This window comes from Cimex lectularius, unplaced genomic scaffold (genome assembly GCF_000648675.2).
Source record: "Cimex lectularius strain Harlan isolate CLEC.00 unplaced genomic scaffold, Clec_2.1 scaffold143, whole genome shotgun sequence".
NCBI classification, from domain to species: Eukaryota; Metazoa; Arthropoda; class Insecta; order Hemiptera; family Cimicidae; genus Cimex; species Cimex lectularius.
This window is the reverse complement of record NW_019392714.1, coordinates 1-277,013: the sequence shown is the minus strand read 5'-3', so window position 1 is coordinate 277,013 and position 277,013 is coordinate 1. Positions and strand designations below refer to the sequence as shown.

The 277,013-nt window shown below is 32.6% G+C and overlaps 20 protein-coding genes, 2 long non-coding RNA genes and 1 pseudogene across 36 annotated transcripts in view; 10 read left to right on the top strand and 13 right to left on the bottom strand.

Moving 5' to 3' along the window:
• LOC106672807 (basic salivary proline-rich protein 2) overlaps positions 1-6,508 on the bottom strand; it is an 8,824-nt gene extending 2,316 nt beyond the window's left edge. Inside the window, exons 1-5 of the mRNA XM_014404519.2 lie at positions 6,402-6,508; positions 5,439-5,675; positions 5,301-5,377; positions 5,137-5,218; positions 2,061-2,262 (exon numbers count right to left, since the gene is read on the bottom strand). Coding sequence (XP_014260005.1) covers positions 2,061-2,262; positions 5,137-5,218; positions 5,301-5,377; positions 5,439-5,501 — 424 coding nt within the window. The 5' untranslated portion in view covers positions 5,502-5,675; positions 6,402-6,508. The remainder of the gene's footprint in view (positions 1-2,060; positions 2,263-5,136; positions 5,219-5,300; positions 5,378-5,438; positions 5,676-6,401) is intronic.
• On the top strand, positions 5,840-12,880 carry LOC106672806 (phosphorylated CTD-interacting factor 1). Its single transcript, XM_014404518.2, has 12 exons — positions 5,840-6,076; positions 9,470-9,684; positions 9,740-9,892; positions 9,977-10,101; positions 10,167-10,321; positions 10,397-10,628; positions 10,703-10,823; positions 10,904-11,045; positions 11,106-11,284; positions 11,353-11,612; positions 11,674-11,943; positions 12,011-12,880. Exons 2-12 carry the CDS (start codon positions 9,481-9,483, stop codon positions 12,231-12,233), a joined length of 2,064 nt encoding a protein of 687 aa, XP_014260004.1. The 5' UTR covers positions 5,840-6,076; positions 9,470-9,480; the 3' UTR covers positions 12,234-12,880.
• Positions 12,881-18,204: 5,324 nt separating this feature from the next.
• On the bottom strand, positions 18,205-24,529 carry LOC106672794 (cyclin-Y). 2 transcript variants are annotated; one of them, XM_014404499.2, is made up of 7 exons: positions 23,998-24,529; positions 23,693-23,922; positions 23,590-23,621; positions 20,841-21,035; positions 20,650-20,783; positions 19,318-19,470; positions 18,205-19,247 (listed from the first exon to the last, which is right to left on the bottom strand). In XM_014404499.2, exons 1-7 carry the CDS (start codon positions 24,087-24,089, stop codon positions 18,950-18,952), a joined length of 1,134 nt encoding a protein of 377 aa, XP_014259985.1. In that variant the 5' UTR covers positions 24,090-24,529; the 3' UTR covers positions 18,205-18,949. The 2 variants fall into 2 exon arrangements, with proteins under 2 accessions (XP_014259985.1, XP_014259986.1); XM_014404500.2 differs by having other exon boundaries at positions 24,009-24,526.
• Positions 24,530-24,855: 326 nt separating this feature from the next.
• Positions 24,856-34,969, top strand: LOC106672793 (dnaJ homolog subfamily C member 7). Of its 2 annotated transcripts, XM_014404496.2 has the most exons (12): positions 24,856-25,230; positions 25,899-26,140; positions 30,619-30,707; positions 30,783-30,907; positions 30,971-31,159; positions 31,223-31,495; positions 31,574-31,738; positions 31,805-31,970; positions 32,028-32,174; positions 32,260-32,415; positions 32,490-32,561; positions 34,568-34,898. In XM_014404496.2, exons 2-12 carry the CDS (start codon positions 26,064-26,066, stop codon positions 34,672-34,674), a joined length of 1,566 nt encoding a protein of 521 aa, XP_014259982.1. In that variant the 5' UTR covers positions 24,856-25,230; positions 25,899-26,063; the 3' UTR covers positions 34,675-34,898. The 2 variants fall into 2 exon arrangements, with proteins under 2 accessions (XP_014259982.1, XP_014259984.1); XM_014404498.1 differs by lacking the exon at positions 24,856-25,230 and having other exon boundaries at positions 25,905-26,140; positions 32,490-32,528; positions 34,568-34,969.
• A 1,630-nt stretch (positions 34,970-36,599) lies between these two features.
• Positions 36,600-38,937, bottom strand: LOC106672763 (mitochondrial assembly of ribosomal large subunit protein 1). Its single transcript, XM_014404429.2, has 3 exons — positions 38,526-38,937; positions 36,924-37,181; positions 36,600-36,854 (listed from the first exon to the last, which is right to left on the bottom strand). The coding sequence occupies exons 1-3, from the start codon at positions 38,815-38,817 to the stop codon at positions 36,673-36,675; spliced, it is 732 nt and encodes a 243-aa protein (XP_014259915.1). The 5' UTR covers positions 38,818-38,937; the 3' UTR covers positions 36,600-36,672.
• A 129-nt stretch (positions 38,938-39,066) lies between these two features.
• On the top strand, positions 39,067-45,698 carry LOC106672828 (SNW domain-containing protein 1). The gene is made up of 13 exons (XM_014404564.2): positions 39,067-39,339; positions 41,435-41,582; positions 41,659-41,826; positions 41,886-42,068; positions 42,143-42,267; positions 42,334-42,403; positions 42,482-42,547; positions 42,618-42,734; positions 42,869-43,007; positions 43,073-43,172; positions 43,232-43,513; positions 43,584-43,791; positions 45,360-45,698. The coding sequence occupies exons 1-12, from the start codon at positions 39,326-39,328 to the stop codon at positions 43,789-43,791; spliced, it is 1,620 nt and encodes a 539-aa protein (XP_014260050.1). The 5' UTR covers positions 39,067-39,325; the 3' UTR covers positions 45,360-45,698.
• An 892-nt stretch (positions 45,699-46,590) lies between these two features.
• On the top strand, positions 46,591-47,852 carry LOC106672762 (tRNA (guanine-N(7)-)-methyltransferase non-catalytic subunit wdr4; the record flags this gene model as incomplete). Its single annotated transcript, XM_014404428.2, has 2 exons — positions 46,591-46,659; positions 46,724-47,852. A coding segment is annotated over exon 2 (1,128 nt), but the record flags the coding sequence as incomplete, so codon positions are not given.
• A 1,648-nt stretch (positions 47,853-49,500) lies between these two features.
• Positions 49,501-53,081, bottom strand: LOC106672814 (26S proteasome regulatory subunit 10B). Its single transcript, XM_014404535.2, has 9 exons — positions 52,858-53,081; positions 51,038-51,117; positions 50,944-50,983; positions 50,628-50,863; positions 50,413-50,562; positions 50,235-50,358; positions 50,073-50,173; positions 49,842-50,004; positions 49,501-49,769 (listed from the first exon to the last, which is right to left on the bottom strand). The coding sequence occupies exons 1-9, from the start codon at positions 52,958-52,960 to the stop codon at positions 49,579-49,581; spliced, it is 1,188 nt and encodes a 395-aa protein (XP_014260021.1). The 5' UTR covers positions 52,961-53,081; the 3' UTR covers positions 49,501-49,578.
• A 1,816-nt stretch (positions 53,082-54,897) lies between these two features.
• Positions 54,898-58,405, top strand: LOC106672813 (probable cysteine desulfurase, mitochondrial). The gene is made up of 11 exons (XM_014404533.2): positions 54,898-55,062; positions 55,122-55,204; positions 56,622-56,738; positions 56,827-56,964; positions 57,035-57,227; positions 57,285-57,419; positions 57,479-57,636; positions 57,695-57,833; positions 57,897-58,029; positions 58,098-58,187; positions 58,251-58,405. Exons 1-11 carry the CDS (start codon positions 54,966-54,968, stop codon positions 58,312-58,314), a joined length of 1,347 nt encoding a protein of 448 aa, XP_014260019.1. The 5' UTR covers positions 54,898-54,965; the 3' UTR covers positions 58,315-58,405.
• A 1,119-nt stretch (positions 58,406-59,524) lies between these two features.
• On the top strand, positions 59,525-67,342 carry LOC106672810 (sorting nexin-6). The gene is made up of 12 exons (XM_014404530.2): positions 59,525-59,742; positions 59,835-59,885; positions 59,968-60,072; positions 64,437-64,547; positions 64,622-64,743; positions 64,810-64,972; positions 65,038-65,203; positions 65,262-65,377; positions 65,443-65,625; positions 66,644-66,707; positions 66,779-66,864; positions 66,956-67,342. The coding sequence occupies exons 1-12, from the start codon at positions 59,737-59,739 to the stop codon at positions 67,007-67,009; spliced, it is 1,227 nt and encodes a 408-aa protein (XP_014260016.1). The 5' UTR covers positions 59,525-59,736; the 3' UTR covers positions 67,010-67,342.
• A 235-nt stretch (positions 67,343-67,577) lies between these two features.
• On the bottom strand, positions 67,578-69,876 carry LOC106672811 (arginine-hydroxylase NDUFAF5, mitochondrial). Its single transcript, XM_014404531.2, has 3 exons — positions 69,270-69,876; positions 67,966-68,150; positions 67,578-67,905 (listed from the first exon to the last, which is right to left on the bottom strand). The coding sequence occupies exons 1-3, from the start codon at positions 69,836-69,838 to the stop codon at positions 67,652-67,654; spliced, it is 1,008 nt and encodes a 335-aa protein (XP_014260017.1). The 5' UTR covers positions 69,839-69,876; the 3' UTR covers positions 67,578-67,651.
• Positions 69,877-69,908: 32 nt separating this feature from the next.
• Positions 69,909-71,892, bottom strand: LOC106672812 (probable tRNA(His) guanylyltransferase). The gene is made up of 2 exons (XM_014404532.2): positions 71,281-71,892; positions 69,909-70,258 (listed from the first exon to the last, which is right to left on the bottom strand). Exons 1-2 carry the CDS (start codon positions 71,800-71,802, stop codon positions 69,974-69,976), a joined length of 807 nt encoding a protein of 268 aa, XP_014260018.1. The 5' UTR covers positions 71,803-71,892; the 3' UTR covers positions 69,909-69,973.
• A 504-nt stretch (positions 71,893-72,396) lies between these two features.
• Positions 72,397-93,595, top strand: LOC106672805 (putative ATP-dependent RNA helicase TDRD12). 3 transcript variants are annotated; one of them, XM_024226473.1, is made up of 28 exons: positions 72,397-72,560; positions 79,064-79,257; positions 80,094-80,338; positions 80,419-80,624; positions 81,771-81,850; positions 81,923-83,913; positions 83,981-84,104; positions 84,185-84,355; positions 84,434-84,580; positions 84,904-85,053; positions 85,127-85,370; positions 85,817-85,960; positions 86,796-86,986; positions 87,046-87,174; positions 87,235-87,380; positions 87,453-87,638; positions 87,704-87,872; positions 87,928-88,116; positions 88,194-88,395; positions 88,456-88,597; positions 88,656-88,766; positions 89,718-89,859; positions 89,974-90,096; positions 90,405-90,863; positions 92,308-92,648; positions 92,711-92,835; positions 92,895-93,017; positions 93,118-93,595. In XM_024226473.1, the coding sequence occupies exons 2-28, from the start codon at positions 79,072-79,074 to the stop codon at positions 93,285-93,287; spliced, it is 6,636 nt and encodes a 2,211-aa protein (XP_024082241.1). In that variant the 5' UTR covers positions 72,397-72,560; positions 79,064-79,071; the 3' UTR covers positions 93,288-93,595. The 3 variants fall into 3 exon arrangements, with proteins under 3 accessions (XP_024082241.1, XP_014260003.2, XP_024082240.1); XM_014404517.2 differs by lacking the exon at positions 72,397-72,560 and adding an exon at positions 75,241-75,359; XM_024226472.1 differs by lacking the exon at positions 72,397-72,560 and adding an exon at positions 75,323-75,478.
• On the bottom strand, positions 91,062-91,670 carry LOC112126750. Its single transcript, XR_002910197.1, has 2 exons — positions 91,522-91,670; positions 91,062-91,386 (listed from the first exon to the last, which is right to left on the bottom strand). It is a non-coding gene; the product is annotated as an uncharacterized LOC112126750 (long non-coding RNA).
• A 2,539-nt stretch (positions 93,596-96,134) lies between the features above and the next one.
• On the bottom strand, positions 96,135-111,622 carry LOC106672797 (glycerophosphocholine phosphodiesterase GPCPD1-like). Of its 2 annotated transcripts, none has more exons than XM_014404504.2 (15): positions 111,388-111,622; positions 106,935-107,206; positions 106,700-106,869; positions 106,470-106,633; positions 106,271-106,408; positions 106,096-106,206; positions 104,239-104,404; positions 103,901-104,042; positions 103,605-103,833; positions 101,872-102,027; positions 99,238-99,368; positions 97,737-97,872; positions 97,351-97,511; positions 97,148-97,289; positions 96,135-97,075 (listed from the first exon to the last, which is right to left on the bottom strand). In XM_014404504.2, exons 2-15 carry the CDS (start codon positions 107,189-107,191, stop codon positions 96,911-96,913), a joined length of 2,268 nt encoding a protein of 755 aa, XP_014259990.1. In that variant the 5' UTR covers positions 107,192-107,206; positions 111,388-111,622; the 3' UTR covers positions 96,135-96,910. The 2 variants fall into 2 exon arrangements, with proteins under 2 accessions (XP_014259990.1, XP_014259991.1); XM_014404505.2 differs by having other exon boundaries at positions 97,148-97,244.
• A 3,148-nt stretch (positions 111,623-114,770) lies between these two features.
• LOC106672796 (serine/threonine-protein phosphatase 1 regulatory subunit 10-like) lies at positions 114,771-133,097 on the bottom strand. 2 transcript variants are annotated; one of them, XM_014404502.2, is made up of 12 exons: positions 132,563-133,097; positions 129,071-129,168; positions 128,517-128,603; positions 128,258-128,448; positions 127,097-128,185; positions 117,140-117,312; positions 116,964-117,063; positions 116,647-116,883; positions 116,491-116,568; positions 116,254-116,413; positions 115,487-116,166; positions 114,771-115,379 (listed from the first exon to the last, which is right to left on the bottom strand). In XM_014404502.2, exons 1-12 carry the CDS (start codon positions 132,563-132,565, stop codon positions 115,273-115,275), a joined length of 3,003 nt encoding a protein of 1,000 aa, XP_014259988.1. In that variant the 5' UTR covers positions 132,566-133,097; the 3' UTR covers positions 114,771-115,272. The 2 variants fall into 2 exon arrangements, with proteins under 2 accessions (XP_014259988.1, XP_014259989.1); XM_014404503.2 differs by lacking the exon at positions 132,563-133,097 and adding an exon at positions 130,216-130,438 and having other exon boundaries at positions 114,989-115,379.
• Positions 133,098-134,009: 912 nt separating this feature from the next.
• Positions 134,010-143,299, bottom strand: LOC106672821 (cleavage and polyadenylation specificity factor subunit 1). Of its 3 annotated transcripts, XM_014404554.2 has the most exons (28): positions 143,191-143,299; positions 143,016-143,119; positions 142,719-142,937; positions 142,443-142,657; positions 141,348-141,664; positions 140,491-140,741; positions 140,248-140,429; positions 140,007-140,172; positions 139,365-139,471; positions 139,120-139,293; positions 138,919-139,050; positions 138,742-138,849; positions 137,745-137,948; positions 137,555-137,679; positions 137,365-137,484; positions 137,101-137,294; positions 136,854-137,043; positions 136,708-136,786; positions 136,141-136,293; positions 135,895-136,080; positions 135,738-135,827; positions 135,497-135,655; positions 135,282-135,434; positions 135,042-135,218; positions 134,848-134,980; positions 134,543-134,683; positions 134,343-134,472; positions 134,010-134,259 (listed from the first exon to the last, which is right to left on the bottom strand). In XM_014404554.2, the coding sequence occupies exons 3-28, from the start codon at positions 142,885-142,887 to the stop codon at positions 134,073-134,075; spliced, it is 4,242 nt and encodes a 1,413-aa protein (XP_014260040.1). In that variant the 5' UTR covers positions 142,888-142,937; positions 143,016-143,119; positions 143,191-143,299; the 3' UTR covers positions 134,010-134,072. The 3 variants fall into 3 exon arrangements, with proteins under 3 accessions (XP_014260040.1, XP_014260039.1, XP_014260041.1); XM_014404553.2 differs by having other exon boundaries at positions 142,719-143,119; XM_014404555.2 differs by lacking the exon at positions 143,016-143,119.
• Positions 139,447-140,340, top strand: LOC106672822. Its single transcript, XR_001341308.2, has 4 exons — positions 139,447-139,614; positions 139,687-139,947; positions 140,037-140,189; positions 140,250-140,340. It is a non-coding gene; the product is annotated as an uncharacterized LOC106672822 (long non-coding RNA).
• A 1,655-nt stretch (positions 143,300-144,954) lies between the features above and the next one.
• LOC106672832 (eukaryotic translation initiation factor 6) lies at positions 144,955-148,929 on the top strand. The gene is made up of 6 exons (XM_014404569.2): positions 144,955-145,247; positions 147,799-147,884; positions 147,962-148,137; positions 148,197-148,373; positions 148,447-148,628; positions 148,688-148,929. The coding sequence occupies exons 1-6, from the start codon at positions 145,141-145,143 to the stop codon at positions 148,695-148,697; spliced, it is 738 nt and encodes a 245-aa protein (XP_014260055.1). The 5' UTR covers positions 144,955-145,140; the 3' UTR covers positions 148,698-148,929.
• Positions 148,930-152,389: 3,460 nt separating this feature from the next.
• LOC106672823 (zinc finger protein 341-like) lies at positions 152,390-158,652 on the bottom strand. The gene is made up of 13 exons (XM_014404556.2): positions 158,389-158,652; positions 156,356-156,462; positions 156,194-156,283; positions 156,031-156,129; positions 155,782-155,930; positions 154,088-154,216; positions 153,853-154,017; positions 153,536-153,772; positions 153,355-153,474; positions 153,106-153,293; positions 152,787-153,039; positions 152,597-152,720; positions 152,390-152,537 (listed from the first exon to the last, which is right to left on the bottom strand). The coding sequence occupies exons 2-13, from the start codon at positions 156,384-156,386 to the stop codon at positions 152,455-152,457; spliced, it is 1,668 nt and encodes a 555-aa protein (XP_014260042.1). The 5' UTR covers positions 156,387-156,462; positions 158,389-158,652; the 3' UTR covers positions 152,390-152,454.
• A 3,215-nt stretch (positions 158,653-161,867) lies between these two features.
• On the bottom strand, positions 161,868-170,859 carry LOC106672820 (piwi-like protein Siwi). Of its 7 annotated transcripts, none has more exons than XM_014404546.2 (19): positions 170,582-170,859; positions 168,289-168,351; positions 167,267-167,447; positions 167,098-167,209; positions 166,931-167,026; positions 166,661-166,872; positions 166,390-166,587; positions 166,150-166,317; positions 165,917-166,069; positions 165,592-165,737; positions 165,393-165,501; positions 165,037-165,332; positions 163,899-164,053; positions 163,713-163,840; positions 163,472-163,643; positions 163,269-163,390; positions 163,033-163,178; positions 162,822-162,969; positions 161,868-162,727 (listed from the first exon to the last, which is right to left on the bottom strand). In XM_014404546.2, the coding sequence occupies exons 3-19, from the start codon at positions 167,438-167,440 to the stop codon at positions 162,611-162,613; spliced, it is 2,652 nt and encodes an 883-aa protein (XP_014260032.1). In that variant the 5' UTR covers positions 167,441-167,447; positions 168,289-168,351; positions 170,582-170,859; the 3' UTR covers positions 161,868-162,610. The 7 variants fall into 7 exon arrangements, with proteins under 7 accessions (XP_014260032.1, XP_014260037.1, XP_014260035.1 ...); XM_014404551.2 differs by having other exon boundaries at positions 170,688-170,859; XM_014404549.2 differs by lacking the exon at positions 170,582-170,859 and adding an exon at positions 169,774-169,868.
• An 11,237-nt stretch (positions 170,860-182,096) lies between these two features.
• On the top strand, positions 182,097-183,533 carry LOC106672834 (annotated as a pseudogene).
• Positions 183,534-186,295: 2,762 nt separating this feature from the next.
• Positions 186,296-274,815, bottom strand: LOC106672758. The gene is made up of 8 exons (XM_014404422.2): positions 274,716-274,815; positions 265,636-265,733; positions 217,459-217,633; positions 202,838-203,025; positions 194,210-194,408; positions 193,244-193,288; positions 193,078-193,185; positions 186,296-186,714 (listed from the first exon to the last, which is right to left on the bottom strand). Exons 1-7 carry the CDS (start codon positions 274,813-274,815, stop codon positions 193,088-193,090), a joined length of 903 nt encoding a protein of 300 aa, XP_014259908.1. The 3' UTR covers positions 186,296-186,714; positions 193,078-193,087.
• Between the last annotated feature and the right edge of the window lie 2,198 nt (positions 274,816-277,013).

Here is a 277,013-nt window from a genome sequence, read left to right as displayed (position 1 = left end):
TATATATATATATATGAATTAATGAATATTTTATGAATATAAATAGAGGGAAAATTGAAAAGGTTGTAGGTTGAGATGGGGAGTTGCTTTCCAAATGGATCAAAGTCACAATAGTTCAAGTGGTTAGAGCAGCGGCATATTGAGCCGAAGGTCGTGGGTTCGAATCTCACTCGTTACCCTAATTTTTTTCATTTCAACCAAAACCTTACATAAAAAGATTAATTAAAACTTGAAACATTAAATATTTCAAGATTTTCTGTATAGCAAACAACATTACAAAATATTGCACCAGCTTGCATCAGTTATAAAGTTACAAAACGTTTTACAGCCCAATTATTAGATTTGTATCAACACACACAGTTATGAACCACTTTCCAACAAATCTGTGATTTATGACTGTGCATACCTAACTGTTCAAAGATTCTTACTCTGGTACTCTTTTTTTCCAATCTTGGACTCTTAACAGTTTTTATGCGTCGCCAGACATTTTGAAATGGCCAACCAAGGAAGAAAAAAACCAGTAACCTATTTTTGGTCCAAAAAGGTTTTCAAATGTAATTGGGGCAACAGATGGTAGCCACATTAAAATAGGTAAACCTGAGAACGAGTCTGACATACATAAACAGAAAATGGTATTATATATCATATTATTCCATTATGTTTGGTGATCTAATTCACCAAATTACTTCTTTCAATTAATTATTCTTTTTATGTAAGATCTTGGTTGATATGAAAAAGTCAGTGTCATGATCCCGCTCATGACACTAACTTTTTCATCACCAAGGCCATAAAAAGAATATTTAATTGAAAGAGATATTATTTAATTCTATATTTCTACACAACATATATAATTTTAATAAATCTATAGTTGTGGTATTTTTCAATTTTTCCAGTTGCAAGTAGTCTGTAACCATAAACATAAACTTATATTTTTTCATTCTTTATCTTTTACAAATCATAGATGTTTTTGTGGACTTCCTTGCTCCGTTCATTCAGTATTTAGAAACTCTCCTCTTTTTCAAAATATCGAACAAAAGCTCATAGTTTTTTACTTGGGGATAGTGGCACCAATTATTAAAAAAATTATAAACCCCAGTCAGAGAATATTTAACGTGGTGTGAAGTAATTTAAAACTAAGCCAAAATTGGTACGTTATTGATATACTCAAACAAAAGTTTTGTCAATTTAAAATTGTATGTAAAATTTAAAAGAAGAAATGTATTATTATTTATGAAAATTTAAAAATTTACATTATTTCAAATTAATTTGAAATTGAAAATTTTATACATTTGTGTATATATATTATTGTATATTTGTTAAAAAATAAACACACACACACACACACACACACACACACACACCTCACATAAATCAAAACCTTAGTTAAGAGCCAAAGCGTTGGGAAACTTCTGCACATATCTCTGACTGCCAGCTCCTAATCAAATCAAACTGTTTTGATGGTCAAAAAACCAGTCACAGATCTGGCCTGAGAATATTGGAATGACCAACTGACCATTAACTCAATTGCACATTCGCACACCAGTTTGCTGATGGTTTGGATGTGTGATGGAACAAAACTATTTCTTAATCCAATAATACACGCTAAACATTTTTTAAATTAATTAATTGATTAAAAAATAAACCTTATAGTTAAGTACAAAGTTGCCAACTCAATACCTTTAGACATATTTAAAATCATGCAGAAAATATTACTTTTTGTAAATGACAACAAACATTGGATGTAAACAACAAATCTGTGAGAAGAACCATCATTTACAAAACGCAAATTTACATACTAAACCAACCAAACATTTCTATGAAAGATGAACATATAAAAAAAATTATGTCGTCACAAATTGAAACATAATTTTTTCATATATTTGCACAGGATGAAAGAATGATGCATTAGTTTAAATACTTAATTTTAACTGAGTATGCAATATTCAAAAAGTTAATTCCCAAAGCAAAATTACTCACATATATTACTAGTGAAATGTGGCGTTACTCACTCCAGCAGTTTAAAGACTCAGGAGTTGCTAAAATTGCAAAAATGTACTTACGTTGCTGAGGAGGCATGCCCTGTTGGTTTGGTGGAATCGGTGGTCGATAATTGGGCTGCTGTTGAAAAGCTGGATTTGGTGGAGCTCCCTGTTGATTTGGTGGCATCTCGTTGCCACTCTGGGGTGGCATACCTGGCCCACCAGGATGTAAACCTTGGTGATGTCCTCCCGGAGGACCCTGCGGGACTACGCCTTGTGGTGGCTAAAAATTAACAAAAACTAATTGATGCATCTATATTTAGAAAATGAAAAATGGTTCAGTTGTTCCTATATGGATTTAATAAATAATGGATAATTTGAGCAAGTGTACTTCCAGCTAAATAAATTTTTGTTGCATTTTTTTACTTACATGTGCATTCCTATAATAGGATCATGTCTGGATATTAAGGCTTATAATACACACATCAAATGCTACTTTTTTTTTACATTTTTAACTTTTGATAAAATCTCAGTGTCACATTTGATTATGCGTAGACCTGTATGTGTGGTATGGTATGGTATGGTAGAAAAGGATACTAGGAAGCGGGGTTTGCACTCCCCGGGCACTGCAGCCTTCTGGCTTATTGTACCTTCCCAGTTCCCTAGTTTAGTCAATAGACTCAATCCTTCTTCTCAGAAGCATCAAGTCATTGACTGTTATTGCTGCAATTTGGTTCCCTGTGTCTTTTTCGTACGCTAGGTTAAACCTCCATTGAGCTGTTGCTTCGCATTCGAAGATGATATGAGTGGCTGTTTCCTCCTCCTCATTACATAATCTGCAAATGGGGTCATCGCTGTATATACCCATGTTGTGTAGATGTTTTCTCAGATACCAGTGACCGGTTAGTAGTCCCACCACTCCTCTGAGTTTTGCCCTCTCCAATTGCAGCAGTGTTTTTGCCAATTTTGGTGAGGGTTGTTTCAGCATAAGTTTACTATGTCTAGCACCGCTAGAGTTTATCCACTTCTCTCTTTGTTTTGTTTGGATCCATTCTGCGATGGAGGAATCTATGTTTGTTTTTGTTATCCCAAGGATAGGTTCGGGGCCTATGTATGGTCTTGCAGATCCTCTTCTGGCCAGTTTGTCCGCCTCTTCGTTACCCAGAATTCCCCTGTGCCCTGGCACCCAAGATATCATCAGGTTGTTGTGTTCTCCCAGGTTTTGGAGATTTTGGATACATTCACTGACTAGTTTTGATGTAATTCTTTTACATGCCAGTGCTTTAATAGCTGCTTGACTGTCTGATCTTATGAGGATTTTTTTGTCAGTGTAACCTCTTTTGAGATTTTCCAGGACACAAGCATTGATGGCATGTATTTCTGCTTGAAAGACCGAAGTATACTTCCCTAATGAGTTTGATTGCTCATATTTTGGGCTTGTACAGAAAACGCCTGATCCGGTTCCTTCGTTTGTTTTGGAGCCATCCGTATACCATGTCAATGTATCTGGTGCTTTCCTGTGTTCTTCCTCTCCTTTATAGTCTGTTGAGACTTTATAGGAAGTTGTGAAGATTGTTTCCGGGATCATGTAGTCAGTCCCCATTTCTAACAATGGGTGTCTGATTTTATTGATTATGGTTGTATGCCCGAATTGTTTGGTTCCTTTCCAATTTAATTGTTTTTGGAGCCTAAATGAGCTTTTCCTAGCCTCTCCTTGTATGAATATTTCAAGTGGAGGTAGGTTTAGCAAGGTTTCTAATGCGTTTGTAGGGGTTGTTCTCATCGCCCCTGTGATACATAGGTTTGCTAATCTTTGTAAGCTGCCTAATGTTTGGGTAGCTACTTTTTGTTGAGCTTTGTTCCACCAGATTAGTGATCCGTAGGTTATTCTGGGTCTTATTACTGCCGTATATAGCCAATAGGCCATTTTCGGTTTTAGTCCCCAGGATTTGCCTAGGGTCCTTCTTGTGGTCATTAGCGATATTTTACTTTTTGCTACTGTATGTTGCAAGTGAGGATTCCAGGTTAGTTTCTTGTCAAAGATTATTCCTAGATATTTGACCTCGTTTTTTAAAAGCAGCATTTCATTATAGAAGCGTAATCCTTGTATTTCTATATTTCTTTTCTTGGTGAACGCAATTAAGGTAGTTTTTGAAGGGTTTACTTTAAGTCCCCGCTTTAAGCACCATTGTTCCACCAGGTTTAGTGCTCTTTGGGTGAGCTCTTTTAATGTTGAGTTGAATTTTCCCCTGACTAGTATGACAATGTCATCTGCATAGCCTTGGGTATAAATTCCTCTTTCATTTAGTTCACATATGAGGCTGTCCACTACCACATTCCACAGCAGAGGCGAGAGTATTCCTCCCTGCGGACACCCCCTCGCCACCACTGCTTCTACTTTTTCGTGGAACATGGAGACCTGCACTTTCCTGCTTTTTAGCATTGATTCTATCCATCTACAGCAGGTTTCGTCTGTTCCTCGCTGTTTGAGTGATGTAACCATTGCTTCGAAAGGAGTGTTGTCAAATGCTCAACGGTGTGTGTGTGACACTGTGATGTTTGATCATAGGTGAAAATTCACAGGTAAAGGAATAAATAAGTAAAATCCAGCTGAAAAAAGGGCAGTCTTGAGAGAGGCAATATCACCTCATCTGAGACTAATTGCTTCTTTTCTGTTTCTGGAACCGGTTCCCTTCTGTAAAGGCTAAAAGTGCATCTTTTTTACAGTAGATGTGATTAAAAACCAGAAACCAGTCAGCAACTGAGAAAACTGTACAATAAACTGTGCAGTTTATCATTAAAAAGATGGTCCAAATGCAGTTTTGATCTGCATGAAAACCAGTGTAAACTGCAGTTTTCACAGTTTATAGCTCAGACATGATATCACACATAACCGCATAGATAAATGGAAAGTATACAGCCTCAATAACAGTTTAGGCCTACTGCACTTGCAGCCCAACCAGACTACACAAGTAAGCCGATGGTTTAGCCTATAGTGTGCAGTGGTCCTAAACATGTAGTTATACTAAAAATTATTCGGAGACCCCCTGAAGAATTTTTTTTAAAGAAATGACTCATGAAAACATTCGTTTTCTTGACACAGCATCATCATATTTTAAGATTTTATTCTAAGAATTCGAGAAGAATGGAAACTTACGGGAAGGAGTGCTTGGATGTTTTGGTTCGCGTCTGCTATCGAAGCCAAATAAACCAAGTTTCTGTGTAAAATCTGTTGATACCTGAAAGAGTTTGATTACAGAAAGTGTGAAATAAGCTTGTGGAGTTGATTTTTTTTGTCGGTAAAGCAAGATCTCTACTCACTGCATGCATTCCTGCGCCTTCCCCTTGTTCTGGTAGTCCTGAATCGTTTGGATGAGCTGACTGTTTTCGTCGAGCATCTGTAAACGGACAACACGCTTGTCATTATCTGGAGAAGGATTTTATCAAATAAATGCGTACTTTTTGTATTTGAGCCGGGGTGGGCGGCTGCCTGGGGCCCCTCTGAACAAACGAGACGGACATTTTTGTTGATTAAACTCTATTAAAACTCTTATTGTTCGATAAAAACCATCCCTGGGTTTAAAAAGCTCACCCCAGAGAAGCGACACTCAAGTCTCAGATCGACGTTTGAGATTCATAAAGCGTTGCCAGTGCCGAACGCCTCATTTGACAACTACTAATCCAATATGAACAGAACTGCAAACAGATACCAATCGGACAATATATCAAAATAATAGATGTACATTTAAAAAATGAAGAATTCGATTTTCCCTTTAGGCAGATTCGTATTGAACATTGTATTTTGAAAATGTTCCCGTTTAAGATCATCGTGGCTTTGGCAGCCAAGTAGAGGGCCGAGTCACAAGTGTTCGTCGTTCGAGTCAAAATAGAATTAGTTGCAAATGGCGTCTCAAAGGGTTTGGGTCACTCCTTTTTTACTCTGACGTTTACTATGAATTCACGTAATTTTTTTGCATTTGACTTTTGGGTTCCGGGCAAAATCAACAACCTGAACATCCTCCGTGCAATTGCACAAAGCATTTCAACAGGTTTAAAATTGGATTTTTAATTCAATTCAACCACAAACCCACACAATTGTAAGTAAAAAAAACCGTCGTTTCGTTCAATAAACTTATTTTCAATACACCTTGAACGTTTTATTTGTTATATTCTATTTTATTTGAAAGGGAAATATGTGTTTGACCGTGTCCGATAGCATTTTTCCTTTAAAAAAGCTGACAGACTGCAACTTTTAAATGTTAATGGTTAAGGGGCATCTCCCATATTCCCATAAATTGATAATAAACTATGAGATAAACGTCTTACACGATTAATTTTTCAACATTTTTTACCGAAGTTGATACTAGTTTATAGAAAAAAAAATGTCATTACCGCCCAGTAATTCCATTTAAAAGTCTTTACCTAAAAGTAACACTTATGCTGAAAATTTTCTCCCGCTATTTTCTTCCACAATTAGAATGCGGCCGGCGTAAAAAAAAGAAGAAGATGGTCGGTTCTAAAGAATTGAACCGCCTTAGCAAGTTTTATCTCAAGAACTGAAAAGTCTGGCGTTGGCCGTGATTCATGCATTCTGAGTTCCACCACCCTTCGACCTCCCCACCCCTCTTTTCGCTTCTGTTAATCCCCCGTTGGATCCTTAACTTACTTTAAGTTTTATTTATCCATTCAATTTTAAATCCATCGAGCAATATTACATAAAATGTTAAAATTAAAAAATGTTACAATAGAAATATATATATATTTTTTTTTTAATCAGTTAATTTATTATTTACTTAGAAATTTAGTTTTACATATATACACTAACAATTTACTAGTTATTTTATAAATTATGCACTTATACATTTTTTTTAAGGCATTATCTTTTATTTATCTGATGTATAGTAAAACAATTTACAACATTCTGATGATTGGCTGCAATTAGAGTTATCATACATTTTTATATTAATGTGAAGACACTTTGTTGGGAACTCCACTGGATATACAATAATAAATTAACACTGAAGAGGACTCATGCCTTGAGATCGTAAACTTTTTGTTAAAAAAATAAAATTCCAGGCTCCAGTATATAATAACCTACAATACAAATAGTACAGTTCAAAAAATAGAAAAAAGTAAATTTTTTTTGTTATTAAAAATATAATGTAACTAGATGTCCATTGATTATAAATGTGATGTTATACCGATATTCCCCAAAATTAAATATATATATATTGCATCGTCATTATGCCTGGAGTCAACTTGATAAATGCTGATGTAAACTATCGAGCTAAGCTTCAAGACCCCTCTTCAACTTCAAATTGTAAATTTATATTAAATAAATGATTTTTTTTTAACAGTTTCACTCGTTGAACTATAACTTATATAAATAAATATGAATTAACTTTAAACAAACAAAAAAAAAAAAACAGCAAGGGGACTGCGGTGACCAAGGTATATGGATTATAGAGGGTTCTTTAAAAAAAATCATACATATGTACAAAAAAAGTCATTTCAACACAACTCTATATTGCATACACAAAAATTAAGCCGATTAAAATATTCATTTTTTTATTTATTTAAAATTTTATTCATTACTTCTTCCTATTTTTCACTCATTTTAAGCGTAGGTATATTTTATAAGAAAAATGTAGACCGACCTAACATTTCATTTTTAGTAGCAAAGGGAGGTTAGGGATTTGCTGAACAAAAAGAATAATTGAAAATTTGTGTAGTATATGTTTTTGTATGACTTTCCCTCTCACACACTCACTTACTCTCTCTCACACTCATTCACTCCACTCTGTCTATCTAATCTACCTCTCCCTTCCTCCCCTCCCCTAAAATAATGTTTCATTTCTTTTTCTTTTTTTAAACTTATTGAACTTTTGTTCAGAATACCAAAGTTTAGATTAGGTAGTTTTGAATTGAGTATTCACTATAGTTTGAAAGAAAATAATGTAAAGTAGTCTTAACTTTCTCTGAAAACTTAGAATGGGAAGTTGAACATCATGCACTGTCAGAAATTACTTATATTGTATGACTTTATAAAATACATCACCTTTTCTTTTTACACTTTCTGTTTTACTGAAAAATAGATATCATTCGAAAGGTAATTTTTTTTACATAGAATCTGCCGGTGCTATTAGAATTTTAATAATGTGTATTAAGCCGACCTGGTATCAAATCTTTTCTCACACATTTTGAGTCCTTCCATTACAAAAAAACCAAAAATTCTATCTGTGATTGATTGTAGTTAGAATAGGAAAGACTTTCAAAATGTTTGAAAAAAAGAGAACTACATTTTAAAGAAGAAAAAAAATTGTCCACCAGGTTAGCTTAACACCCCAACTTATTAAATTTCTAATAGCACCGACAGATTCTAGGTGAAAAATTACCTTTGGGACATACTTAGTTTTTACAATAGCATAGACAGTAAAAATAAAAGGTCATGTCTTTTATGAAAACAGGCATGGTTTATGGACCAAAAACCGTGAAGGCGTCTGATATGTAGAGAAAGGTTGCTCGGTGTGTCCCAGCAATTTCTTGGCTTAATTTAGAAAATGAGTAGGAATGCCACGTGTCGATAATTGTGATTGTTTACAACTACAAGTCTCTGGGTCCCCAATTCATATTGTGTGGTAACATAAGTGCTCTTCTGTATCTAATTTTTTATTTGATCATGCATTTCGTGTTAAATGTGTCACTATATTGAGTGTATTGCTTTTGTGTGTGTAGAGTGAGAGGGTTGAGGCGAATATTGAGTACTCGTATCACCCTACTTGAGTGAATGATATGTTTGTAGGAAATAATGAATTTAAGAGTAAGTGAATGTGCTTAGGGTTATTGCATGCATGGGACAATGACATAGCTGTTGAATAGTCCCATGAAAATAACTTCAGTGGGCAGCATGGACAAAACTGAATTCTGCCCCATAAAGCAGTAGGCAACTCTCATGTCTTAGTTTAGATACTACTTTACTCTTCTAGTTACTTTGTAGCAATTCAGCTAACTCTTAGGCCACAAATAGTGTTCAATATAGTTGCTATATTGATTAATATGGTACATCATTGAAAAGCAAAAGTGTATCTTTTATTTAAGGGTATATTTAGCTATACATGTAAATAGAAAAATATGTTATATTTATTTAAAAATTCCTTCCTGATTTTCATTAACGAAGAAAGAATGTTATTCATTTGTGTGATTTTACATTTTTTACGTTGGCCAAACGTATTACAACCTGATTTGTTTAATCATGCAGGAATATGTTAACATTTTCTATTTTATTTATTATGAGTTATATTGTTGATGTTAGCAAGATAAAGAAGTTTTGTTGATTACAATTTTAGTTTGGTTAGATTTCCTACTTTTCATTAAAATGTCAATTATATTTTAAAAATTGTTTATTGCAATAACTTTTTCTAAGATATCAAGTCCTCCATTTATTTTAGCTTTATTTTCCTTAATAAATTTAGTGTATCTTTGTTTTTCAGATAACGTTAAAATGAGCTGGAATAGAGTTAATGTTGGGGAGACAAATGGATTAAAAGAAGATATCCCAAGCACATCATGGGAGGTGCCTCTGACTCAACAGCACATGGTCCACGAGGCGATGCCAATCCTGGTTCCAACACCCATCAAAATACCACCTCCTGTCCCATTAGATCATGGTCAGATTGTCAACCCTCATCTCGCTCAGCCTCCACATGTAAATTTTTATTTCCCTCCAATGACAATGGCTTGTTTTAAATTTTTTTTTCCAGGGTCTTATTGCTAATTACATTGATGGTGAATTAACACCTGAACTCATCCAGCAAGGATGGAGGAAACACTGGAGTAAAAGGGAAAATAGACCTTACTTCTGGAATAAACTCACAGGCGAATCTTTTTGGGAAGTCCCAAGTATGAAGCCACAGGTTAGCGAAAGAACGTTTTTTCCAAAGTATTGTGCCAAATTTTTTTTTCATAATGTGTTATTTACGACGTATAATTTATTACAGTTTGACCCTGTGACTGATCCTTTAGGGATTGCACCGACTCCTATGCCAGCATTGCAGCAGGCTGTAAAACGAAGGTCATCTGATGAAGGTCTTGGTAGTCCTTTACCAAAAAAATTTGCTTTAGCGTATGTTTTGATTTTTCATTATAAATATTTTTCAAAAGGGTTAAATTATATTCTTGTGTTTTTAGTGGGCCATGGGATTTAGATGTACATACCAATGCAATTATTTATGAAAGAACACCTATAAACATTCCTCACCCACATCCTGTAGTAGAAATGTACCGGTGCACTCTTGCCACTAAGCTCAGAAATTGTTATCAAGAACTCTGTCATGCAAGAGAAAGTATGGGATATATTCCTATAATATTGTATAAATCATTACATTTCTAAATTAAATAATGTATTTTACTACATACAGATATAGATGCACCTAAGGATTCTTTTAACAGATGGCTTGTTGAGAGAAAAATTGTTGATACTGGCACAGATCCTCTTCTTCCAAGCCAATGCTACCCTGAAATATCCATGTCTATGTATAGGGAGATAATGAACGATATTCCAATGAAGCTTATACGACCAAAATTTACTGGTGATGCTAGAAAACAGCTTTCAAGATATGCAGAATCTGCAAAAAAACTTATTGAATCTAGGTTGGAAGTTATGAGTTTTGTCTTTCTTTCTAATTTACATAAATGACAAACTTCACTCTGTTTCTTGATAACAGGAATGCATTGCCGGAAAGTAGAAAAGTTGTTATGTGGAATGTCGAGGACACTTTTAACTGGTTGAGAAGGACTGTCGGAGGCTCATTTGATGACTTCCAAGACAGGCTTGCACATTTGAGGGTAAAATCCATTACCAAACATTTATATTTATTTTTATTGTTTAATTGCTGTATGTTTTTTGTTTTTGTTTTTTTATACAGGAACAATGCCAACCTCATCTAACAGAGACTTGTAAGGAATCAATTGAAGGCATTTGCCTTAAAATTTATCATCTTGCTTCAGACTATGCCAAGAAGGTTAAAGAAAAGCACTTAGACCTTTTGAAAGAACAAGGAATTCCAGGTATATTAACAAAATTTTATTTTATGTTGCAACATAATCAGTGGTCTATTTAATTTTTAGAGCCTAACTATCATCAAATTGAGCACTGTTCAAGGAAAGTGTGGTGTTATCCAGTTCAGTTTAGTACTCCTTGCCCGAGATTACCACAGGTTGATTTCTTTAGTGAAAGGGATCAAACAGCTCTCAGATTTCAAACAGACACTCCACTTTGTTTAAACGCTCAACACTTGCAAAAACTGGTATTTTTTCTTTACTTCTGGTGTTATTAAAAAATAATACTAATTTAATTTTTCTTAATTAAATATAGGAATTTTTGTATAAAATGAGCTGCTTTGATGACAAAAAAATGGAACTGTTCCTTCCGAGGGTCTGGATGGTCCTGAAGCGTTATAACACCTATTTAGGTGGCTCGCATTCAACTCAAACGGCTCTTCCTGTCTCAGTTTTTGAATGTTTAAATAAAGTGTTTGGGGTGACATTTGAATGCTTTGCATCCCCTCTTAATTGTTATTTTAAACAGTATTGTTCAGCTTTTCCTGATACCGACTCTTATTTTGGTTCACGAGGGTAAATATTTTTTGCTATTATGAATTTATTCAATATTGTTAATTTTATTTAATTTTTTAAGACCAATTTTGGACTTAAAAGCCGTGTCTGGTTCATTTGCTGCTAACCCTCCTTATTGTGAAGAATTGATGGAGGCAACAGTAACACATTTCGAACGTTTATTGAGCGATTCTACTGAAGCTCTATCATTCATCTTTTTTATTCCTGAATGGAGGGATCCGACATCACAAGCTCTGCTGAAGCTGGAAGCCTCGGTATTTAAAAGAAAGCAGGTTGTAGTCCCCAGCTATGAACACGAATACAGGCATGGTTTTCAACACATGTTACCGAAGTACGTTTTCTATTTGTTAATTTTAACATAAGAAATTTGTGGATGTTTAACAGCATGAATTTTATAGAACTGAGGTGAACGTGAAATCTGCCCATGGTACTGTTGTCATTTGGCTGCAAAACAATGCTGGATTCCAGTTGTGGGGGCCTGTAGAAGACAGGGTGGAATTGTTGTTAGAATCGTTTAGACCAGGACGAGAAAGGGAAAGGGACAGGATGGATCTGCGAAGTCCACAAAGAGTGGGAGGTGAAATAGTGCCTCAAACTCCAACACAAGAAAAACCAATTTAAGTAATTTAAAGTAAATTACATTCTTGTACAAAAAATATTAACGCTTGAATTTAGAAAATTTGAGGATTGTTAAGTTTTTTGATGCCAAAGTTCATTTTATCGTTAAAAGAATTTTATTTTTTGAATGAATTATCTTTGAATTTATAACATACAAATTAAGAACAACTTGCATGTTTCATTTATTCGGTGTTAATCTCATTTGAAAATCATATTAAGTTTTAAAACAAACATAAACGGCAATCTAATTCTAATTAATACTTTTTTTAATAAATTGAAACATCACTTCATTTTTTTATAGGAGTGAAGTTTAACAAAATATATACCACATATACTAATATTAATCACTTACATGCACATATCTACTGGGAGAAAAAAAATTGTGTGTGTTGTTTTGCAGTGTGAAAGAATGAAAACAATCATTGTCATAATGTTACATAAAATTTTAAAAAATAGTAAGAAGGTAAAGTTAAGTGCATGGCCTTTAAATAGTAGGAATAATAACTTAGAAGACATTCCTAACCCGTTACAAGAATATATTATTAGGGTATGATTATGGGTCCAGAATAATTTTTATTGCCTTTCAAGACTGAAAAAAAATTGTTTTTGAACCACAGATATAAAAGGTTTACATTGTACGAGGTGGGAAAGCATTCAAAATATGTACTTAAAAATTTAAAGTAGTAATTATTTTCATTAACAGTGATCTCCCAATACATATGTAATTGAATTGTTTATGTTTAATTTATTATTGAAACAGTGTTCCTAAGTTATCAGAATGTAGCAGATTTGGCAAATTTTTTATGGTTGACATTGAAATTACACATGTTATTTATGCTCTTGAACACCAAATTTTTCATAGTAGTAATTTTAGTAGGTTCTAATATATTTTATATTAAGTGTAAATATAGTTTTTATTAGTCACCATTTTTTTCTAATATATACAGTTTAAAAACGAGTGTTGTAAATATAAAATTGATTGTATATAAATAATATATTTGTTGAATATTTAATATAAACATGAAGAAAAGAAAAGTCAAAAAACAAAAAGTGCACACACAAATGAGCGTACAAAATTATATACACTTTTTTTTAAATATATTCTTCATTTAAACATTATAAAACAAAATTCCATAAAATTTTATATTCATTATAAGTTGATGCTATTGGTCTGTGCAATTGTACTTGAGAATAAAGAAGTTATTTTCAATGAATGGAACCATATTGGATGTAGATTATATATTTTTTGAAATTTTTAATACTATTTCCCAGGTGCAATTTATGTTTATTTGTTATTATTTAATTATTAGAGAGGTTTATTATTTTTATAAGTGAAACCCCGGTATATGAAACTAGATGATGTTTGGAATTTAAAATGTTGGCAATTAGATTATGCTAACTAATGTCCTCTATAGATGTAATAATAAAAATATAATAGTCATGTGTATACAACTTTTTTCTTTGTTTTTTCTTTCTAATTTTTTTACTCATCCAGCATTAAGTTATGTGAGATATTAGCTCATATTAGGTACGTGAAATATTTATTTATTATGAAAGATTTTCAAATTTCTTGTTGAATTATGTGCTTATGAAGTCTGGTTAAGTCATATGTCAGATCATTCCACCATTTTCAGTTGTGGGTTTTTATATGCATATAAAAAAGTAAAGTTACACAATTTCCAACTTAAATTTAGTTGAAAAATGGCAAAAAGGAGGGAAAATTCAAAAGGTGGGGTTGAGATGGGAAGTTAGTGTCCGAGTGGATCGAGGTCACGATAGCTCAAGTGGTAGAGCAGCGGCGTATCTAGCTGAAGATCGTGGGTTCAAATCCCACTAGTGCCATTGACTTTTTTATCTCAACTAAAAATCTTAATTAATTGTAATGATGGGGTACGGGCCTACTTAGGCTTTTAACGCCTCGGGTCCTGGTCGCCCGCCCTGCGTAATATATATAATTAATTGTAATAACTTAAATTTAGTTTTAAAATATTTAAAAGAGACAGGAAAGAATGTTTAAAAAATGGTTATGATGGAGTGAGTATATCAATTTAATAGTCGAAAAGCATAGTTCTACTCCACAAACTGTTTTTGAGTAGAACTATCCTTTTCAAATGTAGGAAAACTTACAATTAATTAAGATTTTTAGTTGAGATAAAAAAGTCAATGGCAAGAGTGGGATTTGAACCCACGATCTTCGGCTAGATACGCTGCTGCTCTACCACTTCGGCTATCATGACCCCGATGAAAAATGGCAAAAAGGAGGGAAAATTCAAAAGGTGAGGTTGAGATGGGACGTTGGTGTCCGAGTGGATCAGGGTCACGATAGCTCAAGTGGTAGAGCAGCGGCGTATCTAGCTGAAGATCGTGGGTTCGAATCCCGCTCGTGCCATTGACTTTTTTATCTCAACTAAAAACCTTAATTAATTGTAATATATTAATTGGTCAAGCGGACCATGAAATTAGTGAATGTAGGAAAAGTATTTGCTCAACTTAGTAAACTAAAGATGGAGCAGCAGACTCAAAAATTTTTAATTTTCAATTATGCCTTAAACTATTTGTAGATACTTTTGAATTGACATGATTTTGATCACTAATAAATTCTTTTATTAAGTCTCAGCACCTATATTCACATGTTCAGCATGTCTCATCATATAAACTGAGATATTTTCAATTTACATAGGGATTTACTTGGCTTAAGTAGTTTATTTTAAGTACAGAATAATACTTGTTGGTTAGTACACTCACTGAAAAAATGGCATGTCTGTCTATAGCCAAACTGCTGATTTTCTTTAAAGCCAGTCCCCAACATGCCAGGTAAAGATTTTGAAAAACCATTTCAATGCAGGGAAAAAAGTTTCAATTTGATTTAAATAAATAATTAATTAATTATGAATTTTGCCCCTATGTTTACAATAAAGTGACCAAACTACACTATCTGTTTCGAATGTAACATTTTTCTTTTGTTTTCTCGTACTTGCAATGTTTCCCAAAATGCTGATTCAAATTTCAGTGACCAATTTAAATTCATAAGGCCATTTAAAAAAAATTACCTCTGAACAACATGTTTCATAATTATATATATAATTCACTAGTTTTTGTGTAATATCTTTCAATTAATTAAGGTTTTTAGTTGAGATAAAAAAGTCCTTGAAAATTGGCAAAAAGGAGGGAAAATTCAAAAGGTGGGGTTGAGATAGGAAGATAGTGTCCGAGTGGATCAAGTGGTAGAGCGTATCTAGCTGGGGTTCGAATCCCGCTTGTGACATTGACTTTTTTATCTCAACTAAAAACCTTAATTAATTGAGATATACATATAATTTTAATTACTTCTTTTACTTCGATACATTTTTCTTTTCGTATTAAATAAAACTATTTTAAGTGTGTGGTGATTAGTGACTGTTAATCGATAATTATTCAGAAATTGTGAGATGCGGTCTGGTAGACGATTTCTGAATAACTATTTTAAGTATACTATTACTAGTGATGTATATTTATTTTTATAAAGTTCATTATGTATTAATATAAATACAATAATGTACATAAATATAATAAATGAAATGTTATCTAGCCAACTTGATGCAAGTACAATTTTGCCCAGTTGTATTTTTATGTACCTCTGGAAATATCATCATTGAGCATCTAGTATTCTGAAAGTGTTTTCTACTAAACACCTTGCTCTTGACAATATTAATAGTCAATTAAATTCACATAACAAATGAGTTCTCCAATTTCTATCAGCGTCATAGTTTCTAGTACATTGCCATGTTTTTTACTTATTTCTGGTTTTAAAAAAAGCCTCCATCGCTATTTCTTCCCTAAGTGGGGGGGGGGGAATTTGAAATTGGTATGAACTAATGCTAGGATTACTTTTGAACTGCACCCTTTATAGTTGAAATAATTAATTAAAAAATCCAGTATTAACAGATGGCAAAAAAAAAAAAAAAAAGGCACATTCAGGTATTTTAAAAAATGACACAAGTATCTAAGTCCATTTCAAACAATGTATTTTGATGCATGATGCCATTAAAACAATTATATTTATCATTCTGAAGAAGGTTCTATGAAAAGCTGAAAACTTGGCAAAAAAATACACCTACTTCATTTTTGATCTCATCCCTGATCTCAACTATCAATTTTATAATACAATCAACCAGTATTAAACCAGAGCAAAATCAAAGTTTGAATTCTTAACTTTGTAGACCAAATGACTAAATGTAACTATCTTTTGACTAAATAATTGCATTTGTACTTATTTTAGCATGAAAGAACATTAAAGATTTTATGGTGCGTTTTAGTAAAATAAAAGTTGTAGAGCACCCATAAGTTAATGTAAAACAATTTTATCAACTGTTGAGACGACTATACAACATTGTTTTAATTAATTTCAATACCAATTGAAAGTATAATAAAAATTGGTGCGTGTTCAAAACAAAGGACTAAAGGAGATAACATTTCAAACTGCATTTCAAGCAGAAGCACCTTTGTAATAATCACTCAAGGGGAAGCCCTCTGGGGTTACACTTCTCTAGTGTAATATGTTAAAATAAATTGAAACCGGTACTGCACACCCCATTCACTCACCGATTCCTGACCAGTTGAACTTGAATATAGACAATGATACAGGCATCAATTCAAGAGATATTATTTTAGGTCCCTTGTATTAAATCTGAGTTATACATTACTTTGAGCTTTGATTTTTATAATTTTACTTATACATTGCACATTTATTCAAATTTAACAAGATTACACCAATTTTCTATAAAAAGCTTGAACAGTTTATGGTAAATAAACTAATTAAAATTAAGAGCTAATAGGCTGCAAAAATGCAATCAAATTTTTTAAATATATTTTTTTTATAAATACATTTTTTCTATGGTATTGTATGTTCATTATAGATTTTATATAAAAACCTTTTAATAATTGACAATATTATTTTTGCTAATGAATATTATATTTTGATACAAGGACTACATAGAGTCTAACCCTATTTGTTTTAATTTAATATAAAAAAAATTATTTTAATACAATATTAACATTTTTCTAACACTTCCCATCTTAACGAAACAAGTGTTTACAATTTGACAAACATCAGTTACAACTAATTCATTTCATTTTGTGTGCGGCATAAAAATATTGTAATTTATTTAAGTAATGACATGTTTTACAAGCAACAAAACTTTAATTAAATTTTATACCACTAAAAAAATAATAAAATTTGAAATATGCTGAGGTAAAAGTTTATATTAAATTAATACTGGTAAATTACAACAAATTAAAATTGTAAAATCTGGCAAACTCAGCAGTAACTGAGCAATGGCAGGTGAGAATCTCGTAATTTCATATGGACATTTCCCCTTCTTCAGCAAGCAAATAATCAACATTGCTTCTATTAAGTCTTATTTTTACATTATTTAATGAGCAAGCACATTCCTTTTATTAATTACAAAAAGAGCTAATAAAACTGTGTTATCAAAAAATTAAAGAAAAATGTGTGCAATGTATAGAAATATAAATTGTCTAATCGCGTTTCACCAAGCTCGAACTTAATATGACTCATCAATAAAAAAATATGTTCAACCCAAATACTCATACATATTATATATTTTACAAGTACGAATAAGTTAATAGAGAATCAGTAGAATGTTATAAAATATTTCCAAATTTTAATAGCTGTTAAAAACTAAATTGTGAGGCAAATATTTGAGCAAATACTAGATTTGTTGGTTTGATTTGATAAATTTATTCTATTAAAAGAAGAGCATATTTATATATTTTTTACAATCTACAAATGTGGATATTTCAGGGTTTTTTCCTTCAAAAATTAGGAAGCATAGTTAGTAAGTAAGTAAAAAATAATTACAAACATTTTTTATCAACTCATTAAGAATTTTAAAACTTATATAACTTAATTAGCTTGCTATAATAAAGATTTATTTCTTGTTTTCCTATTTATATAATCACAGAGTAACTTCTACTAGGATAACATTTCACATGATTGATTTTATTTTTCAGTTCAAACAAATAGATAATGCAGAGTATTTTTTTTTTTTTTTTTTTTATTCATCTGCAAATATATGTACATTAAAACAAACAAATGATGATAAGAATCAGACTTTTTTAGTATTAGTAATGGATATTACATAAGAAATAAATAAATTATGGCAGAATATTTTGACTGAAAATGTGTAAAAGGAAATGCATATTGCATTAAATATTCAATGCATTAATTTAATACTGCATTAAACTCTCAAAATCCAAAAGAAAAAAATGTAATCAGGCAGGCCAGTTTCCTACTTTTCATATATAAATGTAAATTTGGCCCCTATTTATAGGTTTAAACCTGTATCTAGAAATAATTTCATTTTCTTCTTTGTCCAGTCTAAAAAAGTCACCTATTAATTAATAATTCTAGAAAATTAGGTTAGGTCCTTCCACTTACAACCTTGTTTTGATAAAAGTATTAAAAAGAATTTTAAAAATGAGATAAAATAAGAATTGGTATGCCAATGCGAATATTGAAAATTCTAGAAGACTCTTCTAATTCAAATAGCCTTATTGTCAAGAACAACAAAGTTTGATATATCACATAATATTTACCTCGTACTTCACTCTTTCCTTTCTTTTTAACATTATTTACATTTAATTAATCAGTATCACTAAATTGTTACATTTCTAAACAGAAAAAAAATATTGTGAAATTAATAAAAATATTGACAAACTCATGAAAGGATAGCAACACTCCGTCTCGGAGCTAAGTTGCCTATTGTGTTAACGTTATCTAAACTACTCCATTTTTTAAGTCCGTTTTTCAAGGCCTCAGCAGTGACCCGGTCTTCACAAATTCTGGACATCGCTTCAAGTTTTTGAGCCCTCTCCTTGCTCAAAGGCTCACCTGGAAAAGCTAGATCATTCGATTCAGCCAATGTACGAAGGTCAAAATAATACTTGGCGTATACACTTGACGGTACGTTAATATTGAATTGGAGCATTTCCAAAAACTGTCTTTCCAATTCATTCCTAGAAAGTTAAGGAACGGTTATATTAATGTAATTATATGTTATAAATGTCACTATCATTCGCCACTTACATATCTTCTACTGTTATATCTTTAAGAATCTGGCAGTAGTCGACATTCCAAACTGCTTGATCGTCCCAAACTTTTGATGCGAGTAAAATAGCTCCTAACACAATTCGTTTCCAATTACCCGGTGTAATATCAACATCAGCATACGTTAGCAACCTAGAAAGATTCTTTATATATTTTAAAGAAAAAGAAATGGGCTAATTACATGTATTTATTATTCTCAAGTCATTAAAATTTCTCTTCTGAGTATTTATAATTAGTATTTACAATGAATACTTACTTTCTTCAAAAATTATGACTCATTTCATTAATGTGATAATTAAACATAACTGAATGATAATAACAGAAATATAACTTCCAATTATATCATCAATTATTTATGTTTACTTATAATGCACATTACTCAATCGATAAAATAAACCTATTCACCTATTATCTTGTTAAAGGTGTAGATTATGTATAAAGTTTAAAATTTGTTTTTAACCAAACTATCAATTATTAAAGAAACTGGTATAATTCAACAATTTAAATCACACAAATGGCCTAATAAACTCATCTATAATAATCCTGAAAGGCTAACAAGACCAAATGACAAACCATTGTCCCCTTTTTTCCATTGTTGGTCTCTTTCGCCTCAAAGAAGCCAACTCAGAAAAATGAATTTCTTTCCCTACTTCCTTCCGCACTCCTTCAAAATCAACATATATAAACAAAAAACATTAATATCTTACTAACACTCTCAACAGACACAACAGTGATACATCTATACGGAAAACACACTTGAGTGAGTACAAATACTATGATTAAATCTAAAATCTCTATATTGTGTACATCATTGTAAAATTCATAGTCATATCTTATATTTATTTGTACAATTTAAACAATGTTTATGAATCCCAGGCCCAGAAGATTTTCTCAACAAAGATCAAACGTTCTCAAATAAAGATAAAGTAAACGTTTTTCTAAACCTACATCACACCAGATTGCGACTCACAATCTCTAAATAATCATTATTTAATGGTCATTAAATATTAAATAAATGATACTTTTAACTAAATATACTTCAAATTATAATCTTGTTTGAATTTTTCAACAGACAGGGGACCGCGGTAGCTGAGTGGTTAGCATGAGACTCTCACACCGCGGTCGTGGGTTCGATTCCCACCATCGCCTCTAGCCCTTTTTTCACGATAACCCCCCCAATTTGAACGCACATAAAAGAATTGTCACCATGGCTAATATGCATAGATCATAACGGAAAAAAAAAAAATTTCAACAGAAAAAATTGACAATGATCATCATGAAGAAAAGTTATTGAAACAAAATGATAAATACCTTTCAAGGTAGACTAGAGTTATGATGGCACATTCGGCAGTAAGCTGAGCTGAATTAAATAACGTCCTTATAAATTTATAAATCTGGCGATGTTCAGGATTGTGCTGGTCATAATCATCATGTACGCTGTCTCTCTATTATGATCACATATTATTTAAAAAATTATTGTTAAATAATTAAACAATAGCTACCGTTAGGGGATGTCGTTTTTCATCAAATATTTCCAAATATCGTTCCGATGTTCTGCTCTTGATGTGGTAGTATATCGCAAGAGAAACACATTTGACTGTGTTTTTAAGATTTGGTTGCGAAACTGTGCTGTCATCTAAATATATCGTTGAACAGGAACTACTCTTTTTCAGTCCTGAACTCCTCAATTCTGAAATCTGTTGTATTAACAAAATTAAATTAAAATATTATGTTTAATCAGTGAAATTACTTCATTGTGGTTCAGATTGATATTATTTTACTATATGTTACAACCGAAGTTAACACAAATGAGAGCTAAGTTCAATTCAATCTGGATAAATGATCCAAAATAATGGGAAAAATAAAAATATTTGAGCACTATCAGAGACTGCGGTAGCCGAGTGGTAAGGCATCAGACTATCGGTTAGTAGAATGGGTTCAATTTACACCGTTGCCTCTGGCCTTTTTTTTCTGAACAATTTTTCCAAAGGGGACCAGTGGTCATGATGAAAATTGATCTGGCAGACATCAATGGAAGGTCTAGGGTAGGATCGGATCTCAGCGACCCTAAATTTGGTCTTGACCAACCTGGTCGAAAATGGGTTTCTTTGATGGAAAAACATGGCACACCAGAGGCTCAATTCTTCCAACTATTGCAAGCCCCCAAAATGGAGCCAAGAGAAGAGTACAATAAGTCCTACGGAGCTGCAGTGCTCCAGGACCTTCTCCAGTTCCTGGTATCCACCACAGTATTTATTTTTTTTAAACATGCAAAGCTACTCTCCTTCACCAGAGAAAATCCTTGAGTACCAACCACACATGAGACCAACAAAGCTAAGTACAACAAGACAAACTTTCTGGATATCCCTGAAGTCTCAAAACAATGACAACACTTGTGCCATGATTGTCACTAAATTGTGCCTTAAAGAACAAGCAATGACATCAACCACACTAGTTCACTCATTATGTACTTTGAGAGATTTATATATTTATCAAAACTTCATTGTATAGTATCACCACAACCTTCAAGGAGATCAATAGTAATCCTGACAGCAGTATGCCTCAATCACACAAAGCATAGTTACAATGTATCCTTGGGTGTCAATCAACAAGCTTGACAATCCTGAAAGATAAGCTCGCCTAAAGTGTGATATTAACTTAATCCATGTTTTACCATATTAATTATTTTAATTAATTGTACTTTTTATCTGTCTTGCTTGAAATGAATCTGGTATTAATGAATTCATCTGATACTAACCTAATTTGTTTAAACTGAGAGAATAAATATAAAAAATAATATTTTATTCAACACATCCATTATGGGCGTTTTTCTGGATCGACATACTAAACCCTCCCCTTGTAAGGACCTCATCCCAGAACAACACCCCTTCTAAAGAAACCCCATTTCAAAGCTAGTTGTAGAGTGTTGGAGTTATTTTTGGAGTGGAATCGGTGTCACAGGACTTTAGTATTGCTTTGGCAACGTTACTGTGAAGAATGTTATTTCAATTTGTCATTTTGGATTTTTTTTACGATTAAAAAAACTTAATCAAAATCTTTACTGTATATCAGGAGAGCTTTACAAATCATTACCGTAAGTAACGTGTTATGGTGTGAGTTGTACAGCTTGTTACAGAGTAGACTTGATTAAAGAATTACCACCAAACCCTTCACCAAGAAAAATTCGATGAGAACACCTATTGACCCTGAACTTTTTTGTAGCATACTAAACAGCCATGCAGTTCTATTATATAAAGAATTACAAGTAAGTCCATGTTCACTGGGAATATAGCCCTGGACTGAGGCATGCGAAAAATTTCATTAAAGGACTATTAATTAAACTAACAAGTGATCTACTAAATCTAGGAGAAGAATAATAATAGGACTACTAACTGGACTCTGAGGGGAAGAAACAAGCCTGTACTGACATTGCCAAGACAGTGGAATGTCTTCTGTTGATGATGATGAGGAGGAGAAGGAGCTCTAGACAATAATGGAGATGTTCAATAAGATATGCACTGTGCCTATTTTGTTGAAGATAGTATTTTCTACCACAAAATCAGGATGGATACCATGAAAAAAGATGCTCAATAAACCAATTTTAAGGTTGTAGAGACTTACTCCTATTCTTAAATGAAAAATGTTTTTGAACTGTTGAATAAATAACAGTCATTTTCAATTGGGCAAATAATAAAATTGATAGATGAATTAAGATTCACCTGCTGTGAGTATAGATAATAGCTCTTGTAGGGTGTAGTAAAAAAACACCCTGAATTCATTTAAGTTTTTACGTCATTTTTAATATATATTGTTTTTCCTAACAAATAGGCAAAGTAAACAAAGCATCAAATTGATTGTTTTTCTTCATTACAACCTGGCAGAATGGAACATACATATGTGCAATATTAATGAAGCATTTGGTTATAAGAAATTTGCCAAAATTTCGATTTTGAAATCGTATAAACACCAATAATAGTGAATGATAAGCACAGCTATGTGTGAACACGCAGGAGAAACAATGTTAGAGGATTATTATATTTCAAGTACAAGAGTAAAAACATAAAGGTACATCACTATGATGAAAAGGGATCAAAGCATTTGACCAAATAGCAGGTAAGGTGTGTCAATCCACACTTGCCTGATATTTGATCATGAAATTTTACCTTGGAAAAAAAAAATAAAGAAAAAATAAATTAACAAACAGCGATTCCGGTCAAATGTTTATCTTCTATAATGATTACTAGGACTTACGTGATTTTGACTTTTCTTCCGTGATAAACCATCTAAAAACATAAATTTCATCACATTATGAGTCAACAGAGTAATGCTTGCTACTTGAATTATAATGACTGACTTTCGACTTTCGACCGTTCTAAAAAGAGAGTGCCCGCTTTGGGATGGAGCGAAGGATCCGTATCCCAATTTTCAAACTCCCTTTCGCTAATGTGTTGCAAGTTGCCGTTGCTCTCTTCGCCCTCCGGCAGGTACTCTTCAAAATGCGGCCTGTCTTTTCTTCTCGTAGGAGGTGTCGTGTAAGCACAACAGCTATTTCTATTCCCCATTACACCCGTTTTACAAGAACACCTACGAAATCGTTAAGAAAAAAGTTTTTTATTTACAAAATTGACGATTAAATAAATTTTCTAAATGTTCACGTACAATTGACTTACTAGCTTGTAAAATTTTCTTCTATTCGAATGAAGATCCACAATTTTTCGCATAGTTGGGTTTTTATTAATTAGCTCGAACATCACTCGGGTCAAATCGACTGATAAGAGGTTCAAAAATATAGGTTATAGAAACATTTCAGGTATTTCCTCTGTATTTGAGCAGGGCGAACGTTATTCGGAATCGAGGAAAACTACTTGTTGAGATCGAAAGATAAAAAACCGGCTTCACTTATGAAAAAAAAGTTCAAATAAAACGGGAACCTTTGATTTATCGTTGACAGAAAAATCACCCCAAGACCCAAGTATAACTACATAGTACATATCCCAACTAGAGTAAGATTCATCTCGGACGGCCAGGTTAGACATTTCTCACCCGGTTGATTTTTTAAATTTTTATTTTTTTAATTTAATGAAATTCTACAAACTGCATTCGTCGTTATTTCTAATTTACACGTTAAAACAAATCGGAATAGAAGCCGTTTGTCATGAACTCAAGAAAAAACGGAAGTATTATTTTCCAGTTTTACTTTTAGATCAACTGGTCAGATTCGGAAGGGGGATACAATAGCCATGGCATTCCCTTATTAATATTTATCATTCATTTCAAGTACTTAAAAAAAAAGACTGAATAATTTACTTAACATATAACTTCCGCTGAATTTAAAATACTTTAATTCATTAAAAATATAATATTTTTGGATAAAGCGGGGAAATAATTTTCAAAATAAATACTATATTCTATAATAATCATATAATCGCCATTAAAATGCAAATCTATCAGCATATATATTTCATGTACATATGTATATGTCGAATCAATCAAATCACACAGCTGTTTTTTTTTTCTTGTTATTTCATGTCCAAGAATTTCAAATATACTTACGATTAATAAACAAACGAGAAAATTAAACGTTTTGATATTACAACGCGTTTAAATTTTAGTCAAACATCTTTTTTTCCTCGATAAGTTCCCACCATTTTTGCGGGTAGAACAGCTCTGGCTGTGTAGTTTTTTTTCTTGATCTAAGTTTTTGGGGTTTAATTCTTTCAGTTTAAAATTTTCAAACAATAATCTAGACGGAAACACCTGAAACACTATTAAACAACTTTAACAATGGCACATGACGTATTTTTTTTTACTTGTAATAAATTTAAATAGAAAAACGTAAAAGATAAAAATAGACAACAACAACAACTAAAATATGGATATTGTTTACATTTGGTGAGTGGATTTATTATTGACTTGTGAACAATTCGAAAATGAGTGATCGGTGGTTTAGATTAGTGCTTTTATGTTTTAATGGAAAATGGAATTTTGAGTAAATCATGTCAATGGACTTAAGACAGGAGGCGAAGAGTTAAGTACTAAAACCTTCAATTCGCAAAAAAATGTTTTATATCTTACATTTCATTGTTTGCTGATAACGCGAAAAATTGTTTTCAATAAGCGAAGTACAGTTAATTAGACTAATACAAAACATTAACAAATGTATTTGCATATTTTTGGCCAAGAATCACTAAACTTTTCATTGCTCCGAATCCAAAATCACACAGATAATCACAATAAATGTCAAATCGATAATATTTCAGTCTTAGAATGCCTTGGTGTTAACAATATTGATCCGTTAAGAACACTGAACACTTTTTTTATGAGTGTATTGTGTTTAATTTATTTTTTCGTATAAATGACTTTTGTTTCAATTTCGAAATTGCCTCCTTTTTATTCCGGAGTAGATTGAATTTTTCTTGTTATTTTATGACATATTTAATACTTGGTAGTACAATGTGTTTAGCTTTATATATTATGACAAAAAATTATCCTCTAAAATAGAAAACGTTTTAAAATTTTTTCTCTCTTTCTTTTAATGTTGACCAGATTTTGTTTTACAGGCCTAGCACTTATTGTGGGTAACCAGTTACGCCTGCGTACCTCGGCCCCTTCTCTTTTGTCCGACACCTTCTTTAGGCCATTATCAGAAACATACAGAAGAAATCTAAGTTTTCTCTCAGTAACACAATTCAAATCAAATCAAATCAAAACTTTAGAAGTGAATAATGGCCGTCACAATCGAAAACGTTGATTTGGAACTGAACGAAGACAAAGATGAAGTCATGCCGCCAGTCAGCGAAAAGTAAGAATTATATTTTTACAGTTTTCTGATGGTTTTCTAACAATCTCTGTAGTATTATTTATTTTAAAAGTCCTAATAGCTAACGGGACTGGGCCGCCCAAATTCATACCAAGCCATTCTAACTAGTCCTAAAGTCGCCATGATTACATGTCTCATGATGTTTTGTGAAAAAAGACAATAATTGATTTTTTAAAGTGTTTAGTTTATTCCGTTATTATACGTAAGAACGAAATGCAAAGTTAGACCTAAGTTTTTGTTTTTATTTGATAACTTCACAATCAATTAAATATGACTCGTCAATACATGGTGGTTTTGTATAATTACGCCACCCAGTCCATTAACTGTCATTTATGCTCTAGAAACTTAGGCTGCTTTTTTTCTGCCTTCATAATGATATTTTAATTTTTTGTATGAATAAATGAAAAACTTTTATTTACAAAATTCAGTAGAGAGAAGAAAAACATACCAATAGTAGACATTGGATCGAAAAATCCGTCTGCTGGTCACCATGTTAAAACAACGAAAATTCTATATGCATTAAAAAAAAAGAGAAAATAAATTACTTCAGTAATAAAATCAAAAATTAAATTCTTTTGTCAGCTCGTATCTGAAGTTCCGAGCCTGCCTCACAAACCCAATTAAAGGCCTAGATCTGAACCCTCCAAAAACGCAGAAATTCACCCCTTGACAGAGTGAAGCAACCTAGATGAAGCAAGTGAATCTCTCCCAGAATTGAACACTGCCAATTGCAAAGTGAAAAGATGCCCTTCTCACCCCTATTCCTCACAGCTGAGTTCAGGTGAAGAGCCTCGCAGTGCATTTTAAAAAACCAATGCAGTTCAACCAAAGAGTAACCATTAAAATTGGGCTTCTTCAGATCGAACAATGCTGGAGGACCCCTTAATTCTTTATGTAATGAAAAGTGCACCAGGCTCGTGGCACGATAATCACCTTCACTGCGGTGTTGGTAAATCCAAGTCAAGAGAGCCGAAAATTCAGTGCTCCAGTTAGCGATATTTTCCAATAACTGGGAGAAGCCAATGTCTTATTTCGCAAACAGTGATTTCCAGATGGAGAACCAAGAAATCTCCAATCGAACTATTTCAAGTGAGGTAATTTTTGAATCTTGAATCTGGAGAACCTAGCATCTCTAGGATAAACGAAAAATTGCAGCTTGAGAGTGAACACAAACAGTAGATCAGTGGCATTTTCTAAATAGATGAGGTAATTTGTTGAGAAAAAAGTTTTCTGATGAAATATTGCTAGACCTTTTCCACAGCTTTGAATCTCTGAAAGCCCCCACATCTGACACCCATAGCAAAAAATCGTTCAAGACACAATTAAATATATTAAACATAACATTGATTGAAATAACTCAAGTGGAAGAAGCACCATGATATTAATCTGGAGGGCTTAGGTTCAAACCATGCTCATAACTGTACTTTTTCAATTCGACTGCACTTTGCAATGAATCAATTTAAATAATTACTTGGTTAATAGTAAAAAACATACATAAGTTAGTAAAAGTTGCAGTTGAATTGTAGTTAAATTTTAAACTTAAATACATACCTATTTGACAGTAACAGTTTCTTTCATACCTCTAAGAAGAGGTTTATAATAATTAATAAAATGATAAATTGATCATAGAATGTAGATTTGGTTGATTTCAGGCTGAGATAATTCTGTGCTATTCGTCTCCTATTGCATCACAAGTTCTGTACAAACAGTACTCTAGTTATCAACCCCGATTCGTTTATTTATTTTACTATATTATTATTGTAGAATAATTTCGCACCAGTCCAATTTTAGGGCACTCTCAACAAGACATACATTAATGACATCTACCCAGAAAACAAACACTTTGAGCCCTGAAGATGACCTCAATTAAGATCGAAACGTTGGCACAATACAGAAAATGTTTTTCTAAACCTATGTCACACCAGACCATATCACACGATCTCCAAATAATCATTAATTAACAGTCACTAAATGCCACAAAAAAAAAAAATGTTTAAAAGGTTATTTCAATATTGTTTTAATCTTTTATTAATTTATCTGTTAAACGATTTTCCAGTGGCTGAAATAATATATAATCTGATGAAGAAAAAGAAGAAACTTTATTTACATTTGAGAATTTACATAATTGTGTTATCATGTAATTAATTTAACAAAAGCAAGCTTTTATTCAGCTTAAGTCTTCAAAAATACTCAAAGTATTACAACCCAATAGCCACTAGTTCTGCTGAGTGTATGGTCATTTTTGAGGGGTTTGAATTTTTCTCAAAATTTTAATTGAGGGTCTAACATTGTGCAGCCTACCATACCATTGAACAAAATTCCTTCTCCATCATATTCTTTATCGCACCTGATGAACTGGAAATCACGGAATCTAACATTTTGATTTGGTAATAACCATTTTTCGGACAGGATGTACAATGCTCTCCAGATATCCTTTTTTAGGCAGTAGGGATTGAAAGTTCCACGAAATAATTCTTAAGTTTGATTAGTCATGTTGGATTGGTATATGGTTGTGCACTTATTAGATTTTGATAATGGACAGCAATAGTATTTATTGGTCTTAGTTCATATATGTGTTTTGATACTTATTATAATGTATGTTTGATTTTCCTTTATAAGTAATGTTAAAAATTAAGCCTATTTTGTGAAAAATTTCAGTATTCTCAATTAATTATACACAATTTTTTCGAATTGAAAAATTATCACAGGCAGGATCTAACCCATGACCTTCAGCTCAATAAGCCACAACTCTAACCACTTGAGCTACTGTGACTTTGATCACCCTTGCCACAAACATCTCATTTTGACTCCCCATTTATTCCAGTTGTATTATTTCATTTCAGTACGGTGTGTTCTCTAATGTCAGAAGCTAGTTTGGACAATTTCTCAGCAGTTAAAGTTGTTAAGGGATTGAATTCAAATGGTTTATGGGCATTGGAAAAGGATTGGAGCATTCTGGGTTTTTCTTTGAGGTCATTTTCAGAAGTGACCATTTTTGTTGCCATGTTGGGCCTTCTAAAAACTCTACGTACTAAATGTGATAGTTTCTAGAGGATATTTTACATGCATCTCCCGATTTTTCGTACCATGCATTCTACAAGCAAAGGTTGTACAGGTGATTGCATTTAGCGAACATTTCTACAACTTAAATCTGAATCTACATTATGTAAGCGTTTTTTTTTTTTTTTTTTGTCAGCAAATCTGAGATGTAACTGAATGTTTTTCTTTCTTTTGATTTTCTGACTCTACCAAATAATTTGCTGTTTCTTTCGAAGAAGTGGCTAGCTTAATTCTATTTTTACCAGTCACTCAAATCTCGTTGATACTTTTTGTAATTTAATGCCTGGTTCAACCACTTACTATAGAGCATGGGGTGGGCTTTGCCCTACCTATATTACCTTCATTGCTCTCATTAAAAACAAAGTATGGGCCTGCGCCATCTTACTGAACCTATTTTGATATGTGTTTAAAATTGTGAACGTCTGGTTTATTTTTGTATTTGCATATTGCAGATTGTCATTTTGGAGTAAGATTTTTATTTTCTCCAATCTCCTGTCTATTATTTTTATCACTATTTGGAGATCATGAGATGCGGTCTGGTGTGACGTAGGTTTAGAAAAACATTTTCTTTATCGTACCAACGTTTCGATCTTTATTGAGATGATCTTCAGGGCTCAGTGTTTGTTTTCTGCGTAGTTGTGTCATTGTTGTGTGTCGTGGCACACAATAATGACACATCTACACAGGAAACAAACGCTTTGAGCCCTGAAGATGATCTCAATAAAGATCGAAACGAAATGTTGACAGACAAAGAAAATGTTTTTCTAAAACTTGTCACACCAGACCGCATCTCACGATCTCCAAATAATCTTACATAAAAATATTAATTAATTGAAAGAAGTAATTTGGTTAATAGACTACTAAATATAAATAATGGATTGAAAATAAAGTCAAAATTGGTTTATCAATATATACCTATATAAAACTTTAATTTTTTCTGATCTTATCTTTATATGCATATATAGGTCCATATGTAAGTTAAAAATAGGATAACGTTCCTTAAGTAATTTATTGTTTATACAATAATGATATTGTTTATACGATAAAAAAAAGTCTACGTCACACCAGACTGCATCTCATGATCTCCAAATAATCATTAACTACCAGTCACAAAATACCACACATTTTTATCACTTTTTCTTCTTTCGTTTTTTAAAATTTGATTCCTTCATTACCACATTCTTAGAGAAATCAGCTTTGGGGGAGTCTCTCCTCCACTCTCTTCTCCCTTGGCTGGTTTAATTGAATGGTGAATTAAAAGTCAGCTTTTTCCCTAAAAGATTTTTATATTTATTGCACTAAAAGCAAAAACAAAGGCAAGCAAAAAAACAAAAAAAATTTATACATTTATGTATTCATTAGTAGTTACTAAATTACATTAATATTGGCATTTTTCGTAGGGTGGCAGAAACTAAGAAGGAAATGGGAAATCACCTGTACAAGATCAAACAGTATGGCAAGGCCTTGAGTTACTACACAGAAGCAATTAGTAATTTTTTTCTATAGTTTGTATAAATGTAATTTGAATTTTACTTGAAGCTTTCTAAACATTTTATTGTTTTAGACCTTTGTCCTGAGAATGCAGCCTACTATGGAAACAGGTCGGCATGTTATATGATGCAAGGTCATTATAATTTGGCTTTATCTGATGCACATCAGGCAGTTGCCTTAGATCCTAAATTTGTTAAAGTAAGATAGTATGTATAAAGATTACTTTCATAGAGTTCTTATGGGAATGTTTGATTTGATTAGGCTTGGATTCGGATTGCTAAATGTAACCTAGCTATTGGAGACACCGCAGCAACTGAAAATGCTATTGCAAAAGTTAAGGAACTTGATGAAAAAAACACTTCGCTGGCAGTGGATGTAAAAAATTTAGAAATGTTTAAACTTTACAGCAATGATGCTCACAAGGCTTACAACTCTAAAGACTTCAGAAAAGTATAATCAAGTTAAATCTGATTATTTCTCAAAATAGGTCAGTGGATACAGTTTACATTTTAGGTAGTATTCTGCCTGGATAGAGCTTTAGAAATTGGGGTTGCATGCACAAGATTTAAAGTTCTTAAAGCTGAGTGCTTAGCGCTGCTGGGGCGGCTTCAGGAGGCTCAAGAATTGGTCAATGACGTTCTCACCAAAGACAAACAAAATGCAGATGCAATTCTTGTCCGAGGAATGTGCTTTTATTATCTAGACAATGTCAGTCGAGCATTTGATCATTTCCAACGGGTTTTAAAATTGGCTCCTGATCATACTAAAGCAATGGATATTTATAAGGTTTGCTGCTACTTTGTCCATTTGGATTTTTTTTTTCTTGTGTATAAAATATATTAAAACGTTTTATTCTTTTAACAGAAAGCAAAAGCTTTAAAGCAAAAGAAAGAAGAAGGAAATGAAGCCTTCAATGCTGGGAAAAACAAAGAAGCTTATGATCTATACAGCGAAGCATTGCTTATAGACCCAAATAACAACCTAACAAATGCCAAACTATATTTCAATAGAGCAACAGTGTCGTCAAAAGTATGATTCAAAAATTATTTACTGTTATAATACAATGTTTACACCCCTCAAAAATCTAATTTTTAGCTTGGGCGGTTGAATGAAGCTATAGCTGATTGTACAGCAGCTCTTGCTCTTGACCCTGATTATTTAAAAGCCCTACTAAGAAGAGCTAAGTGCTACATGGATCTGCAACAGTTTGAAGAAGCCGTGCAGGATTACAAAAAGGCAACAACAATGGACAAATCCAGAGGTAAATACTATTGGACATTTAAAAGTGCATGTGAGTAACCTTCTGTTTACATCTTAGCTACAAAACTTCTATTGAATGAGGCTGAAATGGAATTAAAAAAATCTCAAAGAAAAGACTATTATAAAATATTGGGAGTTGATAAAAATGCCACAACAGAAGATATAAAGAAAGCATATAGGAAACGGGCACTTGTTCACCACCCTGGTATATTTAATAAATATTTAATGCCTTATTTTTAATATATACTTGAATGTATTTTATCATTGAATTATTTTACATTTTTAAATAGATCGTCATGCAAATGCATCAGAAGGTGAAAAGAAAGAACAAGAAAAGAAATTCAAAGAAGTTGGAGAAGCATATGGAATCCTTTCAGATCCTCAGAAAAGAACCAAATACGATAATGGTAGCTTGGTTTATGACGATTGCTTTGGAGGAATGTCAGGTTGTTAATGTTTCAATTCTTTTTTTTAACTTTTGGCTAGAAATTGTTTGTAATTATTTTATTTATTTCAACAGGGGCTGCTGATGTGTTTCAGAATTTATTCACCAATGCAGGTCCTCATATATTCACTCATACCTTCCCCGGTGGCACGTTTGCATTCCACACTGAATAAATTAGTTATAGTTTATTGAAACCCTTACCTGATTCAGTTTGTTTCAAACTCAATTGAAATATCTGGATTACTTTTTTTATTGACTGAATTTTTATAGACATTTGTGTGTTCAATTTATGGGAAAGCTTAGCCTGTACATAACTTTTTTTCCATTTATCTCTTGGTTGGTTAAGAATACTTTGTGATCATTTTTTATGTTTAATTTATTTTTCTTTTATATATTATTTTTTAACAATAATGCACAACAAAGAAAGTTGGAGAATTGAAGTAACAATTCAAAATATAAATTGTAAACTTATCAACTGATTTTGCTCATATCCGTAAATAATTTTCTTTATTTAGAAATTGTTCATTCAGTAGCTTATAGTTTTTTATACTGTTCATATAAAAGTTTACATGTCCGTCCCTGTATTTTAAGTTATTTACTTTAAAGAGCTGATTGATCCTTGTTGCAAGTGAATGCTTGTGCTTGATTTTGTATGACTTTTCAACATTCATTGGATGGAATGAAGAATTTTTATTCAATTTTTTTTTTTTTTTTTTTGTCGCAGTATGCAATCTTTGCCTATAAATATATATGTATAAATATATCGTTTGCACCATTATAAAAAAAACAAAAACATTTTGACGTTCAAAAAGTTGGTGTAGGTTTTGGTGGAATACAATTGTGAAAAAGCTTTAAGACATATTTTATAACATTTTTTGGCACAGAAAATAAAAATGCGAATTGACAAATGAGCTGAATGAGTAGCCTGAAGAATGAATGAATGGGAATGTCTAAACAATAGGTTAAACATAATTTACATTTCTGTCCAAAATTTTCATATCTGTCACTATTTTGCCAACATTGGACTGATGTCCTGGGGATTTTTCCCATTTTGTCACAAAATAGTTGCAGTTGCTTTTTAATTGTCACTATAATGTCAGGATTTGTCAAAATGAAATTCTTTTCAAAACAAACCCTATTAATTTAATCTATAAATTGATGTAAAACAATTTTAAAATTTCTTACGCCATTTGCAAATCTTATTATCTTTTTTAAATTAACAAGTTTAAACAATAATAAAATCTCAGGAAATTGTTTCATTTCATTTTTTCTTTTCACAGGAAATTTTGTATTCCCTTCCAGTGCAGATTCATATTATTGTTTAAAATAATAACTTTAATAGTGCATAAACACTGCACTGCACATTTATGTATTAAGAAAACATACACAACTGTTTTATGAGATTTATTTAGTTTTTTTTGCTCTCTCTAAAAGTATGTGAAGAGTGTAAACGTGCCGTTTTTAATTTTTTAAATATTTTATACTTTAGTATGTACTTACTACTGCTTTGAAAACATTGTTTTAAAATGGTGTTAATATAATGACATAAATTGTTTAAAATATTAATAATTACTATAATTTTAATAAATACAACTGCAGATACAGATATGTTTTTGACAACAGTTTTGTATTTCATGTATTTTGTAGTAATGAGAGAACAAAATTAGGAATAATTTATAAGTTTGATGTTATGCAGGTGTTATTTTATTAATAATTCTTTGTTGAGAACAATTGGTCATTAAAAAATACAAATAAGGAATAAGAACATCAAGGCATTTTAAAGAAACAAGTCTTTCATGCAGTGGAAATACACAAAAAATTAATTACAAATAATTTTTTTACAATAAAATTTGTAAAATAAAATCAGCTTAGAATAAGTCATATTTTCATTTAAGAAATTGTCAAGGATTTATTTGGTATGAGCATGAAGATAAGTTTGTGTGTTAAGTATGAAGACGAAAGTGTCTTTGGAAGGAGAACTTTGAAATCTCGCTCTCGAAATATTTTTTCAAACATTTTCTTCTGTATAAACATACCTGCAAACATTAAATTTACTTTTTTGTATAAACTAGTGTATGATTCACATATCCACTAATTAAAAAAACAAAAAACCCATGGTAGTTTATTAATCAAGTTTTTATTATTTTTAACAGGTGAAGCTGCATTTCAGGAACGGATGTTCCAAAGTTTCTTCAATACTGGTCCTCATATGTCCACTCATGAATTCCCTGGTGCCACATTTACATTCCAAACCTCATAAACTGAATTACCTAGTTACATTGAAGTATAGAAAGTTGTTTGTTTTTCTGTAAATTATACATTGTTTATTTGTTCCTATATTGATTTCATGGCATCAGTTTGGTAATAAAAAAAAAATTATGTTTGAAAATACAAAAGTATAATAATTTTCAATTGTAAATACATCAAAACTGTATATATGTGTGCGACTTATTATAAAGATATGTTTTTTGTTTGTTTTTCTAATTTGTCATTTCAATCAGCCGACATTTTTGTTTGTACAAATTTTCTGAAAATGCACTTGCCCTACATTGTTACTTCTTGTTTATTTCTCAACTACCTTCTCCCTATAAAATAAATTAAAATATTTAGGATATACCTTATACTATTCTGCTTTTATACAGGGTGTCCTTTTTAGAAGGCCTTGCAGAATTTCTCTTAACAGATAAGGCTTATTGATAAACAAAAAAATATGTATTTAGTATTTTTTAGTGGCTTTAATTTATTTTTTTATATTTGCTGTATGATAATACAGGAACTTCAGAGCCAGTACAACTTTGAAATTTTCATTTTTGAAAATGGAAACGTACATGTTTTTAAGCATTTTTTCACTGAAAACAATGGTGCAATCAGATTATCATTATTAAATTATCAGATAATTATTATTTTCAGCAAGTAATTTATAAATTTTAATAATTCTGTTTGTTTTTAAGTAAGTCATTGTTAACAATAATGCCAGGTGAAAAACGTAAAAATAAAATAAAACGTTCTAATGGAATGATAAGTGATTGAACTGAATTTCTTGGGATGATATTGATGGTTCTGCTAGCAGTGGGTGCATACATTTTTACTTAACGATCTAGGATTTTTAAAAAAAAGGTACTCTTCATGTTTCAAATAACAATCAGGAAGACGTAGACATTCGAAAGACACCCCACCCTAATATTTGTTGTTCTTGTTTCTTGTTTAATTGTTATCACCCTAAGAAATTCAGAAAACTGTCTAGAACCAAATTAAAATAACAATAAAAATAATTTGTTGAAGTAATAAGGAGATCAGAAATGAAGTATGTAGAAAAACACATTTTTCAATTTTTTGCCAATGTTGCGACCTTTATTCAGATCATCGTCATGGCCTGGGCAAATAAACCATCATTAACAACACATTATTTAATGTCGCTAAATAACATAGAAATAAATATGAAATTAAAGTATTTCTTTTGACAATCTGTTCTATAAATTTGTTATTCTTAACAAATTTAAATTCTGATTGTGCCTTCGTTTTCAATTAAAACACGGGATAAAAAGTATATTTTCTCATTTAAAATTTCAAAGTTGTACTGTCTCTGATGACAACTTACTGTATACTGACAACAAATATTTAAAAAAGCTGTAAAAGTATTAAATACATATCTCTGGTTTTTCAATAACGTTACCTGTTCAAGAGAAATTCTACTGGGTCATCTAAAAAGGATTCTGTATACACATGTGTATTTCTCTCTGGAGAGTGTGTATCACACATCTATGAATATGTATGTAAATGTTGGTTTTGTTGAGTCCTTTTATCATGGACAAACGTGTTTAGGTTTTTGTAAAAATAAAATTAGAGATGTATTCTGGATTTACAATTTTAAGGCACATCGCTCTCTTCTTGTTCAGGGACTTCGGGACTCTGACTACACTAAAAAATATTAAACATATCTTTCTTTTTTTTTTTTTTAATAGCTTCATTGGTTCAAGAGAAATTCAGGCGGGCCATCTTCAAAGGACACCTGGTGTATGCAGTTACTACTATACATGCACTTGTCACATATACAGTAAAAAACAGAATCACTAATTTTGCAAGATGTTTCTTGTGTTTCTTTTTATAATAAATTCTGGATGTTCTATTTACTTGTAACATAACTAAGGCAAAAACAAATAAGGTAAAAATTAAGGTACATACAACTAATAAAAAAAACCTTTAAATATATTTTTTTAAACTTTTCAACAGTTTACTTTTATACATGATGAACAATAAATCATCCTTCCGAAAGCTTTGGAACGAAATCGTCTAAAGTCATCGAATGTAATTTGAGTAATTCAGATATCTCATCATCTGTATCAATACATTTTTCATCGTATTTTGATCCAAGTCCCCACAAGGATTCCAAATCGTACAACTCTCTGCATGCATTCGACATTATGTGTAAAATTATGTTACCTGAAACATTTATACATTGCTTAGTATTTGATTCAATAAAATTTATATATAAATATATGCATTAGTTACCTAAGTCTAAAGCTACCCAGTCTGAATTCTCTCCTTCTAATTTTGGTATTATGTCACTTGAATTTCGTTTTTTCTTAAATGTCCTTCTAACAACTTCACCGACCCCCATCAGATGCCTTCTAGATTTGGCAGATACAATTACTATATAATCGACGTAATTTAATTCCTTTGGAAGTCTGGCTACGAAAACATTTGTTGCCTTGTTCTCATTTAGAAGCTGAATTAAATCTTCTATGTCAAAAACTCCTGTTTTTCCTCCTGCAATTGGTCAAATAATTTTTTTTTTTCAAAATTACAAATATAAAACATTTTCAAATACTAAATATTAAAAAAAAAAAATCCCTTCACAGTGCATCATAATTAAGTTTTTTAAATTGTATTATTGGGGGAAGGGACATGAAAAAAGGCCAGGGGCTAATGGTGCGAATTAAACCTAAGACCCGAGATTCTATGGCGCTGACCACTCTGTTACCATGTTCCTTATAATCAAGTTAAAATGCATAAAATAAAAAATACTCTGAGTTTTAAAGTTTGGATATTTTTTAAATAGGCAAATTAATATTTGAACATTGCCAGGTTCAGGAAAACAATTATTCTGATGCCATTAAGTTCAGAGTGTTTTTTAAAAAATTGTTTAAGTTTCCCAATTACATCAGCTGCATAAAATAACTGATAAAATATTGCATGCTTTTGAAAGAAAAGAAGTGGGTTTGAACTATTCCTTTGACTGGGTATGACATCAGGGAGTGCTTGCAAAAATAAAAACTGAACTTTCTGACACACTAGACTAGGGGTCGGCAACTTACGGCCCTTTGCAACTTTTTGTGCGGCCTGCCAAAGCCCAATATAATTTTAGGAAAAATCAACAAACTTAGAGTGTGAGCGTGCCGAAATGTGGCCAGTGACAAAAATGCGCGGTGGGATGTGGGAAATGGGAAACCTATTTTACTGCGCAAGTTTAATTCCCACTCCCCATAATAATATTTATACTCATATATGATGTAAAAAGCACTATTTAAGTTACATTTGAATGTGCGGCCCGCATAAAAAATTTTATTTTGAAAATGGCCCGCCGTCCGAAAAAGGTTGCTGACCCCTGCACTAGACAGAACTGTCCAATCATACCAACAAATCCCACTTTTGTGGTGAAGTGTGATATCCAGTTTCAGTAATGTAAGTGCTGGAGTATCAAAGGGTAAAGAATATAAATTCTTAAGAATCAGAATAATTACAATGAAGGAAAGATTAACTGAAAGCAATCATTAGGCGTAGCAGAATGAAAGGGCATAAGTCTACATTTTGTACAAAAAGGGTTAATCAGTACAAAAGTTAAGAAAGGAAGTAAACAAAGGATTATTTACCGTTTATATTGACTTTGAATAGCTCCTAATTACCTGTAACTAATGTAGAAGGATAATTGATTTAATTTTAAACTATATAAATTGAGTGGTGCGTTAAATTTGTTTTGCAAGTGCAACTTCATTAAATAAATGATCATAGGCAAGCAAGTTCCTCTGAATCAGTAAACTATCCACGATTTCCAGTTACTATCCACCATTGCAGAAATTTTCACATAATTGACAATAAGAACAGATTACTCACTGATGTAACATTTCTCTGGTTGGTCTTCATCGATCATTTCGTCGTGATAATCTGTTGATTCGACTTTCAAGGGCTCGTTTTGAATTTTCCACCTTTCCTCTTCAACATCGAGGATCGTCAACGAGTCTTCGTCGCGAAATTGTTTGAACTTTTTGTCTTCGGCGAGTTTTTGAATCGTCTGCTTCTGGACATCTATTTCCCTAATTTTTGAGGAAAATCTAATGCCTATATTGCAAGCAGAACTTGTGCGTAATAAATTATTGAATTTAAAGCACGTTCGAATTGAATTCATCCTAATCAATTAACATAATTCAAAATAATTCGAATAACAGACTTGAGTGTAAAACTAAAAACTATAAATATATTCAAATTGAAAATTTGTAGATAATATAACCTTCCTCAATTATTTAGGATTATAATTCAACGCTATATTATAATTTCTTAATTTTTAAATAATTTATTTTTAGACCATAATTTCAGATATATATCATAAATTAAAAATAAGAAAGAAATAATAATTATTCGTTTTATTACAATAAATGACACGTACTGCTCGTCATGGCGCAGTAGGCGAACTGTTATACGAACATGTATATAATTGAGTTCTTGTTTTCTGTTGTGATACAATAATGAGTTTGTTCTACAATATTTAGCTGATAGTTTCTCGGTTTGATAATTGAAACAGTACTTGTTTTTTTTTAAGAAAAGTCCGTTTTATTTTAAACCAGTCAGTTTACAGTGGTCGGATTGTAATAAACGTTGTTCAGACGCGCTTCGAGAGTGAGCAAATTTGAGTAAAAATGTCACTGTCAACGTAAGTTTTGTTTTTATTATTACTGTTCCATGGTATTTTCCGTTTTCTAATATAAGTTCTAGCTATGAGTATTTTGGTTAAAAGTTTAAAAATTTCAATAATTGAACTTATGAAATAGGTTATATTTCTGACCATGTTTACGATGGATTATTATTGTTTATTACCTTAACTATTGTTTCTCTTTATGTTATAAAATGATTTCTACTGTTCTTTTAACTCTTAATACACATTTTTGATTACCAGCGGCTTATTTTAATACAATTATGTGTGGTATGAAATATGTGTATTTAGCAATCGTTAATTCCCGTTCTAATCATTTTAATTAATTGTACTTTTAATCTAAGGTAGGTTGAGACGAAAAAGTGAGTGTCATGAGCGGGATTCAAACCCACGACCTTTAGCTCATTTCGAATTCGAATTCAGCGTTTTCTGATGTTACATCGCAAAAAACGCTAGACCTTTAGCTCAACACACTGCTGCTCTAACCAATTGAGCTATCATGACTTCATGAGGAGTTGGTCCGACTGGAATGAAATCGCGATAGCTCAATTGGTTAGTGCATCAGTGTGTTGAGCCGAAGGTCATGGGTTCGAATTCTGCTCATAACACTAACTTTTTTCTCAACCAAGAAAAAACAGTTCAAATACACAGTTTTATTATACCACCAACTTGGGAAGTCGGAGCTTCGGAACCAATTGAGGAATATACGGTTCGGTTTGTAAGAACGCAGAGGTGCGTCACAAACAATAATCCCTAGTCCCTTGTGTCATCTTCTAGCTTCAGTTAACCCACATTATTAAATATAGTGAACGCTACACTACTCCCAATTTAATTACAAGATAATCATTCAATTAAACCTCATAAATTATGAAATAGTATACTGAATAACACAATAAACAAATATACAAAAGTTATACAATAATCACTTAATCTAAGTAAAAATACAGTGCATTTTAATTAACAACTCTTAAAACAACTACAACTGGCTGTCGGTAAAATTACCAACTCTTGCTTTGAGACAGCCAACCAATGATGAAATGACCCGAGGCATAGTAAGCAAATGTCCTGCTGCATGTTGTAGGTCATTCCCTAGAATATCAAGACCAAGAGGACAATCTAGTTTTTTTGACTGATCTACCAGTTTCAAGGTCGGAATCAAGTACCAGCCACCCACTGTCGTCCCTGGTGGTGATGTCTAAGGTACAACATGTGGTATTTATGTTGCTGTATACCACTGCCATTGCCAAGGTTTCGGCAAGGCTTAGCTAAAAATTTGACTTGATGTATGCCAAGTGTGCTTTCGTCCACTGGTATGTTGACAAGGGTATAGAAGATGTCAGTTTCTGAAGACAGAGAAGATTTAGCTTAGATTACAAAAAAGTTGGTGGATCTTGAGAAATTGAATTAGTTTTTACATTTTGTATTTTTTATTTGCCTCCCTTACTAATTCTGTTATTGCCCAAGGTACTCTTTCATGGCAATTTTTAATTAAGTTGAATTGAAACAGTTTTAACATTATTTCATATAATACACTAAAATACTACACTTATATTATGAAGCCCTCCCCTAAAAACCAAATGTAGCTTTCTAAATTTATTGACATTACAAAGTAACAGGACCTAATTGATTCTCTGCAGTTGGTTTTTCCCCAATTGGATCTGTTGTTTCTGTAACACTTCAACCCTATTACTTACTATCTCCCTCAGACCAAATTGTTTTTTATAAAGATCTTGAAGAAATTCACAAAATTCAACCTTTTTCTGAAAGCGGTAACAAAATGTCTTTTTATCATTTTAATTTGTGAAAAGTTCAAAGGCTTACTAATAAACTTGTTGCTTCATAGTTCAGTTATTATTAGTGATATTCAAATTTTTTAAATATTTTTTTATTATTTATTAAATTTATTAAATTATTTTTTCTATTGTTCTATTATTGTTTTAATTATTGCAAGTTTTTGCTAGTATTATTGCAATTAATTTTGCAATTTGACGCTAAATATCATTCATAAAAGTTAAGTTTACTTATTACAGTTTTTTTCTTAATTAATTTATTTAAACAAGAATTCTAAGCTGCAAAAATTTTATGACTTGTTAAGGTTGTTACCTGCACCTACCCAGCCTATCTGGGATATCGAAGATGAAGCCAAAACAACTTGGCAGGCTACATCAACTGCTCTTGTTTCCACAAGTCCTGCTGCCCCGCCATATGGCCAAAGGAGAGGATGGGTGCCTAGAACTCTTGAAGTAAGTTTATCTTTATTTTCCCAACTTTTTAACTATCTGTTTTGAAATAAAGACTAAGTGATAGTTGTTATTTTAGGATTATGGAGATGGAGGAGCATTCCCTGAGATCCCAATGGCCCAGTACCCTCTCAACATGGGCCTGGAGAAAAAGGAAAGCTCTTCTAACGCTCTTGCAGTACAACTTGATGCACAGGGCAAAATAAAGTATGATGTTATTGCAAGACAAGGGCACTCGAAGGACAAGGTAAAATCTGTCTGAATTATTTTAAATGAAAAAATCTATGTTAAATTTTCTTTGACCAGATCATTTATTCCAAACTCACTGATCTTCTCCCGTCTGAGATCAAAGGTGAAAATGATCCCAGTTTGGCAAAACCAGACGAAGAGACTATACAGGAAACAACAGAAAGGACACGATTAGCTTTGGAAAAAATAACAAGTAGCAAAATCGCCTCAGCCATGCCTGTCCGTTGTGCTGAGAAAGCAGTAAGTTTTGTTTTACATTGGAAATTACTTTAAATAATTCTGATCTGTTATTATTATAATTTTGTTTTAATCAGCCACCAGCCCAGTTTATTCGATACACACCAGCTCAACAGGGATCTTCATTTAATTCTGGTGCAAAACAACGTGTTATTAGGATGGTTGAAGCTCAAAAAGATCCACTTGAACCTCCTAAATTCAAGTAAGTCATTTATTTTCCATAAACACAAATTTTATCGTAAAGTCATATTATTTAATTTCATTTTAGGATTAATAAAAAAATCCCGAGAGGACCACCTTCTCCACCAGCTCCTGTACTTCATTCACCGACTAGAAAAGTAATAATTTTATTTAAATATATTTCACATTAAAATAAATTTTGCAATTACTAAAACTTAGTTAAATTTTCATTTTAGGTAACAGTTAAAGAGCAAAAAGAGTGGAAAATACCTCCTTGTATATCTAACTGGAAAAATGCCAAGGTATTCCTTTATCTAACATAAATAAATTTTTTTTACAAGTAGTAAATGTATTTTGCATTTAATATTTCAGGGTTACACTATTCCGCTTGATAAAAGGTTAGCTGCTGATGGCCGAGGTTTGCAGCAAGTGCATATAAACGAAAACTTCTCAAAGCTTGCTGAAGCCTTATATATCGCAGACAGAAAAGTAAGTGTGGCTTGATGACTTAAATATTAAAAATTGAAAGAAATTTGAAAAACAAGTTTTTATTGATCTAAAGTAAAATTATAGTACACAGTGTGCATTTATTTGATTTTTCTTCTATAATCTGTATTTTAAAGGCACGAGAAGCTGTTGAAATGAGGGCACAATTAGAAAAGAAATTGGCTCAGAAAGAGAAGGAAAAGAAGGAAGAGCATTTAAGACAGTTGGCCCAAAAGGCTAGAGAGGAGAGAGCGGGAATAAGAACTCTTGGCCATGGTTAGCGCGATAATTATTTATATTTAAAAAAATCTTTTCTAATGGTAGGTTGTGTCCTGTTTTAGAAAAAGATGAAGAAGCAAGGGAAAGAGATCAGTTGCGATTTGAGAGGCATAAGGATAGGGCTAGGGAAAGGAATCTGGCAAGAGCTGCACCAGAAAAAAGGCAATTTTTATATTAATTATATTTTACTTAATGTTATTGTTAATATAATAAAAACACAGGTCCAAGCTTGAAAGAGATAGGGAAAGGGATATAAGTGAACAGATTGCCCTCGGCATGCCAGCGAAATCACAGCCATTAACAGGCGAAGCTGCTTTTGATCAACGTCTTTTCAATACGACCAAGGGCATGGACTCAGGATTCGGTGATGATGAGTCATATAATGTCTATGATAAACCTTGGAGGGACGGCAACTCTTTAGCCAACCATCTATACAGGCCTGGTAAAAATGTGGATAAGGAGATTTATGGCGATGATCTGGAAAAAATAATGAAAACAAACCGGTACGATAGAGTTGTTTCAAACAATTTAAAAATAAACAAATAAAATACTATGCTTGTATTATTGTTACAGGTTTGTGCCGGATAAAGAATTCAGCGGTACAGATAGAGCAGGAGGTGGAAGATCTTCGGGTCCTGTACAGTTTGAAAAAGATGAAGAAGATCCTTTTGGTTTGGATCAGTTCTTGACGCAAGCTAAGAGAGGAGGAAATCAAGGTTCTTCTAAAAGGATGGCACCCAAAGAAGACAAAAGAGATGATAAAAGAAGACGACGTGATTAAGTAAGTTATTTATTTATTTTATTTTGTCACGCGTAAACCCGATGATAGATCTTAAATACTGGGGTAGTTTGGTCTTCACGGCGGGAAAGTGCTCTCTTCCACGGCTGTGCTGACTGGACCTCAGATCAGTTGAGAATGGGACTTCAATGGCAACAAAAATATATTGAAGTCAGGATGCTCGGACATAGAAACTAGGGAAAATGGGTAAAACGACCAATAGAAAGACGTGAAAAATGGAAAAGTGACTGTCGCTGTTATAAAGGCAAGTTATAGAATTAACCAAATAATCACACTAGATAGAGTAGTGTGAACAGAGAAATATTAGCTCAAAACATAACGATCTCGGTCATGTTAGAGGAGATACAGGCTGCACTGGCAAAACTAGCATTGATTAATATGGGGGGTAAACAAGCTTCACAAGCAAATACTCAAGTCGAGGCAGAATTGTTTTGCTACAATCCCACTTTAAAAGAACAAGACTAAGAAGAAAAATCTCCTATCCAGGAATGTTCAGAACACAACCTTGGAGTGAAAGACCCGATTTTGGAAAAAAAAAAACTAATGAAGCCATTACACTTTGTGGTCCGATTGACCAATTAACATTTTTCAATTAATTAATATTTATGAAAGATCATTTGAACCCATGACCTTCGGCTAAATACGCCGCTACTCTAGTTGAGGTGGGAAGTTAGTGTCCGAGTGGATCGAAGTTTAAGTGGTAGAGCAGCGGCGTATTTAGCCGGGTTTTAGGGTTCAAATCCCGCTCATGACACTGACTTTTTTATCTTAACCACTACCTTTCATAAATATTAATTAATTAAAAAATCTAATGAAGGTTTTGGTTTTAATGGTAAGCCGAATTTACCAGGACTTATCCTCATGGATATTAACACGGACATTAAAAAAAAAAAAAAAATTATATTACCCTGATATCTGGAGGAAATGGTCATTAATGTACCATCCGTAGAAAAAAACAACCCATGGTCAATCCTAGAAGTCATTGGAAAACTAGATAGATATCAACTATGTATCGGGTTGTCCGGAAAATAATGCAGGATTTTAAGTTTTCATTAAAAAAAAATCTATATAAAATATTCTGTTTACGTTTACAGGATTACTCATTTGTATGAATGTCAACACTTATTAATCCTCTTCCAAATGATATTGTTNTGGGAAATTATTTTGATTAAAGAACATTGCTTTAAAGTAACTAGTTTCTTTTTTTTTGTTTAATACCAAAATCCTGCATTATTTTCCGGACAACCCAATAGCTTGGAATAGTTTCCACAAGTCTTCAAAACGATTTAATTAAAGTAAGAAAACCCGGAAAAGTTGGACCTACCTGGTCTCAAGAATAGTTTTGAGTAGTACTATTTTAAGTACACAGAATTTAAATGAAAATTAAAAACAAAAATACACCACCATTATTTGAAGAATTTTATTTTATTTTTTTATATATTCTTAAAATTTCTTATCATGGATAATTTTCATTTTATTTGCAATTTGAATAGTAAATAGAATTTTATTTTAATGAGTTGTACTAATTCTACATCTTCAATTTTTTTCAGGGTTCCAACTTGTCAGCCAAACATACTGATGTCTCCAGTGTTTTCTGTAAACTATTTTAAGTTTAGTATTCCAATGAATTAAAGTCAGTAATACACAGTAGTGTTGTAATTGTTGTCAGCTGTAATATAATTTTTTTGTCCCATTCATAAAGAGAAGTTCTCTTTGCTAAATACATTTTTCTTCTTTTTTTTTTTTTTTTAATCAAAACTGCCTTCATTTATTTTACTTTTTATACATTCATATTAAATGAAAATGACAACACGCAAAATGTAGAAGAGTGCATGAACATATTCAGTACTAAACCCAGGGTTTTTACAAATAAAATTATTTGCATCCTACAAAACAGTTTTTTATTTGTAAAAGACAATTTGTATGTCACCTTGTACCATCAAATAATTATAAAATTTAGTCAGTGTAAGGTTTTCAGATTTAATATTATCACTGTAAATGTATTATAAATAAATAATTGTTGGAGATTTTGTTTTAAAGTTTCTTATTCACATGGACTTTTTATCTTTGGCGATTTTAATACTCTGTTTTGCAATCAAATGCTTCAAAAATAATGTAGTGGTTGACACACTAAATAAATTTTCTGGTAGTTACACAATCGCATGCACCCTAGCATCGGATCTACTGTCAAACTAGTGGCTGCTAAAAATATCTGGCCATCACTAAGGAGAAGCGTACTTCTATGACTGAAGGGTTGTATATTTGGCCAGTGTAACAAGAATATGTGGCACTTCAGGAAATTTATAATTTCAGAAACCACCCCGAATGATGGGTTTACACATAAACCATAGTGATATTGCTGGACCTTTCAGTGTCATTTCCCAGCTAGATGAGAATGTTATGTTAAATCTGTTACCACCACGCGATTCCTAACCAAAATTAAATTGCTTGTAAGAGACCACTTGCTAAAGTTAATTATTTTCGAATTAAATAGGTGGACTATAAAAGTTATACACCCTATATAATGCATAACTTTACTGGAGGAAAAATTATATTGCCCAAAAGTTGGGATGAAATACTACGTGCATGGATAAATTGTACACTTTTTCTTTTTTACGGCATTCAACTTCTAAGGGTTATTTAAGTAAAAATAGCAAATATAGGTTTTATCAATTTATTATTATTATTATTATTACAAAAATAATATTTTATTAAGTAAATAAAATATCGTAAATCGATGTTACAATTACATGTTACAAAGCGGAGTGTTCAGATTTGTAGTTCGTACCATGCTTTGTAGTATGTAGGTTACAGCTTTGTTATTGCAGTAACGATCTGTACACATTTAATGTTGTTAAGATTTAAAACGTGTTTGGTGTACAAATGGTTCTTATTGTTGTATATTTGTTTTCAGAATGACTTCGTTATCTGTTAATGGTAATTTGTTTGCGTTGTCCGTTGAACGAGGGACTGTGGCGGTCGATTTTAGCAATGAACTTTTCAACGAAAGACTTTTCGTTTCGAGTACCAAGCTGGAAAAAGGTAATGTCGAGGTTCAGGACGGCAACATCAGTTTGGCATGTTGTGCCTTTTCTCCAGGGCCAAAATACCTGGCATTTTGTTTTCACAAAGAACTCTGCGTTCACGAAATCAACAGTTGGCAGTTGGTATGTAAAAAAGAGCTGAAACGAGCCGCGAGCAGCGTACTGTTTTCGCCGAAAACTGACAAATTAGTCGTGGCGGATAAATCCGGGGACGTTTATTTATTTAACTTTGAAAAAATTCAGGAAGAGGAAGGCCACTTGTTGTTGGGCCACGTTTCCATGATACTTGACGTTTTGATAACCCAAGACGAACGTTTTATTTTGACGTGTGACAGAGACGAAAAGATCAGAGTCTCAAGATTTCCTGACAGCTATATCATCCAAAGTTTTTGTTTGGGCCACAAAGAATTCGTCATGACGATGACTCTACTGAGCCATAACGAAAAACTACTCGTTTCGGGCAGTGGCGACGGTACAATTAGAATCTGGGACTTCATCGACGGGAGACAATCGCTCGTCCATGATTGTTCAGAAGTTATAATTGATGGAAATGACAACAGTCAATCACCGGCTGTCCTTAAAATTGCTTCCCTCAAATTGGACGAGAACTCTTCTTTATTGTGTGCAACGTTTAGAAACTTCAGTGGAATGCTTGTTTATAAAATACTCTCTGAACATGGCAACATACTTTCTGTCGCTCATCAGGTTGTTAAACTCGTTTCAGAACCCATAACGATGTGTTTGAACAAAAGTAGAGACGATGTTTGGATCATTGAACAAGGGTTCATAGCATCATTATACAAAATTGATAATAAAGAGCTAGTTGCATTTTCAACTAGCGAAGTGGACAAAGTGAATTCTGTGCTTAAGAAGTATCCGAACGTTTTCTGCAAACAGTTCAGCCCTAGTAAAATGATAGAAAGTTTTTACAAGAAAAACTTTGATAATATGGAAGACTATTTAAAAAGAAAAATGGACAGACTTGAACAAAATAATAAAAAGTTTAAAACAGATTATAAATGTTAATTTATACGCTTATTATTAAACAAAAATTACTTAATATTCATCTTCCTTCATTTTATTTACACCCCAATATCTTAAATAATATTACAATAAAATGCAATGTTACATATAATAGCTTAATACTAATACAGAATAATTTAGTATGAATTGCAGAAAGACATATTTTAATTTTTTTTTCTTGCAAATTCTGAAACTATGCTGGCTAATTATAGGAACATTGGAACAAAATTAATTTTATTTATTCTAACCTAATTGCACAGAGAAAGGGTCTGCGGTAGCTGAGTGGTTAGCATGATTGTCTCTTGGCTCCTAGACCCATGTTCATAGGTTCAAAATCAAATACAACCGTTGGCCCTGGCCCTTTTTCCAAGCTACCCTTCCCCCCATAAAAAACCTTAAAACAGACAAAAGTACCCCAAACTTAATCTCCATACTGAATAGTTCGGGTTGAACTTACAAAAAGAAAGAGAATTCTTTCTTTCCACTCAAGTTTATAAAATAGAAATTTAAATGTGGAATTTTTATCAATAAAAAGTACAACCTTTGGCAAGTAGGCAACCATGTAATGCCAAGTTTTTTATAACTAAATTTACGTTAAATTAAGACAAAAGAACATGATTAGAGCACAGGTTGCCTACACATGACACAAAGAATTTAAACAATAATCTATACTGACCTTCTAAAAAATGGCCTAGTAAAAATGAAAATAATTTAAATATCTATAATGGAATGAAGGACAATATCAAAATAAAATATGCAAGTACCCGGATAATTTCAATTTTGTTGATCATATACATTGCATGTACATATACGGTTGACTCTCAATAACTAGAAACCAAGAGATCTCAATTTTTTTTATGAGGGTTCGCAACAGCAGAGGTTATATCAACCCTCAGGATGCTGGTGTTTTTGAAAAAAAAAAAGCCCATTTGTAAGAATGTTGGGTTCGAATGCAGGACCGCTGGACCTTTACCTTACAGTGACGAGTGCCGTATCAATGCCTAAACCGTTGCGGCCACCGACACCCAATTACAATACAAATCATCTAGAGGAAAGAAAAAATTAAGTTATTAATAGTTTTTTTTTAAATTCTCACTTAAATTGTACATATCACATTGTAAAAATAGTGAAAAAGTAGAAATAGACCAACTGTAAAATTGTAGTTATACATTATTTAAAAAAAAAATTTGTGAAGCAGGTTTTTGTTTCAATGGCAGCCTGACATACTAAACGACTTTGCAAAGTGACAAGTGCTGACTGCTGAAAACATATTTTCAAAACACTGACTACCAAATATAACAAACAAGAGAAAAGTTGAGTCTCAAGAAAGTAAACTATACATGAAAAATTAAAGAAACGTTACAAGGAAAAAGTTTGAACCGGGGGAGTCACTTTATTTTGTTTCTTAGATTGTTCTCTCATCCACTGTTATGAAATTTTTTTATTAATGAGTGTACCAAAATAGACAGAAATTTTTTTATTCACCAAAGTGACCAGCTTAAGAGTTCATATTATCAAGTAATTTGAATTAACAAGTTTCAAAATAGCAATTGCTGAGTATATATAAATCTTTAAAATTAAAAAAAAAATCTATAGGAAAAAAAATTGAACTTTAACTAAAATGTAATGATACAAATTTTATTGCAAATAAGCGAACAATTAAATTCACACAACTTGTAAATAAAAATATATAATAATAAATTTAAACGGGTTTATAATCAAGCTTGGATTCGAGTTTCTTGTTGTCTGCAACCTTTCTGACCGCTTTCATAAAATCTTCTTGCATTACGTACTCCCTTTCGGACCTAATTGCAAAAAGGCCAGCTTCTGTACAAACATTTCTGAGATCAGCGCCATTGAAACTGTCTGAGAGTTTTACAACAGCCTCATAATCTGGTGAAATTAAATTTGGATTAAAATTAAGTCAATGAGAGAAAAAAAGAAAAGAAGGTAAAAGTGCTATACCTATTTCGCCATGTTTTGCTATTGATGCAGCATGAATTTTCAATATTTCAAGCCTGGCCTGTTCATTGGGAAGTGGTATTTCAATTTTTCTGTCAAGCCTTCCAGGACGTAAAAGTGCAGGGTCTAAAGTATCAGGACGATTTGTGGCCATTATCATTTTGACCTGGAAACAATTCATAAATTGTATTATAATACCATAATTGTATTTCACAATTAAAACCCAAAATTCACCTGTCCCAATGAATCAAACCCATCCATTTGGTTTAAAAGCTCCATTAACGTTCTCTGAATTTCTCTATCAGCTGACGTACCTTCAGAAAACCGTCTACCACCTAAAACCCAAAATACAAATTTTTCATTGCTCTATTAACCAATTCGGTAAATTTAACTAACCTATAGCATCAATTTCATCCATGAAAATGATGCAGGGTTGGTGATCTCTTGCATAATTAAACATTTCTCTTATAAGCCTTGCACTTTCACCAATATATTTATCAACAATAGCACTTGATACAACCTAAAAACAAATTAATCAGTTTAACATTTTATTAGACAAAATTTACAAACATACCTTTAAAAAATTGGCATCTAACTGGCTGGCAACAGCTCTGGCAAGTAATGTTTTACCTGTTCCAGGAGGTCCATACAGAAGGCAACCTTTTGGAGGTGTTATACCAACCCTTTGAAACAACTCCGGATTCAACAAAGGAAGCTCAATGACCTTATTAAAAATAAATAAGTAAAAATAATAAAATCTAGTCTTTAAAAGTTGATATTATAAATTACTTCTCTCAATTCACGAATTTGTTCTGCCAAGCCACCAATAGCAGAATATGTAACTTCTCCTGGATCTTCATGAGACATGTTGTACACAAGTGGATCTACTTCTCTTGGAAGGTGTCTCATTATAGTCAAAGTAGTCATATCCAAAGCTACTCTAGTGCCTGGTTTCAATTTTGACTTATCTAATTGCCTCCTGCATCCGACAACATAACGTGGTCCATTTGTGGCTTTCACGATGACTGTAATGACATACAATATCAGTTTGTACAGAATATTATTTAGTATATTATTGTTATTTATTACGAAAAGAAAAGCTTACATTTCTCTTCAGTCAGTTGTTTCAAAACTTCTCCTACAATCTGAACAAGTAAATTAATACTTAACAATAAATTTTAAATCAATGAAAGACTTACCTGACCAACACTTTGCAAAGCTTTAAGGTCGTTTTCAGACTTATCATATTGTTTCGTTAATTCTTTTAACTGTTCTCGCACTGTAAAAATTAAAAAAAGGTGAAAATACATGAAATTTATGAAGAAACAGAACAATGCCAAATGTTATGTCATTTACTGTATTCATATATTGATAGATAAGGCAGCACAAGAAGCCACACGCTTCCCAAAATGTACACCCAGCAGATTTACAACTACTAGTTTCAAATACTGTAAAAGAAGAGTGGAGAAACCACTGGGCTTGTAAAAGAAGAAATAACCACGCCAAACTGTGGCAGTTTAAGTAGGACGTCAGTCCATGGTTAATGGATAATTAAGGATAATTAGTAAAAAGGGAACAGGCCACACTGACAAGACTTATGCATAAGGTATACAAAAATAACTCACAAATTCATTTTGGCTAGAAAATGACCAATAATAGGTGCAAGAATAACAGTATTTATAGGAAATATTTTGATATATCATCAGATCTGTACTCTTGGGGCTTGTCGGCGGGCATAGATTACTATTCTGCTACTTCAAGGTGGTAAGGATTTTTAAATGTACATAGTGTGTGTGTTAATTTATTGGAACTAATTTAATTTATTAGGATGAAAGGAGAGGGTAACATTTTAGGATATTGATGTAGTGTACATACAAAACCAGAGTTAATAAAATAAATAGGTGTGTTGGTGTCTTCTCTGCTTCTTTTCAGAATTTGCATATGCCTTGTTGTATTATACCAATCTTCTTCGATGCCTATTCAGACCGCAGTGTTCCTGTTTAGAAAACTGTTCAGGTGTTGGTGGCCACAGCGGTTAAAGTATTGACACAGTGCTCATCCCTGTAAGGCAAAGGTCCTGGGTTCAAACCCCACAGCCTTGCGTTTAAACGAAAGGTTTAACAGGCTTTTTGTTTTATAAAACACCGGCGGTTAATACCCTCTGCTGTTGCGAACCCCCATAAAAATACAAAAGAAACAAAAGATTCCTGTTAGGATTATAAATTTTTTCCTGCTTCCTTTGAAGCATTTTGTTCTTTCTTTCGTTCCAAAATTTGGTACTAGGTTCTTGGATTGTTCACATCCTATGAGTTTCCACATTTTCATTTTGTACTTTTGTCTAAGGTATTGATCATCAAGGTTCCCTATGGCAAACAGGTAAAATTAGAGGTTTATTTATTCAGTGATAAACCTGATTAATCATCGATTGTCCTGGTTTGTTTTGTCTGTCAGACCATGATGATCATAGACGACCAAACGGCTGTTTTGCCTTCACCAGAAACAATTCAATTTCATAACACCATGCATTGTTCTAACCAGTTTTGGAACAAGCATTCTGTTATCATATAATCAGAGAAAGAAAGATGTTTTTCTCGATTGTACAGCATTAATAATTTAAAAAAAGAAAATATGCTGACGATCTATTTTTATTTTTTATTTTTTTGATATAAAGCCAACCAGAGACAAAACAAAATGGTTTAAGAAGAAGTTGGTTGTTATGAATGAACTAACAGTTCCAACAACTTTATAACATGGATTGTGCCCATGAATTACAGATATCTGCAATTATTATAGTTAATGCTTGTATTTATAATAACATTATTATAAGCCTAACATTTTAATCTTCAAAATTTATAAACTATAAAAATAGGATAACTGAAATACATGTGTCGGCATACATGAGTGTTTCTTTTTACAAATGATCAAATTCACCGAAAATCTAAACAATTCAATGATTAAAATTAATTCAACGATAACCTCAATATTGTCTAGGAATTGCGAGTGTAGACGACGAGCTTACTTTCTTTGAGGCGGACCTCGACTTCTTTGTGCTCGAGGAGCTTTTTCCTGAAGTCCTGGAGGACTTTTTCCCTGTTGGGGTCTGGAAGCTGGGTCGCCGTCATAATTGTACTAGCCTCAGTTTAATGCTGTATCACTTAGAGTTTGATGAGCCTCCTCGAACGCATAAACTGACCAGCTTCCTGTATTTCACGATGAATCGATTACCATCAATTTCATTCCTAACAAATATATTGTTATATAAATAAACGATATCATAAAATTTATAAATGTGAAAACTCATTTTTTTTTTAAAGAAACATGTGAATTCTGCAAATTTATTTTTGAATATTGTCCTATATCACCTATTTAGACTGGAGCATACATTTTCTTCCTAGAATGTATCGATTCACCTTATGAAAGTTATAAAGATGGTTCTACTTTTAAAATATCAAATTAATTATTTTTGCGGGTCAAATTGGATGTTGAGATTAAAACGTGGTGTTAATGGTCTGCTGAAATATTGTTTGAATTAGTATGAAATCAGCTCATTTGGTGTCAAACTATCAGGAGCTTGGATAACTTAACTCTTAAGATTAACCAGGCGATATGGAAGGGAAGTTTATTTATTTAAGAAGCATATAACTGGGCATGTACATATACAATATACGTATATAAATAACTAAACAATAAGAGGAAGCAGGAAAGACAGAGAGAGAATGAATGAGTGAGAGAAAGGTGAGAAAGAGAGTATAAGAAAAGAAATCTAAACAAGAAGAGGAGAAAATGTGTTGTTTCAAATTTTTATGCAGACGCTTGTGTCTCGAGCGGGTTTCGAACCAATGACTTTATGCAGCTGAAGGTTGTTGGATTGAATCCTGCTCTGGACACTAATTTTTATTGTCAACTGTCTTTGCATAAAAATTGGAAATAATAATTCAGTAATAACTAAATAAATAATTATTGGTTGAGTGCAAAGTATTCTTTGCAGCACCCATGGATAACCCAACTGTTTCCCCACATCTGATGGAACAGAATTCTAGACTCACCCTTGGTAGGAAAGATTAAATTATTGTGGCTGATTAGAAATGAGACTCAGTTTACAAAGTAGTTTTGTGTTGCTTCATGAAAGTAATGAATGCAAATAAGAAGCAGAGGAATTGACTAGAATTTTAAAAATAAGTGAAAAAATAGCATTGTCAATATATATCATCAAAGAATGTGATGTATATATATTGATATGAGTTAAATAAGTTAGTTATATTAAGCTGGTGATTTGCTACTGTATCGAGCAACTGACTGAAAAGTAAGCTGGAAGGAGGAAATGTAGGAAAATGAATGGAAATGATAGTCTAGCGTGTATTTCACGAGGGGTAAAATAACTTTGTTTTTAAAAGAGTAAAGATTTCCTTAAAAAAGTAAACTTTTTAAGCGCAGAAACCTGAGGCAGCCAGGAAAGTCGAATTAAACAGTGAATAGTTGCAGAATATGGAATAGTTAACAGACAACAGGGCTATAGGCACAACCATTTTAAGCTGAAACAGAGAAAATAATTGCATGGTTCTTGGATGGGTTTAAAGAAAAGCAATCTGCTATTTACCGTGTAAAGTGAACTTTTGAATATTTCAATGTGAAAACTGGCCAACCTTAATCAACTATGAGAGCGTTGCTTATAAGTACGATGGTCTTGCTATCCTGCCCAACACAATACTTATATGTGCTTAGTCTTTTCTATAATTTTTTTCTCTCCTACAAAGAACAATTTAATTTTTTAAATACAATTTTTAATTCAAATTTAATCATAAAACTTTTTTTCTTTTCATTATTATGCCTAAGTGTAGCCTTTTAAATTACACCCTTGCACACATTATGAAATTAAAACATTATTATTATGCAAGGTCCCAATATTCAAAATGTGTAATGTTTCATTGCTTTTTCATAGGGTTTCTATTCTATTTTTATAAGGTTGATTCCGATTAATTTCTCGCGTTACGAAAATTATAATTCAGGATTAAATCTTCTCCAATGACAGTGGTGCCGTCACGTTCGACATTGGAAGGTTAAACATTAATTTGGCCGGTTTCACTACTGTTACCCGCTAATGTTGTGCAACTTACGAATACCCCAAAAATGCAAAATTTCCGAAATATATTCAGTGTCATTGGGGGGAAAGGGTTAAAATTCCCTGGGAACACCATTTCACGACCGTTGTCGAACGCGCAAGAAGGTAAAGGACTTTACGATGTTTCAAATATGTTGTATTTCATGATAAATTATCTTTCATAGTGAGTACCAATTCTAAAGAGAATCTAATTGCAAGCATCAATGGAAGGCCTCTCTACCTGGATGCTCAGGCGACGACACCACTGGTAATGACCAAATAACAATTACTTCTATTCCAGTTAAACCATTATAATATCACCTTATTAAATTTTCAACCTAAATCTCAGAACTACTCTATGTATAGCAAATTAAAAAAAAAGCCTGTCAAACATGAAGTTTTATAAAACAGGAACTAAAAATATGTGTCAATGGGTCAAAAATTCAAAATGAAAAACGTACACCAAGATGTTTTCTGCAGAAGCCCCAATGTTGGGAAATACTTCCCTCTGGCAACAACACCATTCTATGAACAGAATTGTAACGCTCGTAATGTCTATTTTAAGTTCAAATCTCGCACATTTTCAAATAATTTAACCAAATTAAATGTATACCCAATAATAATGAAATCATTTCAACCTCTGTGCCCTGCAATAAAATAATTAGTATCGTAAGGCTGGACTAATTAGACTTGCAGAACAAGGAAAATTTAAAAAATTGTAAGTTGAATTGCTTCAAATACCTCGAAATACAATTGTTTATCAACCATAAGAATACATTGTAGTTTTATATTAAAACTCAGGATTAAGACCAATTTAAAAGAAAATAATACGCTCAGTTCTTTTTTCAACTTTCAAGGAAAATATTTTGTAAAGTTAATAATTTCAAAATCTTGCACAATCTAATCATAAGCCCTCAATATAAGTCTTGTTAACATTAAAGCACCTTGTAAGAGGACATGACATGCCATCCTTTTTAAAAAGATAGTCCTACTCTCAGTAAGTTGTTTTGTAACGATCTGGATTTTGAGTTTTGAGCTCATTAGCAGGTTGAAGGAGTTCTAAAACCAGGTCTCTTGGCATGAATTGCAAAAGGATCCCATCATTTCTATGACATACCATCTTGTTCCGTAAAGTATTATCTGCTGTGAATGCTGTTAAAATACACTGATGGATAAATGAATGCATCTCTCAATTAATTTAATTTAAAATGAGATCTATTATCTTTCCACGTTAATTACAGATTATTATGAAATCATAGTCAAAATAAACAGTAAATAATGCGTCGTTTACCTCCTTTATTTACTTTTGTACTGCTTATTCCCATTTGCATAAAAAGTAGCATTATGCCCTTCCATTCTGTGACTCCTGATATGATTATGATATTATATAATCTTTTTCCTTCGTAGATTTCATTTATTGTTCTTATTCTTAAACCTTGGTTCTTTGGCGCTTCAGAGAAACATGACTTCACACAGAGTCGACCTAGGTCTAGGCCATTTGATTTATTACATTATGACAAATTTATTGTTGGGTAGTTAGGTATTAGCCCTCCTGTATGATGTTTATTGTAGAATATGCCAAATGTTTATGAACAAGAGGAATCTGTAGGTAAAATAGCCTAAATGATTGTTTTTCCAGGGTTATCTATCAAATATACATATATTTTTTAAATTAAAATTTTTAGGATCCTAGAGTTTTGGATGCAATGCTACCATATTTGACATCTTTTTATGGTAATCCACATTCAAGAACTCATGCTTATGGCTGGGAAAGTGAAAAAGCTGTGGAGAATGCTCGTTGTGTAAGTGCTTGACTTATTTCTCACAAGCTAAATTTTGTTAATACCTTTTTCACTATTTTTTAAATTTTATTTTGTAATGATTATATAGCATATTGCTGACCTTATTGGGGCTGATCCTAAAGAAATTATCTTCACCTCTGGTGCAACCGAATCTAACAATATCGCAATCAAAGGTGTTGCTAGGTTTTATTCTTCAAAAAAGAAACATGTTATAACAACACAAACAGTAATCTCTTTGATTTGTTTTATTTTTTATATAACTGTTTAGAAAGACTTTCTGACATTGTGTATTTTAGGAACATAAATGTGTACTTGATTCCTGCAGGGCTTTGGAAAATGAAGGATTTAAAGTTACTTATTTACCAGTACAGTCAAATGGGATAATCAAAATGATAGATCTTGAAGCTGCTATAACTCCAGAAACTTGTCTTGTTTCGATAATGACCGTTAATAATGAAATTGGTGTTAAACAACCAATTAAGGATATCGGTATGTTTAATAAGAATGTGTAAGTTTTTTGGTTTTTGAGTATAAAATTGTTTCCAGGTTTACTGTGCAGGCATAATAAAGTATTTTTCCATACTGATGCAGCACAAGCAATTGGAAAAGTTCCTGTTAATGTGGATGAAAACAATATAGACCTTATGTCCATAAGTGGACATAAAATCTATGGTCCTAAAGGTATGTAGTAACATTTATTTATCATCTTGTAATGTCTGAATAATCCATAACGACATTAGGTGTTGGTGTCTTGTATGTTCGAAGAAGGCCTAGAGTAAGACTGGAACCACTTCAGAGTGGTGGAGGCCAAGAGAGAGGGATGAGAAGTGGCACAGTACCGACTCCACTTGTCGTCGGCATCGGTGAAGCTTGTAGAATTGCCAAATGTGAAATGGAGGTGAAAAAACAAATCTCTTTTACAAAGTAATAAATTCTAATTTATCAACAATTTTCAGTATGACCATGCTTGGATGGAAAAGCTGTCAAATCATTTGATTCAAAAAATAAGTGGCAGTCTAACTCATGTTGTTAGAAATGGTGATCCTGTACATACATATCCAGGCTGTGTCAATTTATCATTCGCGTTTGTTGAAGGTTTTAATCATTCTTAATATACCATAATTGTTCTTGATATTAGTATATCACATTTTATTTCAGGTGAATCACTTTTAATGGCTTTAAAAGATGTTGCATTGTCTAGTGGCAGCGCTTGCACTTCAGCATCATTAGAACCATCGTACGTCTTAAGAGCTATAGGAGCAGATGAAGACCTTGCTCATTCTTCTATCAGGTATTAATTGATTTTAAATCTCAACTTTAAATTCTTGCTGTCATTGTCATTATGATTGTGCTTAAAAGATTTGGACTTGGGCGGTTTACAACAATCGAAGAAGTTGATTACACAGCAGATAAGTGTATACACCATGTTAAAAGATTAAGAGAAATGAGGTATATATATTTTTATTTATTTATTTTTTAAATAATATAAATTTCCAATTTTTATTTTTTTAGCCCTCTGTGGGAAATGGTTCAAGAAGGGATCGACTTGAAGACAATAAAATGGTCTCAGCATTAAAAAAAGGAACAAAATACACACAAACACTATTTACTAGTGAGCTTTCCCTATTAAGATTGCTTTTGTTGATAAATTAAAAAAAAAAAATCCACATAGAAAGACATGTTTTTAAATTTACAGTAATGTTAATTACTGTTATTGTAGCATAAGGCAGTGATAGAAGTTTAACTTCAGTTTTGAAGTTTTAATTAAATTAGATTTTACTCTGTCTATTTTTTATTAATGTTGCTACTATGTTGCTACTTTCAAAATTTATTTTTTTTACAACTTAGAATATTTTTCTTTTTGAAATTTGACAATGAGGTAAACGTTCTTTTGTGAATACGTTAGTGTTGTATATATTGTACCATAGAAATAAAATTGGAAATTATGTATATTCTCATTATATTAAATTATGTATTGTTAGTATAATTTTGGTAATTAATCAAAATACCATAATTTTATCGTGTACTAATATTTTATTCATGATTTAGATTTTTTATTTATTTATTTTATTTTTTTATTATTATTTCATTGTATTGGCCATTAAAAATATATTGTGTAGAAAAATTAATAATAGTAGAATGGATAAATTAGCCAAAGCAATTACAAGATCCTCTCTTGTCATTGATTGGAATTTTTATCAGGAATGTTTGTTTTGCAGGTAAATGAAAACATTCTTGCTCTAAAGGTGTAGTAGGGATTTAAGAAAACTGAAATAAGTTTTTTTTTGCAACATTGCATATTAGCCAATATATTATACATGTGTACGATTTTTTTTGAGGGGGGGAGGTTTGCGTGAAAAAAAGGGCCAGGGATTGTGAGGGTCTGTGAACAGAGATTCTATTATGCTAACCACTGAACTACCAAGGTCCCTGATACAAACAATCCCAAGGTCCCTGATCAACACAAAGAAACAAATTTGCTAAGCCTGGATGTGGTATGGTATGGTACATAATGTTAAGAACATTGGTGTTTTTTCAAGCAGCATTTAGAAACAAAATTTTCAAAACTATAGACAATATTTCTAACTCCATCTATTTAGTTTTTGATAATTTTTTACCATTTTAATTTTAAGCCTTTGGTTTGCCGGCGAGTAGGCAAATTAAAACATGTTTTGTAGGTTGTTAATTCAACATTTTTGTTCTGTTTTAATCCTATAATGTGTTAATTCCAATAAACGGTTGACAAGCTGCGCTAGTTGAGAGACTATCAGCGCCTCCCAAAGGCAATTTTTAAAGTTGGAACTTGGAAGTTAAGAGACGAGTGGAACACTGCAGGTTTTATCTGTATCACAACTTACAAATCCGGTGAATTTGTGTTTAGCGATTATTCAGATTTCCTCTCGAAGTGGAAAAACTCTCGACTCGATTCATTCTCTCCGTTGGATTTTGTCCAGGCCCGGCTATTTGAAAACAATCAGGACTGAATTTATCAACCAGGATGATGGTATAATTACTCACTATCTACAATTTATCAGCAATTCTCCGCCCCTTGCATACTTTTTTTTTTAAATATGGGCAATTACAATATTATTTCAGGACGGCGTGGATGATGAGAGTGAATCTCTCTTGAACTCTGCTAATCAGAGAGTAAGCATTGATCTGCAAAACATTGTTTTTATTACTATAATTTAATATTAAATAAATTGGTAATGGATGTTTTTAAATGTAGGATGGCAGGTCTGAAACTGTAGATCTAAACGATAATGCCTTATTTGTTGATATATCCGATGCCCTGAGTGAAAAAGAAAAAGTCAAATTTACTGTACACACAAAAGTAAGTACTTTTTTGGTCGAATGGTTAAAACTTCAAATCAAAATTCTGCCTATGATGATTATTAAAAAATCTACTTGAATTAAAATTATTAGTTTTAAAATGATGTAGTTCATAAGGTCAGAGGAATTTAAGTTTGCTTTTTGTTATCACATTTAAAATACCTTAAGAGATAACAATTGCAAAGTGCGAAGTGGTAACTTTAAATGTGCTAAAAAAAGTAAAACCAAAAAGGTAAAGTAATTTGTCATGCTAAATAGCTTTACATTCAATTACTGGTTAGATGTTGCACATAATGAGCCAGATCACTTTATCTATACTAATATAAAGAGAAAAAGTTGGTTTTCACGTAACAGGTAATCTACTAGTCAGATTTTTATGAAAAAAAAGAAAGAAAAAAAAGAATAAAGGGGGAAAAGCAGATAACCAAAAATAAAACTTTTGTTCCCTTTAGTACCAAGTATTTCCAACTTTGGCACAAATCATGTCTGTTAAACGTTGTCATTCCTTCAAAAAGATTTTTGATAAAATCCTGAGGAATTCTTTCCCATTCATCAAGAACAGCAGTTTCCAACTCTTCTAGGGCGTTAGTGGGTTTTGCCATTGTTCTCATTGCTTAAGGTGGTCCAAAATGTGTTCTATTGGGTTCAAATCTAGACTTTGAGCTGGCCACACCCAGCGCTCTAATCTGTCCTCGTTCAAGTAGTTATCAACTATACGTGCTCTATGAGGCCTGGGGTTATCGTACATTAGCAAGATTCTCTCACAGATGTGGAGGGCGAATGGCACTACATGTTCTACGATTATGTGTTGTAAGTACCTCTGTGGTACATACTCGGAGATCTTCCTCACAGAACAACCAACTCGGTGTGGGCATCCAAGGAAACACCACCCCAGAACATCAAAACCCACTGTGGAATGCTATCTGATTAACCATACAGCATGTACCTTTCTCTTGAGCGTCTCCATATGAAATTTCGTCCATCTGAAGATTGGAGGCTAACTCTCACCTCATCTAAAAAGAGAAATCGTCCCCAATCTTCCAATTCAATTCACATGTTCCCGTACGAATTGAAGTCTGACTATTCTCTGAGGTGTGGTAAGAAGAGGTTCACAAGCTGGGTGCCGGGCCCTGACAATATTTTCATTGAGCCTTCTTCTTACAGTCCTGGAGGAAATTGAAACATTTCCTGTTGTATTGTCATCAGATATCTTATTTCCTGTAATTATGTGGTTTTGTAGAGCCTTATGACGGATGAATCTATCGTCTCTCTTGTCTGTAGACCTAGGTTTTCTAATGTGAACCTAAAAACCGTTCCTTTTGTAGAGTGATTTAAACTCAGTCTTCTGATGACTTCTTTGCTGGTTGTATCCACTCTCTAATAATGTTATGACCCTGATGCTGCCATATTCACTAACTCCTGACTGGAGCCATTGAAAATTCGTTGAGTGAAATACTCTCCATATTTGATGTCAAATAGTGAGGTGGTTGTGAGGTAGGCTCCTATGAGGATTATTAGGTAACATGGTAGATGACAGGGAGAGGTCCGAAGCGTCCTATCATACCAGTGTGAAAAGCTAAGCGAAGAAAAACAAACGAAAAACAAAGCTATAATACAAATAACAGGTTTTTGACGAAAGCGTTCAGATGATGGAATAGTTTGGAATGTAATTGATTTTGTTTATGTAATAGTGATGACTTCCCGAAAACATTATCATTAAGTACCACAATACAATATCCAGGCGAATAACTTATTTTCCCAAAGGAAGTGGGACAGGTGGATGGATATCCCAACATAAAGACAGGAATAGTATATAATTTACCCAAATCTCAGAATCCTCTTACGGCATATTTGTTGGCCTACTTCTTTTCAGTAATTGCACATAATAAATGGTGAAGTAAAAGAAACTTCACTAGAGATTCCATGGTTTTGCTATAACAATTTGGGACAAACCTATAAATATGTGGGATCAGATTTGAGGGAAGATTGTTTCTCACATGGACAATTATATGTCTGTTAATCAAAAATGAAATCAATAAATAAAGTTTCTATGCAAATAGCAAATTTAAATAATTATTCATATTTATTGGTCAAGTGGACCACAAAACCTAATAAAATGTAATAAGGAAAATGAAGAATACTTCACTAAAGCTCTCCGTGGCCATTTCATTTGTCGGCGAGAATCAAATAGATTACACAACATTTGAAAAATGGCAAAAAGGAGGGAAAATTCAAAGGGTGGGGTTGAGGTGGGAAGTTAGTGTCCGAGTGGATTGAAGTCACGATAGCTCAAGTGGTAGAGCAGCGGCGTATTTAGCCGAAGGTCGTGGGTTCGAATCACGCTTGTGACACTGTCTTTTTTATCTCAACCAAAACCTTAATTAATTGAAAAGAATTTATTTGGTCAAGCGGACCACGAAACCTAATAAAATTATTCATATACTTTTTCATACTACTGTATGTATCTGCTCTATGGTTTACCCCAGTAAAGCCTGCAATGTTTATTGGGGCTTTCTTTTATATCCTGTTCAATTGGTGTTCCTGGAGTTTTTGTTAGTTTTTTTTTCCATGAGAGAGTGAGTGTTCAACTCAAATCTGATATGCCTACGATCAAAATTTGATGATTCCCAAGATATATATTCCAGTATAAAATGTTATCATCAGCCCCTTGGGAAGTAATTGTCAAGTCTTGTCCATATATTCTGTGTCTATATTAGCATAATAGACACCTTGAAGATATCGACAAGCCTTTCTGGGCCCATCTGTTTTGTGGGCAGCCTTTTTCTACCATAGCTATTTTTACTTTTGTCATGGTTCCCTTATTTCCTTCTTGGTGGGTCTTGACTTTTTAGCACCTGCTTTTGAGGTGTGTTATCTTCCGACCTTGGCTTCTTGCTTTCAGCATTTGAAGCAAGTTTTATCACATGGGCTGATTTGTGTTCCTGCTTCTTATCATTTGTTGGTGTTAAGGTTGCCTTTATAAAGTCGTCCGGGATTATCATCCTTCAAAATGTTGATGTGAGTAGGCGGAAGGCTGGACATCTCTGATTATCATACAGTGTTAAGCACCTGATACTTCTTCCTGACAAAAACAAGGTAGTTGAGTAATGGTTCAATATGAGCACAAAAATAACTTAAGCTTGGACTACAAGCATTGTTGTCTTCCATTAGACAAAGATACTGGCCTCTGAATGGGCGAAACTTAGCCAGAAAAACATTCCATCAGAGCATAATTTGCTTGAAAGTAAAACCAAGGACCTTCACGCCATTAATGGGTTCCTTACCTGGAGGTTTTTAAAATTCGTTCTTTAAAAAACAATCTACTTTAGTTATTTAAATCTCAGAATCAAATCCAGGCCTTTAAATATTCTACCCCCTCCTTTAATAGGGTTGATAGCCTATTTCTTGAGGCTCCTGGCAAGCAGACATTGATAATCTCATCTACCGAGAGTTGTTTGATCTCCATCGGTTTGTTGCCTTCAAGGTGACTTATTTACTTGGTTTAGCACTGTTGCCTAGTTGGGCATCTCAGGGCCTGTCCCAGGTGTACCTTGCTTTTTGGTTGGTAGGTTCCATAAAGTTCCCATAAGTAGCTAGGGAAATAAGATGTACACCCAGCAAAGCTCCGCATGCTAGGGTAATCCTAGATCCAGAAGAGTGTCAGCAGGTTCCCTGAGGGCTCCGTTTACTACAGTATTTTTTGAAACCCCAGTGCCCATCCTTCATCACAGTTCACTTTACAACTTGGATTAGGGTAACCATGGCCCCTTTTAGCCTACTTCAATGCACTGGCCACCCATTACTTGAGGGGAGTGAGCCAATGGCAATATTGAGGCATTTCCAGGGGGCACTACGTGGAAGTCAGGATGATCCTGTACCCACTTGGTTGATGATAGGTACATGCACAGGAGAATAAAGAATGCTGTCTAATAACTTGGTATGTAGCTGGGGTTTTAATCTATATTTCACCCCTATTGAAAATAATGTGATGTAATTAATAATAACTTTGCTAAGTTATTAAGTAAGCTGGAGGTATGTGTCGCTAGAATGGTCTGCCTATTCTCACAGGTTTTGTCTGTCATAAGTGTGTTGCAACATCTCACCATATCTACCAACAAATCACTGAATACAATGAAATGATGCAATACTTCTGATGGATAAAATCAGCGTATTGATAATAAATCATCCAGGGTGATTGGTAAATAAATAAGCTATTGAAAGAACTTTCTTTTATGAATGTATGATATAAGAATGTACAGTATGTAGTTATTTTTAAAGATTGTATTAACATAGATTATGGACTATAAATCTCATGTTAAAAGTTGTTTATTTTAAAATTTATATTGATTTTGTTTTAAATTGTAGACGACACTTCGTGAATTTCAAAAGACCGATTTCACTGTAGTTAGGCAACATGAAGAATTTGTTTGGCTCTATGACAGGTTTGAGGAAAACCCTGAGTATTCTGGGTACATTGTAAGAGCGTTGTAACTAGAGTGAGCATTGAAAAAAATAAAACTTTATTAATTTCCCAATCACATGCTACTTAGATCCCTCCAGCACCACCACGGCCAGATTTCGATGCGTCAAGGGAAAAGTTGCAAAAATTGGGTGAGGGCGAGGGCACAATTACAAAAGAAGAATATGCAAAAATGAAACAGGAACTCGAAGCGTAAATATATAACTACAGTCTGTTTATTTTATTGGTGGAATGTTGACAATTTTTTTCTTATTTCAGGGAATACTTAGCTACGTTTAAAAAGACAGTAGCAATGCATGAAGTTTTCCTATGCAGATTAGCCGCTCATCCTGTCTTTCGGACTGACCACAAATTCAGAGTATTTCTGGAATATGAACATGATTTGGCTGTTAAGTCGAAAAATAAAATGGATATGATTGAGGTAATTTGAATGTCTTAGTTTATTTTAAAATGTAATTTTATATTTGTTTATTTTTTTTTTTGCAGGGATTTATGAAATCATTAACTAAATCAACTGATGAAATGCTTTTATCTGCAACTGTAAAAGATGTAAATGAGTTTTTTGAACATGAAAAGAACTTTTTAGTTCAATACCACAATCACTTGAAAGATGCAACTGCAAAAGCAGATAGAATGACAGCCAAGCATAAAGGTTAACAGTCAAATAGAGTTAAAAATCTTTAAAATTATTAATTAATTTCTTCATACAGATGTTGCTGACATTTTCATAAAGATATCAATGGCTCTTATGCAAATTGCGACTACTGAGCATTCTGATCTAGAAAAATTCTTAACAAAAGTAGCTGAAACCTTTGAAAAATTAAGGGTACAAATATTAAATTTATTTTATTATTTTATTTGTTTACAATTATATTTGGTCAATTCTTGTAGAAAACAGAGGCAAGAGTTGCTTCTGATGAAGATCTCAAACTATCAGATACTCTACGCTACTACATGAGAGATACTTTTGCGGCAAAACGCCTCTTATACAAAAGATTGAGATGCTTGGCTGATTATGAAGCTGCAAATAGAAATTTAGAAAAAGCGAGAGCAAAAAACAAAGACATTTTGGCAGTGAGTATTCAATTAATTTTGATAAAAATCCATCTGTATAACTTAAAGTTAATCTCTTCGGGACTAGTAATGAGATATTCGAGCTTGCACGCTCCCTAAGACCTGTGACGAGTTATCTTTTGTGGCTTGTATACTCTCAAGGCCCAGTGATTTATTATCTCATCCTCGTCGTGTTTTGCGTTTTATCTGGACGTTCATGGCATCTATTGGGCTGAGGTGTACCCAATGTGTAGCAGACACCTTGGTAGTGAATGTCAACCTCCCACACCCTTCCTTCCCATCATCATTATTAACGAGTCACTTTTCCCCTTCTGTTCACAGTCTGGTCTCACTCAAACTTTTGTGTAATTGCAACACATTCATTTTTCTGGAAAACCATTCGGCCACAATCTACATCTCATTGGACATGCTCTACTTTTCTTTACCTGCCCTCCCCAACGCTCATTGTCTTTCTGATTTTCCGTTTCTTGTCTTCTAAGTGGCCTGTTTTAATTTTACATCATTTACAGTAATTTTTGGAATATATTTTTTGTCCTTATTTTTTTTTCCAACTACAGTCGTGTGTATGTATGTACATATTTACGTGTGAAGAGTTGAGGTAAATAAATCTGTAATAAAAATTTATTTATTTTTTTATATTTGCTTTAAAACTTTTTGGAGTCAAATAAATTTTCAATTAAATACAATTTTTTCTCCTTATATTTAATTATTTTAATTGTAAAGTATAATAACTGGGGAATGAATTGTCTAATTTTGAACGAATTAATGCAATAAAAAAGGAATAAGAGGAAATCAAGTGAACACTTTGAAATCCGATGCATAATACAAAATAAATTGGGTTGGAGGTCACACAGAGATCGTCGCTCTAGGCAGGGTTTTGCATCTGAAAATCAATCCCAAAAAGTTTGATAGTTTCAAATTCCTTTATGTTACCAGATATTTTCAATCATTTTGAGCATAATAAATATTAATAAACATTTAAAAAATAAAGTTGATACTTTTGATTTATTGTTTTTAGGCTGAAGCTGCACAGCAAGAAGCATGTGAACTTTTTGAACAGATGTCTGATAAAGGGAAAGAAGGTGATATGCAGTTTTTTTTCCCCCAACACTTTTATTAAGTTATTTTAACTGTTTGTGTTTTTTTTCTCCAGAACTTGTTGATTTTAAATCACGCCGAGTTGCGTTTTTCCGGAAAAATCTTATAGATCTGGCAGAGCTTGAAATCAAACATGCGAAGGTATAACCAAAATATATTACTTTAAGATTTTAATTCTCAATTTTCATTTTGTTTTTCTTCTTTATTTTGACTTGGTTTTTTTCTTATCTAGTCTCAAGTTCAAATACTGAAAACGTGCATATCGTCACTCAAAGCAGAGGAGTGACAACAGATCGGTTCTTATGATTGAGCAATATGACAATAAACATCTCAACGATCGTTGTGAGGGATCCTGCTGTCCTATAACAAGCAGATTTGGTACATTCCATTATATTCATTCTCATAATTGATTATAAATCTAAAAATCCTATTATTGTGATTGTAATTGTAATTATTGAACAGTTATAAAATATTTACTATTCTTTATAATCATACTCTCTGTGTATATGGATTGTATTTAAAATTATTATTATTATTATGAATGTATCCATAATCAGGAAAAGTAATATGGAGTTTATTTAATGGCTCGCTCATGCAATACAAATTAATTTTCATTTTTGTTTTATATATTATTATTTGAATCTATATAAAATTTATATTATTTTGTTATTAATAAATGCTTATCATTATGATACTCTTATAATTTTAGTGCAGTCACAGCTCCTGCCTCATATTCCTTTCTGTCCTTAATAAATTCATTTCAAATCTTTGCTGTAATTTAACTATATTATACCTCAAAAATTGAATGATAACTATTATTATAAAAAGTAGTGTGGCAGAATACATAAAATGAATAACATACAAATTAAATTAATTTATTTCATTAACAAAAAATTAAAAATAAGGTATCTATACATGAAACAATTGTCTATGAAGAAGTAGGCTTTGACTTTGTATTTATAACATGTTCTAATTGTTTCAAAGAATGTGTTGCAGATCCCCTCTGGGCTGGCTGAGGCTGTGATGGATCGGGTTTCCAGCCGAGAAAATACAAGATTTGAAATGTCGCAGGAACTTTTTCATCCGAGCCGTACAACTGTCTGTAAATTGCTGAAGCGGCCACCATGACATCTCGGTTAAGGTGTTGACTTCTTGACCATGAACAATTATTTTCCCCCATGCCTAAATGTACAAGGATAATATTGAGTCATGGTAAAAAAGGTATTATATTCGGTCGAGTACCTTTTAAATCCCACATGAGTTCAAACATCGACGGATATGAGACTACGATTTCATCCGCGTCTATAGTGAGCATTGTGAACCCGGCTTGACTCAACAGTCCACCGATATCTCTTACATCTGTGAAAGGGGAAATATGTGGCGATATACCACCCAATCTTTCAACTTCTGCCAATTGAAGGGAAGATCTGAAATAAAAACAGATACAAGTTGAGACTTTTGATAGCATTTAATTTGTAAGAAATAAATTTTAATTATGAATGTGGCATATAATTATGCTATCAATGGAAACATTGAGCGACATAGTTTAGATATATCAGTTTTAAGATATATCAAATTGTTTTAATAAAATAAATGCTTTTAAATAATAAAAATATGGTTCATAAGATGTTATTTTTGTTTAAATAGGTTGTTATTAATTTTTTTATCTTATTACCCACTCTTCCACAGAGTTGGATGTTTCCATCTGCATTGTCTAATTGACCATATTAATTTTTTTCATCAACCCATTGATTAATGATTATTCAGAAATTGTGAGATGCAGTCTGGTGTGATGTAGGTTTCAGAAAAACATTTTCTTTATCGTGCCACGTTTCAACTTTATTGAGATCATCTTCAGGGCTCAAAGAGTTGTGTTTTCTACGTAATTGTGCCATTGCTGCGTGTTGTGTTGAGAGTGCCGATTAATTGACCATTGATTAATATAATAAGTAAAGCAGTAATCACTTCACTAACAGATCGTCGTGGCCATTTTCATAAGTTCCTAAAAATTGAATTCTGATTGCACAACATTTGAAAAATGACAGTGGTAAAATGCGAAAGGGGAGTTGGTGTCCGAGTAGATAGAAGTCATGATAGCTCAAATGATAGAGCAACGGTGTAATGAGCCGAAAGTCATGGGTTTGAATCTAGCATAATTAATATGGTCAAATATGATCACTAAACATATATGTACTACATTTTATGTTGTGTAATAATTTGAATTGATATTTTTTATTATCATTGTTGACGGTATTTGTTTATTATACCATGTTGAAGTTTGAATTGATGTTTCCAATAATAACTTATATATAAGTATGCTCCAAAATCAATAAATTGTTTAAATAAAATAATTTATTAGTTATTAACCCAACTCTGCAGATGGGCACAACCCATGCTATTTGAGATTTAAGTTATTGTGCATTTAGGATTTTTTTTTTTTAATAAGAAAATGTTTCTTTTGTAATGTAATAATAGTCAACACTTTTCTATTCTATTCTAGTTATACTTGTGCTGTACAAACAATTCATGTAAACTAAGTTTGATACCTCAATTCGTATAATGTGTCTCCGCCAAAAACACAACCAATGAAAGCTCCATCGGGCTTCAAGCATTTCATGATTTGGCTGAAAGTACCAGGGAGATTGTTGACCCAATGGAGAGAGAGGCTGCTGAGGAACATGTCTACGGAGTCCGCCTCGAAAGGCAGACGCTCCTCGTCGACGACGAGCTTCTCGACGTTGACACCCTCTTCTGGAAGTGCAGCCTCGTCCAAAATGGGCTCGCATCTATCGCACATGACCAACGTCTCGACGCAATCGGCCAAAATATTCTTGGACACGCTTCCACGACCGCATCCCAAGTCCACGACCTTGCCGAACTTTCGTTTGATGTCGAAGACCCTGTCCGCCAGGCGGTATCCGACCTCGTCTTTTAAGTACTGGTATATTTGAGGATTTTCGAGTTTAGACGCACGCCACTTCTGGAGAAGCTTGGCGTCCCGGTCGAACACGTTCATTATCACATTTTGACAGCACCCTTGTGAAAAAGTTAACGTCCGTTTAAATGTAATCGTTAAATGTTTAAATTTATTTACACATAAACAAGAATTCAACATAACGATGTAAGGATTTAAAATAAGAATCCGAGGTTACAGTATTGTTACCGTCATAATCATAACTGGAAGGTTAAGAAAGGTAAATCGTTTTATTGTTCTTCCAGTTGAACAAATGCACTTCTTTCTCATAACGTTTTACTTAGAAAAACACAACAAATCGTCTTTATACTCAATCAAGGGGATGGCGTTTGAATTTAAAATTTCATCGTTTTCTTGCCAGAATTTATCTTTAATTATATCACAGTGGAGTGGAACTATCACCGCTTTGGGTTTCGTCTCGTTGGGAAAAACTACGGATTTCCTGACGAGTGTGGTCCCTTTACGAAACATTTCCGGTTCCTTGTTGTAGTTGAGATTGAATTCCTGAAAGAGCAGCTCGTTCTTTTCGCTCGACACAGTACCACTTAATTTGTTCTGCGCCTGTAGACAAAAAAAAAAAAAACTTTATACTATTGATTTTAAATTTAAATCAGTTATTATAAGTTGTTTTAAAGAAAATATTAAATTTTAAAATCAATTAAAGCCCAGAACGTTGTTCTGACAGAATAAATTCGCAGCCCTAATAGTTATTGTTTGCTTTTTCTAAGAAAATTAAACGCACCCTTACTTTGATTACCATCCTATTAGTACTCTTCCACCTCTGTGTAAATATTTGAGAAGATTTTATCTAAACAAATATCCTTATTGACTCCCATGCCTTTATATCCTATTTCAATCTGGCTTCAGAAAATTTTGTAGTTTTGAGACAGTCCTCAAATTCTCAGATGAAATACGCCTAGGCATTGATGATAACAAGTGGACTACTATTGTTATATTTGAATTTTTTAATGTATTCAGCCCGTAAATCATAATTTTCTTATATGAAAACTGACAAAACTGTTTGGCTTTTTTTCTACTGCTACTAATTTAATTTCCACTTATCTGTCTGCAAAAATTAAAGAGAGTTAAAGCTTCAAATTGTATATCTTCTCTCTCAATTTTAGTTGGTGTACCGAAAGGTGCTATTCTTGAACCTTTCCTCTTTTCCATGTTTCTAAATAATCTTCCATTTCTCACAATTTTCTTTTTATGCTGATGATTCTCAACTTGAATTATACATCTAACTTTCGAATATCTCTGAAAGTTCGACAAAAATGATTACTTCAACTGACAAGTACCATTTTCAATAACTTGATCCGCTGCGGTATGCTGGATTGGTGACATTCAAACCTTGAAAAATTTGATGGTTTAAATAATCAAAAATTGGCAATGCTGGCCCAAGGAATTTACGAGGTAAAATTACTGAACCGTAGAAAGTTTACCACATTTCACGTGTGTCCCAAATGGATTACTATCTGTAGAGGCTCTTGACAAAAGAATAAGGCAAATTTTTCACTCATACACAAAAAGAATCAAAAAGGCAAGGGTAGGGTAATCGAATATTTTAAGGGCATAGTATATACCTCTTCACGAGAAAGTCCTTTTATTAGGACAAGAGACCAAAAGCAGGTATTGTACAAGTTGTTCACGTGCACGTCCGCTTGCCTCCAGCTCATGTAATCTCTGAGATTTTCGACAGTCGGATAAAGTACGATCCTTGCGTCGAAGGAAGGCGCGTATAGAAGTTTTTTTTCCGGGAACTCCAGAGGCCAGAAGAAGACGTAAGACGAGGAGAAGAGGCTGGTGACCAGGGACAGAATTTTCTCGCTCCTTCTACTGTATATGTCGGTGTTTTTCTTGAAAACGAAACTGTACTCGTCGCTGTGCCCGAACGCGACGACGACGTCCCTGAACTCGTTCATGACTCTCGCCGCCGCTCGCGACATCAGCGTCAGACCTCGGGCGTCGTTCGGCTTCCTGAATCCGTGTTTGTCCGTGAATTTGTGAAAGCCCTTTCCGTCAATTCGGACGACGATCCAACAATTTTGCAAACATTTCGTTTCGACTTCGAAATCGCGCACGTACTCAAATTTGCTTTTGGCCATCTCTTCTACCTTTTATAACACTAACGCTTTACTTATCTTTTAAAATGAACTATTAAATACTCGAATGAAACAAAATTAGTACTCCTACCACGCGTCAAATAAGGAACATCCAGTCCTTATATAACATAAATGAAATTTTCATAATATATAACAGTTGACACGTGAATCATCACAGCCGTAACCTACTCAGTACTTAGTTCTTGTCACCAGTAAAGTTTAAATTTAAAAACAATCGATATAGATATCGATTTCTATCGATTGTTGTCTACTACCAGATTTAATATATTTTTTAATTAGAAATCTTACGAATTATATATTTATTTTAATTAATAATACTGATTTAATTGACATGATGTTATACACATAGTGCAAGTTTTGAGTGTTGAAAAAAATTCTGGAGTTTATCACATCATATAACAAAAAAGTACAATATAAATAAATTAATTAACTCTGTATTAAAGTTATATCATTTTCATTTTAATAAAATATTTTCTGTATACCGATATTACATTATTTTACCCGTTATTTAAAACATTCAAGAAACGAATAATAAATATCCGGCCGTGGAAGACATCGGAGATCGTCACGGTTAAATGTATGAAGTGTGGGCCCGTTATTGCCTTTAAATTATGGTTCTGTTTTTTAATTTTCTTTGACAAGTCTGATTAAACGTAATAAATATTGTAGATTTCTTAACTACATGAACGATGGATTGGTAACTCCTTGTGAACGAAACCCAACACTATTTGGACGTTAAGGTATTTCGGTCGACTATTTTTTGTTTTTAATTTCTGTGGTGCCTGGTAATTTAAAGACATCTGGTTAAATAAACCCAATCAGATCTACTGTGAATGGACCCCAGTTTTATGAACTTACCATTGAAAGTCTTTCCTAAGTGCTTCTTGGCTAATTTCTTTATAAGTTAACTTTCCAAAATGGCGGTACTGTTTTCACAGATATTGGTTTGGTAAAAAAGTACTGTCGTTTTTCAATTATAGCATTAATTAGCTCAATATTTACATTTTTGTCTAAATTGTTTTCGTTTACAACGCTTTTTTAATCCCTGTATTGAAAGGTTGGGATTACAGCTGATTTAAATGGCCCCTGTAATCTCTAATCAAATTTGTTTTTCTCTGTACCACTTCACTAATTTAATTAGGCGTCGCTTTCCAAAGTTGTAGTAATGTTTCCATTACCTACTTGTTAACTACATTTTGTCAACGGTCTCTTCAATATGAAATTTCGACTATACTACTTCAGCCTATTCATCGCCATTATTAAAAATGGTTCTGGTAGAACATTGCAAGTTTGACAGCTATAGTATTTCCTTAAATCTCATCCTGTCCTGGCACATTGACAACGTTTATGTTAGGTTCACATTATATTGGGTTGTCCGGAAAATAATGCAGGATTTTAAGTTTTCATTAAAAAAAATCTATATAAAATATTCTGTTTACGTTTACAGGATTACNAATTATTTTGATTAAAGAACATTGCTTTAAAGTAACTAGTTTCTTTTTTTTTGTTTAATACCAAAATCCTGCATTATTTTCCGGACAACCCAATAACATTTCCCAGGTTGTTGAAGATGAAATGTATATTAATTCATCAGGGTATGTGATTTTTGCTCACTTCTTCACGTTCAAGAATAATCTACCAAGCATATAAACATTAGTTTTTAGCAAAAAATACGTTTGAAACCATGTATTAAAAACATAATTATGCCAATTTGAAGGTATATTACGATTGTTTTGCCGTGATGATGATCTCAGTCGATACCTTGGTTGTAACAATTGAATTTGTTTTTTCATTCGGGCAATACTGAGATCCAGATTATTCGAGAGCAAAAAATTGGTTACATCTAACACTTCAAACCGAAATTTCCTGTTCACCGTGCTCATTTACAAGAGTTCATTTGAAGTTCAAGGGGATGTATTATAAGTTTTTGTTCTATGTATATACTGTATACAGGGTCATTTTAACTTCTGTCCCCTCTTATATTTTTTTATTAAGGTGTTTTTGTGAAAAACCCTAAAACAAGCAAATTTTTACTTTTTGTCTAGTATCTTACAAACGAAAAAGTTTTATTCTATCCTCCCAACCTTCATAATGGGATACGGATAGGAACTTAATATTTTAAATAGCAAGATTCATCAGTATAAATTTTTTGAAAGGTTTTTTGACGCTGAATTCAACGGTGCAATCAGTTTTTAATTTGGTGCAACCATTCACAAGTTATTCACAAAAACCTTTTTCTGAACACGATTTTTTTGAACAAAATATTCTTTAAACAAGAGCCAATTTATTTATTTATCATTTTAATTGATAGTAAATTACTTGTGGTACTGAAAAAAAATAAAAAAAATAAAAAATTGGCACTCTTAATCTAGCTCATTAAAAGGCTCTTCAGCCTGATGCAGACTTTGGTTCCACAAATACATACAAACTTAAAGAAATTCATGTTTGTCAAATTCATGGTTATCAAGCAAATAGTTTGAGTTTTTATATAATAATATGTATAAAAAATTGTTTCTCTGCCTGTCAGTCCATCTGTCTATCTGTTTGTTGTCTGTTCGTCTATCTATCTACTTACCTCCCTTTCTATCTATCTATATGTCTATATATCTACCTATCTATACATCTTGCTATCTATCTATTCACCTACCTACCCACCTCTTTATCTATCTATCTGCCTACTTGACTTCTATCTGTCTATCAACCTACCTACCTACATACCTATCTACACCAACATTCATGAAGAAAAGCAGCAAGGGTAGGCTTGCTTTTAAGTTTTTTACTAAAATTGAAAAATGCGCTAAAGCTAAATGTTTGCTTCCTGCTCACTACTCATTCCAAATGCTCATGGGACATGGAAATTTCAAAGTTTCGAATTTTTTATCACTGAATTATTTATATGATTTGTCTTGTACATTCTATTTTATTATTTATTTATTGTATATGCACAGAACACAAGCACAAATAGTTTTAATGCGGGGCTATCGTCCTTTACATTGTAAAGGGAACACGAGCAAAGAGGGTACCTATTTTGGATTTAATAGTTTTAAAGAAGGAAAAACCCTAAATGTCCTCTAGCCTCCCCTTTAACTAGGTGAGGCATGAGGAAAGAGTTAGGCTAATTACCAACTATTGTCTTGATAACTAAATTTTTGTAAATAATACCCTATGTTAAAGTTGGTTGGTGGATGGGAAGGAAAAAATCGAAACTACAAAAACCATTAAAACAGAGGAAAAGCTTAAACACACCACATACAATGTCTATCTTAAAGATTTGAACACTATATAATGCCTTTTAATTATAAAAGTATTAATAATTAATTTATAATGCATTTTAATTATAAAAAAGATTTAAATAATGTTTAAAAGCGAAATAAGTTGTTCTTTTGCTTTAGCTGTTGTAAAAAAGAGGCAAGCTGTGTATTAAAGTTTGCGTCAGGTTAAAATGAGTTATATCTATGACCTCATGAGTCCCCCTCTTTGTTTATCAACCCGCCGGTTTCTCTTCAAACAATTCTATGTAGCTGCATGGGTTTATTTTGGTAATATTTGTCAATAACTTAAATATAATATATTGTAAAGTTAGTTACCTCAGTTTAAATGTTTCAACGTGTGACTTAAATATAGTTGATATATTAGAGTTTAAAACTGTCATTCGTAGGTAAGCCTAAACAAAAATCTACCCTTTTTACTTGGTAAACAAGTCTTTTTTGTTGTTGATTAGCGATTTATTTAAAAATACGACAGTATACGTTAAACCGTAAATGGATACACATTTTGATTTTATCTCAGTACTAAATTGGTATTTTCATTGATGACCAAAACACTTGTTATTTCAACACAAACGCCAGACTTAAAAATGTTTCCTCACTTTATCACTATGCATATATAATTTCTCTTATTAGCAAGTAAGTTAAAAGGTATGTCGACTATTTGATATTGATGTACATAGTGAAATCATCCATCCAAGGCCAACATTTTACAGATTGTATATAAGGGAACCTTAACCCTCAAATGATACGGTACAGGTCGGATCTGACCCAGCGGTTCATTTTACCTGTTCCCTACCATTCCCTTTCATTGGTGGTGGTCAAGTCAGCCAGAAACCCTACCTTCCAGGGGTGTGACATCTAGTGTAGTGATGATGTCGGATAAGTGAATATATCTTCCTAATTCCAGTTTTCCCTTGAGGTATTTTTATTTTAGGCCGCTTCCGACCTGAGCATACCAATGTTCCTAACATCGCTAATGACTTCTTTTTCGCGTCATGAACAGTGTATTGAAGGTGTTTTGACTGTGATGAGGAGGATGAATGCTCCAAGTCTGATGTAGAAGGAACAGATGATAGTTTCGATTAGGGAAGGATGAGGAAACAGTCTGGACAGATAAGTTTTCCGCTCAATATATTCACAAACCTCTTCTTAAAATGTGATTACTCACCTGTTGAACCTAAAGAGAATGCACGGGACAAAAAGAAACATTATTTTTCACTTTTTGTCACTAATGAAATGATAGGAAACATTGTTTGTCATACTCATAAAGAAATAGAGAACTCAATGCTCAAGTACAATAAACCACTTTATTTATTACCTACATTGTTGGCATCCCTATATGGTATATCAAGACAACAAAATATTTTCTAAAAATAATTAAAAGGTTTTATTTTTGTAAGATATTATCAGTAAATGCTATTTTACAATAAAAATGAACTTATATCTACCAAAAACCTCATCAAAAAGAGGTAGGGTCGGATCTGACCTGACCGTACGATGTATTCATCTCAAACCACTAAACCATTTGAGCATTAACATTTTCATCACCTTATAATTTTTTTTAGCATTTCAGCATTATTACATATAAAAATTTGAAAGAGGGCAAGGTTTCATTTAACCGCTCTCTATTTTTTTAAGGCATGAAGCCTGAAAATTATGACAATTTTAAGCATTCATAGAATAGTTAAGGCTTGGTTTTGATGTTCAATCGAGTATAAAAAAAACATTTGTTTAAGCATATGAAAATTATTTAAGTGAATTAAGTTAGGAATAAAAGGAATTAAAAGAAAATTTTAATTCATAGGTTGTTACAAAAGTCTTTGTTTAGAAAAGCAATTATATCCAATCATTAATCCTCCTTTGATAGTTAAAAGGATATTTTTTATTTATTTATTTTTTTTTTTTCAGTTATCCGGATGTTCATCGTCAGACATAAAATCTGCAAGTACATTTTTCAATGTAAATTGTAGACTTCACTTATTAATGTTAACTTAAAAAAAAAAATTATGTTGGAAAACCTTTTGTAATTTTATTGTACTTGACAAGCATTTAAAAGCTCAAAATCTGGATAACTGGAGGTCAAAAAATAAATAAAAAAAGTATAACTATCATTTTTGACTGTTAAGTTGATATACTATCCACCTGTATATTTGTATCTATTTGCATTAATTTGTAGTTTTAAACTAGTGGTAATCACATGTCAGTAGTACTTCAATGATTGTGATATTGCCATTGTGCAAGGTATGACGTAAAATATGCAATAAAAACAGTTCCGTGAGAGAAGCTTTTATATTTCAAGAGCACTGTTGATAGGTGGCCCTCGACCCATAGAAGAAGGGTCATCTTCACTCGATTAAGAATAAGGCATGATAGGTTGGAATTTATTTGTTACTTTTGGGCTGAAATTCGAGTATATGTAAAAAAGCATGTAGAGAAAGGTCGTTTGATTCCCCCCTCCTGTAGCAGTTCCTTGGCTCTGTATAGAGTTTGGGGTGGTTAGGGATGTAGGAATGCAATCCAATATGAAAATTGTTCAAAGCGATTAACTGGGTCCCTTATTCTTACTCTTGGAGGAAGAAGGGAAGTTATATAGTAGTGATATTGTTGTGTGTTGGGAGTGAATGTATTTATTAGCATAATTTGAAATGGTCAGTGGTAGAATATTCCTATATTGCAAATGAATATACCTCATTTAGGGTAGTTACATATTATGTGAAAAAGAATGATGGAGGAATATCGAGTATAACACCACCTTAACTGAGTCAGTGATATTTAAATTAGAAAGAATGTGTTTAAGTGTGAGGGTGAATGGGTCTGGATTTAGGAACTGGTTAGGTTGGGGATTGGGTTGATAGCCCCTGTACCCCAACAGAAATGACTGAAGTCTAACCCCTGGACTGCCTACACCCAGGGTGGGTGATTCTCGAGGCCTACCAGTAATGTTTTGTGAAATACAAAAGCTAGAATTGCTGGTGAACTGCAAGAAGTGTATCAGTAATCAGCAATCCTTATTTATGTAATTGTGTTCGTTGAGACATCATTGTTAATGAAACTCCATTTTTCTCAGTTGATATAACCAGAATTCGTTAATGGAAGTATCAATTTCTTGACTAACTCTCTAATTAACCCTGGAATCGTACTGGTAATTTTGAGTTTCTAAAAAATATATCCGAAACACTAGTCAGTGGGTCTGCTAATGTAGCTAATTTGATCTTGTTCCAAATGGCTTAAAAAATCTAAAATAATATATTTTTGATAGTATGTGTTGGTTTGTGAGTTGATAAACCGGCACTTACTGACTACTCTCTACTAACTCGTTTCTTGTGTTTAAGCATCAACAAAAATGGCTCCTAGCGAGTGGCCTGGTGCTGGTTTAATATGTAACAAATTACTATTGAGTTTTAAATGACAAATTGTCTACTTTTGTAACCTGGTTTCTATAGTGCTTCACATCGTTAACATTTGACACAGGCAGATTTCATAGAAGTTTCTTGTCCCACCCTGCTTATTCCCCAACATTGTGCAATCTGGCTGTGCTGTTTTTAATAATTGGCATATTTTGTTAAAGGATAGCAAAACTCATGGTTTTAAACCTTTGATATGAAGTTTTAAAAGAAAAATAATCTGTTTTGATCAATTAGGTACAGCTGAGTAAAACTCCTGTACATCATTCGTATTTGAGACAAGGAAAATTGTAGAATGTAAGAAGTCTGTATCTAGCCATACCTCGCTTACATATTTGACATTTTTTCAATTTGTAGTACTGTTTTTTGATCATGGCTGAGGATCATGTCTTAATTCAAACCAAAAGTTTTAATTTTTTTTTTTCAAAATCAGCAGAACCCCAGAGGTTTATATAATAACTAATTACCAATTTTGTGTTATGATGAAGGGCTTTAATGATAATTAATTAACTAATATCTGATTTAAAAAATTGATCAATCACTCTTTAATTTCTGCAAACTCTCTTGTAGTTATTAAAATGGACTCTCATGAACTACAAGATGGTAAAGTTGAAATTCTTGATGTAGTCAACCCAGGTTTATATTGGATTAAATGTCCTTATTGTTTACCAATAAGCACAATAAGCAGTTTTTTAAACGAACACATTAATAAAGAAGTCTTAAAAGGAGTGTCTAGGACATGTTTCTCACCTAAAGTGAACGAAGTAAGTCTTTCTTAGAAATGGTGGTTTTTTTATTTTTTTCTCCCTCTTGACGTTTGTGTTATGCAAATGCTTTTTATTTTTATTATTCTTTAAGCTGAATAACTGCTTTTTGCTTCTTTAACAGTAAAAATTATTTTTTTATTGCTAAAACCATTTTAATTATTCTTTATTTTCATTTTTAAAAAAAGGCGTTTCAGTTTATTTTTTATGGTTTGGGGCTTTTATTTTTTTAATTATATTTTTATTTCTTTGTGTGGTGTTTAGTGACCATTAATTAATGATTATTTGGAAATTGTGAAATGTGGTCTGGTGTGACATAGGTTTTAGAAAACATTTTCTCTATCGTGCCAATGTTTCAATCTTTTTGAGATTATCTTCAGAGCTCAAAGTGTTTTTTTCCTGTGTAGATGTGTCATTCTTCACTCTCAACACTACACACAAGAATGATAAAGAAAATGCTTTTCTAAAACCTACATCACACCAGACCGCTTTTCTGATTTCCAAATAATTTTTATTTATTTATTTATATTTTTTGACCAGAGAAACTTCCATTGTGGTGGTTGCTAAAACATGCTTGAATGTTAATGCTTGTGACTCAACATGTGTAGCCAATGCATGATAAAATAGAAAAAATGCAATATTTGAACCAATTTTTTGTGATTTGCATAATTAAAGAACTCTTACTACTGCAATATTGTTTGTTTACATTTCAATAAGGATTGCTTTACCATGCTTGGACTCACTTGGTCTGTAATATTTAAGCATTATTATTGGAATAATAATTTATGACATTTGCTGCATAAGTTGTAATTCTATTTATACTTATATTATTTTAGAGGGTCATTTTTGAAGACTTAGATGGAACGTTGTACAGAGGCATTATAAGGAAACACGAATCTCCCAAATATTATGTTAGGTTGATTGATGCATGTAAAGAAGTAAAAGTACAAAACACATTGTTATACCCAAGTACAATCATAACATACAATAGTTTAGAAAAACAAGCGCATTTAGTGGGTGTTTTTGGTTTAATTCCTTTTGAAATTTCCGATCAACATTGTATAACATATTCCTTCATTGAGTAAGTACTGTTATTTTTATTTAAAAAAACATCCTCATTGTATGTTGTTATTCCATTATTATGTTTCTTCTCTTTTCAAGGAATTTAAGAAGATGGAACAGTTTCAATCCTGAGATAAACGATATATTGGATAGTTATAAAAACGTGACGGTATTTAAAATAAAATGCTATATTGATGATATTCCTTATGGAAAATTTAAACTTTTTGATGGAACAAAAGTTTACAGTTTGTCTAAAGTGATCGTAGACAAAAATATCGGCGTAGAGTCAACAGATTTTCCCAAAGGTAATTTCCCAATGGTGAAACATTTTGTTTAGATCTAAGAAGTGAGGACCTGTAGTTTGCTCACATACGATCACTGTCTGTCAGATGTGTTGCCGCATTTTACTGTCTTCAATGTTGATCAGTTATTTAATCATCTGTGTTTTCAATTTGGGGTGAAATAGACTTAATTATGGTGTTTTTAATGTTGTTCTGGTATGTAGTGCTTATCAATATTTGTATGTTCATACTTTTTCAGACAGAAAAAATTCAAAACACATCTGATAGAAAATAAGTCAACCAAGGTGATTCAAGATGAAAAACAAATTAACAGTCAACAGGCGACTGTGGTTAGTGTGCTTGACCCCGAGGTTGTGGATTGATTCCCCCCCCAATTTTCTTTAATACTCCCCTTCCCCTAAAAATAATTGGTGTTTTAGTTCACACACAAAAAAATTGTTGATTATAAGATTTTTACAACCAAATTAAATTAATAAAAAGAATTTGAATAATATAACTACTAATTTCACTAATTTCGAGGTCCGCTCGGCCAATTAATATATTACAATTAATTAAGGTTTTTAGTTGAGATAAAAAACTCTATGGCACGAGCGGGGTTCAAACCCACGATCTTCGGCTAGATACGCCGCTGCTCTACCACTTGAGCTATCGTGACCTCGAGCCACCCGGACACCAACTTCCCATCTCAACCCCACCTTTTGAGTTTTCCCTCCTTTTTTGGCAAAAAATGAGATGGGAAGTTGGTGTCTGGGTGGCTCGAGGTCACGATAGCTCAAGTGGTTGAGCAGCAGCGTATCTAGCCGAAGATCGTGGGTTCAAATCCCGTTCGTGCCATTGACATTTTTATCTCAACTAAAAACCTTAATTAATTGTAATAACTACTAATGGATTCTAGTTTTAAAAGTCATCAGTTTGTGTTTTTTCCCCTTTAATTTATTTTATGATCTTTCGTTTTTGTTGCCCTTTTTCATTTATTTTTTTAAAATTATTATTTTTCTAATTTATTGTTCTTTGGCTAATTTTTTAGAAGGAAATTAATTGGATCATAAAAAATAATTAAATCTCATTTTTTATTTAATTATCCATCTTCTAAAAAATTGGCCTTAGAACAATAATACAACAAGAAACAATTATTTGATTTATTTTTAGATATTATTGGAACACAATTTACTGAATTAATAGCTGAAAAATCCAAGATTAAGCAGCCTGTTGATGTTACAGTGCAAAAGGTAAATTATGTTCATTCAACTATTCATGACAAAGCAAATACAGTTATAAAATATTTTATACGTATATTACAGGAAACAAGAGCATCTGTTAAAAAGAAACCAAAATTTAAAGTAAGCCCACAGAGGAATTTAATTATTACAGCATTAGCTAATGGTATTGTCCTAGATTCTACACTACTAACAGAAGGTGCTAAAAATATTTCTGTTGCTCCATTAGAAAATTTTTATAAATCTTTGATAAAATCATCCAAATTGACCAGAAATCAGCCAGATAAACTGTCAGGGTCATGTAATAAAACATCTAATAATCAAGAAATAATAGAGATTTCAACATTTTCTTCTTGGAAGAATATCACAAAAGAAGTAATGAGTGATAATAGTAATGTCAAAATGAATGATGGGGATGAGGAAAGGAAACTTCAAGTTAATATAGTTAATGCAGCCGCCACTTGCAATGAACAAGAAAATTCTGAAGAAAAAATTAAATATTTATCAAATCCACGTGAACCCCTCGAGCCAAAGGTTGGTTGTGGCAGAGGGAAACTTTTGAAACAGTTGTTTAAGTCACACCACCAAAAACCAGAAGACAACAAATTCCCGTCCGAGAATAAATCACATGATCAGTCATCGGTAAACTCGAATGCTGATGAATCCAACAAAAAAGAAATTCATTGCGTGATGGAGCAGCCTTCATTAAATGCTGATGAGCATTTTAATTCCAAAAAAGATTTAGATTTGGCACCACAAGTTCCTTTAAATCAACCACAAAAATCAGATTGTATAAAATCAAATCTTGATAACAACATTGCAACACAAAACATCAATTCACAACATTCTAATCAGATAGATTACTATAATTCTGGTTCACGACACAAAAAAGGAACTATGAGTGTTTCAAGGAAGGTTGAACACACAGAAAATGTAAAAAAAAGCAATAAAAAGAAAGGACCTCCTAAAATTACAATTTCTGTTCCTCAAGACACTTCTTATCAGTCTGCCCAAATATGTGAGAAGGCACAGCCATTACGTGAAGTTTTTATTGACAATGATCCTTACAAACAAGTAGATCTGCCTAGCAAAATGAAGAGTAAAGAATACGTTACTTCTTCTGACTCAAAAGAGGATTTATGTAAAACATTTCCAAAACTAGATGACTCTGAATCATCCAACTCCTGTAAAACAGACAGTTTTGAAACTTGTGTACCTGATACTGAGAAGAACCTTACAGAATTAAAAGTCTATCGTAAGGGTGCTGGTAGAGCTGCAATATTTAAAGCGTTGGTTTCTCAAACTTCACTCTTAGGCAGGGCCTCCAAGCATATGGATGATAACGTAAAAGCTTGTCACCAATTTTCAGATGCTGAATCTGACGAATTATTACAGCCAGAAAAAAACATTCAAAAATCTACTCAAAGAGTATTAAATAAGTCAGAACTACCAGATTCTGTTTCATTTAAAAATCAAGCTAAAAATAATGCAAATGATAAAGAAGAAATTTCACAGAGTTCAGAATTGCCACACCATAAAATACAGGGTGCAGCTTCTCTTAGTAAGAAACTAGGAAGAGGAAAATTGTTGTCTTTTCCATCTCAGTTGGCTACCACTTCAACTCCACTTCCATCTATTTCTTCAGACACAGATTGCAGAGAATCGTTAGACATTTCTTCTATTCAACAAGCCAGTAGCACAGAAATTTCTGACATTGAGAGAATGACTGAGCAAAAAAGAACAATAAACCTGTTAAAACCAAATGCGTACAACAAACAGACAAATTCAAATGAAAATTTGAAAGGTATCATTGACCTTTCAAAGGATTTGAACGGAACAGAAGAACAAACTAATTTATTAGATTCAAGTGATGACGATTTTTTCAACCCTGATTTGAATAAAAACAATTTAAGCCTTGATAAATCTTCTTCAACATTGTCCGAATCAGCCGAAGAAAAGTTATCTGTCTTTCCTGAATATGTTAAGGAAGAATTATCTTCTTCTTTTGGAACTAGTTCTAGTGAAGCAGAAAATGAGAAACCTAAAATTACCGAGCTAGAAGAAAAATATAAGGAGTAAGTTTTTTGTTTTATATAACATAAAATTTAAACGGACTGACTATAAATTTATTATTGTTTTTAGTACATTTCACATTGGAGAGAATTTAGAGAGAATGAAAGGAATAGGCGGGATTCTCCATGGCAATACACAAACCAAATTGGCACCATCACTTCAAGCCATCCCATTAAATAAACTAATAATGGCTGTTAGTTTAGTTTTCATCTATTAAAAGTCTATGAATACATATCTCTCTTGTCTATATATATTTTTTTTTCATTTTTTCAGAATTTGAGTTTCAGGAGGGTTACCGACTTGACAAGATGCCAAATTTTCTCAATACCGGTTCTGCTGGAAAACAGAAATTTTGTTCTTGTCGGTCCACCTAAAACAAAGAAAACAACCTGTTATCTATTGCCTCTTTTAACGCTTTTACTGAATGAGGAGTATTACTCAATGGTTTACTATCTTAATTACTATTAAAATCATAATGTCTCGTATTTTATGTATTTATAATATTTACTATAATGTTTTAAGTTGAAAGACGGCAATGGTCCAAAAGGTGTAATCATCGTTCCGACTGCTCAAAGAGTTAGATATGTAGCAAGCCTTTCTTCTTCATTTTGTGGAGCTAGGATTAACATTATAACTACACATGGAGGTGGTTTAGAATTAGAAAGAAAGGTACAGTGATTCCCTTTTGTGAATTTTTATGCAAACACGTTCTATTAAATGTATACATACACATAACTGAAAATTAACTGACAATGAGTAAGATTTTGTATAGGGGAACCAAAATAAAGAACATATACAAAGGGCAAATAGAAATAAAATAATATAAACATTTTTCATTTTCAAATGTTAAATGAGCTGCCAGTGTGATAGAAAATAAACTAAAACAGATTTATTTGCCTTGTAACAGGATTTTGTACAAAATGCTTGCTTGGTCCATTTCTTTATACATATATTTTTTTAATCATATAATTTAATAATATTTTTATTTGTAGGATGAATTAATAAATGGCTGTGATCTACTTATTACTACTCCAAGATGCTGGTTGAGGCTATTGAATCAACCGCATGTAACTAACATAAGGCGTTTGTGCCATATTGTTTTTGACTCTGTTGATACATTATTTGATCTATTTCTTGATGAGGTACAATAATCATTCTATTTATTTATTTTTTAAATTAGATTTTTGTCTAATTATCTTTTGGTTTTTCTTGTAGTTAAGGGAGATTTATATCAAAATCGCTAGTCTGGAAAAATATAGAAAACAATTTAACATAAAATACGGCATTCAGATGGTATTTATTGCCGAAAGTTGGAGCAAAATTTTAGAAGAAATCACTTTGTCCAAAATAAAAAATCCTGTACTCTGTATTACAGCACATTTAGAAGCGGCACTTTATGCGAGAATAAAGCCAACGTTGGTTATATTAAAGAAAGGAAACAAACTTAAAAAATTTCTAAGTAATCATTTCTTTAAAATTTTGAGAAGTTTATTTTTAATTAAAAATTGTAGTTGTAAAACTTGCTTTATCGCACTTTTTTGCCCTGATGTTTAGAATTATAAGAAAATAAAAATTACTAAGTATGAATTTAAATGTGTAGTATTAAAATGTTTTTCTAAATCTACATCACACTAGATCGCATCTCATGATCTCTATGAATTTAAAATTTAAAGTGTTCTTTTATTAAAAGCTCCTTAGATAAATGTATTTTACTTACATGTATAATACTTACTGTATTGTTTCTTGGCCAAAAATTTCAGGAGGTGAAGTTTGGCCTAGAAAACAACTTAATTAGTATTATCCATAATGAAAAATAAGGAGTGTAAAAAAAAAAGAAAAAAGACCATATTTACAAGACATAAATATTAAATTTGAAGTAGTAATGAAAATTGTATTTTATTGCAGAATTAATCAGTGATAATAATCTTGTGAGAACAGTTGTGGTTTGTAAAGATGCTAGTGAGGTGAAAAATGTCCGGCCATCTCTTTGCAATTACAGAGGAAATGTGTTAGTTGCACATGAAGATATGCATCATTCAATCTTACAAGGTATTTTATTAAAGTCTACTCTCAATAAGTTGAAATTCAAGGGACTGGGCAAAATTGGTCGACTTTTCAAGGTTGCTGAGTTATGCAGTAAGAAAAAGTAAATAATGTACATTGTGAGATTTTTTGAGGAACATAATTCTCACCTCACAGAAAACCATTTTGAACCCTTAACAGTACAGACATAAAACTACTCCATGACAAAGAAAAAGACAAAAATGATTGTGTACATAAAATCTTGGAAATATACAAACATACTTGTTTTTTTAATGGCCTGATGATCAATGCATATTAGCCAATGGGGATGATTATTATGCGTATTCCTATTGGGGGAGGGGATCGTGAAAAAAGGCCAGAGACGACAGTGGGAATCGAACCCACGAGTGCTGGGTCTATGAGCCGAGAGTCTCTCACACTAACCACTCGGCTACCACGGTCCCCCAAACAAGACACTTTTAACACTAAAAATATTACTAAAATTATACAATTTAAAAAGAAATGGACTGATAGTAACCATCTGGAAGTTGGGAGGGATCCCAAATTTTTTCTGGCCACTCTTAATTTTTCTCATTTCTCCACGTAGCGAATTAACTTCACTTGATTTTGCTTAGTTTGACTTATTGAGGGGATGGCACTCATGAGTTTGACTTCTAGTGATGAAAGTCATCTCACAGTCTTATTTTTCTTTGTTATTTAAGCATTTGACATACTGAGGTAATATTTATCATATTATATAATGTATGGGACCAGGAATTTATTCAACAACTAGAAATTTGACTTATAAAGAGTTGACTATATACATTTTTAACGCACTTTGACCTTTTTTTTTAACCAACAGATATTCGTAACTCATGGATTTCACACATGGAAGGAACAATGCTTCTTTGCTCAGATGCTGTAGTTGCTGATCTCTGCATAACAAACGCACAATGGCTGATTAACTACTCTATATCAGAAAGTAAATCTGTTTTCAGTGAACGCTTTTCTGTGATTAAGGAACATTTCTACGATCGTATCAAGAACCCACAGGTATCAAATTCATCATGTGTGTGTAATGTTTATATTAAATATTTATTTCTCTTATGCAGGCTGGAGTTCCAAACTGTAAAGTCCACATATTTCTAGAAGATGGAAACGAAACACAATTCCCCGACATAATTAAGTTCATTGAAAGAATTAACGCTAAGATACCAGATCATTTCAAAACTTCAGTGAAAGTAGGTTCAAAGGATGAATAAATTCATTAAGTTCTTTAAAATAATTTTTGTTTTTTATAGATGATAGAGGAAGCAAAAGAGAAAAGCAAGCATGATGAGGCATTCTGTGATCGTATGTTACAATTTGGTCGCTGTTGGAAGCGAGATACTTGTAAAAAACGTCATATTATTAATGTACACAAGGATAAACATAGTTTGATACCTAGGTAGTTATCACTGCTAGCTTCAATTTTGTTTACTCTTGTTAGTTAAAAATAATAATATCTTCTTTGTTATAGTAAAGGATATTTAAAGATGAAAATTCTTCGGGTTCATGATGCGACACATTTCTCGGTGCGGATTTTAGCGCACACCTCTGATATGAATATTACTGATATATCTGAAGTTCATTGGGACAGCTTTCCATCTAGTTATGGTGTCATTTGTTTACAGATGACACAATATTTCAAAAATAGAGAAAATAGGTTATTATTATTCAAAATAAATTATGTATATTTAACTTTTTTCTTTAATTATGAAACATTTTAAGGCGTCTGCATGGAAGGCCAAAAGTAGGAGATTATGTAGCTATTCAGAAAGAAGCTGATATATTATTTTTAAGGGGAGAAGTATTAGAAATAACAGCAAGAGGGCCCAGGTTAGATCCTGTAGAGGTTCTTTTGGTACTTATTGATGAAGGGCTTAAGACAAAAATGAAGGTTGTTTTTATCTGTTTTTGTTACCGACGGAAGAGTAGAAAATTTCTTGTTTTAGGTTGATGAACTTTATGAATTGCCGACATTTCTTCATGAACCACCTCCCCAAGCAGTCGATGTTTTCTTGGGCAACCTCCGTCCAGTTGATTTGGACAATGCTTGGAGTTATGCTGCGACAAAAGTCGTCGAAAGGAGCATAAACGAAGCAGATGAAAAGAGCAACTCTAACTCTTTTTACATGGGAAAGGTAAATTAATTTAAATTTAATAAGGATTTCTTTTTTTTTTTTAATTTTAATCGAAATGGTGCAAATTCTATGTTTAGATTAACTTGGTTATTGGGAGAAATATCATAATGGAAAGCATCTGCTGTTATGTACAGTTGAACATTTCAAAATGCTACATTGTACAACTTTCCTTAAGGCAGCATATGTTGAAATCTGGATTTGCTCTTGATTCACCTAATCATATTAAAGTCTTGACGAATCTTTGTATTGCAGCTAATCTAATTGATCCACCAAAAGAATGTAATTTTTTATTAATTATTTTTATTCCTCCTATCTCTAATCCAATATTTTTTTATGCAGTGAAACAGAGAGAAGCGGTAAAATTGAGTTTGAATAAAACTGTTTGGGCACATTTGCCAAAGGACAGTTTGATTCAAGTCATCCTTTCGATAGCAGAAAATCCATCGTTGTTCTTTGTGACACAAGTTCAATTAAATGATAGGTAAGATATTGCGATTGTTAATTTACAAAAAAAAAAAATAAAATTGTTTAAATTATAGGCTTATTAACCTTAATAAAGATTTGAAAAAATCACTCGATGAAAGACAGAGGCGTTTACCTATTGTAGAAATCGGAAGCTTGTGTGCTGTTAAAAATCCTGGTGATAATGAGTAAGTGACATGCTCTTAAATATTAAATAAAATATGTCAATGTATTAATTACTTAATTATAAATATTGTTTAATGTTTTGTAAATGCGTACCAAAGCTTTATGTGTTTATCACTAAGCAATAAGAGAACATTTGGCCTACAAATTTAATTACTTTTTATGTGGGGGAAGAAGGTTCCAAAAATGCAATAAACCAGGGTGATAGTATTCATAAAATGTTATTGTTACACTGCCCCGTCTTAATATTAATATAACAGAAAGTCAAATAACCAAGGCAAGTCAGCCATATTATAACTCTGTGGATGAGCTAGTTTTCTAAGAGGTCTTACCCCAAACGATGTATACCATGCCAGTTTTTCCACATCCTTCAGCTTCTTGCAGTTTCCTGGATCCTCGACAGTCGACTATTCAGTAATGCGTAGTCATTAATCATCCCCTTCTATACTGGTTTCCCAACCATGGCAGGGTGGAAAGGAAAAGCAAACATCATTGGGCCAGATGGTCAACTTCCTTCTTGCAAGGTTTGGCTACAACTGGTAATTCTCAGGAGTTTCTATTACACAGCCTCCTGGTCCCTTGTTGAACTTCTGGCAAAGAGTGTACAACGCTCACCTGGCTAATGTGACCTCAAATTCCAGAGTCTGACTGCTTGATGAACTGTTATTAAATAACTTTGCGACTTTCGTTATTTAGTGGACAGACTATTCATTTGTCGCTTTTATATGACGTTTGTGGGAAATGTGTTTTTACCTTACAGTGATGAGCGCCATGTCAACGCCTAAATCGTTGTGGCCACCAATGCCCCTTGATTTATGTCCTTGTTTCCAACATATGTTTGACATTTCTTACACCTATTTTTAATTTATAATAACAACTATTCCTAACAGTTTAAAAAAACAAGTTTAATATTATTGTTATTATTATTATTATTTATTCATTCAATAATTTTTAAGATGGAATAGAGCCACAGTTTTAAATGTTTGTGAAAATTCAGAAGTTGAGGTCTTCTTTGTTGATTATGGAGATAGAGTTATTGTGAATGTTGATCAGCTTTTTACTCTTCCTGATGAATTAGTCACGAGACTACCATTTCAAGTAAGTTTTTTAAATATTAATTTCCTAAAGCTTCATAAACAAATAATTTGAGGGAAGTTTTTCCCCTTTTTAATAATTTTTTCTTCTTCTTTTTTTAAATATTTATGTCTTTAGGCTGTTGAATGTGGATTATGTGGAATTATCCCTTTGAAGTCTCAATTTTGGTGCAATGAAGCTACAGAATCTTTGCATGTTATGACAGAAAGTGATGCCTACAAAAAAGTGCTTTACCTCAAGGTAAATAAGAAATTTTTAAAAAATATATTTTTTACATGGAACTATCTTGTAAACTAAATAACTTTAGTGTATACATTTGAATTGGATTGTAGTAGGAAGCTGTAGTGCTATGGCATTTTCCCTACACTCTTTTGTAATATGTAATCATGTAAATAAAAGTTCATTCTTAACGTACATGTAAAGATTGATAAAATGAATGAAAAATGTATTACAGATGAATTACAAAAGTCTTAAGAGATGAATTGTAAAATATGAAGTTTAATTTTAGCTTAAATAATAAAATAAACACTTTGCCAATGATTTTCTAGGTTTGTGAGATCAAGTTAAAAGCTGATATTACAGGAGGACGACACTATGATGTTATAATTGTCGATACAGACTCAAATCCGGATTTTGATCGCTATATCAATGTCAATATGGTGTACAAAGGATATGCTAATTGGAATTTCGAGACGAAACATTATCTTGATAATGCTCCAAAAGAGTTTGAAGCGATAGCAAAGCGTGATACAAGTGCCAACACCCAAGATCTGCAGTATGAGGCCGATGATGAAGAAGATGAAGACTGGGACAAGAGCTGCACCAACAAACAAATCAGCCTATTCAACGGAAGTTACGCAGATGTTGATTCAAGTCTGGCATGTCCAAGTGACACTAGCAATAGTCAAAGCCAAAATGATGTTATAGACGTGGGAAATTTTGAGTTGGTTGGAGTCGATTCATTGGTTAATTCTTATATGAAAAAATTTGGATTTGATACAAATACTGTAAGTACCAAATTAAATCTTATATTAATAAGTCTATCCTTATTTTTTCATAATTATTCAGAAATCGTGAGATGAGGTCTGGTGTGATGTAGGTTTTAGAAAACCTTTTTCTTTACCTGCCCTTATTTTTTCATTTTATAATTTAAGTATACATATATCTAATACAGAAGAAAATGGTAATCAAATACAACAGTCAAATGAAATGTATGGATACTTTATTTACACAATTTAATGATAATGATCTGCTTGTACGACATTATTTCATAAATTTATGATAAATTATATTAAAAAATAAAATTATATCCCCTATTCTGGATATTTGAAGTTCCCATATTGTGAAGACTATAATTCACATCAAGAAGCATCCAGGCTGGATTTGTCAATCATTTAAAATTACAGGGCTGATTGTAGGAACTTTCTACTAAACAAAAACAATTTGACCGCTGGTTCTATCAATCATTTGATTCAGACAGATCTGGTAGTAGAACTGTATGCCTGTGGTCTGGATCTGAATAACCAGGATCTGTAAATATAACATGTTAACCTTACTGCAGACACCTGATCTGATCTTCAATGAGATGTCAGCTCAAATCCTTGCTGGATCCAACAGTGTTATCAGACTGTTGAATAGGCAATGTTAAATTTACCGTTACATTACCTTATCTGACAGTGGGTCTGTCGTCTGATTTATTCAGCAGTTTATTAATGTCTATGCTGCAATTTTTGCTAATATGACTCAGCCTTTTATAATTCCCAGTCTTTATTTTAATTGTAATTCCCCCCCCCCCTTAGACAAGTTGGCTGCGTCCTTGTGTTAATCTATGGCGGAACCCAATTTGTCATGTACAATAGCTCTCTGGTGCTTAACAGTAATGTCAACTTTTTTAATAAATTAATTACATTTATCTAATTGATATTATATGACAAGAGTTGTATACCCTGTAGCGTTAAGTAATGAAGTAGGCAACCGTAAAAAGTTCAATTTGGATATGTAGTTGAATAAAAGTAATTTCAACTTTCTACAATAATTTTTCCTTTATTTTATGTAATCATTCAAAATGGGTAAAAAAATAATTAAAATAGCCAAACACATACACAGAAAAGCAAATTATTGGTTTTCACAGAATAAATAAAAAATTCACTTCTAGTTGAAAGAAAATTGAAACGACTGTAACCGTTGATATTTTTGCCGTTTCTGAGGCAGCCCTAGGAATTTCAAACAAATTGTGTAGCAGGTAAAGTGGAGACAGTTTAAAAGTATAAATGGGAGGATGCAGACCTTGCCTCCACCACACACAGTAGCATAGTTGGCCTAACTAGTTTAACACATATGTTGTGTCTTGTGCAATCAATGTGTTAAAAGGAATTTCTAGTTGTTATAAGGACATTTATTGTATTAAAACAAACACATATAATTTTTTTTAAATTAATCTTTCTGATTTAGGCCACTAAATCTCCATTACCTGCACTGTTACCAAAGCAAAGCAGCTGTACAGACGTCGAATCAGAGGACCAACAAAATAATACAGACCACTTTGAAGTTACAAAATCCCCTCATCCAGAAATAGATGAAATATTAGAATCAGACGTTTCAGTCGATTTTGGTGAAGATGATGATGATTTGAATGGAGAAGAAGATGAAATTCCACATGTGGAAACAGTAACACGTATCCTTACACCGAATGTATATTGGAGGCAAAACCCCAATCACGTCTGGATCAAGATTTTAATACCTGATGTCAAGTTGTATAAGCTGTTCTACACATACTCTTATTTAATTTTTCTGTAAGTGTCTGTGCTTTGAGATTACAAGTGTAAAAAAAAATGTATTCATTGTTTGTTTCCAGAGCTTTTGTCAACGGAAAAATATACTGGCTAGATATAAATTTTTTTGGTCCTACAGTATCAGAAGGCTTTTCATATAAACTGACCGGGCAGTATGTAGAAGTGAAACTCGAAAAGACTTTAAAAGGTAATTATACAATTTGGAAATTGTTCCTTTATTGAAAAACAACAATGAAAATTTTATAGGTCATGAATGGTTTCGCTTGACTTATTCAAAAGCAAAAGCTCATCACATAAAACTAGATCCGAGTTCAAAACAACCACTAGATCCATTTGAAGAATCTTACGTTGATGCATTTCTTAAAATTGGTACGTTTTATCTTTGTATCTTTTATTAAATTTACTAATTTACATATTAAGTACAAATAAATGTCCTAAGCTAATAATTATTAATATTTTTTTTTTTTAGGAGAAGAAAGGCAAAAATTAACTGTAAATTCATCACACGAGTCACGTGAAAACATTTCTAGAAATGCATTTGCATATCCTGATCGTAATAGTGAGACTGAATCAGATACTGGTTCAGATTTACATGAATTTGATCCTATTCCCAATGATCCTTTTGACCCACTTTGCTAAGGCATTTATGAAGAAATTTTAGACAATTTTAAGACTGAAATTTTTTATTTCTTTTTTAACTTGCACTTTAAAAGACACCATTTGAATATTGTGATAATTGTAAAATTTGATAAAATAAAACTATTTTTACCTAAAGATATAATTTGATAGTCAATATTGTAATATGTTTAATTTAAAAACTTTTATTGTTTTGTTAAATAATTTTTTTTTACACACTATTACTCTTTGTTAAAATCATCTGAATTTATTGACATTAAATAATAATTTTCCTATCAAGAGTGGGTATCGATTAACATTTGTGAAAAAAAAAATTTTATAAATTTTTGTATTTTGTTATCACACTGTTCAAATAAGATTTTATGTTTAAAACAAATATTTTTATTGTAGTTTATATAAAAATATATTGCTTTTTTTTTGTTTACTTATGTATTTCTATGAACCTGTGACTTCTACATATGTACACAATGGTGTATTGAAAATTATTTTCATTTTGATGAAATTAGGTTTAATAGTTGAAGAGGATTAAAAATTAGGTTTAGTAATTTAGAAAATATAGTACATACAAAATAAGAAAATCTATTTTATACAATAATCATTCCTGTTACAACACAATTTTGAACTAACAAAATTTTTAAAAAATAATTGATTATTGCTTTATCATTTAGGCAGTAAATGTATATCAATGTTATTGTGAAGACCTTTTTCAAATTGACTTTTTGGACAATAATGATTTTTTTAAGAGAAAAATAAAAATCCGCCCTCTGCATGATAGGTAAGTTTATTGAATCATTGAAATACATTTCTCTTGGTAGTAAATCTTTTTGTTTCTCAAAAACACTTTTTCTGCATTATAACTGCTGTATTGAGGAGAAATTTAATTGAAGATACATATTTTATCCTCAGTTACATATGCACAACCTAAAATTTTGGCCTATTTTGGTAACATACGCCTATATTTGGATGGATCTTATCTTTAATTTCATAAAATCAATGTATATATGCATTACTTATATGATGTATTTTGCTTTTTAAATTTCAGTAGTTCAAAATTAAATAATAATTTCTGTAAAGTACGGGTGGGTATTTTGATAGGCTTCTTTCTTTTAAATTTGAAATATTTGGTAACGAACCTATTTCTTCTAAGTATTTTTGGGCTTTGTACATAAAGATGGTAAATTTTGGATGGATTTGGTAGAGGTTAACGGTATATTCACATAGTTCACTTCCTGTTAAAGGATGTCACATTATATCTCAGGTTAATGTAAAACTGAGGACAAGATTTTGAGTTGGGGGAAGACTGGGTTCACTCAGCTAAAATACTGACTACAGGGCTACTTAAAAATGCCCTTGTACTTATTCTTAGAGCTTTATTATGAATAGGTTTTCTACCGTTGGGGTCGTATTGTTTTTAGCCAAATCATATGCTATTGAGCCATAATCTATTCTTGATCGCATAAACACCTTATCAAACTTAATCATTGTAAGCCTATTTACTCCCCATCACCACCAGACGTTACCCAAAATGTGAATATGTGGTAGAGGAAGAGGCCAACCAGAAAAACTTCACTTCTAGTCATGCTTTCGGTATATATATTACCTTCATCAGGACTTCAAATATAAACTTTTAGAACAGTATGGGTGAAAACTACATGACTACAAAGCAAATGTAAACACCACTAGCCAAATGTAGTTTTCACCCTTATTGTACCAAAAGTTTACATTCGAAGTTCTGATGAAGTAACAAATCTAGCGAAAGCATGACTAGAATTGAAGTTTTTTTGGCTGGCCTCTTCCCCGATCCTCCTCCACCACATCATTATTGTAGGCCAATAATCCACATATCATCCAAAATGTAAGTATATCTTTTAATCTATCATTTCAAATTATCAATTATAATTTCAACCAAAATCTTACATAAAAAGATTAATTAATATTTAATTTTCTGTCAAACAAAACCCCTAAGTTTTTATTGATTGATGTTTATAATGCTGCTGTTGTTAGTTGTGATGTGTTAGTGCTGCTCGTAGAAATTTTTCAGCTCTATCCAGATTATTATGAGCAGTGAATAAGGCTAAATCAATCTACAAACAATGCGAACTTTATTTCCTATTACTTACACTATCGTGGAAGTCTACAGTGTCATTTATCACAACTAAGAAAAATATAGGACTTAAAAGCACACCCTTGGGGAATCCAATTAGCAAGGGAAAAAGAATTGTCGTAGTCACAACCAACACTCCACCCTAAATGTCCTATTCTGCATTTTGCCATTTACTCCATTTTTTGTAAGTTTTCTGTTTCAATGTGCAGTAAATAATTTGAGTAAATATGGAAATAATTACTGAATTTGTAAATAATTGCAATTTTTTTACCACACGTTCAGATTTTATTTATTTTAATAATATGCTTTAAAACATTTTATGTATAAATATATATGAAAATATCTTTTTACAATTGTGCAATTATTTGTTATTATCACAAATAAATTTAATACATAAGTAAAAAAAAGAAGTGAATTTCATTTTTTATTCACTTCCATACTACCTCCACATGTTTTTTTAAATTTATTTAGTGTTAGTGAATATATAGAAATATACATTAGTCAATTTTTTCATAATATATGGGCGGGCTAGATAAATATTGCTGGTTTGCTTAACCTGACTTTCCACCATATACATACACAAAAATCTAGTCAATTATTTGAGCAATATTTTAATTATATTAAAAATTATATATTATTTATCTTTAAAAAAACAACACATTTTGGGAAGGTCTTTAAAAATCAGTGTGGTAACGAATGTGTTAACTAAGAAAAAAAGGTAAAGTACAATCAAATAAAAGACAATGTAGAGTTAGATTAAATTATTTTTATAATATCACAATCTTATATAATCAATACCTAGTTCTGAAACTGTATTCTTGGCTTTTGTGTAATTTCAATATTTTTTTATAATTTTTCTTTTTAAGGAATACGACACAACTACCTTAGACATTTAATATCAAATAACAAATTAAAATAATATGAAAGCATTTGATAATACATTTGTAGAGTAATACAATTTTTTAAAAGTGAATTTAATATTTTATGGATGCATTTTGGATTTCATAAATGTCATTTAACATTTTAGATCTCATCTGTAATACATAGTAATATTTCCTCTAATTAATAAAATACTAATGACCACATGTATGGATGAAATAAACATGATTTTATTTCTTTGAAACATGGTCTTTTGTACTTTTTCAAAATAAATTCTTTGGAAAAACTTACTTTCTTCCTAGAATATTATTGCAACAACTTGGCTTATTTTCTTATGTGTACTAAACAATTAAAGGAACTAATTATTTATACAAACAACTGAATCAAACATACACGTAGCTGTAGCAGATAATATATGCCATATATCACTATTTATTAACATTTTGTATGGAACCCTAAATTAAGCAATACTTTCGATATATAACAACAATAAAAGACTAAGACCCTTTTGTGCCAAGAAGAATAAAAGGCTTAATTTAGTTCCATTGACATTTAATAATGACCTAAAAATTAAGAGGCACTTAAAATGTTTTTCTTTTTTTTTTTTTCTTTCAGTAATTGTTATTCCTTATGCTTATAGACATCATGAGGCCGTTTCCTGATTTCCTAAATTGATAGATGAGCTGTGACCAATGCCATCTTGGGTCCAATGAGAAATATTAGAAGGCATAGAAGGAGGACGATCAGGATTGGCCGCTGCATCGATATCTAAGAAATAATTTCCTTGCACATTCGACTGAACTGGCACCTAATAAGAATTCAAAAAGGCGGTGAATAAATTTTAAATGAACAGTTGGATGAGAGATGCAGAAGAACAAACCTCCGGAGACTGGGGTGAAGGGTGGAGATATTCATCCACAGATGCTCTGCTGGCCGCAGCCCTGATTTGAACTCTTTCTGATTCCCTGGCTTCTAACCTAAATATACTTTCTTTAACTTCTTTATTGCTATACTGATCAATCCTGAAATTGATTGAATAATTATGTGTGCTCTTTATTTTACAATAAACATAAATTCTCTTACTTATCATAAATAACTGCATGTATGCCAAGATCTTTCAAATGTTTAATTGTTGCAGTGTCATTGTTATCATCCCCCCAGCAAAACAAAACCAAACCGGCTCTTTTCACTAAATTCACTTGGGAGGAGTCTCTCAAAAGATCTTCAGTATGTACATTTATTCCCTGTAAAAAACGATAATAGATTAAATATGTTTCAGTTTAAGTATAAGCTTGCAAATGAATTAAAATAAATAATTATTGATAGTTGAGTGAGCGAGAAACAGAAATAGAGATTGAAAGTGAGTAGAGAGAAACAAAGGTAGATAGATGAAAGAGATTTATTACATTGCAATATTTAAAAAATAAAACATTGTAAAAGTCTGTTTTAAGGAATGCTAGAAATATTACCAAAATGTCCATCCCAACTGCATAGTGAACAGCCATAGGTACATTTTGGCATCTAGGATCATGATAAGCTGGATACTTGTCTGTAATCCCCTGTGTCAAAAACATAACAGGGTATCTGTTTTGTTTAAGGCGGATCCTGAAATAATAAAAGAAAACATGTTAACCTTGTGCATAGACAATGACCAATATAGCTGATCCTGTTAAGGAAAAGACCCTGAAAAAGAGACGATTTTAATAAATTATTTCTAATCGATAACATTAACTTCAATCATTGAGCTCAAAATTCCTAAACAGCTGAAGAAAACCTATGAATCTTAACTAGTTAGACATCCAAAAAATATATGTAAAATGAAATAAAAAGCAATCGTCAACTCCCCCCCTGTTGTTCAGTAATGTTTGCCTTAAATAAAAATGGAATATTTCAATTTGACTAAAAATTTGTTTTGGTATTAGAATTGAATTAATTATAAATTAAAAAATTGCTTTGAATCTGACATAAAAAGTAAATTTCACTGGAAATATAATAATGAATGTTTTCCTTCCAAATATATCATAAATCTTTATACTTACCACCTTACCACTCACCCCTTGTTATCATTCTAAGGAATAAAAAATAAGTGAAGATGGCAACAGATTTAGATATTTTGTCATAAAGCAAATAAAAGAACTTCAATCTGATGTCTTGTATTAAAGGTTTAATATCAACAAAGTCTTTAGTTCCCATTGTTTATGATGTCAAGCAGAGAAAAATCACATTTTAAAATTTTCTCAATTTAATTTTTTTAATCATAAAATCTCTTTAGTGTTACAAATCATCTTTTTTAATTGCCTTTGACAATTCCATTTAACAATACAGAGGTGACTTTTTATTCACTCTGCTGTTTGCTTTTCTTTAATGATACTGAAGAATTCATTAATAAGCTTTGCTTTATTACAAAATGTGTGATACCATCCTTTAAATCAAAAGAATAACCTATAATTAACAAAGTTCTCTAAAAAATTGTTAATATTCTTATAGAAATTAATTTGGTTCAATTTAATTCTATAAAATTAAAACATAAGTTTCTATATACTAGAAAAAAATTGCATCTTTGCTATTAAAAAAAAACTTTAAAAAAAGTTTTTGTAAGCATTATTGTTCTAGTTGCAGTATATAGTTCTAGTTGTTATTAATTTAAAGTTTTATGAGGGAAAAAATAAAAACTGTAAAATTAATCCTAATAATATGCAAGTTAATTAAATTCAGCAATTTGATCAATACAAATTGTGTCTTGGACCACCCAAAATACTTTTCCTCAGACAAGTTTTGTGTTCTGTCAATCTGATGAGTCCAAATAGTATTGATCAAAATACTTGCTAAAAAATTAATTGCACTTTCAAATCCTTGCAAGTATTAATCAGAAATTGTATGAAATATTCCATTTTTTTACATTCAAGAAAAGCCCTTACAAACTCTCACAAATAAATATACATGAGTTATAAAACACAATATATTACTAACATAGTACAGATGTCTGGATGGAAGCAAGAAAATATGATATTCCTTGAACCTGCATGCTGTAGTACTACCTCAAGTACAGTGTCCAAGTATAGATTGAGATCAAATGGGTGGTATAATTCATAAGTACCATCCTGAAATCATAATAAACATCATGTGTATCCCTCTATACGCGAGATAGAGAGAGGAATTTACGCTGCTGAAAGATTTAACAATTTTCTAAGGTGTGAAATTTTTTTTAAAACGAAATAATCTTTCTGTAACAAATCTTTTTTTTTAACAAGAACATCTAATAGTTTGTATTGGAACAAAACAAACAAACAAAAAATAAAATTAAAGAAAGAAAGACTAGAAAGTAGAATCTGTACTTACCCAAAATTAATTGTAAATAAGTCAGTTACTGGAATTGAATTCATAGTAAAAAAAAAATAAACTGTAGACTCTCATTATTTTTAAGTGATACGTACCAAGCATAACCATGTATAACTAGATCCACGGATAATAGGAAATACCTCGAATTTCTGGATTCAAACTTTTTATTTTATTTGCACATACACTTTCTGTGTCATATATGCCTATTGTCAATGTTATGTATGACCTTATGTACACATATTTCGAGGGTTTTTTCAATAAGAAAATACATGAAGTATATTTCACACAGGAAAACAATATGAACATACATACATCCATAGGTGCACATGTAAACATGGCATCGAAACAAATGATAAAACATTTTAGGGGCTTAAAAAAGAAATATTAAATTTAAGATTTAAAAAAAAAAAAAAAAAAAAAAAAAAAAAAAAAAAAAAAAAAAAAAACGGGGCAAATGCAGATGAGTGAAATTGCGGATAATAAGAGTCTACTCTATTTCAGAATTATTAAGACAAGAATTTTCTCTGCGTGCACAAATGATCAAATTCATAATTCTCAACCATTTCTTGTACAAAGACAGATCTTGTTAATACTATCAAAAGTTATATTTTGTTCTAAAGATTGGTTACATGATTTTTATAAATCTACAGAAATAGTATTGTCTTTTCCATCAAACTTTTGTTTGCTCAAACATTAATAATGATTTCCCATGGTACACATGCAATATTTTTTACTAAAGTAAAACATGTCCTGATAAAGATGGAGGGCTTTAAAATCCAACTCCCTTTTGAACTTTGGTACACCGATAAGAGGGGTCAAGTTGCAAAATAATATTATATAAATTTATTCTAAATTACAATGAAAAACTTGCTTTAGAAACATTGGACATCCTAAACATGAAATGTAAATAGTTAAACAAACAAGTAGAACAAGACAAATTTTTACCCAATTAGACAACAAAAAAAGTACATATTACAAAAAAAGTTATAAATAGCACACTTAAGTGAAGACAACCTTGTTTTTCCCTAAATATTGTTTTCCTTTAAGATTAATTATACTTTTCAGTCGATTATCAATCATTGTTTTATAACTGAAAACTTTTCTAATCTAATCTCAAATGAGAAACGTTTGATAATGTTTTTGATCTAGAGTGAAGTTTCCATCAACAATTGATTAATATCATCTTATTTGAAAGTTTAATTCAGATCAAACTTTTTTTTATGTGAAACCAAATAAATACAAATTAAAAATATGTGAAAACAAGTAATTTCAAATGATTTGCTTTTAATCATCTTTTAATCATTTTGATTGGTCAAGACACATTCATGTTCTGTATGTTATTTTCAGTCATGTCCTTTTACATTTGTAATATGGAATGGGGTCTGTTGCCAATTTTATTGTATCTATGTCGGAATAAGACTTTCTGCCATGATGCCCAATGTATTTTTTTTCTCTGCTCTTACTGGTTTTGTAAGTACACCAGTTCTGTACACAATGTCAATTTGTTGTTTTATTAAATAGATTAGTTAGTCATTTTCTATATACGTGAAAGCACAAATGTATGATTCATTATTTGTTTGTACCCTTATTTTTATTAGTTGTGTTCATGTTGTAGCCATTTTTGTATTTGACATGGATAGATTTTAACCAGCTTGTTGTGCACTTCAGTGTTGTGCCTGTGAACCGTTTGATTGGGTCTGTGTGCATGACATTGTTGCTGTGTAATTTTTATATGTGTTGAACTGAGTTTATTGTTTGCTTTGGAATTGATTAGGAAAAGAAAATTTATACTGTTGTTTTTATTTATTGAGGCCAATTTTATATTTTAACAAGGTCTTAAGGTAGTAATATTGTTGTAAGAATAATTCAGTGGTATGGCTGTCTGAACGACATCAAGAAAACAGACATAGTGATGACACACACCAAAAGTGGGCTACATTATCAGGTTCTTATCTTGTATACCACACCACAATGTAACACAATATCAAGTGGTCACGAAGAGCATTAATTTGTTGTTATCAAACCTGATCCCTAAAATGTAGATTTCAGGGTACATATGCATAAGGAAAAAATTTTTTCCCATAAAGAAAGAATGCATTTCAAAATTTAGACCTGAAGTTTTCATTGTAATGACCACTGCAGCTATCATTCACTTTCAAAATTACAATTTCAAAAAAGTTAAAATCTTGAAAATTTTAATCGTTCTCTACCTCTAAAATCTATAATAAGATTTCTTATAAATAAAAATTTCAAAATTATAATCACCTTCAATTGCATTGTCCATTTAATTTCAATGTTGAAGCCAACACTTGGATCCAAGATTTCCAGAGCTTGTTGCAATGTTGGGAAGGGTTGGTGTTCTTCAAGGTGTTCATCTGAAAATCTGCTATTGCCCGTGGTATTTTCACGAATGTGATAAAGCTAGAAAAACAAATAATAAAACTATGCAATGCTCTGGAAATTTTTTAATTGTTTTAAATATAAATTCTGGCATAGAATAAATATTCTTGAATAAAGTCTCATGCATCAAGCAGCGTTAACAGAAATTATCTAAGCAATAAACAAATAGAAAAAAAATTCAACAGTGCTTAGTATACTCAATGCCGCATTTCATTTATCAAATTACATTTCATTCAACATAGTGGCAAACTGTAAGGTTTTGTGTAAATATAAATATCTTTTAAATTGAATCTTAAAGTTGAGAATGAAGACAGAAAGAGAGGAAAGAATAAAGAGTGAGAAGATACAATATTATGTGGAGAGTTTAAGCATTTCCACAAGGTTTCTGATTTATTTACAAGTCCTAATCACAAGGCAATAATAATATAACTTGTAAACAAAACAAAGTGTGCTGGATAATGTCACTTTACTGATACAAGAGGCAATTATGTTGCAGTTCACAGCTTAAAATTAAAAGTAAAACACACAGTTGTTATGAGTCAGAATGTACTGACAGTTCGAAGTAGGAGAAAACAAAGTGCTGGTATATAAAAACTTAGCTGCATTAAAAAATTTAGTTGGAAAACAGGAAAATTATCATTATTGTTAGTATTAATCATAAACAATCTAGATCAAGACTTAATTCATAATACATTTGGAACTGTAAGTACATAAAAAAACCCATTATAATACAAAAATGAAAATCAAAGCATGTACTTTTTATAAATTCAAATTAAACAATAGTGATGAATAAGTAAAAAACTGCAAAATCGTTAATAAACTTTACTTCATAAATTTGAAGAAAGAAAAAAACGAAAGCCAAGAAATAAAACTCGAATATCATACAGCATGCAAATGAAAAAAAGTTGAACATTTTGATTTCAAAATAACGGATTTGATGGGTTGCTAATAGTGAAATGGCATCTTAATTGGAGAGGATGCAAGGACAGGCAAGTAAACAGCCCATCGCTTACCGTCCCATCATCCTCTTCGGTCTCTTTAAAGTGTAGTACTTTACTGGGCAAAGGCCCCTCACTTATATCCTGTCCAACATACCGTACTTTTAACATAAAAGGGTACAATTTTCAAGAAAAATAAATACATTGTTTAAAGCTTTGAGATGATACATAGAATAGCCAATAATAAAATAAAAATGAATGTGTCATTAAAAATTATTGCAATATCAATTATTATAATTGATATAATTATAATGCCTTACTGAATAAAATAAATGTTTTTTTTTTTTGGTCATTTTTTGGGGTATTTTTCTATTTCTTGGAGTGAAAATTATTGATTAATTAATTAATTGTCAACTAAAATTAATTATTCCAAACAAAATAAGTTAATTTTTTCTAACTTACATATAGAAAATGTTAATCAGTATAACTTCGAAATTAAAGCAGATAATTAAAAGAAAGGAAAAAATTAATTAATAATTAATTTAATTAACAAAAAATTAAAATAAATAAAATATTAATTTAATTATTATAATACTATTATACTCAATTTTGATGTTTAAATGAATTTACAAGCATAATTTTCATATTATTTATATATACCTTTAGTCTTTGCAGTTGTTCAAGAGAAAGATCTTTGACTGGAAGTTGTATCATTTCATCTGGTATTTGCATCGCCTTTTTCCGTTTCATGGAAATCGCAACATAGAAATCATGATACAACACAGGAATGAGATCTCTCGAGAGTTGAACATCAAACTCTACGAAGTCAGCACCATGAGAAGCTGCACTTTTCAGGGAAGCAATCGTGTTTTCCCTTACTTCTGCACATCTTCAATACAGCAGAAATTATTTTCAATTGTAATATTTCAATCTACAGTACAAAATAATCCACATACTGTTTAATGTCTCCTTTAAAAGAAGTGCCAGAACCCCTATGACCAACATCTAATCCATGCCAAGATTCCTTCCACTGCCGATGTAAGGAATAGCTTAAGTTGCATGTGTAATTTGGTGTAGGTCTTATGACAAGGTAGTCGACTATAAAACCAATTTAAAAGACCAATGAACGAATAAAAAATGGGAAAAATTATTAAAACCCAAAACTAATGCCTGTAGAAATTTGTTTCTGCTAAATTTTAAGAACAAATACACTCTAAAATGAAATAAACAATCTCCAGTTTCTATACCATTTTTATGTTGTCAACAATAATTGCAGTAAAAAATAAAATATTACCTGTCACTTGTCCAATTGGTCGATGGCGCACGCTGGTAATCGGGATTGCTATTTGCCCTTCACTTCTGTTCATTGAGCTTGGAAGGATGTAGCTGAACCCAAAGTGGCATGGCGGCTCATCTTCGCATGTCCGTGTTGGATAAGCGTAGAAGTCCATCAACACTGCCTGCATTCACAGCATTCTTCACTAATCCTATATGCTACCAAATAGTGTATATGCCCATGAGAACTTATGCAAAACCAACAGCAAATCCAAATTATGAAATCCCGATTTAACTTCTTCTTCATACGAGCTCTTTTAATTGAAATTTTAATAGAAATTGAGATTGAGAAAACATACTAAATTACACATAAGTTCTTTTATTCATGAAACTGTCACTTTTCTCTATAATACTAGCAAGTTCCCAAAAATAAAAATAAAATTGTTGAAAAACAAAACAATACAAAATTTTCTACTATCAGCGGTGCATTTTTCCCTTTGTGGACACAAACAATTTCTATAACTAATCTTAAATATTTTTGTACTACTGTGTCTTAACTTCTTTTATGAAATCCTGAATTGTGCTTGAATCTACCCCTGAAATGATTTTTGATTTATTCAGACCATGAAATTTTGGACGATACAAATCTAATGCATTAATAATCATAACTTGTTACTATAAAGAATAGAAAATGAATAGATTTTTTTCAGTTCCAATGAAATTCTGCTGTTGTAATTATAAAATGAAATTTTTGACAAATCTTGAAAATTACAGTATGTAAACTTCAGCATATAACAATGGAAACTGTTTGTTACATGTTACAAGAGTACCATAGAGTCTACAAATGTTTACATCTTTAATACGGTGACTTTGCATGGTGCAACATGTGTCATGCCAGCCTTCTAGGTGTTAGTCACAGTGCAGGTCACAGTCTGTGTCCCGTTTATACTTTTTAAACTTCCCATCCACTTCACCCACTATTTGAAATTCTAGGTGTTAGTCACAGTGCAGGTCACAGTCTGTGTCCCGTTTATACTTTTTAAACTTCCCATCCACTTCACCCACTATTTGAAATTCTAGGGCCGTCTCACAATGGGTGAAAATGTCACTGGCTCTGGTTATTTGAATTGTTTAACATTTATTCTGTGAAAACCACATAATGTGCTTTTCTGGGTTCTCATTTGGTATGGGTTTTTTTTACCAAAAATTAAATTGAAAGTTTTAGAAGGGTGCCTTGTTAAAGGAAATTTAACGCTTTTCAATTTTTTCTTCTCCCCAAAAATGAATTTTAAGAGCTATGAGTAGATTTATGACAAAAACCATGGGAAGTTTAAATAAACATAAAATGTGGAATATCTGCGAAAGGGTTGAGAATCGGACCATGGTTCATGCAAACTTTTTGGAGCTGTACAGGTAGTGAACCACCTTGTATATCACCTATACATATATATCTCACTGCAAACTAAGGATTAATGAAGGTCTAATATAAAAAAGTCACAAATATATTGTGTATAAAAAAACGAGAAATTGTGTTTATTCATTCCCCCATATGTTGTAAGTTAAACCGTCCATTTACTCTTTGTAAAAACAAATGTTAATACAAACTTAGTTGTACAAGTAGTGAACCACCCAGTATATCACCTATACATATATACCTCACTTCAAACTAAGGATTAATGAAGGCCTAATATAAAAAAAGTCACATAAATATATTGTGTATACAAATGAGAAATTGTGTTTATTCATTCCCCCCATACTTTGTAAGTTAAACTGTCCATTTACTCACTAGACGTTTACTCATTACTTTCATTAAATTCACTATAACTTAACTTTTTATTTTAAATTATTAGATTAAACTAGTCATGTAGTTACTTACCACAAGATCTAAGTTGGTCACAAGGACTTGAAATACTATGAAGTCTTCCTTGCTGTATACTCTTCCAAACTGCTCTTGGAATTTAAATATCCTTTCGCTTGCATTAAGAACCTCAAAAAGTCAAATGTAAGTTAGTTTTTATGATGAGTTATATAGAAAAGAAAGCAGAACTTACAGCGATTTCTGTTATTGGCCAGCCTTCTTTTTTGTCTGAAATATCCATTGTTTCAAGGCTCAGGCCATCATCAGCCATTTCAGGCTGGGTTAGGCTATTCGCTCGAGAAAGATTGATCGGGGTTACTTTAATAAATATCTGCAATGATTGAGTTTAAATTACTACTTCTTTCTTTTAAAAACAATGATAATAAACGTACATCTTTATCTTTTAACTTTGATTTCCAAATTTGAAGATGTTCGCCAAACAGTTTCAACTGGATAGCGGTTTCTGTTGTAAGCCACCCTCTGTCAAGTTTTTCTTTATTGTCATAAAATCCCATCACTTCAACTTCAGCCGGCCTTTCAGGGCAATTGTACATCACTAAAAAAAATTTTTTTACATATTGTTTTGATATTATTTAAAGCTAGTAGCAAAATTGCAACAAACTTTTTTTAGGTATAAATCTTGGTTGTCTATTCGTTTCCCATCTTCTAACTATATGATGTTTCTGTAAAATTCTACTTCCATCGGGCTCTACTAAAACACATATCACATATCGATACTCCACATCCAGGTTTGTAGGGAGCTTTACTGTGCCGGTCCAAACTGTATCATTTCTTGAAAAATACAGGCACGATGAAACACACCTTTAAGTAAACACACTCAAAACATAATCACATACCCATCATCATCTTTTTCCTTAGAAAGGACGAATACTTCATCATGTTTCCAATTACCTAGTACATCACAGTTCCCAGTGACACACATGGTCTCCCCTGGATTGAGATCGGCTCTGACTTTGAAGACCCATTTTCTTTTGGGAGGAATTTTTTCAATGTCAAATGGTTCAAAGTCTTCGTCTTGTTTATCTCTAACTGAGTCATCAATAGAACTTGCTTTTTTCTTTAAGTAGGCTTCATTATTCCACCAACGCATCATCTTTCAATAGATTTTCTACAAGGCAAAAGTAATTACAAACAATTTGTCACATTGATAGCACACAACAATATAACCAATTGTTAACAGGATTATTCAAAATTTGTGTACAAAATGATTACTATCACCTTTACAAGTGGGATAAAATTCCAATTTTTATCTTTTCATTTGTATTATTACTAAGCTTCTTAATCGATCTGAATGTCAAATTTTAAAGGTTTTCCTCTGAGCTTAGTAATAAGTAACTCCTACTTCACAATTACTACAAATATATTATAATTATAAAAAATATAACCTAACTCTTCACAAAATTAATTTTGTAATGTTAAAAACCTAAGCATACAATTAATCTATTATTACAATTAAATTGTAGAGAATTTGTTTTAAATTTAATGAAGAATGACGTGAAATAATATTACAAATAAATAAAAAAATTGTTACTAAACAGAAAATCACAGGTGATAATGGACAATGATAATTAAAAATTACATTAATTACTTAAAATGGAACTTAACTTATGAACCTGGGCTATGTAATAAATTTGTTTTTACAATTTTTCTTGCATGAAATCATTCACTGCAAACTTACTGAGACTCATCTCAGTGAAAGCAGCTTTATCTTTCAATAAGGTTTTTTAAATTTTTTTTTAGTTGAATATAAAAAGAAATCAAGTTGAGAAAACAAACAGCTCAATGTTTTGTTATTTCATTTAAGAAAATCTTTGTGTACTCAGTTGTTTTAAATGAAATTAAAAAATCTAATTAAAAAGAAAGAAGAAAAACTACATAAATTCATCAATTATTTTTAAAGTAAAAATCTTGTGAAAAGTTGTGATTTGTAATAACTATTAATTAATCAATTAAGCAATTATGGAAATTTTCTATGGTAATCTACATAATTAGGGGAAAAAATATTGTACAAATACTCTTAAAATAGACAAGCTGTGGACCAGTCAATTGAAAATTAATTTCCGTTTGAGCAATTACAGAAGTAGTGATTTTATGAAACAATAAAACAAAATGAAAATTATTTTTCCAGTTTTTTTCTCACAAAATTGTTTTCTGTACAAACACAATTTTAACGGATTCTCTTCTGCCCCTCTCTGGGTCCTCGGCAATTGACTTTATTTGTCTGGCCATAACTGCTGGTTCTTGCTTACTCTGGCTCGCTGAGGCCTCTTGGTGAGTCCCAGACAGAATATGGCTGCTTACTGCTCTGGATAGCCCTGGCTTGACTTGAATTTACTGTGATTCATCAAAACCTTTGCTTTCCAAATCATCCCTTTTATACCAGTTTCTCAACCAGAGTAGGGAAGGCAAAAAAAAAAATCAAAAGTCCGTTTGGACCAGCTGGAATGGGGGGGGGAGTTTCCCTTATGCAGCCCACTGATCCCACGTGGGAGGTCCGGCAAAGAAAGATATCGCCCATCCAGTTGACAAAATTATGTTGTCATTATTGTACGAATTGTGTCTGAGACAACCTGTCCATACTAAATAACACTTCAACGTTCATTATTCAGTGGCCAGACTAGTCAGCTAATGAGGTTCTATGGTCTCCAGGTTTGTGGGAAATGTCATTTTGCTCCCTTCTGAGTGGGTGCCCTGTCAGATTTACTGGCTTCTTTCCAATGGTTGTTTGACCTTCTTTAATTTTTTTTTTTTTTAATTATAATTCTAACAACTATCCTAACTTATTCAAAGATAGTGACCAGCTTTATTTAGTTCTTATTTTAAAAAACTGGCAAGGAGTCAAAGAAGCCTGCAATATTTCCATGCCAATTAATGTGCAAACTAGCCAAGAAAGACAAAATTCTGGCCCATAATTTGTCTTATGTTGGGGGAGAGCATAGCATAATTCACAGGAGTGGGGTCTAAGCTGGGGGGTCCTGAACCAATGGCTCTCAATCATGAGCCATTCGCTGTATAATCACACATACTTCAAATGGCAACGAAAAGAACCATTTATTGATTCAAACTACTTTGTATCTTTACTTTATTTCTATGGTAATGAAAAAATTAATTCCTTTTTACTTTTCCAACAAAAATTGAAGCATCCTAGGTTCACTAATTTACTTTGTCATTATTTCCCACCTTATTGATTTTTGCAGTACTGGAACAGTACTGATTTGGAACAGTCACAAGGGCATGTTCCAATCACCTATCCAATGTTAGCTTAATGACACTTTTTTTTTTTAATGGTTTACTGAAAAGTAAAGATAAATTTAACTTTAAAATGTCCTGAATTCCTGCCTTGCTAAGCGAGACAAATTTGATTTTTTAGATTTGCTACTATATTTCAGAGATTCTCTTATTCTTGCCTTATTTGATCACTTCTTTTGAATAGGAGCCAGGCACATTAAACAAATGATCAAAAGTTCTTCATGTTGGCCAATTCAGTATTTAATCTCTATTTAAATTATCTCAGAGTACGGACCATCTAATGACACACACAACACAGCAGGAACGAACCTATCCAAAAACTAATAAAAGAAGTATCTACCTCACATACTTCTACGGCAAAGTCACCGACTGAGAAACAGAACGACTTACCACAACCAAAATTGAAACTCCTTAGTAATAAGGGCTCTTATTAGTAAGCTTGCTCAAATCCTGAGGCCTTCTGTGGCCTAAGGATGCCCACTTAGACAAAATGACAAATTGAAAATTAGGAAACAGTGGTCATGTCAAATGGTCATCGGAAAAAAAAATAGTATATTCCAACACAGCACATGCAGATTCTACAAAGAAGCAGAGGAGACACCAACACACCTACTAACAAACTGTGGCACAACATTTGCTTGCAAGAGAAAGGGTTTTGGGATATACAACATAAATGTGGAAAAAATTCAACTAAGATTCACTGGTGTGCTATAAGTACTAAATGGAGGATACAAAGGTCTCAAAGGGCACAGAATATTACACCTTGAACATTATTATAGCAAGCTTAAATGGCTGCTACGGTGGGCTTTAACCAACACACACAAGAACAGACAATACATCAGTTCTACTTCCAACATAACTACAAGTAAACTGGTTTTTAGAAGAAAAAAAAAAATGTGAAACTGAGTTACTCACTGAGTCGTTTGAAGGACTTTGCAACTGTGGTATACAGCACCACAATAATTGGTAAAGCAATTAAAGCGACAAAGGAAATTAGCGAAAAAGTGCCTAGGATGCTTAAATTCTTAAAGAAAAAGTAAAAAGTGATTACTTTTTATAGTATGAAAATTTATTTAAAGTAGTTTTAATCAATAAATGACTGTGGCCCTAAGGGGGGGGGGGGCAAGGAAGTCATCAAATCACCAAAACCACTAGATTTTTTCCCCCCAAGTTAAACCCTAAAAATCGTTTGAAATTTTAGGAAATCCATCAAGGACTTGTTAGCAGCAATGTAATGAATGAAGAAAGAAAGCCCCATGGACCAATTGATTTGCTTTATTTTCACATCCGGGTACAAAAAAGAAGGCCAAATTCGATATTTTCGAACGGATTAAATAATCTGTGGTCAAAACCAAACCAGTTCTGTATTTAATTGCACCGTGTTGCAAGTAATAATACACGTGGCAATTGATTTCTATTGGCCTGCTGAATAGAACCAATAAAATGCCCTTTGAATAATTGGCCCAATTTGTTTTTATTACGTATTATAGTCATTAAATTTTGAATATAAATGTATCATGTAAATTCTATGTTTACATTTGTAGAATGTATTTTGTAAAAGATCGTTCAGATCTTTTGTTATAATGTTTGATTTAACAATTAAAACCTTAACAACAATAAATATTATTAAGTGTGACGTCAAAGATATTGACCAATGTTTTTTTTTAATAAATGTTTTTTTAAAAATCTGAATCAATTTTTTTAAATGAATACGAGAGAATTTTTATAAAATGGGGCGATAAGATTAGCAAAATGATGAAACGACCAATTGTTTTAACTTCGTTGTAAAAATTGAAAACATCAAAAATAAACAATGGTGTTTGAAATGGTCTTGTTATTGCACTCAACGATAAAATGATGAGACTAAAACAAAGAAAACGATGTTTCGTGTAATTACGGATAAATAAACAATAAAAAAAGTTAAATTCAAGGTGGAAGGTAGAAAACGGACAGACTACTAGGTTATTGAAAACGTGCGTTAAATTGCTCGCAAAGGTTGTTTTAAAAATGTAATGTCAGGAAATGTCAAACGGTACATACCTTAAAAGCCAGGGGGAAAACTGTAGAAATATTTAAAATAAACACTGTCCCGTCTATGGTGACAATTTTGCATTAATCGCTAACAGTATAAAAAAAGGCGGCGGGCACGCATTTTCAATAAGATTCACAGCCGAAATCGTGAGCAAACATTGACATGACACCGTACAAAGTGTAAATGTGCTGTTAGAAAAGTTAAGAGGAAACGGATTGAGTGGAGAACTCCCTCCCACTACCTTTAACATATGACACAAACCGTCCAATCCCTTTACGATCTCTTGTCAGACTTGGCAGGCGCCAAACTCAAAAAGCCCGACTTCGTTCTTCCTTTAAATAAACTCCGGGCGGAAAATAGATCCGGTCTTTGCCTTTTCCACTTCGACGCCAAGTCTACTCGCGTTTTGAGGCAATGGCCAAAAGGAACCTTGAAAGTACCGATAAATCTTTCACTTTAGGCGGAAAATATCTTCCTATACATCTACTTCCCTAAAATAAACGAAAAGAGTAGAGAAAAAAAATCATACTTTCTTACAATTTACAAAATTGTACAAAATGAGTTTGGTTACATATCATTTTCATAATAGCCAATACATACTGTGATTTGTAGAGAGTAAATAATGATTTAATAAAATATCAATTTCAAATACAGAATTTACATACATATAATATTTTATATAGGGCACTCTCAACACAATACACAGCAATAACACATCTAGCATATGTACCGCCGAAGCAAGTACAAAATATTCCAATATATTCAATACACAATATATACAATATACTATATAAATATACAATATACAATATTCCCTTCATCAATACTTCTTGGTTTTCTCATCGGTTTTCGCTACCTTGAAAACTTGGGATTACTCTTGGAAAAAGTGGACTCAGAGAAGTTTTGCATTTTCACGGATAGTCGAGCGTTATCCTACAAATCCAGAATTTCAATATCAGCGCTATCAGTGATTACTTAATAGCTGAAGTTAAAAAAAAAAAAAAGTTATTCGAACTTGGGAAAAGCAGCAAAACAATAGCTCTATGTTGGGTCAAGGGTCACTCAGGAGGTACACACAATGAAAAGGTAGATAGACTGGCAAAAGCTGCTATCGCGAGGACAAAGTCAAATGTGCGGATAAAGAAAGGGGTTTTTAAAAACTACATTCTTACCAATTGTATGAAAAAAATGGCAATTGGATTACAATAGAACGGTGGTAGGAAATTATTATAAAGACCTATTCCCTATAATTAAGAAAAAACCCTGGTACTCTGGGGTCTATAAGGAAAAACATTTTTTCTTTACAAGCTCAGACCTTCACCAAATTGTCCAACATGTGATGTTCCAGAAGACCTAAACCATATAATATTGTTATGTAAAGAGTTTGAGGGTAACAGAAGCATATTATTAGAGAAGCTAGGCAGACTCCAGAATATAAAACACCCTTTCAATTTGGAAACTATTCTGATGTCAGAGGATATAAAAATATATTCCCTTATATACGAATTTCTTAAGAATATTGACACTTTGATATGATAAATCACCACATTAAACTAATATGTAAAGTGGATAGAACAGAGAATACAGTGTAGAAATAAAAGTCTGAATAATAAATTTCAATTTGGTTGCACTTGGCGGCTGGGTCTCGCTCTGTCATCCGGTGAAGGAATTGTATGCATGGCCAATATGAGAAATAAGGAAAAAATGACACATTTACACAGAAAACAAAAACTTTGTGCCCTGAAGATGATCTTATAAAGATCGTAACATTGACATGGTAAAGAAAATGTTTTTCTAATCTTACATCATCATCTCCAAATAATCATAATATTTCATGATTTTTTATTGTAACTTTTATTTATATGTATTGTTCTTGTAAGTAATAGCAAAAGAATTTCACACACAAAATTTGTAGAGAACAACCTCACAACATAAATTATTTGTTTCGATTTATTTAATTCAATTAATTATTGGTTTTATCTAAGCTCTTGATTGAGATGAGAAAGTTAGTGTCCCAGCAGGATTCGAACTCACAACCTTCAGCTCAATACGCTGCTGCTCTAACCACTTGATTTATCGTGATTCTGTAAAAATAATTAATATGATCAAATATGACTGCTAAACATATTTGGATTAATATTTGTTCGTTTTTATTATTTTTTTTAATTTGATATGTTTAATTGTTTATTTCTTATCAATTGTTGTTATTGTGTCCTATTTTTTAAAATTCAAATTACAACTTTATATTTAACAACTAATAACTTTTTATATTTAAACTCACATCATAGCAATTTTCTAACTGCCTAACACATTTAATTAGCAATTAACACAGCAATTAACCAACAGGAAATCCATTGTACAGATAGTATAGGCCTTTAGTATAAGAGCTGGGGGTCCCCCAAGGAACTGTTCTCGGATCAACCTTATTTAAAATCTTTATAAACAACATTTGCAAGCTAAAAACTTCAGCTGAACTGGTTCACATTGGTGAGAGCCTCCTGTAAGGATGATCCTATCTGCAGAGAATTATCACTAACTATAGATAAATGTTTTAAATATTTTGAAAAAAGGAGAATCCGACCTCGTGGTACCGACTGTACATTGACAATCATAAGCATGGATGATGGTGAGATTTTCTCTTCCTTTCTGTCACACGCTGAAGATGGCAAATTGCCAAAACACATCTGACAGACCAGGTTGAGAGAGATAGGCAGAGCAAGTCAATCACTATCAAATTACAAATGTAAGATGGTCTTTAGCCTAGAATATCATTGAAGAAATTTCTTAATATAGTTGAATAATAACCGATCAAAAATACTTCCTTCTGAACATTTGAAAACATTACTCTCTAATGTTAGTTATATATGACATCAATGATGATTGTAACCACATAACAAGTGGAGTTTAACTCCAATATCTTCAATCTATATTAACATGGCTCTACTACTACTAATCATCAAGGAAAATTCTTATAGTTTAACACACAACTTAAAATAATTCGTTTTAAAATAAATTAAAGGTTTGATCCTACATATCTGTCAATTTCTACACAAAGAAAAAAAAATACTAAGCCCTGAAATATTTTGCATGCAGTAATATCTTAAACTTTCTGATTAAAATAAAAAAAATTATTATATAGGGTACTATTAGATGCAATGCTAAGATGCAGGTGTTCTTCCTAGTATTGCAATCAGCATTCTCTCCCTCCAGGGTTACTTAATTGTATTATTAATCCAAAATAATTCATTCCTAGCCTAGCTATCAGTCTTGCACTAGGATAAACTTATTATTCAAATAAAGTTTTTTTTAAAAGTAATCACCAAGTGAACAAACTTAATTTACATATATTTTAAAAACTTTCATCATACCTTTATATAAAGAAACAACTCAATTTTATAAAAATTTAGTTTATTTTCCAGCCCATTTGTATCAAATGGTTGATAGAAAAAAATGAAAGAAAAAAGAAATATTCTATACAATCATTTACAATAATAAATTGATCCAACTGTACACAATTATGACCTGATTTTGCAATTATATGTACTTTTACACTTTTATTATTTTTTATACCATGTTATTATTTTACAAAATATATACAAACTTACATATCTGTTATATATAAAGAATTAACAGTCCTCACTTTATTTACAAAAGCAACTTTCAATAAAACAAACAGTTTTAAAAACGTACACATACATATACATATATTATACGTTCTCCCATTAATTACTTGAATAGGTGCTTTACACAGGAAAAAGGAATAAATAAATTGTCCAAGGGGATGGGGGGGAATACAGTACGAGCAAAACAAAGTAAAGATTAAAAATGAGAGATCATCAATTCCTTCGGTGGAAATTAGGACATAGTCCTTTAAAAGAGCCAACATGCTATTTTTATCTGTTTTTGTTTAGTTGATGTTTGAACGGACATTTTGGTACTCGGCAGAAGCCTTTCTTCATAAAGTTATTGCACATTCCTCTAGGTTTCCAATTCCCACTTCCTAAAATAGATGATAAAAACATTATATTAACAAAAAGACAATTTTGCTGATAAAGAGTACAAAGATACACAAAACACTGTTCAATTTTGTCAAGTGTAGTTTCTTACCTTTGTTATTATTTTTGTTAGGATGCCTCCAATTTCCTCCACCACCACCTGGAGGTCCTCCATTTTGTCTGAACCATTGTTGTCTCGGTGGCCTTATGTCTTGTTGCATAGGAATAGGGCCGTTCGGTCCCTGGAAAGGCCCAGGCCCACCTGGGCCGCCAAACATACCCGGAGGGGGTCCAAAAAATTGAGGCATCATATCAGGAGGTCCTTGGAACATGTCAGGCGGTCCCATCATACCAGGGTGCATGTTCGGTGGCATACCCGGATTCATATTCGGCATACCGGGATTCATACCAGGCCCCATCATCATCATATTGTTGTCTCCTCCTCCCATTATATTTCCTTCTCCGTTCACCATCCACTCTTGGCCAGGCATCATGCCGGAAGCCATGGAATAAGGAACTGGAGGAAAGGGACCAGGAGGGAATGAGGGCGGACCCATCATGGCTGGAGGTTGCTGCTGCTGCTGTTGCAGTTCCTGCGGTGGGAAAAGGTGAGGTGGAGATTCGCTTGGTCTCGAAAGAGTCCCAGGTTCGTATCCTTTTGGTTCTGGCCATGGTTTATCTTTATACGAAATTACTGAATCTGTATTTCCCGTCTGATCGTCCAAAGGTATGATTGTCGGTTCAGTCATAGCGTGTATTTCGAGGTCAGGTTCTGCTGGTGAATCCGGTATTCTGTAAAACAATAAAAAAAAATACATTTATACATGCTAATACTATTAAAGAAAATTTTCATTTTTTGGCTTTGCATTGAACACCTACATGCTCTTGTTGAAATAAATTGCTTGAAGGGTTGTTCTTTCCCTTGCTTGTTGAATTTCTTTTTCTATACTGTTCTTTCCTGGAATTACTAGATCACCCTCAATGTCAATCGGAATAAGAGGTCTCCAAGGTGTTTTTTCTTCCATGATATCTTCCATTGCTGCACAAACATAAACAATATTACAACTTAAGCAAAGCATAAAATTATTACTATTATTTAAATAAAAGGATAATAACCAAGTTTCCTTGATAGGTGCATCCTTTCATTTATTCTCTCCATTTGCTTCATGTCACTGAATGCCTTAGTTACATTTACTAAAATATAAGAAAGAACATTTAAAATATATATTTGTTTTTAATTTATGAAATAATTAATGAAGTATAATTAATCACCTCTTTCATTTTCATCTAATTCAAAATACTTAATAGCTTCTAGTTCTGCCTCGGGTTTCCATTGCACACCTTTCTTAACACCCGCTTCTTTTTTAACATAAACTAATACTCCTTTGGGTAACCTATTTCTCTCCCTCTCAAGATTTTTTTTCTCTTCCCGTTTCAAAACTTCGTTTATAGCTTCTTCAGCCTTAGCCACTTCATCCTCAATTTCTTCTTTTGAAAATTGCTCAACTTCTAAACAAGCAAACAAAAACAACAAATATCAGGTTAGTGATGTAAAAACACTAAAAAAACTGAAATGTAAAAACACTTACCAGCTACTTCCATTTTGGTATCTTCATCAACTTTTAAAATAGTTTCGTCTTTACTATCATCTTTCTTGTCTTCAGATGTAATTAAAGTATCCTGATAGAACTAAAAAAAATAAAATATTAATTAGTGATTTATTTTTTTAATTTAAAGCAAGAGAAATGGATATATTTTAAACCACCTTAAAAACAGGTTTTGGGTCTTCAGGCTTATTTTGCACTGGAGGAGAAACTGCTTCTTTCTTAACTTCAGTGACTGACGTGCTCGGTCTTCTTTTTCTTTTCCTAATATCTTTAATAGGATTCGCAGCAGTCAATGCATCAGCAAAAACGTCGCTTTCTTGCAAGCCAAGAGCTAAAAAATAAAATACAACTGAGTATTCAAATCTTACAATTTTGTCATGAACCATATAAAAAGGAATTGATTAAAAAAAGTTACTTGAATGCAACTTATACATTTAATAGAAAAACTATTATTATTGATCAAAAGTGATTTTTTTTTTTTTTTTTTAATGAAATCTTGACAATTCCTTTGTTTATGTTATAACGAGTAAGATAACATGTCTGGCAGTATCAGTTTCATAGGACAAAAATAATTAAATCTTTCCACAATTAAAATAAGGTAAAAAGGTGGAAAACATATCTTGTGCATTCAAGTAATTGATTTTAATTTTTTTAAATATTATTATAATGTGCTTCTCAATGTGTTCCCAATTATTATCATTATTTATTGATACATTTGTGTGAAAATAAAAATTTATCAAATAATTCAAAGCATCCCAACTTTCCAAAAAGGATGTAATGATACTTTAATTAGTTGATAAATAACTGTTAAAAAATTAATAATAAAAAAATTAAAAGAAAATAAACAACACATTAGGGTTAATACAGTTTATTTCAAAGATATACATTTTTTTATACAAAAATGAAAACTGAGTCTCTCCGATGATCAATGATACCTGCAAAGTATGTAGTTTCAAGTTGCTATAAATAAAAAATAATTGGTCTCTCAATAATTGTAATGAATAACAATCTAAATAAAACATACGTCCATATAACAATAATTTGATATCAATAAATTTAAATAAATAAAACCTGGCCACTTGTATGCTGTTTATTTGAAATTAAGATTTTTATTGTTATATTAATTACAACATACTTATTTTAATGTACACCCAATTAAACTCGATCAGAAATTCATGTTTTTATCAAAATTATTTAATTATGATGGTTTGAAAGAAAATTCAACAAAACACCAGAAAATAATTTAGTGATAAAATAAATTGTTAGCTAAATTTTTATTCCATCACCAAATGCAAATGATTTTCCAGTGTTGTGGTTAATTGTCGTTCAAACCATCAAAGTTAAATATTTTTTAATAGAACTCATACATTTCTCATCTCGTTTAATTTGGGTTAAATGAATGTAAGTATATTGCAATTATTTTTCTTTCCAAAAGGTAGATTGGGGATGAGGCCAGGAATGAGGCCCCAATCTACCTTTTGGAAAGAAAAATATTTAAACTGAGATCAATCACCAAAGAATACACTGCATTTAATATAACACTAAAAATAGATCAACATACATAGTTTAAAATAAACTACAAAATCTAATGTATTTTTTTTGTCTATGAGTGTGTAAAATTGTAGCAACAAGGAAATATTTTACAAAATGATGACATTATTACAGTGTTATATAAACTATGCAAATATTTTATGAAAAATTTGTATTTTTCCTTTTCGTTAAATAAATAAAGCAACAAAAAATTGTGGTAGCGGTGGACTTACTGGACCAATTTTACAATAAAAATTAGTTAATAACAATGAAAGTGAGCGTGTGTGTGTGTGTGTGAGAGAGAGAGAGAAAGAGAGAGAGAGAGAGAGAGAGAGAGAAAGAGAGAGAGAGAAAGAGAGAGAGAGAAAGAGAGAGAGGGGGGGAACAATGGTTTTCAGTTGTTAAATACTATTAAATTGTCAAAAAAAAATTATTTGTCCGACCATCAAAGGTTTACCAATTACAAGGCCCCGCCTTTAAATATCAATTAGCCACACAAAAAGCGCATCTAGTATAATTTAGCATCAAAATGAAAACAAGCAGAATGTTTTATTTTAAATTCCCCTTTGATTTCATGTAATTGTGTAACCTACGAAGGAACTACTTTTGGCACGAGGCCGCCATTGATACGAAGAGGACGCCCGGCCGCCAGTTCATCGTAATAAAATCAATTGAAAGAATACCGACAAAACACTTCTAATCTGACTTTTGTTCAAGAAACTTTTATCAACAAAACAACACTTTATTTCATCGCATTGTTATTTATAAATAGCTCTAGGAAAACACGTAATTTCAAATTCTGTAAAACTAGTTTGTGTATCGCTTTAAACTTTGAGTTAAGCGAAAAATAAGTAGAAAAACGTTTTTACTTTACAAAATATGTTATAAGAACAACCAAAATTGTTTGGTCAACTATTAAAACGAAATATTCGTAAAATGGTTTGCATTTCGAAAAAAAAAAAAACGTTACAAAACTGTATTGATTAATTCGAACCATAAAGAGTAGTTGGTACAAATAAAAGAGAACGCCTAATTTTAACGAATCTGTTATAACGAAAGGAAAATTTAAAAAATTTTTAGTTTTAAAAACTTTACGAATAACCAAAAGTATCTTTCGTATCCGGAAAAAGTGACGATTGAAACAATTGAAAAAAACCATAGCCTATTTCTAATTATAAGCGTAACAAAATTAAGTCTTCTTAATTTCGTTCAAAACTTGTAAATAAAAATAAAATGACTATGTCAATTAGGGCTGAAAAGAGAAGGGGGATAGGAGGAAAGGAGAGAGGGGAGAGAGAGAGAGAGAGAGAGAGAGAGAGAGAGAGAGAGAGAGAGAGATTATTAGAGAGAGACGAAAACGAGAACTAAAGTTTGTACGTATATGTTATTATGCATGTAAGTAAAATTTTAAAATTAAACTTATATGATGTTATGTATACATACAAATTATATATAAGTTCAAGAAAAGAAACGTGCCCTTACATGCAAAAAAAGATATATCCATTGGTAGGTAATAATTAATAATAATAAAAAAAAATCCAGGGAATAACTAAGAATAAAATTGATTTATTACGTATTCATTCTCTAATTCGCTTTTTTCTTTTTTGACCATGCCATTTAACTTTTTAATCAAAATTAAACTTTCAATCAATCCGGATAAACCAGACGAAACTATACTTCAATACTATAGTTATAACAAATGCAAAAATTTTAACCGTTTTACCACCAAAGCCAAAAAACCGCTTACTCGTATTTTCTTGTTATTTCAAATTATATGTATGCATTTTTATTATTGTATTAATTACAGCACACCAAAAACTAGAACAGAAATTCGTTTTAATTAAAAAAATGTAATATTTACAATATAAAATTTAAATACAATTTATTCTATCACTAAATGATTTTCCGATGTTTCGGTAAAGTTTCTTTCAACCCATAAATTTTTATTAAAACATGAATTTCTTGATCTCGTTTAATTTGATTTACATTAAAATAAGTATGTTATAATGAACATAACGATATAAACATACATAAAATTTGAAATTAGCAAAAAATGCGAGTGTCCGGTTTTTTTTAGTTTTGTCAAGGTATATTTTATTTATTTAAAAAGTAGGCAAAGAAGAGCTACTGGAAACAATCAGGAAACATATTTGGTGGGTGGGAACTAAGACGCTTATATTAATTTCTTCTGAATCATTACCTTTAACAATGAAAATATGAAATCAATGTACAAAACGGAACGATAAATTCTAAAAGTAATATTTTAGCACCATTAATAGAGCAACCAAAAGTAACTTTAGTGTAAGTAGACAAAAAATATTCATCTAAATTTCGACAAAACCGATAAAACATTACGAATACAAATTAAAATTGACAGTTTCCTCCGTATGATCTGCGGGGAAACGGACTTTTTTTTTTCGTTACCAATCATTATGACCCACTGAAGAAGGCGAAATACCGAAACGTCAGAAAGACTAACCCAGGGAGGTAAGCAATCAAAATAATCGGTAAAGATCGAATCAAGAATTAAAACGATGTAGTCAATTTAAAAAAATAAATATCACCTACGGTAATAATTAATAATTTGCTTAACTAAAAAAAAAATAATGAGAAGAAAAGATCACACTTCATTTAGAAAAGCTGGATATGGAAAGAAAAACAAACTACACATATAAAATCAAAGATTCAAAAGTTCAATTTTTAATTTTTTTTTTTTAATCGACCAAAACTAAAACTTGCAGATAAATTAAATGATGGATTATTATGACATATAATAGCGAAAGAAAATTCCGAATTACTGAAAACATAAATAAAATTTTCTTGGAGGTCCGAAGTCGTCCAATGTAATGTACAATGTGCTGCAAGTGCCTTTAATCAGTTCTCTAGTTATAGAAATGACGATAGTTTGTATAAATCATGTTTTCTTTCATCATTGTTATTTATGGTTGGGTTTTTCTTTTTTGTAGGCTTTTCTTTGATGTTTTATATTCTCGTACAATTAATTATTTTCTTTAAAAACACCTTCAAATAAAAGACCTACAGAAAAAGGAAAATAAAACCATACATAAATAGAATTTACACTTTAATAAATGTGTGGTGATTAGTGACCGTTAATCGACTTTAATAAATGATTCTCAATTAATCGCTAAGCTAAAGATGTAGTCCAGTATTTTTTAATTCTAGATGTAGATCAGAGATGACCCAATGCCTAGCAATTGTCTACATCTAGAAATCTCAATTAACACGCAACAACTAATGAACTCGTCAGCATTTTTACTTTAATGAGATCGGTTCCATTTTTGTTTATGTCAGATATGGCAATTTGTAATTATGTCTTTACTTCTATCCTGTCCCAAAATAACAATATCGACGTAGAATCTGCCTAAAATTTTATCAATTTAGTTATACGAAATCATTTGTTTTAAGACATTAATTTCAGTAAACTAACATAATTTTCTCCTGCAAAAAATCTAAAATCGTTATAAAAAATAAGGTTGGATTTAAAACAATGCCTACCGATTGTTAAACAAATAAAACTTGAATTATTAAAAATCCCCACTAAAAAAAAAAAAAACTCAATTTTATTTAAAAAATAATAATTTTTATGACTTTATTGACTAATTTGAATGAAGAATGTATTAATCAATGTGGAAAAGTATATAAAATCAAGACACTTCACGACTATTGGCTAATTCCTAGGGAAAATTTAACGATTAATCGATCGTATACAACGCTTTTCTCCAAGAGCACATATAATGCCTTCCATACAAAAGAAGGTGTTGACTCAATTGATTTAATATCAAAGCCCTTAATAATGAAATCTGAGGATCATATGAAAAAAAAAAAAAAATTAACAAACGGCTTGACTTTTTTTTAAACGGTAAAGTGGAATAAAGCTGCGAGTTTTATTTTTTATGATATAGCAAATTACTTCAATCAATTTATATATTGATGCCGATGCGTTTTGGGGCATTCTGGCTCCCCTATTCAGGATTCGTTGTTGTCCAGCAACTGAGTTTGTTATGAGCCCTTCAGAGGGGAACCACAATGCCCCAAACGCATCGGCTAAATAAATTTATTGAAACAATTCGCTATTCATTTGTCGGAATCCATCATCAAAGAAAAGACAATCAACCAAAAAAAGGAAGAATAATTTATAATTGTTTCAGACTCCAAATTTACGGCATGATGTTGGCCTAAATTGCCCTATTAGAGGAAATATCTATTGACAATGTAATTAAATTGTCACATTTAAAAGCCCATTTTTACAACTTTACAAGAGTTCGATTTAATATCCATTCTGTGAATATGTTTCAAAGACTTATGGGGTTAATGACAGGCAATCTTGTTTTTATCATTTTGTAAATAGTAAAACCACAATGTACAGATATCTTTATACCTGAAAAGGTTGAAAATGAAGGTAAAACTTTCATAATAAAAACATTTTTACTTAAGAAATTTTATACCTGAATTTAAATTTCCCGAACCGTCAGTCTTTTACTATGTGATGATTAGTGACCGTTGTCGATGATTATTCGGAAATCGTGAGATGCGGTCTGGTGTGATGTATGTTTCAGAAAAACATTTTCTTTATCGTGCCAACGTTTCGATCTTTATTGGGATTAGCTTTGTGGCCTGGAATTTACAAATATTGTTTAAATTTAACAAATACATGTAGGATGTGGAAAAAGTGAATTTATACAATGCAAAAAATATTTTTTATATTCAATCAAAGTACGCAGAAAACACACTTTGAATCAGTAGAAATACTTTGATTGAATATAAAAAATATTTTTGCATTGTATAAATTCACTTTTTTTCACTTCTTACATGTATTTGTTAAATTTAAACAATGTTTGTACATCCCGGGCCCTGAAGATGATCTCAATAAAGATCGAAACGTTGGCACGATAAAGAAAATGTTTTTCTGAAACCTACATCACACCAGACCGCATCTCCCGATTTCCGAATAATCTTTTACTTTTTACAGAATATACTTATGGAGGTTTTTCAATAGAATTTATATAATGTTTGCACGCAAATCTTTTTTTAATATTTGGTGACGATATTAAAATAAAACAGATCAAAATTAATTAAAATATATATGTTTAACGGTCATAAATGTCCATATTAATTATAATAATTAATTTAAAAAATTTATTTATTTTTAACATTTAATAACTTGGTATTTTTTTAATTAAGTGAAAATGCACCGTTTTTTGCAGTACAACTCACACTAGACTCCCGAAAAAACCATAACTCGAGGAATTACGTGACGCCGAGGATATTTTAACGATTTTTCCATAAATTTAGTTAGGTTCCAAAAGAATAAGTCCAACTATAGAATATTTATAAGATTTAAGATCTTAAGGACGAACTCGAGTATAACACGTTACACGTAAAATATATTATGTGAATTTATAAAAAAAATTACATGATGTTACGCAAATAAAAAAAAATACAAATACACCCTACCCTGTCTACGGCAAATTTTCTGACAAATTTAAAAGTCGCTAGAATTTCATTTTTTTAAGCATAATTTACAATATGATTTAATGCACTACAAAAAGTTAAATAAGTATTCCACTGGCTAAAGTAAAAAATGGAAGTTCTCCCGTTCGTTGGATTAGAATGGCACGTGCTCAAGAAAAGACGCTAAGCCGATAATGGAAGGGGGAGGTCTAAAAGTCCTGCCTGACACGTTTTTTTTTTTAATTTTACCTAACATTGTTTGAATTAACGACGGATATAACTATCTAAAGAAAAATATACGTCTGACCAAATTAAAAAAAACGCCAAAATCACATTTATTGCTTAAACCTTTCCTTCAAGTCAAAATAAATGTAATTTTATCACTAAAAATTTTTTTGTGTCAAATTTAGCATTCACCGCCATACTTAGGGATAAATATAAATTTTGTTTAGATAAAATAAAGGAATGAATATTTATTATCATGTTTAAAATCCGTGACCCATGAACTTCAATATAATTCTATCAACAAAAAGAACCCTCCCTCCTTCCATTGTCACAATTAAAAACAGGGTATCACAGCTAACATTATAAACGTAAGGTACACACAATATTTATATAAATATACAAAAAAAGTTTTATTTTCTAAAACAACACTTTTTAATACCAGAAATTTGTTTATTTCAAGAAGAAAATAAATCATTCTATTCTTACTGTTTAACTGATAAAAATGCTGATTATACAATAAAAGAAAATCCTATTGAAATCTGTCCACTAATAATGGTTAGCATTAGCATAAACCTTTTTGATAAAATTTACAATTAACACTTGAACAGTTTGAGTTCTTTTATAAACGTTTTAAGGGCTTTACACAAAATGCTTTATACCAAAAATCCATTGAAGGATAAAAACTTATTGAATTACAAAAATATAAAAAGAATTGTGAGACTTCGCATAAGAAAATAAATAAATTGATTATTTAGATTTTTAACAAACAAAATCGATAAACTTGATTTTTTTAAAATGAGAGCTCTAATACTGTAATTTACTTAATATTAAATTTAGAAAAGCTTTTGTTATAAAAAGTTTGATTGTAATATTTTGAAAATAATTTTCCAATATGATAGTCATTAATAAATAATGCTAACCCAGAAAGTGGACAGTTTTTAGGATTAGAAAAAAAACACGAATTAATTTCATATTTTTTATTGTATAATAGTACACAGCATTTATATCATTGTAGAATATGTTCTAGAATATATTCACTCTTTAATACATCAAATTAATAATGAGAAAAGATAAAAACTTGAAAATAAAACAAACAAAAATTTCTGGTATCAAAAATTGTGCTTTCTCTTTTTTAATATCCTCTAAATGAATTAAAGTCCATTGTCCACACTAAAAAAATGTAATAAGAGTTCAAATTGTTTTGTTGCTGCACAATGTTGACTGGAGCACCCTGTTTTATATAAACAGATTTTAATATAAAAATAGACTTTTGCACCTCTTAAAATATAAAAACATGAAGGAGTATTAGGGATTTCAGTTAACTTGTTTTTTTGATTTTTCTTTTTTTATAATTGTTACATAGAAATTATGGTGGGGCACAGCAGGTGCCTTAGTTCATTTTTCCACATCGCTTACCTTCCAACCATCTTTTCTTCAACTTTTTTATTTTCATTTTGTTAGTGTCAGAGATCACCCTCCACCAAGATACTAATTTAACGACTTTCTAAAAAATATTTAATTGTAAAATTAAGTCTGCTTAAATGTCAGCAAACAACACATTGCAATTTAATTTAATATGTACTGACACTTATAATGTTCTCGTAAGACTTCTCACTAAAAACAATTTAAACCCAATTTTAGACTTTGTATAGAAGTACTTAGAACACTGAACCAGAAAAAAGAGATAATTCAATTTTGTTTAAAATTTTAAGATAAAAAGGTAAATTTCTATTGAACTTTTAACATACAATTCCTTTTTCGAGAATAACACTGAATGCACACATAAAAACTGATTTAATAGTTCAATGTTCTTTAAATTCTTCCTATTATAATTCTCCATTTTGGTTTGGTTTCGATAGAAATTGTAGTTTTTCCATTTTTTCCAGATATGTACTGATTGTTGCTCTTAATCAAATTTTAATTTTGACATGTGTGCTGCAATAATTCTTGAATTATTTTCACAAATGTAGTTTTCTAATTGACTTATTCTAAGTAATCATCAATCAGTGATTGTTGTAATACTTACCAATGGTGTAACAGACAAGCATCCTTTAATAAATTGGACAAAACAACGCCAAGCAAAAGATAGTCCAGAAAATGACGTCAGAACGCCGATAAAAATAAAAACAAAAACAAACAAAAAAAAATTTTCAAATGAGTCAAGTACGACTCATTCCTTTTAGAATTATAACAGAAATTAAAGTGATAATGTAGATAGAAAAAAATCAAATTTTAACTAAATATCTGGATTAACAATTGATTTTTTAAATAAATTATTATTTCAGGTAACTAAATTATATAATCACTAAAATTGATTGTGATACCTTCGTAACCTCGGTGAAACAGCAAAGTGGAGAATGGGTAGCCAACTTCAGAGCCTCTTCTGCTAAAGGTAAAGCTATAGGGAAACATACTCAACATAGTTCAATATAACACCTTCAAAATCGATTACCAAAAAAATCAATAAAAATAAAATAAAACAAATGGATAATAAAAAATAATAATAGTAAAAGGAAACACAGAGCACATTATAACTAGGAACCACGCAGCTTCTTGAGGTCGGCAAGAAGGTCCTCAAGACTCCGCAAGGATTGCTGAAAATTGACACAAAAATATTAGATATAGTATTAGTTGTATAAAATTGCTCTTTGATAATTTCATACTGAAAACCAACGTCCAAACTATATCTGTACTCATTAATAATAATTTTGATGCAGCTGCTCATATCCACTGGAAAATGGCACCTTGGTGTAAGCGCTAATTGGGGCAAGACTTTTTTCTAATAATCCATATTAAGGTGACATATTTTTGAAATTATTATTATAAAACACTGACACATCTGATCAATGTTCACTTATGAGCATACCATGCAAAAAAATGTATCTTACCTTTAGGTTTAACAGCTGGTTTTTCAGCCTTATCCTCTTTATCTTCCTTTAATTTTTTCTCAGGTGGATGAGTCTCTTTTGATGGAGAGGGTCGCTTTAATGATTTTTTATCTTCCTCATCCTTCTTGTGGTCAGTCTTCTTAAGGTTTTTAGGCGGAGGTGGGAGTTCCTCCAGTCCTGTAGATCTAAATTTAGAATTGAAAGTTTTAACCGTTTTAGGCCTTTCTTCTCCTCCTTTTCTCACTTCAACTGAAATGTTATACTTCTTCGGATCTTTTGGCTGTGGTGGAGGTTTTTTGGGTTCCACAGGTTTTTTATTTACTTTATCTTTGTCATCAGTCTTTTCTTCATCTTTCGTCTTTTCTTTTTTACTTAAATCATCTTTTAATTTCTTAGGAATCTTTCCAACATTAGTCAATGAAGGAGTCAAAAGTTTGGATAAAACAGCTCTGTCTTTTTCTTCTTGTTTTGATTTTTCTTTCATATTCTTTTCTTTTTCTCTTTCCCTTTCCTTTTCTCTTTCTTTATCTCTCATTCTTTCTTTTTCCCTCAATTTTGCTTTTAAATCCAGTTTATATCTTTTTTCTGATGACATTTTCTTTTTGTTTTTATCTTTTTCATCTGTCTCAGTCTTTTTTTCATTCTTTTTCCTAGATACTGTTGTTTTCTTGGGTTCTTTCTTGCTGTCACTTTTACTTGAATCTTTTTGTTTTTGGACACTTTTATCTGCACTAGATTTGTCAATTTTCTCCAGCTCGTCAATTTTATCCTCTGATGGTTCTTTGTCAGAAATACTTTCATCACTCGATTTACCTTCTTCTCCCTCTTCTGATATCAACCTGTCTACACGAGGTGTATTTCTGTCAGAAATAACTTCAGCCAGTACTTTTTTACCCTCACAAATGGTTATTTTGTACAAAGGTAACTTATCACCATCCTCTCGACTTTCTTGTTCTTCTCCTTCGATACCCTCATCAGAATTATCAGCCTGGGATGATTCAGTTTGGCCCTGTGAAGTCGAAGCTTCACAAGCCCCTTTAACTACAGCCAGCCATTGTTCAACTACATTACAAGCCATGACTCTAACTTCTAAAAAAATTAAAAAGTGTGATTAAAAGATTTGTACTTTTTTATTGATTAATTTATTAATGGAAAACTTACTTTCTGTGGCTTTGGGTTCTTTAGAAAGCATTTTTATGGCTTTGGGACAATTGTTTCCTTTCAGTCTTTCAATATCAACAGGGCACAAAAGTAACAATTCAACCAACTCTAGAACTAAAGGCCAATTTTCCATCTGAATTCCATCAGAAAGCCAATTAAATGTCAAGTCCCATCCCCCAGCAGACATAAACCTTAAAAGGGAAGATCATTAACTTTTAGCATTTAAGTCTTTATGAAAACAAAACAAAAAAACCCTTACATGTCCAAAAGATCGGCTTCAGTTGTTTTTAATATTAATACATAAATACATTTGCTCACAAGTTTTTTTGAAAATTTTGTCATAAGGCTAAAACAAAATACAACAAAACATTTTATACAACGAAGTGTTAAATTAAAATAAAATAAAATGTGTGCAATCAGCAATGTGATACAATGAAAATCAATTGTTTTAGTCCTCCAAAAGGGATTATTTCACTTAAATGAATAACATTCTTTTTAATTGGATCTAAATGTATGTAATGTGGGTACATAAGAAAAAAAGATTATAAAGCCGTATTTAAACAATAAAATAAAACATTATGATGTAATTGCTCGAGTTCACTATTAAAGATATAAACATTTTAATTTGAGACTTACAATCTAAGGTTATATTTGCATATATTAAATTTTTTTGCAAACTCCTAACGCACAAATGAGAAATCAAACATCTCCAAGCTTCAATATTTTTGAACTGACAATCACATAAAAATGTCATTGGTTGTTTACTATTATTTTAAAACTATTACTAGCTAAATATCAAAATTGCATTCTGACCTTGCTATCCTTTGAACCTCATCTTTACTGCGTATTCCTCCGCTTGGTGAAAGGAGGACACTCAAGCATTTGAGCAACTGATTGGGATCAATTCTTGGCTAAAAATTAAAGACTTTCATTAATAAAAACTTGCATGCACTTTTCTTAAATTTTAGGTTATGAACATTTAAATTATTTGGTTTGAATCTCACATCGCCACATTACGAAGTGAATACATATTTCTATTGTAACAAAACCAATTCAGAAAATTATCCAATTCCTTAATTTATATTTTGATTATATTATTTATCTTCCTATATCCTTGTATCATGTTTTTTTCATTTATAATATATTCTGCAGATTGTGATATTTTCCTAAATTAATTTTCGTTATAACTATTTTAAAGCATTTCACAGGTTTAGTAAACTGTATTAAACAGTAAAAATATACTAATCCTACTTTTTTTGTAAGTAAAAATAATTCCTTATTTAATACTAATTTTTCTTTTGTTTATAAAATACTAATATGTTTTGATAACTGCATCAACGAAACCATCCAATTTTATTTACATGCAAACATCTAATTTTGAAACGGAGAGTACAAAAGAGAAAAACCTAACGAAAATCAAGGTGTTTTGTTATTGTTGTTTCCAATCAATGAAGGTCAAGAAAACAAAACAAAACAAAAATACGCAGCACAAAATTTGATTGATATAAGTTTTGGATAAACAAATATTTTAAATGAACACAACAAAAGTTCCAGGTCAGCACTGCCATATCTCAATGCAAGCTGATCTGAAACAATGAAAATCTCAAATTCGTTTATTTTTTAGTTACTTTTTTTTTAACAGTTATTAAAACTAAATGGGCAAACACAAAAAATAGATAATTATGAAAAATCTAATAAAAAAAAATATATATATATAAACTTAATTGTAATATGTATTTATTATTTTTTGTTTTGGAAGATGTTTTGAAATTAAACATATATGAATATACATTAAAAAAATATTGTAAAAAAATGACTGTTAAAATCTATGCCCAAATTACCTTCATGAACAAAAATAATTACTTTTCACTAAGTGATCTGTGTAAAGTAATCAAACATTCACAGGCCAGAGCTAGAAAATTTGTGTAGAAAGTTACTTATTATATTTCATAAGCTACCTTATGAAAGCAGCGGTTGTTGGCAGGATATCGTGTTACAAGTTGTCGAAACAAGAAAATTTTGTCTTTCCTATATTTTTCTCTTTCTTTTTCACTAACGTAGACACTATTTAAAAGAATTAACTGCTTCTAAGATCACTATAAAATACACAATAGAATTATAATTATATTAAATGCTATTGGTACACTGTGCGCTCATAAGCTGTCAAATGAAGACTAATTTGTAAAATGGTAATTTCTGTTAGAATAAACAGCTGTTTGTAATTTGCATGGCCCTCTTAATGAATTTTATAGCTTTTTTAAATATATTATTTTTCTATCATGCTGTCATGTGAAATTATTTTTAGAAAAACAAAAAATCCCATTTAAAAATCAAAGTTAAAATTTCAAAACAAACTGTCTACAAGAAATAATTACAATTAAATTTTCTATGAGCAACATTTTGTTATTAAAATTCATACTCAATTTCACAAAATAATAGAGTATGAAATATATTTAAAAGTTGAGAAAATAGTTTTATAACTACATTTAGTTAAGAAAGAGAAAAAACTGTTTAAAGTATGTAAAATGACATACTTTCTATGTATTTTGTTCTACTTGTAATAAAAATTTGGATTTTTTAACTTGATATAGAAATATTTTGAACTAAATTATTCTAGAATATTTTAAGTAATTAATTATTTTTATGTAGTGTGATTGGGGTGAAAAATTATGCTCAATTACGAATTTGATTAGTCGTGACAAAAAGAGTGGTCTTAGCTTTTCACCCTGTAAAACTCCCTGAGTTAATTAATCAGATCTAATAGGCTACCTTCTGATTCCTCCAAACTTATAATGATGACTCATACAGTTTTTTAATTATTCTGACCTATTTATCACTTACTCCCGTAAGTGAATTTCTTTTTTCAAGAGTTTCTCATGTGGTATGATGTCAAATGCCCCTTTAAAATCTACAAATATTATAAAAAACCTCTTTAATCTTAGTTGCAAATTTATTATTGCCAAAACATTAATAAAACAAGACTTGTACTTAACATTGTAAAAATCTAAGACTACAAATTTTAATAATTATACAGTCCTTCACCGAAGATGGTGGAAAGCTGAAACGTGTTTTTCCATCTAAACCAGTTTGTATAAAAATACTTTGGAAAGGGGGCCTATGAAAACATGTATAAATATTCTTTAATATCTTTAGGTTTGAAATTTGTTTGCCACTTATGGTTCATAATCAAGTACACATTAATATTTTTTAAGTGCACAGGATTGTGAACAATCAGAGCACCAATTTATTTTTTCTCCACCAAATTTAAAAGTAGGTTTTGAACACCCTTGATTTTCCTAGTCGCCTACTCCTGTTGGTTATATCCATCAAACATTTCACCAATCATCAATCCGTCAAATTGAACTGTGACAAATTTTGTCTAATGCACTGAAACTGTTGTCACTTTTCCACTTAGTAATTTAAACGACAAGTTCACCTTTTCAAGGTTTTCTTGTTTGACTTTGAATAAATAGGAAAAAAGTGAACTGATTAAATAGGAAAATAACATTGATTAGAAATTAATTATGCTTTTTGTCTAAGGTCTTGGTTGAGATGAAAAAGTTAGTGTCATACTACTTTTGATGGTTTGAATCCTGCACATGAGACTAAATTTTCATCTCAGCCAAGGCCTTGGTATAATTATTTGAAATCATTAATACGGTCAATTATGACTACTAAACATAAAAAATGGTTTAATTAGGAAGTTTTAAAACAATATGAAATTTTAATGGCCGATTGTGAGAACATTGTTCCTAAGAACTACCCTATATTAATAAGAAAAACGACCAACAGGGCAAACTCAAAATCGTCATTTATACCTCACAAATATTTCAAAAAAACCTTTTACTAAAGTTTAACGACTTAATACCACCATTTTAAATTATTCAAATAAACCCGCCAAATTATTCTGTACACGAGGTCGTCGACCCACTTTTCAATCCTTTCTAATGCGTTGTTTGACTCGTGGGAAAACGATAACCCTGGAGTTCGGGCGATTTTTTATACGCTCCGAAACAAAAAAAAACAACTATTTAAGTCATTACCAACTGAAAAAATCGCTTAAAAATAAATTCAACTCCTTGTCTGGAAAATTCAGTTTTCCAGTTATTTTTAAAAGCGTTGTTCATCACGGCTTATGATTAATTTTTAAAAACAAACTAGTTTATAAATAACACTGACGTTTCATTTATATTAAGAGGTGGAGTGTGGCGATGTGAGGCTATAAAATACCTAAAATAAAATCCTAATATTTGTATTTTTTAAATAGAAAAAAGAAAATTAAGAATGACTTGCAGTTTAACTCACCATTATTAAGAATTTCCTTCTTGCGTTTGAAGAACTTTTATATAAATAATAATATAAATTGCCTGTGCAAATATGCGACGGAATTAAAATGACCTTCGACGGATTAAAAAAAAAGTTTTAAAAAATAATCGCGATTTACTGCTAATTTCTTTGTAGAAGAATAAATAAAAAGGTCCAAATTTTCTACCAAAAACCGGAGTCGGTTCTATAATAAAAAAAAAGAAGAAATATTGAACGTGTGTATGGGTTTGTCCCTTAGAACCAAGTCAACATGGCTGCTCGAAATACATTCATCCCATATTATCTAGGCCAATCCATATTTTCTTTTTTCGTCCAGTCCTCCATCTCATCCGAGACATAAAACCAACAATCCCAAATAGGTATGTATATCCTACGATGGAATATTCATTCTAACCAAATTAAATGGAAAGAAACGTTATTGGTAGAATTCTTATTAGGTTTTACTGATCCAGAAGCGTGGTCGATTCTCAGAAGGAACAATTACGAACTGATGGAAATTGGAAACTGAAAGGGGAGACGGAATACGAATGACAAATGCCTGCGCGTAAACACCTGCGCATCATTGCAAAACTCATTCTTTCAATAGATTCCAACGCTATTTTCCATCCAACACTATTTTAACGCAAAACTATTTATTTATTTGTAATCTAAATTATTATTAATAATGAAACAAGTCGTCAAACTATGATATACATCGAGATGACATATCTTAACAGCACTGGCTCACGGTTTATGAATCATGACGTACTAATGCCTTATGTATTATTGGTTTGGCGACAAAGTAATACCGTTTTTCAATTATAGGATTAATTAGCTGGAATATTTACATGTTTTGGTCTATATTGTTTTTTACAATGCTTATTTAATCCCTAAATGAAAAGGATTTATTTCTCCTCAATTTCAGTTTTCAACTTCTTTGGTTGTGTCGAACCAAAAGCAAAAATACCCACATTAATATCCATAACATTTTACCTCTTTAATATTCTTCAGGTTTATTATCTATTTTTGACTTGTGGGATTTTTTTTCTCTAATCTTATATTAATACCTGTATTAATAAGGTCCTGTACAGTGATGAAACTGTAATTTGGTCATTTTCGATGTGTTGGACTGACAGATGTGTTTCAATATTCCACCATGTTCAGTGGTAATTGTTTTACTTACCAGGAGGATCAAAAAGAATTAAATAATCTGTATTACCATCATTCTATGGTTAAGCTCATTAAATGTTAAAAAATGGAACCTCACTTATCACAATCTATCATTTATTTATCATCAATTAATAATCTATGATTAAGAAAATAAATAAAACAAATTGTCTTTCGTTTTAACAATTACAATCCTACTTCTTATTTTATTCAATTTACCAATATATTTACAAGGCAAGAAACAAAATTTGCAATTCATTTTTATTTACAAAATTCTGATTATAATAAAAAAAATTATTTACAGTGACCGTACAAAATTGTAAAATATTATGAATTATAAAAATTAAAAACTAGCAGTTAACATTTCAAGATCCAGCATGTCTTCAAGAAGTTCATCCACTTTTGTACCTATCTTTTTCGCTATCTCATGACGTTCTGGAATGGAAAGGGAGATGTAGATCCAGACCAATTCTCCATCAATAATCCCTCTCGCAACATTGCCAAGAAGTTTGTTTGAACTTTTATACTGTCTGGAAATGTTAAGTTTCAAATAGTAATTTAAAAATCCATTAAAAAATGTGAGTACATTAAGTTGTATCTAAGTTTGACTTACCGGTATGCTTTTGGGTTAAGGCCAGCAATATGTGGCACATATGTTATCAGAAGATTTTGCAACATAAGTAGCCTTCTATAAGTCTTCTCAGGTAGCGGTAGTAAATAACCCATTGCTCCATCCAATGTAGCTTTAAAAATGAATATTTATATATGAAAAATTAATTTTTCATTTAACATATATGAAAATCCAATACATACCAAATACTGTCACATGTCTTTTATCAACACCAGCCAAGTGTTTCTTTTCTTGTTCAATTTCGCTTGTTCTACATTTTATTCTGAAAAATGTATTTATGTGTTGTCCAACATGAAAATCACCTTTTCTTATTAGCTTCTGACCTACAATTTTTTAAAGATAATGAGTGGAACTGTTAAAAATATCATTTGTTTGTAAAATTAAACGGTATACACCAGATAAATTAAAAAGTAAGAAAAGTACTTAACCCATACAAGTTATCCAACATACAAATTGTGCAATTTGGTTCATTCTACAACATACTAACCTCCAAAACTTTCACGTGCTTCAGGCTGATACATATACAGGACAATATTTTTCTCCCTGTCAGTAACAAGGAAGCCCAGATGGGTGTTATCAATGAGAAAGTCAATGGCATAAGCTTCAGTTGCACGGAAATCCTATGAGAAAAGTTTGATTTAGTACAACAAACCTGATAATCTGGTACAACACAAATAATACCCTGCTAACTAGCGAAAGTGTTCTATATTCTTCTTGAAAGCGAAGAAGAGTAATAGATTTATATATGTCTGCTACAAGAATCAGTGATTTAATGCTGAGAATTTGGTGAATATAAACTTGGGTGTCAATAAAAGCCACCCCAACCAAATCATTATCCTTTAATTGCCAAATATAAATCTAAAATAATAATAATAATTAAACAAATAACATGTGTAGTTATTATATTTTCTAATATAATACCTTTTGCCCAACAGCCGAAACTAAGAATCCTAGAACGTGAGTAATAGCAGTTATAGGCCCCTTTTGATCTTTATTATAGACCATTTTTATTCTATTTTTCGTTAATGGTTGTCCAGGTTCAGGGACAACATCAATAATGTCGAAGAGCCAGATCTACATCAATGTCATTAATAGTACAATATGTCGAAAGAAGAGAAGAAAAAACAAATACAAACCCTCCCACGACTTGTTATGTCTTCACTATAATTATAATTTGTACCGACGGATATGTACCCTTTTAGACCACTCCTTGTACCCTCGTATGCAAGGCTCACATTTTTTAAACATGTGACATGTTCCCAGTCATCTAATTCCATTCTTGTATTTGGAATTATCTGAAATAATTGTTTGAAATTTGTTTAAAAAAAAGGCAAACTCATTTTATGCAATCATAAGTAAAATGATAATTGCACGTACTTCCCAAGAAACTGGAGAAAATAAAGAAATACTGAATTTCTCTGCAAGTGGGAAGGGAAATCTATCATCTTTATCTTCTACAGCCAGTTCCTATGAAGAAAAACAATTAATAAAAAACTAATTCACGCAGTGAAAATAACAAATGATATAATTTCACCTTGTCTTCACCATTGAATTTATAATATTCCTTTGTCGGCTCTGCTACACTTGTTACAATACAATATGTTTTACTTTCTAAATGGTACGTCACAAAATGTACGGTACATCTTAAAGGGACCTTTCTAACTGGCCAAGCAGCATCGTAAGATAAGTGAGTCGGCAGCACACATATTCTCAGTTCAGCCTTAAAATAATGTATACATGTCTTATTTATCATTTAAATTCAAAGTACAATGTGAAATACCTTATTGTTGAAATAAAGGAACCCCTGAGGACAGTTGATATTGTGAAATGCTGCAAAGCACATAACAGGTCCGTCTATGTACATAGGATGTGTCCTCAATTCGCCACGAGCCGTTAAGAAAACCCAATAAGGATTGTTACCACAAACAAACACCTGCAAGATCCAAAATATTATTTAAAGAGATCAAGTGATGGAGTCAAAACTCTTAGCACATCGTATAAACTAGCTTGTATGCTGCTTTGTAATCTTTCCTTTTCAAAAACCCCTGACAGACTTTTAAAAATAGCAAGAATATGCACAGCAGGGTGATCAGAGATGATAAAACTACATGTTTAACCTCTCTCAGGCATCAATAATGTTTTATAACAACAAATAATATTAATGTTTTTCTAAAATAAAATGTTTTTCAGAAACCTACATCACACCAGACTGCATCTCACAATTTGTGAATAATAATATTAACTAAAATTAAACCCTAGTTTCTATATAATGAAATTGTTTTTAAATAATTACAAAATATCTATGAGTAAAATTTTAAAAAAGCAAAAAGAAGGGGAAAAGACTTACTCCACAGTAACCAGAAATGTTACTGAAGAATCGTAATTGATTTACCCTCACATCATCAGGATCATCATCTTTGTCAGCCCTATATAAATTAAACATTTATAATTAGAAAAATATATATTTAATTAAAAGCAATAATTGTATTGTACCTTAGAACATCTTTCACAAGTAAAGTTCCTATTTTTGAGAATTTTAGATTTAAGCTAACATGGGCGTAAGAATAAGCCTGATATATCAAAACTTCGTTTTCAAGCCTAATGAACAAAAGCGGCTTGCTTCCATTGTGTCCAAGTCCGACGAGCAATATTTCTTTGATAGCTGGTTCAGTAAAGGCGTGCGCTAAAATACAAACAGTAGTTCAGTTTAAAGATTCCAACCTTAAAATAATGAACGCACCGTTATCAGAATTTGTTTGTGCTAAAGTGGGCGGTGCAGCCAAACTATCAGCAAGAATGCCATGTGCTAAACTGACATTTGCCACAAGGTAGCTCAACTTTAAGTCTGGAAGAGAGTAAATTTCCAAATGGCCATTGTCTCTTGTTAACAGTGTCCAATATGACACTTTCATCTCTTGAAGATGTCTCCGCCACCTTGAGATATTTTTAGATTTTATTTGAAAATTTCATTAAAAAGATTTAAGTGTAAAGAATAAATACAAACCAAGCTGGTTTTCGACTGGGTGGAATATTGTTTGTATAAGGTAAAGGGTTCTGTTCTTTTTTTATGTTTAATGCACTTGATTCACCATACAATAATTCCTCTTCATCATCAATACTCTCCCTGAATATTTTTAAATTTATCAACACACAAATCAACAAATTGAAAAAGTTAAATATGTAATTTTGCTTACGTTTTTACATTATCTATAACAAAAGAAGACGGAAGTGTATAGACTTCTGATTCAAGTTCTTCTGCTGTCATTGTAAACATTCCACTGATATCTCGATAAACGCATATATTTGTGATTTGTGGTCTCTAAAGGAACAATATACAAAGTATACAATAAACCATTTGTTACAGTTTAAATTTAATTGCATTACCAGTTGAATTTTTGGTTTAGAAATGACTAGCCTTCCAGTGTTACGTTGTTCTTTCAATGTCAGCAAGATCAACTGGCCGTCTCCCGAGAGGCAGAGGATGTAAGGATCGGATGCAGAAGCTGTGACAAGAGGGGAACCCAAATCAATGGGAAGATGTTGGATTTGTTCACTACCGTGAAGAAGCCTGACCCCCATTGTTGATACCTAAATGAAACATATTCCAAATTTGTGATTTTTACAGTGAAACTTTATTTTAATAATATAATGATTTATTGATTATATCCAAATTGATACACAGCCAAATCTGTGCACAGAGTTGAGCCTATCACTTTTCACAGTCCACCGGTAATTTCAGCTTTTGTAATTTTCAATAAATTACTGGTAGGCATCGAGAATCACTCACCCTTGGTAATGGCATTCCAGGTTGAATGTCTGGTAATGGTCCACCTCGGTCTTAAATGTCTGGGCGCCAAGGGCTATCCACAGATAGGTTAATTCAACCTCAAACAATCAGTTCTTAAATCCAAACTCATTCACACTTTCACTAACTCTTACATAATTTCTTTCTTATTTAAATACAATTCACTCAAGTAGGGTGGTGGAGCACTCAACAATCCTCCAACGCATTCATGCTAATAGTTACATTCATTCTCAACACACACAAGGTACACAACAATATCAGCACTACATACAGTTAAACAACCCAGTTTCCTCCACGAATTAAAACAGGGGACCCATATACTTGTGACTGTGCTCAAGCAAAATTCTCATTGGGTGGCATTCCTACACCCTCTCTATATAGACCCAAGGAGTTGCAACCTTCAATTAGGTGGAACACATCGAGGCCTTTTCATTACCCTCCACACCTATGTGTCTGTGTACCCAGTCAACAACCACCATTTTGCTGAGACGTTCCAGTATTTCACCAAAAAGAGAACAACGACAGGTTCAAAACGTGCTGCGGGTATCAGCGAAGTTATATAATAAATTAACTAACCTGAACAATGTATTTATTATTCCCAACATTTCCAGCAAATATTGTCGGTCCATGAGTGTTGAATCCTGAATGATCCAATTCGTTAATTTCACGGCCAGTTTGTAATATCTATAAAGTATTTACTGCATTTTTAATATGAGTTTAAAAAAATATTGTTTATAATTATTAATTACATACCATAGTAGCATCACGTTGAGTTAAAATCATGAATGCATGAGTCAATTCCTGATTTTCCCCGAGTACCTCATGCTTACTTCCTATTACAGTCCACATATTGATGCAGCCAGGGAGTTCAAATGTTGTGGCTACCTGTAAATTAAATTTAATAAAACTTGTTTCAATCCATGAAATAAATGATGTGCTGCTATTTTATACAACCTGAGGTCTTATAGAACGTTGAAGAACACATAAAGCACCATTTTTTCCGTAACCTGAACTAGTGACTAGTTCTATGTCTGGATTTGGACTGTTCGTAAATTCTTCAGAGAGAAATGCCGGTTCGCCCATTGAAACATTTCCGCAAGGGCCAATATTCAGTAAACTGTCACAAACCTATTAAAAAAATAAATGAAATAATAATAATAATAATACACCTTAATTTTTACAGGGAAAAAATTACATACTTCAAAAGAATAAGAACATATTTGGACTGATGTTTGCACTTCATTCCCATACACCTCTAATTCATCCTCATCTCGAATTTCAGTTACATCAGTTGCCATGCAATCCCCTATATGGAGAAAAACAAGGAAATTTTGCATGAAATTAACTCCTTCTTTTTAAATTACATATCTTAGAAAATGCTATATGAGTTCTGAGCCTTCTCTAGAGTATACACCATAAATGATTTGGTTAAAACCAGGATAACGGCTGGTAAGTGAGTTAAAAGGATTTTCACCCAGAGGATTAAAAATGACCACGACACATAGAATTTTATGCTTTTAGTTTGCCAAAGAACATTGGTTGCAGAAATAGTTACTGTTCAGACTATAACACACATCATTCCAGTTAGCCATGAAGGGTTAAGACTTATGAAAAAGAGAAATTGACAGTATTTTGAGCTTTTTGGAATTTTTGGAAAAAGGCTTGGAATGACATGGCATTTTGAACAAGGTCCTAATAAGATCAGCTGCTTTCCTGACTTTAAATATTTATGAGTTATGCGTAAGAGCTCATACTGCACTTCAGGTTCTTTCACACATACAGGTAGTTTTAATAGTATATGTTGTTGCTTGTTAGTGTAATTACAATAAACAAAAAATAACCTAATGTATCAAGTCTTTTCTTTTTGACAGGAGGAGGTTGGCACAAATCTATAACAGGAATGACTGGTTTTACATCTGAAGAATATTCTTTCTCAGTTAGTCTCAATAAAAGTGAATTCCCAAGTCTCGATCCCAAAAATAAAAACTTATCTTCACACAGGCACATCTAAAACAAACAATCCAGTGAGAATTTGATAAATTTTGCAAGAATTATTTAGTCATGAATAATTTTTTTTTTTACAGAAGTTGTTAAGACGCTGGCTGCAGCTTTCTGAAAATGAAAACTACGCACACTCCTCATACTATCGGCATGAAGTGTCAATACGTATAATTCTCCTCCCTTGAGAGACATAACAAGTCTATCGTGGCTGAGAAAACAAACTTGGGCTCCTTCCAAAGAGATCTTTACACCATCTTGTACCTCTGTAAGATTATTGGCATCAGTATGAAAGTAATAATTAAAATTGAACACAAACACACTTACTTAAAGGGAATCCGGTGCTGACTTCAGTGATTGAATTAAGACTTACTCCATATGGCGGAACGCTTTGGTTCAAGTAAATTAACGCATTGTGGGATAAAACCAATGTGCCAGCCAAAGGTTTAGCCACGGGTACCAAGCTAAAACAATCCATGGGTAGATTGTTCACAGACCAAATCACAGGATGTACCTTTTGGTCCATATTTAAAGAAATCGCAACCATACAACATGTGTCTCTTCTAACAGCAATTCTCCTATAAAAATACATTTGAAAAAAATCTTACACCATAATTTAATAATTCAGACCGACAAAATAATTAAATATAAAAGAACCCTTATTTTTATCCTGTGGGACTTTTTTGACATTATGTCACACTTTCATGTAATATTTCACATAAAATTTATTTAAGCTTGACATTTCATTTTTGGAGAAAAACCGATCCCATTATGAATTTATAATACCAAATTATTAAAATTAATTTAACTAAAATTAATTAATAACTAAAATTCATTTGTTTGTTTTTAGTTAAATTTTTTTAAACAAAAAATTTGCTTTGTGATTGTTTCAACAAATAAAGAAAATAACTACTGTCTAAATTTGCAGTCTTAATATTTGAATTTTGAAACAAAAAATGATCTTTTTTTAAATTAATTTTTTAATTATTAGTTTTTACATATATATATATATATATATAATGTTGGAGGGAAGAGAAGCATGGAGAAAAAACAGGGGCAATGGTGGGAATCGAACCCACGACGACAGGGTCTATGAGCCGAGAGTCTATCATGCCAAACACTCGGCTACCGCAGCGCCCAAAAATGAGCCTAAAATAATTAAACGATTTTTTTAAATTCCTTACCCTGGAAAGGTCTGCATTGGTTCAAACAGTATGAGAAGGGTGGGCTCATTATAGCCATGCAAAAATTGCACATCCAATATATTTTCCATTTTTTCTTCTATTTCTTTCAATACAATAGTGTAAGATGTGAGGACAGGAGGACGGTTTTGTACTGGGGTTGGCGTCGGGTCTAAATTGGTCACCGAAGGGTCTTCAATAGGATTTTCCCTCCTGAATGGCAAGACTACCAGCTTTCTCCCATATATCAACATCACCGCACAACGCCCCTCAGGATCAACTCTCACGATTGGTATGCTGTAATGTTGTGTCCATCCTCCCTAGAAAACGATCATTAATCAATACACTTGAATTTATTCTATAATCATAATAAAATAAGGCAAAATGACATTATAGCTTCTAGTGCATGTACTATCATCTGTTCTCCTCAGTTGAAAACAGAGCTATGGTTTGAAGTATTAGAAAAACATCAAACATGAGGTCATAGAAGAATTGATTGTTTTATTAATCAATGGAACTAAAATCATCTGAGTAAAGAAAAACATTTCCTGGAGTTATGTTTAACAAGCTGGTATCTTGAGACAGATTTTCATGATCAAGCTCCACCAACTCTTCTTCTTTTATGCTTCCTTTTGTTCAGGTACTTCCAAATTTAAAAGCCACCTTCTTTTGATGTTATGTGGTATGCTATTTACATCAACTATTGTTAATCTGTAAAATGTTAAAACTTTGATATACGAGACTTTTTCCATATCTTATTTGATGGTTGATGTATACTTTTCTATACTATAAATCAGACTCCATTTAACATTGTCTTGCCTTGTCGGTCCACAAATCAGAATACATTTAATGTTCTCATGTCTTACACTAACTACAAGTTTGATGTTTTGTTATTTTGTTTTTCTAATACTAGAAGTCAGACTCTATTTAACTGAGGATTAACAATAGAAGGTTTACTGATAAATTTCAGTGGGATGCAAAAGTGATATAATTATTAGCTGTTTTAAATAAATTAATTTTTTTTTAATCTAAAATGATTTGAGATTGTAAAATCACCATTGCCTTACAAGCATGTATGCCCTAAGCAGAATAAATTACCTGCATTTCTTCTTCTTCAAAATAATGCAAAGAAACTGTGTGCAAAGAATTTGTGTCTAGATCGTACTCTACGACACTCAATTTAGCATCTTTAAAACTAAGTAGCAACGAATCCCTTTGTGAACCGATAAAACTGACACACTGCATGGACATGACGTTGCCAAACAGTGTGTACGAAGCGACACATTCCAGCCTCATTTTTGGTGGATTTTTTTCTGAAAAAACAAACAAGAAAATAACAACTTAAGTCTGGCTACTAACATCAATCAATTTCACCTGTGTACGTATGCCTTTTGTGAATATCAATTTCAGGCATGAAACGGAATACACGGATAACATTGGCCCCGGCGACAACGAGCGACTTTTCTATCCGGTTAAAAAAGTAACAAGTGATCGCATGTTCGATCCCTGTCGCTGGGTGGGTCAATTTGCAGATCGAAAACATGACTACCTCTCTGATGAAAACGATCTCCAAGCTAATTGTTCATTAATTAACTGACCGCACGGGACCAAAACAAAAAATTAAAATTATAAAAGTAATAAAATAAAAAATAAGAAGAAAACGGCAATCACCAAAACCGCCACAAATTCTCCAGTACAAAAGTAAACCCAACAGATTGAAATTTTAAATCCAAGAAAACATTCAAACACTCAAAACAAAATGGAAATACCAAATTCTAAAATAAAAAAAAAATAAAATTATATACGGTGTATTAATAGAGAAAATCAAATGGGAAGTGGGACAAACCTATATTATAGTTTTATTAAAATTTATTATCAGTATTCCCTCGTGGATCTTCCAAACAAAGCGGTTTCAGCATAGATATTTCGGTTCTATGTATGTTTACAAAAGTCTAACCTATCTTTTTACATTTGAAAATGTTTATGAAAAAGGCATGTGATGCCAACGTTACGTTATGTTACTGTCGTCACCGGTATTTAACCGGTTAATTTATTATTTCATTAAAACAAAATTAATTAATAAAAGTCGTATTATTTAATGAAAAAACAAGTAAAATAATTGAGAAGTTTTATTATTTTGAGCTACAAGAAGGAAACATTTGAATCATATTTACTGATTTATAACATTTAAACAATTAATTTTTTCTCGTGTTTTAGAGGATAAATATTTTTAAAGGGGAGAATATAATAATTTGTCTCTTAGGCACAATGATAAATGAGAAAACGTGTTAACTGAGTTCATTCTAACATATTTCAGCATAACTTACTTTACACGCTTACTTTCTATCTGTATTGCTATCATAACATTAATTTGATGCCATTTATCAAAATTCCTCAAAAGCTTTTGATTCTGTAAACCTTGATCTTCTTTTATATACTTTTATATACTACATATAAAATTCATCTTTTTTTCATGGTTTCAAAATGATTTTTTTAAAAATATGAATTTAAAATTTTTGCTCTTTATTTTATAATTTTATTATTTGTATTGTAGGTTGTTGAACATGTACTGCAACATGGAATTTCATTTATTAACATCTCATGTCAGAGTACTGTTTACTGTTAATTATATTTGTTTATCCAGTGGTCTTCCCAACAATATGTGGCACGAGAGTTATTTTTGGGTTTAAATAAAATTACATGCTGCAGTATTCATATGGTCCTATAATACACAAATAATAAAATTATTTTAATATATATATGTATGTATATAAATATCCAAATAGTACCCAGGTATTTTAATTTCTTTGTCAATACGAATATAGTGAAAAGATTTGTTTAAATCTGTTACAGTGAAATATCTTTCTGTCTGTAAATGGCCTGTAAAGTTTTTAATAAGGAGTAATGGCCAATGGATGTGCTTTATTTTTTAATTAAAATTATCTTAGAAAATGAGCTTTATGTGTGTTAGATGAAATTATTGCTTTCGTGAAATTAACAAATTCCTCATTACCCGACACTTGTTGTCACAGTCACAAATATCGATATTGGTGATGGGTGTAAATTCCCGAAACGTCCAAATAAATGTAAATAAGTAATGTATTTACTTTTTTATCAAAAGAAAAAAAAACATGGAAAGCTTTCTAACATAAACCAAAACATTAAGTTATGTTTTTTTATGTAATATTTATGTGTAATCTTTAGTGACCATTAATTAATTGATTGAAGTTAATTAATTAATTAACGGTAAATTAATGATTACACAGAAGAAACACACTTTGATTGAGTACAAATACTTTGAATAAACCTAAAATTTCTACATTACGTACATCATTGTATAAATTCATTTTCACATCTTAAATTTATTTGTATAATCCAAACAGTTTGTGTAAATCCCAGGCACTGAAGATGATCTAAATGAAGATTGAAACATTCGCACGATAAAAAAAAATGTTTTTTCTAAACCTAACTAATAATTATAATATTTAGGTTTATGTATATTAATATTTATTATAAAATATACGTTACGGCCATTTATATTTGGGATGTTTACAGTCCAATAAATAAATTTAAAAAGTTTGTGTCATCGCTTGTGACGAATTTTTGATAAAGGTTCGGACTGTTAACGCAAGCACGTGTCTCGCCTTTCTGACGGCGGACCTGGCGGCTTGCCTTCAGCCCTGTTCTTGCGTCCGGCGTCGTTTTCTCATTCGACTGGTCATCGCCGACACCTGGAAAATCGTGGATATTTCGTGTCGAACGAAGACGGCGGAAGGAAAAACGAATAACTAAGACAATGGCAGTCCGTGTCCAGTTCGAAAACAACAACGAGGTCGGCGTTTTCAGCAAGTTGACGAATGCCTACTGCCTCGTTGCTATCGGCGGTTCTGAAAATTTCTACAGGTAGTTATTCAATAAAACAACAAGTTTATACACTTATGACTTGGTTAAATTTACAAACAACAAACTTTTGTCGACACGTTTACAGTACTAATTGGCACAAAATTATACAACCATCCTCGTTTTTGGAATAATGTTCAGTTCTTTTTCATTCTTACTAAGGAAACATTGGCGCTGGAATCCTTTAAAACAAATCTGTATATTCTTAACGTTTGAATAATTGTACGACAGATCAGCATCTTCCTCAAGAAACAATTAATTTAACTCCGTGTTAGGCATGCCAGCATCGATTTCTTAGTTTGCCTTTTATTTGTTGTTGCCATCATACTTAAAGCTGGGATGTCCCAACTTTCTGCATGACCATTGTGATCCTATGTGAGCAGTAAAGAACACGATAAAAGAAAGATGGCAGCATCAGTGACCAGGATCCGAGAGGCTTTTGCGTGTCAAGAGTACGACCTGTAGATGGCCCCCTGAGAGCATTAGCCAGAGATTATGAATTGTCTTTATCTGATTAAAATTAGGCCATACATGGTTGATACACAGGTACCTGGCGTTGGGCCAAAGCCCATGCAGTGCCCCTTGACCTAGCTGTCGACAGCCACCGTGGTGTGTTAACCCCGTTGGTTGGGAAGTGACAATCTCCTGGGCATCTGACCTAAAGGGGATACTAGCGACCCAACCGCATAACGAAGTGGGTGAACTCTTGGATGTATAGACCCTAGGGTCAGTACATCAAGGATGACAACCCTTTGGGGTTAAAGTCCAGTGCAATAAAATTTAATGATTTATTATTACTATTAACATAATTTTTATTTGATCATTTTGACATATATGAATTTTGCACGTTGTGGTGCAATTCCAGCTTGCAGCATTTGTGAAGCAATAATGAGCATTGGTTTCACAGTTTGCCCTGCTTACATTCTACTACAAATTCAAAAAATAGATTGAAGTTAAACGCTAATGTACCAGGCTAAAACTTATGACAGAATACAGTCAGGGATAATGAAGGTTTATTGTAATTGTATATAATGGTGGAACAAGATATGCAAAACAAAACATAACTCAACAATGCAACAGGTCTTGGTTATAATAGACCCAGATTTACACGCAATAAAAATCCTCAAATATGGCATATTGTATGAACTAAAAAACCCTTAAATATGGCATATAATTTGCATTAAATTATTAAAAATGCAGGATGAATGTCAACTACATCACCCAACTAATAATGAACTAATTTTTTCAAGTGGTAGAGCAGCAGCTTATCTAGCTGAAGATCGTGGGTTCAAATCCCGCTTGTGCCATTGACTTTTTTATCTCCACTGAAAACCTTAATTAATTGTAATATATTAATTGGCCAAGTGGACCACGAAATTAGTTAATTTAATAATTTTTTAATGTTGAACCAACACATTGTCGTTTACTGGGTCTCTCTCCTCGCGGGTTTGTTGAGTTATTCAAACTCGTTTCAGCATTCAGCCATCTTAATTAAAGGAGTTCATCAGTTCCTCTCTGAAGTTAGCGCAATGCCAAAATGCAAATGCACACAAATCCGGGCTTTAGTCATATCTCATACGTCCTATGTGCAAAAGGACAAATATACACAACATTGAGTTGTCCCAACCATTTATCTCAACTAATAATGGATGACGATTTTACATAGCATTGCCTGTAATATGAAAAGTAGAGATATAGCTGTAACATAATATCATCATAAAAGTGACTGGAAAATACCAAATTCTCTTGCAGCATTTCAATGATATTGTCTGAACAGGTGTTATTAAAACTTTTTTTCTATTTTTAAAAACTCTGACAAACCCATTTGTATTGTAAAAATGTACCATGTTGCACAGTGCATGCATTTCCCAAATTTTTGTAGTGCTATGTAGTGATTATCACACTTTTTTTGATGGCCATGCTCTAGCACAAATTCACCCAACAAACCATGAATAACAACCACAATCATATTGTACTTCTAATATATGTTCATTGTATTAATTGTTTGTCAGATTTAGATGAATAATATGGGAAAAGTGTTTTCTTTGTTCAAATGTCGAGTTTCTATTTTTCCCTTTGTTGGATTTTGTTTTTAAAGAGTTAAAGAAAAACTTTTTAACAAACAAATAAATTTTTAAACAAATAAGATTCAACATGTTTAATTTAATGATTCAAGTATTAGTTGTGTTGCCCAATTTTTTACTCAAGAATAATCTGGGTCTCAGTTATAGTCTGGTTGAAAAAAAAAAAAAAAAAATCGTATCCACCAAGCTTTTGACCTATTTTAAGGTAATCATCAATGCAAAACAAACTTAAAGATGAATACAAAATTGAATTAATTAAGTTTTTAATATATTGTTTCAAATTTCTTTCAAGACTGACTCAGTCACATCTCCAAGGACTTGGTAGATGACGATTGAATTTTATTTTTCATCCAGCCCATACTAAGATAGATTATTTGTAATTGAATGATGTTCATATTTATATTTTCAAGATTTAACATAATGCTTTACATCATCAATTAAAAAGTAAAAATAATAATATATTATTTTAGTGTTTTTGAAGCAGAATTGTCAGAAACGATTCCAGTTATTCACACATCAATTGCTGGCTGTCGCATAATTGGTAGGCTTTGTGTAGGTCAGTATTCATTTAATGACTTTGTTAATATTATTTTAACATCCAAGATATTAATAATCTTTATACTTTTGTTATAGGTAACAGACATGGTCTTCTTGTACCGAATACTACAACAGACACAGAACTTCAACACCTTAGAAATTCCCTACCAGATTCTGTGAAATTGCAGAGGGTAGAAGAAAGGCTGTCTGCACTGGGAAATGTAATAGGCTGCAATGATTATGTAGCCCTCGTACATCCCGATCTTGATAGAGTGAGTTTGTCATTACTTTTAAACATGAAATCTCATTTCATAATCAATAAATTATTTAGGAAACTGAAGAAATCCTTTCCGATATCCTGAATGTTGAAGTATTCAGGCAAACTGTAGCTTCTAACGTACTTGTCGGCTCTTACAGTGTTCTTTCAAACCAGGGAGGACTAATACACCCACAAACAACAACTCAAGATTTGGATGAACTTTCATCCTTATTGCAAGTTCCTCTTGTTGTAAGAGATTTATCGCAATGGTGTTGATTTTTTAAGAAAGAAATAAAAAATTTTCTCTTCTTTTTTTTTAAAGGCAGGAACAGTAAATAATGGTTCAGAGGTTTTAGCTGCAGGAATGGTTGTGAATGATTGGTCTGCTTTCTGTGGCATGGACACAACGTCTACAGAAATTTCTGTTGTAGAAAGTGTATTTAAATTAAATGAGGCACAGCCTGCTGCCATTACAACATCAATGAGAGCTTCATTGATCGACAGGTAATGGATACTCTTAAACAAACATTTGTATGTAAACTGATTTTTTTTTTCGTTTTCAGCATGGCGTAACACACAGGCCTTTTTATTTTTAATAATTTCCACCCAGATGTAAAGGATAAGTTTTAAAGAAAATACCGGAGGAATAATTTTCTTCTATTGTTCAAAATAGCACATGTGATTAAACTCAGGTGCAGTTTTATTAATGCATATTATTTATTTTTTCAAAGTGTAGTTTGCCATATGTAAATTTTTCACTCTGAATAATATCGAAATAAAATTAACATACAAATCTCTTTACAAATCTTTATTTTTTTGAAATACCGAGAAAATAACCTATATACCTAAATAATAAATACATAAGTTGACCAGTTTGACTTGAATCACATTTGATATTTTCAATTTGTTGTCATTAGAGACAGACAGCCTACCAGACCATGGTTCTTCTTAAATTCTGTCATTCCCAGAAGCAAACTTTGAACTACTTTTGGGCAGTGCGGTTTCATCACCGAAATTTTATGAGCTGTGTCGGCCACCCAAACATCAAGCTAAAATTAATACAGTAAGCACACACAAATTATGTGTTTTGAAGCCATGAGAAAGAAAATATTTTATAATTATAGAGAACTGTTTAAGAAGACACACTTTCTTTATGAACTATTGCATTTTTTTGGTATTACATAATGTAATCACCTAATTTAACCAATTTTTATTAATTTAAATGTGCTATTTAAATGCTTTAATAGACTACATTTAGACCCTGGTACTTACAAAATGTGGATATTTTTACAGAACTTATTTGGTAGGACTAACCCCCTCCACCATAAGATACCAAGGACAGTATGAACACCAATATTAATATTACTAAAAAGTGTGTTTCTTAGTTACCTGTTGTTTCGTAATTTGTTAAAACCGTGAGGAACGGTCAAGAATGAGGTAGATTTAACAAACACCGTTTTCTTTTTTTTATGCCGCTATTTCGATCTTCACCCAGGCCCTGAAGATGACCCAAATAAAGGTCGAAATGTCGGGGGGGGGGGGAATAAATGAAAAAGGTGTTTTTCTAAACTACCTCATTCTTGACCGCTCCTCATGACTTCAACAAATAACTAAAACTTAAATGGCATAATAACAGCCTAATGAGGGAATATCCAATGCTCATGGCCCCCCAGGGATGGCATGAACTGGGTAGGTGAATTCAAACAAAATTTTCAGACAGACCTGAGAACGGCACCATCTACTGGTACACTGATGGATCTAGAACATAAGGTACTAAGGAAAAGAGTGTCTTGGAACCAAATACGCAGAACCCAAGTACACCAGTATCTCCCAAACCGAATTTCTTGTAATTGAGAGATGTACCTGAAGAAAGAGTGCAAGAAACGGCTATCGTGTTAGGTAACCAAGCATCCTAAAGCTTAAATATCACTAGCTCAAAAATAGTGCTGAATTGTAAAACTAAATTAAATAATTTAGGTATGCACAATAAAGTTACTTTCTGATGGATCCCAGGACATGCGGAATAGAAAAAAAGTGAGCAGAAACCTTTGTGAGGAAAGGGCCTGCTATTCAGCTGATAGGTTTTGAGCCCTTCTGTCTTAGGGATTCACACTATCGAGTATCTTAGACGAAAGAAAAAAAGCATACATGCTCTTTTTATTGATTTCCAACAGGACTTCGATAAAATTAGCAGAAAGGCTATGCTCGCTGCATCACAGAAAAATGTATTACCTGAAAAACTAGTGAGGCTAAAAAAATAATTATTAATGCTTCCAAAGCTTTTGTGTATAATTTCAAATAACTGGGCTGTTTTAACAGCACAAAATATAATAGAAGAAATTAAAGCAAGAATATTAGCAGACAACAGAGTGTATTAAACAAATGTCAAGCTGTTTACCTCAAGGTTTTAGTTTTATTTATTGTCTTATTTTTTTATAATGATGATTCGCAATAGCAGAGGTCATATTCACAAGGTGCTGGTGTTTCTGAGCCCCATTTATTTTTACTAAATTGGTACTATTTTTTAACTTAGCCAAGAACACCTTTCAGTAGCACCAATCTGTGGAACATATCCACAAAAGCTGATGGGTTGTAAAAGGGAATTATTTGTACAAAGTGTTAACTTCTTAAAAAAATGAAATAATAATAATAAAATAAATAAACTTATTATATTCCTCCTTTATTTTATTAACGAACATTTAACAAATACAAAATTAATACATACAAATATATATATGTATATATTACGCATTAAATTTTATTATTAACATTTTAAAATAATTATCTTGTGGAAATGAAAAGAAGTAAAATTCTAAACCATTAAGATTTTTATAAGGTAACCTACCAAATACAACATATCACACGAATAAGGCGTATTCTTCTAGTTTAGCATGTGGTTATTACTTTATTGTATACATGACTAGACAGTAGACAACATTCAAACTACAGAAGGAATGAACAAATTAACCAGCCTTGAAAGCTTAACCACATAGAATATTTGTACTAAATTAATTACAAAGGAATAATATCATTTTCAAGTTAGGCTTTTCATAAGATCACATGATTTTTTAATTTTTTTTTTTTTTAACATTCATCACGATTCACTGGAAGGAGAACTATTGACAACATTAATCTGATTATACAAGTGCTAAAAGGCACATTTTTTATATCGAGATATTATTTTTAAACAAAATAGTCATACAAATTAACAAAATGTCTTTTAAATAAAACTTAACTAATAATTAAAAAAGAAAATCAGTTACAACTACACGCTTAATTAAAAATAATCAGGTACTTCAATTAAATTAAAATACACTGTAGTTAGTAGTTTATGTGATATAAAACAGAAACTGGGGTAATGATTAATTTTGAAAAAATAAATCCTAAATTTTTTTCTCAATTACACCTAATTGGACTAGCTTTTTCAAGTGGCTTTTTTTCTCTCTCTGGTCATCATAACTTTATAATAAAACATTGAAATGCTTTTTTGATATAAATGTGATGTCTCTTATTGTATCAGTTCTTTAAATTCATATTATCGCAATGTAAACAAATGTTAATGGTAATAACAATATAACAAAAACTTAACTTAGAGATTCTTACATATTAAAATTAAATACTTAAAATAAATACATAACAAAGCATGTACCCTCCATAAAATATAAATGCAGTATTGAGATTTAAGATTGGTTGTTTTTAAAATCTTGTAATAGTTGTTACAATATTTTTAATAAAATTTTTTTTTTAATAAATAATTCATACATTTATATATATTTTACATTTAAAAAATTGCACTTCTGCTTCAGATTGCAATATTTGCCATCTGATTTTTACACAATTCTTATTCAACCAATCTTTTTCGAATCACAATTAAATTATTTTTTACATATACTTTTTATCTATTTATTATACATAATTCTTATATAATTATAACAAAAAAATTACATCTAGGTCAGTAAATTTATAATTTTAACTTAGGTCCACCAATTTCTCTGTTTATTTTTACAGTACTATTTATTTCAGTTATCACAATGCAAATGTTAGTTTTATCACGGAAGACAAACATTATTCTATGCATAACAATATAAAATAAGACCAGTTCATCTCTAAAAATTAACTCATTTCTGATATGAAATGATAATTTAAATTATAATAACAACCAAATGGAAATCAGTGACTGGTCGTCTTAAATAATATACCAAATTCGGACAGTCTAAGGGTTGTTGTGAGAAACAACTTAACAATAAATTCTCAATACTTGTGTCTTTCATACTTACTTACTTACTTATTTGGATTAGAGCTATGGGGGGAGGCAACGTTTATTCTTGAATCAGATTTTTGGGTGCTCTGCTGATTGTTGGAAGACTGGCTTATTAGAATTATGAGTATGAGTTATGTGTTGTTTAAGTTTGTCTAAAAAGAAAGAAAACATTAAATTTAAAACAGATAAAATTAATTAATATAAAATTTACCCTTTCTATTATATTCTTTTGTGCATCCTTTATTAAAGAAAGGACATTTAAACTGCTTTTCATTTGTGTGTGTCAAGCTGTGCCTGACTAATTTGTCCCTACGATTAAAAGCAGCCGAACAAATCTATAAAAAAATCATAATTAGAGTGGCCCCCTGACTCAAACACAATACCGTCAGGCATTTACAAACCTGGCAGTTATACGGTTTTTCAGACGAGTGTATGAGACGATGAGCTGATAGATATTTAGGCGTTTTAAAAGCTTTATCACAATCAGGACATGGATACGAGGGTGTTGCACTATGCAGAGCTAAGTGTCTTCTCAAAAACCGTACGGAGTGGAATGTGCGGTTGCACAATGGGCACGAATAGACATTACATTTATGTTCACTAAAGGTGGATTCTTTTGTAAATTTAGATCCACATTTTCGGCATGAAAAACTCCTTTAAAAAAATCAAATATTAAAATAGTTGTTGGTTGAAAACAAATAACAAATAAATTTAACTAACTTGGCAGCCTTTTTTGTTTCTAGTGTGTGAGAAGTTTGATGGAGGCCGAGCTCGTCAAGAGAATGAAATTCCAATTGGCAAATATGACATGTATACTGAGCCATTCCCCAATGTGTTTGAGTATGTTCAAGAAATTGGTCCAAATCAGAAAATGTTGAATCACAGGCATTCTGAATACATTTATACACCTATGGGGGAGCGGATTAAGAGTAAATTCCAAATCGTATGAGTATAATATAAGTAAATTACTTTGACATTGACATGTGATTTCATATGAAGCCTCCAGTCGCTATAATTGCTAAAGGCACTAGGGCAATACTGACAAAAGAACGTCTTATCAAATGCAATAAAAGTCTTATCACCTGCAACCTGTAAAATAAGAATTTTTGGTAACAAAAATTACATAATAAAAAGCCAACACTTTAAATACCTGATACGCAGTAACTGACGTTTCCGTTGAATTGACATGAACGTGAAATTTAGGCAAATTGCAAATCTTTTTTGGCCAGACTTTGTGCGTACCCATGTGTTTGATAACATTAGACTTCTGTGTAAATGCTTTTCCGCAAATTACGCATAAAAATGGACGTTCTCCAGTATGACTTCTGATGTGTTGTTGCAGATTGAAATTCTTACGAAATACTTTATCACAAAATGAGCACTTCAACTGCATGGAAAAAAGTCAATAAAATATAACAAAATTGTTTTTATTAAAAAAAGAAAAGAAAAAGACAATCTATTATTTACCACGTTGTCTGTTTTATTCTCTACATTTCTGTTCCCTTTTTGTTTGACTAAAGTCTCAAATACTTTCGTATCATTTACATCACACTTATCTTTTCTTGTGAATGAACCACTGAAATAATCTATCTCACCATTATCCTGTAATATACATTGATTGACTTTATCGTCCTAAAAAAAAGATTAGGCCCAATTAAAATATATTCAACTTTCAAAGCTGAAACAAGCAAATCACTTTTACCCTTAAACTGTAACTGTCCTGTAAAAAATTATTCACTTCGATGTTTGGTATATCGTTCACAATGCGGTAAGATTTGCATTCCAAATTGATTGATGTTTCATTAATTTCATTTTGAATATCCAGATAGTTCTAAAAAAAATTCATGATCATTCAAGATCTAACAGTTCTAACACTTTAAATAGTATTAGACTGGGGGTCTGCGGTAGCCGAGCATGTGTTAAGCTCTCAGCTCATTGATTTGCAGTCATGGGTTCAATTCCCACCCCTGGCCTTTATTAAAAACTATTACGTAGAGTTATAAATACCTAAATAACTTCTGTTTTTTTTTTTTTTAATTTTTTAATCAGACATTTATTTTGCTTTCATTAAATAAAATTATATGAGTTTATTATGTATTCTCAACTATTATGTGGTGAATACATAATAAATTTCTTAATTTTGATAAAATAAAAACCTTTTCCCATCATTCTAGCAGTTGATCAATTCCTTCCTTGTAAAATTTAGTTCGAACTAAAAGAAATTTTTAACAGGCCGACTGACTTGGCTTTCAGAATTAAGATTTTTCCATTCAAAAAAATTTGTAAGGAACAGAAAAGGTGATCTGTCGGAGCAAGGTTTGAGGTCTGGTAAAACAACCATCCAAGCTCAAGAACTTTTTCTTGAGTCATCCTTGCTGTAAGTGGCTGCACATTGTCTGTAAAAGAATGACTTTTTATGACTGACAGGTTCTGAACGCTTTTCACGCAGTTTCTTTTTTATTCTAATCATTGCAGCTGCTGAATGTACGCACAGTAATTGTTAAATTTAATTTCAGGACTGTATTTTGCAGACGATATTGTCATAATTAACCCATTTTTCATTGCCTTCAAGGTTCAATTTTTACGTAAGAGCAGATTTATGGCGATTGGCATGTGTTACTCCGTAACTTGCTGACTTTCCCTAATTTCATCATGCATGGCGAGTGAACAGTTGACTGATACATTCAACCTTAAGGCTTGTTGATTGATGTGGACCATTGCACCACTATTGCCTTTAAGAAGTTGTTTTAAAGCCCCGTCCTCAGTTCATCTTTTAAGGCCGTATCTCAAGAATGAAATTTGTCCTTCACTATATGCCCTGCATACTTTTTCGGCTGATGCCTTAGAACTATAGCCTTGTTTAAATTTCCAAAGCATCATATAACTAATACACACTATTTCACTCCCTATTTCCACCAGTCAAAACCGTTGACAGAAGATTATCCTTTTAGTGAAAGCCAAAACTCTTTTATTTTACTTGGATTTCTTTTCAGGAACTAGACTACCATTAAACTCTTTTTTTTGTCTAGTTCCAGAAAAGAAACCCAAGAAATATAAAGTCAACAACCGAAAAAGAAGAAACAAAACTCATTTGTCGGTGACTCATAATGGTTACTACACACAATAAATTCTACCTACCTGCATAAGAATATCTTTTACGACTCAGCCCAATATTAAATATTTTTCATCAAAAATTATTGTGTAAAAATTATGCCAAGTTTATTGTGAATTTAATTTAATTTTGATAAAAAGATGCTTCTTCAATCCAAAATAAATTAATGTTCTCTAATAATTTACCTGAACTTGTTTATAGTATATTAAAATAGTTTGAAACTTTGAATAATGATTTTATACCATATACTTAATATAAGCACATGATCATGCTGGTACACTAACTTGACACAAATTTGCTGAATCATTTTCATTGTCCTGCATAAGTGTGATTAAATTGCTTCCATCAAGAATTATCGGAGACTCTATTTCTTCGTTTAATTCTCTCACTTCATCAATGTTATACTCTTCTGAATTTGTTAGGACGAGATTACCTTAAAAATGGCATATTAATTAAGAATATCGAGTAAATCTTTGCAAAACAAGTGCCATGTAAAATGGTAAGCTAATTCATAACATTTAAAAGTAACTTACCTTGACAGTTGCTTTTTTTGTGAAGAACAAAATCAGAAAAAGAAAACTTATTTCGACACTTTCCACATTGAAATACATCACCTTCATCGAGTATAATGCCTGGAAAAGAATAATTAGGATTACTCTTAATATTGAACGGTTGAGATTATTAAATAAGTATTACTATTGTCTTGAACATCGGAATTAAGAGAAATCATCGGCTGAAACAGGTTATGAAAATCTAATTCTGCCTGCTGCTGATCACCTCCTACAACTGTGAGTAAAAAAAAAAAATAAAATAAAGTTGTTAACAATATTTCGAAGAACACGTTAAATTAATAATTACCAGGAAGAGCTGTGTAAAAAATTTGAGCCATTATGTAATAAAATAGCTATGCCATTGGAACACATAACGCCAGTCTTAAATAAGGGGAGAGACTACCACCTCAAATGCTACAAAAAAAAAAAATAAAAAAATAAATAAAATAAAATAAACAAATAAAAAAGAAATTAATTAATAATACAAGAAAATTACTTTGAAGGATAACAGTTCACACAAAATTTTATGTCTGTACTTTTTTACCTATTTTTTTTTGTGTATGTGGGTGACCACATTGTCACAATTAAAATGACTACAGAAATATTTTATTTGGGTAAATAATCCTCACCGGCATCCATAACTTTCTCCCAATGTATTATTAGCCCAGTAATTATGCCATTTTTGATAAAAGTTTGTGTCATCAAAGGGGGAAAAATAAATTCAGCTCATTCTCCAGCTGTTGATGATTATCGAATTCCCAATTGTCCATTGCTAAGAAAAGGCGAAAGTCAGATGGTGCCAGATCTGAAGAGTACAGATGGTATGATAGGACTTCCCAACCAAATTATCACCTCTTTTGTCATTCTGACTGTATGAGGTCTTGCATTGCTTGATGAATTACAACTTTCCTGTTCACAAAAGGAAATTGTTTCTAGGCCAGGACAAGGGATACTCGTTGCGGTTAATTGAGTAGATTTCTGTGATGATGGTCTGGCCACATGGAGGAGTTCGTAGTGCACAATGCCTGCTGTACTCAACCAAACGCAAAACATCTTTTGTTGGTTAATATTTGATTTTCGATCAATGGAACAGGGTCAATTAGTGACAGCCTATGGTACACCCTCCTGGTGTTACGGTATAGTTGTCGCATGTAACAATCTGATCAAAAAAGTCTTTAAAGCAATAAATGGCAAATGTTAAAATGCTCCAATTTATTACAGTTGGTCAATTTATGATAAATTCTATCTCTCAAGTTGATGTAAGCTAGAGCGAATGGTTTCATCTCTGAACACTCTGGTGAGCTTCTGACCTGTTTGACTCAAATCAAGTTTCATAGCTTCCCCCAATTTGTTGTCATCCAAGACAGAAGATGTACCAACTTTTGTAAATGATGGTTCTACTTACAGATTAAATCTGAATGTTGAACCATCATTTACAACAAGTGTACCAAATCTTCATCATTTCTATAAAAGTCAACCAGCCCGTGATCATCTTCAACCCATCATTCCCAGAAGCAAACTTTTTGAACCACTTTTGGGCAATGCGCACACTTATTGTTTCATAGTAGTGCACCCTAGTACTAAGCTTAAATTATGCAACAAGCGTGAATGAATTACGGGTTTTGAAGCTGCAAGAAAGAAAATATTTTATAATTTAAGTGAACTGTTCAAGACACTTTTTCTTTATGAACTGATTATCCTCTTGGTACTGCGTGATATAACTAATCTTCCTATGTAAATATAAATGTTTACGGTATTGAAACAATTAGAAATGAAAAATCGCACAAAATTTTCTGGTTTCTGGTGTTTCAAAATGGATGAAATTTTGAAGTTGGGTCGTTTTCGACCATTCTGGTCTGTGTATCCTTGCTGTTTTGGTGTGTGAGACATCTTTTAGTACAAAAATGTATGACGAAGGAAAAATGATTGAAACGACCAAACTACAAAATTCACCTCGAAGAGCTCAAGAAGAAATGTCACAAGGTATTAATTAATCCTTCTTGTTTTACTTTTCTTTTTCTTTTGTCCCTGAGGAATGACCTCTCATCAAAGGAATAGGAAGCATAGTATAACGTTTTATTCACAATACACTTTTTTAAATGTACAATGAATAAATCATGTAGGTTCTGAGCGAAGCAAAAACACGAAGAAAAACAAACTTTCACAGTATTACCAGCTCATTTTAAGGGATTTCCTTCAGAAATTCGATCTTAGAGTAATAAATACAAATGTACAAGATAAACAAATATCATCTCTAAGAAGCGATATAATAGATATCTCATGTGAAAATAATACAAAATGTTTTTCATAAATAAAAGTCAAGAGGTAAATTCAACTTACCGAGTTCAACCGGACAAATCGAATCGGAGCCCATTTCCAACTAGACAACTTGACAATATACTTTAACGAGTTAAAAACTTTTTTCTATTGATTAAATATCACAGACATTGCTTAGCTGGTTAACTAACTTCCTTGAGGGATTAATTGAAAAATAGAAAATAATTTTTTCGTCCAAATCTTTTCCCTTTAAGCTCCTTAATAGACGACGATAAGGGGTTCAGAGTTCGGACAGGTTTGGATTTGGAGTTTGGAATCTTAACTGGGACTTAACTGGTGAAGGTTAAATAGCGCATGCGTCACTTCGCCTAACCTTTAAATTTCTTTTGACCCTGAGGAATGACCTCATCAAAGGAAAATGAAGCATAAATTGGTATGAATTGAAACATTTTATAGACCAAGTGTAATTAACAATAAAGAAGAAGAAGAGAGAATAATAATAATTGTTTTATTAAAACAAACTTTAAATTTTTTTCGTTAAATTAAAGGACAGCATTATGGACCTAGATCATCTGATCCATCTGCCAGAGGTCATTTGGATATAAATATATATACAATTTAGAGAAGAGAAAGAGAAGAAAAGAAAAAAATAAACAAAATATTTAAAAAAATAAAACAAAATATAAAGTATATATAAAAAATACAATAAAAATAAACGAACGTACAAATATTAAAAATTAGGACTATACTCAAAATTTTGATAGCTTAATAACAATGAAAGAATAAAACTTAAAAATTAAATTCTTGAATTGACTTGTTTCTCTAGCTCCAAGTATGTTTAGCATACTGAATCAAGCAATGAGAATTTTGGCCATTCAAAAACCGCAATAGATCACGTCTTGGGAGAGTAAAACGTTAAACAACCAGGAGTAAGAGCCAAATCTCACCCAAAATCAAGCAATCTGCCAAAAGTGAAACACAGTCTCGACAGAACAAGAATTGCATAGGGAGCATATACCATTTTACCCCTATTTCACACTGAATTTACATGTATCTCACATCTCAGCTTAAAAGCTCATCTTAGTTCACTTCACACAAGGAATGATGGTCAAAATTAAACTTCTGGAAGAGGTTAAGTTACTTTTAGTTAGTTAAGAAGAATAATACTTTATTACAATTTACAAAATTATATATAGTGAGTTTGGTTACATATTATTTTCATAATATTCAATTCATATTGTGATTTGTAGAAAGTAAGTAATTATTCAATGAAAAAGCAATTTAATTGATAGAATTTACATACATATAATACATTATGCTTTATAGAAACAATCTCTTATTTATGTGTATTGTGCTTATACAAATAAATAGTAAAAGGAAAACGATTTCGCACATAAATTTTATGAAGAATAACTTAACAACATAAATTGACGTTGAATTAGAATTTTAATTAATGTTATTATTCTCCCTAGTTTTTTTTTATAAATTACAATTTTATATTTAATAAATAATTAATTTTCTACCTCCTTTCCTCAAATATCTTCTCCAAGAGGAATACTTTCTTTATAATAGATTTACCTAATGAATATTTTTTAATAGATTAATTTAACACGATTTTGTCTAATTTAATACTATCATCTAAGTCTTCAGGAATTTGTAATTCTGCAAAGAGTCGATCACTAAATAGGTTGTAGGATTTATAGAAGAGAATTATATGGATCATCAAATCTTTATATCTTTTGATATCGACAAGAAAATGGAGACCAGTTCAATTTTACAGGATGTATTTATTACTTTGCTGTTCTGACTTCACATATAACTTTTATAATTTCAAATGGGACATTTAGGTTAATATATGAGACTTCAAAGTTGGTGTTATGTATATGTCTTCCATTGAATCTGCAGTTAAACAAATTTAATAAATGGTTTTTCATAGACTGTATGAAGGCTTTTTGTGTTTTGTCAATACTCCAACTTCTTCTTGCCAAAATCTCTGCGCCCAATTGTGGTCAAACTATTAAACAAATAATTGCACCAACTGTAGGGCATTTACAAATTTACAAAAAAAAAAAAAAATCAAATAATTTAACTTTTGATAATATAATTTTGACAAACTGTAATTTTGCATGAAAAGTAAATTTATCCACAAATTAAGGGTTATTTTAAATATTTGGATCTGTAGTGGTGTTCTCCCCATCTCAGAAACAGAAATTACATTAAAGCTAACTGGTATGGTTTTACTAGGCATCAATATGGCCTTTGATTGTGTTTGGCATAATGGCTTACATACAAATTAATCCTTAATAACATTCCTATGTATATAATAAACATAGCTAGTTCTTATTTAATGGACCAATACTATGGGTTGCCATTTCTGAATAAATCAAGGTGGAGTTCCTCAAGGTTCAGAGCCAAGACAACATTATTCCTTGTTTACTTGTAACATATGCCACAGTTCCAGCATTTCCAATTGCCCTATTCGCAGAAGACACTGCCCTGTTTTCATCCTCAAAAAAGGCAACCCTGCACTATCACTAAAAGACTGAACAATGATTTACGAATATTGGAAAAGTAATTTAAGCAATGAAAAATAAGAATTAATCTTAAAAAACAGTCGCTATCCTTTTCACTAAGATACGACCTACACTCAGAGACGGCATGGTGATAAATGGCAATGGGATACCTTGGTCCCCCTCTGATAAATACTATTACTCTATGGCTAGACGGTAAACTAAATTTTACGACACTTTAACTGGCTTAATAGCAAAAAGCTGTCAAATTTGTATTTCCACTACTCTATAGGGAGTTGGGTTTGATTCTGAATAATAAGTTGCTTGTATACAAAATGATGGTAATTCCTGTGCTGCCTGGCAGTCAGCGGGCGAAAGTATAAATAGTAGTTGATTAGTAGGCCTGGTTTCTGTGGTTGAATCTCTTCTACAGCTGCATTGAACATCCCAAAACAATTCCTCCTGTGGACAAGTGTAGCACCACAGTTTGTTAGATGAGTAGGCGTTTACTCTACTTCTTTGTAAAATCTGCACTTCCATGTTGGGTTATGCCAGTCTTCTTCAGATGTCCATTTAGTTTGTACTGTGCTATTAAGAATCATGTTACAATTCAGTTTTTTTTGCTTCCTTTAATGCAGTCTGTTGTTTCTTTACTCCCATATTTAGTTAAGAGATTCTTGGATCGGTTGTGTCCAATTAGTAAATTCCAAAAGTTCTCTCATTTTCTTTTTATCCTTCTGTCTGAGGTGCTCATTGATAGTATGGATTCTTATTACACTGGGAAGGTTAAGCAGAAGGAATATTGTAAACAACCAAACTTCATAATGTTGACATAGTGTATTTATAAACATACTATAAAAAAATGATAATTTTCTTGTAACAGAATAATGTAAAACACAAATTACACTGTATCTATAGTTTGATCTTTTTGACTTCACTAAGAATTACAGTTATGAGAATTTCTTAAAAATTAATATATTTCAATTGTTATCATTCGGTGATAGATTGGTTGATTGTGTGAATCTCTTCTTGTTTCTCTTTCAATCTTATAACTTTATATACATATACTATATAGAGAAAATTAAGTAATTTATTGTAACATTAATTAAATTGTTAAAGTAATCATATAAAAGTTAATTAACTATTCTATTTGATTTAACACACAACAAATCAAGAGAGTAATTTTTCCTTTCTCTCTTTTCAATTTAAAAAATATATATTTTTTTAAATTTTTATAGTAATAAAAATATACATATTCTTCACTTAAGTATTTCAGAATATGGAATTATGAACGAATGTATAAAATAGTAAATACTAAATTTGGTGAAAATTATTTTACATTTTTTAGAATATTATATATTTAGTACATGTACTATATATAATATAGTACATATACTAATAACACTAATAACCTGGGAAAAATAATTTAACCCAGGATAATCAAGAATCAAAAATTGGAAAAGGACATTTTAATCACTACTGGTTTGTAAAAGTGAACCTAGAAATAAACGTTTTTCCAATATTTATGTTATATAGAGTTAAAAAACGAAGCAAAACATTGCATAAAAATGTATAAAACATAATATCGTTAAAGTGAACATATTAATGCTTAAAACAATGAAGAAATTTCTATATTTTTAATTTAAAAAAAAACTTCTTCCATTAAAAAATATATAAAAAATTAAAGCAAGTATAAAATGTGTAAAAGTATAAAATATGTGTATATATATAGATGTGCTATATAAATACAATTTTTTTTTTTTTGTAGTTTCATGTTATAAGAAGTACAAGAGATCAGAGAGGCCCAAGTTTGGTTGTTTATGGATATGCTGGGCGATCAAAAATGCAAGTTTGTGTGCATACTGGCACTGTGCTGGCACTCGAACAGTCCCCTAGAACAAGTGAATTAATTAATTAATTTAAAAAAAGTTTTCCATTTCAAAATTTGTTTTATAAGAGATTGTACATAAATAAATTGAAACATACACTCCAGTTAAAGTACAAATGAGTCATTTTGTATGCTAGGCGTTGCATAATATCTGGCGTCAATCCAGTAGTATCAGAAATCACATTGTATGACGTAGGGGCGACAGTTCCCTGTTTAACAGACTGAGATACTAGATAGAAATCGTACCTGTAATACACATAAACATTAATAAATTGTCATTTAAGTTCTAATAAGGCAGTATTAACATACTTATCTGGGCACGTGACTACATCGTCGACTACTGTTCCTGGGGGAGGGTTATCTCTGTTAAAAAATATTTTTGTATTCACACGTTTTGAAATAATTATCACTGCAAGTGGAAGGGGTGTTGATTCATATAATTTCTGCACTTTTGCCTAAAAACATTATAAATAAATGAATAAAATAGTCGGTACTATGCACTGTAACTAACGCTTAATTGAAATTTAATTTTTTCATTTAAATACCTTTATCAGTTCAACTTCATGTGTGAAAACATACGGTATGTTCCCATCTCCCACACCATCTCTGTACAGTATTATTTTAGAAGGTAAAGCGTTGTTTATTTTTCTAAATTGTACAATGGCTTCTAAAAATATCACAGTTGATTTTAATATGATATAACCTAATTAATATTTAGTTATAAATAAAATATAAAAGACTTTCTTACTGCAAATTTGTATGGAAAGGTCGTTAGAAAGCTCTTCGCCCGTGGAATGAGGTGTTACTGCTGAATAATACCTGGTGTAATTTCCATTCAACGACGCAACCATTGCACCGTATGCTCGCCCTTTAATAGTTGTATCATGGCAAACATCAAATCCTATTATCATTGCAGGTATCTGTGAAATAATACATTTTTGAGATCGTAAGTGTTTTGATCACATTATCTATCGATTCTTCAAAAATACCTTAAAAGGAACAACAATTGACCAAGGTCCTCCACCAATTTTACAGTTCATTTGAATAGCAATTTTAGTTGCAATAGACATTACTCCTTTGGAGGACAGATTTTTTGATAAAACTACTTGACTAGGCACTGAAATACATTTTGTTAATAGTGATTCAAACAAAATCGAACAGTACATGACACTTACTTGCTCTATCTACACAACACTTCTTTTTAATTGCCGAGTATCTATCAGATCTGTTGTTTGGTACAATGCACATTATAAGGCTTGGAGATGATTGATTAATAATTTTTTCAATTGCTTGCACGTATGTCTGTGACCGGTCATCAGGAATTTCTTCACTGAAATTATATTAAATGTCATTAATTTTTAATCACATATTTTTTTTTTTTTTTTTTAAAGTGTGGAACTTGGGGTTTATTTGTTATTTATTTATTTTTTAAAATGAGGGTTCACATAGGTTATATCAACCCTCGGGGTGCCGGTGTTTTTGAAAAAAATGCCCATTTGTAAGTTCGTCGAGTTTGAATGCTGGGGCCACTGTATTAAAAAAAAAAAAAAAAAAAAAAAAAAAAAAAAAAAAAAAAAAAAAAAAAAAAAAAAAAAAAAAAAAAAAAAAAAAAAAAAAAAAAAAAAANTTTTTTTTTTTTTTTTTTTGGTAAGTCCTATTTAACCAAAGTAATGATTTAATTTGTTACAAATTTAATGTAAAAATTATAAATCAATTAGAATTTTTGGCTATTGATTTTTTACTATTTAAAGTTGATTGAACATTAAGTTGTTTATAGCATAGTTTATAAACCTTTGTACATATAAGGTATTGGTTGAGATAAAAAAGTCAGTGTCACAAGCGGGATAAGAACCCACGACCCTCGGCTAAATACGCCGCTGCTCTACCACTTGAGCTATCGTGACACTGACTTTTTTTATCTCAACCAATACCTTATATAAAGATTAATTAATTGAAAAACGTTATTCAGTCAATTGGACCACGAACTTTAATGAATTTAATAATTTATAAACTTTAAAACTTTATTGTCATTATCTAGTTGTATATTTTTAAATTTAATCATAAAATATAATTGAAGTTTACATATTGAGTTTAAAAAATGAGTATAATTGATTCATTAAAAAATAAAGTTACATAATAAACAATATCAAATTTTTTCTATGTTAAATGGGAGTTTTTACCTTTATTACCTTTTTTTTAACGTTCCATGGCTTTTACTACATGAAACTCTGGTCTTTAGTTATTATATACTTCAGTAAATGATGCCGATGTTTATCAATTTATCCTTAATCATGCTATATTAAATGAACTTACTAGGCTATTGGTTCTGCGATGGTGTATCGAATACCGTTGGCGGCATTGATTAGTGTCCTAATAAAGGATTGTGTATCTCGAGAAATTTTACGAGGGTATATGATGCCCCATCGGTCAAACGTTGCTTTCTGGAGCATTCCGTTCCCTCGGATTGCACGAGACCAGTCAGCTGCATTATCACTCTTTACAGAGATTTCGTTACCAAGCACAACCGATTCATTTTCTAGCACACGTCCAGTAAATTCAACCATCTTATTTGAAAATTTAAGATGCCACGTTTCGAGTTCATTTCGTGCCTTAAATGATTAAAAATCAGTACAATTTTTGAACTTTTAAAAATAAACAAATCTTCTTACTGCTTGACTTGTGGTGAGTCTTGATAGAAAGCTTTGGTACTTATCAACCCTTTGGGCTGGTCTGATACGTGTATGGTCAGCTAAAGTTTTCATCAGGTTAAAATTAGTTCTGAAATAAAATTTTCATTGAAACACAGTAATAAAAAAACTTATTAAGTTAAAAATCTATGTAAGAAACAAAACAAAAAGAGGAAAGTACCGCATAGAATCTGTTAGTCCAGTTAAATTACATAATTCTGGCACTAGAAGGATATTGTCAGTACGCCCACCTCTTATATCACGGGCTTTGGGTCGAGAAACAAGCAAAGGCTGCTGATCAGGATATTGTATGTGAAGGTTGTACCTCTAAAAGTAATCAATACAAAATCATAAGTAACGTACTAGTATATTCAGATGTTTGGTGGTCAGCTACTCTTTGACTCTGAAACTGATGAGTCGTGTCCACACTAATCTTTGCTGTCACCGATACCACACTAATTATTATTAATTTAGAATAATAGTAGTAATTGCTTTATCTAACTTACATCTCTGTAGTATGATACAAAAGAGACATCTTGGTTTTGTTTCTTAAATGTACTGTTCGGAGTCATTGACCATTCTATATCGTCAACTCTGTAAGTTTTATTGTTGTAAAGTGTAATAACAGTTGTACCTAAAATGCTCTGGCGAAAATTTTCCTGGTGATAAAAAGTCAATTATTGATTAGAGATATAACATAATAACATAGATATTTTGAGCTCAGAACAAACAGAATTACCTCTACTCTATCATATTTTTGCTTACATTCTTTCAGTAAGTCAAAAGCAGTCTCATGTCTCATAATTTTATGGGATATATCCACATTCAACAAAACACTTTGTTCGTGCTGTCTGATTGAGGTCAGAATCCCTGGCCAGATTTCAAACTTGTGTTCTTGTATACTCACCTAGATGGGAGATTTTTGTATTACATATTTTAAAACAATGTTATATGTAGCAAAATATTTTTACTATTCTACCTTTGCAGCGGCATCATAATAGTCCCTTCCGACTAACTGAAGATCAAGAGATGCTAGGCACTTTCTTAAAACAATATTAAAAAATTGAATGTAGTGCGGATCACCTGCTGAAATGTTTATAGTAGACTTTATTATAATTTGGACTTGCGTATCTTCTTTATCCTCTTTTCCTTTCTTCATCGAGAATAACTCCAGTGGCTAAAAGAGGCACAAAATAAATTTAAAAACATCATTTGATTATGTAACAATTCCTGTAACTACTCAAACCTACATCAGGGTTGAGTTTCTTAACAGTGTACAATACAGTCCCATCAAACATATATGCTCCTAACAATTCTGAATGGGCACGTAAGAGACCTTTTCGAATTGATGTACGGTCTTCATCGGGCTTCATGTCAACCCTGTATTGATATAAAGACCAGTTAGGAGCTGTTTGAAGTTCGAAAAAATTCGCTTGCAATGGTACTCTTCTTCCAGCCGATCCTAAATTAAATTTTTTGTTATAGAAAGAATAATCTGGGTTATTCAACATCTCATATACCTAGTTTTGATACAATCGTCTGCGGGCGAGTTCTAATAAATTCTTCAAACGGCCTTTGGCGCATAGTACCACGTGAAGGTTCTCCACCACCTCTAGCTTCAAAATAGATTCAAATTAACATTTCTTACACATTTTATCATAATTAACTTAATATCAATAAATAATACCTTCTGTCAGTGATAATTCACTCATAGGTTGCTGTACGCTAGAAGGGCCTTGAGATCCTACAGCAGTTGGGGCCGTGTGAGTCACAGCTCGACCTCGATACATAGGACGGTGCTTAAAGCATAAAATTTAATTATTCAATATGTAAGTATAAAATGCAGTCAAAAATACCTGTTCACTGCTAGGAACGGGCGCTGGTCCTCCAGGCTGTCTTGGCTGTTTATAAACCATATGTTCAGGAGGAAATTGTCCAGGCAATCTTACACGTTTTTCAGGAGGATTAGATTTTCCTCTTCCAAATCCACGACCCCGTTGGGCTCGCCCTCTTCCTCCTTCTTCTGACATCTTCTATCTGTACATATAAAAAAATGATATTGTATAACTTTTATAAATGTGTATCTGGTTTAACATTATGATAACTTTTCTAGCTCTCTGGAGATGAGTAGTGAAACTGAAATTTCCTATCATAAACTGTCATGTCTTGTACAACAGAAAACAATGGACTTACAATTATTAAATGAAGTAAATAATCTGCAAGTTTGATAACATCAGAAAGAAAGAATTTTTTCTTGAAATGTGTGGTGATCAGTTAGTCGAAGATTATTCGGAAATCGTGAGAAACAGTCTGGTGTGATGTAGGTTTCAGAAAAACATTTTTTTTATTGTGCTATGTTTCGATCTTTATTGAGATCATCTTCAGGGGTCAAAGTGTTTGTTTTCTGTGTGTGTCATTCTTGCAGTGGCGCTCTCAATACGACACGCAAGAATGGCACAATTACATAGAAAACAAACACTTTGAGCCCTGAAGATGATCTCAATAAAGATCGAAATGTTGGCACGATAAAGAAAATGTTTTTCTAAAACCTACGTCACACCAGACAGCATCTCACGATCTTCGAATAATATGATAAGGAGGATGAATGCTCCAAAACTGATGGAGAAGGAACAGATGTTAGAAAGTTCGAATTAGGGAAGGATGAGGAAAGAATGACTGTTAAGCCTTTAAGCTCAATATATTCCCAAACTTCTCCCTCAAACCCTGAACCTAAAGAGAATGCAGGGGGGCAGGGAGTAACAGACGAAGAAACATTATTTTCACTTCTTTAGACTAATAAAATGATACATCGCTCGTCATACTAATAAAGAAACAGAAAACCCAAAGCTCATGTACAGTGAACAGCTCTATTCATTACCTATATTGTTGTCAGCCCCAGATGGAACTGTGACGTTCATCAATCAAGTCAACAAAATGTTGTCTAAAAAGAATATAAAAGTTTTATTCATGTAAGATATTATTAATAAATGTTACTATACAATAAAAATAATTATTGTGAATTTATGTCTACCAAAAACCTCATCAAAAAGAGGTAGGGTCATGCACATTTCTTCTCAAATCACTGTACCGTTTGATACATTGTTGATAGATAGATGCCATATTTTTTTTAATAATGTTTTTGGCCTAGGACCTTAACTTTTTTTTACAATACTTAAAGTATTTTTTATTATAATTTATAACTTTTTTATCACTTCACTCTTATTTTATGTGTTGTTTTAACAAAAAAAGGTTAAGTTAACGAGCAAAGATTTGTGACAATTACTGATGAAAAATAACAACTGAATTTTTTTTTAAACATACATTTATTTAGTAACTGGTGGTTTAATAATTTGTTGGATGTGAGAGAGACAGTCAAGACAGGGAAAAAACCTTTTTAATTTTTTTTTTTTTGCCAACGTTTCTTCCTTTATTCAGGTCAACTTCAAGGCATAAAGTGTGGTGCTATTCTTGTGGTGTTATATTGGTGTTGTGTGATCTGTTGTACAATATTGTTACTGTTGTCATGAAATTGTACAAGTTTCACACAACACTAATATGACACCACAAGAATAGCAACACACTTAATGCCTAGAAGATTAAGGTCGAAAGCAAAAAAATGAAAAAAGGTGTTTTTCTAAACGACCTCATTCTTGACCGCTCTTCACGACTTCAATAAATTATACATTGTTTTAGTATAATTTCTTTTACAATGTATTAGAAAATTAATGCAAAATGAACCACATATTTAAATTAATACCACTGAATTTTCATTTCCTTTGTTTCATACAATGCATCTTCCCACTAATTTTATGCAGGAAACGAGATTTGGTGGAATATGTACCTAGCAATGCGAGAACTTTTTATTGAGATATGGTACAATTTCAGAATTGCTGTATTTTTACCACATTTTCTCCAAAACGTTTTAAGCTATATACAATATAGATACTTTTAATATTTGTGGTCGATTTTATAGTGTTTTTCAATAGGAAACGTACCTAAAAATACACTGTTATATAAAAAAACGAGTAGAAAAATTTGATGATACGGCATTCCTTCTTGGCAGAGGCAGCAGACGCGTGCTACCTTTTTGTTTCAACTTAAACCAACATTGACTATTATTTCCATGAAATAATACATTATTGGCAGATAATTAAAAGATCTATTCAAACTTTAGCGATGGTTTAACATTTAATCGGTATAAATGGATGGGCTGAATTTAAAAACGCTGAACCAGCGGCACTGGGTAATAAACGGATTTTGAAAGTTTTGTTAGTACATGTCCAAACGATTGATTTCAAGAGGGAAATACGTTTTTTATCGAGCAATATTAATTATTTAAAATGTTTAAAAGACATAGCAATACCAGACGAATTCCGTTTTTCCACCACAAATAATGCGAGGTTAAAAGGCGAGATGTTTATAAACGTGTCGCTTTCAACGGCGCTGCTATCGTCGTACTACCCCGATTCAAAATGCTGATGCAAAAAATTCTATTATTTTGTTTATACAGTTAAATACAAACAAGGCCGTCGATGGACCCAACGGTTTACGCGTTGACACGGCGCTCATCATTGTAAGGTCCCGGGTTCGAATCCAGGGCCCTGCATTCGAAACCGACATACTTACAAATGTTTTTTTTTTCAAAAACACCGGCACCCTGAGGGTGTATATGACCACACTGTTGCGAACCCTCGTAAAAAAAGAGAAAAAAAACTGCGTAAATATTTGATTTTTTGGCAATTAGCTGCCGCCGACACGCGAATTTTAAGGCTGAAAAGTAGACATCATCTGACCTCGCTGTTTATATAAATTTAAGTAAAATAAAAAAGATAAAAGAAATAAAAATAAATAAATAAAAAAGAAATTTTTTTTGGAGGGCAGCTACTTAGTTGAAACCTTCTCATATGTTTCATGTCAATTAATGCTTCTATTCATTACTTGTATATGCTGACTAATGTCCAATAAAGTTATCTATATTTAAAAAAATAATAATGAATAAACGTCTATTAGCCTTGAATACAGTGATGTATTTAAAATAAAAATATTATACACTAGTTTAGAAAGGGTTGATTTATTTTAAAATAAGATCAGTAGGTTTTATCAATTTGAACATTTGTATAACTGAAAAAAGGAAAAAGAAAAGAAAAAAAATAATGGCGTGAACAACTTACGTTTGAAATCGGATTCGTTTATTTTAATCCGGAAAGTTCTCCGGATTTTCCCGGCCCAAAGAAATGAAATGAAAAAAAAAAAAAACTTACAACTTAACTTACTTACTTAAAACTTTACAAATTCAAAGAGAACTTATAAAATAAGAGATTGAAGACGTGACGGTTGCATGGGCATGAAGCACACGTGCATGTCGTTCGTGGGAAGAAGAAATTTTTAAAGAAGCGAGACGATAGGTTAAAACTGATGATCGGGATGAATGACGTCTGTTTTGGTGGACGATTTTCCTGTGGTAATACATGAAAAGCGGATTGAAATAAAAATATTTATGTTTTCAACACTTGGTGTTAGCCGTGAAAGGATTGAATCTGGGATTATAGACATGACCATAAATCAAACAATGATTAATCCCAACATATTCAACAACATAGTACATAAGTCACAAACATTAAAAAATCCATAAATTGGTTCTTCGAAATAAATAAAATAATAATAATAGAACCAAACGTTAGTTCAATAAACAACAATCCTCAGCCTAAATTTTTGTTAAATATTTTAAACCTCACTCAAAACCAATGGGCATGCATGAATTTGTGCCTCATATATTGTCTACATCAAAATAGTGATATAACCGATAGTTTTATAATTTTTTTTTCTACAATTTATTTAATATTTATTTTAATATTATTACATGACTATACAAGTAGACAGTTTACGCTATATGTAAAATTCAATCTGCACCCTTCAGGAGTTATTATATCTCATGTTCTTTATTCAAAAACATGAGAAACTCTTAATTTAATTTTGTCGTATGGGTTGTTTTCCACAAATTTCTCTGGACAGAGAATTGCAGCCCATAGCCTAGTCTGTTGGTATAATTGCATGTGTAGGTGTTTAATCTACACATACTGCGTTCTGTGTTGCCAACGATTTTTAGGTTTTACACATCCACTGAAATCTTCAATGCCTCTTGCCAAGAAATCTGTTAAAATTCTTTCTATCTGCTTCCTCTTATGAATCATGATTTTTTTGTGTTCTAAGAAGATTCTTTGACTTCCATTGCTTACATCTCATTCAATTATATACTACAAATTTCTCCGGTTGGACTCCACTGAAGTCTAGTAGCAGTGATTTTTTTCTTTAAAAAGGTATATGCAGGTTCAACTCAATTCTTGAGTATCCTGATACACAATTGGATATCTGATGTGAGATTCTCATCTTTACTATCTATTATCTACTCTAAGAAGAAAGAGAGAGTTCTTGAGCAGCCTTTTGACTTGCATTTCTCACTACTCCTTAACATGATAACAATGGGCAATCAATCTTCTCCAACCCTGGCGTAAGTATGTTACCACATTCTTAGAAAACTACAAGAGGATAAGCAATGATGTAAAAATCACCTGTTATGTAGATAGATATATGCACCACCACTAATGGTCAGGAACAAACAAGTAAAACAGGGGATAGTAAAGACAATGAGAAGAGTAAAGAGAATGTAATAAAGTACCTCGGTGTAATTGTAAATATACTTAAGACATATCAAAGTTGGCTCCTGCACTTCTATGGAACCCAATGTTTTGACGTTATTATCTCCTTCATGTAATCACAACAATTTTGAGTAGTAAACTGTCTGAAAATAAATGCAAATTGTAATTAGGAAAATTGTATCTAATGGTAGAAAGCATAATTATATGTTGTTTTTAGTTGTTACTCAGTTCATCAACCAGATATATGTCATTGGAAGACAAATGCTCCAAAAAAATCATTGTCCTCAAATGATTTACAATTTTAAAAATCTTTGAACCTTCAACATCATCTGCAAAACTATTATTTATCACTCTTTGTGATTCATTTGTTATAATGTTTTTAAGCAGACTATCAATCATTTTAACAAAACATTATATCTGACACTGCACCAACCTTTCATGTTGATTTCTTTCAATTATTTTATCTTTTTATGTAAGGTTTTGGTTGAAATAAAAATGTTAGCATCACGAGCGTGATTTGAACCCATGACCTTCGGCTAAATATGCCGCTGTTCTAACGACTTGAGCATGGTCGACATCAATCCATTTGGACACCAACTCCCCATGTCAACCTACAACCTTTCGAATTTTCCCTATTTTTGTCATTTTTCATATTGATCTTTATCAGTGACATTTTGGTTTTTTATACATATTGTATTATACATACAATATTATATTTTGTTTGTTTAAAATTAATAGGACAAATTTTAAACAAACAAATCTAAAATAATTTTTATAAATAATATTTATAAATAAATAATATAAATAAATATTTAATAATAAATTTTTATAAATAATTTTTATAAAAATAAATAATTTTTTTTTAAGTTTGATAATTCTGCCTAAGCTATAATGAAGTAGAAAGGGATATAACAAGTCTAATAATTTAAATTTACCTTGATGTCATTATAGTCTAAAAAATAAATTAAAATGTGCAATAATTATGCTTTTTGGCGTGTTTGTTCATATTACCTGCTATGTAAGTAGGTAGGTGTAGTAAGTAAATATAGTAAGGGCTGTCACTGATTTATCCCTATTTTTTATTTGGCTGATAATATTGCCAATAATGTCAGTAAAATAATTAGGAGGTCATAATTACTCAAGATATTCCTTTACTTATAGTGTATGTATTCTTGCATCGTACTCATTTGTTGAAATTTACCCTTATTGACGAATAATTAAATATAATGCATGGTTATTTACCTCAGCTTGTTCAGGTGTAGAAACATAGTACATAAGTCACAAACATTAAAAAATCAATATATCGGCTCAAAAAAAGAAGAAAAAAAGAACAGTAATAATTAATGAATTAATGGGAAGAGTGAGGTTGTTTTAGCCTGCACAATTTGGATATGTTGGTTTTAATTTTTTAATTTAGATGTCCTCTTCTGAATCTAGACAGTTTAATACAGCTTCGGTATCTAGTTATGGTGGCTGTATAGATAGAAAATTTGGATTCGTGAAGATAAGTCGTAACAAATGGAAGAAGAACAAGGTTTGCTTTTTCAACGAGCAGTTGAAATGTTTTGTTTTCCCATTGGAGTCAACAGTGGGAGTAAGTATTATACTCAATAGTAAATTTCAAAGTGGAGTTTGAAGTAATGTCTGTCAAATATTTGCATTCACTTGAAGATACACTGGTTGGCTTTGTCAAAACAGAAAATGGTTTCACCATCCATTCATGTTCTTGCAGCATTGTATCTCGAGAAGTTGGATAATAGTGCTCAGAGGACATCTCCAAACTTCGAAGGTGTTCACATCTTTCATCAATCAATGTGCCGTTCGCAAGCTCAAGTTTGTTTTCTTTTAAAAATCATTTAACACAGAAAAACACTCCATCTCTTTTTTCTCAACAGATTCAACCCAAAAGTGGATTTTTCGTTTAAAGGTGTGGACTTTGTCATTAGAATCGAAAGTTGTGATACTCTTCTCTTGCAAAAAAAGACTCATCTCTTTTATTTTCATGATTTTTTTTTGATAAATATAACAATATACACTGCCGTTTCTCTTAATTGAAAAGGTTGGCCAATTTGACATTGAGGTTCATTAACAAGATAAGACTTTATAATGCAATTCTGTCATCGTGAGACCTCACATCTGTATGGAGAAACTGGGGATGATGAAGGCTTCCCATATCGTCACATGGCATTGTGAAAAGTCTTGACTTCAATGGCCGCATTTTAATAAATTAATAATTTGAACCGATTCATCCAAAACTTACTTAAAAGAGGCTCGCATTTATTTCATAACTAAAGCATGTCTGTGGAGAACACAATGACAGCTGCTGCAAATAAAAAATCCTTGCTTTCAGTGCTCATTCCTATTAGTTTTTTAATTGTATTTATTCATTCTACATATATTTGTTTTAATTAATAAAAAATAATTTTTGTATTTTTTAATTTTTCTCAAATTTTGCTGTGGACACCCCCTTAGTAGGGTCAGTGGACCACAGTTTGGGAAGCCCCGACTTATATTAACAACATAATTGGGCTCTAAGAGTTAAATCCACTTAATGGTTGACATTTTGTTTACTCTCATTGTTCCAAAAGTTACTATTATGTAGGTTTTCTTTGTGCTTAATTATAGTGTCAAAAATTTAACAGTTTGGTACGATTTCTCACTGAGGTTAGCAGGAGGCTGAAAATGTGGTTTAAACGAAGATTGGAAAAAAAGTTTATTATGTTCTGGGACATATTCTTCCTTAAGAGTAGCTGCATACATTTTACAATATTTATAATATATAGTTATAAAAGGTTTTTCATTGATAGCTATGTAAATCATTACATCAGCAGATGAAAATTAAATTCAAATAAAAATTATACTAGGTACTCATACAAAAAATAAAAGTAAAATAATGAAGTATGAAATTCCAATTTACTATTAATACTAAATAATAGAGAAAAAAACAACTACTATATATTAGAAATTTTGACAGACGGACTCTAGTCCATTGTTATTATTAATGCTTATTTCCTTTTTTTTGTATTGAATTTCTTTATAGTTAAATAAAACATTATTAATATTTAGAAATTTCAAAAAATGAACTCTTTCTAGGAAAATAAAAGAAAATAAAAATTTATTTTTATTCCATTATTTATTTTATTCCTCCGATGAAGACAACCAACATTTATTTATTTTGTTTATTTTTGTTTATGAAATACAATAAATAATAGTATTAAAAATAAATTACCAAAACAACCTATTGACAAAAAAATGACAATTATCAATTTACGGTAATATTTTTTAGAAACTAAGAATCTTCAATATTAGTGAATGCAGTAAACACGTAAACTGAAAGTAAAACAAAATTAATTAATTATTATTTAGTGAATTAACAGAAAAAAAAGTAGTGACTATTTTTAAAGCCATTTCAGGCCAGGATTGAGTTTAGGCATTTCCTGGTATGCATAGTCTTTGCTTTATAACAGTTCCTATTGTCTGTTGGGCCTTTTTATACACATATATCATGATCGACCAAATAAATGACAAACTTTGAACAAATATAAAAGGAAACCTACTAAATAAAAATAATTTGAAATGATAAAACTTTAAAATTTTAAGGATGTTCTTGGTTACTCAATTATGTATGGTGATTAGTGACTGTTAGTCGATAATTATTCAGAAATTGTGAGATGCGGTCAGGTGTAATGTAGGTTTCAGAAAAACATTTTCTTTATCGTGCCAACGTTTCGATCTTTATTGAGATCTTCTTCAGGGCCTGGGATTTACAAACATTGTTTAAATTTAAATTAGTTTGTAAATCCCAGGCCCTAAAGAAATGTTGGCATGGTAAAGAAAATGTTTTTCTGAAACCTACATCACACCAGAACGCGTCTCACAATTTCTGAATAGTTATTCAATTAAACGAGTCCTGATTTATTCTCATTGTCCACAAATTAAAATAATACATAGTTAAATGGTGAGATTTCTCAGTGTAATCTGCAGGGTGATAAACCTGTAATTTGGTTGTTACTGCTCATTTTGGTCTACCTATCCTTGCTCAGGTGGTCTGCCAGAATAGGCGTTTTGGCATCTTTAATGACGTGTCAGGGTATAAGCAGTGAGAGGCAAGGCACCACCACTAAAGATGAACTGAATCTCTATAGTCCATTGTACTGTAATTATGAACAATTATACGAAATTAGCAATAAAGAGCTTATTTCAGCTTAATTATTAATTTTTGTCGATATATTTAAATTTTTGGTATAGGAAAGGGAACTCCTAGAATATAATTAGGCAATAAAAGTTTTAAGTGTTCTTTTATTGATTATATCTATATTATTTTATAATGAATCGTACTTTCTATGAGATAGTTAAGTATTAAATAGCTTATTTCTGCTTAATTGTTGACTTTGTCTGGTATATCTTTATTTGTGGTACAGTCCATCTTACTATCCATGATGCAATTAGATAATTAAAATATTACTTATTTTTTCCTCTTTTTTTTCTTGACAAGACCAAACATCTGGATTATAAATATCCAACAAACAGAGAATGAAAAAAAGCGTCAACCATAATTTGACTTTAGAAGTTATTACTAGCTCTTATAAGTTATTATTAATGTATTACATGACTTATTATTAAGCCAATTATTTCTCTTTATTATTAAAAAGACTACTCAAGTCTCCATTCTGTTTGACTCCTTAGCTTATTTATTCCACAGAAAACTAGAAAGCTCATTATTAAATCCCTAACATTTTCTTTATCCTCTTACTGTAGTGCTATTTTTTCCCTTTCCTTAGATTTTCAATCTACTCAACACCTTCAAATTGCGTATCATTTCTGCATTAGATTTTTTTTACTATGTTTATAGAACTAATTTTATTTCTAATATATGTACAAGTAAGGAAGCTTAAAGCTCTATTTGTTCTTTTGAAATAAATAATTCCCTTCATGCTAAAATGATCCTTACGGCCATTTTGGAAAAAAAAAGATGACTAAGGGTTTTAAATTTTATGGGGTAATTTTATCAATTTGTGCAAGAAAGGTCCCTATCCAGATGTTCCTTAGGTGAGAAAATGGCGAGTTGATTTTTCATTTCATGTGTGATGGGGCGTTATTCCAGGACTAAGGTCCCTTTCTGAGTGAATCATTCCTTCCGTCTACTGGACTGTTGAAGGCCTACAGTTTCCTCAATGGGATAGTTCACATGTTCACCATACATTCTGCATGCTCAAAAGAACAACTGTGCTGGAACTTCCAAATGGAAAAGCATATACCACAAGTTCCTTTGAAACTTGCTAAGGTTAATGATGTTGTTAAGCTACAACCATACATCCCAGAAAAATTCGTGCCTTTTTTATGTCTCTAATTAACTGGCCAACCATTTCTGACCAAGTAGGTGATGAGAACTTCAAATAATTTTGAAAATGATACATTGAGTTTTTTTTGTTGGTTAACTTTTATGGTATCAAGTTTATATTGAATCAGTAAATCATTTAAATATTCGTTTGAGCCTTTTTTTACCGCATCACAGTTCATTCATGCAAGAAGGGACCTTAATTCGACAGCTGCTTGTATTTTTATTGTTTAAATAATGAAATCTAATGTTTTTAATATACGCTACCTAAATGAACGCTCAGAAAAAATTTCAGAGAAAAATATCAGTTACAAAAATACGGAAAGTTTTTCAATTTTCTCAAAACGTTAGGAAAGCCATTAGGACCATTCTCGCATAAAGCGAGTCAAATAAATAAATAATATAGAAAATATCAGACACTGCACAATTTAAACATAAATTTTCATAAATTAGATAGTGGGTGAATATGACAGAATGCAAGGGTTGATCTGAAATAGTCACGTCTTCAGTCTTTTAGCAATCCTTTGTCCATGAGTACAGTACACTATTCACTGCCTGCAGGTTTTGGGAAATTTATTGAATTTAATTCTGGTAAAGTCGTGGGAGGTGAGGACATAAAAGGTCTCGGTGGAGAATGTAGAAATTTGTCCTCATTAAGCAAAAAATTTATAAAGTATGTTTTTTGCTATAGTTTTTTATTGAGTGCTTAGGGCTGGTTATGCAATGCATTAATTAAAAAAAGAAACGAAAAATAAGTCATAGAAGTTTGAAAAAATCGTCGAAGCCTTTCTGAGCTTGTTAAATAAGGTGCAACGTTTTGATCGTGCTGGTCGGGATTGCAAGCAGAAGTCTATAGGAGGAAAGGACCGCCAGGGGGTTGGACGCGATGGCGTCAGGATAAGAAAAGTGAAAGAGGCAAAGGCAAGAATAGAATAAACGAAAAACGCCCTCGTGGCAGGGCAAGGGGGAGGATTTTATGTACCGGAAACAGATAAGGGAGGCAAACAAACGGAAGTACGGGCGCAGGAGCCGAGTGGTTTTCTTTGATGACGTTATTTGTTAGAGCCGAGTAATGGATGCAGGGCATAGCACAGCAACACGTCCTACATCTATACATAAATCGCTTATTTTATCCATTCTCTTTTGCTAGATTAGAGGTTTTCACAGATCCAGTTGAAGGATTAACCGTTCGATTTCTCTTCTTTCCTAAAATGACCAGCCATAAACATATTTCACAAGTTATATATTCTTTAGTGGACAGAAACATGACAATTTCGTTGATTAAACCAGCAATATTGAAAAAAATTGAGCTCTTTGTTATTAAACATTCCAAATAAGTCAGAAGATCGGATTTATCTAATCATCTATCATTTATTATCTTGAGGCTTTACAATATATAAAAAACTTAATTTCCAGTTTAATAGAATTATCATAACCTCAAATTGCTCTACCTTTATACTTACTACTTATTTAGTTTTTGTAGGGTTCCTCGTCTATAGATTATTTTTTAAATAATTTCTTAGCTTTTTTATTTTTCTAAAAAGGGTATTCTTTACGCAAAGTTAGTCCAAGAGACCCGTGGTTTTGATTAGATTATGTATTTCATGTATGAGTTTTAAGCTGTTTTTAGGCACTCTTCTCTGGCCGAAATAGAGGCATTTTATAGTTTTATTTTTTTATAGTTTTGTAGTTTCAATTTCGTTTTTCTTATGCCCTTTGAAGAGAGTAAAATGGATAGCTAACTTATTAAAAAAAACTCAGAGGGAGGACAGGCGAGACAGCAAGATTTTCCTGATGACGGGCAGAAAAAAAAGAAAAACACCCCGAAACGTAGACGTGAAATAAATAACCTATATCAAAACCACGTGTCTCTTTCACTAACTCTGTCCAAAGAATACCCTTTTCAGAAAAATAAAAAAGGTAAACAATATAAAAAAATATCTTATTTAGTAAATCATAAATTCAAGAATATTTCCTGATGCATGGAAAAATATGTTTTATCAAACCTGTTTTAAATCTTGTGATCATTCTGACATTAAGAATTACAGATATGTATACATTCAATCAACCATACCCAAGCTCTTTGATATTTAAATCACTTTACGATATTCTGGCTCCAATATGTTGTAACATTCTAATCTATGAACAACATGGCTTTGTTAAAGGCAAATCTACGCTAAATATGGTAATGATGTGATTTTACTGATAACTAAAGGCGTTCAATAGAGTAAACACCCCCAGATTGGTCAATAAACTGTCTTGCCTAAGCTTTCATTGGTTAATAAAATGAGCTAAAAACAAAGCTTAAAGGTTAACAAGCTTTCTAAGCCACCGCGGTTGGGATCAGGACGCTGTCAACAGCTAGGTCAGTTCAGCAATCAACGCATGCAGTTCTTAGATCCAAACCCATTCACGCAATAACTCATTCTTAAATATATTAGATAGAAATCTACATACCATTACTTAATTAGGGTGGTGGAGTACTCGATATTCCCCATCACATTTGGGTGGGTGGTACTCAATAATCTGCCATCAGCCTTCCAACTCTACACATTCACGCTAATAAATAAATTCACTCCAAACTCAAGATAGGTACACAAAACTATTAGTACTATATACAATAAAACGGGAAGGCCCCTCGGATCTGCCGCACTCGAGCACAATTTACATATTGGGTGGCATTCCAACGTGCTCTATGTATGGAACCAAGGAATCAGGTCGGATTCATCAACCAACCTTTCTCTGCATGCCAGACACATACGCGGTCTTTGGCTAAAAGCAAGTCTGGGTTTCAACTGCGTATGGCCAATTCTAAGTCGGGTTAGGAAGATCCTTCTTCTGTGGTTTAGATTTGCTCAAAAGTAGGTGTTCGTGTGCCAACTGTAAGCTTTTGGTCATATTGCTTTTGTATAAAATTATTCACACTCATATTGTCTGTGAACAAATTTTATGTTTAATTAATTTTCGTATTCCCTGCTATTCAACTCTTTCGAACATCCTTCCAACAACACTTCTTAAAAAGTACTAATAAAAACAGAATTATGAGACTTGGAAATAAGGTGTTAGATGTGATTGATTTTTTTTCAAGAATTAGTTTAAACAAAGATAACTTTTAACAGTATTTATTCATAATTGTTTTATTACTTTTCGTTATATTTAACTGTTATTTCTGTATATTTTTATTTATTTGTCCTTCTTTCTTATATTATATCTATAATTGTATACATAAATTTATGTACATATGTTTTAGTTGGTCCTACTACATTAGCACAAAGATGGTGCTGAATTACAAAACATCCGAGGACATGGGAGTAGAGGGCATCGCGAGAGCGTAGGCCATGTAAGAAAAGAGGTTGCATCCTAACAGAATTTTTAAAAGGAAACTGTAAATCGAATGGACATGTAAGGACGATTGGTATATCACAACACGGCACGTGTAGATTCTGCAGAGAAGCAGAGGAGGCATCAACACAACTGCTACAATAACAAACTGTGGTGCCACGTTTGCCCGCAGAAGGAAGTGTTTTCGGATGTACAACGTAACCGTAGAAGAAATTCAACCACTGAAACCGGGCCTATTGACAAAATTCCTGATGAACTAAGGCTCCGGTGTCCTATAAGTACCTAATATAGATAGTACAGAATACAGGAGGGAGTATGTCTTAAAGGGCGCAATAAACAATGTACCATGAATTAATACATCTTCATCTACTAATCAACGGGAGGGAATCGAACTCACGACATCTGGATTTCTAGTCCCTCTCATAAGTCACTTTGAATATAAAATAATAAATCAAATAAATTTATACATTTGTTTCAATATTTATATTTAATTGAAAATAAAATTAGGATATATTATAAGATTATTACTGCGTTTCTACTATTTTGTAAATGTGGATTTACTTTTGTTTTGAATTATTTTTACATATGTACATACATTTTACATATTTATATACATTTTTATACATATTTATATTTGTATTTAATAGGATATTTGCCTGTCTGAAAGAAAATATATAAATAATTACCATGTTAATATCGGTGAAGTGAGGTCAGTGTTTGCATTCGGCTATGTCTGAAGAAAGACTGAAAACCCAATAAATACAAAAACAAGTCTCACTTAACCGATGATTTGATTTTGATCGAATTTCTGCCAATGAATCTGAATTATTCGTCAGAGAATAACAAAGAAGAACAAAGTAGTTTTAATTAAAAATATAAGTGTTTGAAGAAAACACAAACCTTTTTTCCAAATAGCAATTGTAGCTATCTATCTATTAATTAAGGGAATAGGACTGATTTGAGTTTCTAAGAAGTATATATGTAGATCTTTAAAAGTAAAATCAGATCCGTAAATTTTTAACATTCTTGAAAACGTTTTATTATTCTAAATGTGTATTTAATGGTTCAAAATTTAATGAATATTTAACTTCGTAAGGCTTTGTCCTTTCCCCTTTGTTTATAACGGCGGGATCGCCATCTTTCAAAGAATTGTATTTTTCAAATAAAAAAAAAATCCAATAACAGTTATTGTGATAGGAAAACATTTATAATTTCCTTGAAACAATTTCTGTTTTTTTGTCTAATAATATTTTTTAAAGGATGTAGATATTTTTAAATATTGTTTGAATAAATAAAAAAACTAGATTTTGTAATTCCTTCACACATCAGCTGATTTTCATACTATTATTGTGCTGAAAGGTTAAAAACTGTTACGTATTATTTAAGAGAGTAAAAAATAATAAGTAATATTTAAATATGCATGTAAAGACGCAATAATCCTTGTTTTATAATATAAAGAGACGTTAGTCAAAGTATTTTAAACCGTGATTTACGCTTGTTTTCATCGGACTATGAGATTTGTAAACGTTCGATCGGTACGAGTTTTGTAAGCGTGTGACGAATTGAGTTGAATATTTTGAGGTCAGTATTAATTTTTTTGTATACAATGTGTGACGAGAGCAACCCCACGACTCTCTATGTTGGAAATTTGGCCCACACGGTTTCTGAAGAATTGCTGTGCACGCTTTTCGCCCAAATCGGACCAGTGAACGGTTGCAAAGTAATACGAGAGCCTGGAAACGATCCTTACGCTTTTGTCGATTTCGCCAGTCACGCCGGTGCGGCGACGGCCCTGGCAGCTATGAATAAAAGAATATTTTTGGACAAAGAAATGAAGGTTAACTGGGCTACATCACCGGGGAACATCCCTAAATTGGACACTAGTAACCACCATCACATTTTCGTCGGGGATTTGAGTTCGGAAATAGATACTCAAATGCTGAAGGACGCTTTCGCACCGTTCGGCGAAATTTCCAACTGCAGGATAGTGAGAGATCCGCAGACTCTGAAATCGAAGGGTTATGCGTTTGTGTCCTTCGTCAAAAAAGCGGACGCGGAAAACGCGATTATGGTCATGAACGGGCAATGGTTAGGGAACCGTTGCATAAGGACGAACTGGTCGACCCGGAAGCCGCCGCCGCCGAGGGATGTCCGCAGCAGGCAGAACAAGCCGTCGACGTTCGACGAAGTTTATAACCAATCCAGCCCGGCGAATCGTACCGTCTATTGCGGCGGGTTCGTCAACGGGATAGATGACGATCTCATCCACAGCATATTCTCCCAGTTCGGCACTATTCACGACATCAAATGCTTCAAGGACAAAGGGTACGCTTTTATCAAATTCGAGACGAAAGAAGCCGCCACATACGCCATTGAAAAAATCCACAATTCCGAGATCAACGGTCAAGTCGTCAAATGTTTTTGGGGCAAAGAAACGCCGGACTCTGGCCTCTCACAAAAACAGGCCAACGGGCCGAGCGTTTATCAAATGGGAACCCAGCAATGGGGGACGGTTTACGGCAATTTGGGCTATTGGTGGCCTCAGGAAGTACAGATGCAGCAGTACATCCAAGGAATGCAGCAAGGCTACTACAACCAGTACGGCTATCAACAGCAGCCCGGCGCGTGGAACGGCATGCTCGAGAGCGGAGCTTCACAAATGATGATCCATCCTCAAGATATTCAACACTCAAATCAAATGCATCCTCCAATGCCTAATTTTCAGTGATATTTTAATAATTTTTCTTTCATTTTCAATTTTGTTTAAAAATGGTAAAACAGATTTTAAATATTCTGTCCAAATAAATTGTGTTGTTTACATTTATATTACTATTGCTTTAGTGCATTACATTATTATTTGTTACCTATTTGTACTTTCTCGTAGATCTAACGAATGGTTAATTCTTTTGAATATACTAAGTAATATAATCGAGGTAAGATATTCTATTACTATCATTTTATTAGGGGGGGGGGGGCAATCTTATACAAATTACATTAAAGAATGTTATGATGAAGTTACGGTTTATAACAACTTTGTACAAGATGGAAGTAACAATGTAAGTGTTCATTAAACGATCTGCTAAATTTTCTTAGGGATAACCTCACGCAAACCTGTTAAGCATGGATCATATATATTTTTTAAATTAATTAATTTTTTTATTTTTTTTACGAGTGTATTTCAACTACGAGGTTATATTCACCCTGTTGTCGTCGTAACAGTAGTAAGAAAAATATATATAACGGTTTAATTTTTCTTGTTTTAGGAATTTAGGATTTAAATAGAAAAACTCTGAAACCATGAGACAAATTGTTATGAAATTTTCAGAGATTGTACGGGTTGGATTCTATTTGCACTTGCACATGCACGTAAAATTCCGTACACAATTTTATCTCCGAAACCAATGATTGGATTTTTATGAAATTTTCAGGGATTACGCGGGTTGCTTTCTCAATGATCTATGCATTTTATACCAATCAGGTAAACATAAGCGCATGCACAAACGTAAAGCCGGGAACACACTTATCCGATGATACGCCATGCGACGCTACCCGATGCTACCCGACGCAAATCCAAACTCCGATTTTCCATATAAGGTTGTATTACCCCCGTGCACATCTACCCGATGCTATGCCACGCTAACCTACCCGACGCTCTGCGATCCCCACTGTCCAGATTTTGGTCGCATCGAGTACAGTCGAAGACAAAAGAACCGGACACTCATATTTTTATTCAAACTACGTGTATTATTGTCGTTACATTAATTACAACATACTTATTTTAATATAAACCAAATTAACTGTGATTAAAAATTAATTAGTTTTTATTTAAAGAATTAATTTTAATGATTTGGTAGAAAATTAATCAAAACACCGGAATACGATTTTTTGATATAATGAATTTAACTAACAATTTATTTTAAGTTTAATTGGAACAATTTATTACACGGTTTTGCTCATAAAATTTAATTAACAATTTATTTCATAGTTTTGCTCGTAAAATTACACCATTTTCGTCGGGTAGGATCAGAACAGGACACTCATATCTTTTGTAGTTTATTTCAAACTAAGTACATGTAATTTTGTCGTTATATTAATTACAACGTGTTATTTTAACGTAAACCAAATTAAACGAGATCAAAAATTCATGTTTTTATAAACTTGTTTAATTATGATGGTTAGGAGTAACTTTATTTAAAACAATTAAGTTTAACAAACAATTTATTAGATGGTTGTGCTCATAAAATTTAACTAACAATTTATTACAAGGTTTTGTTCAAAATAGTGCATTAAGAACAAAAGATGCGTTGCGATTGTGATAGTGATTATTGTGATAAACGCTGTGGACTGTACGCGACGTGTGCTTGCGTCGGATAGATGTGCACACCCCACCAAAACGTGGCAAGGCGTCGGGTAGCATCGGGTAGCATCGCATGGCGTAGCATCGTGTAAGCGTGTTCCCGGCTTAAGTCCTGAAAATTTCATAAGAATCCGACCAATGGTTTTGGAGACAAAGTCGTGTACGCGACTTACGTTTGTGCATGCGTTTATGTTTATCTGATTGGTATAAAATGCATAGATCATCGAGAAAGCAACCCGCATAACCCCTGAAAATTTCATAAGAACCCGACCAATGATTTCGGAGACAAAGCCGCGTACGGGACTTACGACGATCTCCTACGAATTTTATACCAATCGGTAAACATGCGTGTGCGCATGCTCAAAATATGGGAAAGCTATGCTGTCCACCCACTTGGCAGACTTTTTCTATTCCATTCCAGCTCCCATAAATTAGTAATCATTATCCTGTTACACCTTACCTGATAATTCGCTACGACTCTTAAGAAAAAATTGCAAACGAGCAGGCACAACGTAAAGTGTTGTTGCCGGTCAACTAATGCACGGTTGATTTATTACTTTGTTGAGATTTAATTTTTGTTAAAAAAATCGAATTTATTTTAAAAACATCACAGAAAAATATTATTTCCAAGACAATTGAAGACAGGGCATTCGCTCTTCTAGTGGCGTTCTAATATAAACACGTGATTTAGATGTAGACATCTGCTTGTTGACACTGGATCATCAAAACGAACATTTTCAAAAAAACCGAGATCATACGACCTCCGTTTAACAAGTGTGGCACTTAATCGATTTGTCGGTTTTTACAATTCAAACGAATTTCACTTTATTGAACATAAATTATGCTGTTCTTGGTTGACTCCAGTATTATTTTGTACATATATACATCAAAATGGAAATAAATTATCTTAATAGCAAATTAACAAGTGTAAGACATTATTTTTATTATATCTAATTTTCTTAATCGCTCGCACTAAACACTAACAACGATTTATAAAAATGTAATGTTCCACTGATAATATATAATACTCATAAAGTAAGATATTTGATCAAACAATAGTTTCTGTATTACAAGGGAAGACGTTTTAAAGGTAAAACATAGATTTAAAAACCATTGAAACATTTGTATTTTAATTGTTTTACAGTCATTTTAAATCTTTCGCAATAATAAATACATTTTATTAATACGGGTACATTAAATGACGGATAACAAAAAAATATATTTATCTGTTTCTAAACAATAGGATTCTGAAAGTCTCCGAAACACATATTCTAACATTATTTTTCATAGGTAAAATATTTTTCTTAAGCTCAATATATTTTGGTATTTACAATTTTATAAAAAAAGTCAATAGCTATGCCACATTGCCCTTTCGGACCACTATTTGTTAACTCCTCAACCTCGGACCACTTGTTAGATTACTGTTTCTGGTTTTTAATTTTGAACATGAAAAATATTTGAAGGTACAAAAAACAACACACAACGTTACATTTAATCTCGGCATCTCCAAAGATCACCGAGCAGACACATTCAGATTTTCTAGATAACACCAGGTGCTGGGGTATCGACAGTTTTTACAGCCATTTTAAAGTAACACTCATTCAGTCATATCTGAAATCAAAAAACAACTTTGTCATCAAATTGAAAACATTATTTTGAGAAAGGGTGAGAGGGTGAAGGGAAAAAGAAAGAAAAACTTTATTACGTCCTAGGAACAAACAGGTTCCTTCAAGGACAACAAAACAAAAAATACAAATATATAAACTATCTGAGCGATAGAACATTAATTCAAAATGGAATGGTAGAACAATGTAATGCTAAGAATACAGTAATATATATAGTAATAATAATATATATAACACACACATACACATACGTACAGGGGGAGGGGGGAGAGAGGGAGAGGGAGAGGGAGAGTGAGTGAGTGAGTGAGTGAGTGAGAGAGAGAGAGAGAGAACAAAGCAAATACAAATTGTACTTTTCACTGTGTCGGATGGAGAAATCGCCTAAGCGCAGCTCAAAGCGAGGATTGCACTGCGGACCGTAGGGCGTAGACTTTGTAGCACAATAACTTTGAAACCCTCAGGGCTTTGTAATTAAGGTAGTATTGGTGTTTGTACCTTGTCAATAACAGGCTTGTGAAATTTAACAAGTTTGAGTCAATCTTAGTTATTTATACGGCAATAATTCACGTAGTTTTGTAGCTTGTGTTTAGCTTTTGAAATTTGATAAAAATAAAATAATTTAACAATTGTTTTTGAAGTGTTGGTTGATTTTTATGAAAGTTAATTTTTGACCTGCGGTAGTGGGGGCTAAGTTCAGCTAATAGAAATCAGTTGAAAATCGTTTAAAGCTTAATTTTTTAGTGATTTGTCTAAAATACTTCTTTCAGTCAAATTAATTGTTAAATGTGTGGTGTTTAGTGTCCGTTAGTCAGTGATTATTCGGAGATTGTGAGATGCGGTCTGGTGTGACGTAGGTTTTAGAAAAACATTTTCTTTATCGTGCCAACGTTTCGATCTGTATTGAGATCATCTTCAGGGCTTGAGGTTTATAAACATTGTTTGAATTTTGCAAATTCATGTATGATGTGAAAAAATATTAAGAATTTATACAATGCTAGAAAATTTTGAATTAAAAAAAGGAATGAATTTGCTACGTCACACCAGACCGCATCTCACGATCTCCGGATAATTAATTGTTAAAATTGTACTACAACCTATGTATGTTATGCATTCACTCAAAGTCCGTTGTATGTAAAAGGTATGAAATAATCATACATCATATTACTGTTTGCGTTGGGAGGTGGATAAGACTCCGTTTCAACTCGAAATGCTGTTATGACTGGAAACTTTTCCGGTCAAACCTTAAAAGACGTTACAACTACCATTCATGGTAGATTTATCAAACAAAGCCAGAAATCTCAGCCATTTTACCGACGTCCTTCCTGTTTGAACATGTTCCAAGTTTTGTTTAACGAAGCCGGCATGCGAAGCCCCCACGTTCATGTACTTATAGACGGTAGCAGAGTGAAGTTCTGAAGTTTGTTATCCCTTCTTGTCGCCCCCACCCACTTGTTGCGTATTAGTTCCTGATATCACAATTAATTACTTTATGACTTTTACGAAGTTATGATGCAAATGCTACCTAATAAACAATATTTATTTAATAACTTTAAAGGTTCGTTGTAAATCTTCATTGTTTATATAAATAGGCAATTTCACCATCAGCTATTGTACTTACTGCTCAAATAAACTCAAAAAACAATTAATCAAGTTTAAACAAAAGCAAATATATTGGGTTGTCCGGAAAATAATGCAGGATTTTAAGTTTTCATTAAAAAAAATCTATATAAAATATTCTGTTTACGTTTACAGGATTACTGAATGTCAACACTTATTAATCCTCTTCCAAATGATATTGTTTGTTTACCTCTGTAGCATTCCGCTACTTGGAAATAATTCAGTCATCCTTATAATGTCAAAGCGAGAATTTCGTACGATTTTCTTTTACGAGTTTAAACTCGGCCGAAGCGGAGCCCAAACGGCTAGAAACATTAACCAAGTCTGGGGCGAGGGTTGTGTTAATGAGTGCACTGTGCAAAGGTGGTTTAAAAAATTTCGGGAGGGAGATTTCAGCCTTGAAGATGAAGAAGGTCGTGGAAGGCCTTCCTCTCTTAATGATGATGTTCTGCGATCAGTGGTGGAAGAAAACCCCAAAACAACTGTTCGAGAACTTGCAGAGCAACTCAAAGTCAGTAAAACGACCGTCGCTGACCACCTCAAGGCGATTGGAAAAGTGAAAAAACTCGAAAATTGGGTTCCACACTCATTAAACGATCGCCAAAAAATCAGCGCTTTGATGTTTGTGCATCACTTCTTTGTCGAAACAAAAATGACCCATTTCTGGCCAGAATTGTTACATGTGACGAAAAGTGGATTCTCTACGATAACACTAGACGTTCTGGACAGTGGCTCGACAAAGGAGAAGCTCCAAAGCCCCCAACTCATCAAAAAAAGGTAATGGTTACGGTATGGTGGGCTTCATTTGGTTTAATACACTACAGCTTCTTAAATCCTGGCGAAACCATCAATGCTGAATCATACTGTAACCAAATTAATACCATGCATCAGAAATTGGCAGTAATGAAGCCCTCTTTGGTCAATCGGAAAGGGCCCATTTTGTTGCATGACAACGCTCGACCACATGTGTCACGTGTAACGTCACAAAAATTATTGGAGCTTGGCTATGAAACTTTGCCTCACCCACCCTACTCACCGGACCTCTCGCCTACTGACTACCATTTTTTTAGACACCTGGACCACTACTTACAACACATAATATTCAAAAATCAAACGGAACTGGAAAATGCATTTATTGACTTTATCAATTCTAAAAATTCTGAATTCTACTCAGACGGAATTAATAAGTTACCAACACGTTGGGAGAAATGTATTGAGAGTATGGGAAATTATTTTGATTAAAGAACATTGCTTTAAAGTAACTAGTTTCTTTTTTTTTGTTTAATACCAAAATCCTGCATTATTTTCCGGACAACCCAATAGAAGTTTTTGAATGAAAATAATCTATTGTGAGACGTTTGCTAATGAAAGAAGTGATTTTGGTCAAAATTCTTCTTGTCAACCCTTCGTCACTACTTATATTGGATTGTTATCGAACTAAAATATAAAAAAAACTCTTTAAGGCCGAATTTAGTATTTTATTTTACCATTAGCTGTCAAATGCCAGCCACGGCACAAATTCAAACAGCACAAACACAAATAAATTTAACTATTAGTTCTACGTACTGAGGAGATTCAAAATCAAATACTTATAGCACATGGGCATATTCACCGATATATTTCTAGCCGGAGATTATAAAAATACAGCAATGTAGAGAAACACCCGTGGGAGCTCTGGAATCGAAAAGCTCGATGGTTTTAATTGCAGGTCCAAACTAAATAAGTTCAAGAATATACAGACATTGTGAAAATAAAGAAGTGGATGCCGTTGCACGTTGACCATATCTTTCTGCGCTATAGGAATTCAGAATAATGTGAGAGTGAAGACAATAAGAATTCTCAATCTCTCAGTGAAAAAATATAATCGAGATTTGAAAGAAAATAAGTTACAGATTGCCACAGGGGAAGCAAGAAGAGATTCAAAATTCTGCTTCACAGATGCTACAATAAGCCCAATATATTTGCTGCCAGACACTATGATCTACTTCTCGACAGTAGAAAATATTCTACGACTTATAACACATCCGTGTAAGAAATACAACGTTTCAGTCTGGTCAAGATCTACAAGTATCTATTCTGTACTGAAAGGATACAATAGCTCATGACAGGCTTATTTTGTTCTCATGATGGCGAGAAAAAAATTGACGTGCTTGTTCCACGGTAGGATTTTGATGTATCGCAGCAAACTAACTGAAATGGAGTTGAATAAAGTCAGATTCGCAGTCTTATTTTCAAAGGAATGCAATATTAGCAAAGGTATAACAGTAAATTTATTGTTCACGCTGAACCAGCATTGGGTTGAGAGGGTTGATGAAGCTCCTCACTGAAGATGGCGCAATGCCGAAACCCGCGAGTTAAGACGGACTCAATAAATGACCCAATCTGGTTCAGTATGAGCTCACCTACTCACAGACCAACACCAGCATCACTTCTAAATTTATTAAATTTATTTTTAACTAACAGTATTGGGCAGTTTTGGAGTTCTTCTGAATTAACAGGCCAGACGATGCGGAAAAACAGTTGTGCTCAAGTAATTTGCCAAATAAAAATGTCGAAACGTTTCATTTTTTAAATTAGCTTCAGAATCAGGTATGTAATCATAAAATCTAAATACAACCTTCTTAAGAGATGGACGAATAAGAAGAAATATATTTTTGTTGTTTTATGTTCTATCTCAAAAAATAAATATAATTCAGGACAGATATTTTTATTTTGTGATGATACATAATTCCATTTTTCAAATCATGAACAATTCTGTTGAAATATCTTTTATTATATTTTGTTATCTTCTTGCTGAGATGTATAGTTCCTCAGGTCACAGCCATTATTAAGCGGTAGGCCTATTCGTTGTGCCGCGATAGTAAATAATTAATTAAATATCTCACAACATCAATGCCTGATTAAAGAGTTATTTAGGTGTTAGTACTATTAATTTCTTAATTAATTAAAGTAGCGAGGTATATCTATGAAAGGCTTTGGTGAATATTAACATTTTGTGTTGGCAACGTACGTATACAGATACAGAGACCACGTAACCCAAACAGTGACAATCCTTTGAGATCACCCGATGTAAATTAATTTACTGTTCTGCACGATTTATATGGAAGACAAACTTGATTTCCCGAGTTCACTCAGAAATAACAACCCTTTGTGTATTATAATCATTGCGTATATGTATTCTCTAATTACTCTTTATTACCTTTATTAATAACATACAAAGAATGTGACATACAGGGAAGTGAAATATTAAATCAATTACCACCCAATTATATAAGCAGTAAAGTGCAAGTGGGCGTAAAAAGTTTAAAAAACTAAAACTCATATACACCAACATAAACACAACAAACACACGATTGCCTATTATTTAATTTTTGTTAACTCAAGTCACAAATCACTGCGGACCTTATCCAATAGTTTGATATGGCAACATTACCGAAGTTAAATTTTTTTAGAGTTTTGTAAAATTGAGGCTCATTTCCTGCAATACCCAACCATATATGACCCAGTAGAACTGGACAAAAAATGTCAAACGAACAGAAATATGTTAGGAAATCATGAAATGGCTGCACTATTGCAAACACACACACCCATACATTAAAAAACATGCACGCGCAGGAAAATCCATATGTTTTTGTTAAATAGCCCTTCTTTAGCCCAATTTTTTTTTTTTAGGTGACGGTGGGAATCGAACCCACGACCGCGGCGTGAGAGTCTCTCATGCTAACCACTCGGCTACCACTATGTTAGGCTGGCTTTATCCTGGCCCAAGCCTAGTGGCCTTGCCTGAACGCATAAAATGGGGTGGCGCCCAACTCACCAATATTTCTTTGGTCTTTAATATTTCTTTTATTTTTTGTTTTTTGAATTTTGTAAACTATCCCTCCAGTCTTACAAACAAAACGAGCTACCGGGATAAACTTTGCTCTGACCCGGAATAATTTTGGGTGTAACACTTTGGCGGAGCAAAAAATGGCAGTATCATCCACATAGGAAGTGAGGATCGTTTCAGGAAGGGCAGGAATATCTGCAGTGTAAACTGTGTAGAGGATGGGTCTTAAGATTCTTCCTTGTGGTAGCTCTACATCTAAAAGATAGCCGGCTGATGCAGAAGGTCCAATGATTAATGAAATTATCTATCGGTTAGGTAGAATTTTAGAATCAGGTGGTAGGTGAAAGGAAGGGCTCTATTAAGTTTCCAGAGCAGCTCCGATCGAGGGCTTTCTTCACATTTAGAACTAGACCGGAGTAGAACTCAATTTGCTCAAGAGCGCTAGCGATGATGTCCTACTGAACCCAAACTGGTGGTCACGGATAAGGTTACAGGCATGAAAGATGAGGAAAATGTATGTAAGTAGGGTTTTTTTTCTTAAGATATGGCCCATTACTAAGACAATAGGATGATGAAAGGTTATGAGGGTTTGTAGGCTTTGGAATCAATATATCATAATTACCAAATAACTAAAATAAACATGCAGGTGTTGACCAAAACTTGAATGAGAATTAAGCACACCTAGAAGTGTATTAGAATGTACTTGTAGAAGTATTATGTATAATATGATAGTTAAGTGAGGATATAGGAATATTAAAAAAGTCACGCATACACATGAGCAAAATTCTGTCTAAAGTGCATTGGGAGTTTATTCATTGAGCTTGTCATTGAAGATAAAAAATGTTAAAAAAGAAAATTATTTAACATGTATTTAGCAGTTGGTAGCAAAATGTTGGTACGTACATCGACTTAACTAGGCGACAACTGCAATGAGTACGATGAGCAGCCAGTCAAATCCTTTGCGGTTTCCACAATCTTTGGCTTTCACTCCCAAATCTCGCATTTCGGCTTCTGAAAAAGATAAGAAACGTGAGTTGGAAGGAAGGAAACACAAAATTAAATTAATAACCTGGTAAAATGGCTGGTTCCGGGCTGGGTTCTCTCGAAATTCCATCTTGAGAGAGCGTGAAACAAATGCAATTTTAAAAACAAATTTTTCTCACGAGGGTTTTGCTTTTTAATTTTTTCCTAAAATAAATAAAAAAATTATTATCTATATAAACGGTCTCTAGATCTATAAAAATCTTTTATTTTCTGAAGTTCTTATTAAACGATCGGTTTTATATAGCTCTTCGGGTTTAAATGTCAAACTCATAGGATTATGCTTGGTTTACGAGGTCGAATTTTTATACATATAAGAATGAAAGAAATATAAAAAATCCTTACGGTTAAAAAAATTCATCTGAAACGCAAACCTATATTTTGCATTCATTCGTTGTAAAATAATATATTTCTTTTGAAATTGGTTAAGAGCAATGTTGGGACGAAAGATATCTTTAAAGGCTTAAATAACTACTAAGGATGATAGCTAACAAAAATAAAATATCTTTGTAATTTAAAGGTTCTTGGTGTGTTTATATACATATATGTATTTATAATTTGAATTATTTATTTGTATATTTATTATTTATGAATTTGTACTGTATAAGAAATATGTATGCAGTGTCGTTGTTTACATGATTTGTTGTTTATCATTGTAAAAAATGCTGCGTTTATTATGAAGTAAATGATACATTTTGTTTTGTAAAATGGCTAACTAACAATAAACCTAAAAATAAATAAAATAAAAATAAATATTTGTAACGCTTAAATTGTTGATAACTTGAAATCTGTGATGTTTTGTTTAAAATAATCCCTAAATGGTTGCATGCATTAATTGTTCATTCCTAAAACAAAGGAGATTACTACCCCTCCAAAATTATTTAAAATGTAACTTAAACTTATTTAAACACAAAATGTTTGGTTTATTTTTTAGTTTGTTTTTCAACAAGCAATCCGTTTTAGTTGCAGTTATCTTATGAAGAAGCCAGCCTACCTATGTCTCTTGTAGTAAATCTGAAGGGGTCTGACATCTGGTTCCATCCGAATATATTCCTTGCTTGCACTTTTGCTTCGTACTGCGTGGACGGCTCGAGCGACCGTATCAAATAATATTTGTCGTGTGTCAAATTGCGATCTGTTTTGTCGCCTTGAAGCACAACGTCTGTCCACTCTTTCAAGACGGAATGACCAGTCTGGAAAATTGAGCAATGACAATTAATGAACACAAGCTTCGTTATTAGACTAACATTCGAATTAATTTAGTAAATTTGATCGATACGACTCTGGTACAAAAATAACTTGATGGTCGGGAATTTCAAATGGAAGTTCTTGACATTGATATATTTTTAAACAGCTCTTTATCAATACAAAAGGATTTGTTTAGGATCGTTAGATTAGGATTAGGACTTCTTGTGAATTGATAAATAGATTTTTATTGATTGTCGATACAATATACAATAAGAGTCAGAAAGTTATACTTATATGCTTGGTCTATGACTATCAGCGGAGTTGTTGCTTACGACTTTACGTCTTGAGGATTGAAAAGTTATTCATCATTGCAGATTCACGAGGACAGCCTTGCAATGAAGGGCTTTAGAATGATACAGTTACAATTTATAAAATTTAATTTACAAGCAATTCTTTATAGAACATGGAATATGTAATTGTATACAGAAAATTTCCATAGGCTTTAGATCCGCGTGGATCCAAAGTATTGAATTTAATGTTTTTCTTTTGGAAATTTTTAAATTTTTAACCATTACTAGTGGGGACCGCGGTAGCCGAGTGGTTAGCATGAGAGACTCTCACGCCGCGGTCGTGGGTTCGATTCCCACCGTTGCCCCTGGCCCTTTTTTCCCAATAACCCCCCAAATTTGAACACACATATACGAATTTGTCACATGGCTAATATGCATAGTTCATAACGCCAAAAAAAAAAAAAAAAAAAAAAAAAAAAAAATTTTAGTCTGTTTTTGCGATTCTAAGTCTTTTATGATTTTTTAAAACTTTTTTAAGTATTTACTACTCGAAGTACTTAAGTATTTGGCTATCAATTGGTAGTGGCGAATACGAATTTAGTAGGGCAAAAGTGAGTTTGTATTAGCTTTTTTATCATCCATCTTGATAAAACCAAGGTTCATCTAATATTAATCATTAAACTATCAGTGAAAATCTTTGTCGAACATAATAATTTCCATTGAAATGAGTTGGGTTATAAAATTAGCTCAACTTTTATTCATTAATCCGCATAGGAACAGATCCCCTTTCAACAAATAATTTTTTTCAAACGTTCTTTACAAGGTGTAGGGAGAAAAACTTATTTTTTGTATCAAGCCCTATAAATCAGGTTTTATTGCCGACGTTTGTTGAAATTTGGCTTATACCATCTCTCTTTCATTTTTATTCACTAGTGAAACTGCGAGCGAGAGGAGAGGTTTTAATTTTTTTGTATGTATAATGCAACCGGGTAATTAAGTCCAGGCTCGGAGATGGAAGAAGCCCTATCAGCACGGGCAGTGTCGTGGCGATGTTGGGAGTACGGAGATGTTAGTTGTGTCGGCCGGAAAACGTGGATAGAGGAAGTAATTTACCGATTGGTCTAAACCTTTTGCAACATACATAGTAAATCACAGCTTCCATTGAGAGTGTAGCCCAAAATAAAGAGGCTATCAAAGTTTTTCACCTTCCGTAGTGATGTACCGGTCCCCGTATCAAGAGTGCTCACTTTCGTTAAAATTAGTAGGCCTAGTTCATATGCACATAGGGTTTAACTTAAGTGAGGATAAGTACCTTTGTTTTATTTGTTTATTGTAAATAGATGTAAATAGTTAAACCATCACACTTCTTTATTTTATGGTTTGCCATTTTCATAAATTGTTCATAGTCCATAATTAATTGTTATTAGCGAACCCTCCTGTCTCACATGGAGCTATCTTCTCGCTGCCAACACTTTGTATCCCCGATGATAGTCATAGTCTAAGTTAACACGTACCTCTAAAAACTACTCTAAAACCATCTCTTTTAAGAATTTAAGAATAGTTCACCAATAAAGCTAAGATAGTTCACCGATAAGCTTCTTTTAAAGTTAATCTTTTTATACGTTTTACTAGCGACCTATCAATAAATATTTCTTGATATCCATTGTTTTTAGCTAAGGTTTTAATTGTTTGTGATTCTTTTTTATAATCTAATTATAATTTATTTATAATCAGCAGGTGATAATGGGAGTTTCAACATACGGTCTATGAGCCAAATGAATCCAGCTGCTTTTTGGTTCATGGGTGATAATTGATTCAAAGATATGAAAAAAGGGCCCATGTTTTGTTTTCTGGTGCATAATAACATTTTTTTTCTCGTAAATAGTTTAACGTCACTGATAAAGCAAAATATATGTATTTGTATAAAGTTGTTTATTAACAAAGAGGGAAATTTTTGGGCCGATAAACAGTTGAGGCCATCGCCGGTTCTCTGCGAGTTTTTCTTCTTTTTCTCTTCTTTCGCGCGTATTTTTTTTTAAACTGCGGCTATTTGGGCGTCTCGATCTGGCTAATGACTCTGCTTTTGTGTGTGTACGCTGATATCCTAAAATGCTAGCCTCTCGTTTGTACTTCATTTTGCCAAATATAGAAAAGAAACAAAACATATAATATTTAGATCATCACTAACATGTGGAGATGTCTGCTCACATTCACTCCACTCTCGCTAATAACTTACTTTTACCCTCCAGACGTCACATACTCTCTCCAGAGTATTCGATATCCCTCGGGACAGGCTTAACAACCCGGTTTTGTATTGATATTTGAGTTCTTAAGATTGAAAGAAGCTACTTCAAGAAAATACCTTATATAAAATCATACTCTATTTATATTATATATATTTAATAAATATGTAGTTAGTTGATTTTTTGCCTTCTTTATATTTTTATATTCAAACACACTGTGATGAATCCAATTAGAAATTCCCTTCGTCGAGCTTTGGAGGAATATATCCCCTTCATCAGGACTAGTAAATCAATATAAAAAATTTATACAAAATTGTTTTGTTGTAAATTCACTTTTTCCACATCCTACATGTATTTGTTAAATTTAAACAATGTTTGTAAATCCCAGATCCTGAAGATGATCTCAATAAAGATCGAAACGTTGTTACGATAAAGATAATGTTCTTCTGAAACCTATGCCACCAGACCGCATCTCACGATTTCCGAATAATAATAATAATAATAATAATATGGACAAGTTATTTTACAATATTATTATTTAAAAAAATCTGCGATTTACTTGAATTAAAATTAAGTACATTATTGTATTAGAGAAAACAGTTGCACCAAGACATGGATTGATATAACTTTTCTCGTTTATTCCAAATACATTTTAAATTGAAATGTCCCCTCCCTTGAGCTAATAGGAAAGGGCCAGGTTGTTCGTTCTATAATCCATAAATAAATTTAGTGGGATCAAGCGGAACGCTATTTAATGTTCAGGTATTTGCCCCTCAGATTTGCGTGCGTGAAATATATTACTAATTAAATAGTCACGGCATTTAGTTCGACCTTTTCCGACAGGTGGGCCCAAGGGGTTGGGCGATGGTATTAGCACGACACATTAACTTGAATGTCAGCAATACGAGGAATGTCAGGCCGTGTCGCGACATCGGCAATCAAGCCCAACAAAGTTTCGAATACACGTTGAAAAATAACGTGCTTTAGAATTACGATCAGACAGATCTTCAAGTATCAAATAATGTTTCTTTTTCGTTAAACTCGGTTTTTACTGTGCATTTGGTAGCTTTCTATAAAATTTAATGTTTAGTTGCAATAATTGCTAATATATTATTATTTATTTTGGGTAGAAGAAATGACAACAGTTTTTAAACTCTCGATTTAATCATCATTCAATTATCCTGTTATTATATATGTAAGCCTGCCTCAAGTTTTGAAATATTTTGTAACGATAAACAAAACTATTATTAAACATTATTGTATTATAATAAATATAATAAAAATAGTTGCTTGTCGATTTAAAAAAATAACCTTATCACCTAACGTACGTATATACTAATAATTTTGACATAATTAAAGCTTTCAGCAATTCAAATTGTTCAAGAATATGCGCGCGGAAAAGCGGAAAAAAGCGAAGAACGAAGAAGTGATAGAAATGACGAAGGGTGAGTAAGATTCACTTGTTATAAAAGATGGTTCTACTCATAGATTTTTGTTGGTTCAAATCTGTTAGTAGAACAGTCTTTTACAAAAGTTGAAAAAAAAAAAAAAAAAAAAAAAAAAAAACACGATGTTTGGGCTGGTGGTGGCCGCAGAGGGCCTGAATTCGAACCCGAAAAAAAAAACTCCGGCACTCCAAGGGTGATGTGACCTCTACTGCTGCAAACCTCCATAAAAAAGAAAGTTACAATATGTTTAATTACAATTTTATATGTAGTACGAAATTATACAAATTAAAATTGTATATGGGTTGTTGAGAGAAGGAATTGTTTCTACAAACTTCAGAGTGAGATGAAATTATATGAAAAAAAGGTCAGTGTCGGCTGGAGGGAATCATATGAATGGCCTTGAGGTCTTGATTTTCCATCAGAGCGCAAAATTCAGCCTATGTAACATTTTTCTCAAAACTTTCAACATTTCTTGAGAGTTGATTTTGACATATTTATATTGACAAAACATAAACTTAAAACCCTCTTCCTGCTCTGAAGAAGCAAAAATACTCTCATTGCAAAATAAACGCCTCATTTACACATCGTTACTATTGGGTTGTCCGGAAAATAATGCAGGATTTTGGTATTAAACAAAAAAAAAGAAACTAGTTACTTTAAAGCAATGTTCTTTAATCAAAATAATTTCCCATACTCTCAATACATTTCTCCCAACGTGTTGGTAACTTATTAATTCCGTCTGAGTAGAATTCAGAATTTTTAGAATTGATAAAGTCAATAAATGCATTTTCCAGTTCCGTTTGATTTTTGAATATTATGTGTTGTAAGTAGTGGTCCAGGTGTCTAAAAAAATGGTAGTCAGTAGGCGAGAGGTCCGGAGAGTAGGGTGGGTGAGGCAAAGTTTCATAGCCAAGCTCCAATAATTTTTGTGACGTTACACGTGACACATGTGGTCGAGCGTTGTCATGCAACAAAATGGGCCCTTTCCGATTGACCAAAGAGGGCTTCATTACTGCCAATTTCTGATGCATGGTATTAATTTGGTTACAGTATGATTCAGCATTGATGGTTTCGCCAGGATTTAAGAAGCTGTAGTGTATTAAACCAAATGAAGCCCACCATACCGTAACCATTACCTTTTTTTGATGAGTTGGGGGCTTTGGAAAATGTATTGGAGCTTCTCCTTTGTCGAGCCACTGTCCAGAACGTCTAGTGTTATCGTAGAGAATCCACTTTTCGTCACATGTAACAATTCTGGCCAGAAATGGGTCATTTTTGTTTCGACAAAGAAGTGATGCACAAACATCAAAGCGCTGATTTTTTTGGCGATCGTTTAATGAGTGTGGAACCCAATTTTCGAGTTTTTTCACTTTTCCAATCGCCTTGAGGTGGTCAGCGACGGTCGTTTTACTGACTTTGAGTTGCTCTGCAAGTTCTCGAACAGTTGTTTTGGGGTTTTCTTCCACCACTGATCGCAGAACATCATCATTAAGAGAGGAAGGCCTTCCACGACCTTCTTCATCTTCAAGGCTGAAATCTCCCTCCCGAAATTTTTTAAACCACCTTTGCACAGTGCACTCATTAACACAACCCTCGCCCCAGACTTGGTTAATGTTTCTAGCCGTTTGGGCTCCGCTTCGGCCGAGTTTAAACTCGTAAAAGAAAATCGTACGAAATTCTCGCTTTGACATTATAAGGATGACTGAATTATTTCCAAGTAGCGGAATGCTACAGAGGTAAACAAACAATATCATTTGGAAGAGGATTAATAAGTGTTGACATTCATACAAATGAGTAATCCTGTAAACGTAAACAGAATATTTTATATAGAAAATCCTGCATTATTTTCCGGACAACCCAATACAACCAATCTGGACGTATGGAATTGGACTCTTGGGTTCAACCAAGCGTTCGAACCTCCAAAGAATCACTGAGGTCCTCCAGACCTTCAAATCCCACTTGTTCTCGAAACCGCAAGAACTAGATACAGTCGCCTCCATAAAATCCTGGATCGTCATTCGAACCCTCAAGTCCATCACCTTTTATCTCAAACCCTTTCTAAACGTCTAAAACGCCAATGGCCTCGCGATTTTTTCTTAGTGAGAAAAGTGAATATTGTTGTTTTAGGAATGTAATTAATGAATTACTTTTGTTTTCTTAATAACTTACAATATTTAAAAAAAAAGATTTTATTTTTAACCTATACATATGTAATTACAATTTTTTTCAAACGGTCACAGCACTAACACTAATGCCAGCCATGTCATGAGAAACCAGCCAATACTGGCACTCAGTGTGAAGGGTTAAGAAGCAAGGTGGTCTCGATGCCCTCGATTAAGACGATTCTTGGGTTCTTGGGTCGGAGCTGTGTAGAAAGGTCTCGAGCAGGAGGGCTAAGATAGAGAGAGAAGGTGGTGTGAAACTTTTGGAACAGGGAACGGATCAGTTCGATAACAAAAGGAATGTTGAGGTCGTCGATAGTGAGGTTAGTGACGTAGTAAGGAGCTTTGTCGACTCTGAGGACTTTCTATTAGAAGGTTGGATGGGCCAGGTGTTGAATGGTTTGGCAGGACCCCACAATTCCATTCCATATGTCCAAACTGGTCGCGGTAAAGACTTGTATAACGTCAGTTTAGCGTTGACGGTCAAGACGGTCCTAGAAATCCTCGTAGTTGTCTTCCGTTGAATTGTCTCTTAAGTCTTGTGTAGGGATTCAACGACAGTTGCTACATAGGTCGTAAGTATTTGAATTGAATATAAGTCTAATGAATCTTATAATATAAAATTCATTAAGACAACAGAGTTTCTTGTAGCGCTCTAGCGCGTAATATAACAATGCAACAAAAATATATTACATATGTTCATAAATATTGCAATATGCAAAATTAAAAAAAACCCTCATTATTATATTTGACAAAAGATGCTGAAATATATCAATTGTGTTTATAAAAAAAAGACACCTTTTGAAATAGAGCTAAAAAGGAACATGATGAAAATTAAACATGTATATTTTTAATTACATTTTATTTAACGCTTTATATTTTACTGAATTGACTTAAATATGAAAAAAGAAAACAACCTGGAAAAAATATTCATGGGAAACGATTGTATTTGAATTCTTTCTTTTCAGACAAGCTACATATATTTTTCGAAACACAAAGTGCTTTTAAGGCGTGGTTCTAATATCGGAGCGAACATTGATTTATAGAAAACACCTTTATCCGTAGGATACCATTTATTTGCCGCTTTACATTGTGTTATTTATTTCGTACACCTGCTAAGAATCGTTGAACAATTTATACATTTACGTATTATCCAACGTTTATTGACCCCAGGTTTCCAGCTACATTTTCCCTTTTAATTAACTTGTGGAATAATTTTGCATATTCTGTTTTCTACCGTGATATTTGATACGTCGCGCAAGGTTTTTAGAATATTATATTGGACAAAATTGGAAAAATTATTTTTTTTTTAAATTTTCGTTTATTACACTTTACAATAAATTACCGCCAGGCGTCGAGAATCACCCACTTCGGGTGTTGGCCGTCCGGGGTCAAGCCTCGGTCTTATCTGCCCAGCCAGAGGTTGGGCTACGGCTGCTAGGTCAATTCAGCACCCAAGGTATGTAGTTCCTAGATGCAAACCAATTCACACTCTCTCTCATTATTAAATACATTTTTTCCTATTTACAAACCATTCATTCAGTTAGGGTGATGGAGTACTCGATATTCCTCCATCACCTTTTACATCTATTATATAACTGACCTAATTGAGAGTCGATAGAGTAAACAATACTCCGCCATCAGCCCTCTTACATCATCCATTCACGCCAATAAATACATTCAATCTCAACGCCTTTGTTAGGTACCAAGCTTTCAGTACTATATATAATAAAACAACCCTGTTTACTCCAAAAATCGGAACTGGGATCCAAAGATCCGTTGGTGTGTTTGAGAAAACATGAGGCATTAATACTTGTTCCCTATGTGGAACAACCTTTCTTCGCATGCCGGACATATACGCGGGCATTGACCCAAAAGCAAGTTCATGTGTCAACCGCGTATGACCAATTCTAAGTCGGGTTAGGATAATCGGGATCATGAAGTGGAAGAGCTTCTCGGACGATCTAGTCCACTGACACTGCCACCTTTTCTTCATTGCTCTTGCTTTCGCCTCCCGTTTTTCTTTTATTGTCACTGATAATAACGTGACCAAAATTTTTTGCAGTGTTTTTCCATGCATTAAATATTACATAGGAACCATAAAATTGTATCAAATAAATGAATAAAAATCACCTTTTTTAAAGTTAAATACACGATAAGACAGTTACAGTTATGCAAGGGGTGCTTACAACGGTTTATTAAAAAGTTTAAAATTAGACATTGAATTTTTATGGAATCTTCACTGTTAATTTTTTTCAAAGCACGGAAATATTAAATGTTGAAATACATACCCTTCTTGAGGATTTTTTCTGTGTCGTTGGATCTGAATCTATAGCGTTTGTTGAACCCTGAGGCGCTTTTCTGAAGTAAAGGCGATATTCGTCAATAGGTGAATAACTGGTGACTGTCCATGAAATATTGTAGCTGTCTCTCGATTTTCCGACAGCAGGGCTTCGAAAATATGCAGTGTGGGGTTTGCCTGTTAAACATAAAAAAAACAGTAATTGTATAAAAATATCGATTAAACGGTTTTATCATTCAGCACCTAGAATATTTTTGTAATGTGCTATTTCTATTATTGGACAAATTTAAAATAGTTAATTGTAAATACCAAAAATAAAACTTTTATTTACAAAAAAGTCATTTGTGTAAACAATAAAATAACGCAATAGTGGTGGGGAAAAAGGTCAATAATAAATAAATAGACGACTATAATTTTATTTTTGTATTGTTTAAAATACGTTGGTGTAGGTAAATTTCTGAATGTGTTTTACTGTTAGCATAACCAATCTGACTCTACACTGCCTGTTTATTTTACAGTTTGCCGCCCCAAAAATCTATTTTTTCTGGACAACGCGTTTTTCGTTTACAGTGTTAGATGTATCGGCCACTTTTTTTTACTAACTAATACTTTGGTTCACGGTATAGTCGGTATTAATTCAATTGTTACATCGTAAGCTTCGACTTATTTTAAGGTCATCATCAGAACTGAATATAATAAGAGTGTCTACAAATTGACGCAATGAGGTTTTTGATAAATGGTTTCACATTTTTTGGAAGATGGACTCAATTGCGAAGGTTTCATTTTTGGAAAAAATATCCGAAAAGTTTTAGGCAGCTGACAGCCAAAGTTGCCGCCTAAAGCTTCTGTGGGTAAAACTATCTTTTCAAAAAGTAAATTGACATACTCACCCCTGAGAGTATACAAAAATTTTCAATGTAGCGGCGTTGAATCCCAGAAATTCCGGTCTTTTGTAGATTTTCTGTTTGTTTTCATGAATTCATAAAATTGTAAATACGTTCTGCCAATTCGCAAAAAGACTCTTAGAAATCCAGAACCTGTTAGTTAAAATTATTACTTAGGCCTGTACCCCATTCCGTCGGCGCATAAATTCAATTGTAGGGAATGACCTCACGCTACGAACTTTACGGAAGGCATATTAATCATTGTTGGGAAATAACAGCAGTAAAGTAGGAGACCATGCTACATTAGCTACGCGATCACGTAACCCTTCTCTCTGATTTAATGTAAATAGCTCAAATTAGAGGCTAGAAAATGCGTTATCGTTCTGTAATCGTGTCAACCGCTTAGTTGGGTTCTAATTGCTACAAAACGGTTACACATAACATCTGCTACAGACGATTAAAAATATCAATTGTTTTAACTATTAAAGAAATATTTTTATTTAATATTATAACAAATGAAAAAAAAGGAGGGAAAATTCAAAAGGTAGGTTAAGATGGGAAGTTGGTGTCCGAGTGGATAGAAATCATAATAGCTAAAGTGGAAGGGCAGCTGCATATTTAGCAAAAGGTCGTGGGTTCGAATCCCGCTCGTGACACTAACTTTTTCATTTCAACCAATACCTTAGATAAAGATTAATTAATTGAAAGAAGTTATTTGGTCGATCGGACCACGAAATGTAATGGATCATAACATATATTGCGATTAAAATTGGTTTTCAAAATGGTTTACTGTAGGATAACATGGTTTGATCAACCAGAGAAACTAGAGGTTATGACATAGTAAAATAAATCGAATAATTAACTTTTAGTGTAGAAAATTTGTTTTTAAATTTGAAATTTAAAATTAAATATATGATTTGATTGAAAATCCTTTTAAGTTAATTTAAAAAAATCTCAATAGTACCTAAAACTTGTCTAAAGGTCCGGAACGTTGTTGCTAAGTTTTATAGGGGGCGTGGGACTTTAACCCTCTAGTTCTTAGCAACACCGTACATGATAGGTAGAATAGGTGGTTTAAGAGTTTAACATCTTTAATCTCCTTATATATTTAAGTTCATTGTCAGAGAGTTCATTTTGGAGAGAATGTTATTTTGCTAGTGAGAATTGAAAATTTAGAACGGTTTGCAAAGCGACCGATTACGTATTAATTATCTTTTCATTGATTAAGTTTATCAGTAAACACCAGACTTCAATAACAGCCAATTGAAAATAAATTGTTAAATTAACAAATGGCATAAAGCCGATTTATTCTGTTTAATGCAGTTTCAATTTAAGAAAAGAAAAATACGGCAGTAAAATCTGAAAATAATTCAATCTATGGAGATTCAGATGACACGGTGCAACCCCAAAAAATTATGTATATATTTTTGTGAAAAATAATTTTTATTTTTTAATTCAGAAAGCTCTATATAAAATTTTACATGGAAATTATACTCGGTAATTATCATCTCATGTGTTGTTTCTTATTTACATTTTGGCCTTATTCAAGCATAAAATTTGGATTAATGTATATAAGTTTTGTAATCATTTTTATTTGTTAAAAGAATCATTATGAATGATAAAAATTGAATTTTATTCGATTCAATACAATCTTATTGAAGATTTTTTCTATATTTTCGTCAATATCTATTCTTTCCAATTGGGTCAAGGTAAATCTGCAATATTCAATACAGAGGGAGGTATGGAGTTTCTCCCAAAAGGAAGCATCGTACATTAAAGAACGAGACAACATTTAAGTATCTAGGAAAAAGAGATAACCGTTTAACAAATTTTGCATGAAAAACGTACGATAGGTAAACAGTATAGACAGAACATGAAGACGCAAATATTCCTTCAAATCCTTCTGGGGCAAAGTTTAATAATTTAATTCCAATATCACCAGTCCAGGTTCGAGAAAAATAGAATTCTTAAAATAGAAATCTTATTGATAAATGAAATGCACCGACACACCACCAAGAAGAATAAATAAAGGCTACAATACGATCTATTACAACAAAAGTACCGTTTCAACGGACAGAAGAAAAAAAACAATAATTAAAATTTATGACTGAAGAAATGCCTATTAGCCTATAAAATAAATAAGTGGAACGTCTTGATCGCATTGCTGTTACAGCCTGCGGGCATCTTTGGTTCAATGTCAACCCTGAAGATGCTTACTGCTGCACGAAATTTTGTGTGTGTGTGTGTGTGTGTGTGTGTATGGTGATTAGTGACCGTTAATCGATAATAATTAGGGTACTCTCAACACGACACGCAAGAATGGCACAATTACACAGAAGACAAATACTTTGAGCCCTGAAGATGAACTCAATAAAGATCGAAACGTTGGCACGATAAAGAAAATGTTTTTCTGAAACCTACATCACACCAGACCACATCTCACGATTTCTGAATAATTAGTAATTTTTTGTGTTGTTTTCAATTCCATTGCTTGACATGATTATGATTTCTATCATCATAGCATTCATAAAAGACGTATAAACCCCACAATGACATGATACCATAAAGACGTATATATAAAAAACACCTAGAAAAAATAGGAGGAATATTCCATGATCTATTGTTGTTATAAACCACAATCGATCGGGCTGTAGGATAAGAAAAGAACAGATTTACATTTGGCCTAACATTAACTACAATCTTATGTTGAATGCGTTTTGGTCCAGTTTAAAAATTCCCATAATGACCTAGGAATGTATAACATTACTTAAAACAAGGGTGAAAAAAAATTACGACAAGTACGTTTACAGCCGAATTCCTATTTCACGTTGTTAAAAAATATAATTTTCTAATATGTTAATATTACAAGTTGACGTTGATCGACCTACGTAGTTTAAACTGATGTTGTATTGGATCTTCTTGAGGTCATTTTAAATGTAATCCTGTAAAATGACCTCAAGAAGATCCAATGCAACATCATGTTAATATTACATTTGTTAAAATTGAAAATTGTTTATTTTTTAATGCAACAAATCTTTTCTACTTTTGAGATTGCGTTGGCCGAAATCATTTGGGTGTCTGGTTATTTATCACGTAAAGACCCTGGGTTCAAATCCCGGCGTTGTCCTCGAAATTTTCTTCGATAATTTGAATGTAACTCAAATGTCTACAAATTCAAAACTTGAAAAAGAGGTAAAAAAGGTACTGATATTATATTGTATGTCTGGAATTATTTGACTACTTTGATAAAGTTGAACTTTTGTATATGTGCGATTTTTATTGAACTTTCTAGAAAAAAAATTACGAGCAAAAATTAATATAAATTACTTCAATGCTTGTATGAATTGTATTTTCTTTCTTGTTATTATATACGACAAGGGTTTAAGGCCGGATTGCATAGCACGTTTTACCAAACTCGGGAACTTTGCCAAGGAGATGATCATGATTGAACCGTATATTTTCGAGATGTAAATGATTAGTCATTCATTCTTCTTATCCTCAAAAACCATCTTGTCCTTCCGTTAAAAACAAAACAAAAATTAACAACAATTTTTGTTTTTCTTGAAAATAACGCAAAATTTACATGAACACACGACAAATAACACAAATATAACCTTTGCATATGGGGTTGTATTTGCACCCTAGATTTGTTTGAAAAGTTGACACTGTCGAAGGGGCGCAGTTGACACAAACTTTCAGAGGTGGACAAAACCCCGGACAAGATTAATTCCATTCAACGCACAAAGGGCGAGGTTAAGAAATATTCTCAGAGCGCCAACTGCACCTGCTCTCCCTGTTACAACTTAGGGTTGAAAAACAGCCCAAACAGACGTTACGCCAAGAGCAATTCCTCTCTACCTACGTAAAGTAACAAATGCAACAAAATATGTCATAAATAATTTTGATGAAACGGTACTTTTTTTCAAGTATACGCTTTTAGCGTACTGATTCTGATTACTTCCTTCATTCGTGTCAATAACAATTTTGGACATACAATTCTGACAAGTTTTATTTCTAAGGATAGATAGATAAATCATATTGCATTTTAGCAATAGCTATTAAAGGGGGAGTAAAATGCAAAATAAATATGTGCGTGTACTTAAAGATATCTTCCAACTTAAATTTTTGGTTAGCGGTAGCCGAGTAGTCAGCGTGACCTCTCGAGTTGTAGCCAGATGTCTTGGGTTCGATTCCCACCGTCGCCCCCATATTTCACGCTAACCTTTCCCCTAACTACATAACTGACAGGCAAAAAATTCCGTCTAATTGATTTTTTTTCATTTACTCGATAAAAGAAAATTCTTCCCTTAATTTGTCTCATTGTTTTTACCAATGATATTTGTTTATGATATGTTTTAAATTGGGAATATCAATTAGAGTGAACACACTTAATCCTTAATGCAAAACAAGGATAAAATTGTTTTCAATGTTTACTTTTTACGGAGTTTAAAAGTTCATACAGTCTCATTTGAATTCAGAAGCAATAAAGTGTTTAGTTTTCATGTTTGTTTTCTTAATTTCAAATTTTAAAGTTAAAAATGCCACTTAGTGCTGGGAATATTGCGCGTGATGTGGCTCGTGATGATCGACGTTCCATCAGGAATGTGGCCCTAGTGCCATCGGAGTTTCCTATGAAACACTGAGGGGCACCGTTAGACGTTTTCGAGAAACCATAGGAAGCCCGGTTCTGGACGCCCTAGGGTAACAGAACCACAGGATGACCGTTTTTTGAATTTGAGGATTTTGCGAAACCGGCACCTTACTGTTGTTCAGGCGATTCATCAGCTCCAGGAAGTTCGAGGTGTCAAAATTACTGAACGCACTGCTCGAAGAAGATTAAATGGCTTTTCGCCCCTTAAGAGGACCATAATTGACCAGGACATACAGAGAGAGCTTGAGAATACAGCCAATGGTCTTTAGACGATTGGTCTGCTGTACATTTTACAGATGAATTTAGATTTGCTCTACGATCTACAGATGTCCGTGTAAGAGTGTGGAAAAGGCAAAATGAAAGGTACAAAGGCTGTGATTTTTCCCAGAGCCAACCATTTCAACGTAGGTCAGTGATGGTGCGGGCGGGAATTTCAATTAAGAATCGCACAGAGTTGGTTGAGAGGGTCTTTGACGGCCACTCGCCATGTGGATGAAATTTTGGAACATCATGCGTATCCTCGATGAAATCAGCGACAATCCTATTCCAATTCACGATAATGCCCGTCCCCATGTCGCTCTTATAGTACAAACGTACCTTCGACAATATAACATCAGGGTCTTAGCCCGTTCTACAGACTTGAACTCCATCGAACATTTATGGGATAACATCAAAAGAGCACGTCCATCACTTCCTGATACACTCCACGATCTTGAAAGGACTCTTCGTGAAGAATAGGCTAACCTCAAGCAAAGATACATTTCCAGACTGATAGTAGCCGAGGAGTCTTCGAGATGTAATTAAGGCAAAAGGAGGAAATACGCGATATTGAAATGTTAATTAAAATCTAATTAAAACACATTTTATCTGTCTTTATTTTTTTATATTTAATTTTCCTTAGCAATTTACATTTTTTTACTTTTTTAGACAAAATTATTGAAATTATTAAAAGTTAAAAAATGTGAACTTTGATTAATATATCAAAATATATACTAATCAAGCTATATCACAAGTGGATAGAATTTTTACCTGTCAATTTATATGATGAAACAATCAACTACGTACTCTGGCTAATATGCGAATTCATAAAGCCAGTAAAAAAAACAAAACATAAATTTAAAATGACACTGTATTTACAAAAGTAATTAATAAGAATAACATATATAGTCGCATGGACCAACTAATTAAAAATAATTCATTCAATTCAATCTTCTTAAATAGTAAAGATTAACATAGATAACATATTATATGAAGGGTGGAGCACGTGCTAAATAAAACAAAGTACCTAAATACATGGCGCTAAACATAAAATTCATAACAATTATATGACGCCAAAATGTATTCATTCATATAAAAATATGAATTGAAAATGAAAGCCGTAATATCTGAGTTTTATAAATAAAAATAAACACATCGATTGCCTGGTTTTCTGCTTCCAATTTTAAAAAGAACACAAGTTTGTCTGAATTGTTTATTTACACAAGTTTCAATGTATTTGTTTAAATAAAAGAATCTTTTAACTTTGTAAATTGAATAATTTGTAAAAACCATGTTCTAATTCTCTTTTTCAAACTGATTACAGTCAGAGCACTTCATTAAGTGAAAATTATTACAAACAATTTTAGTTCTTTACTATTAGACAGCCTTAGTAGTCTTCGTTTATTTACAGCCAAACTTAACTGTATATAATGTTTGCATCTATACAAGGAGCTAATTTTTTTGATAAAAGAGGATAAACTGCGAGCTTAGCACCTGTATTGTCTAGATTATTTTCCTATTTTGACATAATATTTTCTTTTTCGCGTTTAAGACATTCAGGGTCGTAAAGGTAAATTTTGTTACAAAATCAATAACATTTGCAATTGATAGAAATAATCCTATGATTTATTTCTGAATTATATGCTGATGAGCATTACGCGATTCATCGTAAACGGATCTTCTTAGAAGCGAACCAATATCCGTGCTCAATTATTTTACCAACAAATTTAAAATAATTTTTAGCAATTGCAAGGTAATGGACTCAAGTCCAAGCTCAATCCTTACTTAGTGACTAGGTTTATTTGTGAGCAAGTGGTATAGTTGCTTAAAATTTGAGTACTAAAATTTACTTCTTAATTCCGTGTCAACTCAGCCTTGAAGAAATTTCGTTAATTTAATTAACAAAAAAGAGGGTTGCAATGCTCAGGAATCATGTAGATTTGAAAAGGAGGAGGAAACTTATTTCAGTGGTTGTGATTGTGTGCCTTTACAGGTATAATAAAAAGTAAAATTTCCCGTTTTAAAACAAATCGGGTAAAATGTGAAATGTGAAACACGCCCCTGATGTTCAGGAACAATTGGAAATACAAACTCAGAAACATTTACAAAGTTGAAAACTGTCCTTGATGTCGCGTTGGAGTAGGGCCAAGCTCATGAATAGCTTTCGCCCATTGCCCGGTTATTGTTCCCGAATCGAAACATCTCTCTCGCACTCGCTCTCACTTTTCCTCACGATCTTTCTCTCTGTCTCTCCGTGAAAAATCATCGCATTTCCCGTTCGCCCGCCGCGCAGCTAGAATCGTTTTCATCGAGATCGATTTCAAAAAGCATGATTGCGTTGTCCTGGCTTATAAGAAATTTATGTCAGAAGTTGATCAAACCTGTGGCATCGATTTTACATTATTTATATAGTTTAATATTGTACGATCTTCTTCATACACGTAAAATAAATAAAATAAAACCGGACTTATAATCCTGGCAAGGTGTTATGATGGTTTCTTGACAAGTTTGCCCCCCCCTCAACGAATGCTTTATTTGGTTCAGATCAAGATTACGAATCGCCAGTACTTTAATTCCGACTGAAGCCAAATATATGGGCTGAATGATGTCACTACTAGTATGCCTGCTATTTGCAACGCCTTTTTGAAACGTTTCCGCTCAAATCGTTACGTAGCCAAAATACATTCTTACAATCATTGATAGATCAATGGAGATCTGTACGCAAGTGACGTATCTATTTAAATGATACTTGAGGAAGCATTGTACCTACCCTAATCACCGTACGACTATAATCAAGATAACTACATAAACTTCTAGTCGCGCTGTGAAGTGTATCCATATTAAAGGTGTTTGCGTGGTACATTAGTGGGCCTCCTGAACGTCAGCATCTTTTCATGGAGTCGTGCCATTCTGTGCAAATTTGAAGCAGGCTTGTCTTAAAAACAATTAACAGGCAATACTGAAACGCGTGAAACTTATTTGTCATCGCATGTATTAATCTGACTCAAGAACTTTGTCCTCTTTTACTCTGGCATTGACGATATTTAACACAAAGCAAACAAATTTTCAAACGATGGAAAAAAAAATTCTCGATTGAATAAATAAATCTTACAGATATAACTTTATTTTGGAAAAATAGTAAACAAAACATAACTATATGTGTTAAACCTATAATACAAAATAAATAAAATTAAAATAAATTGAATTATCATTAAAGAGAGATATGCATATAAAACACTAAGTGTGTTTAACAAATTGAAGAGTAATCTTTGCTGGTTGACATTGTTTAGATCTATACTATAATATAGAATTAGGAGACCTCCTAGGAGGCTTCTGGCCTCTCCCAGATGGATCAGGTGGAGTCATCCACCTTGCTGCCTGAGCGACTCCGAGGTTGGGCTCTGATCGGGCGCCATCGACTTCTTTGGTCATTTCGGCGCCCTTCCTTTCCTTAAAACTAGTCATTCTCACACTCACTCACACAGTAAATACATACATACTCCTATATACAAACCCAATCACATATACATATCCTCTGTCTAGAATCCGGGTTGGATGGTACTCGTTATTCCGCCCCTGTTTGAGTATCGATGGATAAGAGAGATGATATGCTGCACCGCCTCCCAGCATACCCCTATTCTATCATAACCTAAACTTTTACCTATAAAATAAATACTCCCCTATATACAACCCATTATACCAATATCTCTCAAAAACCTAAAAAGTTATTCTGCAATCTCGCGGCCATGTTCGAGCATTTTCCTATAGTCCGGTGGTATTCCATTTCGCCTGCGACACCGTCAGTCTGTTATCTTGGCATGTTGGGTACCTGGTTCGACCAACAGGTACCCATGAGTCGCACGTGTGTGACCAATCCGCAGGCGGGTCAGGACAACGCTTTCCCTTTACTATAATAATATTTTATATGTAACGTTCCCGTTTGATGAAACCTTACAAATTATCAAATAAAAAAGAAATTAATTAATGAAAAATATAATTTAAAATACACAGGGAGATATTAATTATTTCCTTATAACAGGCCAATAAGGTGCCCAAAGGGAGGGGCGAAAAGGAATAAGATGTAAACAGCAGAAGTCTTGAATTAACGGTCAGACTGAAAGGACAGGATTGAGAAATACCAATCTGTGTTTTTGATGATTAGTGGGAACTATATTTTTTTTATAAAAAAGGACGTTCCAGGTCTCGTGAGGTAAGCATTCCCTTTTAATTTACCTTTTAAGAGTTTTTTGTTCTGTATTTTTTGATAAATAGTTATTCGCAATTTATTTTGGGTTTTAAAGTAAAAAAAAGAAGTTTATTTTATTTTATATTATTATTTCAAAAGAATATTTAAATCATTTTGTGTTGGTTTCTTTTTGAATTATAATAAACCATTATTTTAAAAGGAATTAGTTTTTTATTTGTTCTTCCGTTTGTGACATATATAAACTTTATTTTTTTGACAGGGGCATCCGCCAGCTTGGTCATTTCAGCCCCGAAGCATTAACAAAATACGCTACACACTCGAAAAATACATTCACACCAACATACATTGATCGCTACTGTTTGGTAGATGGTGTACTCGATATTCCTCCATCTACCTATTCACTACAATAAACTATTCTAATTTGGGGTCGATGGGGTAGTTTAAAAGTTTGCTGCCGTAGACACAAGTCATGCACGCAACATGAGGGGCGATGGAGAAGCTACTTCGCGCTCAGCCCCTCCCCATTCTCAACAATAAATACATACACTCATACAAGACACAGAAACACAAAACACATAACTTAACTTCTATATACAGTAAACAATTCCCAATTCCCTTAAAAAGCGGAATAGGGTACCCTGAAACTCGCTGCTGTGTCCGAGAACCCTCTTTAAATCTGGCGGCATGCCTACTCGCGCCCTGTAGGGAGCCAAGGAACGACACGCTTCGTCTATGTGGGACACCTCGAGCAACCTTTCTTTGTGTACCTGCGGGGGGGGGATTGGCCCACCATAAACCTTATTACGGTTTTGCATTAATGAGTCATTTAAAATACTTTCAAGTCATTTGCCAGAGTATGACTGTAATCGGTTAATAGTATGTTCTGGTGGTATACATGAGACAGATCTATTTAAGTTGGATATCTATTGAAGTGGTCAATCTGATTTTATTGTTCGTCTATTTTTAAACGGTTATTTTTCATTTAACAATTTGCTAAAAACTAGAGTGGATTTATAATCTATGTATAATAATATGAAGGTAGTTTAAGTAGTGTATAAGCAGGTGCGAAGGTGCGATCGGCCGTAGGCTTAGTTGCGTACAGAGTTTTTGATAAATCGGCGCGGAGAGTAGGGAGACAAGTGCGAATCAGTGCGATGTGTTGACAACGAGCGTGCAGGGTGCGACGTGTTGAGAACGAGCGTGCGCGCCTGCAGAAGCGTTTCTTTCCTTCTGCCCAATTTTTGGCGTCTACTCTCCATCGCTTCTTCGAGGCTGGGAGCCGCATTGTACGTCTGTGCCAACTCACTTTACGAGTTACTTCGCGTACCCATTTATTATCTGCGGAACTGAGAGTCAAGAATCTACAAACTTCGTGGATCATCTCTTCATTCCAGCACCCAGCTCCATCTTTTCCATTTCCATCCAGCCTGCAGCATCTTGGACACTAACACTCGGCCAGATTATTCCTTTTTATTGTATATCTATTAGTTATATTAATATCCTCTTTTAGTTTTATTAATTTTATTGCCATAATTGACTTGTTTTATTGCATGCAATACTAATTGTTCTCATGTTAATTTATCGTATCTGTTCGTATATGTTTATATATTTTTAATTACAACTTGTATTAACGTTATAACTCATTTTATAAACTCAATCCTGCTCTCGTTATTAGCAAATTCTTGAATCAATATTATATTAATATTAATATAATTAGCAAATTAAATTAATACGTTTCAGGAATGGGTTTGCCTGAAGACATCATACCCCGTCCATCAGTGTGGGGGTAATTTGTGGAAAACCGGTAAAAATACATTAAAGTTGGGATATCCTAAATCTTGTGGAGGCCTAATTCAAATATCTATTATATAAAAAAATTTTTTTTTTACATTTAGCTTTTACTATACAACGTAACTAAAAAAATATTATTATTGTTTCATTTTATACCAACAGAAATGATAATTTTAAAAGTAGAAAGAGGGCAAAAGAAGTAAATTTATTAGAAGAATAAAATATGAAAATGTTTAAGTTGAAAATAAAAGATAATGAAACTGATATGGTTTTGTAAAATTTAAAATATCACTGCCAAAATTTTATGTAAAAATGAACAGTTTTTCAAATAAATTAATTTTAAAGATTTAGAAAATGAGAAATTGGAAAAATCATATAGATTTTACAATTTCTTACATTTTACACGAAATAAAGGTTAAAAATGTTTTCTATTTAATTAAAATGTTAAATAATGCTATAAATAAATTTTGATTTTGTAGATAGAGCGAATACTCTTGCTACTTCTTAATCTTAAAAATCCACCTAATAAAAACTTGCCTTTAAGTGTCAAACTTGACTCCCGGCTTCAAAACGAAAACATTTAATATTGGGTTTGAAAAAAAAGGGTTACTTAATTTCCGAAGAAGTGCACGCTATAATTAAGTTTAAAGGAAAAGGGCTGTTGAAAGGGGAGATTTAGAAGACGAGTTGTATTTATGTTGGAGAGTTGTCGCTGGCTGGTAATGGACGGAGTTACACGATGTTGACATAGTCTTCAAGTGGAGGGGGTTAAGTCAATGTTGACCTCTAAAACAATGTAATATTTCTGAAGGGGATGCGGCCGAACGTTCTTAATACAATTTTCCTCCAGAAGTTCGATTTGGTCCTACGAGAGAATTCTCTAAGAAAGAACTTATCTACCACAAGGTTTTCACAGAACTCTTCTTAAGAACAAAATTAAATTTGAAAATTTTATATGTGTATATGCAAAGTTACATTATGCTATATCTCTAGCATTGTTTTAAAAAGAACCATTTGTTGTGTTAGTACCATTCAAATATGCTTTATTATCAAAACAAACTTGATTCAATTATAGTAGCTTTAATTGAATTGTTATTTATTTTAATTTACGATAAATGTTATTTTGAGAACCGAAGCATTACGAGCTTCTTGAAATTGTACAGTTAATAGCTATCCTGTTTTATACTCTGTCCAGGTAATTTATATGTATTTTTTCTATCATATTTTCCATAAACCAAATCCCCCCATAGATTGACGAGTTTAGTTGACTAGTAATACATCGATGAGTTTTCTCTTTCACTTCCACATAAACGTTCACAGTCTGCCAGGATTTGTTTAAGTTGTCTCTTAATAAAAGCTATAAAACATTTTTTTATTGTAATTTTTAATTATACTGGAACTACAGAGGCATTAGGTTTGGGTGTGTTTAAGCTCCGAAATACTTGCTCCTTCGGATGACGTTATAACACCCTAACGATCTTGGTCACTGCGGTCACCTATCCACAGTTTTAAATATATTATTACTGAAGATAAACAATGCTTTTAGTTTATTAATAACAACGTAAATACATTTTTTGCTAAAGCGTGTGCCGAATATATTTCAACAGAACGAAAAATCTAACTCCAAATTAACATTTTCATCGAATATGTACGTAAGGAAATCGCACATACACTGTAATGGTGATTAAAAGGTTTCAAAATTTAGTATTTAATTTTAAAAAGATTAGCAGCATAGTACCAATTTCTAAAAATTCGAGAAGAGAGAGCGAGAGAGAGAGAGAGAGAGAAGAGAGATAGAGCTTGTCGTCTTTCTCTCTCTCTTTCACTCACACACTCTCTCTCTCACTCTCCCTCTCTCTCCGCATATATACCCGTTGTTGTCGCAGTCAAGGGGATAAGGGGATGATCCTCATTAGGGGATGGCAACCGTCCGGGTGACAATGAGAATCGGGATCATATTCCAAAACACACCACCGTTCCAATTCGGGACCTCATTGGTGACTCGTCGATGATACCCAAAAAGTCCCTGAGGCACCGCCGAGAGATTCGGGGGGAGTTGTCTTCTTTTTAAGTAATCGAGTTCCCTGGAAACCTCCAGCAGTTCGATAGGGTTTGGAACAAAAAGAGCACCGCAGTTACAGCGGTGTCCGGATCAATAGATAAAAGGCATATACAACTCCACAATGGAATGAAAAACTAATCAACTGGAAGAAATTTAGTCGGGAGAACTGCACTCTCCACAAAAAGAGAAGACAAAAGAAATCGACCTGTGGACATTTCCTGGACAAGTAGCGTTTACAGCAGTATTCACTTTTCACGCCGTTAAAAAATATAATTTTTTAATAAGTTAATATTACATTTGTTAAAATTAGAATTTGTTTATTTTTCAATGCAATAAATCTTATCTTCTTTTGAGACGGCGTTGGCCGAAATAGTTTTGGTGTCTGGTCACATTTATCACGTAAAGACCGTGGGTTCAAATCCTGGCGTTGTCCTTGAAATTTTCTTCGATAATTTGAATGTGACTCAAATGTCTACAAATTCAAAACTTGAGAAAGAAGTAAAAAATGTCCTGAAATGATGAGAGATAGGTAATTTTAATTGCACATGTATAATTATATACTATTTTATATTTCAAATAATAAACAACGCTCCTTTTCATTTAAGGTAGCCTTTTTCCTCTTTTTTGCAACCAGGAAAAAATTACTCAACAAGGAAAATATCTCTTGTATTTTAATGAAATGTTTATATGTTTTTGGGGCATCAATTTATGTCATGTACATTTTTTGTTCAATTATATATTTCTTTTTGTCATTTACCTGACAGTATAACATGTTGCCGTGTTTTCCCTTGGGCATTGTCCGCTTGGCAAGTGTAATTTGCAAAATCTTCTTCCTGCACCGAGTTGAAGATAAGAGAATGACGACTCCCTCGGTCTTCCAATCTCTGCCTTTCAGTCGGCTCTAGCCGTAACGTCGAGCGGAACCATTTCACCTGGAACGAACCATTAGAGATTTACAATAAACGTTTTTTCAATAATAAAAACTTAATGGGTATAAATTAATTATGGCGACATTGTTCAAATTCTCCTCATGTCGGATTTAATCAAAATAGCATTATTCGTTGGTAGGGAAACGTCGACGACTACTATGCAAAGGCAACTTCATTTAATTGAAACCAAAAACTAATTATATGATAGAAATGATGAAGGTGAGTGTGTAAACTGGTCGAAAATGAATAGGGACATTTGTAATTTATTCTTATTCTATTAATTTTAATTAAATTAACGAAAATACAAACCAAAAACAAACAAATGTTAATCTTCATTTTTAATAACAGATTTACTTAATAATATTAAGTATGGCAATTTCTCATTTTGTAACAAACACCTTTTCTCCATTTTAATTTAGTTGTATTCTCTTTAACCATGGAAAGATATCGTCTTGAATCATAAGTTCGTAATATTATTATGATAATGAGTCTTCGAGGTCACCGGCAAGTCGATACCGCAGAGGCAGTTGGCGTCGCTCAGACCGTGGTCTCTCGGGCTTTATCCTTTAGACTGGAAATGCCAATAGGAGGCCTGGCAGTTGATCTCAGAGCATTACGACTTAAGGGAGGACAGAAATATTGTCATTGCTGCAAGACAGAATCCATAGTGCCCGCCAGATCCTAAATGAAGTACAAGATTTTTGGCAAGGCCTTTTACAAGATAAACATCCCTCAAATCAGGCATTTCTTCATTGGCAAGTATTTTCGATGACAATGCCATACCTCATAGAGGCAGAGTTATTCATCAATGTTTAATAATCCTGGGAATTTACAATCTGTCCCTTCCCCATCGTCTCCAGACCGCAAACCCATTGAACACATGTGGGATGCGTTGCAGAGAATGCTTTCTGATTACTTTCCGCAGTCAGTTGACCTGCAACAACTGAGTGCAGCGTTGCAACATCTATGGAGTGAAGTTTCTTATGAAATTAGTGACAACCTTATTAACAGTATGCTTAACAGGTGCATAGAGGTTTTAGCTAACAGACACGGTATTCAATCCTTTTAAAAAGATAGTTCTAACTCACAATAAGTTGTTTTTCAACGAACCGGATTTCGAGCTTTTAGCTCATCAGGTTAAAAGGGTTCTACAACCACGTCTCTCGACATGAATTGTAAAAATGAACCTGCTGATCCACTGCCAACGCGACATTCCAATGAGAAGCTGGGTTTTAATGCCGCTCAATTTTGAGCGTGCGAAAAGCGGTAATTATAACACAAGTGAATATTAGTAAATACTGGAAGAAATTAATTGTAAATTAGTGATTAAATATAAAAGATAAAAATTAAATTAGAATAATACCTTAATAATAGATTAGTAAATTATGATAAAATTAATGACAATTAAATTAATTAATTGAATTATTTGGGCGTTTAATATTATGTATGTAAATATTTAAAATGGGAGGTAGATCAAAATCTATTATATTATAAATGCATTTATCTCCATGTTCAATTTTACATTTTTTAATTTCAAATTTATCAAACCAGTCTAGATCTCTTCCTTTGTTGAAACTATGTAATGATGTAACACTGTTGTATTTAAATTTTAATTGAAATTATGTTTTGTTTCTTTTAGATGGTCCTTAAATTCCAACAATTTGTTCGATTTAGGCAAGTGTGACTCTACACAGAAAAGACACACTTTGACTGAGTACAAATACTTTTATTAAGCCTAAGGTTTCTACGTTGTGTACATCATTGTACAAATTGATAGTCATATCTTATATGTAGTTGTATAATTTAAGCAATGTTTATAAATTCCAGGCTATGAAGATGATTTCATTAAATATCGAAATTGGTACGTTAAAGAAAATGTTTTTCTAAACCTACATCACACGAGACCGCACCTCACGATCCCTAAATTTTCTTTAAAAATAATTATTATAAATAAATATTACGGCCTCACCAATGAAGATGCCAGATGCAGCGTACAACACGACGAAAACAAACAACAAATCAATTTCAACAGAAAAAATAAATTCAGATCAACAACAAATTCTATCAGTGATCTTCGAAGATATGAAGTATTATATTTAGTGAGTTATTTAGTGGGATTATACTCTTTGGATCTTACTCGTTGCATTGACCACACTGCATTGATCACGATACATTATTTCTCGCAGTTCTGAAGTTTAGTGGTTTCCGATCATGTTGGCTTGACTATCCTTTATTAATTAGCACTTGCCGATGTTAGAAGTTAATCTGGAAGTCCCAAAGCCATTTCACAATAGTGAAACTTCAGCTACAAGTCTGCGTGGTGATGAATCTACAGTTCGGTCATTTTCTTCTTTTTTGGTCAAACCGTTTCGGAGTCTTGCCATTTTCACAGACGCACTAGTGCAGCAAAGATGGGCAGATGAAAATAATCAGAAACGACCATTCTACAGGTACATCATCCCACAGGACTGCAGTTAAAACCGCAGACTTTAAGTATGTTCAAAAAAATTCTTTCCCAGTGTTTCGTTATTATTGTTGTCAAAAGGGTAAACAAATGTAGAAGCTTAACGCTGTTTTGTTATAAAAAAGGTAAGGTATTGTCTGAGAGAGAAGAAAAGAATGTGTAGTGCTGTTAGTGATCGAGTGTGAAAAAGTTTGCCAAGTTTAGATAAGTTTATTCTCGGGGAGTGAAAGATCACTAAGAAAAGCGGACGAAGGTAAATCGAAAATATTCCACATTCGGGAGATAAAGGAGATGCTTGACGCATCACAAGTAGTTGCTCATTTACAGATGCTTAGCTTTAGTCTCAATGCTTTACGACTCATAAATGACTGAAATTGAAGAGGACACGTTTGTAATTTTCATTCAAAGCGATTTCAATATCAGTTTGTTTAACGATGCAGTTTGGCATCGGTCGATCGAATAAATCTGTGTTAATCTCGCCCAAGGGAGGATTTCTCTCATTAATGATTCAAGCAACGAGGTAACACCAAAACATTCAATTTTTCATTAATCAGTTTGATTTCCTGGAACGTCCCCCAATAGGGAAACGACGACCAGAGGCGATTTGTGAGTTGACAAACCTCCAATCACAAACGATCCGGGAACCCCTTTCCCATACTCCTAATCAGATTTGCTAGGGAACACACACCCCTTGGACTGGTTACTCGGCAACTTAATTTCCAGTGGAAGAGCGATCCTTTCCCCGCTTTCACTGTAAATCTACTTTTTCCTCCGTTCACCGAGTTTTTTCCGGGATGCTGGAAAAGCTCAGGAATTAGTTACGCACCAGCAATAGTCGGATTTATGTCCCCACCCACTCTTTTTTCTCTCACGGTCCCCCCTTAACTCGCTCCGGATCCATCTTTTCCAGCCTTCACTTACCCATTCAATTATCGATAGCCACCGAACTGCATTAACCAACATGCCTTTCGGTTCCTTTAATTCAAACTACTTAATATTAAGTATATCCTTATAAGTATATATAATATATAAAATTAATTAAATTAATGTCTTTTTGTTATGACTGATTTACGCCATTAAGCGAATTCGTAAAAATTACTTTCATTTTACTGAGGCTATTTTAAAATTTTCATATTTATTAGTTTCAAGATTACTTCGAGAGATTGGTATTTTGGAACATTTTATCCCACCATAGATTAGGCTCTCAACTACATCATTGCTCACGTGTTCTCCAGTATAACAACAGATCTTCTATATAATATAAAGTATATTTCATACAGTTTTATTAATTTTGTGACAAACAGTCACCAAAGGCCGTCAACGAAAATCTATGAAAAAATCAATATCTTGAATGAGAAAAATAAAATACACCACAATAAATGATAACACTTGAAGGAGTTCTTAAGTTACTAACAAGAAAATAAAACAATAGTTTGACACCTGTAAATAAGCAAATTCCCTGACTAATTCATGTTTATATGACCAGGGACCTGTATAATATGGACAATAATAGTAATAATAATTTTTTTATTTTAAAGTCCATATTCAATATTTACATATTTACGATTTACATCTTTGCTTAGAGTACTAGTTTAAAACTTCACTTCTCACTTATACACTGACAGGCAAAAAATTCCAGCCAACTCATTTTTTTCCATTTTCTCGATAAAAGAAAATTCTGCCCTTAATTTGGCCCATAGTTTTTATCAATAAATATTTGTTTATGCCCGGGGAGGTAGCCGAGTGGTTAGCGTGAGAGACTCTCGGCTCATAGACGCTGCGGTCGTGGGTTCGATTCCCACCGTTGCCTCTGGCCCTTTTTTCACGATAACCCCCCCCCAAATACGAAAACACATACAAGAATTCACCATGGTTAATATGCATAGATCATAAGGCAAAAAAAATTGTTTATGCTATGTTTTAAATTTGGAATATCAATTAGGCGTAAACACAATTAATCCTTATTCCCAAACAAGAATAAAGGATTTTTCAATGTTTAATTTTTACAGAATTTTAAAGTTTATTCAGTCTCATTTGAATTTGAAGTAATAAAGTGTTTAGTTTTTATGTTGGTTTTCTTAATTTCAATTTTTAAACTTAAAAATGCCACTTAGTGCTGAGGGTGTTGGGCGTAGTGTGGCTTTTATTGATGATGGACGTTCCACCAGGTATTGCCACCATGCCATCGGAGTTTCCTGAATGAAAAACTGCGGGACGTCGTTAGACGTTTTCGAGAAACTGGACCCTACCATAGAAGACACGGAGGTTTTGGACGCCCAAGGGGAACAGAACCACAGGATTTTTCGACTTTGAGAATTTTGCGAAACCGGCACCTTACTGTTGTTCAAGCGATTCATCAGCCCTAGGAAGTTCGATGTGTCCAAATTTCTGAACGCACTGCTGGAAGAAGATTAAATGGCTTTTCGCCCCTTAAGACGACCAGAATTGACCAGGACATACAGAGTTGCACGGCTCGCATTTGCTCGAGAACACAGCCATTTGTCATTGGATGATTGGTCTGCTGTACTTTTTACAGATGAGTGTAGATTTGCTCTATGATCTCCAGATAGGCGTGAAAGAGTGTGGAGAACGCGAACTGAAATATACGAAGCTTGTAATTTTTCACAGAGCCAACCTTTTCCTTCGCTATGAGGATGAACTCTTGAAACATCACGCGTTGCATATCCTCGACGAAATCATCGACAATCCTATTGTAATGCACGATAATGCCCGTCCACATGTCGCTTGCAACAAACGGACCTTCAATAGCATAACATCAGGGTATTTGCCTGGACAGCCCGTTCTCCAGACTTGAACCCCATCGAGCATTTGTGGGATAACCTCAAAAGATGAATTAGAGCACGTCCATCACGTCACGATACACTCCACGATCTTGAAAGCACTCTTCCTGAAGAATGGCCTCCAGCAAAGAGACGTTTCCAGACTCATAGAAAGTTGCCGAGGCGTCTACGAAATGTAATTAAAGCGAGAGGAGGAAATACGCGATATGTTAAGGCGGATGCTGCGTATATCAGTACAGGTTTTACCAATATTTATATAATAATAATTTATTGTCAACACTAGTGTTCAGTTTCTACTCAGCAGGATAAATAATTGTACCGTTAAACCTTTACATTTGTTAGCAATTGTATCAATGCGCTTTGTGAAGGTTAACCTTCTACACATTGAATCCCTAAGTATTTTAAGTAAGTGACCATGGCCACGACGATTTAGGCGTTGACACGGCGCTCATCACTGGAAGGTAAAGGTCCGGGTTCGAATCCAGCGGCCCTACATTCAAACCCGATATACTTACAAATGGGCTTTTCAAAGACACCGGCACCCCGAGGGTTCTTATAACCTCGCAGTTGTAATACTCTCGTAAAAAAAATGTTTCTATTTTCTATCTCTATTTCGTGTTGTGTGGGTCGTTATTTGGTGAATAAGATGGCTTGAGTTTTTTTTTTTAGCAATGTTAATAATTATTTTCCATATACGAAAGTATATTAGCATCTTCTGTAGGGCCTGGGTCAGTCGGATTGTTTATCGTCTCGGTTCTCCATGATGAGACATAAGCCTTCGTCAGCGAACAGAACATTTTAAGAAGCATCTAAACCTGCGAATGTAGGGTTACATAGTAAAATGACTGAATGCCGATCATTGTAACAATATCTATCATAAGAATACCGTCAATTATAAATTTTGGAAATTACAAATAAATTCTTTTCAATTAAATAAGGTTTTGGTCAGTATTACAAGTGGGATTCGAATCCACGACCTTCGCTAAATAGTCCGCTGCTCTACCACTTGAGCTATCGAGACTTCGATCCTCTCGGACACTAAGTTCCCATCCAAACCCCACCTTTTGAATTTTCCCTCCTTTTTGCCATATTTCAAATGTCGTGTAATCTATTTGATTCTCGGCGACAAATGAAATGGCCACGGAGAGCTTTAGTGAAGTATACTTCATTTTGCTTATTACATTTTATTAGGTTTCGTGTCCGCTTGAGCAAATAAATTCTTTTCAATTAATTAAGGTTTTGGTTGAGATAAAAAAGTGTACAACGGCGTATTTAGCCGAAGGTCGTGGGTTCGAATCCCGCTTGTGACATTGAATTTTTTATCTCAACCAAAACCTTAATTAGTTGAAAAGAATTTATTTGGCCAAGCGGACCACGAAACCTAATAAAATTACAAATATAGTTGAAATATTTTGTCTTTGGCTATGATCCCTTCTTTGAATTCACAACTAAATTGTAATAATAAAAATCAGTACAAGATTGTCTCCATTCAAAATTTATTTATGTATTTTTTATAACCTACTCTCTTGTTCTTTGTAAAATTTATAGTTGTTTACTACCTGAGGGGTTTTAACCGCTAATCTGATCACTTTGTTCACTATCCGAAAGGTTTTAACCGGTAATCCGAACACTTTATTTTGAGTGATTTGTAAAACCCCAAGCGGGATTGACGTACATACTCAGATTTATCAAGATTTGTTTAAAATTTCTGTGAAGTACTTCTCCAAGAACGTTCCACTTTGTAATCAGTAGAAATTATAGGTTGATAAGAGAATAAAGATAATTTATCTCAGCATAAAGTGAAAAAGTTGTGACATTTCAAAACACTGTGTTTGTACGTATATAATTAATATAGAATAAATTTTAATGAATTGAATGAACCTTTGATAAACAGGGTATTTTCTATCGGAAAAATAATTAATATGTGCAACATATGTAAAATTCAGTCATGTAAAAATTGAACCCTACACCCTCCGATCAGCAAACGACTGCTACCACAATAATCTATCTAAATAATTCAAATAGTGCAAAAAGAACGCCTTTTTTCGTACTTGTTCGTTACCTACATCGCAACATTCTAACTTACACATTTCATACTTTTTTATGTAATATTCTGTTTATCAAGTTGGTTGTTCAATTTGTTTAGAGATACTGTCTTTGTTGCTTAAAATTGGAATAGCCAACGTATCATCAACGGTCTGCCGTCATATAACTATTTGAATTTGGAATGAGCTTAGTTGAGCCAATAATAGAACGTTATTTTATGGGTCATTTCATTATACTTTATAACGGTATCGGGGGATGTTACTGGTCATGTTGCGTCGTGTTTGTTCAAACTTCAAGCTCGATTTAAAAAATGGGAGTTTCGTTCTAAGAAAAAGTTACATTATTGTTCGATTTGTTCGAAAGTTAGGGTGCTTCGTGGGTAGGGCGAAAGAAGGAAAAGAACGATGGAGAAAGAGGCATCTCTTTAAGTACTTCTATCACCCAAATATGACCATAGGTATATATATCTTTCTAAAGCATAATGGCTTTGCTACAGGATATCTTCTCCTATTTCCTGTTGTATATTATCCGGGCGGTCGCACACTTGCTCCTCATACCCCTTCATTTTTCCAATAAGTTTAAATGCCGACTGAATTCTGTTTATTGTAAGTTGTATAAACCTTTTTTTTTAAAGACTTTAATATCTAAAATGCACAAGCAAAATGTTTTATAATATTTTTGTTTACCAATGACGGAGCTAATTAATAGTGTAATGAATTATGTATTTATTTTATTACTTTGGTCGATTGATACGGACGACTCAGATTATCTGCATAGTTATTGTTAAATTAGACAATAACATGAAAATCTCTTCTTTTCATGTTCTGTACATTCAGAATTACTAACCGTGACAGCTAAATTTACAAAATGTATACATAATGAATAAAATCAGTGTAATATGACATGTATTTTTTAGACAGGAAACTGTTCAGATTTTACGAAAAAAAGAAGAGATCTGAGGTTCAGCTGAATTTTAATTCATAACAAAACCGTTGGTATCAATGTTTGGAAGGCGAAATCCGGGGGAAACAGGAAGGGTTTGTTCATCACAGGAAGAAAAGAGGGTGGCAAACGCTTTATTGTCCTCAACATATTGCCCCATTGCAATAATTCATACCTGAAATCCTCTGCAAATGGACTAACCGAGAATCACACCTCCCTCTTTAACTCAACTCATATTTCGTCCCGAAACCATTCCTTATATTCGATTTTCATGGACCGGTAAAAACTGATATTTGAAAAGAACCTATTTCAAACAAACTTGTTATATCTGTAGCTAGATCATATTGCGACGTTTATTTTGTATCCATACCTTAGGTTTATAACGAAAACAACGTTTTTAAAAAGATCTTTTGAAATATGGATGTTTCCGTATAAGTAATTACTAATCACGTTGTTTAAAAAAGGACAATTAAAATAAGTGTTTTATATATAAAGGCTTTTACGTTTTTTATTACTTATTATTTGGAGGACGTGAGATGCGGTCTGGTGGGATGTAGGTTTTAAAAAATATTTTCTTTATCATGCCAACGTTTCGATATTTATTGAGATCATCTTCAGGGCTCAAAGTGTTTGTTTTCCGTGTAGAGTGCCACTCAACACGAGAGACAAGAATGGTACGTCTACACGGAAAACAAACACTTTGAGTCCTAAAGATGATCTAAATAAAGATCGAAACGTTGGCACAACAAAGAAAAAGTTTTTCTAAAACCTACATCACACCAGACCGCATCTTACGATCTCCGAATAATCATTAACTAACGGTCACTAAACACCACACATTTTTTATTTCATTTGTCCTCATATTAGTTAAATAACATCTAATGTTTTAACTTATTTTTTATTTTGGGTTAAAGTTTTAAATATTCATGGAGTTAAATTTCACTAATTTAAAAGAGAAGAAAGAAAACACGCAAAAATACGAACAACGTTCAGTTGTACAAATAAAATCTAATCCCAAGTTACCTCCAAATCCAGGACATGTTGAGCTCGAAGACAAATGCACCAACATTACGCTAAACAAACATACTTCCCGTCTCTCTCTATGTTAACGGTAAAGAAGTACCAACATTACACAAGTAAAATACTTAGGACTACACTTAGACTGAATCCTCACACAAGACTCAAATGACAAGAACTAAATAGACGATTTGGACAACTATGAAGACTTACAGGACCGAAATCTGACATGACGGTAAAAAACAAACTCTTCATATTTTTGCCTGTTGAAAATGATAGACACTACTAACAGATTTGTTGTTTACAGCGATCCGGATTTCGAGCATTAAACGCTCATCATCAGGTTGAAAGAGTTACAAACACGTCTCTCGACATGAAATGTAAGAGTGAACCCGTCGATCCACCGATGTAAACAATAAATCTGTGTGTAAAACCATCATTTACAAAAAGTGAATCTACATACCCCACCTTCATTATTTCTATTCTAGAATAAACTATTCCGGTACAAAACATTAATTCGATCTGTTTGTATATATAATAGCTGTTGGGTACGATCGAGTCGTATAACACCCGATGAAGCCTAGCATTCTAATCAAAAGTCCTCAGAAGAATTCTCCAAATTCCTCACTATGCACAATAAACTTAACATTCCCTTTGTCAAAAAATTGATCAGTTCCAACTTCCTCAAGTTTCAATCTTTCAGCCCATCATAACCCTACAGCTCCAGCTCTCTCCAATATCTCCCATCCCAAGAACCCTCCACGTTGCCATCATTGGCTGACTTTCCATTACATGTGTCCTCTGGGTGCAGTACTGGCCTATTATTAATGTTTTGGCCGGGATTTTATAGGATCAAGGATTTGATATGTTTATAATTCTTGTACAAGATACAAATAAATATTTAATGATATCCAGAATTGTTTATATTTAATAATTTTGGTAAATAATTAATAAAATAATATTTAGCAATTTAATAAAATTATTAATCTATGTATTTTGAAATTATCCGGGATGGTATGTACTTTATTGTAATTATAAGCGTTTAATTACCTTTAATTTAATTAGTATGCTTAATTTACGAGATGTTTATGGTGCAATGTGTATGTTGTTGTATTGCAATTATAATAAGTTATTGATTTGATGTTGCAGCATTCTACAACTGTAGCAGGTCAGTACTGAGCATTAATTAACCTAAAGGTAGCTATATCGTTTAATTTTGTACTAGAATTTAAAAAAAAAATCTTAGTTCATATACGATTTTTCATATATTTTTGACTAATTAGGCAATTTTAACTTGTTAAAATTTTGATTTATCATAAACACATATATAGATAAACTTATACAAGTTAAAAAGTATAGTACATATTATATATATATATATATATATATATATATATACAAAAGTGTAGACATTATTTTTTGTTTTGGAAGAAAAAGTTGGGATAGAAAGAGAAAAAGAAAGTGCTTTAATTGTTCAAAAGCATTAAAATTTTGTTTGGGAAAAACTTAATGATTCATTTTTTGTTTGATTGTTTATTATACATAATTGCAATCCATCTATTCTATTTATTATAAAATAACTATAAACCGATAAGGCGAGATTAGGCAAACCAGTATAATCAGTATGATTATATATTGAAAAATTTATTAAGGTAATTATGTTTATTGAAAGAAGATACACCTCATAAAATGACGCACAAGCCAATTATATTATATTGGAAAAAGTACAACTTTAACCCAATATAACTAGATAACTGTACGTTTATAAGAGAATACCAAAGGAATAAGAAGAAGCCTTTTGCCAATTGAGTCTGAAATGTCATAGCCTTTCATGGTTGGACCGGTTCTACCTAATGGAACCAATATAATGGGTAGTGTCGCCTCTCTCTTCCTACTTGTCGTTTGATCTATAACAATGTCCTTACTCAAAAGAGAGATCTGTTTCGCTTTGGAGGGCTAACAAATTTAGCGGAGGAGGATGGGCGTTCAACGTAGGTACTTTATCCTAGCGGAAATCAACGAAAACGACTATTGTAAAATTAACAAATCACGTTGATTTATACAATTGAAAGTACGGAACAGAAATGACAGCAATCATATGGAAAGCTGAGTTTTCGAATAGACAGGCTTTTATAATATTATCCCCTGATTTCTACAATGTATTAATGCATTTTTGAATTGAAAAATTTTCGTATATAAATCGTACGTTTTCACGTTTTGCCGACGGTCAGGGATAATTTTATCTCCTTTTAAAAAAAATAGTTTCTACTCACAGTAAGTTGTTTGAACACATGTAAACCCATCGTAGCTACGCCAATATCATTAATCAAATTCAATATCGATAACGTACATATATCATCATCACAAAAACATATAATATAAGATATAAAACAATCATCACATTCCACACATCAAACATTTCTACTTAGTCTAATTCTTCAACTATTCGGCTTTCCTTTTCCTAATTATCCCCGTCTATATAATCCTGAAAGGATAATCTGGCCGAACATTACCAACGATTTTCCCATCGTCGTCTCCTTTCACCTCAAAGAAGCCGACTCCTCATATACAAATGTCTTTCTATTCCCGACTTCTTTCCCCACCCTTCAAAATCCATCGTATATAAACATAAAACAGCAATATCTCACTGGCACTCTCAACACGACACGTAAGAATGGGACAATTATGCAAAAAACAAACACTTTGAGTGAGTAGAAATACTTTGATTGAATATAAAACGTATTTTTTTGTATTGTATAAATTAATTTTTTTCCTACATGTATTCGTTAAATTTAAACAATGTTTGTAAATCCCAGGCCCTGAAGATGATCTCAACAAAGATCGAAACGTTGGCAAGATAAAGAAAACCACGCCACACCAGACTGCATATCTCACGATCTCCGAATAATCATCAACTAACGGACACTAATCACCACACATTTCTACACGAGAAGAATGAAAAAAACACCATCCCAGAAAAAAATTAGATAAAATAAAAAAATATAAATATCATATAAAATATTTTATATCATTGACTAACAGTCACCAATCACTACACATTTCTCTTAATTTTTATCTTGGTCAACAGTTATCTCTTCTTTTTGGGTAGTAGAATAAATGAGCATTTACAAACCGATCTGAATTGAAATTAAAAATCTCTAAGATTAGATTAGGACAATAAAGAATTCACTAGTTTTCGTGGTCTGCTTGACCAATTAATACCTTTAAATTAATTAAGGTTTTAGTTGAGATAAAAAGTCACGATAGCTCAAGTGGTAGAGTAGCGGCGTATTGAGCCGAAGGTCATGGGTTCGAATCCCCCTCGTGACACTGACTTTTTTATCTCAACTAAAAACCTTAATTAATTGAACAATAAAGAATATTTTAACAGTTCAAATAATTAGCCAACTGATACAACAAAATGGAGATGTAAAATTCCTAGTCTCGTCTCCATTAAAATTCTGTGCTGTTATGAAGGATTTAGACCATTCTACAAAGTTCCTATTGAAATTTTAGTAGTCATAGAAAGTCTCCCGTCGGCTCGTAAGCAAACTTGGATTTAAACATGAGTGAATTGATTAATAAAAGGAGGCAATTTACAGAGGCGAGTCGAGCAAAAGTGCATTTGCGAAAGGAGGTGGGGCTGGAAGTATTAAACAGAAATGTACTTTCTCCCTATTCCGCTTCGTCTCCGTTTCCTTTGTAAACCCTTTCCTCCCTCAAAAAGAATGTAATGGGATTGGCTGCCCCCTTCTCACCCTGGGACACCTGTCACGATCGACGAGCTGTGCTATTACTGCAATCCAGGACCACTCTGCTTTTGTGTATGTTAATTTTTTCTTTATACAATTTAATCCTTTATAATCAATCATCTTTCAATCTTTCAATTGCAAATAGTTAATCCTTCCTGATTATATCACAGTACGACTTAAAAAAGATAAAAAGAAAACTTTTTTCAACATCTACAAAGCAAACGTAAATAGTAAGCATACTAATAAGAAAGTAATAATTATGTGGGTGGTTTATGGGCCAACAAAATCTGTGGTCATCGCTAACCCTCTGCGTATTTTTACTTACCTTTCTAATCAACCTGCAACCAATGAGCGTCTCGACTTTCTGTTTTTTTAAGAAAACTAAGTCGATATCCTAAACTGCTAGGCTTTCATTTGTACCTCAGGTTGTACTGCAGTATAAAACGTACATCACTACAAAAATAGAAGACACATACACCCAAGTACTCGATATTCCTCGTGGCTGGGTTGAACCCACTCCATTCTTGCTAATAATTTACTTTCACACTTCAGACATTACACACTCAACCCAGAATACTCGATATTTCTCTGATATTAAACCTCCTCTTCTTTTCACGTTCATAAATTACATTCGTTCCAATAAATTAACATAAACACAAACAAACATAAAATCTATACAGGTGTATTGCAAGTAGATAACAATACTCAACTTGAAACTGGACCAAAATATAGTTAAATGCCGCCAACCACACATTTCTATGTCAACCCGTTCCGGACATATGCCGTTTTAAAGGTCTTTTCGAATAAGACACGTTTTTTGTGATAAAAAACAGGTAAAATGTTTGTAAAAAAACATCCCTAATCAAGAAATCAATACACATCACAACAATATTTTTTTAAATTATAAAAGTAGCTGGAACTGTCCTTGTCCTAGGAAAACATACTGTCGACATCTGGTCAGCACCCTTTGAATTTCTTCATCGTTGGCTCTCATCTCTTCATATGATTCCCGAAGCCTTGCAATCAGGTAGTTTCTATCCTCAATGCGTACCCTGAACACTTTCGATTTAGGCCTACCCAACAGATGAAAATCCAGCGGCGACAAACTGGGCTTCGGGCCGGCCTGCGCACTCTCCATCCTTCTTCTCAGACAATGTTGATAGTAAGCCAGTTCGTTATATCTTCTCCTGGACACCGCCCTATGCCACCATAGTTCTTCTTTGAATGGCACTTCTTCGAGGAGTACCGAACGTATATCATCCTGAAGATCATAAAAAGTATTTGAATTTAAGTATCAGTTAAGAAAAAGGTCCGTGTCATATGCTGCCCACAAACTTCTAACCACACAATCACAATGAACTGATGCTGGAAGCGGAATTCCCTCACGCCATGAGACCAGAAGTGAGAGGTGCGTGAATTGAAAATCCCCATTGCCTCATCTGTTATTGCGGTACTGAGTAAGATACAGCAGTACACCCTGTATATATTTAACAATTCCTATACCCCTGAAATACCTTTTGCTGTGCCCTAAGCGTATGTACAGGTCCGATGATATACCAAAATATTGTTTGTACACGTCAAGCCTTCTAAAATTGAGAAGGTGCTCGTGCTCCCGTTATTCTAACCTAGCATAACAAGAAAAATGTACAAAATGTAGTACATGCAAACACAGTAACAAAATGTTAAAAAAATACGACAAGCATGATGTCAATGAACAAGATTAAATTGCTAAGTTAGTATAAAAACATACATGGATAGTATTTGTGAGAACAGTATTAACTATTATTAAACATTATTTATATATAAATAAATAATTATGAGCCGAGTATATTGAAAGTAATGATTAAAATCAGCGTGATCATATTTATAATAAAGATAATCGTCTTACCAACTTATTTTAGATATTCAATTTCTTTTATTTTTATCGTGGATGTGCAACCATACGAAATGCTTGGGTTGAGGCATGTCTGAACCCCAATACACTATAAAAATTGTTCTAATTCTCAAGAGGCCTGTTGGGCATGTGTTGTTTTCGTTCATGAAAACCCCCAATATTCCATATTACAAACATTATATATTGTAGTTTACTTATTCGGGTGACTGGCAATAAGTTTCGAACATTTTAGGAGGTGTTTCTTCGTAACAAAAAATTTCCTATAACCTGTCAGAATCTCAACAGTAAAGAAGTAATTTCAATTTTTTTAAAATTTATTTTTGGTCGTGGGTTCGATTCCCACCGTCGCCTCTGGCCCTTTTTTCCCGATAACCCCCAATTTGAACAACATATATAAGAATTCGTCATGGCTAATATGCAAAGATCATAAGGCAAAAAAAAAAATTATTTTTCCACTTAAGTCCGATAAACTGCTTATAACTTCAGAATTATGTACTGTAAAAAAAATCTGGTTTATGCCACCAATTGGTGAAAGATTTTGCACGAAAAAGTCAGAACAGAAAAACAAATAATGTTAAAATTTGGAATTTTTTTGAAAATGTTGGATTGGTAACTCCTGCAGCTTTGCAAATTCCCTGAAAAGTTTTGAGTTGAAAAAAATTCCCTGTTCCTTCAGTTAGCTTTCAACAGTTTACCAACTTATTTGAATTGAGCTTCTGGAAAGCCCACACATTTGCAAAAGCAAAAAATTTGGAAGGCCAAAAAACTTTGTATCGAAATCTTGTATAGCTGCTACAAATATAATAATTAAGACTATAAATATAATTAATTCTAAGTGACGTTAAGACTATTTGCAGAGCTATGTTAAACTAACCCGCAACACCTTCCTATTCGTTCTACATTGTCTAGCACTGCCGTTTATTCACTAATTACTTATTATTCGTTTCACTAATCAACTGCTAATAATTAATAGGCCTAATGTGCGGATTTTTGTATTATGATGGTACTGAAATTGAAAATTGGAATAGAATGAGTCAAGCCTCACAACCAAAAACCTCTACCTTGTTTTAAAGAAATTGTGAGCCTAGTAAACAAAGGGAACTATTTTCATGTTTGAAGAGCACTAAAATATGTCATTAATTAATAATTACTACACATGTACTTTGTCTTTTCACATATTGAAATGATGTTTATTTTTAAGCTATGTACAGTTCAATAATAAAATCCTTTCAGGACTTTCCTTTATATCTAACTTTATTCTTCCAAAAACGTAAATATTTGTGTATTTTTATATCTAATTGAATATTACAGAAATATTCATTTTTGGACATTTTTTTAGTGATGTGTTACCAATAATCAAAAGTGCCCAAGTTTTTCGCAACCTTAAGGCTTAAATCTGATCGATAATAGTTGTACACTTCTTAGGAATTAATTTTGGTAATGATTAATTTTTGTTTTATATTGTTTAAATAGTACTATAGTTTACACAAAGATTGTAATATTGATATTATGATTTTTGTTGTTGTCAACTATCATTAATTCAGTGGCTCCGGGCCAATGTAAAATTTTGCTTTTTATTAGTGCAAGGACGGAAAGGGGTTTTGAACTTTATTATTAAGACAACATAATAGTACAACTTATAAGCCAAGCTCAACCGATGTTTTCCCTCTTTCTATTTCTGTCGTATGCTATTGTCCCCGAGAGGGTGGGATTCGGCGGCGCCAGGAGTAGACGTCGCCATCTTGGATCAATCAGGGCTCAGCATCCTGAGCCGAAGACTTTTCACGTTATAAACACATGTGACATGTACGATGTTTATTTTATGCGTATACTAATCATTTGGATGCTGGCGCTTGAAAACGAGGAGATTTTTATATTTTTTTATATTTGTTCCCGAAAGCAAATCAATAAATTAGTAAATTAACTGAACAAAGAATAAAATATTTAAGGTACTTCAAACATGCCCGGTCCGTATTGACAATGTGCTACAAAATAATGGTTATTAACAAACGTACATGTATATACCTTCCTAAAATTATGCTCTTTAACCTTGTAGTTTCATATATCATATTTTTTTAGGTCGTCCTACTAACCAATGTAATTATTTTAATTGATTACTTTAATTAATTGCGTAACAAATAATCATAACAATAATCAATTTCTAGTTTAAGTTTAGGTAGATGCAAGTTACGACCACATTAACATATACTGTGAATGTACTGACTTATTCAACAAATTTGGCATAAAAACAGCACTAATAACCACAAACACAATAGGAAAATAACTATGACAAAACATTGACACGAAAAAAAAATCATTTGGGGACTATGACGGGATATCGAATTATGCGGCACGCCTAATAGAAAATGCGCATTATGCGCAAAAAACATGACATACTTGAAATATTCAACACTAAAAAATTCATAAGTACATAAATGAACACTCAATAGCTCACAACTTCATTCCCACAAATGAAAAAGGAAACGGACCGAACATCAAAAAACCGCACCATCCACGAAGTTGTAACTAAAACTTCATTCCACAATAATTACCAAAACACTGAAGATGATGAAATACCGAAACGCATCTGACCCAGTAAAAACCAAGATGGTCGGGTACGTACTAAACAATAGGTTTGGCACCCCGCAGACCACAAGAGGAAATTTCGCAATTTTAACAATGTTTAATGTTGGTCAAATTAACCATAGATCCATGTTTATTCTAGTTAATCTACTAGCTCAAAAAAAGTCTAAGTACATTACCACAAATTATACGATCTATAAACGGCTATAAATTACATATGTACTTTTTCCCCCCTACAAACAGCAAGGTTATAGTACGAATGGTGATTATTGTTTCATTTCAGCATTATTATCCATTGCATTTTTAATTATAGTAAATGGTTTACGTTATTTGACCTTACAAATGTTGTTAATCCAGTTGATTAACGAAAGTCTTCAAGTCTACAAAGATTAACCACGTTAATACTATAATTATGAAATCACTACATTTTCAATTTACTACATTACCGAACATTAAGTTACTAGAAATGTATGTACTGATTAGCCGAGTCATTTACAAGTCTGTTAACCCCTTTTACCTAATTTATTAGTTAATTAAGCTCTAATGAACAGTACGTATGACCAACATGTTTTATAGGATAGTTAAACCACGAGGTCGATAGAAGTTTTATGGTAGCTAAACTATTCGAACCAAAAACAATACGTCAATTCCTGGTTTCACAAAAGCCTTATTTGGATACAAAATTATATATTCATCAAGTATTATATAATACTTTATATAATAATAATCAAACAATATATACTTATTAATCGTTTTAGTGAGTTAAACTATTATTTCAATCTAAAAATTATTCTACTTTATGTACTAGAATAAATAAATAGCCATAAGACTTTACACTAGTGGCACCATTTCGTATATTCAGAATATATGATTATATTAGTCATAAATAATTAATTATATGGGAACCAACTATACAAAATTTATCACTTTTTTTCCGAAGTTTTAATTTTTGCAATAACGTTTTACAGACGTTATATTTTTGTTAACTTCCAGTTGGACATAATATGATAAGCTAAAAGAATAGAGACTAATAATTAATAAAATCCTCGCTCAAAGAATTTTAAGAAAACAAATTGTCTAAGGTTAAATTTAATTTAATTTAAAAATTTAATTTTTTTTACAGAAAAAAAAAAAGGTTTGGTATTTTGTATTTATGGGCCACATTAATTAATTTCACTTTGATGGCCAGGACCGCGCTGGAGGCCGTCAATAAAATGGCTAATTAGGCAGTTACACATTTGAAATGGAACGATAACGAAAGTTGAATTTTAATGCGATAATGTTGTCTTTGAGGCTGATTGTGAAAGATATTTAATTTTATTATTTGTTTCTCTTTCGGTTGAAAGGGCCAGAAAATTGCGGCCGAAGCATATTAATATTTCATCGGATGAGGGAATGAAATTTGCATTTTGAGTTAATCTTCTAGCGCTTATATTTCACCCGGCTAGGTGTCATTCCGGCCTTCTATCAAATCACCGGCGCAATCTCAATTACCAAATGCACGAATTACGTTACCAAAAGGACTGATTGAAATTTGATGGAAAGTTGGTACACGTACTTTTCCTTGTCCAAACAGCTTGAAGCTGGATTTTTTTCCGGAGTACTTCTCGCCTTTGGCTATTTCCTCATGATAGAAGGAGCTTATGGATAACCAGTATTGATAAGGCTCGTTGGGAAAAATGGATCAATATTGTTGTTGGACCTTGTGTTTTTCTTTTTTAAATCTTTTTTCAGGCTCGACGAGTGTGGATATACACAAAATCTTGTTGACTATAGACTTTTCGTTTATATGGGACGATTTCTTTTTCTTTCGTGTACAACTCATATTGCAGGATCATCATTAATCTACAAATCTGATGGGCCGAAATCTTTCTTATAAATAATGTCGGTTATATAATAAGAGCAGGGATAGAATATTTCTTATACGATTAATCACTGTTAGTGATTGTGTATGTATGTTAGTGAGAGCGTATGTGTAGTGTGATTCTATTAATAATTCTATCAGAATGAAACACAGATTTAACTAGTCAAATACAAAGCATGAAATTTGATGGTTAATATAATTTTATATCCAAATAAAACTTTTTTAAGTTAGTGTCGTAACGTGAATATAATGCCTTGGTTTATGTAATAGTTCAACCGAATAAGACAAAGGGTTAACAAGTGGATTAACCTGAAGAGTTTTAACGTCCATATTACTTTATGGTTATGCTCGTAGACATTTCCTGCTATAATTAAACAGAATATAACTTGGTTTTCCACAAACATAAAACGTTAATTGAATTATAAATTATATACAAAGCAAGCATATACGTTCGTGGTGTTCATATAACTTGTGTTAAAATTCGAAGGCTTTTGTTGTTCCAGTGAATTAACAGGTCGGTACATACTTGGTTCGTCAAATTGTAGTAACTATGGTAACTAGTTGTTCAACTAAATGCCAATCACGCTAGCGGTTCGAATCCGGTGCGGCGTACTCCTGGAACGTTAATTGAGAATAATATCAATGAAGTATGTTTTCTTTTATTTAAAATTAGACAGGTACCGTTCGTTAGAAATCTTTCATTACCATCTTACATTAACAAATACTTTTACGTATTAACATATTTATAATAAATTTATATTTCTGTTTTATTTATTTCTACATATTTATGGATGTTTCGGTAAGTAGAGAAGTGTTGGATACACTTTAAATTGGCAGGTAGCACTACAGTTTTCTTCCGCCGCTTTCCCGATGTCCCGACGACCAGCTGCCCCCACAAAAAAAAGAAAAATATGTTTGAGTCTTCGATCTCTCCTGTTTGGAATCGTTGGCAAAGGGCTGATTTCTTGAGAACTACGGGGAGAGGTAAGAACCTAAACCCGGCACATGGTAGAGCAGAATTTTATTTTTTCATTGTGCGCGGTATACCACGGGTTCAGAGTATGTCTGGTTGTATGCTAACTTTCCTTTATTTCCGTAATGAGACTCTGTAAATTTCCTTCCATGGGTGGAATACTTCTGTTTTGATGAAAAATATTCTAAAGTAGTTTTGACCCTTCAATCACAGCAAAGGGAAAAGTTAAGTTCTCCCCGATTTATACTTTAGGAGTTTAACCTGGATAAAACAAGGAATAAACTAGTAAATGAACAAGCATATAATTTATGCAATGTCTATCAACCTACGAAATTGATAAAATATGCCTTTAATAAAAAAAAAATTATTTGGAGATCGTGAGATGCGGTCTGGTGACATACCATTCTGATACCAGACCGCATCTCACGATATCCAAATAATTATCATCCAACGGTCACTAAACACCACACATAAATATTATGAGGAAATAAAAGGTTATTTCATCAACATAAACTTTTGCTGACAATAAACATATAAGTTGACTAATATTGTTGTTAATTAACGAAGTGTTGCTTCGAAATCCGTATTATTCAGCAACAAGTAAAGCACAATTAGAGTTATTGATTGGTAGGAAATTAAGTATGCTTCTACCTGTCGACTAATGTAATTTATTATTGGCAAGAGGCATGTCTCAGAGGGTCATTCTACAAAGAATATTGTGTTACAGTTAATAAAAGGTTATTGTTTACAAATATAAATCTAAATTATCCGAATCTAATTATGTTTCTTATTAAGTATGGTAAATTTAAAAGTTATTTATATTGATTTAAATTTAATAACTCATCATCGTGTACGTGTGATGCTACAAATGAGCAAACACCAGATCAACTGCTGTTTTACAGCTCAAAGATATCTAATTTGATACAAGAGTTATACAAATATTAAATTTTACAATGCTATGATAAATCAGCTATTAAAGCAATATTAATTACGAAACGATAAATATTTCATTCAATTTATAAATAATCCATTAGATTTCGTGGTCCGTTTGACCAAATAACATCTTTCAATTAATTAATCTTTAAGTAAAGATTAAATAATAGTTGAGGTAGTAGGTAGGTTGACATAACAAAGTCAGTGATGGTTAATCAATCCTGCTCAGACCAATTGATGGTTGGGCAAAACAAAATATCCAATTTGCTTTAAAATTATAACTTATTAAAAACACATACAGAAGATCGTTATTGTTTTTATTGTTTTTATTATTCGAATGGGGAAAGGGAGAATAGAAAATCTTCAGATTTTTCGGACACTTTAACACCGGAAATGCCAAATTAAAGTTATCTACTAACAGATAAACACCCTGATTTTATATTGTCAGCAAACGTCGATGGCTGTATTTCTATTTGCACGAATAACTTTGTGGCAGACTGTAATCAAAACCTGCCTGACATTTCATAAGTTAATATGAAATTATATAAACAAAATGCGAATTAATTTTGATAAATTATTTCGAAATTACACAATTCAACTGGAAGAAATTTTAAAATCAAAATTCATAAAATGACAAAAGTTGAAAAACCTGGGCAATATCTAATCAATTATAATTTAAAATTGTTACATGCCCCTCAAAATAATTTAAAACGATTTTAATATAAATTTTCTGATTACGACTCGTTCGCGATTGAAATAATTGCGATACAGTTCTGCCGAACCGACCTGTGTTGCGGGTTTAGTACGTCAGAGAGCCGTTTTCGTAAACGGATCACCAATTCCCCCATAATTAATAATTCCAAACTAAACATCCCTGGTCCGTTTATTCTGGCTTTTTTTGTTCATTTAGTTTTCAAACTAGTGAAGATGTATAACATTATAATATAATCATAATATATAATTATAATGTATAATACTTTACTGTCAATCACCAACATTAAAATCAAATTTCTCTACGGAATTCCCTCTCTTAATATCTGCTATGTAAGAAGTCATGTGCGTAAAGTTATGAGTGTAGCCAGAAGACCTTAAACAAAATCTTGACTCATTCGAAAACATTTTAATCCAATCTCGCTCTGACCACGATGTGATTTCTTGCGAAACATAACCGAAGTGTTCTGTGCGCTGTCAGAAGTTCTGGACCAGTGGCAGTCTTCTGAAATTCTTCACCTTATAGTGCGGAAATTGACACTAACATTTTTACCTTGAAGTTGTTGCTTGATCTCAACAGCAGTAGGACGTCGATTGCGGATTACATTCGAAACAATAAAACTATCATCTGTGAGATGTGACTTGATGGCTTCTTGAGCCATGCTTACTTGAGTAACCTCCATTATCTTGGCTGCGATGGAAGACCCTTCGGACAGTTGTACTGGGAATGTTAAGAACATTATTTGACTTCTTCCATCTTCCAACAATGTCACTTAAAACCATCACTCAAACAAATTTGAAACATAAAAATGGCACATCTTAAAAAAATGAAATCACTGGAACGTTAGAAAGAAGCTTTACAGAAAAAACAACGAAAAAAAGATTGACTATGAAAAGATTTATTTACAAAATCCAGTTGTAAACACAAGTGGGAGATTTTATCTGAGATTTTATTTACTTCTAATCCTTTAAAAGGGACCAAATATTGTTGTATGATAATCAATGAAGGATTGTCTAAGAATTATGTAAAGGTCAGTTAAAAATATTAAGGGTGGCTATTTTTGCCTCTTAATTTATTAATTTACAAATTTTTTGTTCTTGATTTGGTTTGCGTATATAATCAAATTTATTTCTAATTATGTCAACAAGCGTCAGAATAAAATCGATAAGAGTGAAAATAGTCATTTATTGAAGTTTTTGAATTTATTTTACGGGTTTCTACGTAAATACTGTAGAAGTGAATAATTTAATTTTTATAAAAATCAACCTGCAATTTTAAATTGCAATTTTAATGCATTTTTACATAAACATGATATATTCGGTTTTCTGTAATTCTGTTACAATAAAAATGCAAAAAAAAAAAAAAAAAAAAAAAAAACTACTGCCATTAAATCTATAAGAGGTCTCATTAAACATCCCTTTTTGGAATATATTAAAGTATAATGTCAAATGGATAAGACCTCAATTTATACATAATATACTCGGAAGAATATGCTTCATCAATCATTCACGTCTGAATATACTGCACGAGTTATAAAAAAAGTGTATTTGCCCTGCCGTTTGTGATGTTCGGTCCAACGAATCCTCCCTTTGATATATGTATGACGAAATAAATCAATTTTTTCAAGTAGAGACAGAAATTGAGTGTTTTGGACTAATATTTAATAAAAACTTTATTTTTCGTATTACTTGGTTTATTTTTGTATCGCAAACTTTGAACTAAGGCAGGAAGTTTGGAAACTTTTCTACTAAAACGGTAACTACTCGAGTTAGTTGGACGAGACCAGGGCAAGTTCCTTAAGGAGAGGAGACTCCTTCTAATGCAACAATAATAACGTTGATATAACCCACAGAAAAGAACCACTCCGGCCACGTCCGATGTAATACAATAGTTCATAAGAAAATAAAGTATGCAATAAGTAAGTAAATACGCTAAGGGATTTTGAAATCCAGCGACTAATATCATGGTTTTATCTTGATAAAATTTTTAATAAGACTTATATAACCAAGTGGTATACATTTTTTTAGCTCTAAGAAAACAAATTCAATTGTCCTCTGCGAGGCTTTCGACCTATTTTAAAGTCATCACCAGGGCGTATATTAATTACAAATTATGAATACATATTACAACAGTTAATTAAACAATTAATACGTAGGTCTTAATTGTCGAAGTAAAAAACCTAAAAATTTATAAAATAACTCGCCGCAAACTAGTTATAGTCTCAATTAAGAGTTTTAGAAATTTAATGATCAACAACTGTAAATGAAGATTATTCAAACCAGCATTAAAATTTACATTAAATATCTCTAGTTAATGATTTTAATGCAGTATACCTTTTCGATATACACCATCATACTAATACTGTATAAGTGTATTATATTCTTCGTGCATAAAGTAAGAATGTATATTGTTTACTACATTTAATTTTTAGTTTAAAGTGTTAGATGTATCGACCACTTGTTTACTCGCGAATAATCTGGATCTCGGTATCATATGAATAAAAAAATTTACTTAATTTGTTATCTGTCGAGCTTTAGATATATTTTAAGCCTATATTAATTACAAATTAGTACTTCAACAATTTGAATAATTACAAATTAATAATTCAAGAGTCAATACAACTACGTATATAAATCTTACAAAACAATCTTAAAGATGTCTACAAATTGGTATAATTAAATTGTTAATAAATGGTTTCAAATTTCTCTGAAGATAGACACAGTCTTAACATTGCTAAGGAATGCAAGACTAAAGCTTGGCAGATAACTGTGTAATTTATTTTTTCATCCACTTGACCGTACCGATCTAGATTATTCGTGAGTAAAAAAGTAGTCGATACATCTAACACTTTAAACAGAAACTCGGTATTGTAGTAAACATCATGGCCATTTTAAAGTCATATTACAAGTTTATGGACCTTCTTCAGTTCATAAACAGTTCAAAGAATTAATCCCTTTATATAGAAACTTAGCTAATTGTAAAGGGCAATAGTGTTATTACAGTCCTTGAAAATGTTGGGACTGAGTCGGTTATCAAAGATTTTGAAACCATCTATTATTAAATTAATTATATATTTATAGACATCGAAGAATTTTTTTGTTTTAATATTTCTGTATTTGTAAGCTTTTAAGCAGTAAACTCAGCAGACGGCTATTAGCCATGCTTATTATATTTTGTATCAGGATTTCTATTTTTTTGTGTGTATCAATTCTAATAAAGTATTGTGTATTGTATAGACATCTTTAAGATTGTTTTGCCCTGACCTGAAAATAGGTCGAAAGCTTGGCAGACAACAATTGCATTTTTATTTCCATCCAGACTACACCGAGATTATTTGTGAAAAAAGTGCTCGATTTAAAAGTGTAAATTTATTCTAAAAATCTGGATTTCAATAAACTCTATCAGTGTTACATTTTGATTTATTTTTGAAATTCAATGATGTGCAGAAAAAACATTAAACGTCACATGTTATGTAATTATCGTTTTATAAATTTTGATTAATGCATTATTAACTGTCACATGGTAAAATAGTTATTTTATACATTATCATTAATACATTATTAACTGCCACATAGTAAAATAGTAATTTTATCCATCATGATTAATACATTATTAATTGACACATTTTAAAATAGTAATTTTATACTTTATCATTAATACATTATTAACTGTCACATAGTAAAATAGTAATTTTATACATTATCATTAATACATTATTAATTGTCACATTGTAAAATAGTAATTTTATACTTTATCATTAATACATTATTAACTGTCACATAGTAAAATAGTAATTTTATATATTATCATTAATACATTATTGTCACAGTGTAACATAGTAATTTTATACATTATCATTAATATATTCTGTCACATTGTAAAATAGTAAGTAGTAATTTTAATATTTTTTGTGGTTAACTTTATAAACGTTAAACAACAATTACAATTAATTAAGGGTTTTAGTTGAGACGAAAAAAAGTTAATGGCACGAGCGGGATTCGAACCCACGATCTTCGGCTAGATACGCCACTGCTCTACCACTTGAGCTATCGTGACCTCGATCCACTCGGACATCAACTTCCTATCTCAACCCCAGCTTTTGAGTTTTCCCTCCTTTTTTCCATTTTTTGAATCCCGCTCGTGCCATTAACTTCTTTTCATCTCAACTAAAAACCTTAATTAATTGTAATGTATTAATTGGTCAAGCGGACCACGAAATTAATGAAGTTAAACAACAATGTTGAGCAGAAAAATATATTCTAGTCACATCAAAATAACTTGATGAATTGTAACTGAGGGTTCTGTTCTGACATATGATCATTCGAATACAAAGAGTTTTTACAAAATTCTCTTGTTCCTGTGGTACAAACATAAAATATTTAATAATCATAATTTAATATCAATAGTTAAAAATTATTCTATGTAGCTATGCAAACAATATAAATTTTTCCATAATGATTATATTTGAACATAAATAAGGGATGGTTAGGGAAAAGTTATTGGATTTGCAAAGGAAAGAAACCGCTGATACGCTTCTACATAGTTAGAAGTTGGATTAAAACGTCGCAATTCTGTTTAAATTTACTTCAGCGGTTTCCCTTGACAGCGGGAAATCGGCCACAGTCGCAACGTGCTTCAATTCAACAGATCTAGTTCATTTTATTTCTTGTCGTTTTCACTTTTAAATGGAATTTGTTGACAGTTGTATTTTTGTATTTCAAACTATTTAACTATTTTTATAGTTATATTAATTTCAACATACTTTTTTTAATAGAAACAAAATTAAACGAGATCCAAGAATCATCATTTAATTATGATGGCTTGAAAGAAAATTCAACAAAAAAAAAACAAAAAAAACCAGGAAAATCAGTTAGTGATAGATTAAAATAGAATTTATTTCCTAGTTTTGCTCTTAATAACGTACTTTGCGAAGGGGCTTAAGTAAAGAAAGTAAATAAGCGATCGGATTTCGTCTTGTCAAACAGAATCGCATTCTTCAACAAGAGCTGTTCAGTGATTGTTGGTGCGGCGAACGATATTCGACCAGTCTCTTTATCATGTTCCATAAATGTTCTACAGGGTTCATATCAGGAGAACGTGCTAGCCAATTCATTCTATTAATCCTTATATTCTCTAAGTAATGGGTGATATCTCGATCTACATGCGGTCGAGCATTATCTTGCATTAATACGAAGTTGTTCCCAATAAATGGAGCGAATGGGACAACAGCTTCCAGAAGAAATTCCTGTACGTACCTTAATGCAATGAAAGATCCATTCTGTATGATAATCATGGACGTTGATTCCACACTAAACCGTAACTGATATCATTGAAAAGGCTGCGACTCATGCATGGCACATGAAGCAATATGTTCTCCACGTCTTCGCCATATGCGGTCCTGGTCATCTGATAGTCACAAATCAACCCGGCACTTCTGTGAAGGGAACAGACCTCATTGTTCAAGTCTCTAAGCGAGATTTGCAAATAGTCGCTTTTCTACTCGATACTTCTTGATGATCACCTGATGCGGGACGTCTAGAGACTAGGCTATTCTCCCGAAGCCTTCTGATTATTATTTTAGAGCCCACCCTTAGATTATGGACCGTTTGGAGTCGACTACTTATCAAGGAAGCCGTTAAATGACGGTTCCGTGTGAGGTAAGAGCAACAAACGGCCTCTTCCGGTCGCTCTACACCGGCTAGTGGTGGTAGTGGGCGGCACACCCAAGACTTGGGTTATGTAATGGACGATATGTCCGTCGTTGGCCAAAGCAGCTGCGCGGGCGAGATCTTTTCGCCATAAAACCATGCTTTTCAGAAGAAAAAAATTAATAATTGTATACTCAAATTTATTGTTTCATCAAATAAAACAATTTAAAAAACAAACAGCTCACTCGACACATTAGCTCTAGAAAGGATGAAATTGAACTGCTTTTTCTTTATATTTAATCTAAATATTTTAAAAGAATTGGTAGCACTGTTTAAAGATATACGATAAGTTGTCGTTTTTATTGTTGAAACACGTTGTGTTTACGTTTTAATTAATTAATCTTTATACCTTGTTTTTATAGGAAATATACAAATAAATAGAAGTGTCCGGTTTTTTTCTCTTTGTGTGTATACAAAAAAAGTTGAATTATTTCATTTTTACTATTTGATATTTTTTTTAAATTAACAACCAAATTTTCCGTATAATATAAAGATAGATTTTATATTGAAAAGTTCTATAATAATATCACAATTCCAGTCTAGAATGGACGGGTTGTAGATCTCATTGAACTATCAACATGGAAATTCACTATGTTTAAACCATAAGTTTCAGTATTTGTTCAGTAGAAGTTCATATTTGTTAATGTTCTGAATTATTTATACCAGTTTCAAAGTCCTGATGAATGGGATGTATTATTCCAAACTGAAAGTGATTTCTTTTCTTACAAATCAGCCATATACAAAATTATAATATTGAAGGCATGTGTGAAATATATCGGTATAACAATAAAACTCATAATTATTAAAATACCGAGCAACCGAAAAATCACAGGGTTTATAACAAACAAAATCAAGTTGTTGTTTAATAACAAATTTATGTACTTAAAATTCATTGAGTGCATTGACCCCTTTGTTTTATACTTGATTTTTTGATGTGTTACTTATCGAACCAAATATAATCAAATTACAAATCTATGAAAAGAGTGATTTATAAAAAATACATTTATGAATTTTTTTGTACGAGGCTTTTGTGTTGAAAATTAAACGTTTTGGTTCTTCCAGACACAAACTGAAGCAAGAAAACAGATAAACAAAGATGTTTTGTATTTCTTAACTAATTCTATATGAACCAATAGTGTATGTAGAAAAATATCAGAACAAAGGATTAAAAGAGATAATTTTTTAAAAAAATTTGTGCCACAATTTTGTGAAATTAAAGATTAAATACAATTAACAAAACTCTTCATCGATTCGGCATAAGAACCTGTTTTAGGCGTTAGCGAATGAGCCAGTCATTAAAAAACCTTAAAACTTTATATAATAACCCTCTAATAACTAGTTCTGTTCTCATTTAAATGTTTTAGAACCTTATTGGTGAATAATTGTTAAATGAAAATCATTACAACCACCATTAACATTTATTTCTATTAATTAATCTTTAATTAAGGTTTTTGGTTGAGATAAAGTCAGTGTCACAAGCGGGATACGAACCCACGACCTTCGGCTAAATACGCCGCTGCTCTACCACTTCAGCCTTTTTCCTGTTCATTATATCTCAACCAAAAACCATAATTAAAGATTAATTAATTGAAAAGAATCTATTTGGTCAAGCGGACCACTACTTCACTAAAGCTCTCCGTGGCCATTTCATTTGTCGCCGATAATCAAATAGATTATACAACATTTGAAAAATGGCAAAAAGGAGAGAAAATTCAAAAGGTGGGGTTGAGATTGGAAGTTAGTGTCCGAGTGGATCGAAGTCACGATAGCTCAAGTGGTAGAGTAGCGGAGTATTTAGCCGAAGGTCGTGGGTTCGAATCCCGCTTGTGACAGTGACTTTTTGATCTCAACCAAAAACCTTAAATAAAGATTAATTAATTGAAAAGGATTTATTTGGTCAAGCGGACCACGAAAACTAATAAATTAACATTTACATTAAACATCTCATGTTGATTTATTTAATACTTTGTACCTTTTAAATAAAGTCCATAGATATATATTTATACATGTATAAAAAATATTCGAACCCGACATAATTACAAATGGGTTTTAAAAACACAGGCGCCCGAGGGTTGACCTCTAGTTGATAGGTATATCGACCAGTGTTTTACTTACGAATAATCTGGATCTCGGTATAGTCTGGCAATAATGGGACTAAAACTATTTTCAATGAAATTTGAAACCATTTATTAAAAAACTTAATTATGTCAATTTGTAGACATATTTAAAATTGTTTTCCCTGATGATGACCTTAAGGTCGAAAGTATGACAGATCGTAATGTTTTGCACGATATCCAGGCTTAATTTTTAAACACCTCAGTAAACTAATTTGAAGTTAAAATTAATTGAATGGTATATTAACATTGACCTCTTTTTCTCTCATTCCCAAATAAATTTTGTTTCAACGGATAAATACTTTTAATATAGGAATATTAAAAATCAAAACAGAAATAGTTAAACATAGTTATTTAGTTTAGAAGAATATTCTCAATAGGTTTGACAGTACATAAAATTGAGGCGACGAACTGGCCCCAGTAAGTCGTTCTTGTTTAGAAAATACTAAGAAGAAGATTACGAGGAGGCTTAACTGAACGTTTCGGTCGGTGAAGTACGTGGTAAACTGCTTAACTTACTTAAGAAGGGCCCGGTACATCAAAGTGAGCAAGTTGGAAGGTGAATGTAGACGGCAGCGTCGGCTGATTAAACATTCCTCGGAAAGTGAGATGTATGAATCGGTGTTAAGTCGGACCTTAATTGGATGCGGGCTTTACTACCGATGAGACGACACATTTCGCCAATGAGGATGCGATCTCGGTCAGCTTTACCTTCTTTAGATATATTAATTGGAGGGAGCCCTTTGCTTCCTAATGGCACAAAGGAGATGTGGGTTTTCTCACTCGGCGAACCGCACCGTCGGAAAATAGGTTCAACATTTGCACTAATAAACGATTTATTCCTTATGAAAGAGTTAGAATGAAATCTGAGAGGACAATTCAAATATCTTTTATATAAGCTTGTTAATGGTCTTCAAAGGGGGAAAAACAGTCACAACGCTTGCAGATTAGTACTTTATATTACTTTTAATCATCAAAAAACATTTCAACTCTTTAAAACTTTATTTAAACTTAGAACTTAATCACCTTGTGTCTTATAAGCTTATTTAAATTTTCATACGTCACAATCTTTATCTTATTATGATCATTTATAACAACAACAATATGTAAGTAGAAACAAGTATGAAATAATAATTGTATTGTATATTTAGGAAAATAAACAGTTTTAATAAACAATCTTTCTTAAAATTCTTTAAAACCCCTAATATTCAAAACATCTTTACTGAACCTATATAACCAAAATTTACATCTAGATATAAATATTCAAAAAGTGTTTAAGTTAATAAATTTAAACAAAAATGTTTATAGGAACATTGAAGGATAGGACATTCCTGAATATAATAATACTCAGCATGGGATATAGTTTCCTTCCATCATCAACAATTGCGGTGATGATAGAAGAATAATTAAAGCTGTTCTTAGGATAAGAACACTTCGATATGTCGTCACTGATGAGGTGTGGAGTGATTTTGTACTGTTTTCTTCTTTTATGGAATGAAGTTCAGGAGATTTATGGCTAAGTTGATCACCTTTTTTGTAGTAAACTGTACCTCAAGCCCAGTTCAATTTCCAAATTTGAAATACGACCCTATACTTCCTGACATCATTTTAAAAGATTTTTAATGCTGAAAACGATAGGGTAATCGCATTTTAAATTGGCCAAAAAATGACTTGAAACACTTTGATATATGCACAACTGATGAGTGATTTTGTACTTTTTCTTCTTTTATCGAATGAGGTTCAAGAGATTTATGACTTAGTTGATCACGATGCAATTAAGTTTGATGTGGTTTGTCGCAAAACTTACAGCGAGTCGATCTGCATGTTTTCATGGAATGGCCAGGCTTCAAACAATTAAAGTAAACGCCCGTTTTTTTAATTTTAGAATAACGGTTCAGAATATTCATCCCTTGGAATATTAGACAGTTAAAAATATGATGGTTTTGCTGGCATAATTCGCATGCTATCTCACATGATTGTTTACGTAGATGACAATAGCGTGGGTTACTGAATTTTAGTTTAATTTACAAATTATTTGAAGGAGATTAATTAGCTGCAATCGCATCGAGAAAATGGAACCTGTGTAAAAATTCCTTAATATCAGCCACTTATTCGAGGCGGAAGCAGTTTGGCATAGTAAGTTTGGGAATCAAATTTGGATATCATATAAGCTAAAACAGTGTCCTATTTATCTGCAGGCTGTTTCAGAGCTTCTAAGGACTGAATATGCTTTTTAAACTTCGCACATATTTTTGAGATGCTCAGGGGACGCCCGATCTAACTTAACGATATTGAACAATGCTCTAACATGTTTATCAACAATGATGTTTTTTTCATTTTCCTAACATTCCTCTAAAAATTTCCAACCTGTGGGATAATTATATAAGATAATTATCAGATATGATTGTAATGACTCTATAATATGACCCGCCTGAGATGACAAGGATTTACGGAGGTGAAACAACTTTTCAACATTGGTTACTCTGATATTACTGTGAATAACAGCATTAAACACATTCCGGAATGCGATCCAATCTTCAAAGTTTCCAATGAAGGGCTTAATATGAATTTTTGGCACACTACAATATGAAGAATTAGGGCTAGCGAGGGAGGGAGCATGTTGATATGATAGATATCTTTCAGCCTTTCCGGCGCACTCATACTACAGACATTCAGAATTATCCTTTTCCAATTTTGGAGATTTCTGGAATTCCGCGGTTAGGTCTAGCCAATCAATTTTAAGCTGATTATTCTCAAATTGGACCATGACACCTGAATTTTCCTAAGTATAGTTTTTAATTAAAACATATCTTCATTATCAGAATAATTGTCCAAATATGTTTTAAATTTTGTCAATCCTTGTGAAGGGGATGTAATCCTTGTGAACATTTAACTCTTTTAAAAGAGTCAATGTTAGTGTTGTTAAATTAAACAGTTAACGGGTAAATAAATCAATCAATACGGCACTTAACCGAATAAGCTTAATTAATTAACCATGAAATAGCTAAATAAACCTTTGACTATTAGAGAACTGTACACAGAAGTTAAATAGATGCTCGGATTTGCTGGGTAGGAGACAATGGAAAAACCACTTGACTGACTTACAGATTCAATTCAGCTTACAGGTCCGTCATCAGAGTGCCCAATATTGTTGTGTGTCCTATTTGGATTATTAACGGCATTTAAGTTACTAGTGCGGACTGTATTTTTTCAAGAACGACATTATTAATTACTAAGGAAGAACTAGGCTTATTTGAAAAAAGACGAAAGGCTAACAAAAAATGAGGTTGTAGAAACACCACAGCTGTAGCATTTTGAATTAACTATATATTAATAAGCCGAAGGTCGTGGATTCAAATCCCGCTCTTGACACTAACTTTTTCATTTCAACCAAAACCTTTCATAAAACGATTAATAAATTGATTTGAATTAACTTTAATCCGCTTCAACAGATTTCTTTGGGAGTTATAATGTTTAGTGGGGTCCCACAGTTTTCTAGACCACAGGTCCAGATTGGTTTTAGTACTGTCTTGTAGATTACATTTATTTGAACTTTACAACTACAAATATTGAATTATGTAAATATTTTCATATGCGCTGAATTTGTCCTTTGAATCTCTTGTAGGTGGTGCCGAGTGAGGACACTCCTTCACACTGAAACTTCGCGACCCAAACGTTGGTCTCGGGGCCACTTTCGCTTCAATCGTTGTTGGAAGATTTTCTGGTATGATTGGAAGTGATAACCGTCATACTAGTAGATTATTGTGGATGCTCGGGATCGATGAAATTTTTTATAGCGAGTTTGAGTTGAGCTCAAACGGGAAGTGCAGGATGTAAAACAATGGGAAATTAATTTTTGCGAAGGAACAATTTCTTGAATATTTAATTACTCTTGTAGATATAAACGTGCAGGTAAGCTGTATTTATAGTTGAATAATTCAGTAAAACGAAACAAAGAAAATATTTTTTACGAGGGTATTTCAACTACGAGGGTATATGAACGCTAGGGATGCCGGTGTTAAAAAAATAAATAAATACTAATTCACTCTTTCGTGGTCCGCTAGACCAATTATTACATGACAATTAATTAAGGTTTTTAGTTGAGATGAAAAAAAGTTAATGGCACGAGAGGGATTCGAACCCACGACCTTCGGCTAGATACGCCGTTGCTCTACCACCTGAGCTATCGTAACCTCGATCCACTCGGACATCAACTCCCCATCTCAACCCCACGCCATTTCAATCGTCGTCGAGAATCCAAACCGATTACACGACATTTGAAAAATGGCAAAAGGAGGGAAAACTCATAAGGTGGGGTTGAGATGGGGAGTTGATGTGTGAGTGGATCGAGGTCACGATAGCTCAGGTAGTAGAGCAGCGGCGTATCTAGCCTAAGGTCGTGGGTTCGAATCCCTCTCGTGCCATTAAATTTTTTTCATCTCAACTAAAAACCTTAATTAATTGTCATAAATAAATACATAAACTTCTAGTTTAAGTTTAGGTAAGAAATTAGGCATAAAACCAGTACTAAAAACCACAAACCAAATAGGTAAATGACTGTGACAAAACATCGACCAGATGAACCGGCATTAAAAAATAAAATAGTGAGTATGGAACACAGGGTCGCTGGTTCGAACCCACGACCATTACCTTACCGTATGAGCGCCTTAACCGTTGCGGCCACCTACATCCAAATAAAACTGTTAACTGTAATAAATAATCTAAAAAAACCTAAATAATAAACTAATATCTATTAGACAAAGTAAGTAGTATTATTATTGTATTAATAAAATTTTTATATGAGAACAAGTGGTATTTTTAAAAAAGTCAGTCAGTGTTTTAAACTTATAATATGATAGCAGATGAGTATTGATAGAATAGATAGTTTATTGAAAACTAACCATTTTTGTTTATTTCACAAAACATTAAGAAGTGCATATAAATAATAGGTGTTTTTGTCTAATTAACACAATTAAAAATATGTCTTATTTTTTGTTCAACAAATAGTGTACATTCATAAAAATATTAATTTGGATTACCTTCTTTTAATGTCAGTATTTCATTTTCAAGGGTTTTTCTTGCATATATTTTTCATAATGTTAAGCGAAGAGAAAATTATAAGGTAATTTATCCACTTTTCACCCTCACTTTGCCAGCATAGAATTTTTCATTCAAGCACTACCGCCTCTTTCTCGTAATAAGCGCATTAATTTATTCGTTTGCACAAAGCATACAAATAGCCAATCTGTGTTATATTTGCATTTATATTAGACTTGCCATGGGCGCTTTCTGAGAGATGAAACCAGAGGTTGGCCCGGTCTTCAAGGGAAAGCGAGGGAAGACCCCCCCCCCCCCCGAGATGGAAAAAAACGTTAACCTATAAATATCATAAGGAGGTGAAAAGGAATTTTAAGAAGTAATCCCAAGTCTCAAATTGTATTGGCTTGGATATATATGTGAGAAGAGGAAGCGGGTTTATTCTCCCGTCGATATATATTCGTTCAATCTTAAGATCGCTATTTCCACCCCTTCTTTTATAATGGCCTGAGTTTTCGTGACTACTCAAGTAAGCAACTTCTCCGTATGACTGCCAGCTTCTTTTTTCATATGCTCACATTTTGAGAACATTCACGTCATATACCGTTCATCGGCCCGAATTCAAATCTTCACTCCTTCGTACTGTGAGGGTAAAAAAAACCACATTATTGCCTCTGTAACGCTGAAACATAAACCCTTCATATACGAATCTTATACAAAGTGTATATTATCCTTATTTGTGTATAATAATAAGTAAAATTTGAATCTACGCCATCTATCTATGCCAGGGCTCAAAAGGTGAGCCTATTATGAAATGTAAGAAAAATCACAATGATGGCACATTTGATGAAGATGAGAGTTAATCCCTTAAAGTTATACGATTAGTCAAATCTGTTGCAATCCAGCTGAATTATTATGATAATTTAATGGTGTAATGTATTTTAAATTGAATTGTTCATATAGTTTTTTTTTATCTTTTAGCCATGGAAATGAGTAAATAAAGTTTCAAAGTATTTGATAAAGGAGATATTAAGGTTGTGTCAAATCTGTCGAAATCCAGATAAATTTGTGTAATAATTATGATAGATATGTGGTCATCGGCAACGGAATAACAATGCCAAATTTTGATCTATTTAAGATCTTATAGGGAGACGACCAGGTTGCTGAGTCACGGATTTGGATCCAACTTTTTTTTGTTGATTCTATACTCAAAAATAACTGGTGAATATGCTCTAGTTTTGCCAATTTTTTTTAAATGTTCCCTTTTTATATTTTTCTTTAGCCGTTCTACTTGCTCAAATCGACTATGTGAATGTATCATTTTATCTCATTTTTGATGTATATAACAAGAAAAATGAAGTAAAAGCTATCAAAATTTATCAATAACCAAAAAATATCTAAAAACCAAATATTTTTCAAATAAAATAGTTCAGGAATTTTTTTTTGAAACTAATATTAAATTTCGTTTTAGCACCTCTAGAGACACCGAAATAATAAGTTTTGTTTGAATTTCAATTGATCGATTTATTGATTTCTAAAATTTTTCCGATTTTTAATAAGTCGTTATCGGAGTGTCTGATTGAAACGGCTATAATTCAAAAACGACTAAAATGATTTAAACGCCATACAGATATTTGAAACAAGAAGAACGTAGCCTAAAAATATATAAAAGTTTCTATAAGAAATAAATAGGAAAATAAAATAGGAAAATTATTTGTAAGAAATTAACCTCTTTTTTAAATAATAGTCCGATTTTAATGTTTGATACAGTTATAAAATACACTTGAGAATTTCTTTAAAACAAATAATGTACCATGAAAATCGGTACTCTAGCTTTTGGGAAAAATGATGTTAAGAGCTTGCACTAGGAATGTCAGTCAGGCAAGAGGTGGTGGAAATCACCAGTCAAAAAATTATTTTACACAGATTTCCGCGAAAGTCGGTTAAGGGTTTTATAACGCTACAGTCACGACAATGAGGTCAAATCCAAGGTTTGACTACTTTCTGACCTAATTTGCTTTCAGCATGTTCGGTAAAATATGCAATAAAAGCAGCATATTGTTGATTTATCTTTTTAAATCATACCAAATTAGAATATTCTGCGTCGTAGAACATATTGGTTTTTAATTCCCTAATTTCGTGGTCCGCTTGACCAATTAATATATTACAATTAATTAAGGTTTTTAGTTGAAATAAAAAAATCAATAGCACGAGCGGGATTCGAACCCACGATCTTCGGCTTGATACGCCGCTGCTCTACCACTTGAGCTATCGTGACCTCAATCCAATCGGACACCAACTTCCCATCTCAACCGCACCTTTTGAATTTTCCCTCCGTTTTGCCATTTTTCAAGTGTATTCACTAAAGCTCTCCGTGGCCATTTCATTTGTCGTCGAGAATCCAATCCGATTACACGACATTTGAAAAATGGCAAAAAGGAGGGAAAATTCAAAACGTGCGGTTGAGATGGGAAGTTGGTGTCCGAGTGGATCGATGTCACGATAGCTTAAGTGGTAGAGCAGCGGCGTATCAAGCCGAAGATCGTGGGTTCGAATCCCGCTCGTTTCAGTGACTTTTTTATCTCAACTAAAAACCTTAATTAATTGTAATGTATTTGTTTTTATGTTAACCAAGTAATATTACTTAGCTATATTAATAATATAATAAAAAATAATATTTTTTTAATTCCTACATAATGAATTTGAATTTTGTTCAGAATGTGGAGGAGTTTTGTTGATCAACGTCCATTATAATGAATTGAGAATAATGGATTAAAAAAGGGTAGAAAGCAATTGAATAAAATGTTTGTATATTCTATTTTCGTATGATTTAAGGTAAAAAAATAAATCAACAATATAATGTTTTTTTAAAATATTAAAAAAAACATTATTTTTAGAACACTAATTTTAACAAATTTATATTTAGGGGTCTCTTCAGTGCTAAAACGAAATTTCATATTAGTTTCATGAAAAAAAATTCATGATCTAGTCTACTTGAAAAATATTTAGTTTTTACAAATTTTAGGTTATTGATAAACTTTGATAGTTTTTATTATATTTTATTGCAATTTACAAAAAAAGTGCTGTGATATATGCACATAGCTGATTTGAACAAGTAGTAAGGCAAAATAAAAATTTAAAAAACAACATTTCACCTTTCAAAAATTTTTTTTTGCGAAATCAGGACCTATTCACAAGAAGTCGGGGATGTGTTCAAATTTTGGAGTGTAGAATTACCAAAAAAGTTTGGTACAAATCCGTGACCAACCAACCTGATCGTACCTTGCTAGTTTTTTTAGTTTGTTTATTTATTGTTTTCTGTGGTTCAGATTCATTTTTTTGTACAAATCCAGTGAAAATTAACCTTTTTTAAAAAAATTTGTTTGGATTCAAGTGATATTCCATAAGAATGATAGGCATTCTTTTAACACATTGCTCGCCTTGACATATAAAAATTCCGTTGTTTGTGAAAATTTCCGTTGGCCAAAAATTCAATCACTCTTTCTTTATACTGTAAAAGGATATAGCTGACGATGCTTCTTTCTTCGGAAACTTTAACTTGGTGATACGGCTGATTTTATTCCTGACACGTTTCCTTCAGTCGCACCCTTCTAGGGGGGCTTATCATCGGTTATACAGTTTTTCCTTGCCATGTCAAGAAGTAGGTCTCATCAAACCTTCCCGGTCTATCCGGTAATTTTATAAACCCCCTTCTCAGTTTCCAGCTTAATACTCTTTAGCGTTGTCAACTGTCTAAACGTTATTTTTGGCCATGTGGAAAACTTTAAAAATGTATTACCTTAAATATGCTTGTAAATAATTTATTGAATTCACAAAAGACAAATATGTAAAGTGTTATTATAAATATATTTAGGCCGTCATACGTTACACTTCATCCATTTACATTAAATTTAAAAATAAAAAAGAAACGATGCCGCATACAAAGTTAACTTGATAAACCAAAAATAGAAACCAACTGAGAAAATCGAAATAAATTATTACTGTAGTATACTGCTATACATAAATAATACGGTAGTATCAAATTCAAAACACTGAAGAATAACTGCCGAAAATTGTAAAAAATATAAATGTAAAGGTATAATTTTAATTCCACCATTAACCTTCACAACACATTTACATAAACATAAAACTGTTTAGTACCACAAAACAAGAAAGAGTAATTGCTTTTCCAGGCCAAAAGTTGGTCAGGAGTCTCATATTTCAAATTTTAACGTCATGATTATTCGAAGATCGTGAGATGCTGTCTGGTGTGACGTAGGTTTTAGAAAAACATTTTCTTTATCGTGCCAACGTTTCAATCTTTATTGAGATCATCTTCAGGGCTGAAAGTGTTTGTTTTCCGTGTAGATGTGTCGTGTTGAGAGTGCCCTGAAGATGATCTCAATAAAGATTGAAACGTTGGCACGATAAATAAAATGTTTTTCTAAAACCTACCTCACTCCAGACCGCATCCCACGATCTCCGAATAATCATTAACTAACTGTCACTAAACACCACACATTTTATCGTCATATTGTTTAACCAAACCGTAAGGCAAAATTGAAGGCAAGACGAGATCATTTTTCTACATATTCACATATTATATTCACATATTAGTATAATAGTTTATTAGTATAATACGGATTAAAGTGTTATCAAATCTAATTGGATTTGAAAATCAAAAAAACCTATAGGGGATTACAATTTCCAAGAGAATGAAATAGGTCTTTTTTATGACTCACTGTAATATTTTGCCTTATATTTCATTGTTTATTTTCCCTATGTTTCATTCCACCATCCAAGCAGCCATATGCATCGTTAAGAAACAATGGAACTGTGGCGGGTTTTGTAATAAAATGTATTTTTATTTATTTGAGACTTGCATTGAGATTTTTTAGTTAGGTTAACGATGTGCTCCAACGAATCAAGAAAAAGTTTCCTAATATTATATTCAATTTTTGTTGTCAATGTTTTTCTCATGAAAATGAATGTGTGGTGATTAGTGACCGTTAGTCGATGATTATTCGGGGATTTGTGAGAGACGGTCTGGTGTGACGTAGGTTTTAGAAAAACATATATGTTATCGTGCCAAAGTTTCGATCTTTATTGAGATCATCTTCAGATCGAAACGTTGGCACGATAACATATATGTTTTTCTAAAACCTACGTCACACCCGACTGCATCTCACGATCTCCGAATAATCATGAAAAAGAATGTTCGGACAATATTGAATCTCGATCACAGATATTAAGTTTTAGGATTTGTTTCGCAAAAAACCTTTCACAAATTCGTGATTTGAAATGTTTTAACGCGTCATGGTGGTAGAACAGTCTCTTAAAAGATAAGAAGGGATAAAAAATTGGATTTTTTTTCAAGGTACATGGAAGTTCGTGTCTCGAAACTGTGTAAACCACTTCACATGGAGATCATGCTGTAGAAGGGATCTTTTACTGTTTAACGGCTTCCCGAGGGCAAATAAAAAAGGATAAACACAGCTATCAAGAGAAAGCGGTCTGCATTTGAAATGGATTTGCAAGCTCTTTATAACCGCGTAAAACTTCATAATTTGTAAGTAATGTGGAAAATATTGTGATACCTAAGGTCGTGACATCACACACACATAACATATAACCAGATTACCGTTCATTCTTATCGATGCGTTATTTAAAAAAAGGTCAGATATTACTCTCTGGATGAATCTTACATTCAACAAACATCTATTTTTTTCAATTACAGTTTATCACAGTTTTCAACATTTAAAAATCGATAGTGAAAAGTTTTATTCTGACGAAAAAATGAGTGTATAGATAGAATCATATGGTACTTCAGCAATAGCTTTTATAGGGCGGAGTCAAATGACAAAATAAAGATACAAACCTACTTAAAGATATCTTCCAACTTAAATTTAATATGACACTCAATTTACATAATAATTAATAATAATAATAGTAACATGAACCAACTAATTGTAAATTAATATTCAATCTTCTTGAATAATGATGATTAACATAATAACATAAAGGGTGTGAGACGTGCAAAAGAAAACAAAGAACGTAAATACGTCGCGCTAAACTTAACATAAATAATAATTTTTTTAATAAACCGCTCAAAAACTAATAGCAATATTACTTATTTTATAGTATTTACTTTCTATAGCATTTTTATTTTATTTTTATTATAAATTGAATTAAAATTTATTAGAAATTATTAAGGTTTTTACAAAAGGAACATTTAAATTTAATTAAGGGATTTTGAATAATAACAGAATAAAAGGTTTTAATACCTTAATTTTGTTTATTGGAACAATAATTTTTTAAAAACAATTAATATCGTGTATAATGTCCTCTGTTAGCTAAGACCTCTGGGCATTTGTTAGGCAACTGTTAATAAGGTTATTAATAATTTCAAAAGAAATTTCACTCCATAGATGTTGCAACGCTGCACTCAGTTATTGCAGGTCAACTGCCTGCGGTTAGAGATCGGAAAGCATTCTCTGCAACGCATCCCACATTTGCTCAATAGGATTGAGGTCTAAAGACAATGGGGGAAGGGGCAGACGGGAAATTCCCAGTTTTCTGAACACCGATGAACAACTCTGCCTCTATGAGGTCTGGTATCATCTCATCCAGAAATCGAAAATCCCTGCCAATAAGATCCCTGGTTTAAGGGATGTATTCCTCGATGATTTCTTGGGCATAACGGACTGCGGTAAGGTCGCCTTCACCAAAATGTTTTCCAGTTCGTCCTCCAGTGTAAATCCCAATCCAGATGACCGCCTCCTCAAAACTACACTGAAGGTGGCAAGAACTGGGGCATTGTACGAATTCCCTGTTTTCGGTAGACCCTTCGGCGCCTGCTATCACTGTACAGACAGAAACACGACTCATCAGTAAACATAACAGCATTCCAACTGTCGTTCTCTTCTATACTCTCGCTACACCATATTTTCCTGAGTTGCTGCTGTTCGTCTCAAAGGGGCATACCAACTTCCCACAAACGATTTCGAATCCTTGTGCCTTGCCGAAACATCTTGTACTTCTGTTTGGATCTGGAGGGCACTATGGTTCCGTCTTGATTCAATGAAAATATTCCTATACTTCCTTATTGTCGTAATGCACCGAGATCCACTACCAGGCCTCCTATTGGCATTTCCAGTCTTTCAGAATCTGGTTTTCTACCTCAAATTTTAACAAGACCACACCTTTGTCTGTTTGTTTGTTTACAAGTTGTTTATTTACACAAGTATCAATGTATTTCTTTAAATAAAAGCATCTTTGAGTTTTGTAAATTGGGCAATTAAAAAAAAACTTAGTTCTTACTTCTCCTCTTCAGACAGAGCATTGATTATGTGTCATTTACATATTTGAGCCCATTTACAGACAATTTTATTTCTTCAGTACTAGACAGCCTTAGTTGTATAAGCAGTTTTTATCCTATTTATAGACAAATAATTTTCGCATTTGTTCAAGGACTAAATTTATTCATAAAAGGGGTTAAATTTTGAGTTTAGCACCTTTTCTTTATCAATAGAGTACAGATTATTTTTTAACTTTGACGAAACTTTTTTTCGCGCTTAAGACATTTTAAGACAATTCAGGGTCGCAAAGGCACATTTTGTTACAGCCTATACCAAACAACAACTTTTGCAATTGATAGACCAGTCCCGATGATTTACTTCTACAATAAATTATGATGAATGATGAATTGGCCTTACGTAGTTCATCGTGAACGGATCTTCTCAGAAGCGAACAAATATCCGTACTTAATATTTGTATCCATAATTTAAAATTCTGATTAGTAATTGAACGATAATGGACTCAAGTTCAAGCTCAGTCCTTGCATAGTGACTAGGTGAATTTATAGGAAAGTGGTAAAGTTGCTTAAAATACCATACTTGTAATTTCTTCAATTCGTTAAAATGGCCGAGTGACCACAATTCCGCAGAATATAAAGATAAGGCAGTAAAAATAGATTCAAAAATCCTCATGAAAAACAATCTTTTTCAATATTCTATTCCTATCATTTCTGCGTGCTGTTTAACATATTATACACTATTATTACGTAAATGATTTTTTTTAATGATTACTCCAAAATAGTTGAAGCTTCTAAATTAACTGGTCAAAAATGTGACAGACAGCGCGTTTATCATGCGCGTTCAGATTATTCGAGATCGTGGCTGTCACGAATGTTTATTTCGGGTGTAATGTGGATTTGAGTCACGATTGTTGATATAAACATTAAGTTATGCTACCATGGAATTAACGACTTTGAAGATAAGGGAGCTTGATTAGCGGGATTATCGGAAACTGCGTATTATGAATAATGTATGATTGAGTCACCTCTCTCGGAACACGGTGTCTTGGAACTAAGAGCTCGACAGACAATGGTCCAAAGCCTCCGGGATTAGTCGAGACCCTTGTTCTCTCCCAATTACCCTAAATGATAATTTAACCAATTCGCGATTTAGCACCGGATTTACGGAGGATTATATACGCCTCGTCCCAACTAGGCTACGTCAACAAGAAACTTAAAAGAGCGACCTAAAGCTGTGTATTTCTGTCGAGTACTTTTCAAGTCATTTTGGTGAGATATGCGTCTTTTAGCCATTTTTAATTAGATTGTTAAATTATGCGCAGAGAGAATAAATTCATGAATTGTTGTTTTTTATGATACTATTTTTATATTTATTACACACGTTACTCGGATGTGTCAGATGACATCAGTAGAATAATCTTCAACGGATCAAGTTATGTTTAATAAAGTTTACGGAACATTTGATCCCCGTTTGCAAACTCGGAAGATCCGATCCTAAAGGAAATGCCTTGAGGATTACCGGTGTTGCTTCAAGTCCTCGTTTCTTCGGTTCAAACGAGGAATTAAGTGTGACGAATGGATGGCACAGAATGCTATTGATTCCCCTTCACTGTATCATGCACACTCCTTCTCTACCTCACTTTTCAAACGACAGTTCCTTCACACGTCCGATATTTCACAGCCGTCTCATTCCCTCATCCTCGCTTTCGTTCCCTTTCACCCCGGTCCCATTCACCCGACGCACCCGGCTCACTCCAGTGAGACAACTTTCGCCCCTATCGCACTTTGTATTTTCTGAAAATTCAGCCCCTCCTTTTCTTATGGATTACAACTCGGGCGTATTCGATGTCTTGGGATATTCCTAAATCCCCTTCCTTTTTTTATGGATGGACTACCCCACTCAACGGCTATAACATAAAAGTAGCAAAGAAACTTTACTTCTCGAGTTCACCACTTTTTACTTTGTACCAGCAAGGATCAAATTAGCTTCAAATTTACAAGTGCGCTAGTCGGGCCCAAACCTATTTTAATTATGGTCTATTGAAATTTAGAACATAATTTGTACTTCTATTTTATAAACGTATTTTATTCTGAGGTATCTAAAAATTAACACATTTTAATAAAATTTTTAAGCGTACATTTATTCTGTTTTCTTTGTCATGTTGAAATATGAACTAAGATTGTTTGTAAATTGTTTTGTTTTCTTGAATCTGCGCTTTGTCTACATGAAGACGAAAGCGAAAGAAATTTTTTCGTGGTGGATAAAGGTCGGTGCATGGATTCATCTCTGACAGAAGAATTTATGCAAAATTTAATTACAAATGAAATCCCATACAAAACGCATATGTACGAGTGGTTAGAGCATTTTAGTAGGAATGTTACATTATTGATGTTTACACGGGAAAGGGCTTGCGGCTCTTTTCGGCGTACATCGCCACGTTACTGTGGCTTCCTTATCCAAAACAATTATGGCGATCTGTTCAAGCTACAGGCTTTCAACTACAAATCTACAAGGGAAAAGGCAAGCGACTTACATCACAACTAATTGCCAATCAATATTACAAGAATTCATTTCATAGTAGCTAATATTTAATGTTTTATGTATTTAATTATTATCAATATTTACTAGGATGTGTTGGAACTAGACAGACCCAAGTGCTTTCTATTTATAGTATTTAAGAGATTGATTTCACAAGCACATGGGCCTGATTAGTTCCAATATATCCTAAATGAAATAAATGATTATTCGGAAATCGTGAGATGCGGTCTGGTGTGATGTAGGTTTAAGAAAAACATTTTCTTTCTTTCTTTATTTATTTATTATAACTCCAACAGAAAGAATCTACAAGAGGAGTAGTCAAAAAAGGCACATAATAACAAAAAGAACAAATTAACAAAGCAATAATAACAAAAACACAAGGCTTAATGATTCAAGGCAAGTAAACATTTTAATTTAACTCTAACTGAATTCAAGGAATCGCGAAATACATCTATTTCATTAGAATAATGATTCAGCAATCTCANTATATATAAAGTGTTTATTTTCTGCGTAATTAACACATTCGTGGGTGTCGTGTTGGTTGGCACTGTCAACACGACACGCAAGAATGGCACAATTACACAGAAAACAACAGAAAACAATTACTTTGAGTGAGTAGAAATACTTTCATTGAATATAAAAAAATTTTTTTTTCATTGTATTTGTAAATTAACTTTTTTCCACATCCTACATGTATTTGTTAAATTTAAAATGTTTGTAAATCCCAGGCCCTGAAGATGATCGCAATAAAGATCGAAACGTTGACACGATAAAGAAAATGTTTTTCTTAAACCTACGTCACACCAGACCGCATCTCACGATTTCCGAATAATCATCAACTAACGGCTCTAATCACCACACATTTCTACACGAGAAGAATGAAAAAAACACCATCCCGGAAAAAAATGAGATAAAATAAAATATAAATATAATATAAAGTATTTTATATTTTATATAAAATATAAAATTAAATTAAATAATATCTAGAGAAAATATAGTCAACATCGGGTTCATCGCACCTCAGACCTCGTTATATAGAAACCATAAATATTACATGGTTTCAAGCAGTATCCAAACAATAATCAATTTGAACTTCAAAGTCTTTCTGTAAAGAGAGTTATTCTTCTATATATATATTGAGATGTATTCTTAACGCAGTGAAAAGGGTATCCACTTGTGGATCAGGACGAAAGATAATAATTTTATGTGACTTCCCGTGGTAGACACAGTCAATCTGCTCAGCCAGTCAGACAGTTTGTGTCTCTCTTTCTCACAATCTCGCTCTCTCTGTTTGTCTGTCTGTCTGCTGTCTCCCATTCTCTCTACATAAAATATTACGACGAGCAACAGGATGCGACTTAAACTCTGACTGAGAAATGAGGGAGAGGTTCTATATAGTCTCTGTTGAGTTGCTGAGTCTGCGGGATCTTTTAATGATGACAGCAGCAACCTTTGCGGTCTCACCTCTCCACACCTAGTACAGGAATTTCCTTGGAAATTCTTGAATTTGGCGGTGTCCTCGGGTGAGCCAGTGAAGTCCGTTGTCATCTTTAAGAGTGTCCAAGCCAAGGTGGTGATTAAAGTCACTGGGATGATCAACTTATGATATTGCCAAATTGTCGGAACTCATTGCAGTTAAGAAAATGTTGTTTTTACGATCTACGATGACGTTGGATGGTGTGTTTTGGTTCCTGAAGGTGTACTTTGAAGTTCGACATGTGGGTCCATGGAAATCCAAATCAACGTTTGCCTCGTGCTAATCGTGCTTCTGTTGTTTCACTCGGTATATTATTTGGCTATTATTGGGATTGATGAGGAAGACTCCTTGTAGTAATTTATCCTGGGTGTCCTGGTCGACAATTTTTAAACATTTCATATAATCGGAAGCTTACATCTTGGACTACGGGTAATTTTAACAAATAAACAATTTCGGTGGGCTTAAGAAATTAGTTTCCGTTCAATGTAAATGTGTCGATGTGGATCATTTTGTTAGGATGTATGGGTATGGGAGTGAAATTCAGTTCAAAGTTGACGGGCGTTCTTTCGTATTTTGTCTTTAGACACAACTCACATCTATTAATATAATTTTGAATATGAACTTTCAAATTCGGCCAATAATAATTATTTGGTTATGTGTTTCGTCTATTCCCCTGTGACTTGTCTTTTCGATATTATAACTATCAATAACTTCTAGCATCTCGTTTTGTTCAGTTACTTGTAGTAATTTTTTACAGTAGCGGAACAGTAACAACTCGGATTGTTTAAAGTATAGTTTCAAAATACGACAAAAGTCGAACAACAAGCAAAAGGCAATAAGAATAACGGTAAGTATATTAAAATTTAAAAATGGTGCGTTAATTTTGACCATAAGTGTATTTATATAAAACCAGGAGGAGAGAGAGAGAGAGAGAGAGAGAGAGAGAGAGAGAGAGAGAGAGAGAGAGAGAGAGAGAGAGAGAGAGAGAGAGAGAGGGAGAGAGATGGAGTGAAAGAGAGGGAGAGAAAGAGAGAGATGGAGTGAAGNGAGAGAGAGAGAGAGAGAGAGAGAGAGAGAGAGAGAGAGAGAGAGAGGGAGAGAGATGTATGTGTGTGTGTATGTGTTATATTGATTTCTGTTAGCTCTGAAACCAAAGTACGATCATTTGCCTTATTACTTAAAGATTTTTAGTTTTCTTAACTGTTAAAAAATTCAGCTCCATCCGAACTGAAATCTCTATCTATTTAATGGTCCTCTTTTACGGGCCAATAAACAGCCCCAAGGGCAACGATAAGGGTTATGCCCGGTCGTTTATAAGTTGAGCAATATCAACACTTATATCAATTATTATAAGAGGACTGTTTGCCAGGCGGAGGGCTGTATAGTCCGGCCACCATTGCCATTCGTTCAAGACATCCTCTTCCAATTAACAAATACTGTAAAGTTAACACCTCGACCGTCATTATCACAGGGTTTTAAGGCTTAATTAACTTCATCGTTTTAATTTCACTACATAGATTCTCCTTTGTTCTGTATTGTGCATAGGTTTCCCATCGATTTTTATAGCTTTTGTAGTACTTTTCTTTTAACAATGTGTTCCACAATATCCGTACAAAAACATTTATATGGTAAAAAAGATAATTTATCCGCGCAAATTAAACATGTTGATATTTTAATACACAACAGTGTGAATTGTTGTTTAAGGACTGTTTTAAAGCTGAAAAACAATATTATAAGTATTTTAAACTTCATTAATCAAATATTAATAAAATACACGAATGAATTTTCCCTCGAGCTAAGTTATTATGATATAAATTGTAAATTTGGGACTTACGTCCGCGGGTGGATGTGCATGAACTAAGCAGACCAAATGTGCTTCGATACCAGGTCCGGCGTGGACCCAGCCTTTCTCCACTTCAATCTCAGGAGCATCTGAAAAAAAGATAAACAATGAAAAACATGTTTTAATAAAAGGTAAGTCTACAAGGAAGAAAAAGGTTTTTCTAAAGGTGTTTTCATTGTGTACATAAAGACATAAGTCGCTTAATTTAAAACCGCAAGAAGTTCAAAGTAAGTTTATAACAAGTTTATCAAGAACCTAAAGTTTGTTGGATATTCATGCTGCATTAAATGCTTACTTGCTTCTTAAATGAACCTTTTAAAGGGCATATTGAATATTTTTTCTTACCACTATATCAAATATTAAAATTACGAATTTAACACGATGTTAAAACTAAGAATTGTTTTCGACTTAGTATTTTTACACTTGGTAAATAGACGGTTTTTAATAAATACTGACCTACCTGTGTAATTCTTATCAAAAAAGGAGAGAAAAATTGAAGTTGTTTTTATTGATATCTAACGTAAAGCTATATGATATGCTACATTTTTCTTTTTCAATAAAAGTTTCAAGTCCTGCCAAAAATTATGACAAATTTCACACTAAATTATATATTTTTCTTTACTTGTTTTGGCAACACTATTCTTTTCATTTTATTGCTCGACACTCGGCTGGCTTCCGAATGAGGTTTAAAACGTAAGGACCGTGTTTGCTCACCTCAGGAGAGGTGGGGTGAAAAAAGGGTAGAGAACTCCAGAAGAAAAAGTTGCAGACTCCTCATTGCTCATTCAGAAACTGGCCAAGTGTTAAGCAATAAAAATGAAAGAACAGTGTTGGACATAAAAGTAGGAATGAAGTGAGGTAGGCCACAATGCAGATATCACTACTTTGATAGGCTGACTTTTTTGGTAGGGTGTCTGGAATTTTTATCTTTCTTTTGAGTTCTCTGAAGTTTTGGACTAATACTCAGTTAATTACACACAATTTTGTTCAATTGAAGTAAACAGGGATTCGAAATGGGAAGTTTATGGCATGGGCGAAGTCAAGGTAGAGCAGCGGCGTATTTAGCCGAAAATCGTAGGTTCGAATCCACCCTGTGACAAAAATTTTTCATTGAGAAAAAATAGTGTTTAATTAATTGAATATATGTATAATTAAGGATAACATAAAGGATAAGATAAAAAAGTTGATATTACGGACTAATTTCAGTATTAGAAGTATTGACCAATTTTTCACTTACGACCACTGGATCAAGGTATGGTCTTGAAGAAGAAAACAAGTTTAGTTGCTACTGTCAGGCTTTCGACCAATGGGTCCACCATTCTAAGGTCATCATCAGGGCAAAACAACCCTAAACAGATTGTCTACAGATTGACATACTAAGTTTTTACAGGCGATCTCAAATTTCCTTGAAGACCGAGTCAATCCCAACATTGCCTTGGGCTTTCTTCTTCAACACCATACATATTCAGAGTGTTTGTTATGAACTAAAAGGAAAGGTATTGGCTGGAGAGCACATTGACAAGATATTTTTTTGGAGGAGGTCTGGAACAAAACGGTCAGGTTTTTTTTGTATCATATCTACCAATTGACAGTGTTAATTCTTCATTTAAAGTAATGTTGGACATTCTATAAACTTTAAGCATTGGGTTTTTATTAAATTATTTCAATTTTATATTGTGAATTATTTTATTGATTGAAATGTAAATGTTTATAATGTTTATTGCTACTTTAAACCGTAAATGTTCTTGAATATTTACAACCAGTTAATCTTAAATGATGGTAGCATACGTTTTTATAGCTGAGGGTCGGTAAACGCACGGCAATATCCATTTTTAAGGCCGCCTTTAGAGTTAATTTTGGTTTATAACTCAAAGGGGAGGTAAAAGTATTTCAATCATCTACAGTAAACTAGACCCAATTGATTTCATAAAAACTGTTTAACCTTTGACGAAAATTGAAGAACAACAACACAGATTTACAATTAACTAGCGATTTGTTTTCAAACGGGATTCGATGCGTTGCAAGACAATAAATATTGAATTAAGACCGATTATTGTAATGAAGAAGGTGGCGAAATCGTGAAATCGTATAATCATAGTGGCATACAAATTCACTGCAAGGAAGCTCATATTTCACCATACTTATTTAAAAGAAATATTAAGCCTATATCGTCTTGAGAAACATCATATTGCATTAGTATTGCTTTATTTCTAAAAACGTATAGTAATGTTTGTTAAAGGTTTTATTAATTTTTTTCAAATCGATTTTTTCTAGAGTGGTTCATGTTTTTGTTAAGAAAAACATCAGCATTTATGCACATTATGCTCATACATATTCGAATAATTAGGTATATCTGTAACACCAACCTGCTGCTTCTTCACTTTAAATGAAATAATTGATAAATGAACTATGGTTTTAGCAAATGCCAATACAAAAATACACTGACAGGCAAAAAATTCAATGAACTGATTTCTTTTCATTTTTTCCATAAAAAAATTCTGCTCTTAATTTGTTTCTTTGTTTTTACCAAAACATAATGTTTATGGTATATTTTAAATTGGGACTATCAATTACACGTAAACACACTTAATCCTTAATCCAAAACAAGGAAAAAGGATTTTTCAATGTTTAATTTTTACGTATTTTAAAATGTTTATTCAGTCTCATTTGAATTCTGAAGCAATAAACGGTTTAGTTTTCATCTTTGTTTTCTTAATTTCAGTTTTTAAACTTAAAAATAGTGCAGAGGATATTGCGCGTGATGTGGCTCTTACTGATGATGGCCGTTCCATCAGGAATGCGGCTATTGCCATCGGAGTTTCCTATGAAAAACTGCGGGACGTCGTTAGACGTTTTCGAGAAACTGGATCCTACCATAGAAGACCCGGTTCTGGACACCTTTGTAGCAGAACCACAGGATAACCGTTTTTCGAATTTGAGAATTTTGCGAAACCTTACTTGTTGTTCAAGCGATTCATCAGCTCCAGGAAGTTCGAGGTGTCCAAATTTATAATCGCACTGCTATAAGAAGAATAAATCAGTACGGACTGATGGCGTTTTGCCCCTTAATAGACCAGAATTGACCAGAACACACGGAGTTGCACAACTCACATTTGCTCGAGACCACAGCCATTGGTCTTTCGACGATTGGTCTGTTGTATATTTTATAGATGAGGGTGATTTGCTCCTCGATGTCCAGAAGGGAGAGAAACAGTGTGGATAAACCGAAATGAAAGGTACGAAGCCTGAACTTTTTCCCAGAGTTAACCTTTTCAACGTAGCTCAGTGATGGTGTGGACTGGAATTTAAATGGAGAGTCGTACAGAGTTGGTTGTTGTTCGTGGAGTGTCTTTGACGGCCAGTCGCTATGTGGACGAAATTAGGGATCTTGCGAATCCTCGATGAAATCAGCGACAAACCTATTCTAATGTACGATAATGCCCGTCCCCATGTCGCTAGCATAGTACAACCTTCAACAGCATACATCAGGGTCTTAGCCCGGCCGCCCATTCTCCAGACTTGAACACCATCGAACTTTATGGGATAACCTCAAAAGACGAATAAGAGCAAGGTCATCACTTCCTGATACCCTCCACGATCTTGAAAAGCCTCTTCGTGAAGAATGGGCTAACCTCCAGAAAAGAGACGTTTCCAGACTGGTAGAAAGTATGCCAAGCCGGCTGCGAGATGTAATTAAGGCAAGAGGAGGAAATACGCGATAGTGAAATGTTAATTAAAAATTTAAAACCAATTTCATCTGTCCGTCTTTTTTTTCATTTTTCTTAGCAAGTTACATTTTTTTTTACTTTTTTAGACAAAGACTCAATTATTAAATGTTGAAAACGTTAAGCTTTGGTTGATATATAAAAATATATACAAATCAAGTTATATTACAAGTGGGTGGAATTTTTTGCCTGTCAGTTTATAATTGACTCAATGTTTTTCATTTTTCTAGTTGGTCATTCTCAGGTACAAAAACATTTTAATTGTTGCCGGTGTAGAACGTGTAGGCCTGCCCTGTTTAAGGTTGAGATCGTTAAAACCGTTATTATCAAAAATTTACATTTTTACGGAACCTCGTTGGTATTGTTTGCATTCCCTTTTTTCTTTGGGAAATATTTGATTGACTTATTAACAAGTTTGAGCATTTAAGAAGACAGCATTGGCTTTTACCTGTTGCTTTCAATCCCTTCCTGATTCAATGCCGGGAAGACTGTGTGATCGATCAATCAAGCTTAACTCTGATCGGCGATTAGTTCTGCTTTTCCACTGGACTTGAATTACGTATTAGTCTTTTTAAACGAAAATTTATTATTGTCAAATTTTAAATATTTTTTAACATGGCAAATAATGATAAACATTTTTGCCAACAATAACCGGTCTACCTATTCTCATACAATCCTTCTATGAAAATTTCTTGTAACTAATTTGAATGTTTAACTAAACCAAAAAGTACATATGTATTGTTAATAAAACAATAAAATCCGATGATGATATTTTCAAGGTGTGGTTCTGGGAGTGAAATAAGGTCATTGTGGCAGTACAATACATTTCAATACTAATGTTGTCGTGTTATTGTGCATTATATTTTTTATTATTGTAAAAACATAATACAACAACACAACAATATTAGCACTGAAAAGTACTGTAACTGTAACTGTAAGGCGGAGAGGTACACAACGGCGGACGTATGACTTACGAATTTTGAATTCCGGCACCCTCCCTACCCTTCATATCGTAATTATTTATTAATCCTCTTCACTATTAATAATTTATACTTTTGATAGTATTTGGAATAAAGGGTTTCGTTTATGCCATCAAGAACGAAAATCCGTGGAGCAGTTCGGCCAAAATTTTGATCGGCGTTTCGGGCGTTCATAATTATAAACTGCTCAAAAAGGAGTAGGGATTACTTTATTATAGTTTATTACTTTACTACTTTATATACTACTTATATATACTTATATAAGGGGGGATACTTTATTCTTATTCTATTACTTTTAATTAAATTAACCAATATATTCTTGTTATAATAAAATAAAAACTAAGAAACCAAAAACAAACAAATGTTAATCCTCTTTTTAATAACCGATTTACCGAAGAATAGGAAACATGAACGTTACTCATTTTGTAAACAAACGCCTTTTCTCGTCTTTTCTTCATTTTAATCCAGTTGTACTCTCGTTAACCATGGAAAGACATCATCTTGAACCAGAAGTTCACAATATTATTATGAGAATGAGTCATCGAGTTCAAAAGAAGATATCGCAGAGGCAGTTGGCGTTTCTCAGACCGTGTTCGCGCTAAAGGAGGACAGATATGCCATAGCTGCAAGACGGAACCCTTTCTATGCCCGCTAGATCCTCGAATGAAAGATGTTTTGACAAGGCCTTTATCAGCACAAACAATTCGTAATCGTTTGTGGGAAGTTGTCTAGTATGCCCCTTTGAGACGACCTGAAGCAACAGCCCGCCACCAGCAACTCAGGAGAATACGGTGTAGGAAGTGCCTAGATGAGAACACAAATTGAAATGCTGTTATTTTTTCTGATGAATCGCGTTTCTGTCTGTATAATGATAGCAGGCGCCGAAGAGACTAAGAACAGGTGGTGCGTACAATGCCCCAGGAGGCGGTGTAATGGCCTGGGCTGGGATTTCCACTGGAGAACGAACTGGATTCCATGTTATTGAAGATAACCTGACCCCAGTCCGTTACGTCGAAGAAAGAGGAATACATCCCTCAAACCAGGAAATCTCATTGGGGATTTTCGATTTCTGGATGACAACGCCAGACCTCATAGAGGTAGTGTTGGTCATCAGTGTTTAGAAAACCTAGGACGTTCTCGTCTGCCTCTTTTCCCATTGTCTCCAGACCTCAATCCCATTGAACACATGTGGGATGCGTTGCAGATAAGGCTTTTCCATCACCATCCGCAGCCAGTTAACCTGCAACAACTGAGTGCAGCGTTGCAACATCTATGGAGTGAAATTTCTTATGAAATTAGTGACAGTACACTAAATTAGTGATGAATTAACAATATGCCTAACAGGTGCGCAGAGGTTTTAGTTAATAGAGGGCATTAATTGTTTTAAAAAAATTATTGTGTCCAATAAACAAAATTATGGAAGTAAAACCTTTTATTTTGATATATTCAAAATCCCTTAATTGAATTTTCCTTCAATAAAAACGTAATAATTTCTAACAAATTTTAATGAATTTTATAATAAAAATAAAATAAAAATGCTAAGAAAAGTAGATACTACAAAAGTAGCAATATCCCTACTCATTTTTGAGCAGTTTATACAAGATTAATTATGTATCGTATTGCGCCTCGCGCAGATAATACCTCAATAAAAAAATTAAAATATTATTGAAAAATTTAATAATAATGAAATATCTATAATTAGTTTGATTAATTTGTTAAAATAGCTGCGTATTTAATACGAAGGTTATTTTACATTACAGATTTTCACTTCTTAAAAAATTAACCACGAATGCGTTTTATATTTTCATGAAAAACCAACAATACTACGTTTACCTATATGACTCAATAGTAATATTAATTACAATTAATTAAGGTTTTTAGTTGAGATAAAAAAGTAAATGGCACGAGCGGGATTCGAACCCACGATATTCGGCTAGATACGCCGCTGCTCTACCACTTGAGCTATCGTGACCTCGATCCACGGACACTAACTTCCCATCTCAACCCCACCTTTTGAATTTTCCCTCCTTTTTGCCATTTTTCACTAAAGCTCTCCGTGGCTATTTCATTTGTCGTCGAGAATCCAATCCGATTACACGACATTTGAAAAATTAATAACAAATTCAATAAATAACAAATTAAATATGTAATACGTACTTAAATGTAGGTGTTAGTGTGTTATATGTGCACACATAATTATTAGTTTAGGAAGAGGTGGTAAATTCATATTGAGCCGTGATTCTTCAGGATGTGTTAGGTACCACAAAAGTATGACTTTTATGATTATCTTGCAGGCAGGTTATCCAAAACTCTTCTCTCTCTGGTTTGTAAATAGAATATGAAGAAAGATGTTTTACACGTTGGGAACATTGAAAAGCAAATGATTCAGAATGGAAGAGTCGATTGGAAATTTAAGGAGTAAAATTGGGAAAGAGCGGTTTAGGCCGACAATGGGACAGGTATGACATGTACGGCCCACTGGTCTGTGAAATGAAACTAGACCCCCGCCCTTAGTTTATTCTAATGAAAAGAGGGAGCTGAGTGAAATTGGGATTTCAATAAATCCTCTTTTCGCGGAGGAGATATTGCAAGGCTCTTTCTGGAGAAAGGGGTTGGGTGATGGCGCAGAGATATTGGAGTTTTGAATGGGCCTGTGTTCGCGGTGTGTACTTAGCGCCTTGAGCAATATCTCCGGCTATTGGCCTGGTAAATTACAACGAAGTAGGGCCGGAGAGCTCCTCTCTCTTCTCCACCCAAAGAGACAAAAGTAATGCACCGTTGTGGGGAGACGAAATGAGCGCCCTTCATTAGTTCTGGGCCCTGTCAAATATTTCAGCCCCAAGCCTGGGCCCTTGATTCCCGATTTAGGTTCTCTGCCCAATTAAGAGAGAACACTTATTCTTTCTCGATCTAATTCTACAAATTATTTCAATTAAGGGAACGAAAAGGAAAGGTTCGGGGCGGTGTAAAAACAAATTATTCTACTTATGTTTATTACGACCAATGAGGCCGGCAGATTAAATAAAATGTTATCTTCATTCCAACCATCCGATATCAAACTAAAATATATATTCGTATCTTATTTTATCAGTTTATTACTTACTTATTATCTCTTACTTATTACAAGGTTAAAAATATTTAAATGTTTATATTTTATTTAAAACCTACTTTAAAAAATTAATTGATGTCAAAATTTGTCATCTAAAACATGAATTCCGATCCGATATCTAGTGCAATATTAACACCCTTTACATTTTTTTGTGTGTATAGGAAGAGTTTCCTCAAACGCAAGTAAATAAGGCAAGTAGAAAGGGTCAAGACCAATTATTTTATACAAAAAATGTGGTACAGATTGTTATATGCTAACTATGGGTTATGTGATTTCTTAGAAAGGAGGGGACATTTACCATTGGAAGGTGGAATTTATTCTCGACAGAGCCTCCTCACACTTCTCGAAGTTGCGTATGGCGGAAGGGTGGGACCTGTTATGCGGACGACCCGGGATTGAACATCAGCGGAGTGGCGATTCACCACATCCCCGCGGGCGGGTCGTTCGAGTACCTGGGTCTAAGGTTTTCCCCTGAGGCGGGTCTGGGACAGCGTCACCGTACTCGTGGAGTTAGAAGGGATGATTAGCCGGTTCTTGATGATCAGTTTCAAGTCTCGACAGAAGATGGACATGGTCAAGCGATATATGATAACGAGAAGGCTCAACCTCTGGTGACAGATACCAGTATTCGGCATTGGGTGAAGGAGAACTTTCTTCTCCTGCAATCCACTCCGAATGGCCTCATATACGCCAACAGCAAAGCCGGCACACGGTCCCTGTGGCGGATTCCCTTCTGGACAGTTCCGACCTGTGGATCAGGGGGCTTTACGACGCCAACCAGGTGGGTGCTCGCCTAAACAAAGCAGCGGCCCGCCTCGTTTTGGGGAGTGGTTCACCACCTGCGGGGAATTGCGTGTGCTGGCCAAACGACTATACCAGGGTGAGTTAGACAGTTGGGCGGCTTTAGGGGCGATCGGTCACGGAGTGAAGATCATCGCCAGCGGCGTGGAGGGCACCGGTGGTTATCTGACGGATCAAAGATCCGTCCAGATTCCAGGTTCATCCACGCCCTTCGCATGAGGACCAATTCAATGGGCACTACGGAGGCGTCGAGAAGGGCAGACTCTAGTGTGCCGGCCGAAGGTCCGACGAGAATGAAATAGTTAGCCTAGAACTCGCGGTGGCGTTTCAGACTCCGGGCCAGTTGGACGCGGTGGCAGGCCTCAAGGCGGAGAAATATGAGGTACTGAGGGAAGTCCAAAAACGCCAGTTTATGGCAGCTGGTGTGGTAGTGGGGGCAAAAGGATTCATTCATACCTGAATGTACAAAGGCGACGCTCAGAGACCTCGGCATAAAAGAATTACCGAGGTTGCTCCTCACCCTCTCCCTAGCGGCCTTGAGGTCTTCCTTGTCCATTGCCTGGAGCCATCGTAAGCAAGCGTAGCTTCTCAGAGACTCGTCCAGCGGCAACGGCTATCGAGCGAGCCACCTAAAACGACGGGCCTGGCTTGACGGGACACGTTTGGACCCGAGGAGCGGACGAAGGAGGTCAGTAGGAGATCCGCACCTAGGGATGCGAAAAACCGGCAGAGGCTGGAAATAGGGTAAATTTTTAGTTTGGTCAGGAAAAAAAAGGTGCGAGAAAGGTTGGGGTTTTTCTTGCTCCACAAGATCTTGTTTACAGTTCACATGGCTGCAAGTAATGGTTATGGTCTATTTAGAATGGCAGTGAACGTAATCATAATTTAGAATGGCTGCCGAATAAACATTTAGTTATCTTGTGCTCTACAGTTTACAAGTTGTAGTAAAGTCTAGTTTCCAGTTAGATAAATAGCTTAGCGAAGAGGGTAGTATTGTGACAGACTGGAGGAAGGGTTTTTCTCGTTATGTATACCATGTGCTGGGATTTCAATAACCTTCATTTTGGTTACACCCTGTAGAAGTACCATTGAGTCTTGGGAGAAACGATAGCCGTGTGATCGACAAAGTTCAAGTTAAGGTATTAATGAAGGAAAGTCTCCAGTAAGAGGGTATATGAACAGCAGCGTGTGGAAGATGAAGGAAGATAAAGAGAGATCGTGGACCACATAAAACCTACGATAGGAGTAATAAGATTTGTGGATGAGGTTATAGGTATTGGATATTCCCTTCAGCTTATCCAGCAGGCCCAGGTTGAAGTTAACTTCAAGAGTTGAAAAAAAAAGTTAATTGTACAAAAACAAACAATTTCTTCTTTTATCTGATTCTTCCATAACGCATGAAAGAATGAATTTAATTAATGTTAAAAGTAAACAATAAAATGTCGTCAGTTATGAAGCTTATTAAACATATGAAAGATCGGCTCTTTATTTATATTTATTATACACATTTTTTTGTTTACGTACTCTTTAAATTCAAATTAAAAAGCTATATTGCCACTTTGTTTTGTTTTTAAACTAAAATTAAATTTTTATTTGCGATTATAATATACAGTGACAGGGAAAAAATTCCACCCAACTGTAATATAAGTTGATTCGTGAAAATATTTTTATATATCAATCAAAGCTTCACATTTTTTAATGTTTAAAAATTGAGTCTTTGTGTAAAAAAGTAAAAAAGGTAAATTACTAAGGAAAATGAAAAAAAAAGACGGCCATATGAAATTTGTTTTAGATTTTTAATTAACATTTCAATATCGCGTATTTCCTCCTATTGCCTTAATTATATCTCGAATACTCCACGACATACTTTCTAACAACCAAATCTGTGCGACTCTTCATTGAAATTGCCGCCCACCACATCACTGAGCTACGTTGAGAAGTTGGATCTGGGAAAAATTATACAAATTACTTTGTATCTGTCATTTCGCCTTCTCCACACTCTTTCACGCCCATCTGGAGATCATAGAGCAAATCTACACTCATCTGTAAAGAGTACAGCAGACCAATCGTCCAAAGACCAATGGCAAATATGAGCCGTGCAAATCTGTGTGTTCTGGTCAATTCTGGTCCTATTAAGGGGCAAAAAGCCATCAGTCCATACTGATTTAATCTTCTTCGAGCAGTGCGTTCTTCGAACTTCCTGGAGCTGATGATCGCTTGAACAACAGTAAGGTGCCGGTTTCGCAAAATACTCAAAGTTAAAAGACGGTCATCCTGTGGTTCTGTTACCCTATGGCGTCCAGAATCGCGCGTACCTGATGAAACGCCCATCATCAATAAGCTCCACACCACGCGCAATTCAGAATTCCAATGAGGCTGAATTAACATGTTAAAGTAAACATTGAAAAATCCTGTATCCTTGTTTTGGATTAAGGATGAAGTGTGTTTACGTCTAATTGATATTCCTAATTTAAAACATAAAAATTGAAATTAAGAAAACAAAGATGAAAACTAAACCGTTTATTTCTCCAGAATTGAAATGAGACTGAATAAACATTTTAAATTACGTAAAAATTAAACATTGAAAAATCCTTTATCCTTGTTGGATTAAAGATGAAGTGTGTTTACGTCTAATTGATATTCCTAATTTAAAACATAGCATAAACAAATATTTATTGGTAAAAACAATGAAACAAATTAAGGGCAGAATTTTCTTTTATCGGGAAATTGAAATATATATATATATATATATAT

Bases quoted from the DNA above. Each gene is read 5' to 3' on its own strand.
- LOC106672758 (XM_014404422.2), bottom strand. From the start codon at position 274,815: ATGGACAAGGAAGACCTCAAGGCCGCTAGGGAGAGGGTGAGGAGCAAC. The intron at 203,026-217,458 runs GTAAATGACAAA...TATGTTTAACAG, and splicing joins GCAACATGTTATACTGTCAG to GCAAACCCCACACTGCATAT. The intron at 193,289-194,209 runs GTAGGCTGGCTT...CGCTCTCTCAAG, and splicing joins ATTTACTACAAGAGACATAG to ATGGAATTTCGAGAGAACCC.
- LOC106672806 (XM_014404518.2), top strand. From the start codon at position 9,481: ATGAGCTGGAATAGAGTTAATGTTGGGGAGACAAATGGATTAAAAGAA. The intron at 10,102-10,166 runs GTATGTTTTGAT...TTGTGTTTTTAG, and splicing joins CCAAAAAAATTTGCTTTAGC to TGGGCCATGGGATTTAGATG. The intron at 11,944-12,010 runs GTACGTTTTCTA...TGAATTTTATAG, and splicing joins TTTCAACACATGTTACCGAA to AACTGAGGTGAACGTGAAAT.
- LOC106672812 (XM_014404532.2), bottom strand. From the start codon at position 71,802: ATGGCCAAAAGCAAATTTGAGTACGTGCGCGATTTCGAAGTCGAAACG. The intron at 70,259-71,280 runs GTATATACTATG...TTTTGTCTACAG, and splicing joins AAGGACTTTCTCGTGAAGAG to GCGCAGAACAAATTAAGTGG.
- LOC106672810 (XM_014404530.2), top strand. The intron at 60,073-64,436 runs GTAAGTACTTTT...TTTAAATTGTAG, and splicing joins AATTTACTGTACACACAAAA to ACGACACTTCGTGAATTTCA. The intron at 64,744-64,809 runs GTAAATATATAA...TTCTTATTTCAG, and splicing joins ATGAAACAGGAACTCGAAGC to GGAATACTTAGCTACGTTTA.
- LOC106672797 (XM_014404504.2), bottom strand. From the start codon at position 107,191: ATGATGCGTTGGTGGAATAATGAAGCCTACTTAAAGAAAAAAGCAAGT. The intron at 106,634-106,699 runs GTTTGTTGCAAT...AATTTTTTTTAG, and splicing joins AAGATTTATACCTAAAAAAA to TGATGTACAATTGCCCTGAA. The intron at 102,028-103,604 runs GTATATATAAAT...TTGTTTTTCTAG, and splicing joins AACAACTGCAAAGACTAAAG to CTTTATCACATTCGTGAAAA.
- LOC106672811 (XM_014404531.2), bottom strand. From the start codon at position 69,838: ATGTTGAATTCTTGTTTATGTGTAAATAAATTTAAACATTTAACGATT. The intron at 68,151-69,269 runs GTATCAAACTTA...TTTTTATTTCAG, and splicing joins GACACATTATACGAATTGAG to ATCTTCCCTTCAATTGGCAG. The intron at 67,906-67,965 runs GTACTCGACCGA...TTGTACATTTAG, and splicing joins ACTCATGTGGGATTTAAAAG to GCATGGGGGAAAATAATTGT.
- LOC106672796 (XM_014404502.2), bottom strand. The intron at 116,414-116,490 runs GTTATTATCCTT...ATGTTTGTGCAG, and splicing joins GCACCTATCAAGGAAACTTG to CAATGGAAGATATCATGGAA. The intron at 116,167-116,253 runs GTAGGTGTTCAA...ATTGTTTTACAG, and splicing joins ATTTATTTCAACAAGAGCAT to AATACCGGATTCACCAGCAG.
- LOC106672821 (XM_014404553.2), bottom strand. From the start codon at position 142,887: ATGTTTTCGATCTGCAAATTGACCCACCCAGCGACAGGGATCGAACAT. The intron at 140,430-140,490 runs GTAAGTGTGTTT...ATAATCTTACAG, and splicing joins CAGCACCGGATTCCCTTTAA to AGGTACAAGATGGTGTAAAG. The intron at 134,260-134,342 runs GTAAGTCAAACT...TAACATTTCCAG, and splicing joins CTTAACCCAAAAGCATACCG to ACAGTATAAAAGTTCAAACA.
- LOC106672813 (XM_014404533.2), top strand. From the start codon at position 54,966: ATGCAAAATTTCCGAAATATATTCAGTGTCATTGGGGGGAAAGGGTTA. The intron at 55,205-56,621 runs GTAATGACCAAA...TAAAATTTTTAG, and splicing joins CTCAGGCGACGACACCACTG to GATCCTAGAGTTTTGGATGC. The intron at 57,637-57,694 runs GTGAAAAAACAA...AACAATTTTCAG, and splicing joins TTGCCAAATGTGAAATGGAG to TATGACCATGCTTGGATGGA.
- LOC106672794 (XM_014404499.2), bottom strand. From the start codon at position 24,089: ATGTTCGAGCTAATTAATAAAAACCCAACTATGCGAAAAATTGTGGAT. The intron at 23,923-23,997 runs GTACGTGAACAT...ACGATTTCGTAG, and splicing joins TACAAGCTAGTAAGTCAATT to GTGTTCTTGTAAAACGGGTG. The intron at 19,248-19,317 runs GTAAGTGGCGAA...TTAACTTTCTAG, and splicing joins GATATAACAGTAGAAGATAT to GAATGAATTGGAAAGACAGT.
- LOC106672805 (XM_014404517.2), top strand. From the start codon at position 75,263: ATGAGTTATATCTATGACCTCATGAGTCCCCCTCTTTGTTTATCAACC. The intron at 79,258-80,093 runs GTAAGTCTTTCT...ATATTATTTTAG, and splicing joins TCTCACCTAAAGTGAACGAA to AGGGTCATTTTTGAAGACTT. The intron at 83,914-83,980 runs GTAAGTTTTTTG...TATTGTTTTTAG, and splicing joins CTAGAAGAAAAATATAAGGA to TACATTTCACATTGGAGAGA.
- LOC106672763 (XM_014404429.2), bottom strand. From the start codon at position 38,817: ATGAATTCAATTCGAACGTGCTTTAAATTCAATAATTTATTACGCACA. The intron at 37,182-38,525 runs GTGAGTAATCTG...GACCAATTGCAG, and splicing joins ACCAGAGAAATGTTACATCA to GAGGAAAAACAGGAGTTTTT. The intron at 36,855-36,923 runs GTAACTAATGCA...TAAATGTTTCAG, and splicing joins CTGGGTAGCTTTAGACTTAG to GTAACATAATTTTACACATA.
- LOC106672814 (XM_014404535.2), bottom strand. From the start codon at position 52,960: ATGACGGCGACCCAGCTTCCAGACCCCAACAGGGAAAAAGTCCTCCAG. The intron at 51,118-52,857 runs GTAAGCTCGTCG...TAATTTTTACAG, and splicing joins CGAGGTCCGCCTCAAAGAAA to TGCGAGAACAGTTAAAAGAA. The intron at 50,984-51,037 runs GTAAGTCTTTCA...TTACTTGTTCAG, and splicing joins CTTTGCAAAGTGTTGGTCAG to ATTGTAGGAGAAGTTTTGAA.
- LOC106672828 (XM_014404564.2), top strand. The intron at 41,827-41,885 runs GTAAAATCTGTC...TTCTTTGACCAG, and splicing joins AAGGGCACTCGAAGGACAAG to ATCATTTATTCCAAACTCAC. The intron at 43,008-43,072 runs GTTAGCGCGATA...GTCCTGTTTTAG, and splicing joins AATAAGAACTCTTGGCCATG to AAAAAGATGAAGAAGCAAGG.
- LOC106672793 (XM_014404496.2), top strand. From the start codon at position 26,064: ATGGCCGTCACAATCGAAAACGTTGATTTGGAACTGAACGAAGACAAA. The intron at 26,141-30,618 runs GTAAGAATTATA...CATTTTTCGTAG, and splicing joins ATGCCGCCAGTCAGCGAAAA to GGTGGCAGAAACTAAGAAGG. The intron at 31,971-32,027 runs GTAAATACTATT...TTTACATCTTAG, and splicing joins AACAATGGACAAATCCAGAG to CTACAAAACTTCTATTGAAT.
- LOC106672820 (XM_014404546.2), bottom strand. From the start codon at position 167,440: ATGTCAGAAGAAGGAGGAAGAGGGCGAGCCCAACGGGGTCGTGGATTT. The intron at 167,027-167,097 runs GTATTATTTATT...TCTATTTTGAAG, and splicing joins TGAATTATCACTGACAGAAG to CTAGAGGTGGTGGAGAACCT. The intron at 165,502-165,591 runs GTACTTTCCTCT...ATTTTATTTCAG, and splicing joins GGACTAACAGATTCTATGCG to AACTAATTTTAACCTGATGA.
- LOC106672832 (XM_014404569.2), top strand. From the start codon at position 145,141: ATGGCAGTCCGTGTCCAGTTCGAAAACAACAACGAGGTCGGCGTTTTC. The intron at 148,138-148,196 runs GTGAGTTTGTCA...TAAATTATTTAG, and splicing joins TACATCCCGATCTTGATAGA to GAAACTGAAGAAATCCTTTC. The intron at 148,374-148,446 runs GTAAGAGATTTA...TTTTTTTTAAAG, and splicing joins TATTGCAAGTTCCTCTTGTT to GCAGGAACAGTAAATAATGG.
- LOC106672823 (XM_014404556.2), bottom strand. From the start codon at position 156,386: ATGGCTCAAATTTTTTACACAGCTCTTCCTG. The intron at 153,773-153,852 runs GTAAATAATAGA...TTTTCCATGCAG, and splicing joins AGAATAAAACAGACAACGTG to TTGAAGTGCTCATTTTGTGA. The intron at 153,475-153,535 runs GTATTTAAAGTG...CTTATTTTACAG, and splicing joins CGTCAGTTACTGCGTATCAG to GTTGCAGGTGATAAGACTTT.